A 284,374-nucleotide genomic window follows, 5' to 3' on the forward strand; every position below is an offset into this window, starting at 1 on the left:
AAGCGGATCAAGACGGATCCTCGTGAATTCATATGATTTTTTCATTCAAATTAAATAAAACCACCATGATACTGTAGATTATGTCTTACTCTGTAGACAGCATCAAAAAAATCACGCATCCACTATTTCGTGGGGCCACAGGGGCGCAAAAACATGGTTAAAAAACACGGATCCTCATGGACCCTCATGATTTTTGCACAAGACCAGCCCAAAGTCACCATCAGTTCAAACATCATGGCCAGGGGCACAGCCTACACCAAAAAAACTCGGATCCACGCCTGCCTGGCCATGCCGTGGCCCAAAAACGTGGTTCCGAAGCATGGATCCTCATGATTTTTGCACGAGACCAGCCCAAAGTCACTATCAGATCAAACATCATGGCCAGGGGCACAGCCTGCACCACAAAAATCATGGATCCACGACTTCCTGGCAAATCCATGGCCCAAAAACGTGGTTTTGAATCACGGATCCTCATGGATCCTCATGCTTTTCGCATTGGGCCAACCCAAACTCACCGTCAGATCACACGACATAGCCAGGGGCACAACCTGCACCACAAAAATCACAGATCCACAGCTTCCTGGCCATACCGTGGCCCAAAAACGTGGTTTTGAAACACGGATCCTCATGGATCCTCACGCTTTTTGCACTAGATCAGCCCAAACTCACCGTCAAATCACACATCATGTCCAGCAGTGCAGCCTGCACCACAAAAAATTCAGATCCACCCCTTCCTGGCCACACCATGGCCCAAAAACGTGGTTTTGAAGCACAGATCCTCATGGATCCTTATGCTTTTCGCATTGGGCCAGCCCAAACTCACCGTCAAATCACACATCATGTCCAGGGATACAACTTCCTGGCCACGGTATGGCCAGGAAGCCATGGATCCGTGATTTCTGTGGTGGATGCTTTGCCCCTGGCCATGATGTGTAATTTGACAGTGAGTTTGGGATGATCTAGTGCAAAAAGCGTGAGGATCCATGAGGATCCATGCTTCAAAACCACGTTTTTGGGCCACGGTATGGCCAGGAAGCCGTGGATCCGAGTTTTTTGTGGTGCAGGCTGTGCCCCTGGACATGATGTGTAATTTGACAGTGAGTTGGGGATGATCTAGTGCAAAAATCATTAGGATTCATGAGGATCCGTGTTTTTTAACCATGTTTTTGCACCATTGCGGCACCACGAAACACTGGATGTGTGATTTTTTTGGTTCCTCTTACAGACTAAGATGTGGTCTACAGTAGCATGGTGTTTTTATTTTTTTTCAATATAAAAATCATATGAATTCATGAGGATCCATGCCTCGGATCCATGTTTTTGTGATGCTGCAGCGTGGCAAAATGTTGGATCCACGTTTTTTATAGTCCAGTTTGTAGGCGTGCCTTCTAGGTGTGATTTGACATTGCATTTATTGGAATTATTCTTTAAAAAGTGGAGGATCCATGAGGATCCGTGTAGATCCGCCTTTTACGCAGACCCCTCGCGACTCAACCTGAAGATGCCTGCAGGGACCGAACCTGGGACCAGCTGCATCAGGGGTGGAGTTTGGTAATATGGTTCCCTGAACAAGACCAAGATTGGGCACCCCTTCCCCCTAAATATTTATTATTTTAGTGTATTTTTCATCTTTGTTGGAAGCCGCCCAGAGTGGCTGGGGAAACCCAGCCAGATGGGCGGGGTACAAATAACAAATTATTATTATTATTATTATTATTATTATTATTATTTTCCACAGTATTTCATTTTGGTACAGTTGCTTTTTAAATGGGTTTTCTCAGTATTGTTGTTATGCGGGACGCAGGTGGCGCTGTGGGTTAAACCACAGAGCCTAGGGCTTGCCGATCAGAATGTCGGCAGTTTGAATCCCCGTGACGGGGTGAGCTCCCGTTGCTCAGACCCTGCTCCTGCCAACCTAGCAGTTCAAAAGCACGTCAAAGTGCAAGTAGATAAATAGGTACCGCTCCGGCGGGAAGGTAAACGCCGTTTCCGTGCGCTGCTCTGGTTTGCCAGAAGCAGTTTAGTCATACTGGCCACATGACCCAGAAGCTGTACGCCAGCTCCCTCGGCCAGTAAAGCGAGATGAGCGCTGCAACCCCAGAGTCAGTCACAACTGGACCTAATAGTCAGGGGTCCCTTTACATTTACCTATTGTTGCTATGCTCCCTGTCTGCTCCACACCACCCTAAATTTGGTGTTTTCTGCTTGCAAGGCAGCCACTGAGCTACGGTGGCCCTTCCCTTAAAGAAAGAACAGACCTCCTGGATTTTTTTCCTGAGGCCTCTGACACAGACACCCTGCTTTAGCAACAGAAGGAGTGGTAGAAAGTGTGAAATGACAGTGTTGTTCTCCTCTCCCTGCTCTCACTGCTCAGACCTGGGTTCTCTGGATGAATCCTGATTCAGAACAAGCAATGGTGTTTCTGCTCATGTTGTGAGATCATTTTCGTTGCCACAAGATGGAGACAGATGTCGACTTTTAGCTTTTCCAGAGGAAAAAATGTATGTTAGGGTGGAAGCAGGTAACATGATGCCTTCCAGATGTTGGACTCCATCTCCCATCAGCCTCAGCCGGAATGGCTAATGGTCAGGGATTGTGAGAGTTTGAGTCCAACAACATCTGCAGGGTACCACACATTAGCAGCTCCTGCCATAGAAGGTAGGTTTATTGATGGATGCTGGCCACTGTACATCCAATTACTGAAGCGTACATTGGAATATCAAAAGATGGATCACCACATGTGAATATCAAAAGATGGACCACCACATGCGACTTTCCCCAGAATAATCTGCTAGTTGCCATCAGAAACAAAATCCTGGGCTTCGTGGGTCTTTGATTAATCCAGAAAGGCAAGTCTTGACATTTTTACATCTTCAGGATTGCCAATGTATTAACAGAATCGATAAATATATCAGTTTAAGCAAAGTAAATCTGCAACCCTATACAAGTCTATACATGGAATATACTTCTGAGCAGGCCTACATAGGCTTGTGCTGCTGGTAATAAATTAAATCCAAATTAATTTGCATATTAATAAAAACAATTGGCTTGTATGGAAATGAACATTCTTTTTTTCGTTTCTAGATAATTCATGTACCTGCAACAGCAGGGACTGCCTTAGTAATTAATGTAGAAGCCAGGGCGCTTTTTCAGAGAGGACACCTTCCACCTACAGTTCTTGTAAGTTTAATAAACACTTCCATGAGTTTTGCAAGCACGTTTTTAGGCCATTAAAAGGCTTTTGATCACTGGTTAACTGAGTAAACACCACAGCCCCAAATGACATAGGAGGGTGTTAATAGGCAAGAATTGGTGCAGAGTCCGTGGCACCATTCACATAATAAAAACTACCATAGAGATATCAAGTTTTTCAAAAGTAGCAAGTCCATGGCTTCACTTTTGAAAAACAGGTCTGCAGTCCTTAGCTAATTGGGACCTACTGGTTTAGTCTAACCTGCTTGATGCAAGAAGGCCAGAGGCTTTTCCCCAACAGATGACTTTTCCTGTCCAGACTCTGCTTAAAGACTTCCTGCATGGGTGATTCCACCACCCCTCTAAGTAACAGGTTCTTTTGTTAACCCACTCTTACTGTCAAGTGGTTTCCTCCTAATATTGAAATGACACCTACCTGCCTGTAGCTTAAGTCCATGAGATATAGTAGTGTCTTCTAGGACACCAGAAAACAATTTTTTGCACTCTTCAATGACTGTGTATGCATCACCCTTTACTCTGGCTCCAGTGTACTCCCATCGCTGGTATTTGAAACCATGTACACATGATGTTAGGCACAATCCCAAAATTGTCCTGTAATTCTTGAGAAATCCTGCTGTTCAGTGCATTTCTCCTCAAACCAGCTTCCATCCGATTTGAAAAATGTCAGCCGCATTCAATTTGCAGTTAAGCTGAGGTGTGTGCACTCAAGACAGTTGTTGTATATTCCCAGATGACGGTTTTATGAACAGAAGTTGGAAAGGTTGCAGGTGTGGAAAAAGCAATTGTGCTTTGAGTGATGAAATCTGGGAAGAGGCGGCCTTGCTGTGTTTTAAGGTGCTAGAGCAGAGCTTTCCAAGCTTTTCATGCTGGTGACACACTTTTTAGACATGCATCATTTCGCAACACAGTCATTCAGTTTTACTACCAAACCAGAGGTTAAACTAACCCCTTTCAGCGACACACCTACACACTGCAGCCAACACACTAATGTGTCACGACACACAGTTTGGAAAGCTCTGTCCCAAAGTGTATTTGACCTAAGTGTCAGCCTTTCAGGGATTTGAAGAGTGCTGTCATGTCCCTCCTCTGTCTTCTCCAAGTTAAATACAACCAGTTCCTCCCACCTTTCCAGTTGTGCTTCCTGAACAATTCCCTTTTTGATCTACTTGTGGAGGCTTTCAAGCTACTTTTCGGGCTATCCTTCCACCTTAAATTACCACAGTCAATATGTTCTGTTGGGCTGGACTGCTGTTTCTTAATGCCCTCTGTACATCAGCAAAGGGATGTGCAGCAAGGCATTGTAATCACTCAGAGTGAAGTAATGGTGCTGAAAAGAACTCTTGCCTCTGAAACAAGCAGGCTGACTGATACCAAACCCAAGAGCCGTTCTATGCAAAATAAGTGCAGGTGCCAGTTTCTTCTTAAGAAAACCACAGAGCAGGTGCAGCAGGGCCAGCTAAACTGGAATTAAGAGTTACAGCTCTCTAAAGGAAAGGAAATGCAACTATTAGGGCGCTTAACCAAGTAAAAATGCTTAAATCTTCAGATACCATGTATATAATTCAATAGCTTCATTAAAATATGAATTTGCATATCTTTTTATTTGAAGGAGCTCAAGGTGGCATACGTGGTTCTCCCTCCTCCTTGCTTTATCCCAGGTAACGCTGGGATGTAGTGACTAGCCGAAAGTCACCCAGGGAGCTTCATGGCTGAGCAGAGATTTGAACCCTCGTGTCCCATGCCCTGGTCTGAAACCCTAACCCAGGGGTCAGCAAGGTTTATCTTGCCTGGGCTGGATCAGTCCCATAGAGATCCCTCCGTGGGCTAGATCGCGTGCCTGCATGAGGCGCACCTGCGATTTTTGGCATCTGCGCATGCATACCCGCAGTTTTTGGTGCCTGTGCACGTGCAGACACGATTTACAGTGCCGCGGAAGCGAGTCCACGTGCTGTGCTGCACTGATTTAGTGCAGCATGTGAGAGGGCAGCTCGATTTGGGGGCGGCTCGTGGGCCGGTCAAACAACCTCTGCGGGCTGCTTCTGGCCCATGGTCCTTAGGTTGCTGACCCCTGCTCTAAACATAACACCTGACATAGGACTCCTGCCAACCCCGTAATGCAAGAAGCTTTGGGACAGGCTGTGGTTACTCACTGGTGATCAGCGGGCTCTCTGCACATGCTTCAAGCCCAAGTTATTGTCATCCGCATGAAATAAGTTACAGCTAATCCTATTGACATAGTGGGTGTGAGTCCTGACACACAAAATCGGGGGAACCCTTGGATGAATTAAGTCCAGAGGGTGAATCAACTACCTTTGTAACTTTTTCCTGTTATTGATTTTCCCCTACTGGTTTTGTCAAATGTGTACTTGGTGACTGAAAAAGTAACTGAAACTCTTCCTGTGGTCATAAGGTGTGTATTTTTAATCATGTGCACAGAGACTGATATAAGGAGCTCTGCAGCTGGTCCGTGGAAAGCAAAGAGCCATGTGATCTAGAGGCAAGTGACTTCAGTAAAATAACTTTACTCTTTCAGGCACATGAGTTTGCTGGTTTAAAGGCATGGATCTTGAGTTTGGAGGCAAAATTAAACCAAAGTTAGGAGCCGAATAATGTAAAACATACTGTACAGTGGTGCCTCGCAAGACGAAAAGAATCCTTTCCGCGATTCTCTTCGTCTAGCGGTTTTTTCGTCTTGCGAAGCAAGCCCATTGACGGCTTAGCGGATTAGTGCTATTAGCAGCTTAGCGGCTCTTAGCGGCTTAGTGGATAAGCGGCTTAGTGGCTTAGAAAAAGGGGGGGAGGGGAAAAAAGTCGGAAAAACTCACAAGACATTTTCGTCTTGCGAAGCAAGCCCATAGGAAATTCGTTTTGCAAAGCACCTCCAAAACGGAAAACCCTTTCGTCTAGCGGGTTCTTCGTCTTGCGAGGCATTCGTCTTGCGGGGCACCACTGTATATGGAATCACAGAATCTTAAGAGTTGGAAGGGACCCCGAGGGTCATCTAGTCCAGCCCCCTGCAATGCAGGAATCTCAGCTCAAGCATCCACGACAAATGGCCACCCAACCTCTGTTTAAAAACCTCTAAGGAAGGAGAGTCCACAACCTCTCATGGGAGACTGTTCCACTTCTAAACAGCTCTTACTGTCAGAAAGTTTTTCCAAATGTTTAGTTAGAATCTCCTTTCTTGCAACTTGAAGCCATTGGTTCAACTCCATAGCAGGAGAAAACAAGCATGCTCTCTCCGCCATGTGACAGCTCTTAAGGTATTTGAAGGTGGTTATCATATCTCCTCTCAATCTCCTCTTTTCCAGGCTAAACATACCCAGCTCCTTCAAGTACTCCTCATAAGGCTTAGTTTCCAACCCTTGATCATCTTGGTTGCCCTCTTCTGCATACGTTCCAGCTTCTCAACATCCTTCTTAAATTGCGGTGCCCAGAATAGGGCACAATATTCCAAGTGTAGTCTGACCAAGTCAGAATAGAGTGGTACTATAGCTTTCCTTGGAGGGACGCAGGTGGCGCTGTGGGTAAAAGCCTCAGTGCCTAGGGCTTGCCGATCGAAAGGTTGGCGGTTTGAATCCCTGCGGCGGGGTGCGCTCCCGTCGTTCGGTCCCAGCGCCTGCCAACCTAGCAGTTCGAAAGCACCCCCGGGTGCAAGTAGATAAATAGGGACCGCTTACCAGCGGGAAGGTAAACGGCGTTTCCGTGTGCGGCTCTGGCTCGCCAGAGCAGCGATGTCACGCTGGCCACGTGACCCGGAAGTGTCTCTGGACAGCGCTGGACCCCGGCCTCTTGAGTGAGATGGGCGCACAACCCCAGAGTCTGGCAAGACTGGCCCGTACGGGCAGGGGTACCTTTACCTTTACCTTTATAGCTTTCCTTGATCTGGACACTGTACTTCTGTTGATGCAGCCTAGAATAGCATTAGCTGTTTTGCTGCTGCACCACACTGTTGACTCGTGTTAAGTTTGTGGTCCACCAAGACCCCTAGATCCTTTTCACATGTACTGCTAGTAAGCCAGGGGTCCCGCGTCCTATATTTGTACATCTGGTTCTTCCTGCCTAAATGCAGAATCTTACATTTGTACCTATTGAAATGCATTTTGTTAGCTTTTCCAATCTGTTAAGGTCATTTTGAATTCTGATTCTGTCTGTTCTTAAACCAAGGCATGCTTTCCCATAGCAGCGGGGGACTCGATTTACAAATGGAACACACTCAACAGGAAGTGAAACATGTTCTTATTCCAAGGCAAAGTTCACAAACCAAAACACCTATTTCCTGGTTTGCAGCATTCTTAATCCAAGTTGTTCATAAGCTAAGCTGTTCTTAAACCAAGGTACCACCATATATATATATATATATATATATATATATATATATATGTTATCTTGATTTATTCTTCCGGTAAGTTTCACCATTTCTGCATGTTCCATAAGTTATTGTATCCATTCTTCCTTTGCTGGGACTTCTGCCTTTTTCCACAAAGGTTAGAGTCATGCCTGTTCCTAGTTTTGCCTTTGGCCAAACCAAGGAATGTTTGGTTCTAAAAGAATGTGAACATTGGGGTGTAAAACATCCCCACCTTTTAGGGTCCCTACACATGAGCAGTCCCGCCACCGCACGCATTTCAAGTTGCATTTGCATGTTGCTGTACATACCAGAGAGGGGATGGGGATACCCGATGTTCATTTCCTATTTAGTTTCCCCGTGTCTGCAACACACACACCCTGAACTCCTATCCATGAAGCTGTCGTCTGCTCAAATATGCACGCCTCATCTTAACTGCAAAGTGAATCATAGAATCGTAGAATCATAGAATCATAGAGTTGGAAGAGACCACAAGGGCCATCGAGTCCAACCCCCTGCCAAGCAGGAAACACCATCAGAGCACTCCTGACATATGGTTGTCAAGCCTCTGCTTAAAGACCTCCAAAGAAGGAGACTCCACCACACTCCGTGGCAGCAAATTCCACTGTCGAACAGCTCTTACTGTCAGGAAGTTCTTCCTAATGTTTAGGTGGAATCTTCTTTCTTGTAGTTTGGAACCATTGCTCCATGTCCGCTTCTCTGGAGCAGCAGAAAACAACCTTTCTCCCTCCTCTATGTGACATCCTTTTATATATTTGAACATGGCTATCATATCACCCCTTAACCTCCTCTTCTCCAGGCTAAACATGCCCAGCTCCCTTAGCCGTTCCTCATAAGGCATCGTTTCCAGGCCTTTGACCATTTTGGTTGCCCTCCTCTGGACACGTTCCAGTTTGTCAGTGTCCTTCTTGAACTTTGGTGCCCAGAACTGGACACAGTACTCCAGGTGAGGTCTGACCAGAGCAGAATACAGTGGCACTATTACTTCCCTTGATCTAGATGCAATACTCCTATTGATGCAGCCCAGAATTGCATTGGCTTTTTTAGCTGCTGCGTCACACTGTTGGCTCATGTCAAGTTTGTGGTCAACCAAGACTCCTAGATCCTTTTCACATGTACTGCTCTCAAGCCAGCTGTCACCCATCTTGTATTTGCGCCTCTCATTTTTTTTGCCCAAGTGCAATACTTTACATTTCTCCCTATTAAAATTCATCTTGTTTATTTTGGCCCAGTTCTCTAATCTGTCAAGGTCGTCTAATCTGTCAAGTGAATGTGGCTTATGTTTATAAATCAGACGGGAGCTGGTTTGAGGGGGAAAGCACCAGGCAGGACCCTCGTACCTACGGGACCGCCTCTCCCGGTATGCCCCACGGAGGACCTTAAGGTCCATATATAGCAACACCCTAGAGGTCTCGGGCCCTAAGGAAGTTAGATTAGCCTCAACCAGAGCCAGGGCCTTCTCAACACTGGCTCCGGCCTGGTGGAACGCTCTCTCTCATGAGACCAGGGCCCTGCGGGATCTGATCTCTTTCCGCAGGGCCTGTAAGACAGAGTTGTTCCACCTGGCCTTTGGCTCAGAATCAGTTTGATTCCCTCCCCCTTTTTCTTTTTCCTTTCTCCTCCTATGATGAGATTGCTCCCTAATTGTTTTAATATTGTATCTTAATATTTTAAATTGTATTTTAATCAACTTGTTTTTATTATTGGTTGTTAGCCGCCCTGAGCCCGGTCTTGGTTGTGGAGGGCGGGGTATAAATAAAAATTTATTATTATTATTATTATTATTATTATTATTATTGGTGAATTTCTCAAGAAACTTCAGGATAGATGTGGGTTGTGGCTAAGGTGAGCTGCAGTGGATCCGAAGTTAACAGTAACACAGCCGTAAAAGCCTGTTCCAATGGTTTGCTGCTGGGATAAGATGCCAAACATTGCTGACTCTGCCAGCAGGAGAAGAGTCCCAGTGAGGTGAGGGAATCCTAAATTAGCAGCCTGATTCTGGTTAGAGAACTTAAAATTCCCAGGCGAATAAATAATCCAAAAATGCTCAAGAGAGGCTGGTAAAGGGTGTGGCTGGGGAGAGGGTGTGGCTTGGAGAGACTCTCAGGGGCCGGACAAAGTGTCCCAGGGGCCAGACATTTGGCCCTCAGGCCTGAGATTCCCTAACCCTGATATAAAATAATAAGTTTGTCAGGAGTGGAGTGAAGCCAAATTCATTCTATGCCACACAGCATCACCTTCTCAGAAGCATAAAATCTTTTTTTTAATTAAAGATTTTCTTGTTTTACAGAAGTATGTGTAATGTCTCTCGTATTTTTTCCATGTACCATTTTTACAAATCCGTTTCATTTGTTGAGACATTAGGTGGAGGGAAAAAAGGGGTGGAGGGGGGGAAGATGGGTGGGGGTGGGGTCGGGTGGCGATGTATCTATTATGCTTAATGTATGTAGGGTTTGGTGTCAGCGTTGCTTGTGCTGTTCACTTGTGTTCCTTTCTCAGAAGCATTTGTGACATCAGATCACTGCCAGACAATAATATTTTACTGATAGTTTCTTAAGCCAGAGGCAAACCTAAACATCATACTTCTTAGAATACTCTTGCAGTCTAATCTGTTTTAGTTCTCTAATCTCCCTGCTTATGTGTGTTTTATGTCTATACAGTGGTACCTCAGGTTAAGTACTTAATTCGTTCTGGAGGTCTGTTCTTAACCTGAAACTGTTCTTAACCTGAAGCACCACCTTAGCTAATGGGGCCTCCTGCTGCTGCCACCGCACGATTTATGTTCTCATCCTGAAGTAAAGTTCTTAACCCAAGGTACTATTTCTGGGTTAGCGGAGCCTGTAACCTGAAGCGTATGTAACCTGAAGCGTATGTAACCCAAGGTACCACTGTATATGTTTTATGTGTATTGCAAACCCAAGTTCAAAGAGAGAGAGAGAGATGTTTTAATCCTGCCCACCAGTAGAGTTTTCGAAGAACGGGGTTTTCCTCCCTGATTAGTAAACCACCATTAGTTTGTGGTTTCATTCTGTCCGGATGTGTTTTGCTCCACCATTAGCACAACTTGACTGTAATCTAGGCAGGCGTTTTTAGGAAACTCGGGCTGCCACCGCCACACAGACTGCTTTTTGGCAGAGAGGCACAACTCTGAGAGTGTTTGAAGGCAGGCAGAGAGAATGAAGAATTACTGGATCCTCTGTGGAACCCTGGCTGTCTTTTGGGGAGCTATTCTTGGAACAGGTATGCAACATTTGTCCATTGAAAGCAACTCAGATACAAGGTTTTAAGCAAAGAAAGTGCTTTTGTGCCGGGAAGAATCGTCACTATTTTAATCGGCTCTAAAATTCTTACCTAGAAGGTAAGACTGTATCTAGATTGAAAATTTTTAAAGTCAAAGGGATGCTTATTTTATCCCACTGGGCTGCTCTTAAATCAGGGTTATGGTGTGCATATAATGTGCATTAGATATACTTACAATGTCAGAGCTGTGTTTTGAAATGAGGATCACCAGGTTACAGTAATGCTAAAGTATCCATTTTTTTTCTGTTTTTGGGGTTGGCTTGAGTGATCCCTCCGAACCAGAAGTGCATTGCTTTCTATAATTCTCCTCTGGTCTCCTCACTGGCCCAAATAGGACTAATTTAGCAAGCTAGCCCTGGTGATCATCTAATGTTTATTGGATGGAATTCCCCCCTAAATTGATTTTTGAATTCTGAATTTATTGTTATTCATGTTTTATACTGTATTTTATGCTGTTTTTTGTTGCATCAATTAAGTGTTTTAAATTTTTTTGTTAGCCACCCTGAGCCCGGTTTTCTGAACTGGGAAGGGCGGGGTATAAATAAAAATGTATAATTATTATTATATGAATCCTAATATGTCTTGGAGTTTGCATGCATTCCTGCCAATGTCCCTACTGACTCTGCTCTAATGGTTGTAGTTGTTGTTGTTGATAATAATGATGATGATAATAATAATAATAATAATAATAATAATAATAATAATGGCAGCTTCATGGTAGAAACAACTTATTAAATTCAGAAAGTAAGATGGAATTAAGGGGTTAAGATATGGGAAAGGGAAGGAATACAGACTGACAGATAAAAGAAAAAGAAAATGAGGAAGTGTAGTGGAGAGGATTGTGGCCAGTGCTGGATTGCTGCTTTTTATTATAAAACCACAATTGTATAATTATGCAATAATAAAAGTTGGGGATGCATTGCAACAATTAATGCCCTGAGGCCCAGGGGAGCTGTGTCACCAGCTGGAATGAAAAAAATATTGGACCAGTGTTCTGATCCAGCGTAAATCAGCTTCATAAATTCATATATTATCAGATAGTCCAGGCTTTCCCAACCTGGTGCCCTGCAGAAGCCCTAACCAGCCCAAGCCTATAACCCAGTGATGAACCTGAGATACGTAGACCTCCGAGTCTGAAAATGCCACGTTGAAGCCTTGGGTTTCAACTTCCTCCCTAGCAGCCTAATTTGGCTTCCAGGATCTTTCAGCTGCAAATCTCAGTATGACTCAGTAACCCACCCTTTGCATCTCACTATTACGTTGGCGTCGTTTTTTTCGGGATGTGCATGTGATAAAATAGGTGCGCCCTAAACATCTGGCAGATCGGCACCAGAGAACGTTCTCGTTTTTCTTCCTCGGTCTAAAAAACCTTGTGTTTTATGGGCAGCTTATTATGGCCTGGATGAAGATGAAGAGAAGGTCCTGGTTGATAACAAGTGCCAGTGTGTGAAGGTGACATCGAAATTCGTCCCTTCCAAAGACAACCCACAAGAGGAAGTACTGGAGAGGAACATCCGCATCATGTAAGTGGTACTTCATATAAAGTTTCTCCTTTTCCTGAGGCATATACACAACTGTCAAAGCCATAACCACCGAATGGGACGGAATAAATGCTGCATAGCCTTTCTATAATTTGGGGAGCAGGATTATCTCACTCTTCATGCAGCTTCTGTGGTGAAGACGGAAGAGCAAGCAGGACACCAATACTGTACAGCCCTCTAGTATCTCCCTCTTCCGCCACCTCAATCACTTTGTCAGTTTCACAGGTGTAGCCCAGTTAAGTCTTTTTGCAACGAAAACCATGAAAAGTCTTGTAGCACCAACAGATTTGTGGTGGGTGAACTCCCAAGATGCCACAAGACTCTCTGGTGGTTCCTCACATCCAATCCTCTTTCGACACTGAGAACATCCTGGAAGGCCCTCTCACTACACATTCAATTACAGGCATCTCCCCATTTACATGGGGGTTACATTGCTGGGTACCACACGTATACATGAAATTGTGTATAGTGGGGAACACAGTCTTTAAAGCCTGTGAACACCCTCCTTTCTCAAGCTTCAACTCTCCACAGGCCTCAGAGGTCAGTGCAAAGGCTCCTGGAATTGCTAACCATTTGCCAACTCTTTCTCCACCATTTTTTCAGTTTTCCTTCTTTTTCTGCACCCCTTTTTCCATTTAAACATATTTATTTATTTCCCGGCATCACACTGTAATGCGTAAGTGGAGAAATGGCTGTACTGCACTTGACCTCTGCTATTGGCAGCCATAAAACCCTTCCAATGGCTTGACAACATCATACAGATGACCAAGCTGCTGCAGAGTGAGAGAGCTCAGCCATCTGCATAGGCTCACTGATTGTTGTTGTTCTTGTTTCATTCCTGAAACCCAGGGAGCAGCCGCCTTTGTTGTTGTTTAGTCGTTTAGTCGTGTCCAACTCTTTGTGACCCCACGGACCAGAGCACGCCAGGCACTCCTGTCTTCCACTGCCTCACGCAGTTTGGTCAGACTCATGTTTGTGGCTTTGAGAACACTGTCCAACCATCTCATCCTCTGTCGTCCCCTTCTCCTTGTGCCCTCCATCTTTCCCAACATCAGGGTCTTTTCCAGGGAGTCTTCTCTTCTCATGAGGTGGCTAAAGTATTGGAGCCTCAGCTTCACGATCTGTCCTTCCAGTGAGCACTCAGGGCTGATTTCCTGAAGAATGGAGAGGTTTGATCTTCTTGCAGCCCATGAGACTCTCAAGAGTCTCCTCCAGCACCATAATTCAAAAGCATCAATTCTTCAGCGATCAGCCTTCTTATGGTCCGGCTCTCACTTCCATACATCACTATTGGGAAAACCATAGCTTTAACTATAGGAACCTTTGTTGGCAAGGTGATGTCTCTGCTTTTTAAGATGCTGCCTAGGTTTGTCATTGCTTTTCTCCCAAGAAGCAGACGTCTTTTAATTTCATGACTGCAGTCACCATCTGCAGTATCAGGGCTCACTGAGCGCTCACTGAGCATCAGGGCTCACTGACGCGCCTTGCCAAATCAAAATTGTGATTTCCTCCCTCAACACAGCAGAGCTTACGCTGGTGCAGTGGCAATCCCACAAAGCTGCCACAGCCCACCAGATGTGAGGACTGGCCTAAAGGAAGTGGTTCATCTTGTTTCACACGCGCACACACACACACACACTGCAGGCCACGTTTGACAAATGTGTGGGGTTGCCTACCTGTCAATCACCTGTTGACCCATTTTCAGTAGCACAGTTGTAAAGTAAACTTTATGCAGGCAAGAATCCTGTGTGCGGTGCTTTGCAGTCCCAACGATCAGGTAATTGTCGGGACTTCAAAGCACCACATGCAGCTATGTGCAGAGAGCCATACATGGCGCTGTGCTTTGGGCTTTGCCGGTCCACTGATCAGCTGTGCCTGCTAATCCTTTTTGTCCCAGCTATGCCTGTACCTGCCTCATGGCTGATAATATATATGGTGTCAGGTAGACAGTAGGTGGACATGGCTTTGCCAGAATGAACTCACAGGTCAAACAGGGAGGCCTCGTGGGTCATATTCGGCCCAGAGCCTAGGGGTTCCCCACCACTGATCTACGGAATGGCCCAGCCGAATTGGTTCATCCAGGATTTGGTCCAGAGAAACTGGTTTTGCAGGAAACTCGGGCACTAGCGACTATTAAAGCAGCAAAATTCTACGCATCAGCATGTATTTCTAAGAACCAGGTGGTTAAATCTAACTTACCACGCCAGTAGTCAGGGATCCATTCTAGAGTGAATGTGCCACAATGTGGGTAGACACTTCCTAGCCCTTTGCTGCTCTGTCAATTCCAAAAATCTTTCCACTGGCTTGCAAACTTCAAAAGTGTTTGATTGCAACGTAATGGCAGATCTGCAATAGTAATAATAAAGAATGATTGATATTAACCCTGGTGCTGCTCAGACTCATGTCCACCACTCGGCTTGGATAGGCGTCACTCCTCTGCCAGCCAACTGGTTTTCACAGGAGCTGGCATGCTGGCACTGTGACCCTTGCTTTTTATCTTGCCGCAGCAACAATGGGAGAGAACTTGTCAGCCCAGAGCGTGGGTAGGCAAACTAAGGCCTGGGGGCCAGATCCAGCCCAATCGCCTTCTCAATCCAGCCCGCAGATGGTCTGGGAATCAGTGTGTTTTTACATGAGTAGAATGTGTCCTTTTATTTAAAATGCATCTCTGGGTTATTTGTGGGGCATAGGAATTCATTCATTCCTCCCCCCCTCAAAATACAGTCATACCTCAGGTTGCGATCACTGCAGGTTGTGTGTTTTCGGGTTATGGATGCGCCGAAACCCGGAAGTATCAGAACGGGTTACTTCCGGGTTTCGGTGCTCATGCAGGCAAAGAAGTGCTAAATTGCGCTTTGTGCATGCGCAGGAGCGCCAAATCGCGCCACGCGTGTGCGCAGACGCGGCGCTGTGGGTTGCGAACGTGCCTCCCGCACAGATCACGTTCACAATCCGAGGTTCCACTGTATACTCCGGCCCCCCACAAGGTCTGAGGGACAGTGGACCGGCCCCCTGCTGAAAAAGTTTGCTGACTCCTGGTCCAGAGCAATGACCGTTGTGTTTCCATTCCTGCATTTCATGTGGCTTGTAACTTTCTCTTCCTCTTTGCCTTCTCCAGAGTTCCCCTGATGACCAGAGAGAACATCTCTGACCCCACCTCGCCAGTGAGAACCAGATTTGTCTACAACTTCTCCAAGCTGTAAGGGCTTCCTTTGATTGCACTTATCTCAATAAGCTCAAGTAGCACTAAAAGAGTTGAGGCCACTGAAAAGTGTGTTATAGTTGCAACAAAGCATATACCGTATTTTTTGCACCATAACACTCACTTTTTTCCTCCTAGAAAGTAAGGGGAAATTTCTGTGCGTGTTATGGAGCGAATGCCTACGGATGGTGGGGGGATATGCTGCAGTCGTGAGCAGAGGATCCACGGTTCCCCTTCCTTCCCTCCTCCGTGGCTCACTTTGAAACAGCAAAGCGGGAGAAGAGCCGCTGAGTGGGGAGGAGAGAGGGACAGAGAGCCTGCTTGCTTTAAAGGAGCAAAGCGGGAGAGGAGGAGCCTTCTCCTCTTATACCCCTCTTCTGCATTATTAACAGCATCCTTCTCCACCCACCCCACGCGTGTTCCTTGTCCCTTGAGTGCTTTTCCTTCCCTCCCCACTTAAAACGTGGTTACAAAGCACAGATCCACATGGATCCTCAGGATTTTTGCATTGGGCTACCCCAAACTCACCGTCAGATCACATGTCTGTGGCCACAGCATGAACCACAAAAATCATACATCCGCTGTTTCATTTAGAATATTTTTTTTCTTGTTTTCCTTCTCTAAAAACTATGTGCGTGTTATGGTCGGGTGCGTGTTATAGAGCGAAAAATATGGTAACCGAGATGGCACCAACTGTGCCTTGTGCCAATTCGGCTATATTGGCTTTGGGTCATATCCAGAATGTAGCGCTATCAGCCCTGGACACACCTCCAACACTTGCCTTGGGCAGTAAGGGCAGTATCCTGCAATGCAGGGTTTCCCAAACTTGGATTCCCAGCTGTTTTCAGACTACAATTCCCATCATCCCTGACCACTGATCCTGCTAGCTAGGGATGATGGGAGTTGTAGTCCAAAAACTCCCAGCCGACTGCACTGGTTACCAATTAGTTTCTGGGTCCAATTCAAAGTGCTGGTTTTGACCTATAAAGCCTTAAACGGCCCAGGACTGCAATACCTCAAGGACCGCCTCTTTCCATATGAACCTCACCTTTTGAGGCCCTCCTTCGTGCACCTCCTCGAGAGGTCCGTAGGGTGGCAACACAAGGACAGGGACTTCTCTGCAGTGGCTCCCCATCTGTGGAATGCTCTCCCCAGGGAAGTTCACCTGGTGCCTTCATTATACACCTTTAGGCGCTAAGCGAAAACGTTCCTTTTTAACCAGGCCTTTGGTTGATCTGATTTACATCCTTTGCCCTTTTAAAATGTGTTTTTTGGGGGGCGGGGGGCTATTGGGTTGCTGTTTTTATTTTTATTATGCATTTTGTGGTTCTATATCTTGATTTTATTCTGTAAACCACCCTGAAACCCCCAGGTATAGGGTGGTATATAAATCTAATCCATCAATCAGTCAGTCAGTCCATAAAAAACAGCTGGAGACCCTAGTGTAGGGAACCCCGAACTAATGCATCCCATGGGCACTAGTATTTTTCACCCTATAGGACGCACTTTTTCCCCTCCAAAAATGAAGGGGAAATCTGGGTGCGTCCTATGGGGCGAATGCAGGCTTTCGCTGAAGCTTGGAGAGCGAGAGGGATCGGTGCGCACTGAACCCTCTCACTCTCCAGGCTTCAGGAAGACATCCGCAGCCTAGGCAACCCTGCGGGAGTTCCCCGCAGGGCTCCCCACGCTGCGGATAGCAGCCTGCCACCCGGCGCGAGGAGCGCCCTGAAGAAGAGCGCCCCTTGGGTCGGGCAGACATCCGCAGCGTGGGGAGCCCTGCATGAGTTCCCCGCAGGGCTCCCCACGCTGCAGATAGCAGCCTGCAGGCAGGGCGCACTGAAGCAGAGCGCCCCACGCGCCGGGCAGGCATCGGCCAGCCCCACAAGCTCGGGGGACAGCAGGGAGGCGCAGCGCCGCCATCCCGCTGTTCCTCGACCTGGTTCGGTTTCCCCAACCTGGTTTTGGGGGGGAAATAAAGGAAAAAAATTTTTCCTTTATTTCCCCCCCAAAAAACTTGGTGCGTCCTATGGGACGAAAAATACGGTACTTGCACAACAGAACTTCACCCACCTCCTAAGCATGTTCTAGAGCAGTGGTTCTCAACCTCTGGATCCCCAGATGTTGTTGGACTACAACTCCCATCTCCCCTGAGCTCTGGCCTTGCTAGCTAGGGGTGATGGGAGTTGTAGTCCAACAACTTCTGGGGACCCACTGGTTGAGAAAGGCTGTTCTAGAGGGTCCCCCCCAACCTAACCTCCAAAACAGATCTGGGCAGCATTCATCGGCGTGTCTGCTCTGGCAGGGGTGATGGGAGTTGTAGTCCAACAACAACTGGAAGGCAGAGCATTGGCTATTCCTCCTGTGGAATCTCTTTGTACGGATCTGTTGGCTAACCTTTCTCCTCCTCTGCCACCTCTCTTCTAGCTGTGATAAATGTGCTGGGGCAGACGGCGAAGCCACGAAGGACCACCCTGTGCCTGGGGAGAGCAGCATGTGCAACGACCCCGACCAACCCTGCTACACCTACGACAGAAATAAGTGCTACACGGCCTCCTGCCTGTTCTCGAACGGTGGGAAGACAGAGGTCATCCAGACAGCCTTGACTCCCGAATCCTGCTATGCTGATTAGATCATAGAGCCGAATCTTCGTGCAAGGCATGGTGGGGCAGATCTACGCCACCACAGAGACTTATGTCAGCTTCATAGTGCCAGTTACAGCTTCCCTCAGGAGCTCCTGGGAGCTGTAGTTCGGTGAGGGTTCACCGTTAGGGATCCTTTGGAGAAAATCAATACAGTTCTCACCTAAAGGCAAACTCCCCCAATTCACATTTCCCATAACGTGAACCGAAAAAAAGCTCCCCTTCAAAATTTGCATGTCTCCAAATCTGACGCGTACAGAAATGCGTGGCCTGTGCTAAAATCTAGGTATAAATGTACCTTTTAGTGAAAATAGCATACAAAATTATGCTTGGAAAGTTGCTTTTGAGAAACCGGATCAAAAAGAAACTGGATTAAAAGAAAACATGTATAGTTGGAGCACTTCCCTCAGAAATCCAATTTGCTTTATGAGGATTCTTTTTTAAAATTGCAAACTGGTGTGGAATTGTGCAGAAATGAACTTCAGATTGCAAAAATGAGAATTGGAGAAAACAACAACATTTGTCCATCCCTAGGGATTCCGAACGTCCCTCACAGTAGTACAGGTCTCTTGGTTGAGGGAAATAACCATATGAAGTCTGTGGTGTAGAGACATACCCATATTGCCCTGCATGCTTGAAATAAAAAATATGTCTTTATCTGTATCAGCAGAATGATCTCCTACTGTTTCCTCCCCATAATTTCTTGCAGTTTATAGAATTCCTCCCCCTATCTGCAGCCCCTACATGTTGTCACAATAAATATTGCCTTTCATTATCTCCACAGTCATTTTATTGGGACTAAACACCAGGTTGGTGTAGTGGTTAAGAGCGGCGGACTCATAATCTGGTGAACCGGGTTCGATTCCCCGCTCCTCCACATGCAGCCGCTCGGTGACCTTGGGCTAGTGACCCTTCTCTGAAGTCTCTCAGCCCCACTCACCTCAGAGAGTGTTTGTTGTGGGGGAGGAAGAGAAATGTTAGCCACTTTGAGACTCCTTAGGGTAGTGATAAAGCAGGATATCAAATCCAAACTCTTCTACCGGTTCCACATGGTGTGTTCGACATCTTTGACAGGCATAAAGCTAGCATAATTCCTTGGAAGTACTGGCGCTGCATCAAATTATTTCTGGGGCACAGCCGGGAGGGAGTGTGGTATAGTAGTTAGGGTGCTGGACTAGTGGAATTACCACATTCCCTTTTTGGAGATCAATAATAACAAGGTAATAAACCAATAAACATTTATTTTGCATGTGCAAAGTGGCAATCCCAATGCAGAAGTCACTACAAAGGATTCAAACTGCAATATAAGCATAGCTACAGCAAACCACCCCTTCGTTACAGCCTTAAAGCATTTTGGGGACACTAAGCAACTAGCAGTTTACACTTTTTGACATGCTCAATTAGTCTGCTTTGTTGCAGCTACACTGTTTTGCACCATGTAAAAGGTAAAGGTAAAGGACCCCTGACTGTTAAGTCCAGTCGCAGACGACTCTGCGGTTGCGGCGCTCATCTCGCTTTACAGGCCGAGGGAGCCGGTGTTTGTCCACAGACAGTTTTTCTGGGTCATGTGGCCAGCATGAATAAACCGCTTCTGGTGCAATGGGTCACTGTGACAAAAACAGTGCATGGAAGTGCATGGAAACACCATTTACCGTCCTGCCAGAGCGGTACCTACCGTATTTTTCGCTCTATAAGGTGCACCAGACCACAAGACGCACCTAGTTTTTGGAGGAGGAAAACAAGAAAAAAAATATTCTGAATCTTAGAACCCAGAACAGCAAGAGGGATCGCTGCGCAGTGAAAGCAGCAATCCCTCTTGCTGTTCTAGCTTCTGGGATAGCTGCACAGCCTGCATTCGCTCCATAAGATGCACACACATTTCCCCTTACTTTTTAGGAGGGAAAAAGTGAGTCTTATAGAGCAAAAAATACTGTATTTACTTGCACTTTGATGTGCTTTTAAACTGCTAGGTTGGCAGGAGCTGGGACCAAGCAGTGGGAGCTCACCCCGTCGCAGGGATTCGAACCGCCGACCTTCTGATCGGCAAGCCCTAGGCTCTGTGGTTTAGACCACAGCACCACCTGCGTCCCTTTTGCACCACGAGTTACGCATAAATGCCTAATCTGCCATTCACTTTGAAGCTGGGAGGCCAGGATTAAAATCCCCTCTTGGTCATGAAGCTCACTTGGTGACTTTGGAGCAGTCGTTGCTTAGCCTAACCTACCTCACAGGGTTATTGTGAGGATGAAATGAAGAAAGGGAGTACTGTGTACTCTACCTTGAGCTCCTTGGCAGTAGTAGACCTTAGCAGTAGTTTCCTGTAGTTACCTAATCACTGTCGTTTCTGCTTTAAAATGCAAAACAGAATTGCAACTGGTTTTTTTCAACACTATAGCGGGACTACTGCATTTTGCCTGCATGTACAGCCTGCTGCATTTTCGCCCAAACAAGCAGGCTTGATGCAGCTATGTGGGTTGGGAAGGGTCTGTTCACCTAAAATGCACCATTTCTGGGGTCTTTTACCCAACTTTCAATCCTTTTCATCACTTTTTAAATTTGTGCTGAAGTGCTTTTGTTATTTAAGCACTATTGTGCTATTAGTAATTCTATCTATCTATCTATCTATCTATCTATCTATCTATCTATCTATCATCTATCTATCATCTATCTATCTATCATCTATATATATATATATCTATCTGTCTATTTATCTACGTATCATCTATCTATATCTATCTATCATCTACCTATCTATCAATCATCTATCTATCTATCTATATCTATCCTAAAGTGTTCTGAAAGATTTGGGGGAAGATAATAATTAAAATATTAGTAAAATGGTAGTAACCTGCCCAATAGGAGGATTCCTTTTTTTAAAAAAAGATTAATTAGTACGAAAACACTTTCATTTTAAGTGCTGTTGTGAAAACCCTCCAAACGACACCCCACATCTTCTGCCTGGTTCCTTCTTCCCTCCCCAATTCCACTGCCCCCCCTAGGACCCCTGGCTCCCTGCTATTGAACCTCAATTCCAGTCCCCCCCCCTCAAAACCAGCTTGCTCACCCCCACACCTCCCTCAACCCAGCCAGACAATCGCTCCAACCACTAGGCTGGCCTACAGTAGACCAACGCTCACTTAGGCTTTCTCTTGATAAGTTCTTTTATATTAATTCCCCATTGTTGATGCAAAATCTTCTCCGGGCTCTTCACACCTCTGAAGTTCATTCCTGGAGCGTCTCAGGGCCCCCACTCTTGGTCCAGCTGCTTCTTCTACAGCCAGCATCTGCTGCAAGAACTGGATCAAAACACACAGACTTTGGTTTGTTTTTTTAAAAAGGATCTCTTCACTATTTTCTATAGTGCGTCTTTCACAGCTCTCGACTACAACTCCCATCTGGAAGGGGCTGGTGGGGCTGTAGTCTAAAACCTATGGAGGGCACTAGGTTGCTAAAGGCCACTCCAGTGACTACAATCTAATCCTGTGTTTCTCCTTTGTTTGAGAGCCAGTGTGGTGTAGTGGTTAAGAGCGGTAGATTCGTAATCTGGTGAACCGGGTTCGCGCCTACGCTCCTCCACATGCAGCTGTGGGTGACCTTGGGCCAGTCACACTTCTCTGAAGTCTCTCAGCCCCACTCACCTCACAGAGTGTTGTGGGGGAGGAAGGGAAAGGAAAATGTTAGCCACTTTGAGACTCCTTCGGGTAGTGATAAAGCGGGATAGCAGATCCAAACTCTCTTCTTCTCTAACTTGAGTCTGCAGCTGTTGTTGGACTACAACTCCCATCACCCCTAGCCGACTAGGGGTGATGAGAGCTGTAGTCGAACAACAGCTGGGGACCCATGTTTGAGAAACACCTGCTCCAATATGGTATCTCCTCTGCCCTTTGAAACCCTAAGAGCCATAGGTGCTGACTCCCTGGGGCTCTTGAGAGCCGGGCACCCACAAATTTCAGCGCCAGGGCCATGCATGCTGCATAGCACCCATGGTCATGGGGCCAGGTTGGCACTCCTGCTAAGTATAGACCAGCAAGTGCCAACGTGTTGCACCCCAGAATACAATTCCCAGCAGAGCCAGCCAGCATGGCTAATGGCCAGGGATGGTGGGAACTGGAGTCCATCAACATCTGGAGGCCGCCCTGTTCACTACCCCTGATGTTGACAATACTGCATTAGATGGACCAAAGGTCTGACTCATGAGGAGCCCCTCTTCCTCATAAGGAAGAGCTCTGCTGGACCAAAATCTCATCTGTTCCAACATCCTGTTCTCGCAGTATGGAACCAGAAGCTTATGAGAAGCCCTTAAGCAGGAGATGAGCACAATTTTTAAAATTATTACGTATTTTGTGTTTTTCATATTGTAGTTTAAAATAAATAAATAAATAAATAAATAAATAAATAAATAAATAAATAAATCTTTATATCCTGCCCTCCCTGGCCAAAGTCGGGCTCAGGGCAGCTAACATCAAGTATATACGTAACACTAGTATAAAATCAAACAATAATTAAATTACCTCCTAAAAACAGGTGTTAATCAAATTCTAATTAGAAGGCTTTCCGCAGGGCTAGGGTTGGGAACAGTAAGTGCTCCTCAGCCCAAGTGTTTACACTGAGCTTATATGGGCATGTGAGAATTCTGGGAGGCCTCTTTCATATTAGTTCTTATACAAAAAGAAAAGGGGAGTCAGGCTGAGCAGAACAACTCCGTCTTGCAGGCCCCGCGGAAAGATGTCAAATCCCGCAGGGCCCTGGTCTCTTGTGGCAGAGCGTTCCACCAGGACGGGGCCAAGGCCGAAAAGGCCCTGGCCCTGGTCAAGGTGAGCCTAATCTCTCTGTGGCCCAGGATCTTCAAGGTCTTATTATTTGTAGACTGTAAGGTCCTCCGTGGGGCGTACCAGGAGAGGCGGTCCCGTAGGTACGAGAGGGTCCTAGGCCCTATATGTTGTGATCCGCTCTGAGATCTATGGATGAAGGGCGGTATACGATTTTGATGAACGCAATATAAATACTGCTGTCCTGACTTGGGATTCCCAGTGACTGGTTTTCAGAAGCATTTTCTGGCCCCCAAAACAATGCCTCAGTATATAGAAAACGAGCAACCAAACTTGTTCTTGATCACTGATAACAAATGTGTGAGTTTAAGCCTTACATCTGGGATCCGGTAGCCTTTTCCTTCAAGGAATTCCTTAAAAGCGTACGTTCCATGAAGCTGCATGATCTCCATATCCTGGAAAGTCATTCCAAAACAAAGCATGTTAAGATGCACATTGAGAGAAATTTAAAGAATACCTAGCTAAATATTGTGAGATGAGATAATTAGAAAATTCTTGGAAGTAATAAATAGGACTAGGAGTAGAACAAGAATATGTGGTATTTAATATTAAGGATTTGAATATTAATAAAGGTGAAGAGGTTAGTAAATGAAAGGAGTTAATACTATGAGAAATATGAATTTGGAGAACTGTTATACAGGTGATATAATGAAATTCAGTTAGAGGGGATTCGAGGAAGCCAGTCACCAATATAAAGGGATTTAGGTAGTTAACATTAATTTTCCTTTCGTGTTTAGTTTATTGTAGTGTATTGTGTCTTTCTTGGTTGTGTGATGTGTTATGTTTTATTTGTGATAAATGTGGAAAATCAATAAAAAAAATGGGCAGGGGGGGAGGAATGCACATTGAGGGACTATTTCCCCCCTCCCTTCCCTCACCCCAGCTCTTTTCTTCTTCTTCACCCCCTCTGCGTCTCTCCCTTTCCCTCACCCCTCGACTGAGTGCGAACACACACAAATGTATTATCTGTGTTTCCAGGGCCCCCAAAAGTGGAACACTGGCCTGATGGGGCTAAGCATTCATTATGAGCAGGGCTATGCAGTCAGAGCAGGCATGATTCGCAACAGCCCCCATTAAGTTCAATGGCATTAAGTGCCTCGGATGCCAATATAAGCTAGCAAACCAGGCGCAAGGATTTTATCTTGACCTACAAAGCCCTAGGGACGCGGGTGACGCTGTGGGTTAAACCACAGAGCCTAGGGCTTGCCGATCAGAAGGTCGGCGGTTCAAATCCCCGCAACGGGGTGAGCTCCCGTTGCTCAGTTCCTGCTCCTGCCAACCTAGCAGTTCAAAAGCACGTCAAAGTGCAAGTAGATAAATAGGTACTGCTCCGGCGGGAAGGTAAACAGCATTTCCATGCACTGCTCTGGTTTGCCAGAAGCGGCTTAGTCATGCTGGCCACATGACCCAGAAGCTATACACCGGCTCCCTCGGCCAATAAAGCGAGATGAGCGCCGCAACCCCAGAGTCGCCCGCGACTGGACCTAATGGTCCCTTTACCTTTAAAAGGTAAAGGTAAAGGTACCCCTGCCCGTACGGGCCAGTCTTGACAGACTCTGGGGTTGTGCGCCCATCTCACTTAAGAGGCCAGGGGCCAGCGCTGTCCGGAGACACTTCCGGGTCACGTGGCCAGCGTGACATCGCTGCTCTGGCGAGCCAGAGCCGCACACGGAAACGCCGTTTACCTTCCCGCTGGTAAGCAGTCCCTATTTATCTACTTGCACCCGGAGGTGCTTTCGAACTGCTAGGTTGGCAGGCGCTGGGACCGAGCAGCGGGAGCGCACCCCGCCGCAGGGATTCGAACCGCCGACCTTTCCATCGGCAAGTCCTAGGCGCTGAGGCTTTAACCCACAGCGCCACCTGCGTCCCACCCTTTACCTTTACAAAGCCCTAAACAACTTGGATCTACAGAGATCCAATTAATCTGCCATTAATCTGTTGAGGTCCCCCTGGAGTGGCTTCAGCCAACAGATGTGCAAATTAAGTCCACTAGGGGGAGAGCCTTAACTGCAATTGTTAGGGATTCTGCAGGAGGGGGTAATATGTATCTGAGCACAGATCAGACCAAGATATACTATTGAAGGCAGCTGAGATGCTGCCGCTTCCTTTGCATTCACTTTTCTGGTCCCATTTTGCCATCATCATCATTTTTACCCACCTTTCATCCTAAGGTCCCAGTATTCATACATCTTGTGACAGCTAACTGTAGGTCCCTGGTTTGACCGTGCTTATCTACATACGTGATATATATAACTCAGCCTGGACACAGAAGTCCTCCTCTGAGGGCCTTCTGGTGGTTTCCTCACTGCGAGAAGCCAAGTTACAGGGAACCAGGCATAGGGCCTTCTTGGTAGTGGCACCCTCCCTGGGGAACCCTTCAGATGTCCAGGAAATAAACCACTATCTGACTTTTAGAAGACATCTGGAGGCAGCCCTGTTCAGGGAACTTTTTAATGTTTGATGTTTTATTGTGCTTTTAATTCTGTTGGGAGCCACCCAGAGTGGCTGGGGGAACCCAGCCAGATGGGCAGGGTATAAATAATAAAATTATTATTATTATTATTATTATTATTATTATTATTATTATACATCCCAGTGTCACTTTCTCGTTGACTGCATGACTGATGCGGAGTCTTTCACTCGGAAAAAGACACACACACACACACACACACACACAAATATTTGGCAATACCTTTTCACCCAATGCCCTCTTTGAATTCCTGGAGCTTCTGTCTCTTGCTTTTGGATCTTCTAAATGTTTCTGTTTCTTCCATGTCTTTGGGTCCAGGTACCAGGCACCAAACCTGATCTTCTCAGACTTGGATTGACAAGATTCCTGAACGATAATAATAATATAATAATAATATCATCTCTAATTGCATTTTTTAAAACTGCATCTCAAACACTGGGTGCCTCCAGATCATGGGTAGGCAAACTAAGGCCCAGGGGCCAGATCCAGCCCAATCGCCTTCTAAATCCAGCCCGCGGACGGTCTGGGGATCAGCGTGTTTTCACATGAGTAGAATGTGTCCTTTTATTTAAAATGCATCTCTGGGTTATTTGTGGGGCCTGCCAGGAGTTTTTACATGAGTAGACTGTGTGCTTTTATTTAAAACTCATCTCTGGGTTATTTGTGGGGCATAGGAATTCATTCATTTTTCCCTCAAAAATACAGTGGTGCCTTGCAAGACGAAAAGAATCCGTTCCGCAATTCTCTTCGTCTAGCAGTTTTTTCGTCTTGCGAAGCAAGCCCATTGACGGCTTAGCGGATTAGCGCTATTAGCGGCTTAGCAGCTTTTAGCGGCTTATCAGCTTAGCGGATAAGCAGATAAGCGGCTTAGTGGCTTAGAAAAAAGGGGGGGAAATAGTCGGAAAAACTCGCAAGACATTTCGTCTTGCGAAGCAAGCCCATAGGGAAATTCGTTTTGCAAAGCGCCTCCAAAACGAAAAACCCTTTCGTCTAGCGGGTTTTTCGTCTTGCGAGGCATTCGTCTTGCGGGGCACCACTGTATAGTCTGACTCACCACATGGTCTGAAGGACAGTGGACTGGCCCCCTGCTGGAAAAGTTTATTGACCCCTGCGTCCAGACTGTCACTGTTAAGTTGTGGGTGAACATATCAGACGACACAGCGATTCTTCAAACAGCTCTTGTTTATTCACAGGCCAGAACAGAACTGAACTGCCTGCTTATATAGAGCTCCAGTACAACGTAACTGTAACAACTTTCTGTAACTATCCAATCACTGAATGTCACTTTCGATCCCTTATTTGCATATGTGGACCTGAACTATCTGCCGTATCCCCCTGCTGGCCCAGGGTGAGAACTTCAGTACATAACAGTCACCCTTTTGCAAGAGGGATTAGAGCACTTCAGTTGTATGCAACTGAAGCAGATTAAAGCACTCCTTTGCCCGAGCTCTTTGCTTTATCCCAAAGAACAGCATAGCAAATACAAGACGACTAAACCTGGGGACCCAAGGGTTGCTTACCTTGGAATGGCTATCTTGCTGAGCATCGCTTCTCAGGCTTGTCTGGGGAGATGGCATCCCTACATACTTCCGCAACTCAGCAGGCAAATAGTTCAGCTCCTCAACGTGTATCGGGTCAGACAACGGGGGCTTGGTTTTGTAATTTGTATCAAAGAGGCTTATAATGGTGGCTTCATCAATGTCGTATTTCTCTCCACCCTGGAATGGTAATTCAATTAAAACAGGTTTATGTTGTTGTTGTTGTTGTTGTTTAGTCGTTTAGTCGTGTCCGACTCTTCGTGACCCCATGGACCAGAGAACGCCAGGCACTCCTGTCCTCCACTGCCCCCCGCAGCTTGGTCAGACTCATGCTGGTAACCTCGAAAACACTATCCAACCATCTCGTCCTCTGTCGCCCCCTTCTCCTTGAGCCCTCCATCTTTCCCAACATCAGGGTCTTCTCCAGGGAGTCTTCTCTTCTCATGAGGTGGCCAAAGTACTGGAGCCTCAGCTTCACAATCTGTCCTTCCTATATTATTTATATTATTTATATTATTTATATTATTTATATTATTTATAAATATATTCCTACAAAAGGGATATTTATTAACTCGAGTATATTTTCGCCATTCACAATTGCAGATTAGCCTTGGTAAATATCCCTTGATTAAAAAAATCATTTGATTTTTATCTTTATTTTAGTAAACTTAAGAATCAGTTTTAGGTCTTAACAGCATGAAATCTTGCGAGGAGGGCGACTTACAAAAAGCTCGGGCTTCTAGTGATTCAGAACATAACCAATCAAGGATCAGCTGCACCTAAGGAGTTCCCTATTGATCTGCTGATTGAGACTGATAGCAAGCTCCACACTGGCTGCTTGCAGGTCCAGTTTGGATTCAGATCTATGGGGCTCATCTCACTTTACTGGCCGAAGGAGCCAGCATACAGCTTCCAGGTCATGTGGCCAGCATGACTAAGCCGCTTCTGGCAAACCAGAGCACGGAAACGCCATTTACTTTCCCGCCGGAGTGGTACCTATTTATCTACTTTGATGTGCTTTTGAACTGCTAGGTTGGCAGGAGCAGGGACCGAGCAACCGGAGCTCACCCTGTCATGGGGATTCGAACCGCCAACCTTCTGATCGGCAAGTCCTAGGCTCTGTGGTTTAGACCACAGCGCCACCCGCGTCCCAATACAAAGTTACTGATATATAAAAATCAGTATCGATTCATTTTCCTTCAGACACAGCCTCCCACTCAGCCTCTAGGTTCTTGCCAAGGTCCAAACAAACTCTTAGCTCATCCACAAAAGTCTCACGACAAGAAGAGTTGCTGGAAACGGTGGACATCACACTAATTTGAAACTCTTGACTTGTTTTCTATGGGCAGGCCCAGGGGGGATGCTGCTTCCTCAGCTGCCCACAATTGTGTCCCATTCAGATGCTCTCTCCACACCCAGGTCCAGTTACAGCAGGTTTGTTGAGCTTCCCAGGGGCTCCAAAGGGTGGGAAGTGGGGCCCCTCCACTCACATCTCTTTCCTCACCCCCCATCCTCTCTTCCTCCTCCAACTGATATGACTTGATAAGCGACACCTCTCAGACTGGAGCTTAAACTGTTCTGGATTTTGCTAAAGTTGAAATGCATCAGTTCTGACAGGAAAACATGGCAGGAAGTACAAATACAAACACTGCATATTCTGAGAGAAAATACAAATTTGGGAGTAATTTTAAAACGCACAGATTAATGTGAAAATGGAATGAAAAGGTCTGAAAATAATACAGAACAGAAATGGTCAGATTCACCTATCCCCAGTGCAGAATCACAACAGGAAAGAGAGGAAGTTGCCTTATACTGATTCAGACCATTGGTCCATCTAACTCAATACTGTCTGCACTGACCAGCAGTAGCTCTCCAGGGTTTCAGAGAGGGAGGTATTTCTCAGTGTTACCTGGAGATGTTGGGAATTTACCGTATTTTTCGCTCTATAGGATGCACCCGACCATAGGATGCACCTTGTTTTAGAGGGGGAGAACAAGAAAAAAAATTCTCCCCCTCTCTGTTCAGCGCCCCTTCAGCGAAGCGGCAGGGGAAACTGAGCCCCTTCCATTTCTCCTCCTGCTTGGCTGAAGGGGCGCTGCGCAGCTCTCCCTCTCTGCTGAAGCCAGGAGAGTCTTGCTGTGATGGCCTGGGATTCCGATTCAGAGGCTGAACCAGAGGAATCCCAGCCTGCACAGGAGTCCCCGCCTCCAGGGCCGGGTGAACTGGGGCAGGGCCTTGATTCTGAAGCGCCTGCACCTGTGCCGGATCCTCAGGAGCAGGAACCAGGTGATCCTACTCTGGCTCCAGAGGTGGTTGAGGACTCAGTGCCTGCAGGTGAGTCTCCCCCTGGGCCCAGTAACCCTTTAGCCTCTCCGGAACTGCAGAGGCTCAGGGCAGAGAGGCGAAGGGAACTGGTTTCTCCCAGGAGTGCTTGCCTTAAGGCCAAGAGAGGCAAATCTCCTAGGGGCCAGGACCGCCCCTGGCCTCAGAACAGATAAAGCCCAGTCGGCCTGGTCCCAGGTTGTGGGAGCAACGTCGTTGTTGAGTACCTGTTCCTGCCCGGACCCAGACCTGACTCTCCAGTGCTCCTGTCCCCGCCCAGCTTCAGACCTCGCCCCGCTCCTTGTGGACTGATTCCAGGCTTGTGACCCAGGACCGGACTTCGACTACGCCAACGGTAACCTTCCCCCCGGGATCAGCACACTTGCGCTCCCGGCTTCAGCAAAAGGAACCCGAAGCCTGCGGAGCGCAGGGGGACCTCACGCTGCACACCGGAGGCTTCAGGCAGCTATCCCTGAAGCCTGGAGAGCGAGAGGGGTCAGTGCGCACCATCGCCTCTCGCTCTCCAGGCTTCAGCGAAAGCAATGCGAAGCCTCCGGAGCGCAGAGGAAGCGCTCCCTCTGTGCTTCGGAGGCTTCGCGTTGCTATCACTGAAGCCAAGGAGCCTGCATTCGCTCCATAGGACACACACACATTTCCCCTTAATTTTGGGAGGGGAAAAAGTGCGTCCTATAGAGCGAAAAATACGGTAATTTTGGACCTTCTGCAATGTATGCAATGTTCTGCCACAGAGTTACAGACCTACCGGACAAGTCAGTCCTTGCTTTTGCAGTTCCCCACATGCAACATTGAGACATTAATCTGTAGCATAAAACCTAATTCTGGTCTTTCAGCAAGATTGCATGCAGGGATTATTTTGCTCACCAGAGAATCAAACCACCTGCAGAACTCCTTCGCAGCTTGTTTCACATTCTCACCGACGGGAGGGACATAATTCATCCTGGCCTCTCTTTCTCTTGCTGCTATTTCTGTTTTAGTGAACCACTTGTAAGGGTCCTTGCCTTTGGGGTCCTTGCTGTTGGAAGCAATTGCAGAATGAAACCATTAATGGTGCAACCCGTTCCCCTGTTTGTTTGTTTAATTTTCATTATCCTTTCCTCTCAAGGAGAAAGGGCAAGGCAGCAAATACCAAAGCAGTGAAAGAATACCATTTAAAATAAAATGTAAAACATCTAAAAAATATATTTAAAGGCATAAAACAGTCACATGTCCTCATAGCATTTTAATTTAGAGAAAAGGCAGGTAAGAAGTGAGATGATAGAAATTTATAAAAAAAGAAATATGCATCGCATGGAGAAAACGGATAGAGAGAAGTTTTTCTCCCTCTCTCATAACACTAGAACTTTTTTTAAAAAAGGGGGAGGAGGTAAAAGACCCCTGGAGGGCTAAGTCCAGTCAAAGGTGACTATGGGGTTGTGGCGTTCATCTCGCTTCAGGCTGAGGGAGCCGGCGTTTATCCACCGACAGCTTTCCAGGGAATAGCTCTGTCTTACAGGCCCTGCGGAAGGAGATCAAGTCTATGTTTATGTTCTTCCTCCACAGTCTAAATGACCTCTCCAATACTGAACGCCTGCCTAGAAGCTTCCTCTGCTGGAAAAATGTTTCCTACCAGTTATCACAGCTACCAGTTTTCCCAGTAGTGATGTATGGAAGTGAGAGCTGGACCATAAAGAAGGCTGATCGCCGAAGAATTGATGCTTTTGAATTATGGTGCTGGAGGAGACTCTTGAGAGTCCCATGGATTGCAAGATCAAACCTCTCCATTCTGAAGGAAATCAGCCCTGAGTGCTCACTGGAAGGACAGATCCTGAAGCTGAGGCTCCAGTATTTTGGCCACCTCATGAGAAGAGAAGACTCCCTGGAAAAGACCCTGATGTTGGGAAAGATGGAGGGCAGAAGGAGAAGGGGACGGCGGAGGACGAGATGGTTGGACAGTGTTCTCGAAGCTACCAGCATGAGTCTGACCAAACTGCGGGAGGCAGTGGAAGACAGGACTGCCTGGCATGCTCTGGTCCATGGGGTCACAAAGAGTCGGACATGACTAAACGACTAAACAACAACAACAAAATCACAGCTGGAGGGAGCAATGCTTCTGAAGACCAGTTGCTGGAAAGCAAAGTAGGGGGTAGAGTCCTCAGATCCTTCTTGAGGAGTTCTCACAGGCATCTTGTTGGTCATTGTGAGAAGAGGATGCTGAAGTAGATGGATCATTGGCCTGACCTAGCAGGCTCTTCTTCTCAGAGGCTACCATTTTCTCTTTCTCCAAAGGCTCTGCAAGCACTGGACCCATTGAACCCCACAAGGTGGCATTCAAGAGCCAGGCAGTGCATATGTGGTTACACTGGCCTTCAGACAGCCCGAACCAACCTTAAGCACAGCAAAATTACACGCTACAGCAGATCTATGTGGAAAATGTATGTCCTTGTCCTATAAAGCAGGGTGACCAAGGGCAACTTCAAGGGGGCAGAGGAACCTTCCCTGCACCTCACTGCCCATCGCCCCATAAGTGCTTTACCCCTGGTGTTTTTCTCTTAATATGGTTCTGAGACCAGAAGTAATCCTTGACAGGAGAAAATAGATTTGGGGTGAAACAATTTCAGGGGAAATCAGGCAGAGGAACGTGAACAGAAACATCTGCAGATGCCTTCTACCATGTCGGACCACTGGTCCATATAGCTCCATATTATCTGCCACATTATGGTTGTCCATAAAGTGGAACAAAAATAAGCCAGAACATTTATCGTAGAAAAAGTCGTGGGATTTCAGCAGGAAGTTGTGGGGTGTGCAATTACTGGAAATGGACCACCCCCAAAACTCTGGCACATGCAAACTGCCCCTATGAGGGAAAAAATAGATAAGGCCTGTGCTGGGTCCTGGGGGTAACCCGTGAAACGCTGCCCAGGACCGGACCAGAATCCAAAGGTTCTGCTGGGAGTCAGTCAGGCAGGAAACCAGGCAGGGGCAGGATCTAGCATACAACAATGTTGCTCCCGCAACCTGGGGCAGGGTCCGACAGCCTTTTATCTTTGTCAGGGTAGCGGCTGGTCCTGATCCCCTGCCGACTCACCTCCCTGTTTCGCCCGAAGGCGAGCACTCCTCCTGCGAGTACTCAGGTCTCTCCTTCCCTCAGACCTCAGTCTCTGCAGCTCGGGAGACGTTGGTGGGTTACTAGACCCAGGGGCCACCTCAGCCTCCCCTGACCCAACCGGTAGTGGAACAGCTGTAAGTGATGGCCCAGCTGAAGGCAACGAGGTAATCCCCGCATCTGGAGCCAGGGCAGGCTCAGGCCGCTGACTCGGCCCAGCTGGTGTTTGCTGCAGGGGAACCTGTGCAGACTGGGACTCTTCAGGATCAGGCCCCAGACTTGGTTCAAATGATGCCTGCTGCAAAGGATCCGGTGCAGACTGAGACTCCTCTGGTTCCGAGTCCAAGCCCAAGTCCCAGGCCATCACAAGGCCTAACCCTGTAAGCTGCTTCATAGTTCCCAGCAGTCCCTCAGGGTCTTGTTCCAGGTGTTGGGTGTGCAACAGAGACAGAGTTGACTATCACTTAATATGGCAAGGTTTCAGGTTTTCTTACTTTTATTTGAGCAAGATGGGAAGCAGATGGATCTTGTCAGTGTAAGGAGAGTGCAACTGTTGAATAATAATAGGGTATGTGGGGGGGGGGGGTTGTGTTCAGATTAGTTTTGAGTAGAGTGCATGTGAATGGTTCCGGTGATTGTGTTATTATTATATGTGCGCTTTTGGGTAATATTTGATTTTCCAGATGATACATATATTGTAATTATGTTCCCTTTTCATAACTGTATCTTGATGCTTTGTGTACAATTTGAATTTGTGGCTCTTATTTATGTTACTTGTGTACATTGTTTTCAGATATCTTTGTTGCTTAATCATGTTTCTTATAGCGCAACTGTCAGAGCTGCCTCTAGGTCCCAGCTCACAGAGGACCAACGCTAGGCTGTAGTTATGTACAAAAGTCTTTATTGAGGTTCAGTTTCCATTTCAAAGCCGTAGTGCGCAGCTCTACGTCTTAAAGCCTAGACCGGCGAAGTCCCGTCTGAGTCCCCTCCCCTATGACACCAGTTTAAGATCCTAGCCCTGCTCCACCTTTTACGCTGCTCTCTCCTCCTCTGGGTCCTCCTGCCCGCTGGGGCATTGCCCTTTCTGGACTCTTCCGACACTAAGTCGCTTAGCTCCTCCCCCTCCCTCCGGCGGGCTTTAGGACCCGGTTCCCAATCCTCATTCTCTGCTGTCCTGCGCTCCTGTACATTTGAACTTGCCTCTCGCGCCAGCCCAGTGACCTTTCTCCTAACCGTTACACTACTTCGGTCACTGCTTCCCTCTTCCGGGACACTGGCCTCTCCTCCGTTGTCCGACTTTCTGATGGAGGCGTGGTCAGCCCTGCCTTATCTTCTCTCCCTGGTGGGGAATGCACTGGCCCCAATCCTTGGGACTCTTCCCCCCCACTCTGCTCTGGTGGGGAAGCTGGTCCTGATTTCCAGCTACTGCTCTGGGAGTCCCTGCTGCCCCCTTGCTCCTGGGGCGTTCCCCTTGGGAACCCCCTACCCCTGGCCACTGGCGCCCCCTTCTGTGAATCTTCCGATTCACTGGATAGGCTCATGGAATCCCTCGGTCCACTGTCCTCTTCTCCTACGCTCCCCTCGGATTCTTCCCCTTCGCTCTCCATCTCCTCTCTTCCCTGTGCTTCTGCTCCTGAGCCCCTGACAGCAACTATAGGAGGAGGACAACAAAGAGTATTGTTTTGTATTGTATGTGGAATTTGTACATATTTTTTCATTGGGATGTGTAAACTGCTTAGAGATTTCTCTTGAAATATGAAGTGGTATACAAGATAGATAGATAGATAGATAGATAGATAGATAGATAGATAGGAAGGAAGTGGAATCACATAGCAACTTGAGCACAAATCATCATGATATTTAGAGGAGCCCATAGTCTGTCAAGTATCACAGGACCCTTGTTTTTTGCTGTCCACATTATTAGGTGCTGCAGCTATGGGATAACAAACCTCATTTAACCAACAAGCTTAAGTCTAATTAATGCATGAAGGAGTTAATACCATAGAGCAAGCTGTCCTGCCTTTGCTTCCCTTCAGTCAGCCAGAGGAGCTCAGCATGTGAAGGGGCTAAGCTGGTTCCTTCAGCTTAGCTACATGGCTCTTACAAGCCACTCTTGAGTTCCTATCCAATAATTTAGGAACTTTCACCACTGTAACTAAGCAAAGTTTTACTGCCTATGCAGCTTTTCCTGAATGCTGTAAGGAAAAGCATTTGAAACTAATATTGGAAGAAATTGTAAGTAAACAAATTTTAACCTACCTAACATGTGGTTTTTTCTATGCTAGGGGAAGAGGGAAGTTTTGGAACTCACAAGGACATATTTTAAAGGACTAACAGCCTATATTTCCCCACTTTACTTTGCCACTTATTTCCTGATTTTAATTCTCTACTGGAGTTCTCCTTTGGTGAGAGAACCTGCCCCACACATGGATCTTGGCATTCAGAGAATTCTGGTTTATATATGGTACCTATATTTTCCTTACCACCAGTGCCTTCATCCTTTCAGAAGCAACCCATCATGCTCTTTTGCTGTGTGATCCCTGACACTCACCAGCCAATGAGCATGGCCCCTAATTGCTTCTTTCTTTTGTCCTCCAACCAAGACGGAACTGCAGAGGGAACTGGGTGCTCCTGTGTAATGTCAGCATCAGCAACAACATCTTCATTCATCGGAAGCATCTCTGGGTCCAGGATGCTTAGAACTTCCTTGAAAAGCTAAGAATAAAACAAGCCAGAAATAATTTCTCAGTGTAAATTGAACAAGAGTGTGGCTTCCTTGGACAACATTTGAGCCAGCCCTCGTTGAGGTATCAGTCACTGGCTTTTATTTTGCTTTTATTTATTTAAAAGCATTCATATACCCCTTAAAATTTGGGGAAAAAAATATTTTCGTCTGTGATGCATTACATTCATCTTGGTTTATTTGCACAAAATTTGCACACAGGTTGTAGGACGTTGCTGTTTATTGGGCATTGCCATTCATCATTATGTGCCCAACCCAATATTTTTCCAAGTTGGCACCCCTGGGGGACAACTCTTTTTAAAAATTAAGGATAAATTGATTGCACTATGGCACAATCATAGGAAATGTGGAGATCACCATAGGAAATATTTTCTAGAAGTTCACCACCAATGCAGGGATGGATGATGAAGGCAGTATGAACCTTACCAGAGTAAGTGGTCCAAGCATGACACTATTATGATGAGTCATGAGAATGAGTCACCAATGCTAGATCACCCTCTCCTGGGACAGATGAGAACAACAAGCCTGGAGTGTGACCTCCTACATGCGTTGGACCAAGGACGTGTGGGGACAGTCCCAGGGATGCTGATAGACCTGGGAACCATGATATGGAAATTAAGTGGCACTTCTAATGCATAGCAATGTTTTATGCTTGATGAACGGGATGTTTCAGTTTTGTACCTAGTAAGACAATTTGAATGCATTTATCAGTTATTTGACCTTGAAAGGAGTTCACAGATCAGTTTCATTCAATTTTGGGGAATAGACGTTAGAATATACTTCACCATTAAGAAATTATGAATTATAAACTTGTTTAAAAGAAACCTTCCACTTACCAGCCATAATATGTACATCAACCTCAGCTTTCCATTGCTCAGATTTTTATACTACTAAGGCCCAGAATTTAACCGTATCGCTCCCAACTGCAGCTTGTTCCAGTTCTTGGCAAAGTTGTTTGCAACAAAGCACTTTTTTTACTTTTAGCAATTGTTTGTCTTTCCTTCCTTGTTGCACCATTTCTATTACCCATATTTCATTTCCCAATTGTCTAGTCTGCCTTGCTAAGGCGGAGAAGCTCTTGTTTCTGGTCAAAGGCCTGGAAACGATGCCTTATGAAGAACGGCTAAGGGAGCTGGGCATGTTTAGCCTGGAGAAGAGGAGGTTAAGGGGTGATATGATAGCCATGTTCAAATATATAAAAGGATGTCACATAGAGGAGGGAGAAAGGTTGTTTTCTGCTGCTCCAGAGAAGCGGACACGGAGCAATGGACCCAAACTACAAGAAAGAAGATTCCACCTAAACATTAGGAAGAACTTCCTGACAGTAAGAGCTGTTTGACAGTGGAATTTGCTGCCAAGGAGTGTGGTGGAGTCTCCTTCTTTGGAGGTCTTTAAGCAGAGGCTTGACAACCATATGTCAGGAGTGCTCTGATGGTGTTTCCTGCTTGGCAGGGGGTTGGACTCGATGGCCCTTGTGGTCTCTTCCAACTCTATGATTCTTTTTCCTACATTCCTCATCAGGAATCCCTCAGCTGGGAAGGGAGGCTTCCTGTTGCCTGACTGAGAGATCCCTGCCCTGCTCCTGCTTGCACGCCAGTAGGAGTTGGGAGGCTGCTCCAATAGGCAGCATGAAGCCTCCCGTCACAGCTTAGTTGCTGGGGTCAGGGAAGGTGGAGGCAGCCTGGAAGCTGCATCTGAGAGCCCCTGCACCACCATCTCATGGGGACTTCTGAGCAGCTCCTGGAGCCAGCCAGAGCCAACTGCTCTGGGCTGCTGAGGCTGCCGCTGCTGCGTTTCCCGGGGACATTAGATGAAATCCGGGGATGGAATTTGTCCAGGGACTTATTTGCAAATCCAGGGACTGTCCCTGGGAAACGGGGACATCTGGTAACCCTATCTCAGGAGGAAGGGATTTTTTTTGCCTCTGGTGATATATATACCACCTTAGCTGGCTTGGGGTGACTGAGGGACATATTTTGCTATTCTGTCTCAGGTTGTATATTAGAGGAAACAGCAGAGAACATGTGGATGTCAGGAGACATTTGCACTAAATGCTGTTGAATTTTCATGAGGATTTCTTTTTTTAAATTCATGAAGTGATACGGAAATGTGGAAAAGCGAAGACTGGAAAAATGAGAAACCAAAACTGACAGACTCTCCCATCCCTATCTAATGTAAGATCCAGCCACCAGCATGGTGTATGAATTTCGGTCGGTTGTCTTTTAAGAAATAGAATCAATTTGTAGTATGAAAATTGTACAATCCCCTCTCTTAGTTCTGCTGGGGAATATAGATCAATCAAACCAGCAATTATGCAACAGGGGGTGGCTAATCTTTATTCTAGTCGCTGCGGGCCTAGTAATTGCCAAACGTTGATGTTCTGCCACGGGACTGTCATTAGACTTGATATATGCAAGGGTTGTTCGGATATTGTGAGTATGGTGTTTTTAAAAAAGAAATTTAAGGGATTTTCCAAGGAAATGGTAAACCTTGATTAGATGAGGGTTGGAATACAGGCTGGCATCTTGATGCCAACAACATTCTACAGTTGCTGGGGGGGGGGGAATATTTGCATCTGTGAGCAGGACCACAAGAAAATCCCATTTGGAAGCAGCCAAAATTTCTTTCTACAAACAAGCGCAGATGTAAGGAAACTTATCAGAAATGCATTAGAAATAATGGAGCTCATTGTGAGCTGGGCCTATGATCCTTATAAACAAAATTCAGGAAAATGCATGGGAATAATGATGGCCTTTCAGTTTGGACCACAAACTGCACCAAGGGAGTGATGGCTTCAATTTTGGGTTGGCTTCAGTCTATTATGAGCATGGTTCTTTGATGCCCCTTGCAACATCAGTAAAAGTCCCCTGCAGTAAGAACCCAGTTCCCCCACCGTATTTGTGAGGTGTGAGAGCCCAAAAAGGGAAGTTCCTCTCATTTGTATTTTACAGAGAATCCCCTGTTGGTATCGCATGAGAGATATAGCAAACAATGTCGGTGGTGCACAGCAGATTATTCCTTTCACTAACTCCCCTTCAGTGGTGAAATCTTAATGTTAGAGCATCTGCTTTGCATGCAAATTGTGGTTAGATGTTTTCTCATTCACTGCCCTGTGCCCCTTTGGGTGGGAAGGAGGGAATATAACTTTATAATATCATCATCCAAATCAAATACCAGCAAATTTAAGCTGTGCAATTAAATGTGATCTGTAGCTCTTGCAAACAATTCCACTTCCCCAAAGGACTAGACTGTTTGCAAGAAGGAAAGTGATAGAAAAAAGGCAATGGAAAGTGTGGATAGTGCCTGATTTGACGCAATGTCATTTAAGTTGCCCACAAACTGATCAGGATGCATGCTCAATAAACAAGTGAGCCAGAAACAGCCTGTGTCACAATTAGGGATAGGCAAATCTGTCAAGTTTATTTTCTCTCTGTTTCTTATTTTTCCAATCTTCACATTTCCACATCTGTTTGCAATTTTTTAAAAAGAGTCCTCATTAATATTTATCAGCAGCTTGCTTTAAATTTCTCCTAATGTATACAATTTTCTATGCGATTTTGCCTAATGTAATGCATTTTTGCATGCCGTTTTAATTAATAGACCCACTTTATGCATGCATTTAGTGCAGTGGTACCTCAGGTTAAGAACGTAATTTGTTCTGGAGGTCCGTTCTTAACCTGAAACTGTTCTTAACCTGAGGTACCACTTTAGCTAATAGGGCCTCCCACTGCCGCCGCACAATTTCTGTTCTCCTCATGAAGCAAAGTTCTTAACCCGAGGTACTATTTCTGGGTTAGTGGAGTCTGTAACCTGAAGCGTCTGTAACCCGAGGTACCACTGTACATGCATTTTTTTACACATTGCTTGTTCAGAAAATTGCCTTTAAAAATTAAGAGAATGGTAGTTTTACCATGTGTTGTGTGAATGTCAAAGTGGGTTTCATTTCATGTGTTGCTGCAGGAAATGTGCATTAGGTAGATTTGCCTTTCTATGTGACCTGAAACAAAATCCTCCCCCATTCGTCCTGTTGTTTAGTGGGAATCTCCTTTCTTGTAACTTGAAGCCATTGGTTCGAATCCTAACCAGGAGAAAAGAAGTTTCCTCCATCTTCCATGTGACAGCCCTTAAGATATTTGAAGATGGCTATTATATCTTCATGTAGGGACGCAGGTGGCGCTGTGGGTTAAAGCCTCAGGGCCTAGGGCTTACCGATCGAAAGGTCGGCGGTTCGAATCCCTGCGGCGGGGTGCGCTCCCGCTGCTCGGTCCCAGCGCCTGCCAACCTAGCAGTTCGAAAGCACCTCCGGGTGCAAGTAGATAAATAGGGACCGCTTACCAGCGGGAAGGTAAACGGCGTTTCCGTGTGCGGCTCTGGCTCTGGCTCTGGCCAGAGCAGCGATGTCACGCTGGCCACGTGACCCGGAAGTGTCTCCGGACAGCGCTGGCCCCTGGCCTCTTAAGTGAGATGGGCGCACAACCCCAGAGTCTGTCAAGACTGGCCCGTACGGGCAGGGGTACCTTTACCTTTACCTTTACCTTTATCATATCTTCATATGACAACCCTTTAGATTTGTGTCAGCATTAGCTGAAATAATTTTTGCACAAATGCTGAACCTTACCTCTGGGGGAATGCTTTCTTCCAGATGAGGGTATAGTGCTAAGGGGTGCTGGCTAAGGCAGTACTCAATCTGAGCAATGTGGTCCTTTCTGGCTTGCAGATTTGGGCTGATTTTGGAGGTCTTCGTCTGGGGCTTGGTTAGCATCCTTTTGGCCCTCTGTTGCATTTTGCCCAGGTCCTCAGGTTTACTAGGGAGAATAATAGGGTTGAGCTCCTTTGGGCGTTGGATGACAATGTTGTCACAAGGAGGAGGGAAACCGTCCCTGAAATCGTCCAAGTCATTTTTCAGGAAACGCCAGCGCTGGCCGTTTAAGGAATCCAAAAGCCCGGATTTGTTAAGGGAACGCTTTTGAAAGCATTTAAAGGGCATTTTCTCCTTGCATCTGAAAAACAACAACACTATGTTAATAATAATAATAATAATAATAATTAATAAATACATGGTTCCAACCACCAAACTTGCAGGATCAAACTGAAGTTTGTAGCTTATCTTTACACTGTAAAAGGATGGGATTTACCACACAACCCCAAGCCATATTTCTATGGGGCTTAGACCCGTGTATGTTTTCTTAGAACTACAACTGTTCTTAGCTAAAATTGCAATTGGAAGAATACATACAAGCAGGTGAAAGTAGCAAAATTACACACAAAATCTGGTACCTAAGACGTGTGCAAATATTGCATCAAACGTTGGCTGGCTGGCTTCAGAGTTTTCACAAAGCAGCAAATCTTTGCCTCCCGGTAGAGACGAGACAACTGAGCAGCATTAAGCATGTGCGCTTGGTGTGTTTGGGCTGGTTGTTGTGGCAACCGAACTCTGCTGAGCTGGTTCATTCATGGCAGCAAATTTTCTACAGGCAGGGACGAAGAGGATTTGCCCGCCTTTTATGCTGTAAGGAAGTAACCTGAGAACACCAGTGTTAATGGAGAAATCTGAGGGCTCCCTTGGACAAAAAACAAGGACACCAGCCAGGAATACCAGAGCAAAACAGCAGCCAGTAGGCTTGGTCTTTATTGAAGTTGTGACAGGACTCCCACCTGCCACAAAGTGGAACAAGATGGAAGCCCCGAACAAAAGAGCCCCCAAACTTTTATTAGCTGCTAATCCCCATGTTACACCGCCCCACACACTACATCATTAATACATCACAGTTACATCATGAAAAGGGAGGTCTGGTGGCAGTAATCTGAGCATCCTGGACCCTGCCCCATGGTTCCCCTTGCCCTCCACCAAACACCCATCAAGTGTAAGAAAAAAGATATTTACATTTCCCTGTTTCCCAGCCAAGTTAATCACACCCTTTTGTCTTCATCTGGGTTTGTTATTTCTGGAATGGCTACCTGTCTGGCACTCAGGTATCAGGATGCCAGGAATCATCACTCAGGCAGAGGGGCTGCTGAGTAGCTGAGCTCACATGTCTATATGAATTTCTGAAGTTTTCCCAGTGAGCCAGTGCATAGATACATTTATCAGTGAATTGTTACATTTGGTATCGAGTAGCAAAGGCCCTTGAATAGATAGAAAGAAACAGTGATGAAGTGTTTAGTGTGGTCAAATCACAAAAGTCACGAAAGTGATTGTGCTGGTTTTGGTAGTGGGCTGCATGTGCTTGATATCTGCTGGAGCAGCAACCCCCCACCCCAACCTATACATAAATTCCTGCAACACCAGCAGAGGAAACCTTGAAGGTCTCAATCCAGAGAGCTCCACTCATAGCATGCTAGGTCAGACTGAGGGCCACATTCCCTTGCGGGCAGCACTGCAGGGGCCTCAAACCATTGGGGTGTGTGTGTGTGTGTGTGTGTGTGTGTGGCAAGCATAGATGTGGGCGGCCAGACAGGCACTGCTCTCCATCCTAGCAAGCAAGACATTGTCAGAGCTCAAGACTGCATTTCAGCCATGTAAAATGAGGAGAGGAGGACCCAGAGCAGGGAGAGTCAGAGAGAGAGAGAGAGAGAGAGGCCTCACTTTCTCCATTTCTGCACTAAAGGAACATGCAGCTTGGAGGGTGCGTTACAATAATTCTTAGGTCGCAAATACAGTGGTACCTCTGGTTACAGACGCTTCAGGTTACAGACTCTGCTAACCCAGAAATAGTACCTCGGGTTAAGAACTTTGCTTCAGGATGAGAACAGAAATCGGGCTCTGGTGGCACGGCAGCAGCAGGAGGCCCCATTAGCTAAAGTGGTGCTTCAGGTTAAGTACAGCTTCAGGTTAAGAATGGACCTCCAGAACGAATTAGGTTCTTAACCTGAGGTACCACTGTATAGAATAAACGTCCATAAATGTAGAAGGCAAACACATACACGAGTATATAAACCACATGTCTGAAATAGTACAGGAGAGCAATCCTGAAGTCATTTTGACTCTCCCAAATTGACCTCAAATATTTCTCTGCAAGGAGAAGGAAATGAGAAAAGCTTTTCAGTTGTCTTTGGACTGTAGGGGCCTATATCTCCCTGCAAATACAGTCTGGAAAGTATCTGTTAAGCTGAGCAAACTATCAATAGGTGTAATAGATCCAGGAACTAAGTATTTACCATCTCTTGGCCAGGCTACCCAGAAAATGCAATCAAGGAAGGCATGATCAGGTATCCTGGCAGACAGGAGAGAAGCAACACTCTCAAATTTCTGCTGAAGACTGCCTCCTTCTGTGATGTATGTATGATGTTTCGGGGGGGGGGGGTCTTGGGGTAGAAGGTGGGCAATTTCAAAAGTCTTTATAGGGGCTTACGCACCATCGTTCTGGGTCTCTCCTACCTCCTTACAAGGAGGGGAGGGAACTCTGTTGAAAAATAAAGATCTGCCTTGCTTTCTATGGATCTTGCCTCCATCCATTCATCTCTGACCAGTTCTTATGCTCCCGGTTGCTTCAAACTGCTCATTATTTAATATCTGCAACAGAGGTCGGTTCCACACAATAGCAGAATTGGGCCTTTAGCGTGCTGGTACCTTTCCTGTGGAACTCCATCCCACCATATATCAGAGGGGCACCTTCCCTATTGCCTTTCCAACACTTGCTAAAGATATTACCCTTTCAACAAGCTTTCTGAACAGAGATCTTTATCCCAGCAGCCATCTGTCTTGGTTTTGAATTGCTTTTATGTCTAAGCCATGGTTGGTTTAAACATAGACAAATAGCTACAGGTAATATTTGAGAGTTTTTTAAATTGCTTTCATGCATGCAGCTAACTGTTTTTATACAGTGGTTAAGTACTTAATTCGTTCCGGAGGTCCGTTCTTAACCTGAAACTGTTCTTAACCTGAAGCACCACTTTAGCTAATGGGGCCTCCCGCTGCCGCCGTGCCGCCAGAGCACGATTTGTGTTCTCATCCTGAAGCAAAGTTCTTAACCTGAAGCACTATTTCTGGGTTAGCAGAGTCTGTAACCTGAAGCGTATATAACCTGAAGCGTATGTAACCTGAGGTACCACTGTATACGTAACTGCTTTATACAGTCATACCTTGGGTTACAGACGCTTTCGGGTTGCGCACTGCGCCAAACCCGGACGTACCGGAATGGGTTACTTCCGGGTTTCGGCGCTTGCACATGCACAGAAGCGCCAAATCGTGACCCGCGTGTGCGCAGACGCGCAGGTTGCGGGTTGCGAACGCTGCGGATTGCGAACGTGCCTCCCGCACAGATCACGTTCACAAGCCGACCGTCCACTGTATATGGTTTTTATTCTATTGTAAACCACTTTGGGGGGCCTCGTGGGAAAAGATTCATAAATGAAAATAACCTATAATTTGAGATGGGGACAGCCAACTGCAGAGGCTACTGAAAGTGGTAACGAATTAACGTGATGAAAAATTGGTTTTTGAATAGCATCATCTGGAAAGGCCCCGCAGTCCTGGCTTCTAATAACACCACTGTTTAGCAGAACACACAGGCAGCTGTTTAGCAGAACACACAGGCTGTTGGGAAAGTCCCGTCCCCCACGCCAGCGGTCCTAGACGCCAGCTGATACTGAAATTCACAGCTAACCACAAGGGTCACTGCCTACCACACAAATGTACTTTGGTATGCAACACCAGCTCATGGAAATAGCCAGATAAGGAAGTGGAAGTGTTTGCAAACTCTGGAGGAAAAACAACTGATGATGTATCAGTTGGTCCTGAGAGGGATTTCTGCTGCTCCTTTACATAATGTCTCTCTTTTCCCCATTATATGAGGGTGTCAGTGAGCCGGAAGTGGAATTTTCCCAAAGCAGCTGCAAGAAGTTCTAATCTGGACCTGGATGCTCCACGCACATAACTTTTTCCCCTCAGGAAAATAAAACGTCTTGTGAGAGGGGCTATTTTGGCTATTTTGGCTAAGGAGCTATGTGCACCAAAGAGAGAGAGGAGAATCTCTTCCTGCCCATCCAAACGTCAGCTTGTTTTTCTCTTTGTTTATTCACTTCCCACCCGTCATCAGGTTTCCGGCACAGCTCGCAAAAGGGAACATTTAAAAATTCAATAAAGCAAATTAAAAAAATAGACGTTTTTATTACACGGGCGCAGACCTGACACAAGTAAATAAAACACCGAAACCTTGAATCTCTAACACACACTCAGACCCTCCAAGCGCCCCTATATTCCAGGTACAGTCCAGGATTTACAGAAGCCGTCCCAGTTTCTGAACTGATCCTGGAATGCCCTGCTTTTCCTTAAAGGTAAACGTAAAGGGACCCCTAACCATTAGGTCCAGTCATGGCTGACTCTGGGGTTGTGGCACTGATCTCGCTTAATTGGCCGAGGAAGCCGGCGTAGAGCTTCCGGGTCATGTGGCCAGCATGACTAAGCCACTTCTGGCGAACCAGAGCAGCGCACGGAAACTCCATTTACCTTCCTGCTGCAGTGGTACCTATTTATCTACTTGCACTTTGACATGCTTTCAAACTGCTAGGTTGGCAGGAGCAGGGACCAAGCAACGGGAGCTCACCCTGTCACAGAGATTCGAACTGCCGACCTTCTGATTGGCAAGTCCTAGGCTCTGTGGTTTAACCCACAGTGCCACCCGCATCCCTGCTTTTCCTTAGTACGTTCCTATTTTCATCAGAGAAATGTTGATAGGAATTGGAGTTGTGCGACCCCAGTGCCAAGAAGATAAGTGATTACACAACCTTTAGAAGACATCTGAAGGCAACCCTGTATAGAGAAGCTTTAAAAACATGTTTAATGTTTTTATATGTGTTATATATGCTGTCAAGAGTGGTTGGGGCAAATCAGTCAGATGGACGGGGTATAAATGATAAAATTATTCTAATTATGGAATAGGATGTCCCTATTTTCACCGGAGAAATGTTGGAGGGTATGCACACCTACAGCCTGAGGTGAAACATGGTGCCCACATCTAAAGACAACATGTGCTGCTGACATAAACTAAGGACAGGAACAAGCCAAGATACAATAAAAATTTCCTTAGGATGTCCCTATTTTCATTGGAGGAATGTTGGAGGGTATGGCGTTATCCGACCCCCGAGCCATCTGAAGGCAATCCTGTGTAGGGAAGTTATTTTAAAATGCAGTACATGACATGAAATTTACTTTGCCAGAAATGTGTATATCAGGCAAAAGTACAGTATTTTTCGCCCCGTAAGACGCACCTGACCGTAAGATACACCTAGTTTTTTAAGGAGGAAAACACACAGAGAAATATTCTGAATCAAATGTTGTGCAGTGGTACCTCGGGTTAAGTACTTAATACATTCCAGAGGTGCGTTCTTAACCTGAAACTGTTCTTAACCTGAAGCACCACTTTAGCTAATGGGGCCTCCCGCTGCTGCTGTGCTGCCGCTGCCGCACGATTTCTGTTCTCATCCTGAAGCAAAGTTCTTAACCCGAGGTACTATTTCTGGGTTAGCGGAGTCTGTAACCTGAAGTGTATGTAACCTGAAGCATCTGTAACCCACTGTATAGGGTAGTTGTTTTAATGTTTAATGTTTCATTATGCTTTTATATATGTTGGAAGCTGCCCAGAGTGCCTGGGGAGACCCAGTAAGATGTGTTGGGTATAAATATTAAAATTATCATTATGGAATGGGTCGTCCCCATTTTCATCAGAGAAATGTTGGAAGTTATGCACTTGGGCATTAAAATCCCTACCTTGGGGGGGATTCAAGACTCAGCTCATGTGTAAATTGACTCTAAGGCTGCAATCCTTTCCCAGGATTTGTTTGGGGGGGGTAATTCCTTCCCCGTTCGAAGAGAAAAAGCCCTACATTTAAAAACTGCACCTGTTATGTTTTCCTGGGTGCTGAAACATATATGTAAGTAGTTGCGTAAGACACAGACTGCAAATCTAAGAACAGGAAGATGCAATTCCTGTGGGTGCGTTTTGTTCTTATTAATGCCTTTTCTGGCCAAATTTGAAAATGAGGTCGCTAGAAAGAGGAATCATCCCTTGCGCTTTGTGTGTAGGCAGACCCCGAAATTCCTACGCCTCCTTCCCACCCCCAGCTTTTTAAAATCCAGCTTCTGCCTCTGCTGCAATGACAACCTGCTTTCGCAAGGACTTCGACTTCCTTGTTCCAAAAACAGTTGTTGCATGGAAGCAATCACGTAATCTGGCAAATCTGGATTACTCAGATTGCAAAGAAGAACAGAAGTTACGGGCTGCGTACAACACTAAGCTAATATTAATAACTATCTGATGATAGATAGATGATGATAGATATAGATAGATGATAGATAGATAGATAGATAGATGATAGATAGATAGATAGATAGATGATAGATAGATAGATAGATGATATAGATAGATGATAGATAGATAGATAGATAGATAGATGATAGATAGATAATTTATTACAGTCAGAGACCAGCTTATAAAACACACTTGGGGGTACAATCCCAGAAGGAAAACAAACATTTAAAACCATGTACAACAATAAATTTAAAATTTATAAGTGCGATAAGCATATAGACACTTAAAACTTTAAGATAAGCTACCGCAGAGAGATGACCCAGAGTCAACCATGGAAACAAGTTTGGGGATTTTCTTAACAAACTATTTTGGGTTGGGGGATGGTCTGCACCTACAGATCTGTACACAGAATCTGGCAACCATCCAGGTCATCTTACGATCTTTGACTAACAGGAAAAGGTCAAATTTTTAACTATCTGATAACTAATCTGATTAATATCTAATAACGATTTCTGTATACCCATATAGGGTTGACTTTGCAAATGGGCCGGTGGAATCTGATCTGTCAGGGAAAGTGGGGCATTGCCCCACCACATCTTGATTCCTCCAAGTCCACCTGCCTGCCTTCTGGTCCTGCAATAAGTAACTAAACAAACCCACCAACCAACCCCTGTGTTGCAAAGAGAACGTCAGCAATGTCTAGGCAACACAATGACCATATACATACGTAATAGACAATCTTTATAGAATTCCTTCAAACCATAACAAGTACAAAATGAAATCTTTAGTCTCAAAGTCTCTGAAAACCTTTAAATGAAGCGAGGTACCAAACTTCGTACGATGCAAGACCAGCTGTGAAGCTTTGTGTATTCAGCGAATACGATGTGCAACACTGAACAATGATTCCGGATATTGACTACTTCATAAACCCATCTTATTTCGAATGAATGTTTTACATGAGCACTGTTCCACAGCATTTGATATTTTCATTTACATACATTCATTCGAAATAAGATGGGTTTATGAGGCAATTCTATATCCTCCCATCACGCTGATGAAGAATTCTACGAAACAGTAGTCAATATCCGGAATCACTGTTCAGTGTTGGACATCATATTTGCTGAATACACAAAGCTTTACAGCTTGTCTTTCATCATACAAAGTTTGGTACCTTGCTTCATTTAAAGATTTTCAGAGACTTTGAGACTAAAGCTTTCATTTTGTACTTGTTATGGTTTGAAGGAATTCTATAAAGATTGTCTATGACGTATGTATATGGTCATCGTGTTGCCTAGACATTGCTGATGCCTTCTGGTCCTGGCTGTCTGTTTTGTTCTCCAGGCTCTCAGGGAGATGGATTATTTTTTTTTTTTTTTTTGGGGGGGAGTATAATTCGTTGCTTCCAACTGCCATCAGATCTGGCGCCACTGAAATTGATGAACCCAAGTTCGTCACATTAGTAGGCCTGAGTATTTATTTATGGCATTATATTCAAACTTTTTTATTCAAGGACCTCAAGGTGGCACACATGGTTCTCCCCCTCCTCATTTAATCCCCACAACAACCCTGTGAGGTAGACTAGGCTAAGAGGCAGTGACAGCCCCTAAGTCACCAATACCAAAAGCCACTATTGCCACCATTCATTTCCATCTGGTAAGGGAATCAATGTCAAACCTAGACAGCATCTTAAAAAGCAGAGACATCACCTTGTCAACAAAGGTCCATATACTTAAAGCTATGGTTTTCCCAGTAGTGATGAATGGAAGTGAGAGCTGGACCATGAAGAAGGCTGATCGCCGAAGAATGGATGCTTTTGAATTATGGTGCTGGAGGAGACTCTTGAGAGTCCCATGGATTGCAAGATCAAACCTCTCCATTCTGAAGGAAATCAGCCCTGAGTGCTCACTGGAAGGACAGATCCTGAAGCTGAGGCTCCAGTATTTTGGCCACCTCATGAGAAGAGAAGACTCCCTGGAAAAGACCCTGATGTTGGGAAAGATGGAGGGCAGAAGGAGAAGGGGACGGCGGAGGACGAGATGGTTGGACAGTGTTCTCGAAGCTACCAGCATGAGTTTGATCAAACTGCGGGAGGCAGTGGAAGACAGGAGTGCCTGGCGTGCTCTGGTCCACGGGGTCATGAAGAGTCGGACATGACTAAACGACTAAACAACAACAACAAAGGGCTTATTATTATTATTATTATTATTATTATTATTATTATTTCCAAGGGTTTTCAGAAGTTTAGAGGGTGTCTACAAGCTTCTTAGACAGTGTTCCCCACTATTCACAATTTCATGCATTCGCAGGGTACCTGGGAACATAACCCAGTTGTGTGAGGAGACGCCTGTATTAGGGTAATGCCTGCATTTAAAATGCACATAACTGTGAAAATAACGTAAAATGCAGTACATGACATGAAATTTACTTTGCCAAAAAAAAATGTGTATATCAGGCAAAATTAATTCAAAATGTGCACAGTAAGCAAAATTTGAACCAAAATGCTAACAAATCTTCGCGGGGACTTTTTTTTTTTTTACTGCTCCCTTCACCATAAAAACCCCTTCCAAGATTGCAGACTTGATGTGGAAATGTGTAAAACTGAACTCAAGATTGGAAAAATGGGAAATGGAAACTGAAATTGAAACTGACAGATTTGTCCATCCCTAGCAGGGCAACAGGCAAGACTTGGCAGGGCACCAAAGGGGAAAATCCCCTTTTTTCACACATCCTTCTCTGTCCTCCCTCCAGGCAAGCTAGAGACATTAACCAGAGTTTAAGGACACGTTCAGCCAGGAATTCCCCTATTTAACTGTCCTGTTTCCTTTCAGATTAAGAAGTGCATTTATTGTAAAAGAGGGGGGAAAGCTCTCTTCAGGCAATTGCTTGATAACAATAAATATATTGAGACGGGCTGATAAGGCCTCACATGCTGTTCCCACCTAACCTCTGCACATTCAGAGCTCATGTTTGCATAGAGACACACCTTTGCATCCACACCTAACTTGTGTATAGGCTTCTGTACATGCAAACAGTGGCCCTCTGTTTTCCAGGGCACCAGATTCGATGTGCGTGGGTCGATGTGCTTAGACCATGGGTAGGCAAACTACAGGGGCTGGATCTGGCCCAATCGCCTTCTAAATCCAGCCTGCCGACGGTCTGGGAATCAGCATGTTTTTACATGAGTAGAATGTGTCCTTTTATTTAAAATGCATCTCTGGGTTATTTGTGGGGCCTGCCTGGTGTTTTTAATGTGTGCTTTTATTTAAAATGCATCTCTGGGTTATTTGTGGGGCATAGGAATTTGTTCATTTCCCACCCAAAAAAATATAGTCTGGCCCCCCACAAGGTCTGAGGGACAATGGACCGGCCACCTGCTGAAAAAGTTTGCTGACGCCTGGCTTAGACTGTCTTCATTTAAAGTGCATTTCTATCTCCTGGTTGCAAAGGCAATACAGTGGCGCCCCACAAGACGAATGCCTCGCAAGACGAAGAACCCGCTAGACGAAAGGGTTTTCCGTTTTGGAGGTGCTTCGCAAGACGAATTTCCCTATGGGCTTGCTTCGCAAGACGAAAATGTCTTGCGAGTTTTTCCGACTTTCCCCCCCTTCCCCCCCTTTTTCTAAGCCGCTAAGCCGCTTATCCGCTTATCCGCTAAAAGCGGCTAAGCCGCTAATAGCGCTAATCCGCTAAGCCGCTAATGGGCTTGCTTTGCAAGACGAAAAAAACCCTAGACGAAGAGACTCGCGGAACGGATTCTTTTCGTCTTGCGAGGCACCACTGTACAGTAAACTCCTTTCTTTTTACATGATAAACAGAAAGTAGCTGAAATGTTGAGACACTGTTTATTTATCAGATGGTAAACAGCACTCAAGACCTTTTATTGATGACATGAAGACTAGTTGTAATAATGAGTTTTTATTTGATGTGATTATTCTCCCTCTTTGCAGTTACTTTACTAGGTATTTTGCAGATTCCTGTCTTCATTTATATTTTTTACATACTTGCTATAGAATTTTAATAATGAAAACTTGCTGGGGGGAAACTCTATGAAGTAGCTAAATTAATATTGCTTCTCTGGCCAGAATATTTATAGAACACCCTTCAAAAAAAAATTCTCAGCCCACTTTACAGTTAAAATTCTAACCAAGTATTAGAAAGGCAGTAGTGATACATGCACAAGAAGCAGCAAGAGAAAATGGATGAATGAAAGAGAAGCAACACAAAAAAGGTAAATCAACAAGTACATTAGTATTTAGAGGATAAAAAGCAGGAAAGGTATAGAGCTAAGTGCTTGATTTACTTCAGCAAGTAAATTACTATTAAGAAAATGAAGAGCAAAAAGTAAACGTGGGAAGAAGTACGGAGCTAAGAGAAAAGTGATGGCTTTGAAGGAAATTTGTCTGGAATGGTTAAAAACACACACACACACACACACACCATTCCATTATACTGGCACCTTTCTGGCAGTTAGGAGATGGGAAATGATTTATTTGACATTATAGTGGCGTGGGAAAGGAAAGTGAAAGGAGCAGGAATTTCCCCAGGGGATGTCAGAAGTGGGTGAAGCTAGCCAATAAATACTGGCCCCAAAGCTCTCTGACTCCACCACACAGCACATTTCCTCCTCCCACAGCAGTTGCAGCAAAAGCAAGAGTAGCAAAGATGATCCAGAAATCCTGCCTCGTATTCCTGATGCTTGTCCTTTGCACAGCTCTCATACAAGGTAATATTCTTTCATCTTCTTTTCTTCCGTATGATATTACATTAACTTTGCCTCCTTTTCTTCCATATAACATTGCATTAATTGCATCTTCTCTGCTTCCACATTTTGCAATGCAATCATATTGTGGTAATAACGTTGACTAACGAGGAAAGCTCATAGAACAATAGAGCAACAAAGTAATGATAATGGGTGGTATTCAACTATTTTTTTTTACCATTGCAATTAATGGACCTGACTTAGTCGAGTTTATTGATTACAGTGGGTAGGTAAATATCATACAATGCTGTCAAGCAGGGAAATTGGATAGTACAGTGGTACCTCAGGTTACATATGCTTCAGGTTACATACGCTTCAGGTTACATACTCCGCTAACCCCGAAATAGTGCTTCAGGTTAAGAACTTTTCTTCAGGATAAGAACAGAAATCATGCTCCGGCGGCGCGGCAGCAGCAAGAGGCTCCATTAGCTAAAGTGGTGCTTCAGGTTAAGAACAGTTTCAGGTTAAGAACGGACCTCCGGAACGAATTAAGTACTTAACCTGAGGTACCACTGTACAATGTAATAATGACTATCACCACAATAGTGTTGTCAAACTGGGAAAGGTCCTGCTGCATTGGGGAGCCTTGGGACAGTCTGTCCCTCAACCAAATTAACCTGTGGAATCAAAGAATCGTAGAGATGGAAGGGACCCTGAGGGTCATCTAGTCCAACCCCGTGCAGTGCAGGAATCAATTACAGATGGACACCCAACCTTTGCTTAAAAACCTCCAAGGAAGGAGAGTCCACCACCTTCCGAGGGAGTCCATTCCACTGCAGAACAGCTCTTATCATCAAAAAGATATTCCTCATGTTTAGTCGGAACTCTCTTTCTGGTAATTTGAAGCCATTGGTTCGAGTCCTGCCCTCCAGAGCAGCAGAAAACAGGCTTCCATGTGACAGCCCTTGAGATATCTCCACTTAGTCTCCTTTTTTCCAGGATAAACATACCCAAATCCCTCAATCGTTCCGCGTAAGGTTTGGTTTCCAAACCCTTGATCGTCCTGGTGGCCCTCCTCTGCACACATTCCAGCTTGTCATTATCTTTTAAAAATTGTGCAGCAGGGTTCATGTGGGAGTAAAATCGGGGCAATGAGAACAATATATGCTGCGTTGAGTGCCAAGGAAGAAAGGTGTGATATACAGTGGTACCTCAGGCTTCAGGTTACAGACGCTTCAGGTTACAGACTCCGCTAACCTAGAAATAGTACCTCAGGTTAAGAACTTTGCTTCAGGATGAGAACAGAAATCGTGCTCCGGCGGCAGCAGGAGGCCCCATTAGCTAAAGTGGTGCTTCAGGTCAAGAACAGTTTCAGGTTAAGAACGGACCTCCGGAACGAATTAAGTACTTAACCCGAGGTACCACGGTAAATATAATTAAATCAATAGAAAACAAAGGGTTTTTTTGGGGGGGAGCAATGTCATCTCCCCCCTCCTCCCAAAGAAAATCTCCAAGCGTTAAAAAGATTGTGGCTTACCACTTTCCCATTCGTTGCTCTGTCTGAAACACCCCGCTGAAGAGAAGGTTTCGAAGGAAAGCCTCCCCTCTCACATCACACCCGCAACCCTGTAAAGTTATATTACGACTGAGCGTACCCGAATGTGTAACTCAAGGGTGACATTCTTCTGTTGCAGGAATGCCAACTACCAGCAGAGGGCGTTGCCTCTGTCGAACAAAAGGAATGATGCTGAACTCTGTCCCTATTCAACGCGTTGCTGAAGTTGAATTTCACCGGCCCAGCAGCAGCTGTGATCAGGAGGAACTGGTGTAAGTAGTGGATGCTGGTTCTACTCCAGAAGCCTTAACATTTGTGTTAAGTTTCCTACTCGGGGTCAATGCTATTTTGCTACTCAATGCAATACAAGTAACTATATAAAACCCTAAGGAAGTTGTGTTGATCTAGAAGGGCAGGGCAAATGCCTTTTATTTTGGAGCAGTCCAACTGCCACGGAAGGATAATAATAGTAGTCCTGTTTCTAATTTGCCCTCAATTGCTTCTTTGCAGAGTCACTTTCAAGAGAAACGAGCGCAAGAGGTGCCTGAACATTAATTTGGAGCAAGGCCGTCGTATAAAGGAAGTAAGTGAGACCAGAATAAGTACAGTGGGTTGGGATGAGACAAGATAACGGGGTGGTTGTGTTGGTGGGCTCCCGATACCTCATCCACTCTGGCCACAGATAAGCGTCTTGTACTCACCAGGTATTTTTCTTTGCTTCCCTTACAGGCAATTATGAAGAAGAGGAAATGAAGATTGTTAGAGACTGAGAGAGGAGAAGGCAGAGAAAATATACCGTATTTTTCGCACCATAACACTCACTTTTTTCCTCCTAAAAAGTAAGGGGAAATGTCTGTGCGAATGCCTACGGGTGGCGGGGGGATCTGCTGTAGTCGTGAGCAGAGGATCCATGGTTCCCCTTCCTTCCCTCCTCCGTGGCTCGCTTTGAAACAGCAAAGCGGGAGAAGAGCTGCTGAGTGGGGAGAAGAGAGGAACAGAGAGCCTGCTTGCTTTAAAGGAGCAAAGCGGGAGAGGAGAGGAGCCTTCTCCTCTTATACCCTTCTTCTGCATTATTAACAGCATCCTTCTCCACCCACCCCACGCGTGTCCCTTGTCCCTTGAGTGCTTTTCCTTCCCTCCCCACTTAAAACATGGTTACAAAGCACAGATCTACATGGATCCTCAGGATTTTTGCACTGGGTCACCCCAAATTCACCATCAGATCACATAGCATGTCCATGGCTACAGCTTGCACCCAAAAAATCACACACCCACTGTTGCCTGGGGCCGCAGCATGAACCACAAAAATCATACATCCGCTGTTTCGTTTAGAATATTTTTTTTCTTGTTTTCCTCCTCTAAAAACTCTGTGCTTGTTATGGTCGGGTGTGTGTTATAGAGCGAAAAATACGGTAATTGGGGATCTGGTTACTGAGGTAGAGAAGTCATGAGGTTCAAGCTTCTTTTGGACAAAGACATCAACCATTTCTCCTTCAGGAAGACCTTGTGACAACCTTCTAAAAGACTGACGTTCTGTGGACCACACAGTTTGAAAACTCCCTGACCTAAGTGTTTAATTGGCAGGATTCGGTCTAGTATAAAGCTGCCAGAATTTGAAAAGGAGCTTTTCCAATTTAGTTTCTTTCCCTCAGCTTTCAGGTCAGTAATTATGTGTTACCACGGGAAGAAACAAAAAAAACTGAGAAAGCTAGAGGACAAATAATTTCATATTGTAAAGCCCTCAATAGCTAAAAAAATCTATGTGAGTGGAAGACATTTGGTACTCATTGTTTCGTTGTTAAACTTAAAAGAATAATGTTTTCTTGCTATCTTGTTGTTGTATTCTGCTCCTTGCCGGGTCTTGAATACAGGCTTAGCACCTGTACATTTGTAAATAAAAATATTTTTGTTTTGTAACAAATCAGCCAGTGTGTGTTCGTCCATTCGTTCTCTCTCTCCTCGAAAGTAAACCTACAGGAGCTGCCATTCGGCTCCCAAATCAAACTTTGGCAACACAAGTAACATTCACACTGAAAGAGGTGAGGACAGGTGACCCCACCTAGCCCCGAAGTCACCCCCCCCCCCATTAGGCCTCAAAACTGTCCAAAATTCCTTTTCTCTCTTCTAAAAATCCACAGCTAAAGTTTTCCTCACAAGATGCATAGGCAAAATGTTATTCTTTTATCAGTATGAGAGAGCTTCAAAAAGGCTAATGAATAGGCTCTGTCATTGCCAAGAATACTCAGGCCTAGGAACTGACTCTTATCTCATTCGGTTGTAACACATCTTGAAGATGCTGAACGCAAGGCTCCTCGACCCCCATTGGCTTCTCACCCCCTTTCCTGGAAAGGGCGCCAAGAGTCCAAAAGAGTCCTAAGACAGGAGCTTTCTGTTCATGCTCAGGGGAACTCATGAGGCAGGACTCTTGAGGAGGAGGAGAAAGGGGAGGGAACTGGAGGGAATATATGCTCTGTGCAAATGGCTGTGAACTTGTGCTTGTTTTATGAATCTATCACACTTGCTCCTTCTACCAGCTGGATGGTAGAAAAAGGCTACAACACCATGTACAGTGGTACCTTGGGTTACATACACTTCAGGTTACATACGCTTCAGGTTACAGACTCCGCTAACCCAGAAATAGTACCTCGGGTTAAGAACTTTGCTTCAGGATGAGAACAGAAATCGTGCAGCAGCGGCGCAGCAGCAGGAGGAGGCCCCATTAGCTAAAGTGGTGCTTCAGATTAAGAACAGTTTCAGGTTAAGAACGGACCTCCAGAACAAATTAAGTACAGTGGTGCCTCGCAAGACGAAAAGAATCCGTTCCGCGATTCTCTTCATCTAGCGGTTTTTTCGTCTTGCGAAGCAAGCCCATTGACAGCTTAGCGGATTAGCGCTATTAGCGGCTTAGCGGCTTAGCGGATCAGCTGATAAGCGGCTTAGCTGCTTAGAAAAAGGGGGGGAAGGAAAAAAAAGCAGGAACTCGCAAGACATTTTCATCTTGCGAAGCAAGCCCATAGGGAAATTCGTTTTGCGAAGCACCTCCAAAACGGAAAACCCTTTCGTCTAGCGGGTTTTCCGTCTTGCGAGGCGTTCGTCTTGCGGGGCACCACTGTACTTAACCCGAGGTACCACTGTATTTAAAACACATGGATTCCCCCAAAGAATGCTGGGAGTTGTGGCTTGCTAAAGGTCTTGGGAACCGTAACTTTGTGGAGGTAAACTACAGTTATCAGGATACTTTGTGCTTTAAATGACGTGGATTTGTGACATCAAATTCCCTACAAACACAGGAATGGGGATATTGTGTGGGGGAGAGAGAGGCAAGGGCTCATTTCCTTCGCGTTTCAGACAAAATACAGTTTATGTCCCAGAAACCCACATGCCTCTAATTCCCAGTTCCATGCATACTTGGCTGGAAAGCCCACCTACTAAGATGATATGCTTTGAACTGCAAGGCACGTGTCTTTAATTGCAATTACTAAGCAATAAAGTAGGCCCTGGTACTGTATTCAGGAAGGTTGGCACCATATAACCTGACTGATATATATACATATAGGGCCATCATGGTGTTATGGCTGGGCTTAGGGTAGAGATAAAGGTAAAGGTAAAGGTACCCCTGCCCGTACGGACCAGTCTTGACAGACTCTGGGGTTGTGCGCCCATCTCACTTAAGAGGCCAGGGGCCAGCGCTGTCCGGAGACACTTCCGGGTCACGTGGCCAGCATGACATCGCTGCTCTGGCCAGAGCCAGAGCCGCACACGGAAACGCCGTTTACCTTCCCGCTGGTAAGCGGTCCCTATTTATCTACTTGCACCCGGAGGTGCTTTCGAACTGCTAGGTTGGCAGGCGCTGGGACCGAGCAGCAGGAGCGCACCCCGCCGCAGGGATTCGAACCGCCGACCTTTCGATCGGCAAGCCCTAGGCGCTGAGGCTTTAACCCACAGCGCCACCTGCGTCCCTAGGGTAGAGATACCCAGATGCAAACCTTCAAACCAGGAAGCTCACTTAAGCCTCTTTCTCTCTCTCTCAGCCATGTTTGAGCTTCTTAGAGGAATGTGTTACGCAAATTACGGGGGGGGGGGGGCACATCTTTAAAGTTAAATGTTACACATATTATGCCTGAATGTATCCTTTTAACTTGACAGCTCAGGGAAGTTACCTAGCTTTAAAAAATAATATATAATCATCTCCTTTGCCAGTTTCCTCCATTCCAAAGCTTTTTTCCCCTTGAAAAAGGACTCCAGGAAGTGTCCAGAGGTGACAATTGCTGGGCTCATTGTTAGTCAAATCTCATCACCTGACTTGCCTCAGGCTCCAGACATGCAAAGGAAGTTCTATTGTACTTTTGGGTGGTGGGAACTTAAGACATATTTGTCTATGCTAATCTTATACCTGAGTCTTGCCCTCCCATGTCTGCCTATGCTAATCTTGTACCAAGGACTTGTCTGGACACGTTTGCCAAGGTTAACCCCTCCCCTTTTGTGACATGTCAGTGATGTACCAATGATGTAGCAATGATGTAGTACAAACTGTATTGTAGGATAGGGTTGGTAAGTTTTAAAAGTCTTTGTCACCCCATCCTCAGGGTTCAAATTTGCTCTTTGAACCTATTGCGCAATAAACTTTGGTCTACAGCTCTTTGCTCCGGTTGGTGGCTGGACTCCTTCCTTTATTCCGCAGGGACCCGCGGGCTGTGCCCGACGAGCTGGGTGACTGAGCAGCCTCACACCTAGATTTTTCTGTAACAAATGTGAAAAATAGGCCCTTTGGATCAAAGCATCATCCTGTTTTGCCAGAGAGATGCCCCCAGAAAGCCCACAAGCTATCTCTGTCCCAATATTCAAGGCCATTCTGCCTCTGGAAATGGTGCTTCTGCTTTGCAATTATAGACAATAGCCATTGACAGAACTAGAACCACATTGGGACCTGTGGCCCTTTGGGTGCTGCTGGAGTCTGGACCAGAACTCCCATCATCCCCGACCCTTGTCCATGCGGGTTGTGCCTGGTGGGAGATGCAGTCCCACAATGTCAGGCATGCCATAGATTTCCCCACCTGTGATCGGAATCCCCCATGAATTTGTCAAGGATGTGGGCCTTGGCAGAGGAGCAACATAACTGGACTTCGCATGCCCTGTTGGTGGGCAAAATACACTTAAAGTCTCCCTATCTTAGAGGATGGGCTGTAGCTCAGTTGGAGAACATCTGACTTACATGCAAAAGGTCCCTCTTTCAACCCCCAGAATCTATTATTATTATAATTATTATAATTATTATAATTATAATTATTATTATTATTATTATTATTATTATTATTATTATTATTTATCCCCAGCCACTCTGGGCGGCTCCCAAACGAATATTAAAAACACAATACAGCATTAAACATTAAAAACTTCCCTAAACAGGGCTGCCTTCAGATGTCTTTTAAAAGTAAAATAGTTGCTCCAGGGGTCAGCAAAGTTTTTCAGCAGGGGGCTGGTCCACTGTCCCTCAGACCTTGTGGGGGGCTAGACTATATTTTGAAAAAAAAATATGAACCACTTCCTATGCCCTACAAATAACCCAGAGATGCATTTTAAATAAAAGCACACATTCTACTCATGTAAAAACACCAGGCAGGCCCCACAAATAACCCAGAGATGCATTTTAAATAAAAGGACACATTCTACTCATGTAAAAACACGCTGATTCCCAGACCGTCCATGGGCCAGATTTAGAAGGCGATTGGGCCAGATCCAGCCCCCGGGCCTTAGTGTGCCTACCCATGCTCTACTAGATAGTGCTGGTAATGTCAGTTGCCTGAAACCATGAAGAGCTGCTGCCCACCAGTGTAGACAATACCGAGGTAAATGGACCAATGCTCAGCTCAGTGTAATGCAGCTTTCTGTGTTTCAAAATTCCTACATCTTCCCTCCCTCCCTTCCCCACCCAATTTTATCATCCAGCTCTTTCCCCACCTGGCGAGGTGAGCAAGACTCCAGGTGATTTGTGCAGCAGCTGAGGGAAGGGAGTGGATATCGGAGTGATGTTTGAGCATATCATGGACTGGTTGGGTGCAGAGGAGTGGAGGGAGGAGCAGTGGCGTAGCGTGGGGGGGGCGGGGGGGGCGGCCGCACCGGGCGCAACATCTGGGGGTTAGGGTTAGGGAGTGCAAATCCACGGGTTAGGGGGCGCAAATCCACGGGTTAGGGGGTGCAAATTACTTGCCTTGCCCTGGGTGCTGACAACCCACGCTACGCCACTGGGAAGGAGTCAGCTGGGGAACCCCCAAGGGGAACCACCCCCACCAGAAGATGACTCAGTGAGTGGTCAGAGGGCAAAGGACGACCAGACTGGGAGGTATTGGAAGCTGAAGAGGCAACAGGGTTTAGTGAGGAGGAGGAGTCTGGGACAGGGAGCAGTTGAGACTCTGAGGCTGGAGAGAAGGCTGGAGAGGAATGGGGGCCGGAAGGGCAGGCTGCGGAAGAAGCCAGGGAATCTTCCCCCTCCTGCTACGACCAGCTCCCCTCTCCCCTGGTCTCCCAGAATATGCAGAGAAATGAAGAGGGTGGAGGAAGGAGAGAGAAGGCTCACCAAAACTCAGTGGAAAGTAGTGGGGGAAGCATTGGAGCAGGCTGGGAGCAGGCCTTGTGTGCTTCTGCTGCCAGAGGCAGCTGCTTCACCCAGCCTCAGTTGTGGGCCGGCTCCACAAGGTTGGGAAGGCTTGTTTTCATACGTTGAACCAATCTGGTGAATGAGGGCTGGTCCCCTCGCACAGCAGAGTGAAGCAACCTGCACAGTTTCATCACGGCAGGAGCTGTCCTATTTTCTCGTCGTCATTCTGCTTTACTGCAGATCAGCTGGATTGCATAAGTGCAACGGATGGGTTTGGGGAACTGGGATCCTTTCCCAGTAATTGAGTCACTTCCAGCTGCAGTCCAAAGGTTGGCCTCTTCCACTATGCATCTGCCAGTGTGTTTGTTTCCTTTTCCTCCAAAAACTCTGATTTCTCCTACAAAGCCAAGTTTCACTTTCAGTGTCATGAAAGTGCAAGCGAAGAATCTTTCTTTGGCCGCTTCCTGAGTTTGAAAAGGGGAAGGAGAACAGAAAAGCATGGAATTAGCTCAACTTCTGCCTGGGGCAGAATTGCTTTTACCATGACGTTGACATGCATTGCAGTTTTGGGGTTGATTTCTCTACAACACCCTTCCCCAACGTGGTGCCCTCTAGTTGTTGACTCAGTGTGTGCAGCAGCTGCGGAAAACAACAAATTCCGTGCTAAGGACCATTAGGAAATTGTCAATCTCATAATGCCATTAATAGAAATCTTTGGCATGCCCCTCAACTGTCCCAATTTGAGTGGGATAGACAGGGCCGTCATAAGCATATCCGGCGCTGTGGTGCAAATATCCCTCCCCCCCCTTTTCCCACAGTTGTCTTGTGCCACAACGTCCCACCTCCTATTATATACTGTGTTTTAAAGCCCTTATGTCAGCCCAACACAATCTCAGCAGCCAGCTCCTTCCACACAACTGGTTTCATCTCAACGCTCATAGATATTAAAATACGGAGGAATTATGCATCCCCGGGGAGGTGCTGAATCAATAGAGGCTGGCCGCTCTCACCATGGGCGACTGGGTAGATCAAGGCACTCTGCACATGCTTAAGAGAACAAAATGGTCTGCAGCTCATGAAAGCTTAAAGGTAAAGGTAAAGGTACCCCTGCCCATACGGGCCAGTCTTGACAGACTCTGGGGTTGTGCGCCCATCTCACTTAAGAGGCCAGGGGCCAGCGCTGTCCGGAGACACTTCCGGGTCACGTGGCCAGCGTGACATCGCTGCTCTGGCCAGAGCCAGAGCCAGAGCCGCACACGGAAACGCCGTTTACCTTCCCGCTGGTAAGCGGTCCCTATTTATCTACTTGCACCCGGAGGTGCTTTCGAACTGCTAGGTTGGCAGGCGCTGGGACCGAGCAGCGGGAGCGCACCCCGCCGCAGGGATTCGAACCGCCGACCTTTCGATCGGCAAGCCCTAGGCGCTGAGGCTTTTACCCACAGCGCCACCCGCGTACCTGTCTTTAAAGGACTTTTTGTTGGTGTTTGTTTTTAACCACTAACTGCATGGAGAGCACGCTCTTGAGTCCATCTGAATGAATGCCTCCTCCACCTTTTTCCTCGACGGAAGGGGCGGGGGGCGGATTTCTCGGTGAGAACGTTGCCCCTCCTGTCCGTCCCCTGCGCTGGGCAGCTCGAGACTGGCTTGCCATGTGGGCAAAATGTCTACAGGTGTCAAAACAATATTCTAAGTGGAATGGGCTCTTTTGGGAGGTGGTGGGCTCTCCCCTCGTTGGAAGTTTTTAAGCAGAGGTTGGATGGACACCTGTCATGAGTGCTGAAGTCGAGATTCCTGCACTGCAGGGGGCTGGACTAGATGGTTTCTGGGGTTCCCTCCCAACTCTACGATTCTAGATTCTAGCAATAAGATTGGCAGCCAGCAACGTACGAAAGAAACCAGGAAAGAACCGTAAACTAAACAAAAGGAGGCAATGACTGAAAGCAACCCCCCTCCCCCGCAAAAGCCAATAGACCAAAAGAGTTTTGCAGCACAGAACGTCTGACACCGCCTCCATCCTTGATTCTCCAATAAGCGGTCGAATTCGTAGGTTTTTGAGCCTAAGCAGCGGCCGTAGCCACGTGATCCAAGATGGCGGCGCCCAGTGGCCGTGGCACGCGGCTCTTCCGGTAAGGTCGGCGGCTGCAGCCGGCAGAGTCCGCGTCGCTCCGCAGCCATGGCCGGCCGCAACAACAACAAGCTGCCCGTCAACCTGCCTCAGCTGCAGAACCTGATCAAGCGGGACCCGCCTTCGTATACCGAGGAGGTGAGGCCTAGGGGTCACATAATTCCCATTCCTTCGCCTTTGGAACTCCCTGCCTCTTGAGATCAGGCAGGCGCCTTCGCTGTGCTCTTTGCGGCGCTGGCTAAAAAAAAAAAGCATCATTGTTTAGACGAGCCCACCCAGGTGCTTAGAAAGCTGCGGCGATTTTGATCTATTTTAGAAATTTAACTTTTGCATGTTTTTAAAGTAAGGGTTGAGAGCTTTTCTCGATTTCATTGACATCATCCCCGGAGGCGCACTCCATAGGCTCCCTAGACAGACGGGTGCCAATACCAAATTGTTTTTACCATTTTGGGTACGTGCTTTGAGGTCTTAAAAAAAAATAAATCTCAAATGCAGATGCTTAAAGTATTTACGTGAAATAAGCTGCGAGGGAAGTAATGCTTTTTTGTCTGTGTTTCAGTTTCTTCAGCAGTATCGCCATTACCAGTCCAATGTGGAGATATTCAAACTGCAGCCAGCAAAGCCCAGTAAAGATTTGGCTGAACTAGTGATGTTCTTGGCACAGGTAAAATGGCAGAATCTTTGTGTGGAATGGGAAGCTCTGCTTGGATTAGTGTAGGTCGCTCTCAGTTCCCTTTCAGCCTTAACCACTATTACGGACAGGAGGAAATGGAACTGCTAGCGAGGACCTTGTTTACTGATGTTGTGTTTGCTCTAAAATAAAGAGAGCAATCGCTTTGATGTTCCTCTGTCTGTAATAAGCTTATTGCTTGACCTTGCTCTGATCTATTTGTTTTATATTTATTTATAAAATTTGTATGCCACCCTTCATCAGTAGATCACAGGGCAGTTCGCAGCATAAAAGTACAAGATAAAAAACACAAAATACACCATAAAAAGAAGAACCCGCCCCCCGTGGAACGCCCTCCCACCAAATGTCAAAGAGAACAATAACTACCAGACTTTTAGAAGACATCTGAAGACAGCCCTGTTTAGGGAAGCTTTTAATGTTTGGACTACTGTATTTTAATATTTGGTTGGAAGCCGCTCAGAGTGGCTGGGGAAACCCAGCCAGATGGGTGGGGTATAAATAATATTATTTATTATTATAACAAAAACAAACCAATAACTCCCTTCTCCTACAAACATGTTTAAAAGGGCATAGGATGAAAGTCAGCCTGAGGCCTGGTGGAAAAGGAACATTTTCACCCAGCAGCTAAAGGCACCAGCCCAACTTCCCTGGAAAGAGCATTCCACAAATGGGGAGCCACTGCAGAAAAGGCCCTGTTCTTGTATTGCCACCCTCTGGATGGTTGACCTAATTCACTCAGAAGGTTATCATGAGGGTAAATGAAAGATGCATTGCCACAAACTCCTCGGAGGAAGAGTGCTAACAGATATGATGAATCTAATGCAGGAATAGGAGACCAGATGCTGTGGAATTCTCAGCTCCCATCAGCTCCAGCCAGCATGCCCAGTGGTCAGAGAATATATCCAACATCTTGTGGATCAAAGGCTCTCCATTCTTCCTCTGAGATCTGTTGCGTCATCAGCATTGCTTTTTAAGGGTTGCTTTCTTCCTTTACGTGTACCTTGAGGAGGTCCTGTGGCCCCCCAGTTGTTCAACAATATCTGGCTCCCATCACCTCTGACCATTGGCCGTGCTGACTTGGACTGATGGGAGTTGGAGTCCATAGGAGCCAACTCCAGGGGGCTGGAGTTTATAATACAGTGATATCTTGGTTCTCAAACGCCTTGGTTCTCAAACAACTTGGAACCGAAACACTGAAACCCGGAAATAAGTGTTCCAGTTTGCGAACCTTTTTCGGAAGTCGAACATGCTCCGTTTTGAGTGTTACGCTTCCGATTTGAGAGCCAGACTTCCCTTTGGAGTGTTACACTGAGGACTGTTTTTGCTATTTATTTTGCGTTTCTGTGACTCTTTTGTGTCTGTGTGACTGTGTGGAACCCGGTTCAGCTACTGATTGATTTCGTGACTGCCGTACAATGTTTATTGCTTTCATTTTATGGATCAATGGTCTCGTTAGATAGCAAAATTCATGTTAAATTGCTGTTTGGGGGATTGTTATTAAAAGTCTGGAATGGATTAATCCATTTTGCATTACTTCCTATTGGAAAGTGTGCCTTGGTTTTGGAGAGCTTTGGTTTTGGAGCAGACTTCTGGAACCCAGGTACCACTTTATAATATAATTGTGGGACCAGGCACTCACAAACTCAATGAGAAAAGGTGGCAGCGGTGCTGCGTCCGAGAGAGAATTCAGCTCTGCCAGCGAGGCACCCTTTTCCAGTGGGTCTCTCTGCCTCTGAGTCCTGAGTGCTTCCTCGTGGAAAAGGGTGCCTCACTGACTGCGGAAAGGAGGGGAAAGTGGAGCCGCTGCAATGCGGAAGTGTGATGTCACATGGTCACGCCTGCACATAGTGCACCCACAATCCTGAGGGAAACATGGCACCCCTGTTGGGAGTCAACAGTATCTGGAGGGACACATACAGCCTTTCCACTTTATGTCAAGCTTCTCTTCTTTCTGTACAGGTTGGCCACTGCTATCCTGAGTACCTGGCAGACTTTCCGCAGCAGCTGAAGGAACTGCTCTCCTACAATCACACAGTCTTGGATGCAGATCTTCGAATGGTGACTCTGATGTTAAAATACTAATACTTCCTCATCTGGGGCAGGGAATTTTGTAGGGCATGACACCTGCAATTTGGGAAGAAGTTCTTCTTTTCCAGTACCAAGGGGTTGCAGTGGTACAATGCATTTCAATTCTTTCTCCATGTTTTTTCTCTACATCTGCATCACAAAATTTACATTTTGCTCCAAACTCATAGAATCCATGCCAGTGCACATGGGCGGGGGGGGGGGGGGGGGGCGGTTGTTCAACTGAAGGTCATGTGTATGTGGGTTCAGTTGAAAAGGGAGACTTGATACATTGGGGTTTAGAAGCTGGAAGAAATGGCAATGTCGGTATGTTTTATTATTGCTATTACTATGTTGTAGCTTCCCTTAAGGAAACCTCTGCAAAGAAATCACTGAATCAGAAATCAGCACATTTGTCAATATGGTATTCTTCGTTAAAATCGGCTCAAGGATTGCCAGCTGTCGCTCTCAGCTGTGTGAAAGCTCAGCTCCCAGAAATGGCCAGTTTTGCAAGTTGAACAGAGTATACGAATTTCATTTGCAGTACATGCAGATTTTGCATAATGTCGCAATTCTTAGCGGAGAAGCAAAGACATATGGAGGGTGTTCAAGTTCTGCTCAATGATCACTAGAAGTCCTGTTGAGCAGGCATGTAGGAACTTGTCACACACGCATTTTCAAGCTTTTCACTATGAACATAAGGACTAGAAACTTTCTTTAAAAATAAATTGAAAGATGATAAACTGAGACTGCTGAATTGTTGAGCACCAAACTCCATGTTTGTACGTATATCATAGAAGCAGTTTTTGTGGCGTGTGAAAAAAGATTAAAAATCCTGATCACAGGCTGTGGTAACTTCTTTCCTTATTTGCAGACGTTTTGCAAAGCTCTAATCCTGCTGAGAAACAAGAACCTTATCAACCCCACAAGCTTGCTGGAACTTTTCTTTGAGCTCCTCCGTTGCCACGATAAATTTTTACGAAAAGTGAGTAGCAAAGTTACTGCCCCTGTCAGTCTTTTCTTGTTTGTTCATAATATGCAGTTTTAAAATACAGTGGTACCTCGCAAGACGAATGCCTCGTAAGACGAAAAACGCGCAAGACGAAAGGGTTTTTCGTTTTTTGAGTTGCTTCGCAAGACGATTTTCCCTATGGGAAGACGTCTTGCGAGTTTGTTTCCTTTTTCTTACAACCGTTAATACCCAGGGAATCCGCGCTCCGCAAGACGAAAAAATTGCAAGACGAAACGGCTCGCAGAACGAATTAATTTCGTCTTGCGAGGCACCACTGTAATGGACTGTAGGCGCACTTGTACCATGCCTACATGACTTGGGACCCCTTCTTAAGAGGGTGAATTCCCTGCTGTGAATTGTCATTCCTCCCATTAGCCAGGGGCATGTTTGTTGCATTTACCCTTCTATGTGGGATTTGAGGTGGGGGATAACTGCAGTCTGCAGAACATCCCTGTTTCCCGCCCCCCCCCCCTTATCACTTATCCTCCAGGAGGGTTTGATGGAAGTGTTCCAACATAAACAAATCACAAAGGCTGATGAGGGTGCACTGCCAGTCCTTGCTAAGAGAATTACTCTAGAAGGGGAAGCAGAAACCATAGCTGGAGAGACAGGAAGGATGGACAGAAGAAGAAAAAGAAGAGTTTGGATTTGATATCCCGCTTTATCACTACCCGAAGGAATCTCAAAGCAGCTAACATTCTCCTTTCCCTTCCTCCTCCACAACAAACACTCTGTGAGGTGAGTGGGGCTGAGAGACTTCAAAGAAGTGTGACTAAGCCCAAGGTCACCCAGCAGCTGCATGTGGAGGAGCGGAGACACGAACCCGGTTCCCCAGATTATGAGTCTACTGCTCTTAACCACTACACTACTTTGGACAGAAGAGCTAGAGTAGAGGAGGGGAACCTGGGGGCCAGATGAGAACCTCCAAATCTCTCTACCTGGCCCTCGGGACTCTCCCTAGTCCACATCCCTAACTCACCCTGCTCTGTGTTCTCCTTGAGTACTTTGGCTCGACTGAAATGGGGCCTTGAACAGTGAAGATCCCTCTTCAGTATGCAAACCTCTTCTTTTTGTGTGGCTGGAATGTAGCCTATGCTACGCAGATAAAAGTCTTATCCATTGCTCTTCTCACTTGTGCTCACTCACTGCTGGCATGGAACCCCCAGAAGGTTGCCAACGAAGGAATGTGGCTCTCTGAGTGAAAAGGGTTCCCCATCCTGGGCTAGAGGCTGCTACTGGGCAGGTCTTTGCAAGAGCAACCTGTGTCCAGCAGTGGCCAGAGTACTGGGCAAAGCCCTGAGAGCCCTGGGTTAAAATCACAGCTCTGCCACAAAGTTCAGTGGAGCCTAGTGAACCCACCACACATACTTGCCCATCTCTCTCTCTGCTCTAGATTATTTTCTTTGAAGGAGCTCTGGGTATTTCCAGCACTTTGTTCCCGCTGTTGCTGAACATTCTTGTTTTTGGCAGACGCTGTACACCCACATTGTGACGGATATCAAGAACATCAACGCAAAACACAAAAACAACAAGCTGAACACGGTAGGTTGTGGCTTCTGCTTCGAATTCCAGTTTGTGCGGGACAGAATTCTTTCTTGCGAAACCTTTCCCCCTCTTTTTTTCCCCTCTCTCTCTCCCCAGACCCTTCAGAACTTTATGTACACTATGCTGCAAGACAGCAATCCAACAGCAGCCAAGATCTCGCTGGATGTGATGATAGAGCTATACAGGAGGAACATCTGGTAAGTGGCTGACATGGGAAATAATCCTGTGAGGAACTGCAAGAGAAGATAAAACGTGATGTGTCCAAGTTGCCATTGTTCCTTATTCCAGAGTGTGAACACTTTATTTATTTCTCCAGGAATGATGCCAAGACCGTGAATGTCATCACCACAGCTTGCTTTTCCAAAGTCACAAAGGTAAGAAACTATTTTACCTTTATTTTGTTTTGTACAAATTCTAGCAGGGTAGCCACATTGTGTTTTGATGGGATTGTTTTATCATGCATTTAAATTACAGTGCATTTTAATTTACAGTTTATTCCACAACTGATACAGTGGAACAGGCTTCCTCAACCTTGGCCCTCCAGATGTTTTGAGACTACAATCCCCATCATCCCTGACCATTGGTCCTGCCAGCTAGGGATCATGGGAGTTGTAGGCAAAAAACATCTGGAGGGCCGAGGTTGAGGAAGCCTGCAGTGGAACCTCGGTTTTCTAACATAATCTGTTCCGGAAGTCGGTTCGACTTCCGAAACGTTCGAAAACCAAGGATCAAAGTGTTGGTTATTTTGCAGATTAGTTGCGCTGCAGAAGGTGTGCTGGGGAGACCACGAATTCAAGAAACGCAAAAGTAACTTTTGCTAGGTTTTAGTAACAAAAACAAAAACTCCTTTTACACGAAATTACATTATATCAATAAGTATGACCCATCCACCAGGGTACTGAGAGAGCTACATGCTGCTCTTTATATACTATACCCAACAGCTTAATTAACATAATTTAACAGCATCTGCTATCCTGCTTCACAGTTATAAAACTAGGTCATGTTATTTGCTCTGGCCCTTAAAGACATATACATCTTGTGAAACAATAATTAAACCTAAAATTTAAAGAAACCATTCAACACAAAGGGCTGTCAGCCAGTTCAGTGGAGAAAATTGAGAAATGCAACTTGGAAGCCATTCGACTTCTGAGGCGCGTTCGAAAATGGAAGCATTCACTTCCGGGTTTTCAGCATTCAGCTTCTGAGACTTTCGGCAGTCGAGATGTTAGAAAACCGAGGCTTGAGTGCAACCAATTCCACAACATGGTTAAACCCATTAGGGCTTATTCTGGCTTTAAGTGGCGTATAATAAATAAGTTACAGTAAATAATTATTAGTCTGTTGCAGCAAAACCAGCAGCAGATTTTTGTGGCACCTTTCTAGGCATAGGTAAAGGTAAAGGTACCCCTGCCCGTACGGGCCAGTCTTGACAGACTCTGGGGTTGTGCGCCCATCTCACTTAAGAGGCCGGGGGCCAGCGCTGTCCGGAGACACTTCCGGGTCACGTGGCCAGCGTGACATCGCTGCTCTGGCGAGCCAGAGCCGCACACGGAAACGCCGTTTACCTTCCCGCTGGTAAGCGGTCCCTATTTATCTACTTGCACCCGGAGGTGCTTTCGAACTGCTAGGTTGGCAGGCGCTGGGACTGAGCAGCGGGAGCGCACCCCGCCGCAGGGATTCGAACCGCCGACCTTTCGATCGGCAAGTCCTAGGCGCTGAGGCTTTAACCCACAGTCCCACCTGTGTTTCTAGGCATAGGGTTGTATAAACTGAGGGTAGGGAACCTTCTTCAGCCCACGGACCACTTTTCCTTCTGGGCAGCCACCTTGGACCCAGTTGTGGCCAGGCAAAAGCAGGCAGAGCAATGAATACTAGAAGAAGAAGAGGAGTTTGGATTTGATATCCCGCCTTTCACTCCCTTTACGGAGTCTCAAAGCGGCTAACATTCTCCTTTCCCTTCCTCCCCCACAACAAACACTCTGTGAGGTGAGTGGGGCTGAGAGACTTCAGAGAAGTGTGACTGGCCCAAGGTCACCCAGCAGCTGCATGTGGAGGAGCGGGGAATCAAACCCGGTTCCCCAGATTACGAGACTACCGCTCTTAACCACTACACCACACTGGCTCTCAATTTACCTTTGTACAGTAGGCTGGTTTCTATACACATTTGCACATCCTACTCTTATCTCGGACGAGCAAGAGGCATTATCAGAATTCAAGTACACATCCCATCCAGGCAGCGACATTCAATGATGGTGTGAAGCAGGGAGAGTAAAGGGCATGGCCTGAGTTGTATTCCAAGTTCACTTAGAGAGACTTGGAGAACTGTATTTGGTCCCCAGAACCAAGGCTGGTTTAGCGCTCCAAGAATGAGCCTAGTCTCCACCCAGACTCATGTGCCAGAAACTGGCTGTAAAAATAACCGTTTTCTCCTTCTTGTGCACTTCTCTCCCTAATCTACGCATCTCGTGGCTATTCAGATACTAGTTGCTGGCTTGAAATTTTTCCTTGGAAAGGATGAAGATGAGAAAAGAGGCAGTGATTCAGAATCAGAGGTTAGTGCATCTGGGGCGATGACTTTGTGCTAGTTCCTCATGGAGGAGGTAAAAGCGATGCCAGGAATGTGCCACAGGTATAAATGCCTGGACAGTATTCTTTTAGAACTTATTTTCCGATTGCTTCTCTGTTTAAGAAACAAAAGAACTCTGGGGGCAGGGGACCCAGGAATTAAGGAGAAGATTTTTCTTTCTGACATATGGAGGGGGCTAGGTTTTTTTTTTAATCCAGACTTTTCTTCCTGACTGAAATATATGCTATATTAAATTATTATTATTATTATTGTTATTATTATTTTATTCTTGCAACGATTAAAGGAGTAAAAAAAATTCTGCTGACCTTAACAATAACAATATTCCAGTGATCCTAACTTAAATGCGTAGGGTATGTCTAAAAGATATGGATGCTTATAATCTATATGTTCAAATGTAGAAAGGGCAGTGAACTCTTCAGGGCAATGAATTATGATTGTTTATGAATGATTATGGGTGTTTTGTATAATTTAAATTCCATTGACTTTGATGTTGCACTGCTGTGCAAGTTAAGGACTCCATGATGGAAGAAAGGTGCACAAAATTGTTTCATTTTGTTTGTGCCCTGTGCTGAAAAGCCCCCTAGAGCGGCTTACATTCAATTAAAAGCAAGACAGTCCCTGCTCGCAGGCTTATAATCAAAACAAAAAACCAGAAACACAGCATGCAAGGGCAAAGGGACAGAGCGGGAAGAGGGGCCGGGAGCAAACTCAGGCACCAATTTTTAAGGAGTAGTTCTTAAAATGATGAGCTGGCATATAAACAGCTCTGGGGCAGGAGGTGCCTGATGGAGCTGCTTTTTCAGCTGAGCTTGATGGAGTGAGCCTTGCTCCCCATCTCTTCCACTGAGGCAGCTTGATGGAATGGTTTTAACCTTTAAAGCCCTATACGGCCTAGGACCCTCGTACTTACGGGACCGCCTCTCCTGGTATGTCCCACGGAGGACCTTACAGTTTTCAAACAAAAACATCTTGGAGGTCCCGGGCCACAGGGAGCTTAGGCTGGCCTCACCCAAAGCCAGGGCTTTTTCAGCTGTGGCCCTGATCTGGTGGAACGCTCAGTCACAAGAGACCCTGCAGGACTTGACATCTTTCCACAGGGCCTGCAAGACAGAGCTGTTCCACCAGGCCTTTGGCCAAGGCACAGTCTGACTCCCTCCCCATAGAACTCTAGCCCAATGGTTGCCATTAATTTGATTCTGAATTGATTTGATTCTGAATTGATTTTAGAATGTATTTCAACTAATAGATTGCGATTTTATGTAAACTGTGTTACTTTTACTGTTGTTAGCCGCTCTGAGCCTGGCTTCGGTTGGGGGGGGGGCGGGATACATTTTTTTAAAAAATATTATTATTATTATTATTATTATTATTATTATTATTATTATTATTCCGGGTGACAGACAGAATTACTTTACGGTTCAGCAGGATATGACTACATGCTTTCCCCAACGCAAGGTTTTGTTTTGAGAGTTAAACCACTCTTCTGTCTCTGATATTCCTTCCCAAGGACGATGGCCCCACAGCAAGGGACTTAATGGTGCGATATTCCACGGGAAGGAAGACCACTAAGAACAAGAAGAAGCTGGAGAAAGCGATGCAAGTCTTAAAGGTGAGCAGCGAGAGGCAGAGCGGTCCAGCAGGTCGGTGCTTGGAAGGATGCGAGAGGGACCTGGGCGCAAATCCCCACTCAGCTTTGAAGCTCATTAGATAGATAACGATTAAAATTTTATTATTTGTAACCCGCCCATCTGACTGGGTTGCCCCAGCCACTCTGGGTGGATTCCAACAAATACAAAAGCATAATGAAACATTGAACATTAAAAACATCCCTATACAGGTCTGCCTTCAGGTGTCTTCTAAAAGTCGTATAGTTATTTACGATCGGAAGGTTGCCGGTGAGCTTCCTTTGTTTGGCTCCAGCTCCTGCCAACATAGCAGTTCGAAAGCACGTCAAAGTGCAAGTAGATAAATAGGTACCACTCCGGCGGGAAGGTAAACGGCGTTTCCGTGTGCTGCTCTGGTTTGCCAGAAGTGACTTAGTCATGCTGGCCACATGACCCGGAAGTTGTCTGCGGACAAACACCGGCTCCCTCAGCCTATAGAGCGAGATGAGCGCCACAACCCCATAGTCATCCGCGACTGGACCCAACAGTCAGGGGTACCTTTACCTTTGAGTTCTCATTTCCTGCTGAACGTTGCTCTCTCCTGTTTCCCCCCGTCACACAGAAACACAAGAAAAAGCGGAAGCCGGAGGTGTTCAACTTCTCAGCGATTCACTTAATCCATGACCCACAAGGCAAGTTCTTGACAGATGTGCTCTTTGCGGAGGATGATATTGAAGCAGAATAGGAAAAGTTGAGAACTTAAAGGGTTTTAGGTGCTGGGTGTAGCAGGATACGGCCCTACCGTTGGGTCAGTGGGACACTTGACCTGGAAGACATTGTTATTCCACCTAAAACCAATGGGTACCCTGACTCCTGCACTGTGACAAAACCGCCCCCAAGGGGGAGCAGAATTTCCCTGTAGCTCCTCAGCAAAAATGCACCTATTGGGATGGCCCTTGTGGTCTCTTCCAACTCTATGATTCAGTGGCATAGCGTGGGGGGTGCAGGGGGGCCGGCCGCACCGGGCGCAACATCTGGGGGTTAGGGTTAGGGGGCGCAAATCCATGGGTTAGGGGGCGCAAATTACTTGCCTTGCCCGGGTGCTGACAACCCACGCTACGCCATTGCTATGATTCTATGATTCTAGGTTTTTTTCATTCTCACAGAAGCTGTGTGGGGAGGAGGAGCCCCTGAATGGCAAAAGGCAAAAGGTCCTGTTGATTTTGTGGTTGCTCCTCACAGCCAGCAGCCGTACATTTTTAGATTAGCGGAGGATGGAGATCTGAGACAAACACTCATTTAAAAAGCCCTCAGTGACAACCACAGGATGCTAGTGACTTAAGGATTTCTTTTCTGAGTTTTCTTCTCCTCCTCTAACTCTACCCCCCTCCCTTCTTCCTTGGTTCCTTTTTTACTTTCTTTAGACTTCTCAGAGAAACTTTTGAAGCAGCTGGAAACTTCAAAGGAGAGGTTTGAAGTGAAAATGATGCTTATGGATCTGATTTCTAGGCTTGTTGGAATCCATGAGGTAGGAAGAAATCTGTAGGCTTAATACAGTTTTCATCACATGTAGAAAAGCTGTCAGATATTTGGGACGGGGGTACAAGCTTCTTCAAGATAAGGGAGCTGTTAAGAGTATTGTATTTAAGAGTACAAAAATGATATTAATCTACATACAGTATTTTTAATATCTTTCTAAAAATCTTTTTTACTGATAATTTTCATGTTCTGAACAGCTTTGATATTCTAAAAGCTTTTTGGTAGAGTCAAGTGGTGTGTAAATTTTGTTAGATGAATACATAAAATATCAGGCATTCTCTGTACTGTATATACAACCACATTTCTTAAAAGTGTGTGCATGTTTTCATTTATGAATATTCACATATGAAAACGTTATGGATGCTTTCATGATGTGATTATGAATAGCGCTTTTTGAACATTTATAACCCCATTCTTTATCCAAAAAGAATGACATTGGAGGCATGGCATGTGAGGAAAAAAGGAATGGGAGGGAGGAGGAAAAACAGCATGCTCACGGACAAGTTCTTAAAGTTACAACTGATGTCAGTGGCCCTGCTGGCTGTCTTTCCTTTGATAAAGAGCAGTTCTTAGAAAAACCAGATTCGGTCCCTCTCCCCGCCACCCCCCACCCCTGAGCTGCAGCTGGGAATTGTAACTCTTTGAGGGGGGAATAGGGGATCTCCTAACAACTCTCAGCACCCTTCACAAACTACAACTCCCAGAATTCTTTGGGGGAAGCCATGGCTGCTTAGAGTGGCATCAAAGTGCTTTAACTGTATGGCGTGATTGAGACCTAAGGACACCATTACACTGTGTTGAGCGACCAAAGATTGCTTTTTGCTCTATTTATCTTCCCTTTACTGGGCTGGGCTGGTGCTGTAGCTCCAACATTCTTGAAATCAGGGTTTCCACCTGCTACTGATGCCATTGTAGCTGCTGGCTTTGCCCCAAGTCCCTCTTCCAATGGCACACCCTCCATTCCCCAGAGATCTGGATATTTAGTAGTTCACCCGGGGCGAGAAATGAAGGTGCCCATTTGACATCTTGTGGGTGCTCTTTGTCTCCCCAGCTTTTCCTCTTCAACTACTACCCTTTCCTGCAACGATTCCTGCAGCCACACCAGAGAGGTAAGTGGTCACATGGTCGAAACCACTGAGCCTCTTGGGCTTGCCGATCAGAAGGTCAGCGGTTCGAATCCCCGCAACAGAGTGAGCTCCCGTTGCTCTGTACTACCTCCTGTCAACCTAGCAGTTCAAAAGCACGCCAGCGCAAGTAGATAAATAGGTACTGCTCTGGTGGGAAGGTAAACGGCATTTCCATGTGGTCTGGTTTCTGTCATGGTGTCCTGTTGCGCCAGAAGTGGTTTAGTCCTGCTGGCCACATGACCCAGAAAGCTGTCTGCGGACAAATGCCAGCTCCCTCGGCCTGAAAGCGAGATGAGCGCTGCAACCCCATAGTCACCTTTGACTAAACTGTCCAGGGGTCCTTTACCTTTGCCATCTGTAGCAATGACAAGATTCTGTCTTGCACCATGTCAAACAAATATCGTCTATTGTAGACAGTACTGTGCAGTTCGAAAGCACGTCAGAGCGCAAGTAGATAAATAGGTACCACTCTGGCAGGAAGGTAAATGGCGTTTCCGTGCACTGTTCTGGTTCGCCAGAAGTGGCTTAGTCATGCTGGCCACATGACCTGGAAGCTGTACGCCGGCTTCCTTGGCCAGTAAAGCGAGATGAGCACCACAACCCCAGAGTTGTCCATGACTGGACCTAATGGTCAGGGGTCCCTTTGCCTTTACTGAGATGGTCATAATAACCTTGGTTTTGTGTAGGCAACTTCCTTTGCTCCTAATATCCCCTCCGTTTTGGAGGCTACCCTAATTTGAAAATGTATCTGTATTTCCCCCATCTCTACAACAGCCTTTTTCTCTTTTGCTTTCCCCTTCTAGAAGTTACCAAGATTCTCCTCTTTGCTGCACAGTCCTCCCATCAACTTGTTCCGCCTGAGGTGTGTAATTCATTTATTCACTCATTTTATTTATTACATTTCGCCTTTCCAAGAAGCTCAAGGGAGTGTGTGTGGTTCTCCCCCCTTTCTACTTTCTCCTCACAACAAGCCTGTGAGGCAGGTCATCCTGAGAGAGACAGTAACTAGCTCAAGTCGAGCTTCGTGACTGAGTTAGCATTTGAACTGGGGTCTCCCAGCTCTTCGTCAGACACACTTTCCAAATCACATGGATCTTTCCAAGGGCCGGGAAAGGGCAAAGGGAAGCAACTCCTGAGCCTTTGTGATTTCAGTGGCCATGTTGAGATGGGTATCTCGCCAAGCCACCATTTAGTGTGGCAAGATCCAGCCACAGCGAGCCTTGGGCTCACACGCTTCCCTCTCTGCCACACCTCTTTCCTCCTTCGTCATAGCTGCGGCGTGAAGTTAGCAAGCTTTTGCTTGTACAGCTAGCCATTTTCATCCAGTCTGGCAAACTCTTGTCAATTGTCTTTGTCGTTTTTATATATAATCATTTTTATCAGTTTTCAGTTAAAATAATCCAATTATAACCTCATTATAACAATGCCAGGTTATAAAATAATACCAATCACTGAGATGCCAAATTATACAATTTAGGCGCCCCCCCCCCCCGCCGCATGCTAGAATTGATGGTTTGATGGTTTACTTCATTTCTGCGTTCCAAAATCTTATAAATTCCTATTACGCTCCAGTCAAAATAACATTCCCATTTAACGACTTCCATTCGTATCGACACATTAAATGATGTTAATTGGCTTTGTCTGAAACCTGCCAACTTCAAAGCAGCTCATTCTCGTTACCCTTGCATCCACAACCAGCCCTAACTGGAAGACGCCTTCTACACAGTAAATAACTGGGTACTCCAAGAGCCTTGTGTGACAATTGCCCATGGATGTGCTTACTTTAATATTGTGTAGACATCTGCAGCGCTGCTACTGACCCTAACTTCTCACACAATGTGTACGATAACATCATTCGTTTTTCAAGGTGGTTCTGGTGTGCCAAATGAGTTTCTTGCAAATTTGCAGGAAAGGACGGTGGTTGCCTTTGACCTGTTTGTCTCCTGCGTGGAAGTAACTTTTCTAGTGTGAAGCGGCCCAGAGCTAAAGGGAAGATGCTCTGTTTAAGCTTTTAAAGTGCATTTGTACTCTTGCGTATATGTTCATGGGTGATGATGAATGCAGTTAAAACAGCAGTGTTGGCAAAACTGGATCTGTCTTACCTCTTGGGTTCCTTTATCTATTGCCAGATTGTCCAGTCAGTGCTGATGACAATAGCCAACAACTTTGTCACGGAAAAAAACTCTGCGGAAGTGATGACCGTCGGGTAAGTAAAACTCTAAAGTTCAGGGACGTCTGAGCTTGAATATGCGTGAATATGGGTGGGAAGTGGCTAGACAAGAGTTTCCCAAACTTGGGTCTCCAGCTGTTTTTGGATTACAGCTCCCATCATCTCTTGCTAGCAGGACCAGTGGTCAGGGATGATGGGAATTGTAGTCCCCAAAGAGCCGGAGACCCGAGTTGGGGAAACCCTGGATTAGACTGAGCGGAAGTGCTTCTATTTCCTGTTAGGAATGTGCGTTTTGATTCTTAGTTTTCATCTTGTACTACAACTTCCACTGAATAGCAATTTGCCATTACTCAGCAGATTAAACAATGAAAAACAAGTGGATTTTCCTATGCAAGTTGCAGATTCCAGCTTTTTCTAGAGCAGATTTTTGGTTGCTTCCACACTTTTCAAGCATACCATAATTTTACCATGGTTTGATATTTTTAAATGTCTTTAATTTTTCCAGGATTAATGCTATTAAAGAGATATCTGCTAGATGCCCTCTGGCCATGACGGAAGACTTGCTGCAAGACCTGGCGCAGTACAGATCCCATAAAAACAAGAGTAAGTTTGCTACTTTACATGGGCACGTATTTGATTTAAGGACATATTTGGGTTTCTCTCCCTGTTGGTTCATGAGAACTAGGAGCCTATTAAGTCTACGCTGTGCTCTGTCCCATGTGCCGGCTGCTTATTCAAAGAACTGCTGGGTTTCTTTGATTCCATTGACTCCGTGAATATTTTATTTGCCTATGATATTTTAGTTCATTTTTATTTTATCGAGAGTTTGGGTGCCCTTTTCATTTGTTTCCGTGAAAAATGGAAAGCAACTTCCAGGAGAAAAGCTAGTTTAATTGAGAAATGTGCTTTATAGTCAGTCTGAACCCTGCCCTGAGAACGTCTTCGATTCAGTCCCATTTTTCTCTGCAGATGTAATGATGTCGGCAAGAACGTTGATACATTTGTTCCGGTCGCTCAATCCAAAGATGCTGCAGAAAAAATTCCGGGTAAAGCATGCCTTGAGTTTTCAGTGCTAGTGCGATAACTGGTTTGTTAAACACTTGATAAAGTGCATCTCTGGAATATTAACTTCCTCGTGGCTGAATGAAATAGTAGGATGTGGTTGTATGTTGTTTTGGACATTTTAGGGAAAGGGATTGTTCTGCAACCTGCAAATTCTGTCTGCTTTCATGGAGTGCAAGGCAGAGAGCTTTCCCTGGAAAACAGGAGCTGTTAGAGTCTAAAAATAGATTTGAAATAATCCTTGCATAGTTTTGCCCCTAGCAACACGTTTTCTTCCAGCACCAGGTCTTCCCTAGCAACAGGGTTTCCTTGGTGACCGACTTCTTTATTAGACATGCTCTGAAGGAGAGAAGTGTGGCGGTTACTGTGCCTAGGTGAATGAAGAACAGAGAGGAGGAATGATTCTCCATACTTACTTTTACTTAATTTTTCCTTAGACCAGTACAGTCGTACCTTGGAAGTCAAACGGAATCCGATCCAGAAGTCCGTTCGACTTCCAAAACCAAATTGCGGCTTCTGATTGGCTGCAGGAAGCTCCCGCAGCCAATCGGAAGCCCTGTCGGACGTTCGGGTTCCAAAAGAATGTTCGCAAACTGGAACAATCACTTCTGGGTTTGCAGCGTTCGGGGGCCAAAATGTCCGAGTTCCAGGGCATTCAGGTTCCAAGGTACAACTGTACTTGTTTAAGTTGTAGTGTTAATTCTTCAATAAATACAGTGGTGCCTCGCAAGACGAAATTAATCCGTTCCGCGAGTCTCTTCGTCTAGCGGTTTTTTCGTCTTGCGAAGCAAGCCCATTGACGGCTTAGCGGATTAGCGCTATTAGCGGCTTTTAGCGGTTTAGCGGATAAGCAGATAAGCGGCTTAGCGGCTTAGAAGAGGGGGGGGGAGGGAAAAAAACCCGCAGGAACTCGCAAGACATTTTCTTCTTGTGAAGCAAGCCCATAGGAAATTCGTTTTGCGAAGCACCTCCAAAACGGAAAACCCTTTCGTCTAGCTCCAAAATGGAAAACCCTTTCGTCTAGCGGGTTTTCTGTCTTGCGAGGCATTTGTCTTGCGGGGCACCACTGTACATTAAGCAGAGCTGGAATGGGTGAGGTGTTTATTCCCACATGGGGATTCAATGACAGATAACCTGAGAAAGAAGATTCTAAGAGACATTCTGGGTGACTCTGCTGACTTAAAAAAGGAAACCCCGTACTGACAGGAGCCTCACTCAACGGAACACACAAAGCCGTCCAAGTCTGTGACCGTCACTACACCTTGTGGATTACAATATTTTGTCTCAAATAAATTACTCCTGTGCAGTTTGTAGCCAGAATGTGTTGCTCCTTTTAAAACACTAACGCTTGGATTGCTCTTAGGGTAAACCAACAGAAGCCACGTCGGAGGCCAAAATCCACAAATACGGGGCGTTGGATGCCAAAGACTACATCCCAGGAGCTGAAGTCCTAGAACTTGAGAATAAGGGAGGAGATGGGGATCTGGAAGGAGGTTAGTTTTGCTTTTGCGTTTCTGGAGGTCTCCTACTCTGCGCCTGCGGGCACATTTGCAAACTGGTGCGGGCGTCACAATGCACTGTGCGGCCTATTTTGGCTGGCTTCTTTCATGTCAAACTTTAGCAGGGGGAAGAGAGACCCTGTGGGTGCCAAGAAAGGTCTCTGCAGGTGCCATGTTGCTGTTAGAGGGAGAGCAATCCAGCTTGGTCCATTTCAAGATAGATTTCCTAAACTTCTGCAAGTACGTTCGCAAACAGGAAATGCTTAGTTGTCTATGTCTGATGTTTACATTTGCTGCTAATGCTGATAGGTAACCGAGGCTGTCTTGTTCAAGGCATTATGTGGTTGAGAGTGTCTGGATGGATGGAAGTACAGTGGTACCTCGGGTTAAGTACTTAATTCGTTCCGGAGGTCCGTTCTTAACCTGAAACTATTCTTAACCTGAAGCACCACTTTAGCTAATGGGGCCTCCTGCTGCCGCTGCAACGCCAGAGCCCGATTTCTGTTCTCAACCTGAAGCAAAGTTCTTAACCTGAAGCACTATTTCTGGGTTAGCAGAGTCTGTAACCTGAAGCGTATGTAACCCGAGGTACCACTGTAGTTTTATACCTGTCTTTCCACCCTCCATGAGAGCCTCTCTGGGATATAACTGGGTCCTCGCAGGTGAGAGATGGGAGAGGGGTATTACATAGTTCATGCCTGCAGACTGTCTCGCCAGAGTGGTGCGTGCTCTACTTATCTCCCGCTTGGACTACTTCAACGCGCTATACGTGGGGCTACCTTTGAAGGTGACCCGGAAACTGCAATTAATCCAGAATGCGACAGCTAGACTGGTGACTAGGAGTGGCCGCCGGGACCACATAACACCGGTCCTGAGAGATCTGCATTGGCTCCCAGTACGTTCCCGAGCACAATTCAAAGTGTTGGTGCTGACCTTTAAAGCCCTAAGCGGCCTCGGCCCAGTATACCTGAAGGAGCGTCTCCACCCCCATCGTTCAGCCTGGACACTGAGATGCAGCACCAAGGGCCTTCTGGCGGTTCCCTCATTGTGAGAAGTGAGGTTACAGGGAACCAGACAGAGGGCCTTCTCGGTAGTGGCGCCCGCCCTGTGGAACGCCCTCCCTTCAGATGTGAAGGAAATAAGTAGTTATCTTTAAAAGACATCTGAAGGCAGCCCTGTTTAGGGAAGTTTTTAATATTTAATGCTGTATTGTTTTTAACACTCGATTGGGAGCCGCCCAGAATGGCTGGGGAAACTCAGCCAGATGGGCGGGGGTATAAATAATAAATTATTATTATTATTATTATTATTATTATTATTAGTGGATGATGGGGAGGGTACCTTACATGTGTGTGCTTGGCTGTGATCATCTGTGTGTGACTCTTACAATTAGGGCTGGGTGATATCTAGCTTCCAATATCTTTCCCCCTCCGTTGCAGATGGCTGGGAGACTGCCAGTTCCGCTGAGGAGGAAGATGACGAGGATGGAGAATGGGTTGACGTGCATCATTCCTCCGACGAGGAACAGCAAAAGCTAGTGAGTTGCTGCTGCTGCTTCTGCTGCATTTTAACAAAAACATATTTAAAATTTACCCACAGAGTTGCTAGCTGGGTGCACAACAGCATTTCATCAAGAAGCTGGGAAGTGTTGGCGGTGAAACTGAATTAAATCCATACGCTTGTGTTGCTGAGGGTAGTGTGCTAGTCCAGAACCCTGGAAACACGGACACGGCGGGGCCTCTGCGGTCCAAATTCTGAGTCCTTGCAGAACCTGGTGTACAAATGCATAACTGCCACAGGGTGGAGTCACTTAGCAATAAAACAACATACTCAGATTTCGTGTGCACTTTTGCTTTAAAGGCAGAACAAATCGAAAGCATGCCTGTGGAAGAGCGGAAGGCCAAGGCGACAGCTGTCAGCAGCAGCAGACTCCTCACCCAGGAGGAATTCCAGAAAATCCGCCTGGCCCAGCTTAGCAAGGAACTGAAGTCTGCGCCTGGCAAGGCAGCAAAGAGGAAAAACATTGAAATAGAGAATGAGGAGGAGTCCAGGTAAATTATTTATTATTATTATTGTTAATTGCATTTATATACCGCCCTATACCTGGGGGTCTCAGGGTGGTTCACAGAATAAAATCAAGATAAAGGTAAAGGGACCCCTGACCATTAGGTCCAGTCGTGACTGACTCTGGGGTTGCAGCGCTTATCTCGCTTTATTGGCTGAGGGAGCCGGTGTACAGCTTCTGAGTCATGTGGCCAGCATGACTAAGCCGCTTCTGGCGAACCAGAGCAGTGCACGGAAACGCCATTTACCTTCCCGCCGGAGCGGTACCTATTTATCTACTTGCACTTTTGATGTGCTTTCAAACTGCTAGGTGGGCAGGAGCTGGGACTGAGCAACGGGAGCTCACCCCGTCACGGGGATTCGAACCGCTGACCCTTAGATCGACAAGTCCTAGGCTCTGTGGTTTAACCCACAGTGCTACCCGCATCCAAAATCAAGATATAAAACCACAAAATACATAACAACAACAACAACCCAATAGCCCCTCACTTACAAAAAAGAGCCACATTTTAAAAGGGCATATGAGATCAGTCAGATCAACCAAAGGCCTGGTTAAAAGGGAACGTTTTTGCCTGGCGCCTAAAGGTATGTAATGAAGGTGCCAGGTGAACTTCCCTGGGGGGAGCATTCCACAGACGGGGAGCCACTGCAGAGAAGGCCCTTTCTCTTGTTGCCACCCTCTGGACCTCTTTAGGAGGAGGCGCACGAAGGAGGGCCTCAGAAGATGATTTCAGGTTCTGGGTAGGTTCATTTGGGAAGAGGTGCTCCTTGAGTGAGGTATTGCAGTCCTGAGCCATTTAGCTTTTATAGGTCAAAGCCAGCACTTTGAATTGGGCCCAGGAATTAATTGGTAGCCAGTGAATGCAACTTGTGCACGAAGTTCCTATTATTTGCTCCAACCCCTAAAGTTTGTGCAGTCTCAGTGGGCCAGTCATTGTTCTTCTAAAATGGGGTGGGGGGAATAGTTGACGCATGAGGCCATATTATTGCATTTGCTCTTTTCAGGGGAGAGCTGCTTTCGCTCAGGGACATTGAGCATCTTCACAAGAAACCCAAGTCGGATAAAGAGACGCGGCTGGCCACAGCAATGGTGAGGCGTTCTGTCCAAATGGTTTCGTTTATGCTTGAAATGATGGCCAGCCAACATAGCTCAACGTTGGGAGATTTCAGACACCAGAAAGCACTTCGCACAGCCTATAGTTGAACTCTGGAGCTCACTCCCAATAGATGGGGGGGGGGAATGGCCACCATTTTGGGTGGCTTCAAAAGAGGTTCGTGACAAATTCACAGGCAATAAGTAGCTACTAGAGAAAAATGGCTGTTTGAAAACTCGGTTGCTGGGAATCACAAATGAGGAGATGGTTGTTGCTCTCAGGCAACCCTGCTTAAGGGCTTCACATGTGCTTGGCCACTGTGAGGACAGGATCTCGCAGGATCAACTATGACATCTGGACCAAGTGGGCTTTTGGTCTGATCCACTAAGACTCTTCTAGTGTTCAGGTGTGATGCTGGGAGAGTGAGGCTTCAGGGTCCATGCCAGTCTCATGATGAGCAAGACCAGTATTATGCAAAGCAGCAGAATTGGGGGAAAGAGGAAGTGTTACACAGTGCTAATCAAGTGGCATAACTGTGTGTTGATTGCTAAATTTAACATCTCTTTCTCAGAAGCTCTGAAATGCCTGGCTGCAAAAAAATAAAATTATTCTTAGCCCTAAACACACGGAAGTCCACGGGTGTATTAAATGGTCTATCCTTCCAGGGTTGCTCATGTCTAGCTTCTCAGTCCCATTTCTAACTGATTTCTATTTCCACTTCGCAACTGGAAGAAACTCTCAAGTTCTCCCATTGAAGTCACATAACGGTGGCCTTGCCAGACGTTAACCCCCACCTAAAGCCATGCCTATTCTAGCAACCTTGAATTATTTTTATGACGGTGCATTGGCCACAAAGGGTTATTTTTCATATATTTTAAAACAAGTAAGAGAACAGTTTGTGTGTGTGAGTTTTAGCGGGGTTTTTTCTTTCCTCCCCCTTTTGCTTTTAGGCTGGCAAGACGGGCAGGAAAGAATTTGTGAAGAAGAAATCTAAGCTGAACCCTTTTGCCAGCTCCACCAACAAAGAGAAGAGGAAGCAGAAGAATTTCATGATGATGCGATACAGCAACAATGTCCGGTCCAAAAACAAGCGCTCGTTCAGGGAGAAGCAGGCAAGTTCTTTGCAGCTTTGCTCCCCTTGAAAGCTTCTCACACCTGTGAAAAGATCTGGCCAAAGACACAAAAGGAGGGATTTCCCCAGTTAGGAGTGGCAATTTTACCACACTGGTGAAATTGCTTTCTTTGCTATATAGTTAAGTTACTCAACTTCATATTTCAACAGGGTACAAAAGGCCTCTTTGGGCACTACTTACTTAAAAATCACAGAATTGTAGAGTTGGAAGGGACCCTGAGGGTCATCTAGTCCAAACCCCTGCAATGCAGGAATCCTTTACCCAACGTGGGGCTCGAACCCACAACCCTGAGGTTAAGAGTCTCGTGCTCCACCAACTGAGCTACTGAGTGTGTGGAAGGGAGCAGCAGGGCTACACCACTACTTCCACCCTAACAATATGTGGCTAACCCTGCCCATGTGCAGATGCCTGAAACCAGCATATTCCTCTCTGTCTTAAGCATCCCCAGATCCCGGAGTCATGCACAGTCAGGGCTCCAGAACACAGGGAGAAACCTCCATGTGCAAAGATAGATGCTTAACTACACTTCCCTTCTGTACCTGCTTCGCATAACGTATTCTGTGCAAGGGGCAGAAGTCAGGTTTCCAAATGGCATGTCTGGAAGATGAGGTGGTTCCCCCTCCTTTTTTAATTTTGTGGCACTGCCTCTTGCAAACAAGCTAAGGGGTTTTAAAAGGTAAAGGGACCCCTGACAGTTAAGTCCAGTCGTGAACGACTCTGGGGTTGCGGCGCTCATCTCACTTCAAAGGCCGAGGGAGCCGGCGTTTGTCCACAGACAGTTTTTCCGGGTCATGTGGCCAGCATGACTAAGCTGCTTCTGGCAAAACCAGAGCAGCAGACGGAAATGCCATTTACCTTCCCGCCGGAGCGGTACCTATTAATCTACAGTGGTACCTCAGGTTAAGTACTTAATTCGTTCCGGAGGTCCATTCTTAACCTGAAACTGTACTTAACCTGAAGCACCACTTTAGCTAATGGGGCCTCCTGCTGCCGCCGTGCCGCCGGAGCACGATTTCTGTTCTCATCCTGAAGCAAAGTTCTTAACCCGAGGTACTATTTCTGGGTTAGCGGAGTCTGTAACCTGAAGCGTATGTAACCTGAAGTGTATGTAACCCGAGGTACCACTGTACTTGCACTTTTTGGCGTGCTTTCAAACTGCTAGATTGGCAGGAGCTGGAACCGAGCAACGGGAGTTCACCTCGCCGCAGGGATTCGGACCGCCGACCTTTTGATCGGCAAGCCCGAGGCTCAGTGGTTTAGACCACAGCGCCACCCACAAGGGATTTACTGGAAACCAATAATTGCAGTGGCTATGTAAGAGAAGTACCTTGTCCTGAAGAGAAGGCTGGAAACAGTTTCTAGTTAATTGCAACGGCAGTGATGCTTTCTCGAATCTTCTGCCATGAAAACAGGAGAACTGTGTCTCATCAACAGGCTGCAGGGGCACAGATGCAGCAGGGGTGCCTGTTTTCATGGTGAAGGTGGAGCGATGAATGGGTTAGCCTCCCTAGTTCTCAGCACCCCTGTGCTTACCCCCCAACTTCATTTTCCACCTTTTCCACATTTCTAAATGCGAGCCTCTGTCCCCCGTGTCTGGATAGAGATAGCCGAGAAAAGGAAGTGGCTGGTGAAATGACAGAAGCTGGGATTTCCAGGGCATCGGGCAGAGACTTCCCGTTTGTCGAAGTCACGTTTTGGGGAAGCCCCTTTCAGAAGCAGCTGCTGTTAGGAAATAGTGTCAGGCGTGGGGGAATCCCCTGAAGTCAGCAAGCAGGCAATCTTAAAGGAGAAACACTGTCTGAAGCACGCACCTCCCTTTTCCTTTAAATGAAGAACATCTGATGCTGCAAAGTGTGCTTTTGAGAAGTCCTTTACGGCAGCCCTTGTGCTGCTCCCATTTCAATTATGATTACGATACGATTACGATATCTTTATTGTCATTGTCCCTTGCAGAACAATGAAATTGAAAAACTACATAAAACTACCACAAAACTACATAAAAACTACATTAAAACTACATAAAACCCATAAAAACTCTAAAACCCCATTTTAAAATACACTATACTATAGAGACCCCTTATGCTGCGTTTAGAACCAGAATTGCATTTGCATAGAAACTGTTTCTCAGGCAGCTAGTCCTGGCCTTTTCAGGCTGAAACAGGAGTTTCTGAAGTCTCCCTGCATTCCCCACATAAGCTTTGGAGACTTGCAAAGCCGCACACTTAATAGGTGGGCGGGCCACACCTGTTAATCGTGTGACAATAATGATGTTGTGCAATTGGCAGGGAGGTATCCCTGCCCATCTGCCAAATTTGGCCTGCAGGTCTGATTCCGGAAAAGGTGTGCCGCATGGAAAAAGGTTCCCCATGCCTGGCTTGGGTGATGGAGTTTAAGTATTACCCAAGTATTGCGTGCTGATGTTTATCTTTCTGATTTTGCAGCTGGCGTTACGAGAGGCACTCTTGAAGCAGAGGAAAAGGCTGGTGAAATAACTGGCGTGATGCCAGGACCCGGAAATAAAACTTCCTGATGACCGGAGAGTGTTAACTAATCGTACTAAATGAACCAGCTCCAACAAAGACATCTCGTACCTGCAATTAACTTCATTTTGCCTGAACTGTTAAATTATGTTTACCACCTTTGGAGCAAGCCAGTATATCAAACCAACTTCAAACCGTGCTTTAACATCCTGACTTGTTCAGAACCGCAATTCCCTAGTTTAGACAAAACAGAGGACTGTAGCTAATTATAGTTAATTCCTGGCTTCCTGGCATGGTTGTTCCTTCCACGAAGGATGCAGCGAAGGGGCTGCTCATTTATAGCTTTGTAAGCAAAGAGGTGCTCATCCAAACCTGGCCATTGGTTGTGAGAGCCAGGTATAATACCTGAAAGGTGTTTCGACCTTGGATGCAACAATGAAAACGTACAGTTTTTCCTTAACATAACTTAAAATATATTTCTAACTGGTGGCAGATTAAAGACTAATCATGGCTGCTTCCAGACGACTTGCGTGTTGAGCATTCATTCTCCCTTGTTTGCAGAGAGGTTGCACTAAGTTGAGTCAAGCAATTGTCACTTTTGCTCATCAGACTTTTGCAGTATGGAAAAAGATTGTTTTAGGGGGTGGGCTTGTTGTAGCAAGGGTGCCTAATCCACTTTAACTGCGCAACCTAAAACCGCGAGTATGCTGGTTAATTCCACCTGCAAAATAGTCTAGAAGCACTGCTTATTCACGAAAGAACAATTATTTGGGTCTTAGACCTACATGCTCAGAGGAGCAAACCCTGTGGGCAGCAATGGGACTGATTTGGGAATAAATCTGTGTCTGAGCACAAATCTGTAAATGTTTTACATAGATGGAAGGATGTAACTTCTGTATTCCTGTAAAATATATTTTAGATCCTTCCCATGGGTACTTGTTAAGAATGTTATTCTGAGTACAGAATCCATTCTGGAAGTCCATTCCAAAACCAAAGTGTTCCAAAACCAAGGTGTGCTTTTCCATAGAAAGTAATGCAGAATGGATTGATCTGTTCCAGACTTTTAAAAACAATCCCCAAAACATCAATTTAACATGAACTTTACTATTTAACAAGACCATTGATCTATTAAGTGAAAGCAATAAACAATGTACTGCAGTCACAATATCATTCAGTAGCTGAACTGGGTTGCACACAGTCACAAAAACAAAACAAAAAAGCCACAAAAACACAAAATAATAGCAATAATAGCAAAAACAGACCTCAGCATAACACTCAAAACCAAAGCGTGGCACTCAAAATGGAAGCATAACACTCAAATTGTCAGTGTAACACTCAAAGCGGAAGCATAATACTCAAAGAGGAGCATGTTTGGCTACCAAAAAAAGTTCACAAACCAGAACACTTACTTCCGGGTTTGCAGTGTTTGGGTTGCAAGTTGTTTCAGTACCAAGGCATTTGAGAACCAAGGTACCACTGTATTGTAAAATTAAGGCTGAGTCTCATTGGACAACGTTTGATGTTTTTGTGTGTGTGTTATGACACTACTGCCCTTCCTAGGGTAGTCAGCAGGGATGGATAACCCATTTTCAGGCCGAGGGCCACACTGCCTTATGGAAAACTGCAATCTGGGGACCGCATTATGCTAATGGGTGGGCCCAGGGATAGAGGGAGGTGGAGCAAGAGGTGCCACAATTCTCTTGGTAGGATGACCAACCACACAAAAGTCCAAGGTTTCTACACCCAGCTCTCCCCATCCGTCCTGGCAATGCAATAGACGATATCATAGCTCAAAGACACATTTCGGTTAGGCAAGAGGTCTCGGTGGTAAGCAGTGTTGCCTAGGGGGAGGCTGAGAAGCTGCACTTGATCCCTACAGTATTGTCCCACTAATACACATCACATAAGAATGTTGTGGGCGTCCGTCTGTCTCGAGAGACAACAGACTACACCTTTGGGGGTGAAGCCTCTTTCCACCTGCCTTGCCCCACCCTCCGACCCTAGGAGTCCTCATGAGGGAGCTTTGCCTGGATGAAGAACTGTGAGGGGAGAGACTCCATCAGGCAAGGCCACCTTTCCACCTTTCCACCCATCTTCTTTGGCAATCACTCGTACCCGAGGAAGATTGTCTTTCATAAACACAGTCTTAACAGTGAGTCCGTAAGTGACTGTGGAGGCCAATTCTGGATCCACACATCCTACCACAGTGGGAACATAGGTTTCTGGGCAGGAGTTGAGTTGATCACAGTGAGGGTTTGCCAGACATGCCTTCCTCTTAGCACGTTTCTCCCTTGTGTTCTGAGTTCAAGCAACTTCAAAGCCCATGACACCTTTAGCAAAGGCTGTTCTCCAATGGGAGCACTCCCAATTGTCAGTATTTACACTTCATTTTTAAATATCTGCCTTGAGAGAGCCTTTGAACCTCTTTTGTTGGCCACCAGCATTACGCTTTCCTTTTTTAACTTCGGAATAGAAGAGTTGCTTTGGAAGACGATAATCAGGCATTCAAACAACATGACCAATCGCAGGGGGAGGTGAAAGGAAAGGGGGGGGCGTCAAGGATTAAGACTTTCTGGGAGATGATCTATAATGAAATGAAAAAGGTACTTAAATATACCTTCCAGAAGAAACCAGAGGCCTTTCTCCTGGGCATGGTCGGCCAATTGGTGCCAAAGAAGGACAGAACTTTTTTTATGTATGCTACAGCAGCAGCAAGAATACTCATCGCGAAGTATTGGAAGACACAAGATTTACCCACCCGGGAAGAATGGCAGATGAAAGTGATGGACTATATGGAACTGGCGGAAATCACTGGCAGAATCCAAGACCAAGGTGAAGAGCTGGTGGAAGAAGATTGGGAAAAAAAATAAAGTTTATCTACAGAAACATTGCAAAATTAAGGAATGTTAGAAGGTTGTTGGAATGAAGTAATGTGGTTTTAGCAGAAATTATATAAAGGATTAGGTTAAAACTGGTTACAGGTAGGTAGCCGTGTTGGTCTGCCATAGTCAAAACATGCACACGAAAGCTCATACCTAGAACTAACTTAGTTGGTCTTTAAGGTGCTACTGGAAGGAATTTTTTTTCTTTTGTTTAGGTTAAAACTGATTGTTTAATTGGTGAAAGACGAGAATTACAGTATATTAAGATAAACTATTAGGATAAAAACAAAGCAGGAAAGGATTTGCTGAAACATCTAATTGAACTAGAATACAAAAAAGGGAGGTGTGAGGAGGTCAAGGAAATAAGCAAAGGAAAGAAAGTTATGTAAAGGTTTGATCTGCTCTTTTTTTTTAAATTGCTTGTATTTTTTCTGTCTTTTTTATTTTTCTTCTTTTGTTTTTTACTTTTTCTCTTTGTAATGTTTAAAATTTGAATAAATACTATTTTTTTAAAAAAAAAGAAAAGAAAGGAAGGGGGGCGTTTCTATTTTTGGCCCTGCAATAAGCCCTGATGCGCGCACAGCGGCGCTCCGCCCTTCGTTTGCATTCCCTCCCTCCCTCCGCGCCGCGTTTCCTCTCCATATCCGGGCTCCGAGCTTGAGCTCCTGTTTGCTTTTGGGTCGCAGCCATGGAGCGGCGGCTGCCACTGCCGCCCGGGCTTGCCTGGAGCTCCTTCTGCCTCCTGCTGTTGCTGAGGCTGCTGTGCAGGGGCGCTGCTGACCCCCACATCTCCGGGGCTGCTGCTGCTGCTGCTGCTGTTGCTGCTGCGCCCTTGCTGTGCAATGTCAGCTTGGATAGCGCGCCCGAGGAGCGATGGAAGCCGGTCCTGCGCCACTTCGACCCGGAGTTCCTGCGAGCTGCTTTCTACCAGCTCATCGAGTGAGTCCGCACTGGAGATACCGCTGTGGATTTTTTTTCCCCCTTGGAGTGGGAGAAAAGGGATTGGTGGTGGCCACATCAGCGCTTCGAAATTATAATTCCTGTTATTTTTATTTTATTTTTAAACGGATATGGATACCTTTTTCATCATCTCCTAACAACTTTCTGCAAGTGCTTTCTGCAAGCCTGTTTGAGTAGCTGTTTCCTATTTTGTTTGGCTGCAAATTATTCCTCTTATCATAAACTTATTTCTTCTACTCCTGCTGATAAAAACAAGTCTGTTTGAGTAGCTGTTTCCTTTTTTTGTTTGGCTGTAAATTATTCCTCTTATTATAAACTTATTTCTGCTCCTCCTGCAGATAAAAACAAGCTAAAAGCATGGGAAACGCAGTCATTAAAAAAACAATGAAACATTGATAAAATCTTAATTTGAGGTTCACGCTTTCATTACACAAGAAGAGGCAGCTTTTAACACCTGCCTTTTTTTGCAGGGGTGTGCCTCCTGTTCCCCGCCCTTTTCTCCTTAATTGAGTTAAAGGTGCAGCACATTATATAAAGCCAGAGTTTCTGCCAATAGAATCTGTGTATAAAAGCTCTGTATATGCAACTTGACATTTAATAAATAGTTTGAAAACTAAAAAAGGAGGAGGAAGCAGCCTTCATTTTTCTAACCAGGTGGCAATTTGAACCCTCGTTCCCAGGTCCTAGTGCAGCACTCTGACCTCACTTGCTCTCTCAGAGGCTCCTTGCTTCTCAATCTGAGCTGCTATTTTTTCCTTGGGTTCCCGTGGGTTTGGGTCTTGGTGGTTCCATTCAAAAGCAAAGCAGGTCTTCTTGCTCACAATCGTCTCAAATCCTGACTGCCATCGTTCTGTGTTCAGAGGTGGTTCTCCTGTCGCTCTGCTGCAGCCCCTCCGAAGCCAGTGACCCCGGTTTATTGCTGTGTTTTCTTTGTTTTTCAGCGAAGTGGTTCCCAAGTGGGTTCATGCGATTATCCGGCCTCTGGCGGAAGAATTAGAATCCTTTGCCCCTCAGCCGTTTGCAGGCGAGATCCAGGGACTTTGCCAAGCCCTGGGGCTGAACGTTGGGGATGGCTTGCTCATCAATTTGGCCTACGAATCTACTGCGTAAGTGTCCTTGACGTTGGTAAGGAAGAGCTCATTGCTGCAAGGAATTTTTTGTACAGTATCTTTAAAAACACTGTCTCCACAACGCACATTTAAAGAACACCCCTCTCCAAGAATCCTGGGAACTGTAGTTTGCCCATTACAGGGCTGCTTTTCCCAGCGCCTTTAACAAATTGCAGTTCCTGAGATGCTTTGCTGGAGGCTGTGTGCTTTAAATGCATCATCATCATCATTTTTTTTGTATGCTGCCTCCCCACAGTTAAAAAACAAAGCTCAAGGCGGCTGACAGCATAACAAGATTTACATAATTACAAAAGTCATAAACAATACATAAAGGTAAAGGTAAAGGTACCCCTGCCCATACGGGCCAGTCTTGACAGACTCTGGGGTTGTGCGCCCATCTCACTCAAGAGGCCAGGGGCCAGCGCTGTCCGGAGACACTTCCGGGTCACGTGGCCAGTGTGACATCGCTGCTCTGGCGAGCCAGAGCCGCACACGGAAACGCCGTTTACCTTCCCGCTGGTAAGCGGTCCCTATTTATCTACTTGCACCCGGAGGTGCTTTCAAACTGCTAGGTTGGCAGGCGCTGGGACCGAGCAGAAGAAGAAGAAGAAGAAGAAGAGTTTGGATTTGATATCCCGCCTTTCACTCCCCTTCAGGAGTCTCAAAGCGGCTAACATTCTCCTTTCCCTTCCTCCCCCACAACAAACACTCTGTGAGGTGAGTGGGGCTGAGAGACTTCAAAGAAGTGTGATTGGCCCAAGGTCACCCAGCAGCTGCATGTGGAGGAGCGGAGACGCGAACCCGGTTCCCCAGATTACGAGACTACCGCTCTTAACCACTACACCACACTGGCTCTCCCCGCCGCAGGGATTCGAACCGCCGACCTTTCGATCGGCAAGTCCTAGGCGCTGAGGCTTTAACCCACAGCGCCACCTGCGTCCCCACATCAAAAAAATACACAACCAAATGGGAAACAGTTTCCACATAAATCAAAATCTAAAACTAAGCATACAGCATTAATATCACAGTTTAAAATGACATAGGTAGAAAATAACAGCAATTTAAACCAAAAACAAAACAAAATGGAGCCCTCTCTGCCTAGCGGCGACGGCAGCAATCCTTTATAGAGCCCATCAGGCCCTGGGCCAGGTGGTGAGTGGCAGGACTGGGGCCCTCAGGCGCTGAGCAGGGATGAAAGCATCTCCCTTTGATCTTCAACTTTTGGCAGCCCATGCCCTCAGGCTGCTTGATCTATTCTACCCCAGCTGCTTGTTTTAAGAACTATAACTGGTACCCAGGTTTGCTTTTCCTCCCTCCTCCCGCCCCCCTTTCCCTTGCATTAGAATAAGTAGTACCTTTGGTGGGGGACACATCGTGCTCCAGGGAAGCCAACCTCCTCCCTCCTCAGTCCTTTTTCCTTATGTGTTATGTATTTTATGAAGCAAGTCTGCAGGCAAGGTCTCACTTTTTCTTTTTTACTGTTCTCTGCAAGCTGCTCTGAGAGCTTTTCCGGTTAAAAGAGCAGAGTAAAAATAATAACAATATAAATAATTTATTATTTATACCCCAGCCACTCTGGGCAGCTTCCAACAAAATATTAAAATACCATAATGCATCAAACTTTAAAAGTTTCCCTAAACAGAGCTGCCTTCAGATGTCTTCTAAAAGTCTGGTAGTTGTTTTTCTCCTTGACATCTGGTGGGAGGGCGTTCCACAGGGCGAGCGCCACTACCGAGAAGGCCCTCTGCCTGGTTCCCTGTAACTTGGCCTCTCGCAGTGAGGGAACCGCCAGAAGGCCCTCGGAGCTGGACCTCAGTGTCCGGGCAGAACGATGGAGGAGGAGACGCTCCTTCAGATATACTGGACCGAGGCCATTTAGGGCTTTAAAAATCAGCACCAACACTTTGAATTGTGCTCGGAAACGTACTGGGAGCCAATGTAGGTCTTTCAAGACCAGTGTTATGTGGTCTTGGCAGCCGCAATTTGCCGAGGCAAATTGACCCAGCTATACTAGGGGCGATGTTGGGCTTGGCTACTCAGAAGTAAGCCCCACTGTGTTCAAGGGAGCTTACTTCCAGGTGACTGCACAACATTGCATCTTAAGTAATTAGCATTTTTATATGTTATCATAACAGCTCCGATATAGGTGTACGCAGTTCTTGTGTAAAACAGACTTCGCCATTCATTCCACCGGAGGGGGAGTGTTACACATTTAGGTGTGCCTTAAACTACTCCGCCCATTTAAGTGAATGGGGAAGACCTTGTGAGGGGGGGGGGGTTCAAGCGCTCACAAGAGCTGTTGCTATCACAGCAATCTGTGCCCCCCAAAAGGGAAGGATGTCCATTTGATCAGTGTTGCTTATTTTCTAGATGAAATATCAGGGGATACACATAATTTTTGTGTGGATATAGAACCATAGAATTATAGAATTGTAGGAACTTGGAAGGGACTTCCAGAGTCATCTAGTCTTGCCCCTTGCAATGCAGGAATCTTTTCCCCAACGTGGGGCTCGAACCCACGACCTTAGATTGACGTTCTCATGCTCTACCAACTGAGCTATCCCAGATGTGGAGTGTCCCTTTTCACCCCACGATCTTTTATTGTCCCACAGATTCTGCACCAGTATCATCGCTCAGGATAACAATGGGAACATATACCATGGCCGGAATATGGATTATGCTTTTGGAGATATTTTACGCAAGACAACCATTGATGTCGAGTTCATAAAGAATGGGCAGGTACAAAAAGCTTTTGGTGGTGATTAAGAATGACTGTGTTGGAAATGTAAGAGCAAGGAGGGCGAATTCATTCATATGTGGTGGACGTGCGAGATTCTCAAAAAAATTTGGGAATCCATCTATAATGAATTAAAAAAAATTCTTAAATACACGTTTGTTAAAAAACCCGAAGCCTTCCTGCTGGGGATAATTGGTAAGGATATCAAAGAAGAAGATAGAACCTTTTTTCAATATGCAACGGTGGCCGCCAGAACCCTCATAGCACAGTACTGGAAAACACCAAAAATCCCAACACTAAAGGAGTGGCAACTTAAATTATCCGATTATTTGGAGCTGGCTAAATTGACACAGAAAATAAGAAATCAAAGAAGTGCAAAATTTAACAATGAATGGGATAAATTTAGGATATATATGGAAATAGAGACAAGGGGAAAATTAAAATGTTGATCAGAAACACATATGTACTTATAGAAATCACAGTAGGCATGAGATAACGCTTACTACGTAAAAAGTTTTATTAAGGAATAGACACAGCAGATAGATAAACAAGATAATAATTTCCGAGATAAAGGGAAGTCGATCAATGTCATCAAAGTTGTATGTATTTCATGTTTTTTTTGTTTGTTTTTTCTCTTTTTCTGTTTTTTCTTTTTCATTTTGTCTTTTGTATGTTTGTGAAATATATTTATGTCAAAATTTAATAAAAAATTAAAAAAAAAAACAGACAAGCACAAAAAAAAAAAGAATGACCGAGAGAAGGATAGAAAACGCAGGACGAGTGTGCATTTTGCATTTCAGAGTCTGTCCTATCCAGGATTCTGAAACGGCATCCATCATATTTTACAGGGGCGGGGGCAGGATTTAGGCACCTGACTGCCTGTAACAGAGATGGGGATCCTCTAGTGCTGTGTACACCCAGCCCAATTAAATCACATGACTACTTCCAAAGAATTCTGGGAACTGTAGTTTGTAAAGGGTGCCGAAAACTATAGCTGTGGGGGGGACTACAGTTCCCAGGATTTGTGTGTGTTTGTGCTTTAAACATGTGTTGTGTACACAACTGATTTGTCATTAGTCTGCAATTCACATAAGCCCCAGTTGCTGTGGCCAAAGGCTGGAGTGTTAGCTTGAAGCCTAGAGAGAAAACATTTGTTGAACATTTCCTCATTCTCTTTGTGTTACTAAATCAGAGGCCTTGAATTTTAAGCTTCTCCCTTAATCCTATTCAAGCATTTTATTGTCAGTACGCCTTTCAACCGATGTGCAGCGACTGGGCTCAATAACTGGTTCTGCCCCAACTAGGCTAGGTGACTGGAACACTTTCAGAGACCTTCCAATCCTGGAAAACAGGTCCCGGTGCGCTGGACTCACAGCTGTGCATTGTGGGCACCAGACTCATGCAGAGTATAAATAACGCAAAAGCTAGCTGTGAAGCATAACTCCTTTTATTTCTAACAGCTACTACAAACTAAAGAACTACTGTCTTGCATGAGTGTTACAGCTCCCACTCAGCCATCTAGTCACTGCATAGATAAGACTCTCTCCACACACAGAGTCAGGCAGTCAGGCAGGAGTAGAGTAGAAGAGCAGTTTCCGCCCCCTCCTTTCTCAAAATATCAGATCAGGAGATTCTTGCAATGGGAGGGGTGAAAATATCAACATTTATGAATTAGGCCTTTATTTAAATGTGGGACCCTATGTTTTAAATTGACAACATCTCTGACTTTACCATGTTTTGCAGTATGCTATGTGTTAAAGCACAGAGCCTAGGACTTGCTGATCAGAAGGTTGGCGGTTCAAATCCCCATGACGGAGTGAGCTCCCGTTGCTCAGTCCCTGCTCCTGCCAACCTAGCAGTTCGAAAGCACATCAAAGTGCAAGTAGATAAATAGGTACCGCTCCGGCGGGAAGGTAAACGGCGTTTCTGTGCGCTGCTCTGGTTCGCCAGAAGCGGCTTAGTCATGCTGGCCACATGACCCGGAAGCTGTACGCCGGCTCCCTCGGCCAATAAAGCGAGATGAGCGCCGCAACCCCAGATTCGGTCACGACTGGACCTAATGGTCAGGGGTCCCTTTACCTTTACCTATGCATTAAAAGCAGTTAACTGCAGGCTCTTCTCCGTCTTCGGATTTTCAGGTAAAGTTCAGAGGTACGACGTTTCTCGGTTACGTAGGTTTATGGACAGGACAAAGTCCACACAAGTTTACAGTTTCTGGAGACGAGAGAGGTAAGGAAAGCTCATTCTTTCTCAACAGGGCAGGGTATAATCTACAGTCAGAATGAATGGCAACTGCACATATTTTTGTAAATGTCTTGTTCAGTTCGTATCATGTGTCTTATTGTAATTTTGTTGGCTTTTTGCGTTTCGGATCTATTTTGCTAACCCCTGCTCCGTTCTGGAGCACAGTGGATAAAAAGATACGATCCAGAATGCATTCATTCAAAAGAGAAAAACATAACTGAAATCACAAATCTGCATTTTAAAAATTGCTTTCCTTCACCCTTTTGGGGTGGGAGCAATTAAACACTAAAACAGCAAGAGGAAACCACTCTTGTTTGTGAATGTTGATTCTTATGGAGTGTCCCCCCGCCCCCTTTCCATTTTTATAGATTCTGGCAAGTGGTGGGAAAATGCCATTGCTGCTTTCATAAATCGAAATTCTCCAGTCAGCTGGCTGGTCAGGACTGTAAGTAGCCACAGTTTTGTCCTTTGTAGACTCAGCGCTCACTTTCTGAAAATCAGAAATTTTGAATTAGTCCATGCTTTTCTTACAAAATTGCACTGGTAAATTGTTATGGAAAGCAGTTCTAGAGGTGGTACATGTACAGAAATGTTATGCATTTAGTTTATCACTCTTATTTGTTAAGAAATTTTCTGTCCTTCGTGTGACAAATTGACTTTTCTGTGGCTCAAAATGACAGATATCTGCATTGCCTTGTTGCAGATTCTTTTGTGGAATGATAGCAGCCAAGATGGTGCTCTCTAAATTTATTATTACTGTTCTTTTATTTTGATTCATTACCTACACTTCACTCTAAGATCCCAGGGCACGTCACAGCAATTTGAAATACAACGTTAAAAAGCGTTTAAAACAGATTACCATCACAAGAATAGTGTGGGTCCTTAAAAAACATCTCAAGTGTCAAATACACAGGCATGAGTCTTTAGCGTATAACAAATTATATACTAAGGTGCCAGATTCCCCTTAAGGCAGTGTTGCTTAAATTTTGGTCTCCACCGGCTGTTGGACTACAACTCCCATCATCCCTAGCTAGCAGGACCAGTAGTTAGGGATGATGGGAGTTGTAGTCCTATAACAGCTGGAGACCTGTATTTGAGAAATACTGCCTTAGGGGCTTTTGCAGAGAATGCCCTCTCTCGGTCCACTACCACCCTGAGCTTCTGAAATGCCCGCTTTATAGGGAAGGAGGCAGTCTTTAAGATATTTATTGGACTACAGCTCCCATCATGACTTGCAGCTGATGGGAATTGGAAAGTGACAACACCCGGAGGGCAGCCCCACATTGGCTACCTTGCCCTAGAGCAGTGGTGGCCAAACTTGGCCCTCCAGCTGTTTTGAGACTACAATTCCCATCATCCCTGACCACTGATCCTGTTAGCAAGGGATGATGGGAGTTGTAGTCAAAAAAACAGCTGGAGAGCCAAGTTTGGCCACCGCTGCCCTAGAGCATCATTGCACATTTTGTCAGCCATAGGCTAATCTGGCACATCTCAGCATGTGGATCTTGTGGGCTTGATGTAGGATGAGTTAAAGCAGAGGGTGTAAAAGGGAGAGAATATTCAAACTTTGACAATACTCAGGTTTTTGTGATGATAACTCAAACTAGCAATAATAAAATTGTTTCAGATGTCACGGGGTTCAGAATTCCGTTTTCCCCAGCACAGATGACTACAAACATTGTATGTTCTGTTGAATTAATTTCTTGCAAATTGGTAGGTGTTCCAATTAAAAAACATGGTTTTGAGGCCTGAGGTGAGCAAGGGTTATTTGTCATTTTCGCTTTTGCGTGACAGCTCTGCGCCTGGTGCTTTTCAGGTTAGCTCTGCAAATAGGAGAGCTAGAAACTTGCTTCCTTAAAATGGGAATTCAGGTTTTCAGGACACAGATAAGCGGCAACTCGGTTACTTCTGGAGCCTTGGGGGTAATGCACAGTGTGATAAATGTTTGCAGGTTTGCCAGTTCCAGACCCAAAGAGGGGCTTCTGTGACTTCTCCCAACTCTACAGCCCTGTGATGGGAAAAGTTGTGTCTTCTATGCAACCCTTAAAGGCACAGGAGCCCCCTCATGGTGTGGACCTCTCAGTCAAAATGCCCACTCTGTTTCTGCTTTGCTGTAGGTTTTGAGTGACGCTGAAGACTTTGAAGCTGCTGCTCTCATGCTGTCCAAGACACCAATTATAGCTGACGTCTACTACATCATTGGGGGCACCAGTCCCAGGGAGGGGGCAGTCATTACGAGAAGGAGAAGCGGTCCAGTAGATATTTGGCCCTTGGATCCTCTGACCGGAGGGTAAGCGTGAAATTTTGCAACCCTGGGTTTTGCAGGTGGGGGAGGAAAAAAACAAGCTGTGAATTTGTAGGTGGAAGGAGTATCAGTGTCCATTGGTAGTTTTTGAGCAGGGCAAGAGGACGCAGCTGTTTGGAGTAGCCGGAAGGGATATTTGTGCCTGGGACGGGGGATAGAAACTAGGAAACTAGTGAAAGCGACAGGAATAGTAAGAAGCCAACCAAAACAAAAAGCCTAGAAGGATTGGAGAATCTTTAAAGAATATTTAGAAAACGATGGAATAAAAGGAAACATCTTGGCAGAGTTAGACTTATACCTGTATTGTATAAATATAAGTTTGTAGGGAGGTAAAAAGAAATGATATAAGAAATATGTAACTGTGTGGTATAAAGTAATGGATAGACAAAGTACAGTGAGATTAATTGGAAGTCAGCTTTAAATTTCTTTTCTATAAATTTTATAATTGTGTTCCATGCCAGGAGTATATATTATGATAATTATATTAATCTTCTTATATCTTATAGTGTGGTGGTTTGTTTGATTTTTCTGTTATTTGTTTGACTGTATGTTTGTTTACTTGTATGTCTGTTTTTCATAAATGTATTTATTTTAAATTAATAAAGATATATTAAAAAAAAGAAAATAGGATTCTGCACAGAAGCAAAATGTGCATTCATTGCTCCCCCATATTTGCCCCTAGCCCCACCCAACAGCACCATGCGGCCCTCCAAAGGTTGCCCGGGAGAGACTGTGGCCTTGGGCTGAACAAGGTCTCCCATACCTGGGCTAGCTTGACATGATACGAGCAGCCATTTGTGCATAAAATCAGGGTGGGTCTAGTTTTTCCTATCCAAAGTGATATGTAGGTGAGCAGCAGCCTCTCTGAACTTCTCAGTCTGTGGTCCATTGCAGCCTGGCTATAATTCAAGCTAATGGATTGCTGTCTATAAGTTATAGGGAGGCGAGACTGTTAAGTTGTGGGTGAACATATCAGACGACACAGCGATTCTTCAAACAGCTCTTGTTTATTCAGAGGCCAGAAGAGAACTGAACTGAAGAGCTCAGTCAGCCTACTTATATAGAACTCCAGTACAACGTTACTGTAGCGACTTTCTAAAACTATCCAATCACTGAACGTCACTTTCAATCCTTCATTTGCATACAAACTATCCAATCACTGAACGTCACTTTCGATCCTTCATTTGCATAACTATCTACAGTATCCCCCTGCTGGCCCAGGGTGAGAACTTCAGTACATAACAGAGACAGCACAGCACATCTGTAAACAATTGGGGCAAGTTCCTATTGTGTCCAACTCCTAAAGGGATGAGCAGACCTGATGTGTGTGGAAAGCCAAAAAAAATTTATATGTAATATTTTTATTAAATTTTCAACAACAACCACAAACAAAGAAAAATATACATAAAAGCAGTATAAAATCCATAAATTGGGATTCCTCAAATCCTGTGATTTCCCTCCCCCCCCCCGTTCCTTAAATTTCTTTTTCAGCTGCATATAATTTCTACTTCAAATTATTTTTTCTACCTCAAATTTCCCACACTATTTCTAAAATTACAAGTGTTCTTAAAATCCTGCCAGTGTATTAACCTGTTTACAATACTTTTGTAAGTGGCGATCCAATTTAAGCCAGTCCTTTTCTATAGTTGCCCATTTGTTGAGGGCAATTTTAACACTTAATTATTTAGGTTATATTGGTATTTGTATCCTCCCCTTTCTGTGCCAGGGGCAAATTTTGAGGCGTACAGAATAAAAAGGCTTTAGTAATCAACAGGCCTTGTTCATTAGGATCAATGAGTCCGCCCTGAGGAAAATTTATTTGAGAATTTTTTTATATATATATATAAAATTTTTATTAGGTTTTCACATTTTATACACACACACAAAACAAAAACAAAAACAAAAACAAAACATGTATAATTTCATACTCTTACTTTCTTTACCCCCTTTCCCTGACTTCCCCCCACCCCCTCTTCATACATCCCAATTCCAATAATTAATTCAACAAGTTCTTGTCTCTCATCTTTAACATATTATTATTATTTTTAAACTTAGCTCTTTTTACTTATCCACATTTAACTTATCCAATTCTCTTATAAACATTAAATCCTTTTTCTAAGGTCGACCTAAATTCCCTTCCACGAATTTCTCCCTTTATATATTAATTAATTATATGTCCTAATAGCCAAATACAAAAATCATAAAAATTTTGAGATTCTGTTCTCCCCTCCCTCCCTACCCCGGTTTCCATCCCTTCCCAAGCAAATGTCCACAGTTCCTAGCCCGGATTCCTCACATCCGAGGCCTTCAAATCTCTGTCCGTCTCTCTCTACCGATTTTGTTGGTAATCCTTCTTGTTGGACCTCAGGTCTCGAAGGAGTTCTGTCACAGTCACATCAAATTTTCTTCCATCCAAGATACTTAAAAGCAGTTGCTGCAAAAGGTCAGCTGATCTCCCATACTCAAAGAGGAAATCCCAATCATATTTCTTTATGCTTTTAAATTCCAGCATTCCAGGTATTCCAGGGACTTCCTCCTTCATCTTTCTCATCTTTCGCAGATTTGTAATCCAAAGATCTTCTTCTTTATTTCCTGACAATATAGACTCCTGATTGGTATTTTCCTGTACTTTTTCCACTCCTTCTTTCCTTTCCACCAGTTCCAAAAATGTCTCTTCTGGTTCAGCTGCAGATTTCTTATCAGTCCCTTCCTTTACACATTCAGCAGAGTTGTTTGTTTTAGGATTCAAGGTCATAAGTTCTTTGTTCATAGCCGTACTCTGCTCTTGCAGGATTCCCACAAGAAAAAACATTTTTTCTAACTCTGCCAGTAATTTTCCCTCTGCAGCCATTGTAATGTCACTAGTTCCCCCTAGGGGGATTCCAATTGCTTAATAGTCCTTTTCCAACAGTCCGTTACTTTGTTGTTTATAGCTACGTTGTTTCCAACCACCTCAATTCAAATACAACACTTTTAGTTCAGAGAGTTATTAAGTAACAAAGTTCTTAACTTTCACCGCCCGTTTGACAGCTCCTTTGACAGCTGTCAAACTCCTTATTCTTTTTCCTCCGGCTCACGCACAGGACGCTCCCGGGTTTGGGGGGGGGGGTTACACAAAAACTTCCAAAATTCCTCACTTTCTCTCCAGCACAAAGACTTCTTCTGTCAAATTCATGGAAATATCTTTTATCTGACACCAAAAACAATACTCTCCACCTTAATTCTCCGATCCTTGCTTTAGATCGTTTGTAGGTAGGGGGGGTGCGGACTTCCCTTTAGCACATCCCCCGGTTATACCGAATTCAAAGATATAAATTTTAAAGTCCAGATTCCATTCTACTCACAGGTTGTTTGTTTTCCAGTCCGAATTTTGGGAAAAAAGTCAGCGCTCTCCGGCCATGGCTCGCGGCTTCGCTCCACTGAAGTAGCGGTCTACTCACAGCACCACGCGGCTCCCCGTACCCTCTCCGTAGCCTTTAAAAAGGCTCTTTGTGGGTCGGGGAAGGCGCTTAAAGGTGCCCGCCGAGTCACCAAGTCCGTCTTCAGCAGAGCCGATTCCCTCCGGAGCTCAGAGGGAATCCGCCATGAGCCGATCGCGCTAACCCGGAAGTCGTTCAATTTATTTGAGTATCATCCGAAGTGCAGTAACAAACAGAATTTGAAAAATAGCAACAAAAATAAATACATAAAATAGTCATAATAAAACACAGCAAACTTTGAGGTTAGTGTATAACCTCAAAAGGGTGGTATTCAAGGATGTTTTACTCAGAGAAGACCCGCTGAAATTAATGGGCCTGACTTAATCTTGTCAATTAATTTCAGTAGCTTGAACCAAGGAATGTTACAGATCTGAAAATCTTTCTGAAGAAACTAATTAACCCTGTTTAAAAAATAAGTACTTTATTTGTATATTCTGTGCAAAAATAATGGAATGATAAACGTTTCAACCATGCGTTTTATGTAGGTGGTACCGGGTGGAGACAAACTATGATCACTGGACAACCCCTCCTCCTTTTGATGATCGAAGGTTTGTTTGACTGTGTGAAGATGATGTTCTCCTAAAGAAAAAAGAAAAGCAAAAGTACACACATGCTTTCTTATACCTGCACTGTTGGAGGCAATATGCAATTCCTTTCAGTTGCAGCTCCTCTGTCTCTCTCCTTCACCAATCAGTGCTGAAATCAGGCCTGGAGCCAGGCCAAAATGGGTTGAGATCAGGGATGGAGAACCTCTGTCCCTCCAGATGTTGATAAACTACAACTCCCATCAGCCCCAGCAAGCACAGCTAGGGATTATGGGAGTTGAAGTTCAGCAACATCTGGAGGGCCAAAGTTCCCCATATTCAGTTTTATCCAGGCACAATTGAAGGTGGCTGGCCACCACTATCTCAGCTGCCTTGCCCATGAATGAGACACCTGCCACCAAGAGTTTTGATTCTCCAATACCTCAAGGTTGAGGGTGTATGTCTTGAAATTCGGCGTCAACTCCTTCAGGGCAGTAGGCCCTGCCTTCTCCCTTGGAGGGGGACCCACCTAGTTGGTTCTTCCTGGGTTGTTTTATAATACTACTACTAATAATTTATTATTTGTGCCCCAACCATCTGGCTGGGCTTCCCCAGCCACTCTGGGTGGCTTCCAACAAAGATTAAAAATACATTAAAATGTCACACATTAAAAACTTCCCTGAATAGGGCTGCCTTCAGATGTCTTCTAAATGTCCGGTAGTTGTTTATCTCTTTGACATCTGATGGGAGGGCGTTCCACAGGGTGGGTGCCACTACCGAGAAGGCCCTCTTCCTGGTTCCCTGTAGCTTTGCTTCTCACAGTGACGGAACTGCCAGAAGGCCCTCGGTGCTGGACCTCAGTGTCTGGGCAGAATGATGGGAGTGGAGACGCTCCTTCAGGTATACTGGGCCGAGGCCGTTTAAGGCTTTAAAGGTCAACACCAACACTTTGAATTGTGCTCAGAAACATACTGGGAGCCAATGTAGGTCTTTCAAGACCCGTGTTATGTGGTCTTGGTGGCCTTCACCAGTCTAGCTGCCGCATTCTGGATTAATTGTAGTTTCCGGGTCACCTTCAAAGGTAGCCCCACATAGAGCGCATTGCAGTAGTCCAAGCGGGAGATAACCAGAGCATGCACCACTCTGGCGAGACAGTCCGTAGGCAGGTAGGGTCTCAGCCTGCGTACCAGATTGAGCTGGTAAACAGCTGCCCTGGACACAGATTTGACCTGCGCCTCCGTGGACAGCTGTTAGTCCAAAATGACTCCCAGGCTGTGCACCTGGTTCTTCAGGGGCACAGTTACCCCATTCAGGACCAGGGAGTCCTCCACACCCACCCGCCCCCTGTCCCCTCAAAACAGTACTTCTGTCTTGTCAGGATTCAACCTCAATCCATTAGCCACCATCCATCCTCTTAGCCATGACAAGCAAGAGTCAAGAGCATGTGGTACACAACAACTGCCACTGAGCACAGAAAAAAAAGACTACATGTTGCTCAGCTTTCTGTTCTTTTTGGTAATTTTTACATGCACAAACAGAATCCCATATGGGGCAAAACCCCAACACACCTCCGACCTGCAGTATGAAATAGTCTTCCGCACTGCGATTCTTCCCAGTTTTGATTCATCCACTAACATTTAATTTTTACTCTGCAGAACCTACGCTATGAAGGCAATGAATGCCACCGGACAGAAAAATATTAATCTAGAGTCTCTCTACAAAGTAAGTTTTCCATTTTACTGAGGAGATTTCACCCCTCCCATATCCAAGAATCTCCTGACGAGTCTGCTGATTCTCAGAGAGGAGGAGCAGTGTTCTGCTTTCTACTTATTCAGCTCCAGCACCAAGTCAGTCAGTCAGTCAGTGTGTCAGAGAGAGAGAGAGACTGAGTGTTAGAGATCGTGTGTAGAGATAAGGTTGCTGCTAAGAGCAGCTGCAGACACTCAGTGCAGCATTCATTTATGCTTAGACCTATTTAGCTCTGTATATAGTTTTGTATTATAGTTGTAGTTATAGAATAAAAGAAGATACTCTACAGAGCTGCTCTCCGAGTCGTTTATACACTGCTAGACTCTGCTATACTCTGCTGTGCGACGACTGTATTGTGGAAGTGAATCCGGTGCTCACAACTCCAAGCTGTGAGTCCACAGCACTTTCACCTGTTCCTGTGAAGAAGGTGGTCTCTGGAAGTGCTACCCAGCTCGCCTAGCCCAGTCGGGGTTGAAGTGCATGAGTCCAGTTGGTGACACTGGCTCAAGGGCGATGCTGACATTTACATCATGCCCATTAAAAAAACAACAACAACAATAAAGCCTTTTACTGGTGCATTTATGCTAGAATAGTTTTCTGGTGGGATTTCTCGAGGGTTGCCAAATTTGCAAACAAGCAAACCTGTTGTGGGTAACGCACACGCAACTAAGCACACACTACAACAGATTGTATTGGCTACAATATTGTGCTGCTTTCAAGCCTGATTTCAATGTGGGGGAGAGTCTGAGGGTGCCAGTGATGGCCTCTGTGGGCACCTGTACAAAAAAGCCTCAATTTCTGCACTCCAGAATGGACTTTCCTCTGCCCTGAGTCTTGTCAGGGAGGAAGGCAGGGTGTAAATACATAAATTTAACAATAATAATACATGAAGCATCATCCATCAGTTGCTTCAGACGTCTTATTAAGGCTTTCCCTGACCCAGAAGATTGGACCCTATTACTAGAATTAGGTTTCTGTCTGTTTCTATAGTAGTGTTTTTATCATACTGTGTTGTTGTTTTTCCTTTTTATGCTGTATTTTTGTGTACTGGCGCTTAGACATTTCAGCCATTTAGAACTGCTTTTTAGTAAATGGACCCCTTCCATTTTGTTGTTTTCCAGGTGCTATCCGTACAGCCAGTCTTAAACAAGTAAGTTGGCATTTCATAGAATCATAGAATTTGAAGGGCTCTTGAGAGTCATCTAGTCCAATCTCTATAATGCAGAAATATTCTGCCCAATTTGGGGCTTGAACCCACGAGTCTCATGCTCTACCAGCTGAGCTTTGCAGATTTCCAAGAATTCCATAATTAAATGCCTGGATTTCCTTCTCCCTCTCCTCCAACCCCATCCTTTTTCCTTGTGTGTCGCGTCTTAAGCTGGTCTTAACACTGACATTTTAACGTCTTTTTTTGTGGGGAAAGGAGCCTGTTTTGGACTGAAAAGCGGGATAAAGATGCTTCTAAAAAATCTGGAACCCAGTGCAATGAAACGGCCCCTCTAAATCTGACCTTTGTTTTATTCAAGTTAATGTTTGAGTTAGAATCTTATGTATAACATGACTCGGTTCCTTTCATATCCTTTGCCAGGCTCACAATTTATACCACTGTAATGAGTGCTGCAGCCCCTAGCAAGTATACGACATGCATCAGAAACTTGGAATGAAAACGAGTAAGTTACCATATTTTATGCAAATTGCCATTGGGATAGCTATCCAAATACCCAGTAGCTCTGGCTTGTCATTAGGGATGTAAGGAGGCATCATTCATTGTCCAAACGTATATTCCGAACGTGTATTCCGAACGTGCAGTACTGTTTTCGTTCTGCTGCAAATCGCCTTGTGCCAAAACCTATGATATTTGTCTTGCTGTCCACTTGTGGTGAAATGACATATGTCGTGTAGTTTTACATAGTCTGCGTAATTAATTACATACCTCACATTGGCATTATGTTATAAAGGTAAAGGGACCCCTGACCATTAGGTCTAGTCATGGTCAACTCGGGGTTGCGGCGCTCATCTTGCTTTATTGGCCGATGGAGCCGGCGTACAGCTTCCAGGTCATGTGGCCAGCATGACTAAGCCGCTTCTGGCAAACCAGAGCAGCGCACGGAAACGCCTTTTACCTTCCCGCCAGAGCGGTACCTATTTATCTACTTGCACTTTGATGTGCTTTCGAACTGCTAGGTTGGCAGGAGCAGGGACCGAGCAACGGGAGTCCCCCCCGTCGTGGGGATTCGAACCGCCGACCTTCTGATCGGCAAGTCCTAGGCTCTGTGGTTTAACCCACAGTGCCACCCGCGTCCCTATTATGTTATCCCGCTCCATAAATTTAAATGCAAAGGAAAACCAATGCAAGTTGTCCATGATCAATTGCATATCATTAGTGGTCTGAATGCAACAGGGAACACTAATTTCATTTGCTGGATTGATTTATTTTCTGTGTGTGGGACAAGTAAGTGAACATCAGCAATTTCTGTTCCCGTTTCTGTTTTCCCCGGAATTCTCTGACATCCGTACTTGCAGCCACATCAAGGTGCATCTCATTACAGAATTGCCCTCTATCTTTTTAATATTTATATATAATTTTTATTTACTTTCCATTTAATAATATACATTCACACCATCATTATCCACTTTACCTCCCTGGCTCTTTAGAGCCTATCAACTCCCCCCCCCCCCCCGCCTCAGGGCTTTCAAAATTAAGTATTAAATCATTGCATTTTGTACGTTTTCCAATTCTAATTACACTCATTACAAAATGGGTCAAAATTTAAATAAATATAGAAAGGTAGAAAACTTTTCCTTACAAGTCTTCAGATAACCCTGCTAGTGATGTTAATTGCTTACAATAATCTTTTAGATATCGTATAAATTTACTTCAGTCCTTTTGGAATACTTGATTGTGCTGGTTTTGAGAATTGCCCCCTATCGGGAAGTTTTCACTGTTTGACATTTTGCTGTATTTTTATTACGTTCGAAGCTGCCTACAATGGCTTATGCAACCCAGTCAAGATGGGTAGGGTATAAGTAATAAATTATTATTATTATTATTATTATTATTATTATTATTATTGCAGTTTGTTAAAGGTGCATGTCAACATACACTAATTTTAGTCCCCCCCCCCTTTTTTTTTGTCTCCATGCAGATCCTGGAGGGAGTTGGAAAAATGGGCTTCCCCTAGAACCCACACTGAGATTTCTGCTCCCCTGGACAAGCAGTTCAGTACATTAATGGGGGAAATTACCATTCTGTTCTTTTATAAAGAACAACAGACCACAGTGGAAATTCACTAAATGTGACTGACTGCATAGAACTTGAATTAATCCTTCCCACCAATACAGGAATGCAACTAAGAGTGAAGCATAATCATCTGCTTCATCTATGATTTCCAATAGATGATGCTTTGAAGGCAGATGATGCAGGAACCTTGAGGAAATTAAGCATGTCTGAGTCTGGTCGGTGCCTGGAATGGCAGACCCTACTGATGATGCCTTGATTTCCACAGAAGAACAGCAGGATGGAAGCGCATCAAATTGTGTCAAGAGTATGCGCAGCTGTGGCCAATTCCAGAGAATGATGGGCTTGAGCGGGCACCCCCAACCTGCGGCCCTCCAGATGTTTTGGCCTACAACTCCCATGATCCCTAGCTAACAAGACCAGTGGTCAGGGATGATGGGAACTGTAGTCTCAAAACATCTGGAGGGCTGAAGGTTGGGGGTGCCTGGGCTTGAGCTTTCTCTGGACTCCTTACGTAGCCAAAAGGCCCGCTGCGCCCCCAAAACCCTGCTACTTTGCACACGGCACTTGAGAAAGTTGGAGACTGCACAATATAATTCTCATTTTGCACACACAAAATCTTCGTAGGCTAAGGGCGCCTGTTGAAGATGCTCTGCCTTTTAGGTGCTAGCACTGCATATAATAATGCCCTGGTTCTGGTACTCAGAAGATGAAGTTTAAATATTTTAATGTTTGAAATCTTCAGCCTTCAGACAGGACTGAAAAGTTAATCGGTTTTTTTTTATCATTGCTCTTGAAATAAAACGATTGTTCTTCTGTTGATCTTTGATGATAGGACTGTAAATAAATTGATTTATAAAACAGTGGTGGGTGGTTGATTTCCCCCCTTGCATTATATCTTCTACTTCCCATACTGCAGCAAAAAGATACCTGTGAATTTGAGCCAGAGGTACGTAGTCCAGTGGTACGAAAAGCTAGTACAGCCTCTTCTTCATTTCTGGGAGCAACAATTCAAGGTGGTACTCTGGAGAGCCAGTGTGGTGTAGTGACTAAGAGCGGTAGTCTCGTAATCTAGTGAACCGGGTTCGCGTCTCCGCTCCTCCACATACAGCTGCTGGGTGACCTTGGGCTAGTCACACTTTCTGAAGTCTCTCAGCCCCACTCACCTCACAGAGTGTTTGTGGTGGAGGAGGAAGGGAAAGGAGAATGTTAGCCGCTTTGAGACTCCTTAGGGTAGTGATAAAGCAGGATATCAAATCCAAACTCTTCTTCTTCAAACTTGACATGAGCCAACAGTGTGATGCCGCAGCTAAAAAAGCCAATGCAATTCTGGGCTGCATCAATAGGAGTATAGCATCTAGATCAAGGGAAGTAAAAGTGCCACTGTATTCTGCTCTGGTCAGACCTCACCTGGAGTACTGTGTCCAGTGCTGGGCACCACAGTTCAAGAAGGACACTGACAAACTGGAACGTGTCCAGAGGAGGGCAACCAAAATGGTCAAAGGCCTGGAAACGATGCCTTATGAGGAACGGCTAAGGGAGCTGGGCATCTTTAGCCTGGAGAAGAGGAGGTTAAGGGGTGATATGATAGCCATGTTCAAATATATAAAAGGATGTCACATAGAGGAGGGAGAAAGGTTTTCTGCTGCTCCAGAGAAGCGGACACGGAGCAATGGCTCCAAACTACAAGAAAGAAGATTCCACCTAAACATTAGGAAGAACTTCCTGACAGTAAGAGCTGTTTGACAGTGGAATTTGCTGCCAAGGAGTGTGGTGGAGTCTCCTCCTTTGGAGGTCTTTAAGCAGAGGCTTGACAACCATATGTCAGGAGTGCTCTGATGGTGTTTCCTGCTTGGCAGGGGGTTGGACTCGATGGCCCTTGTGGTCTCTTCCAACTCTATGATTCTATGATTCTTCTTGACAAAAGGCCCCTTTTACACTTGTGTTGCAGCAGCTCTTGAAAAGCAAGTTGGCTTCTGTGGTCAGGGGAGAGTCCCCTTAGTCACCTAAACACTATTGGGTGGTTGGGCTTGATATGGGAACATTAGGTTGCTGGGCGAACTCTTCCAGGTTACTCTGGCTTGCATACAGAATCAGAGAACTGTAAAGTTGGCAGGGACCCAAGGGTCATCTAGTCCAGCCCCCTGCAGTGCAGGAATCTCAGCTAAAGCATCCGTGACAGATGGCCACCCAACCTTCTTAGAAGCCACCAAGGAAGTGGAGTCCACCACCTCCCAAGGAAGACCGTTCCACAATTGGAACAACTCTTGCTGCCAGAAAGTTCCTTCCAGTAGCACCTTAAAGACCAACTAAGTCAGTTCTTGGTATGAGCTTTCGTGTGCATGCACACTTCTTCAGATACCAGATGGGTATATTCTTCAGATACCAGATGGGATACTTCAGATGGGTATCTGAAGAAGTGTGCATGCACACGAAAGCTCATACCAAGAACTGACTTAGTTGGTCTTTAAGGTGCTACTGGAAGGAATTTTTTTGTTTTGACTATGGCAGACCAACACGGCTACCTATCTGCCAGAAAGTTACTCCTGATGTTTCATTGGAATTTCCTTTCTTGTAAATTGAAGCCATTGTATGCACATTTCAGACCTTAGATCTGTTAGAAGGTGCAGAAGGGAACAACTGTGGCCCTGAAGGACCAGGTGCGCAGCCTGGGCGTCATTTTGGACTCACAGCTGTCCATGGAGACACAGGTCAGTTCTGTGTCCAGGGCAGCTGTCTACCAGCTCCATCTGGTACGCAGGCTGAGACCCTACCTGCCCGCGGACTGTCTCACCAGAGTGGTGCATGCGCTGGTTATCTCTCGCTTGGACTACTGCAATGCACTCTATGTGGGGCTACCTTTGAAGGTGACCCAGAAACTACAACTAATCCAGAATGCGGCAGCTAGACTGGTGACTGGGAGCAGCTGTCGAGACCACCGGTCTTGAAAGACCTACATTGGCTCCCGGTACATTTCCGAGCACAATTCAGAGTGTTGGTGTTGACCTTTAAAGCCCTAAACAGCCTCGGTCCAGTAGACCTGAAGGAGCGTCTCCACCTCCATCGTTCTGCCCGGACACTGAGGTCCAGCGCTGAGGGCCTTCTGGCAGTTCCCTCCCTGCGAGAGGCCAAGTTACAGGGAACCAGGCAGAGGGCCTTCTCGGTAGTGGCACCTGCCCTGTGGAATGCCCTCCCACCAGATGTCAAAGAGAAAAACAACTACCTGACTTTTAGAAGTCATTTGAGGGCAGCCCTGTTTAGCAAAGCTTTTAATGTCTGATATATTACGGTATTTTTAATATTTTGTTGGAAGCCGTCCAGAGTGGCTGGGGAAGCCCAGTCAGATGGGTGGGCTACAAATAAATAATAATAATAATAATTATTATTATTATTATTATTATTATTATTATTATTATTATTATAAAACAACGCAGGAAGAATGAACCAGGTGGGTCCCCCTCCAAGAGAGCAGGCAGGGCCTACTACACTGAAGGATTATATTATTATTATTATTATTATTATTATTATTATTATTATTATTATTAATTTCAGTTTTATTTACTGTGTAAGATTTCTTTCCCTTCACCAGAAGGTCAGAGGTTGGTTTGCCGCAACCATAGAATATATGCAATTACAACAACAGATAAAGGTGTTGAAAGGATGGTGAAAGGTAAAATGATTCACAATGAACCAGAACAGCTTGAGTCGGGTCAGCAAACTATGGCTGCTACTCGTCAACAACGCTGGTGAGTGGGTGCCACCAAGACGTGCTCCTGAGCGTGTGCAGAGTGTGTTTCTCCTCCAGGTCCGGAGGCAACTGTGGCTTGCAGGGTATTTATATTTTTCAAAATATAGTCCAGCCCCCCACAAGGTCTGAGGGACAGTGGACCGGCCCCCTGATGGAAAAGTTTGCTGACCCCTGGCTTAAGTTCAGCAGAAGAGCCACACAAAACAAAATGCATTATTTTATTATTATTATTATTTATTTTATTTTATTTTCATTTCACTTTTAATTTGTATTCTGCCTTTCTATATTACTATGCACGAGGCACTTTACAAGCTGTAGAAACAACAAAATAGGCAACAAAGTTCACTCAAATAACAACAATCCGACCCAATACAGAAAAGTCATAATAATTTTAAAATAAACGACTTAAATAAAGCAATATTTAATAATCCATTAAAGGTAAAGGTAAAGGTACCCCTGCCCGTACGGGCCAGTCTTGACAGACTCTGGGGTTGTGCGCCCATCTCTCTCAAGAGGCCAGGGGCCAGCGCTGTCCGGAGACACTTCCGGGTCACGTGGCCAGCGTGACAAAGCTGCATCTGGCGAGCCAGAGCCACACACGGAAACGCCGTTTACCTTCCCGCTGGTAAGCGGTCCCTATTTATCTACTTGCACCCGGGGGTGCTTTCGAACTGCTAGGTTGGCAGGCGCTGGGACCGAGCAGCAGGAGCGCACCCCGCCGCAGGGATTCGAACCGCCGACCTTTCGATCGGCAAGTCCTAGGCGCTGAGGCTTTAACCCACAGCGCCACCTGCGTCCTACAATAATCCATTAGTAAACAGTAAAATTAAATAGCAAATAATAAACAGTTTGCACTTAAAAATTACAATGAAGAATTACTATACTGTAATCAATAAAAATAACAGCAATCACCATGCATAAAATCATAGAAATGCCACAAAAATATCTGCCATTTTCAGATATTGCCCCAGTGTTGGAATTTCCCCCATGTGCCAATATTGCCACTTATACCTTTAACTCCCTGACTGAATAGCAGGGGGGCCAACTTGAAGAAAATATTGGGGAGGTAAGCACCACTCCACATAATCGATCACATGACACGGTGCACACATGCAATTTGAATGGCATTTCCACTGGGGGTGGGGCAGCCCCATCAAATATTTTATGGGGGGGGGGCGAAGAGTTGGGTCCTATGTTGAATGGTAATGGATAAAAGATAAACCATGCCCTCCTCTGCTTTCCTGCTTTTCAGTGCAAGGTCCTCCTGCCTTTGAGCCGCCAACCATGCCGTGGAAAGCTTCACCTGTTGAATTACTGCCTGCTCACTACCAACCATGCCATGGAAAGCTTCACCTGTTGAATTACTGCCTGCCCACTACCAACCATGCCATGGAAAGCTTCACCTGTTGAATTACTGCCTGCCCACTACCAACCATGCCATGGAAAGCTTCACCTGTTGAATTACTGCCTTGTCCACCACCAACCATGCCATGGAACGCTTCACCTGTTGAATTACTGCCTGCCCACTACCAACCATGCCATGGAAAGCTTCACCTGTTGAATTACTGCCTGCCCGCTATCAACCATGCCATGGAAAGCTTCACCTGTTGAATTACTGCCTTGTCCACCACCAACCATGCCGTGGAACGCTTCACCTGTTGAATTACTGCCTGCCCACTACCAACCATGCCATGGAAAGCTTCACCTGTTGAATTACTGCCTGCCCACTACAAACCATGCCATGGAAAGCTTCACCTGTTGAATTACTGCCTGCCCACTACCAACCATGCCATGGAAAGCTTCACCTGTTGAATTACTGCCTGCCCACTACCAACCATGCCATGGAAAGCTTCACCTGTTGAATTACTGCCTGCCCACTACCAACCATGCCATGGAAAGCTTCACCTGTTGAATTACTGCCTGCCCACTATCAACCATGCCATGGAAAGCTTCACCTGTTGAATTACTGCCTTGTCCACCACCAACCATGCCGTGGAACGCTTCACCTGTTGAATTACTGCCTGCCCACTACCAACCATGCCATGGAAAGCTTCACCTGTTGAATTACTGCCTGCCCACTATCAACCATGCCATGGAAAGCTTCACCTGTTGAATTACTGCCTTGTCCACCACCAACCATGCCGTGGAAAGCTTCACCTGTTGAATTACTGCCTGCCCACTACCAACCATGCCATGGAAAGCTTCACCTGTTGAATTACTGCCTGCCCACTACAAACCATGCCATGGAAAGCTTCACCTGTTGAATTACTGCCTGCCCACTACCAACCATGCCATGGAAAGCTTCACCTGTTGAATTACTGCCTGCCCACTACCAACCATGCCATGGAAAGCTTCACCTGTTGAATTACTGCCTGCCCACTACCAACCATGCCATGGAAAGCTTCACCTGTTGAATTACTGCCTGCCCACTATCAACCATGCCATGGAAAGCTTCACCTGTTGAATTACTGCCTTGTCCACCACCAACCATGCCGTGGAACGCTTCACCTGTTGAATTACTGCCTGCCCACTACAAACCATGCCATGGAAAGCTTCACCTGTTGAATTACTGCCTGCCCACTACAAACCATGCCATGGAAAGCTTCACCTGTTGAATTACTGCCTGCCCACTACCAACCATGCCATGGAAAGCTTCACCTGTTGAATTACTGCCTGCCCACTACCAACCATGCCATGGAAAGCTTCACCTGTTGAATTACTGCCTGCCCACTACCAACCATGCCATGGAAAGCTTCACCTGTTGAATTACTGCCTGCCCACTATCAACCATGCCATGGAAAGCTTCACCTGTTGAATTACTGCCTTGTCCACCACCAACCATGCCGTGGAACGCTTCACCTGTTGAATTACTGCCTGCCCGCCCCGCAGCTGTTAAAGCGGCTGGGAGTGCAAAACCCCCAAAGCGCTTTAAAATGTGCCTACTCCAAAGAGGTGCGGGATGTGGCTATTAATGATAAATTAAAACGTGCCATTAAGGAATACGCAGGAGAAATGATTTTGAGGAGATATGGAAGCTGTTTGTAGAATTCGTCCTGTTAAATCGGAAAGGGGCAACAGGTGTTGTAGTTTTGGGAGCTTGGCTAAGTTACAATGGAATGGTCTGGGTGGTGGTGCGCACATTTTTATTCTTATTTATTTCTGATTATTACTTTGTCCAAATAAAAAATAAGCAAAAAATGTGCCGACTATTAGCCAAGCCGCGCTTCCTCGCCCCAGCCCGAGATCCCAAGACGCGTTTATATAGCCCCTTATGCAAGAAGCATTGCAAAGCGGCGTCCCGGGTTGCGGTTAGAGTACTTTCTCTCCTCGGGCTCCGCCCCCGGTCGCCTCCCCTAACCTTAAACTCGCCTCCCACGCGCAGCCCGGGCTTGTTTGAAGAGCCGCTTTTGCTCGCGCGCATCAATGGAGCGAGGGCTGCGCCCGCGGGGCGGCTTTGCGCGGCTCCCCTTCGCCCTCCCGCTCCTGCTGCTGTGCGGTGGGGCTGCTGCCCCCCCGGGGGCGGCGAGGACCGAGGTGCCCGCGCCCTTGCGCTGCAATGTCAGCTTGGACAGCCCGCCCGAGGAGCGCTGGCTGCCGGTCCTGCGGCTCCACTTCGACCCGGCGCTCCTCCGAGAGTCTTTCGTGCAGCTCATCGAGTGAGTGCGAACCGGGAGGGGGATTTTGGTCGGGGGCGTCAGTCTCTCCGCTGCTTTTTCGGGTTAAAGCCTCAGCGCCTAGGGCTTGCCGATCGAAAGGTCGGCGGTTCGAATCCCTGCGGCGGGGTGCGCTCCCGCTGCTCGGTCCCAGCGCCTGCCAACCTAGCAGTTCGAAAGCACCTCCGGGTGCAAGTAGATAAATAGGGACCGCTTACCAGCGGGAAGGTAAACGGCGTTTCCATGTGCGGCTCTGGCTCTGGCTCTGGCCAGAGCAGCGATGTCACGCTGGCCACGTGACCTGGAAGTGTCTCCAGACAGCGCTGGCCCCTGGCCTCTTAAGTGAGATGGGCGCACAACCCCAGAGTCTGTCAAGACTGGCCCGTACGGGCAGGGGTACCTTTACCTTTAATCCTGGTTCACAGTGGCGTAGCGTGGGGGGTGCAGGGGGGGGGGAGGCGGGCCGCACCGGGCGCAACATCTGGGAATTAGGGTTAGGGGGCGCAAATCCACGGGTTAGGGAGCGCAAATTACTTGCCTTGCCCCGGGTGCTGACAACCCACGCTACGCCACTGCTGGTTCATATTAACTTCTGAAAGAGGATGGTCGGATCCAGCTCTGGGCTTGACCACTTGATGCACTATTTAAGGGACCCCGGACCATTAGGTCCAGTCATGGCCGACTCTGGGGTTGCGGCGCTCATCTCGCTTTATTGGCCGAGGGAGCCGGCGTACAGCATGACTAAGCACTGTGGCCAGCATGACTAAGCCGCTTCTGGCAAACCAGAGCAGCGCATGGAAATGCCGTTTACCGTCCTGCCGGAACGGCACCTATTTATCTACTTGCACTTTGACGTGCTTTCGAACTGCTAGGTTGGCAGGAGCAGGGACTGAGCAACGGGAGCTCACCCCGTCGCGGGGATTCGAACCTCCGACCTTCTGATCGGCAAGTCCTAGGCTCTGTGGTTCAACCCACATCGCCACCCGTGACACAGTATTGGTCTCCACTCAATCCTAGAGAATGGGTAGGCAAACTAAGGCCAGGGGTCCGGATCCGGCCCAATCACCTTCTAAATCTAGCCCGCAATCAGTCCAGGAATCAGCATGTTTTTACATGAGTAGAATGTGTGCTTTTATTTAAAAGGCATCTCTGGGTTATTTGTGGGGCATAGGAATTCATTCATTTTTTCCCCTCTTCAAAATATGGTCCAGCCCCCCAAAAGGTTTGTGGGATAGGGGAACAGCCCCCTGCTGAAGAAGTTTGCTGACTCCTGCCCTAGAGCCCCGTGTTCGTTGGATACCCTCACCTGCAGGGCCAGATTTAGGTTTGATGAGTCCCTAAGCCAGTGGTGTCCAAACTTTTTTCAAAGAGGGCCAGATTTGATGAAGTGAAGGGCCGTGAGGGCCGACCAAACTTGTGCTTTTTTAGGATTGAAATTGTAGAGCTATTTTTTAGGGTTGAAGTTGTTGAGGTTTTTTTTAGGAAATAAACTGCCGGATTAGGCCTCCGAAACAGACTTTGGACATCCCTGCCCTAAGCTACTGAAGGTAATGGGACCCTTTCTATGTCCAGCTGTCCTTTGTCAACAACAAATTGTTGATGTTTTTTGTGTTGAATAAATGCTATATGGTAATTTATGGATCTAATAGGTATCTCAAGCCATTTGCACATGCAGAATGTAGGCACCCTATATATAGAAATGAGCAAACCCATGATATTTCAGGGAGCAGGCTAGCAGGCGGAGCCCATGACTTACACCATAGGAGCCTACACAACACAAAACACTGTTGCTGTATGTAGGTTTTATTTTATTTGTTTTTTCTCTTATACAGTGGTACCTCAGGTTAAGTACTTAATTCGTTCCGGAGGTCTGTTCTTAACCTGAAACTGTACTTAACGTGAAGCACCACTTTAGCTAATGGGGCCTCCTGCTGCTGCCACGCCGCCAGAGCACGAATTCTGTTCTCATCCTGAAGCAAAGTTCTTAACCCGAGGTACTATTTCTGGGTTAGGGGAGTCTGTAACCTGACATGTCTGTAACCTGAAGTGTATGTAACCCGAGGTACCACTGTATTTTGGAAATGTACATCCAGTTTTTTTCCCTTTAAATTTTTTTTCTGGGGGGAAAGAGGCTTATGGAAATGAGGTAAAGAAAGTATGACTTTTTATGTTTGTTTTTATGTTGTTTTTGTGTTTGTTAAAAATTTGGAAATTAATAAAAAAATTTATTAAAAAAAAAATAAATAAATTTTTTGGGGGGCCCCAAGAGAGTGGGGCCCAGTGGACGCTCGGGTTGCGAATGTGATCCGCGCAGGAGGCACATTTGCAACCCGCAGTGCCGCGTCTGCGCATGCGCAGGTTGCGATTCGGTGCTTCTGCGAGCGCCGAAACCCAGAAGTAACCCATTCCGGTACTTCCGGGTTTCGGCGCGCATCTGTAACCCAAGGTATGACTGTATTCCGCAGCCAGGTGGCCCCCGTTGGGTTCTACCACCCAGAGTAGGAGAAAACGAGCTCGTTCCATCTCCCATGCGGCAGCCCTTTAGATATTTGATGTACTGCTTTCTTGTCTTGCATTGCAGCAAAGTGGTTCCCAAGTGGGTTCATGCGATTATCCGGCCTCTGGCGGAAGAAATAGAATCCTTTGTCCCTCAGCCGTTTGCAGGCGAGATCCGTGGACTCTGCCAAGCCCTGGGGCTGAATGTGGGGGATGGCTTGCTCCTCAATTTGGCCTACGAAATTACCACGTAAGCGTTCTTGATGTTGGTGAAGAAGATGCAAGGAATCTTTGCTTTTGTTTTATCTATCAATGAAAGATGAATGAAAACATTAGTACAATCATCTGTTGTGTAGGGAGAAGTGGGGTTTTCCCCATCTGTGCAAACTTAAAAACACACTCGCACAGATTTCTTTTTAATTTAAAAACTCTTTACAAGCTCTTTACAAGAAAGAAGATTCCACCTAAACATTAGGAAGAACTTCCTGACAGTAAGAGCTGTTTGACAGTGGAATTTGCTGCCAAGGAGTGTGGTGGAGTCTCCTTCTTTGGAGGTCTTTAAGCAGAGGCTTGACAACCATATGTCAGGAGTGCTCTGATGGTGTTTCCTGCTTGGCAGGGGGTTGGACTCGATGGCCCTTGTGGTCTCTTCCAACTCTATGATTCTATGATTCTATGATTCTATGACTCTGCAGCCACTGGTCTCGGAGCGCCTTTCAAGTGAGGAAATAAGATATATTTTTTTAAAAAAATAATACATAAAAGAATATAATAGCAGAGGAGAATAAAATACCAGCATTTAAATATCAACACCTAAAATCCATGGGAGTGTTCTTTTGCATCAGTGATCGGATGCTGGCCGCCATTTTGAATCAATATGGCAGACAAAAACAGCACATTAGTGTGACTTTCTCTGTTTCTTTAGCATTGCTTCAGCTGATTCTCAAGATATTGGCACCAGTCTCTGCATGAGGGGTCCCAAGGTGGAGGCGGCAGTCTTTGTTGATGTTTGGATGCCGGGGCCATTTTGAATCAAGATGGCGGACCAAAATGTGGCTTTGGCATGACTTCACCTGCTTTTTTTGGCGTGGCGGGTCCAAACTCATAAAATTGCACTGTCCATTTGAAGGTCTCAGTATTTTTTGGTTGCTAAAAATATTTGGGCAGAATTAAACGCTCCCAGCTACTTGTGTGCACATAGGTAGGTAGTTTGGCAAACCTTCAAGTTCTAATGACAATGCTAATACAACCCTTTGGTTTTGGCCCCATTTCTGTTGGCACTGACCATTTGAGTTCTCTGTTAGAGGGAGCGATCTTCCTAGAAGTCCGTAGCCAAAGAATTGGTTGGCTACACCAAATCAGTGTGGGAAATTGAGCTTCCCCCTCTTGGGAACTCCTCCCTGGTTCAGTCTCTCATCATTGTTTGCCCTCCGTCGTTCTTGTTTTCTAGATGAAGCGTCAGGGAAAACATGTTCTTTTTGTTAGTGTTTTTGAGTGTCCTCTTTTTCTACACCACAGTCTTGTTTTTTTCCATATAATTTTTTAATTAGTTTTTTAACATATCATTTTCAACAGTAATTAAACATACTTTTACATCTTATTCAATTTTTTGACTTCCATCAATCCTGTCTGAAAATTTTCCAATCTAATCCCTTCACTCTTGTTCTCTTATCCCACAGATACTGCACCAGTATCATCGCTCAGGACACTAATGGGAGCATTTATCATGGCCGGAATCTGGATGCACCGTTTCTCGACATTTTTCAGAAGACAACCATAAATGTGGACTTTTTAAAGAATGGGCAGGTATAAAAAACTCTTGGCAGTGGTTAAGTATCACTGCGAGAAACACAGGGAGCATGCATTTTTGCCAGGTTTCTTTTTAGATTCTCTATTATCCAGGATTATGCAGTAGTGTCCGCCATGTTTTCCAGGGAGGGAGGTGAGGTGTGAGATTTAGACACCTGACTGCCTAGGGCAGAAATGGGGGCACCTTCCACTTCTGCATATGCTTGGCACATTTAAAGTGCATGACATCCCCAAAAGGATTCTGGGAACTGTAGTTTGCTAAGGGTGCTGGGAATTGTAGCTGTGTGAGGGGGTAAACTGCAGTTCAAAGGGCTCTTGGGGTGTGTTCTAAATGTGCAGCATGTTTGCAGCCCAGGTATAGTTGAGCTGCAATTCCCATAAGCCACAAACACTGTGGCCCAATGAACAAGGTTTTAGCAAAGTCAAATAATGCAGGCGACCTCTAGAGAGATAATAATGTTTTTGGAGCTTTCCCCTCATTGTTTTTTTGCATTAGTAAATGAGAGAGATTGAATTTTAACCTTTTCTTCCTAAACCCTGAGCTAAAGCATTTTAAGTATTAGAGCCTCAGTTTACATTCAAATAAAGGTCTCTGTTTTCTTGAAGTTAAATTACTTACATACCTGATCATGTTTTGGGGTGTGCTTTGCATTAAAAGCAGTTATGGTTAACTACAGTCCATTCTGTGTCCTTTTTATTTTTAGGTAAAATTCAGAGGCACTACATTTTTCGGTTACGTTGGTATATGGACAGGACAAAGTCCATATAAGTTTACATTTTCTGGAGATGCAAGAGGTAAGCAGATTTCATTCTTCCTGAACAGAAGAATCACATTTCTGCCACATCCTACAGAAAAATGTCAGCTCTACTTTGATTCCCTCCCCGCTTCCATTCTGGAGCATAATGTAGATTTAAAAAAAAAAATTAAAAGAATGTTAAAGAGAGAAAACCATAATTAAAACCAGAAAATTACAGTAAAACATAGCGCAACATCCGTGATACATATCGGTACGGCCACATTTGGAAAATAGTACACTTCATACACAGTGCGGGTGGCGCTGTGGGTTAAACCACTGTGCCGCTTGGGCTTGCCGATCGAAAGGTCGGCGGTTCGAATCCCCGCGATGGGGTGAGCTCCCATTGTTCGGTCCCAGCTCCTGCCAACCTAGCAGTTTGAAAGTACACAGTGCAAGTAGATAAATAGGTACCGCTCCAGCGGGAAGGTAAATGGTGTATCCGTGCGCTGCTCTGCTTTTGCCAGAAGCGGCTTAGTCATGCTGGCCACATGACCCGGAAAAACTGTCTGCAGAAGTGGACAAACGCCGGCTCCCTCGGCCTGTAAAGCAAGATGAGCGTCGCAACTCCAGAGTCGTTCGCGACAGGACTTAATTGTCAGGGGCCCCTTTACCTTCACCCTTTTACACTTCATAAGCCAAAACACCTGGACAGATAGGAACCTCTTTAGCTTTCTTTTTTGGAAATAGTAACTGTGGGGAAAGACGAGACTTTGCCTGGGAGTTCCATAAATGGGGAGCCACCGCTAAGGAGGCCCTGATAGATAGCTCCCACCCCCAGGAATGAAGATCAAGGCTTGCAGACAAAAAATGGGCAGTTCTGTTGCATTCTGAACAATATGGGCAATGCATTATACAGTATACAGTCGTTCCTCGGCTCCCGAATGCCTTGGTAGTCAAATGATCTGACTCCTGAACCAGTGAGTGTTCTGGTTTTTTGTTTTATTTTTGGAATCTGAACGTCCGATGGTGCTTCTACAGTTTCTGATTGGAGCTTCCTGCAGCCAATCAGAAGCTGCGCTTTGGAAGTCAAATGTTTCGGAAGTCGAACAGACTTCCGGGACGGATTCCGTTCGACTTCCGAGGTACGACTGTACTTGGGTAATGTATATAGTACATTGCAATAACAAAAATAATGGGCCTGGTCCTCCCACGGCGGGCAGGATAACAGTGCTTACCTGACCTCCTGTCACCATCTTTGCTGTGATGTACCAGGAGGAGGAGGGGCAAGGCCCGCAACTTACGCAGTGCCAGGAGCGCCAGGTGGGCTCTGCTGGCAAGTTTGCACTACGCTGACCTTCCTCCTCCTCCCTATCAATACGCCCCCTTAATGCAGGTGGAGGGAGGCTAGCTAAGCACTGCCACTCTGTCTATGGTCTGTTCTGTGATTTTATTTTGCTTTGAAGAAATACTTTTTATATTCATTCTGGCCATTTGGGATGGGAGCTCTTAAGCACTGAAGCAATAGGAGGAAGCGGCCTATGTTTGTGACGGCTGATTCTCACGAGGCGTTTCTCTTCCCCTTACACGCTCTTATAGATCGTAGCACATGGTGGGAGACTGCAATTGCCACTTTCCTGAATCGAAATTCTCCGGCCAGCTGGCTGGCCAGGACTGTAAGTAGCCAAAGTTTTGCTCTTTTCAGATTTGTTGCTCGCTAACCACCAAGTTGCTGAAAATCCAAGTGTTAATTAATCTTTCCTCTCTCTTTTTACGATTGAACAGATAACGTTGCTTTGTAAAATAGTTCTAGGGGTGGTGAAGGTTCAGAAATGTTATAATTTGTGTAGTGCAGAAAAAGAATGGTCTAAGAATTTGCAAGGGTGGTTTTTTTGGGTGGAGGGGGCTATTACAAATGGGAGAAATGTGCATTTAGTTTATTTCTCTTATTTATTAAGATATTTTCTGTGCTTCCTGTGACAGATGGTTTCGTTTTGGGTTTTTCTGAGAGCAGGAGAAGCCAGCATGGTGCCCTCCAAATCTATTATTATTATTATTATTATTATTATTATTATTATTATTATTTTATGATTTAATCTTAATTTATTTATTTATACCCCACCTTTTTCCTTGACAGGGACTTGACAGGCATCTTTCTTTATTACCTGTCCTTCACTTTGAGGCCCCAGGGGAGGTCCCAACACTTTAAAATGCAACATTTAAAACAGTTTAAAAGAAACCACAATTGCAAGAATAGAGGGTGGGGTCCTTAAAAATATGCGTTTCAAGACCAACAACACTCGGTTTTTTTGATAGAACTCAAACCATTGCAGCAAAAGTAAATTTCTTTCAAATGTCAGGACATTCAGCTTTGAAGTCAGCACAGATCTTAAACAACAATCTTTGCATCCTCTGTTGAAACCTGTTTCAGGTTGCTAAATGTGCCAGTTAAAAACAAACATCATTCTGAGGGTTGTTTTGCTTGCCAGCTGTTTCAGGCGCTCTGCCCTTGGTGCTTTTCAGCTTAGCTCTGCAAACTTTCCTTCCTTGGAGGCTTTTAAGCAGATATCGGATGTCCACCTGTCAAAGGATGCTTTAGTTGAGATCCCTGCATTGCACAGAGGTCTCTTCTATGATTCTATGAAATATGAGGACTAGAAGGTTGCTTCCTTAAAATGGGAATTCGGGTTTTCCGTATTCTGATAAGCAGCAACTCGGTTACTTCTGGAGCCTTGTAGGTAATGCGGTGTGATAAATGTTTGCCAGTTTGCCAGCTCCAGCCCCAAAATGGGGCTTCTGTGACTTCTCCCAACTCTATAGCAACACAATGGGAAAAGCTTTGTCTGGTGAGTAGCTTGCTTCTACGCATCTCTTAAAAGAACAGGAGGCCTCTCAGCATAGCTGTCAACTTTCAGATTTGAAAATAAGGGATCAGCAGCCTCGGAAATAAGGGATCAGCAACCTCACCTGTCCCTGGGACAGTCTATGGGATATCTAACAATCAGGGATAGCAGCGGGAAGCAGTGGAAAACGGTGCTGGAATAAGGGAATTTCCCACAAAAAAAGGGAAGGTTGACAGCTATACCTCTCAGGGTGTGGACCTCCCAGTCCAAAATGCCCACTCTTGTTTCTGCTTTGCTGCAGGTTTTGAGCGAAGCTGAGACCTTTGAGGCCGCTGCTCTCATGCTGTCCAAGACACCGATTATAGCAAACGTCTACTTCATCATTGGGGGCACGAAGCCTGGGGAAGGGGCAGTCATTACGAGAAGGAGAAGCGGTCCAGTAGATATTTGGCCCTTGGATCCTCTGACTGGAGGGTAAGCATGAAATTTTGTAACCCTGGGTTTTGTAGGAAACAAGTTATGAATTTGTAGATGGAGGGGTATAATTGCCCCTTGGTGTCTTATGAGCAGGGCAGAGTGTTGGGAAATAAATAACTGGGGAGCACCAGTAATTGTGAAGTGCTCCCCCCATGTGTGGGGAATCACAGAGAAAAAACGGCTGACTGCCTGAATTCAAAAAGTGTATGGGGCCTGATTCACTCTTTAGCCGAAATAGCCCCCAGCAGAGTTTAAAACACAAATCTATGCAGTATTTGCAAAGCACGGGAAATATAGATTGTTACACCTTTAAATGTCCCAGTATGAATGAACTTTATTACGGTCACAGACCAAGATAAAACAAACAAACAAACAAACAAAAACAAAAACTAAACCATATGATAATGAGAGTGGAGGCTAGCATCTGCCTAACATCAATTTACAAATGGCTGACATTGAATCTGCTCCCCCGCGGGATAGCCCCATTGATCCTCTGCGATCAATTCCAGTCAGGCTGGCAGACTGCAGTCCTGAACACCCTCCGGAAACTGGGCTTTGCCCCTCAAGCCCTTCTAAGTCTGGGATTGGGCCAGGCAAAAGCTACGGTCAGGCAAAGAATATTAGACACCAAGAGACAACAGGACTGCGCAAGGTGCCCCGACTATAAAATTGGAGAAATCGAGAGAGAGATAGCCGCACCGGCAGCATATCTCTTCTTTCTCGTATCTAGAAATGCAAGAAGGGCCTTTACACTCGCCAGAAGCTCGGCTCTTCCCTCGCCGGTCCTGGATGGAGCCTTTAGAAAAGTCCCCTATGCTCAGAGACTTTGCACCTGTCCATTGGGAGAGATAGGAAGCCCAGAACACTTGTTCTTTAGATGTCCCTTTTATGAAGAGGCATGTAGTAAGATCATTGATCCCCTACTAGTGAGGCTCTCCGACCTCCCGCAAAAGCAAAAATTTGACCTTTTGCTGTTAGGCAAAGATCAGAAGATGACCTGGATGGTCGCCAGATTCTGTGTACAATGTCCCAATATTAAGCGCTTACAATTCTTCCCCCTCCTCTATCCCTCTCGGAGTGAATAGACTACAACCTTTAGTAAGTTAAAATGTTTTACTTACAGTAACCACAGCTCTCATCATGAATACAGCAGAAACAACACAGGTATTCTGGGTAACAAAATCAAAAAGCACCTTCAAGTATTGTGGTAATCAACATAAGTTTTGCTCAGAGAACACCCACTGAAATTAATGGACCTCACTTAATCTTGTTCCTTAATTTTAGTGGCTTGAACCAATGAATGTTCTAGACATTACAGACAGTAGGTCTGAAAAGCTTTTTGAGGGAACTAATCCACCCCTTAAAAAAAAATATTAAGTACCTTATACCCATATGGCAAAAGGATACAGTGATAAAGTTTTAATGTTCATTTTATGTAGGTGGTACCGGATAGAGACAAATTACGATCACTGGACAACCCCTCCTCCTCTAGATCATCGAAGGTACCGTATGTTTTGCTGGGAGGTAAATTGTGTCAAGATTATCTTATTTTAAAGAAAGAAGAAAAGGAACTGTATATGCATAGTTTGTTATACTTCCACAGTTGGAATAACTCCCTTTTGCACATAGGTAGGGTTGTCAGAGGGACGCGGGTGGCGCTGTGGGTTAAACCACAGAGCCTAGGACTTGCCGATCAGAAGGTCGGCAGTTCGAATACCCGCGACGGGGTGAGCTCCCATTGCTCGGTCCCTGCTCCTGCCCACCTAGCAGTTCGAAAGCACGTCAAAGTGCAAGTAGATAAATAGGTACCGCTCTGGCGGGAAGGTAAACAGCATTTCCGTGCACTGCTCTGGTTCTTAGTCATGCTGGCCACATGACCCAGAAGCTGTATGCCGGCTCCCTCAGCCAATAAAGCGAGATGAGCGCTGCAACCCCAGAGACGGTCATGACTGGACCTAATGGTCAGGGGTCCCTTTACCTTAGGGTTGTCAGGCTGCGTCAATCGAAACGGATCTCACAGAGCAAGACTGCTGTTCTTTTATTATTTTATTTTTGCATGGACAAGGAGAATCGCAAAACACTCCAACACCTCTTACCTCCGGTATAGAATCATAGATTCTATACCATAGAATCATAGAATCATAGAGTTGGAAGAGACCACAAGGGCCATCGAGTCCAACCCCCTGCCAAGCAGGAAACACCATCAGAGCACTCCTGACATATGGTTGTCAAGCCTCTGCTTAAAGACCTCCAAAGAAGGGGACTCCACCACACTCCTTGGCAGCAAATTCCACTGTCAAACAGCTCTTACTGTCAGGAAGTTCTTCCTAATGTTTAGGTGGAATCTTTTTTCTTGTAGTTTGGAACCATTGCTCCGTGTCCGCTTCTCTGGAGCAGCAGAAAACAACCTTTCTCCCTCCTCTATGTGACATCCTTTTATATATTTGAACATGGCTATCATATCACCCCTTAACCTCCTCTTCTCCAGGCTAAACATGCCCAGCTCCCTTAGCCTTATGAAATTGTTTTATTTTTACTCTGCAGAACCCAAGCCATGAAAGCACTGAATGCCACTGGACAGAAGAATATTAATCTCGAGTCTCTCTACAAAGTAAGTCTTCCGTTTTACATCCTGCTCATTTTATAAACAAAACAAAACAAAACGAGAACCTTTTGGGGGTAACACACACACACACACACACACACACACACACACACACAAACAATCACACACCACAGCACAGCTTCTTTAATGCCTAATTTCAGTTAAGGGGTTGAGCGATTACCTCTTGGGGTGCCTTTGCAAATGTCAGGCTTCAGGGAACCAGCTTTCTCCCCCATGGCAGTAGATAAGCAGAACAAAGGAAAAGGAGTCTTCTTACCAGTTAGAAACTTTAATAATCACAGCAAGAGAACAAAGAACACATCTCCCAGAATGGCGGTGCTCCCAATTAAGGCTAACACCCCCTCCATCCCTATTAGTCTACACCACTCCTACTTCTTGTAATCTGAGCTAGTACCCTCTGTGCTTTCTGTGCTGACACTTTCTGAGCTCTCAATGACTTTGGAGACGTGTGTGTGTGTGTGTGTGTGTGTGTGTGTGTGTGAATGCTGCCCAGAGACGGTGAATCTGTTAACCCTCTCTCTTCCAGTGTTTCTTCTCCTAGCTGTTCCCCTCAGTATTTCCCAGCTTCTGCCTTCTGAACTATGCCCCTCTGCAAACCACTGTTCCAAATCTACACTGTCCTCTGCTCCTAGGAAAATTCAAAATCCAGAGCAGGGGGAGGGGGAGGGGGAGACTCCCACCATTCCTCTTCAGCACACGCCTCCTCAGCACGGTCCCTGACACATACAGGTGCTATTGCCCCTGTACTCAGGAAAGCCCTTCCTTTTGGCATACATAAACTACCATCCATCAGTTGCTTTGTGTGTCTTGTAAAGGCCTTTCTTTTTGCCCAGGCTTTCCATGGCCCACAAGATTACACCCTGTTGTTACAGGGAAACCCTTCATTTATGAGCTACCGTGTATAAGCACAACACACTGAACCCAGAAGTGACTCAAAAGCTTTTAAAAAGAGGCAGGATGGGGCAGGGTGCCTGCAGGCTTTTTCAATAGTCTTTCAAATATACGGGATTTCACTGGTGCATGTGGTGCCTCGGAACGTAACCCCCTTCAGCGTTTTAAAAGCTTCAGCTGTTTAGAAATGCTTTTAAATACATAAATAAATGGACTCCTTTCATTTCATTTTGGTTTTTTTCCAGGTATTGTCAGTCTATCCAGTCTTAAATGAGTAAGTTTTGTTTGCATTTTTTCTATAATAGGTTTGGATTCCACCCTGCCTGCCTTCCTTTAGGCCTCAGATGGGGAACCTCTGTCCCCACCAAATGTTGTTGGACTGCAAATCCCATCAGCCCTTGCAAGCATGGCTAATGGCTAGGCGTTATGGGAGTTGTAGTTCAGCAACACCTGGAGGCTGGCCTATCAATATCTCTATGGCAGGACTAGCTGACATGGTGCCCTCCAGATGTTGCTGGACTACAACTCCCATGAGCCCCCAGCCAGCATGATGACGGGAGCTGCAATCCAGCAGCATTTCAAGGGCACTAAGCCAGATGAGGTTGTATGATGGAGTCCCTTTTAATTCCTGGGATCCAGCAAGGATCCAGCGGCTGAATTAGCCAGGCAAGGGCCATTACGGTCCCTTAAGTATGGGTCGCTAAGGTAACAAAGGAAATGGCTCTGTGTCAGAGGACAAATAGGTGGGGGCCCCTGTCTCGCCTTTCTGGTAGTTCGAAGGACAAAAGCAAGAGTGGAATGTGTGCTCTAGAAGCAGGCTGTAGACTGGGCAGCAGAGAGGCAGAGCCATTCCTGATTTCTGCTGGGTCCAAGACTGTGGCTATGGCAGAAGTAAGACCCTTTGGGGGCATTAATACAGTGGTACCTTGGGTTAAGAACTTAATTTGTTCTGGAGGTCTGTTCTTAACCTGAAACTGTTCTTAACCTGAAGCACCACTTTAGCTAATGGGGCCTCCCGCTGCCGCCATGCGATTTCTGTTCTCATCCTGAAGCAAAGTTCTTAACCCGAGGTACTATTTCTGGATTAGCGGAGTCTGTAACCTGAAGTGTATGTAACCCGAGGTACCACTGTACTGTGAGCCTCTCCATCGTAGGTTGTACAGTCTCTGCTGTCCCTCATTCCAAGGAAACCGAACCCAGGGTAAGCACCTGGAACACCTGGAATCCCACAGTGCTCAGAGATTGGGGTGCTATTCGACAGTATATACCAGGGATGTCCAACAGGTCGATCGTGATCAACTGGTTGATCCCCAGAAGGTTTTGGTCGATTGCAATTGATCGCGGGCTCCCTTTCCTTTCCTTTGGCAAAAGAGCATTTTTGACCTGAACCCCCCAAAATGGGACTTTCCTCCCTAAACAATTTTCCTCCCTAAACAACAAGCTCAACAATTTTGACCTGAAACACCCCCCCCCAAAAAAAATAAAGGGGTAGATCACTGCCAGTTTTTTGTTCTGTGAGTAGATCTCAGTCACTTGGGAGTTGAACGTCCCTGGTATATACCATGACTCAATTCGTTTCCTACTCTTTACCAGGGGAACAGTTTACACCACCGTAATGAGTGCTGCAACCCCTGGCAATTACACGACACGGATCAGGAACTTGGTGTGAAAACGTGTAAGTTCTGATATTTAATGCATTTGGAATAGGAGTTCAGAAACCCGTCCAAATACCCAGCACTTCTGGCTTGCAATTAGGGATGTAAGAAGGTTTTCGTTCCACCTTGCATTCGTCGCATGCAATACTGTTTACATTTTGCAGCAGTTCTTCTGCCAAAGACCACAAGATCTGTCTTGCTGTCCTCTGTGGCAAAACTACATCATTTGCTTAATTACGTTATTGCACCCCATCCATTTCAGTGCCAAGGAAACACAATGCAAATTAAGCGGGTGGGACGTAACTAATTACATATCATTTGCACACTGAAAGCCAACGACACCAGAAAATTCTGATTATATTCGCTGGATTGATTTTAGTTCTAGACATGGAGCAAATAAGCAGCCAGCGGCAATCTCTGCTCCCATTTCTGTTTTTAGAGGAATTCTCCAACATTCCTGCTTGCAATTTCTGGCATTTAACTGCTTTGTGCTGGCTAGAAAGCTTTTGGTATTCAAAGTCTCTCATTTTCTTATTTTCCTGGAAATGCAAGCTTATTTTATGCCCCCAGTAGTAGTGACCTAGGGACGCGGGTGGCGCTGTGGGTAAAACCTCAGTGCCTAGGACTTGCCGATCGCATGGTCGGCGGTTCGAATCCCCGCGGCGGGGTGAGCTCCCGTCTTTTGGTCCCAGCTCCTGCCCACCTAGCAGTTCGAAAGCACCCCTAAGTGCAAGTAGATAAATAGGGACCGCTTTATAGCAGGAAGGTAAACGGCGTTTCCGTGTGCTGCGCTGGTGCTGGCTCGCCAGAGCAGCTTCGTCACACTGGCCACGTGACCCGGAAGTGTCTCCGGACAGCGCTGGCCCCCAGCCTCTTAAGTGAGATGGGCGCACAACCCTAGAGTCAGACACGACTGGCCCGTACAGGCAGGGGTACCTTTACCTTTACCTTAGTAGTGACCTGCCCCAATTGGAAAAGGGCTGCCTGTTTATCCAGCAGGCTCTGCCTGATAAGAGAACTTCGTCATGATACTGTGGGTTGATGAACGCTGAATTAAAAACCTCTGAATGAGCCGCCCTCTTTGAGATCAGACCTTCTTTGATATCCTCTTCAGCAATGCAGAAAGCTATATCTGCAGGGGGAAACCCAGGAATTTTGTGGCTGTCCAGTGTGCCCTGCTAGAGAGAAGTGGCTGCTCAGTTTGATGTTGGGATATCCACCGTGGCAAATGTGATCCTGGAGTTTTAGTTTGCTATAAGACATCTCCTACTGAGCCAGTTTGTGAAGCTGGTGTGGGAATGTTCAGGGTGGCAGGAGAGGATATATTGTTTATTAATATCCTTCTTAACTTGTGCTAGCAAGTTCCTTTGCTTTGCAGAGTTACATTCCCCTTTTTACATGCACAGCAGATAGCTGGTTGCAGGCTTGTGTAAGCCTGTCACTATTATACAATTCAGCCTGTCTCAGATTGAATTGTACGTTCCTGGTAAATTCCCTTGAATCCCTCTTTGAATAAGATTGTGGCATCTTTATTATTTTAAGTCAATAAAAGAAGTTTCTCACATCAGTTCACAGTTGGATTCCTGAAGGCGGACTTAGTTACAAATATGTACATGTGGATCTACCCCATATGGGGGAATAATCCCAGTGCTTCTGCTGGCTGAGAGCTAGCAGAGCAGTCCCAACTAAAAGCTGGTCAAACGAAGAAGGAAGTCAAAAAGAAGGAAAGAGTGCTGTGTGATTTGTCCTTTTGTTACCTGAAGGTTAGGTCACACCCACCTTCTATCACATGCAGAAGGAAGGATGCTCCAGCCCAGTGGCGTAGCGTGGGGGGGTGCAGGGGGGGCCGGACGCACCGGGCGCAACATCTGGGGGTTAGGGTTAGGGGGCGCAAATCCACAGGTTAGGGGGCGCAAATTACTTGCCTTGCCCCGGGTGCTGACAACCCACGCTACGCCACTGCTCCAGCCCAGAGGAACAGGAAGTTTCTACTGGCTGGACCAAACATTCTCTTGCATGTCTTCTCTAGCATTACAAGGAATGTTGTACTTCACTGCCTCTCATGGATCACTTCCCACAGCTGGGAGACAGCCTACCAAAAGTTGCAGCTCATTACAGAATTGCCATGTGTTACAGGTGCATGTCGGCCTAACAGTAGCAGGGCACTGATTTTCGTTTTCTTTCTTTTTTTATTCTGGTCTTTGTGCAGGGGCTTCCCCCACTGCATCGGTGTGGTAGATGGGACCCATATCAAGATCTGTGCTATCCCAGGACAAATCAGATCAACACGCTAATAGGAAAAACTATCGTTCCATTCCCATTACAAGGAACAGACCACAGTGTAAACTTTTTATCAGTCTGGAAGTTAGCAGGAGTGGCGAAAACCGCGATGCCTTCATTTCTGTAAACTGCAGCTTGCCAAGAAATGGATGTTGGGTATTTGTATCTGGAAATCCTGCTGTACCAATTCACGGCAAACACATACCTCGCAGAAGAAGGGGTTGATGGAATCATAGAGTGCCCCCCCCCCCAATGCTCTTCAGCCACGGTTTTAATAGATGCACGATTTGGTTGCTTTAAGGGATGCTGATGTTGTCTCACATGCAAACTCCCAGTTGCTGAAGATAACGTGTCTGCTGTAATAACAGCCTGTGTTGTCCTGTACAATATTTGTGAGTTAAAGGGTCACTCACTGGGTGCCGTTGACTGTATAGAACCTGAAATCATTCCTCCCTCGTATACAGAGGAGCACTGACCAAACCGAAACAGAACTGCGACAGAGTGAAGCATTATTCTGTCTTCGTATGATTTTCAGCAGATGATGCCCTGAAGGAACAAAAATGCAGAGAGCTTGCTGAAACTTCACAGAATGATAGAACTGAGCATTTGCTGGGGCCCCTAAGTAGCCAAACGATTCACTGCCCCCAAAACACTTTTTTTTCTCCACTTTGCATGGGACATTTTAGAAAGATGCTGTGGAAGAAAATTCCCATTTTGCACATCTTCTGTAGGCTAAGGAGACTCACTGCGGATACCCCAGCAGCCCCCACCTGCCAGTGTATAAAGCCATTAACAATGCACCGGACGTACACCCAAAATAAGACCAAAAACATTTCAACTTACTAGTGCCTTTTTTCTGCTCTTGCAAAATGATTGGTAAGCAGAAGCTGAAGTTGATGAATTATTTTTATTGTGTCCCCCCCCCAAATAAAATGTTTTGCTGTTGATCTATGAGGAGAGAACTGAAATAAATGGATTTTTAAAGCAGTGGTGGTTTTCTTCCCCCCCCCAACCCTTCCTCTTATCTCGCCTACTTCTCATTCTACAGCAAAATGGTATCAAAAGACTCGGAGCCAGAGCCAGCCTTGTAATACAGCAGCATAAAAAGCCAAAGTGGTATAATTGCATCTTACACGCATTTAACTTGCTCAGTTTCGACCACATGCGGTTGGAGGCAGGCTGGTTGAAATTGCACAAGTCAAATCCAAGCAAGGTGGAGAGCTTAAAAGCTCTTTTTGTGCCAGGTATGGTTGAGGTTACTCAGCATGGAAAGAGCTTTAAAGCTTTTCCTCTCACATGAAGGTGAGACCCACTCAGTACACCAGCTGTAGAGTACAAGGGATTCCATATCTCCCCTCATCTGCTAGACGTAGAGTGACACCAAGGGCTCAGGTATATGTGATTTTTGTATGTGCGTATAATACAGTGGTACCTCTGGTTAAGAACTTAATTCGTTCTGGAGGTCCGTTCTAAACCTGAAACTGTTCTTAACCTGAGGTACCACTTTAGCTAATGGGGCCTCCCGCTGCCGCCACACAATTTCTGTTCTCATCCTGAAGTAAAGTTCTTAACCTGAGGTACTACTTCCGGGTTAGCAGAGTCTGTAACCTGAAACGTTTGTAACCCGAAGCGTTTGTAACCCGAGGTACCACTGTGCTTGGAATCCCCGGCTTATATATGATCATATTGTATAGTACATTCATTTCTTGGAACTACAATTCAAGGAGGATATTGACAAAATACTCACACAAAGTACAGTGGTACCTCGGGTTAAGTACTTAATTCGTTCCGGAGGTCCGTTCTTAACCTGAAACTGTTCTTAACCTGAAGCACCACTTTAGCTAATGGGGCCTCCTGCTGCCGCCGCACCGCCAGAGCACGATTTCTGTTCTCATCCTGAAACAAAGTTCTTAACCCAAGGTAATATTTCTGGGTTAGCGGAGTCTGTAACCTGAAGCGTATGTAATCTGAAGCGTATGTAACACGAGCTACCACTGTAGTAGCTTTTGAACAAGTTTTTTTTTGTGTGGTTCCCAGTCTCCCTCCCCAATGTGGCAGGTTAAGAATGTTTGTAAGGTAAAGGACCCCTGGACGGTTAAGTCCAGTCAAAGGCGACTACGGCGTTGCGGCGTTCATCTCACTTTCAGGCCAAGGGAGCCGGCGTTTGTCCACAGCTTTCCGGGTCATGTGACCAGCAGGACTAAACCGCTACTGGTGCAACGGAGACCCCATGACAGAAACCAGAGTGCATGGAAACACTGTTTACCTTCCTGCCACAGCAGTACCTATTTATGTACTTGCACTGGTGTGCTTTCGAACTGCTAGGTTAGCAGGAGCTGGGACAGAGCAACAGGAGCTCACCCTGTCGCGGGGATGCGAACTGCTGACCTTCTGATCAGCAAGCCCAAGAGGCTCAGTGGTTTTGACCACAGCGCCACCCTGTGGATATCATAAAATTGTAGAGTTGGAAGAGACCATGAGAGTCATCTAGTCTAGCCCCCTGCAATGCATGAATTTTTCACCCAATATGGGGCTTGAACCCACAACTCACTTGGTGACCTAAGTGCTATTTGGAAGTGTGGGAAGCTGGGTTGAAACAGGAACATGAGGTTGGGGGATACGTCTTGCAAGTTATTCTTGCTTGTATATATGTGCACATTTCAAGAACAGTGGTACCTCGGGTTAAGTACTTAATTCGTAGTTCTTAACCTGAAACTGTTCTTAACCTGAAGCACCACTTTAGCTAATGGGGCCTAACGCTGCCTCTGCGCCACCACTGTGTGATTTCTGTTCTCATCCTGAAGCAAAGTTCTTAACCTGAAGCACTATTTCTGGGTTAGCAGAGTCTGTAACCTGAAGCGTATGTAACCTGAAGCGTATGTAACCTGAGGTATCACTGTATTGGATCTGTCAGAAGGTGGCAGATCATTTTCCATTTTTAGCTGGATGGCAAAAATATCTGCCCCCTTCTGCTTGGGTTTTCTTATTCACTAGAATGCAAAATGTTCGATATTGAGAAGCAATTATCTAACCATTTTGTTCCCATTGCAACACATTTACCTGTAGTTCGCCAAACGAAACAGTGACCCTGCTTGCCGTCTCTCATCCCTTGCTGTCTTAACTGGGCGACTGTTTTTTTAGAACTTCATATCTCATATTTTAAAAATGATGTGAATTCTGTGCTTCGGAGTGCAACAGACTTGGACATACTTTCTCGCCCCCCACAAATACACACACACACACACTCCAAAATCCTTGCCTGTGAAATTGTGTTTTGAAGTCAACAACAAACATGTTGCCATGGGCTTTAATAGGATCAAGATCTCACCCGAAGTGTCGCTACCTGCTTACCAACACGCTCTGCTTTAACCCCCAAGAGGGTTAAGAGAGCTTTGTATTGACCCAGTTTATAGTCACTAGCGTTAAACAAGTGCCTAATGAGGTAAACAGTGCAGAAATTGAAGGCGTCCATGTAAATGGGCTGGAAGCAAATCCTAGACAAGCAAAACAAAGTATTCATCCTAAGTATATTTTTAGTGTGGAATTTTACCACTGCAGTTTGATGCAGCTGTCCATTTTGGTTCTCCAAGTTTATTTTTCCAATCTTAAATCGAGCTTGTCATTTTTCTGCGACGATTTGCAGACCATGAAAATTTGTCAACGTTGTAATGCAAAATTTCTCCCAATAAACAGCTTTTTGTATGCAGTTTTGCCTAACAAAAACTTTTTTGCAAGCGATTTCCCCAAAGATGAATGAATTACTGTGTGTTATTTTCACTGTTACATGCATTTTTGTGCATGCTTTCCCTAGCATGCATTTATTGGCTAGAGAGATGCATTGCAAAACTGTACCAGTTTCGAGGGATAGCTGTGTTTTGATTTGCATATTGTTTTGGAAAGTGAGAATTTAGTAAGTTTGCCTTTAAATGCAAACTGATTGGATTTCTTCTCCCATGTCTTAAGTACCACAAAATGTAGCAATGGATAATGTCTTAGCTAGCTCTTCAAAAAGGACTAGATAAATCCATTGAAAATAAAGGTATTGCAGCCTGCAGCTCATAAACTGAAGTACAGGCAACTTCCTGCTTGCGCAGGGGTTGTGTTTTGGGTAATTGTGCGCGTCGGCAGTCAGGCAAAAAACCCGTGTTGTCCATTGTGCCCTGTTCCGTCCCTGTTCTGCCCTCTTCCGGGGTCAAAAGTGCTGTTAACGTAATAAACAAAAATCTGCCCTTATTCCCTTATGGGGAACACAGGAGCCCTTATAGCGTCCTTTGTAGGTTCTCCATCAGTCAGAGAAAATAACAGGCCAACCAGAGAATATTGAGAAGCAAAGCAGCTTGTAAACCTGATATTTATTGAACTGTTGCAACAGGGTGCTCCCCTCACAGGCAGGAAAGGAAATGAGTTGTAGTTCAGCAACATCTTAAAGGCCAATGACAGAGGGTTTTTCAAAAACAGAAGGAGTGTCCAGAGGTGTGCATGATCAGGTCCTCAAACGAGAAAGGGCAATGGACTATATCCTTTGTTCTTAATCCTGTATGTAATCCTAATCCATTTCAGTTTGCGGTCTTTCCTTGTCACGTGGGAAGGCTTTTAAAACCTCTCAGATAAAAACATCGAGTAAATAAACCAGATGCTTCACATACAGGGGGCAAAAAAAGGGGGAAATTTGCCCTTTCTTCCTATGGCAACTTTCTCTAGAAGAGAATGCTCATCTTGTTAAACCTCCGGAGATCGTTTATTCAGTCTGGAGTGTAGAAAGCTGTCTTGGAAGCACTTGAGAATTAACAGCTGTCTTATAAATGCATAAGGCTAGCAGGAAAAAACAACCTTCAAAGTTCAGTAGACATCCCGTCAAGGCTTCAAAGACAGAAGCACTCCTCTCTATAGCAGGCATCGGGATTAAGGTATGGTTTTCCCCCCTCTTAATTGTCCTGAATTTCTATTTACGTACAGGTATATTGACCAAAACATCTCTTCAGCCTGTATGTAAGAAGATCACTCAGAAGTCAGTCATGAATGGGCCCCATTTATCATGTTGATTTGTTAGATTTCATGCTCTCTGTTCACCATAAGATCCCAGGGCAGGTTATGTAAGAATGCGGTATAAAACTCAGTTAAAACAATTTACAATCAGAAGAATAGGATGGGTCCTAAACGTATATAGCTTAGGTGTCAAATGTCAGGCAAAAAGGTGTATTTCCAGACCTTCCAAGTGTCCTTATTTTCCAGCGACAGTTCCAGATTTACAGAAGCCATCCCAGTTTCTGCTTTGATCCCAAAATGTCCCGTTTCCCCTTAGGATGTCCCTGTTTTCATCAGAGAAATGTTGGAGGGTATGGTAGGATGTCCAATTTTTCGTCGGAGAAATGTTGAAGGGTATGCAATACCTAGACTTCTTTGAGGGAAAGAATGTAATTCAAATGTGCCCTAAAGGAATACTGTGCATGCAGTTTCAAACTGTGGCAGTTTGAAAGCAATGTCACAGCAGTTCAACCAGTGATGGAGGAAGAGAAGACAAATTTGTCAATTTCTCATTTTTCCAATCTTAAATTCAGTTCTCTATATCTCTGCAGCAGCCTGCAATATTTTTTTGAAGTTCTCACAAACATTCCTAAGCATTTTAGTACAAATTTCTCCTGATATGCACATTTTTGTATGCCATTTCTCCGAACACAAATTTTTCAAAACAATTTCCCCTCATGCGATGCATTTTTATGTTGTTGTCATTAATATATTCATTCTGATGCACACACCACCCCAGTGCTGCCATTTTTGTCCACATTACCAGAGTCAACTGCATCTCAAAATCCAGAGGTGTGCAAATTCCAAAGTATGGCTGCGCTCTGGTTTGTGGATTGTTTCAGAATGTGCAAATTAGGTCAATTCATCTTAATGGATCCCTTCCAGTCGGGATTCAGGCCTCATCATGGGACTGAAACTGCCTTGGTCGCACTGGTTGATGATCTCCGGCGGGCTAGGGACAAAGGTGAGAGCTGTTTCCTAGTTCTGCTGGATCTCTCAGCGGCGTTTGATACCATCGACCATAACATCCTTCTGGACCGTCTTGAGGGGCTGGGAGCTGGGGGCACTGCCATACAGTGGTTCCGCTCCTTCCTCCTGGGCCGTGTTCAGAAAGTGGTGGTGGGGGATGAGTGTTCAGACCCCTGGGCTCTCACTTGTGGGGTGCCTCAGGGTTCTGTCCTCTCCCCCATGCTTTTCAACATTTACATGCAGCCGCTGGGAGAGATCATCAGGAGGTTTGGGCTGGGTGTTCATCAGTATGCGGATGATACCCAGCTCTACCTCTCTTTTAAATCAGAACCAGTGAAGGTGGTGAAGGTCCTGTGTGAGTGTCTGGAGGCAGTTGGAGGATGGATGGCGGCTAACAGATTGAGGTTGAATCCTGACAAGACAGAAGTACTGTTTTTGGGGGACAGGAGGCGGGCAGGTGTGGAGGATTCCCTGGTCCTGAATGGGGTAACTGTGCCCCTGAAGGACCAGGTGCGCAGCCTGGGAGTCATTTTGGACTCACAGCTGTCCATGGAGGCGCAGGTCAAATCTGTGTCCAGGGCAGCTGTCTACCAGCTCCATCTGGTACGTAGGCTGAGACCCTATCTGCCTGCGGACTGTCTCGCCAGAGTGGTGCATGCTCTGGTTATCTCCTGCTTGGACTACTGCAATGCACTCTACGTGGGGCTACCTTTGAAGGTGACTCGGAAACTACAACTAATCCAGAATGCGGCAGCTAGACTGGTGACTGGGGGCGGCCGTCGAGACCATATAACACCGGTCTTGAAAGACCTACATTGGCTCCCAGTACGTTTCCGAGCACAATTCAAAGTGTTGGTGCTGACCTTTAAAGCCCTAAACGGCCTCGGTCCAGTATACCTGAAGGAGCGTCTCCACCCCCATCATTCCGCCCGGACGCTGAGGTCCAGCGCCGAGGGCCTTCTGGCGGTTCCCTCATTGCGAGAAGCAAAGCTACAGGGAACCAGGCAGAGGGCCTTCTCGGTAGTGGCGCCCGCCCTGTGGAACACCCTTCCAGCAGATGTCAAAGCAATAAACAACTACCTGACATTCAGAAGACATCTTAAGGTAGCCCTGTTCAGGGAAGTTTTTAACGTGTGATATTTTACTGTATTTTTGCTTTCTATGGAAGCCGCCCAGAGTGGCTGGGGAGGCCCAGCCAGATGGGCGGGGTATAAATAATAAATTATTATTATTATTATTATTATTATTATTATTATTATTATTATTGGAGTGAATCAAATTTCCTCCCCATCCCTAGAGGACAGCAGTCACTCACAGATTGGGGACCACTGGCATGTAGCTTTTGTACATTTAAGATACTGTGTTTAATTGCAATCCGATAGGTGCATTGCTCAAAGACTATGGGATGTGGTAGTTCTGCACACAGCACCTTTGTGTCCAAGACAAACAGAGGTAAGTTATTTATTTCCTTTCTGAAACATTTTCAGTGTTGTTTTCTGATGTCCTTTTTGAGTAAACATCCATATGTTCCTCCTTTTTCACTAGGCCATGAATTGCCAGATGCTTCACATCCTGGTAAGTTAACGTTATATAATCTCTCCAGTAGGAAATTTGGTGGCCCTGTGAAATTTGACAACGCACGGACAAGGCAGGCATTTAGTCATATTCAGGGGACACACAGGCCATGCAGAAATGGATTACTTTGTAGATCTGAGTGGCTCATATGGTGTCCTCCAGATGTTGCTAAACTACAACTCCCTGACTTTGGTTATTGGGAGATGTAGTTCAAAAAGCATCTGCAGAGCTACAGGTTAGCCACCCCTGTTGTTGATGGTCAAGTCCTGCTTCTCTTTTACAACCTATAAATTAAAATTGTCATTGATGCAAAATACATTTTACTGATGGTCAACAATCTAAGCACACACATTATTATACATCATTTCATATCTAATAAGTATGCTGTATAGATGTTGACACAACTTTGTTATTGTATTCAGAAATGTTTGAGCATTCTGCATACTGCTGTTTTATTTTTTTCAATTAGTTTCAACGTTTTTAACATAATGCAGTCAAAACACAATTTCGTCTTTTATTTTTGTCAACGCCCCACCCAGTTTTCCATCTAGTTATTGTTTCTCCCTTTCTGCCACACCCTATGTTTTTTTCATCAAATCATAAACACAGTATTATTTACAATCGTACCTTGGTTTTCGAGCAGCTTAGTTCTCAAATGTTTTGGCTCCCCAGTGCCGCAAACCCAGAAGTGAGAGTTCTGGTTTGTGAACTATTTTTGGAAGCCATACGTCCGACGGGGTTTCTGCAATTTCCAATTGGCTGCAGGAGCTTCCTGCAGCCAATCAGAAGCCACGCTTTGGTTTCCGAACGTTTTGGAAGTCAAACGGACTTCTGGAACAGATTCCGTTCAACCTCCGAGGTACGACTGTACTTTTATTCTCGTTTTATGTAACTGTGCATCTCGTATGTAATAAATAAAAATTATTTTTTTATAAAAAGAAATCTGAACAAGGTCTATGGAAGAACAGCGTGTCAGAAAATTTGAGGGAAGGGAATAACCAATGAAGGAGCATGTGAAGAATGTTCATTCTCCTGTGGCAAGCATGGAGGGAAAGAAGTTTTTTTTTTTTAATGATATTTATTAAAGTTTCGAATAAAAACATATAAACACAGACAACAATAAAAACATACATAAACCAACAAACCAAAAACAAGTATAAATTCAAACCTTATTTTCTAAACCTAATTTCCCCGACCTCCTCACACCTCCCCCTTCTGTATTCTAATCTCATTTATCTTGTCAGCAAATCCATTCCCATATTTCCCATAGTTTTTAATAATTCTATTCTTTTTCCTTAATCAACGCCCCTGCAAACCACTAATTTTTAAACCCATGTCTTTCTAGCCTTCATTAATTTTAAGGGAGGGAAAGAAGTTCTTCCCTGCCCACTATTGTTGATATTAGCTGGGGTTGGTGGAAACTGGAGGCCAGCAATATCAGAAGAACCACTGGCTCCTTGTCTCTTTTGAAAGCACAAACCCTCACTATATGTCAGGCTTCGGGGAAGTGGCTTCCTCCTTCCCATTGGCTGTGGATAAGCAGAACAAAGCAAAAATAGTTTCTTGCCATTTAAAGAGTTTTTAATGATCACAGCGAAAGAACAAAGAGTCCATCTCAAAGTAAATAAAAGTAAAGGGACCCCTGACCATTAGGTCCAGTCGTGACCGACTCTGGGGTTGCGGTGCTCATCTTGCTTTATTGGCTGAGGGAGCCGGCGTACAGCTTCCGGGTCATGTGGCCAGCATGACTAAGCCGCTTCTGGCGAACCAGATCAGCGCACGGAAATGCCGTTTACCTTCCCGCTGGAGCGGTACCTATTTATCTACTTGCACTTGACATGCTTTCGAACTGCTAGGTTGGCAGGAGAAGGAACCAAGCAACAGGAGCTCACCCCGTTGTGGGGATTCGAACCGCCAAGCTTCTGATCGGCAAGTCCTAGGCTCTGTAGTTTATCCCACAGCGCCACCCGCGTCCCATCTCAGAGTAAAGGTGCTCCCAGTTAAGGTTTCCACCCACTTTCCCCCTAGTCACCCCGTCACCTCTGCGCCTTGCAACCTGATCTTGCAACCGCCATGCTTTTTATGTAGCCACCTTATCTGTTCTATGTGAGCTTGGACTGATAGGCTGGACAATCTCCAGTGAGAGAGAGTCTGTTAGCTCTCTATCCCTCCGTTCTTCTTCACCTTGCTGTTTACCCCCCAGTTTTTCCCAACTTCTGTCTTCAGAACTATGCCCCTCTGCAAACCACTGTTCTAAATCTATACTGCTCCCCTGCTCTTGGGCAGCTTCAGGATCCTGGTCAGTAGCAGGGGAAGTGGGAGACTCCCACCATTCCTCATCAGAGCAGTACTCCTCAGCCTGGTCTCTGACATTATATGACAATTTTCTCTGGCAGGAGAGAAGCTTCAGGTTGGAACTTTACTCCTGCTGAAGGTTCTAGCCAATGAGGTCAGGACTTGTTCTTCCTGCTTTGCATCCGATTTTCCCATTGGATGGTTTCAGACAATGAACCCGTCCAGCTCAAAATGGGTTGATTGGCTTGTTTTGGAAGCCAGGAAAAGCCCTAGAACACACTAGCATTCTGGCTGAATCAGTCGTACAGTTGGGAGGGATGAACAGGAAAAAAAGTACCAAGAATTTGGCTGAAGAAAACAAACCATCCTTTAAGCTCTTCCCTTTTTCGGGTGAGTGCCATACCCTCCGAGTGTCCCGATTTTCCAGGGACAGTCCCGGAATTGCAAAAGCCATCCTGGCTTCTGATTTGATCCTGGGATGTCCCTGTTTCCCCTGCAAGTGCTATTGGTGTGTGTTTAAGGGTTTTTTTTTAGTATGGTGGAATGTGTGTGTGCTATGTCCCACACATAGCAGTGTGGAGCCAGCGTGGTGTAGTGGTTAAGAGTGGTAGACTCGTAATCTGGTGAACCGGGTTCGCTTCACCGCTCCTCCACATACAGCTGATTAGGCTAGTCACACTTCTTTGAAGTCTCTCAGCCTTACTCACCTCACAGAGTGTTTGTTGCGGGGGAGGAAGAGAAAGGAGATTGTGAACCGCTTTGAGACTCCTTAAAAGGTAAAGGAACCCCTGACCATTAGGTCCAGTCGTGACCGACTCTGGGGTTGCGGCGCTCATCTCGCTTTATTGGCCGAGGGAGACGGCATACAGCTTCTGGGTCATGTGGCCAGCATGGCTAAGCCGCTTCTGGCGAACCAAAGCAGTGCACAGAAACGCCGTTTATCTTCCCGCCGGAGCGGTACCTATTTATCTACTTACACTTTGACATGCTTTCGAACTGCTAGGTTGGCAGGAGCAGGGACCGAGTAATGGGAGCTCACCCCGTCGTGGGGATTCGAACCGCCAACCTTCTGATCGGCAAGCCCTAGGTTCTGTGCTTTAACCCACAGTGCCACCCGCATCCCTTGAGACTCCTTAGGGTTGTGTTAAAGTGGGATATCAAATCCAAACTCTTCTTCTATCGGTGTGGAGGTGGTGGCAGCACTTGCCCTTCTTCTGATAGGAAATGCTTGGGGGGGGGCGGGGAATGAGGAGGTCAGTTGGTGGGGAGTCAGAAATGTCCCCATTTCCATCTGAGAAATGTGCTCCCCTAGATCTGCCTTTGTTGAGGTGTGTCAGAGATTGCCCTCATTTGGGCAAGAGGAGAGGGGAGGAGACCAATCCAATGGCAGCAGCTGTTCACCAGTTGAACAGATGACTTAAGAAGGAGGTGGGCTCTCCTTTTTTGGGGTTTTATAAACAGAGGTTGGCTAGCCAGAGATTTCTGATTCCTGATTTGTGGTCTCTTGTGGCCCTACAATTCTATGAACAGCAAGAGTATCTCCTACCAGATCTTAATTTCTTCACAGTGCAGCACAGGGTTCCCTCTCCCATTTCTCATACCACACTGGTGGCATAGGGTGGGTTGCCAGTGTCCGGGGCCGTTCTACCCATCTGAGAAGCTCCTAACGTTTCTTCCCTTCTCCAAAGTGCTTCTTGGACAATCAGAGATGACAGGGTTGTGAGCTGCCTGCCATTTTACTTACCCACAATGCCACAGTGGTGCGCTGCTGTGGCACAATGTGGGCTATTTAAAATGGTGGGCTGCTTCCTAGGCCCAATCCATAATACCAGTTAAGTTGATGGCTGAAGAAATGGATGGGTGGCAGGGCCAAACTTCTCTGTCATGTGGACTCTGCCATGATACCTGACCCCAACAGCTGCCCAAGGTTGCTAGCTGCTGATGTCAGCTGTTTGATGGGCTTCTTGTTTCTGTACTCCAAAAAGCAAGAGGCTATATCACACATCTCTCTTTTTGCATCTCAGCCTTCAGAGGAGCTATCCTGATCCAAACGTGGTATCGACGCTATGTGGCCCGGCTTGAAATGCGCCGAAGATGCACATGGCGCATATTTCAGTCCATAGAGTATGCGGGAGAGCTGGATCATCTCAAGGTATGATGGCAAAGGAGGAAGGCAGAGGGGAAAGCCTTCCTTCTGCCTGTTCTACTTTTGCTGTTGGTAGCGGTAAAAGGAATTTAGCGCTCAGAATTATTCTTCTGATTCTCATCTGCCCCCAACACAGCCCAGACTTGGCTAGAAGTACAACAGCAGGGAGCATTCGGTTTGGAACCTAAGGGTTAATTCTGTTAATAATTAGTAGGTGGTGTGGGGTGGAGGTGTTGCCTAGCAACAAGTCAGAATGGCATGATCCATGCTGAGGTAACTCGTGCTGATTGGCTGGTTATTTCTAAGGGAGTTTTCCTCTGTACGCATAGCTGAATATTTTTCTGATATGTACAAGGCCCAAAGTAAGAGAGACAAAATCTTTCCCCCCTCAAATTATACACTGTTTTGGTTCAGTTGTCCACAGTCAAGTGTTATCAGGGTTTATTTCCCCCCTGGTCTCCATCCTGTGTTAAGTGACTTTGCTAACAGAATTCAGTGATCCAAATTCATTCTAAATCCTCTGCCTAAGTACTTTCGTGCAAGCAAAACTCAGTCCAGTCTTTGCTATCCTTGTTTTGAGCTGCGACTCCCATTAGTAATATATGTATATGTATGGATGTATGAGGGACAGAGGAGGCAGAAAACTCCAAACAAACCCAAAACGCCCACTGAGCATCCTCAGTGGCTGCCCAACGATGCAGAGTGTGTGTTGGAAGGAGAAGCACTGCCACACTCCAAAATTACATGGCATGTGCCAGTTTCGCACACCTTCTGAATCACTTGCAGCTCTGTGTGGCACAGTGACCTAGTGTGAGTTGGGGGGCACAGGGTCGGTTGCCCCAGGCACAAAATCGTTAGGGGCACAAAATTTCTTTTCTTTTTTAAAAAAATCAATTTTATTTGATTTTTACAAATGCAAATTAGTTACAATGCCTAATACATATCCATAAATTGAGATTTCTCTGAATCGCACAACTTCCCCCCATCCCCTCCCTGGGTCCTATTGTCAACATTTCCAACCGCATATTATTTCGCAGTCTGTGTTTTGTATCCACCCATTTTGTCTGTAATATTTGTTACATTACAAGTGGGATTAAAATCCTGCTAATGTTTTCATCTGCTTACAGTGGTCTCCTAAATAAGTTATAAACTTTTCCCATTCTTTCTTGAACTTCTTGTTTTCTTGGTCTCTGAGTTTCCCAGTCAGTTTAGCCATTTCTGCATAGTCTAACAGCTTAGTTATCCGTGCTGCTGTTGTCGCATACATAAAAAGTCTTTTCTGTTCCTTTGGGATGTCGGTACCTATAATTCCTGATAGAAAGGCTTCTGGTTTTTTAACAAAAGATTTTTTAAACATCCCCCCCCCAATTCATTATATATCATTTCCCAGAAGGCCTTTATTACCTTACAAGACCACCACATATGATGAAAGATACCTTCTTTTTCTTTACATTTCCAGCAGGTATTTGTACCTGTTCTGTACTTTTTTGCGAATTTACTAGGAGTTAAATACCACTGGTACATCATTTTCATATAGTTTTCTTTCAGCGTACAGTGGTACCTCTGATTGCGAACAGGATCCATTCTGGAGGCCCGTTCGCAACATGAACAGAACGCAACCCGCAGTGGCACATCTGCGCACGCGCGGGTTGCGATTCACCGCTTCTGCGCATGCGTGAGCGACAAAACCTGGAAGTAACCCTTTCCGGTACTTCGGGTCGCTGTGGGACGCAACCTGAAAAAACATATCATGAAGCAAACGTAACATGAGGTATGACTGTACAACATGCCATGAACTTCAATTTCTTATCTCTACAGTTGCGATCTCCTGGGTGATGCGGATGCTGATTGGCAGCCGAGTGCGAATGTGTACTCTGTCCGTTTCTCTCCCTTCCAGCCCAGCCTCTCCACACAGCCCCGGGCTCTGGCAACCCATGCTACATCACTGGTGTGGCAAGAGAAATGGGAGAGGGAACAGAATGGGAGGGAGAGGCTATGGCAGGGGAAGAGAGTACAAAGATGGCTTAATGATGGACGTTGACAGCATTCTTCTTGTCTTCTGCAGCTCAACCATTTCTTTGACTACCTTATGACCTACTTCACGCCAAGCAACAACAAAGACAGTAAGCTCAAAAATGGGGAAATACAGTTTGTATTATATATCACTCTCTCTCTTGTCAGGGCAACTAAATTTTGTGACCTTGTATGCGTTTTGCAAACCGATCAAATGTGGAAATGTTGGTACAGTGTACCTCGGTTCTCAAACATCTCCGTTGATGAACATTTCGGAATATAAATGGCGAAAACCTGGAATGCTTCTGTTTCCAAACGCGCCTCGGAAATCAAACGGCTTTCCGCATGTTTTTCAATTTTCTCAATTGAATTTGCAGACAGCCCTTTGCACCTTCGTTTTCAAACATTTCGGAACTCAAACAGTCTTCCAGAACTGATGACGTTCAAGAACCGAGGTACCACTGTACCTACAAATCCTGGATGAATAGCTCTGTAGCAGGGTCGGCAAACTTTTTCAGCAGGGGGCCGGTTCCCTGTCCCTCAAACCTTGTGGGGGGCCGGACTATATTTTGAAGGGGGGGGGAATGAATGAATTCCTATGCCCCACGAATAACCCAGAGGTGCATTTTAAATAAAAGCACACATTCTACTCATGTAAAAACACCAGGCAGGCCCCACAAATAACCCAGAGGTGCATTTTAAATAAAAGCACACATTCTACTCATGTAAAAATATGCCGATTCCTAGACCATCCGCGGGCTGGATTTAGAAGGTAAGTGGGCCGGATCCGGCCCCTGGGCCTTAGTTTGCCTACCCATGCTCTGGAGTGTACAATCTAGATTTATATTTCAGAAAGCTGCACCTTTAACAACTATTGGCTTTAACCAAATTGGACACAATGTTGAAGAGCAGGCTTTTATGTCTGTGTTTGGATACCATCACATCAAGATGGTTGACTGAACCCTTCAAAATGGCACTGACTTGAACCACAGGCTCTGATTGGTTGGTTTCTTAGGATTCTTGAGACAATACAAGGCCAACTAACTTGTAGCTAACTGAACAGCACTCAGGTGTGTTAAATTTCATGGTGTGCTCACCTCTTTAACTGTCAGCAGGTGGCCTTTAGAATTGTTTCATTGCCTTCAGACTATTCTGATGCTTTCAACTGGCGTTACCGTCTGGTTGGTTTGTTTGTTTCTATTATTATTGTGTCTTTTTGGTCATGGAGTGGTTTTAATTTCTCTGGCTTTTACGTGATACTCGTAAGATGCCTTTGAGGCTGCATGTGAGAAGAGGGTTGGGAAGAAAGGTAATTTAAGAAACCGACGCGCTTATTTTGCATCATAGAACCTTAAGAGTTGGAAGGGACCCACATTTCCACGTGGAAATAGCTAAATTAATGGTTACTATTACCCTGAGTAGTACCGAGTTAAAAACAAAAGAGGAATGCAAATGGGTAAAATTGATGGTAATTACAGCCAGACACATTATAGCGAGTAATTGGAAAAATGCAGAAGAGCTAGGGGTGAACCAATGGAGGAAAAAACTGAATAATATTATAATTTTAGAATACCTAACTGTGAAGATACATAGAATGAAAGGGTTTAAGGTCAGTGAGAAAGAGGAGGATTGGTTTGAGATGATATTGAATTATGTGAGTAGGTTTGAACAATTTGGGGCAATTAAAATGTTGAAAGTTAAATAAACCTTGTGGAGGGAGGAGTGTTAAGGTATATAGAAGTGTACATATGGTTAATTTGAATATGTTATTATTGAATATGTACCGGTATATTATTGAATATGTATATTATTGAATATTGTATACCCAATGTATCAGCCACCTGGGGGGTTTCACTGTTTGTGTTTTGGTGGTTGGTAAAAATAAAATAATTTCTTTAAAAAAGAGTTGGAAGGGACCCAAGGGTCATCTAGTCCAACCCCATGCAGTGCAGGAATCTCAGCTAAAACTTACGCTGCTGCTGCTGCTGGCCATGTAGAGAAGCAAAGAGCCACATTCTAGAAGCCAACCGTGTTGGTTGTCATTCCACCCTAGGAGATTTCCTTAACCGCATATTGTCAGAACCTGAAATCATCTTTGACCCCAAGCTCGAAAAACCCGTTGAAACCTTTGAATCCATTGTGGTGCCGGATACCTATGTGGGGCCTCGCCTTTCCTTCCCACTCGTGCCTGAGGATGCCACTAACTTACTGGAAGCGTACCAACACGAGCAAGTAAGTATCTTCACAGTAGCCGTCTACTTTTACCTCAATTTTCGTTTCCAGAAGCTCCTGCAAGGTAAAGAATGGAACCAAAGGGGAATTTCTGTAGCTCAGTGATAGACAGCATTTGTGAGGTCCAGGCTGGGAAAGACTCATCTCCTTAAATCCCTGGAGAACCACTGTCAATCATTGTAAGCCTGGGATGAGGGATTTGTGGTCTGCCAGATGTTGTTGGACTACAACTTGTTTGTGTTCCTTCTGGGATTGTTTGTCCACCTTTGGTCCTATGCCGAAAACGTACTTCTTTACCTTGGCCTTTGACACCTGAGCAGGTGCCATAACTAACCGTAACTTTGCCTGGTGCAAACCATAGGTTGCTATTTGTAAAAAACGGGTCAGCAAACTTTTTCAGCGGGGGGCCGGTCCCCTGTCCCTCAGACCTTGTCGGGGGCCGGACTATATATTTTTTTGGGGGGGGGGAAATGAACGAATTCCTATTCCCCACAAATAACCCAGAGATGCATTTTAAATAAAAGCACACATTCTACTCATATAAAAACACCAGGCAGGCCCCACAAATAACCCAGAGATGCATTTTAAATAAAAGGACACATTCTACTCATGTAAAAACACACTGATTCCCGGACCGTCTGCGGGCCGGATTTAGAGGGCGATTAGGCTGGATCCGGCCCCCGAGCCTTAGTTTGCCTACCCATGGTATTAACGATAAGCAACCCAACCCCAAAATGCTTTGCTGATTTGGCTTCCCAGTATTTTACACCACAGCCAGTTAGCCGGCAACAGGGCCATGTGGCTGGTGGCTCTTAGCAATAGCTGTGGGAATAGACTGTTCTGGAAAGCATGAGGTGGTTTAGAGAAGGGACATCACTTTCTCTGCCTTTACTGAGGATGTTGTCAACACACTCTGTCTGTGTGACGTCATGGCTATTTGTGTTGCAAGGATTTTTAAGGTACCTGTGACCCACTCAAATTGTGTCCAAGAATTGACAGGCGCAGCAGTGGAGAAAAAGAAAGTGATATTTATTGCTGAGCAATAATTGACCCAGTGGAATGATTTGCAAAGACTGGGCCCCTGGCTCTAGCGCCCTGAGGCTTTATACCTGAGTACATACATGAATATCGCACACGGCAGCAAAAATAAGACCAATGAGCGCATTCAAGCCTTGCCCCCTGATCATGTAAAGAGTTCCCTCCCAACTTCTGCTTTCTTCAGTCTGAACATTCAGTGTAACCTTTCCCCTGATTTATGGCAAGAAGGAGAAAAGGAAACAAGGCGAAAGGAACTTCGACTGTTACGTTCTCCTATGCGGCATCTGCTATACAGGGACATTTGCGGTTAGCATCTTCCTGTTTTTAGCTGCTCAGGACCCTATCTGGGCGGGGGGGGGGGCGGGGGGAAATGCCAGCAGATCAGATTTATTGCTCCCCCCTTATGTTAGCGAGACATTGAAAAGAACAAGGGAAGGGAACTGGGGCAGAGATCATTTAGGATTTTTCAAATCTAAGCAATTTGCTCTAAGCTTTGCAGAAGCCTTCGTGATTCAAACATGGATTATATAAAAATCATCATAGAAATATTTGGTTATATATGGATATATGAATAACTGATTATAAGAAAGCTTAAGGGTAAAATTCCTCCAGGTGGTCCTGCTTCATTTGGAGAAAGACCGACTTTAGCCCTGGGAGCATCTTGGTGACTGTACCCATAGGTGTCCGAAATGGGAGCAGCGGGTTTAGGGGCTTCTGCTGGAGCGTTAAAGCTGCACCTGCTCCTAGGCTAAATTTTGATGTATGCAAATGAATGCAAATGCTGCAAAAAGCCATAGGACACCAAATCTGACTAAAGTCCTCCACCCCAGAAATCTCCCACCACTTGGAAAATTGGGGCATGCATAACGCTGTGTTGTTGTTTTTAAATTGTGAACTGCCTAGTCTCTGTAGAAATGCGGGATATAAATTAGCACAAGTAAACAGTTAATTGTTTCTATGAGGAACGGCTAAGGGAGCTGGGCATGTTTAGCCTGGAGAAGAGGAGGTTACGGGGTGATATGATAGCCATGTTCAAATATATAAAAGGATGTCACATAGAGGAGGGAGAAAGGTTGTTTTCTGCTGCTCCAGAGAAGCGGACACAAAGCAATGGTTCCAAACTACAAGAAAGAAGATTCCACCTAAACATTAGGAAGAACTTCCTGACAGTAAGAGCTGTTCAACAGTGGAATTTGCTGCCAAGGAGTGTGGTGGAGTCTCCTTCTTTGGAGGTCTTTAAGCAGAGGCTTGACAACCATATGTCAGGAGTGCTCTGATGGTCTTTCCTGCTTGGCAGGGGGTTGGACTCGATGGCCCTTGTGGTCTCTTCCAACTCTATGATTCTATGATTCTCCCCGAAGGATCCTGGGAATTGTAGTTTGAGAGGCGAGCCCACACTCTCCTCGATGGCTTTCTGTAATTTCCTCACTTTCTCCCAGTAGCATCTTCACGCTTACTATGTCCTAAGACTCTTGAGTGAGACTGAGAAGCATCTTGCCCAGCTTCCCAACATCACCTGCATCTCCACCTGCTACAGTGAGGAGATCACTGTATGTGGTAAGTGCTGTTGTTTACCAACGCTGCTGAGGTACGTGCCTCAAGCACCGCCTCAGCCCATGTGATCTAATCCAGACCCTGTGCTCATTATTTGAGGAGCTTCTTCATGTGCCAGCTCCATGAGAGGTACGGAGGGTGGCAACGCGAAAACAGGCCTTTTCTGTGGTGGCTCCCCACTTGTAGAATGCTCTCCCCAGGAAGATTCGCCTGGTGCCATAATGATATATTTTTAGGCACTGGGCAAAAAGTTTTCACTCTCTCCAGGCCTTTTGTCTTTAACTACCTGTGGCTTTTTAAAAGTGGCTGGGATGTTTTTAATGTATTGTTATAGGTTTGTAGGTGCTAGAATTTAATTAAGACTTGGGGCATCAGAAGCCAATTAGGATAATCTAGTCTCCTGTGTAAGGTGATGGCTGGACCCGTGGGTGTATTTGACCTGTGAAATTAGCATGTGTGCAAAGCTAATTTTGTTAGGCAAGCTTCCTAAACTGTGTATTAGGCACCTCTAAAGCCTAGGAAATCAGCTTGTATTAAAAGCTAATTAACTTAGACTAATTTCCTTGGAGGTGTTATCCTGTGGGGGTATTGATCCATTAGCACAGCAATGGCTCAAAGGAAACTCTGTGAGATGACAATCTGCCCTAAATCTTCCAACAGACAAACAAATTGGAGATAAGAGGAACTGGTGTGTAACTGAAACAGATCTGGAAAAGGGAGACAGGTGGGGGAGACAGGTTGGGCATCTACAACAGAGTGCCCTTTGCTAGGATACTAGTACCTGCCCTTTCCCCACTCTTAACATGAAAGAGCAGTGTGCCTCTAAGAATGTACAAAGTGCATTTTCTTCCAGATATTAATGACCAACTGTAGTCTGTACCTTTCTTCCACATTTAAACATAAGGAGCAGGGCTAATGAACATCGCTTCCATTCAGATAAGTTCCAACATCTGTCTTTAGAAACCAGGCACTGCCCCCCCCACCTTTCTTAACAAACTGTATAACTTGTTTTTCATGGGAAAGTAATGCGATTAAAGAAACCCTGGTAGAGCAGAAACAACTCTTGCTGGTCCAGAAAGAAACCTATGGTGGTGTCATGGACTGGCTGGACTCAGAGGAATGGTGGGAGGAACCAGCTGGGGAATCCCCAAGGGAAGAAGGCGCAGAACCAGGAGAGGCATGATAAGGGCAGAGGAGAGGTTGACTATGTGAAGGGGAACAGTCCCCGACTGCTTGGGGGGAAACCTGGAGAGGAGGAGGCTTAGGCAGCTGTGGGGAGTCAGGGACCACCTATCTCAGCAACTGCTTCAAGGGGGCAAGACCTGCCAGAGACCAGTCGCTGCACTCATTAGGCCCGACACTCCTGTGCAGATGGTATTTTTGCTAATAAAGAGTTAACTCCAGCTTGCTCAGTGCGATTTACTGCTGGCTCGCTTCTGGCAGATGGTGACAGGCAGATCTTAATGGGGAGAAAAGCCACAGTTCCCTGGGAAATATAACCTTGCTCAGTGCGATTTCAGACCATATTTGGTCTGAAGCTCAACATCAAAAAAACGAAGATCATGGCTACTGGTCCCATCACCTCCTGGCAAATAGAAGGGGAAGAAATGGAGGCAGTGAGAGATTGTACTTTCTTGGGCTCCATGATCACTGCAGATGGTGACAGCAGCCACGAAATTAAAAGACGCCTGCTTCTTGGGAGAAGGGCAATGACAGGCCTAGACAGCATCTTGAGAAGTAGAGACATCACCTTGCCAACAAAGGTCCGTATAGTTAAAGCTATGGTTTTCCCAGTAGTGATGTATGGAAGTGAGAGCTGGACCATAAAGAAGGCTGATCGACGAAGAATTGATGCTTTTGAATTATGGTGCTGGAGGAGACTCTTGAGAGTCCCATGGACTACAAGAAGATCAAACCTCTCCATTCTGAAGGAAATCAGCCCTGAGTGCTCACTGGAAGGACAGATCCTGAAGCTGAGGCTCCAGTACTTTGGCCACCTCATGAGAAGAGAAGACTCCCTGGAGAAGACCCTGATGTTGGGAAAGATGGAGGGCACAAGGAGAAGGGGGCGACAGAGGACGAGATGGTTGGATAGTGTTTTCGAGGTTACCAGCATGAGTCTGACCAAGCTGCGGGGGGCAGTGGAGGACAGGAGTGCCTGGCGTTCTCTGGTCCATGGGGTCACGAAGAGTCGGACACGACTAAACGACTAAACAACAACAACAGTGCGATTTACTGCTGGCTCACTTCTGGCAGATGGTGACAGGCAGACCTTCATGGGGAGAAAAACCACAGTTCCCTGGGAAATATAACTTGCTCAGTGCGATTTACTGCTTGCTGGCTCGCTTCTGGCAGATGGTGGCAGGCAGACCTTAATGGGGAGAAAAGCCACAGTTCCCTGGGAAATATAACCACAGTTCCCAGGTCCAATGGTATGGTCCGAAAGCACATGGCACCACCAGCTTGCCGAAGCTAAGCAGGTTTGGGGCTGGTCAGTGCAGGGAAGGGGGACGACCTGCGAACTACCAAATAACACGTTGGGTTTCACAGCAGAAGGAATGTGGGCTGTAGAACGTGAGAGGGGGGTGGGAATGTGAATAAACCAGCACCATGAAAGGAATACACTGCTTGAAGTGAAATGCTTATAACTTTAAACCACAAAGCTGACTTTTTGCCCCCTTCATTTATTAGGAGATTTGCATGGGCAGCTGAGTGACTTGTTCCTCATTTTCTACAAGGTACGTAAAGAATACGTGTTCGCTTTACATGTATGGCTGCGTGCCAAAATGCAGCATATATATATTTTTTGGAATCATTTTTATTTGATTTTACATATATAAATTTATAACAATCCAAATGCAAATCCATGTATAGAAGTTACTCTGAATCTCGAGACTTACCCCCAAACCCCTCCACAGGTCATATTGTCAACATTTACAACTGCATATTATTCCATAAACTATACTCTGTATCCATCCATATCATCCTTCGTATTTGTTACATTACAAGTGGGATTAAAATCCTGCTAATGTTTTCATCTGCTTACAGTGGTCTCTTAAATAAATTATAAATTTATTTAAGAGATTCCTTTTTTTAAACAAAATTGTTCTCTTGGTTCCTGAGCTCTCTGGTCAGCTTTTCTTTTTAAAAAATATTTTTTATTGAATGATTTTATGTTACAAAAAACATTACAACCATACTACCACTAAATATAATTGAGAAATAAAAATTACAAAAATGAAGGTTTACTTCACCCACCCCAGTACACCTGGCCAGAACCAGTTAGGATGATGCTTCCCTTAGAAAATAATAATAATAATAATAATAAATAGTTTTTATTTATACCCCACCCTCCCCAGCCAGAGCCAGGCTCAGGGCGGCTAACACCAGTAAAATTACAATAAAAACATAATAGGGGAAAAAATAAATTTAAAATACAGGTTAAAATACTGTATTTAAAATGCAGCCTCATTTTAAAAGTAGCCCATAGATAAAAACCGTAAGGGGAGGAAAACTTAAGGGTCAGACTGAGTCCAAAACAAAGGCCAGGCAGAACAGCTCTGTCTTGCTGGCCCTGCAGAAAGATGTCAAGTCCGGCAGGGCCCTGGTCTCTTGTGACAGAGCGTTCCACCATGTTGGGGCCAGTACTGAAAAGGCCCTGGCCCTGGTTGAGACCAATCTAACCACCTTGTGACTTGTGACCTCCAAAATGTTGTCATTTGTGGACCTTAAGGTCCTCCACAGGGCATACCAGGAGAGGTGGTCCTGTAGGTATGTGGGTCCTAGGCCGCAAAAGAGTGTATCTGCCCCCTGACCTATATGCCTGGGTAGGATTGCTCTGCCTGTGTTGCTGGGTAAAGGTGTCAGGTTGTCCCCTTGCCTTTAAATTTACAGTTGAATTGGGAGACGAGGCAGCTGTGGTTTCTCCCATTCTTCCCCTTCTTCTGTGTGCTCCTGTCAAGCCTATTCCTCTCACCTGTGGCTTGTGGAGTTCCTTACTGGAGATCTTCTCAAAGTATTGCAGAGTGGGAGCTGTGGAGGGTGGCTGGTAGAAACTTCCAACCATTTTGTCTCCAAATTTAGCATTTGGTAAGCATTTGGCATGTGGGTGGCGCTGTGGTCTAAACCACAGAGCCTAGGGCTTGCCGATCAGAAGGTTGGTGGTTTGAATCCCCACGACGGGGTGAGCTCCTCTTGTTCAGTCCCAGCTCCTGCCAACCTAGCAGTTCGAAAGCATGTCAAAGTGCAAGTAGAGAAATAGGTACCACTCCGGTGGGAAGGTAAACGGCGTTTCCATGTGCTGCTCTGGTTCGCCAGAAACGGCTCAGTCATGCTGGCCACATGATCCAGAAAAACTGTCTGCGGACAAACATCAGCTCCCTCGGCCAGTAAAGCGAGATGAGCGCTGCAACCCCAGAGTCGTTTGCAAGTGGACTTAATTGTCAGGGGTCCTTTACTTTTACCTTTACCTACGTACTTCCTTTATGACTGTTGTTGTTTTTCCATTGCAGAATGGCATTCCCTCTCCGCAAAAGTTTTATGTCTTTAACGGTGACTTTGTGGACCGAGGCAAGTGTTCCATAGAAGTCCTAATAATCCTCTTCGCCTTCCTTTTGGTTTACCCAAAGGAGGTCCACTTGAACAGAGGGAACCATGAGGACTATATGATCAACTTACGGTATGGCCCCTGAAAACACGTTTCAGGAATTAAGAAATGCATGGGTTACGTTAATGGGTATCTACTTACAAGTCCTCTCTTCTCTTGATCTCTAGCTATGGTTTCACCAAGGAGGTCACGCGCAAATATAAGGTAAGATTGTTTGTGAACCTTAGACTCACAGACGTTCTTTTTTTTTTTTTTATAATAATTTTTATTCGTTTTTCAGACAGATAATAAAAAACAGTATAGAACAATATAACTTCAAAATCATCATTTCATACCCTTCTTTCTTTTGACTTCCCCATACCTCCCCATCCCTGCATCCTTGTTTAATGGTTCTTTAGCAACCCTTAGGTCCATTGTCTTAATTCCCTTTCATAAAGATTCCTTTAGTTTTTTTTGATTACTGCTGCAATTCTTTACCTCTTACCCCCTGACATCTTAACATTCCTCAATTTTACAATTATTTTTAAGATATATTTTAAATTTCTTCCAGTCCTCTTCCACTGTCTCTTTCCCCTGGTCACGGATTCTGCCCGTCATCTCGGCCAGTCCCATAAAGTCAATCACCTTTGTTTGCCATTCTTCCAGAGTAGGTAGTTCTTGCGTCTTCCAATACTTTGCCAGTAGAATTCTTGCTGCTGTAGTGGCATACATAAAGAACATCCTATCCTTCCTTAACACCACTTGGCCAACCATGCCCAAGAGAAAAGCCTCTGGTTTCTTAGGAAAAGTCCACTTAAGGACCTTCTTAATTTCATTATAGATCATAGACGTTCTCAAAAGTCATCGAGTCCAATCTGCACTGTCAACACAAGAAATCCACTTGCTACAATCCTGCCAAGATGTAGCCATAGCTGTCAACGTTTCCCGTTTTTTAAGGGAAATTCCCTTATTCCAAATAGGATTTCTCGCAAGAAAAGTTGACAGCTATGGATGCTGCCATCCAGCCTCTGCTTAAGAACAAGAGGACAGTCCACCACCACCTAAGAGAGGCTTCCCCACCCAATTATGCCGTGTTTTAGTTTTTGCTATTTTGGTTAAAGTATCAATTCCTTCCGGTGATTGCTTAGTTTGCAGATTAAGGTTCCTGAACCTGTGCTGCAAATATTTACGGTGCCGTCATTTGCAATTTGAATACTGCCCTCCACTGATGGGTTAATACTTTCAATGCCGCCAATGAAACATTTATCATAACATATCTGAGAATGAACATTCAGAATCAATTTGTTGGATTTTGTATCACAGCTGTTTACAGTTGGACTCTTCTCTTGCAAAAGAAGATTGTGTTCTTTGTCCCTCTTCCTCTTGTTTGCCTCTTGCCAGCGTGGTGTAGTGGTTAAGAGTGGTGGACTTGTAATCTGGTGAACCGGGTTCGATTCCCCGCTCCTCCACATGCAGCTGCTGGGTGACCTTGGGCTGGTCACACTTCTCTGAAGTCTCTCAGCCCCACTCACCTCAGAGTCTTTGTTGTGGGGGAGGAAGGGAAAGGAGAATGTTAGCCACTTTGAGACTCTTTAAGGGGAGTGAAAGGTGTGATATCAAGTCCAAACTCTTCTTCTTCTCTTCTTGTTTTGATTCCCTTGTCCCTTGGAATTTTGTTGCTTAAATGAAAGGAATTTTGCTGGTTTGTGGGCTTCGCAGAATTTGGATATATGCCCTTCTTTGTTGCATCTGAAACGAGTAACTGTTTTTGGTGGAGCCTTGGCTTTTCTCTTAGAGTCAGACATATAATGGCTCAGACAGGGGTCTGCAACCTTTAAGACAAAAAGAGCCACTTGGACCCATTTCCGAAGAAAAAAAAACTGGGAGCTGCAAAACTCGTCATTATAAAAATAACTTTTTTGTCACTTTTTTATTATTTCTTTGTTTGACCCCTCAGAATTACTCCTCCTCATAGAAATAAACGTTAAATTAACAAGTTATATTTTTTGTGTGTGTGTTCTTCACTCCCCTTCAAAACAGTGACCAGCGTACATGCCCCCTTTCAATGCAGTGACCAGCGTACATGCCCCTTACAATGTAGTGGGCGGGCGGGTGGGCGGGAAGGTGACGTCGGGGTGGTGCGTGACTAACGCACGCACCACCCCCCATGCAACGTCACAGCCAGTACAGCACCCGCCACAGTGGGGAGTGTTGGGGCGCACAATGTGCCTCCTCCCCTTGCTAGTATCCGCCCCGGAGCCACGGCAAAGGTGTAAAAGAGCCACATGCGGCTCCGGAGCCGCGGGTTGCAGACCCCTGGCTCAGAGCCTCAATACTTCAAGGATCACCCCTCTGCATATGAAGTGACCCAGACCCTGAGATGACTTTCTGAGGCCCTTCTTTGTGTGTCTCCTCCACGAGAGGTCAGAGGGTGGCAACACAAGAACGGGGCCTTTTCTGTAGTGGCTCCCCAATTGTGGAGTGCTCTCCTCAGGGAGAAACAAAATAAAAAAATTCCTTCCAGTAGCACCTTAAAGACCAACTAAGTTAGTACTTGGTATGAGCTTGGTATGCATGCACACGAAAGCTCATACCAAGTACTAACTTAGTTGGTCTTTAAGGTGCTACTGGAATGATTTTTTTTTATTTTTTTTTGACTATGGCAGACCAACACGGCTACCTATCTGTAACTCCTCAGGGAGGTTCACTTGACACATTCATTATACACCTTTAGGCGCCAGGCAAAAACGTTCTTCTTTAACCAGGCCCTGGGCTGAATGATATTCTATGGCCTTTAAAATGTGTATTTTAGGGGGGTATTGTTTTGCACTTTTATTTGTATTCTTATGTTGTGAGCCACCCTGAGAGCTTTAGATGAAGTGTGGTATTATTATTATTATTATTATTATTATTATTATTATTAATGCTCTATCTCCCCAATGATGCCCCAGTACAGAAAAACAAGTTCAGTCTGTATTCTCACACTGTTAAATTGTCTGACACCCTGGTGAAGTCTCCCAGCATTTAGTAATTCTGAATATTTTTAGTAATCTCTGGCATTTGTTAACTCTAGGAATTAAGGGTGCTTTTGCACCCACAAACTCTGGGACCTGGATACATATCAATATTTGTGTATGTATGTGTGTGTGTATATAATTTGTTTTTTAATATATCATTTTCAACAGTCATTCAACATAACTTACATCTTATACAATTTTTTTTTAGACTTCCATCAACCACATCTGAAAATTTTCCAATTTTTTCACTTAATTTACAGTTCTTAATTTCACTATTGCTATTAATTATCTTATCTATTGACTCTCTCATCATAAACTCCCTTACAATATTTCACATATTACTCCTTACAAAACTTCTTGCAGTCCTACTAGCGTAACCTGTTGATTACGGTTGCTTTTCAAATAGTCCGCATATTCCGTCCAGCCTTCTGAGAATCTCTGGTCCCGCAGGTTTCGAATCCTGCCGGTCATCTTATCTAATTCTGTGTAGTCCATTAATTTCGTCTGCCATTTTTCTTTCGCCAGTAATTCTTCTTGTTTCCATTTCTGTTCCACATATCAATATTTGTAGTGGACATTTCTCTCATTCTCCTTTACTGTTCCTGCCCTCCGTTCTAGGAACACGGCAGCAAAATCCTGAAAGAACTCAAGACTGTCTTCAGCTGCCTGCCTCTGGCCACCCTGATTGACCAGAAGGTCTTGATTGTACACGGAGGAATCTCGAACATGACTGATTTGGAGCGGCTAGCCATGGTCGACCGGCGTAAGGTACAGAGCCCTCCAGATCTGTACATCTCAGGGCAGGTCCTTGGAAGGTTCCCTATGAGTTTTATTTTTTATTTTATTTTACACCAGTGTGGTGTAGTGGTTAAGAGCGGTAGACTCGTAATCTGGTGAACCGGGTTCGCGTCTCCGCTCCTCCACATGCAGCTGTTGGGTGACCTTGGGCCAGTCACACTTCTCTGAAGTCTCTCAGCCCCACTCACCTCACAGAGTGTTTGTTGTGGGGGAGGAAGGGAAAGGAGAATCTTAGCCGCTTTGAGACTCCTTAGGGTAGCGATAAAGCAGGATATCAAATCCAAACTCTTCTTCAAACTCTTCTAACCCCATCACCTTGTCTTGAAGCCCATTAACTTGATCTGGGTGATCCAAAACCCCGGGGGGGGGGGGGGAACAGGAACGGACGGCACTAGTCTCACAGTCCTGTATTCGGAATATCTGACTCGCTGCCTTGCTTTTCTTAGCTTCTCTCTGTATTGACCCAGAAGAGAAAACAGTCAAAAGTTTGGGGCATCCATGAATCGAAAGCATCCCGATGTGGCAAGAGCAGTTTATCAAGCAGGTCTCAGCTGCCCCACTCGAGTGTCCAGGAAGAGCTCCGGTCCTGCCGCAGGATGGCGGGAATGTCACTTACCTCTGTGGATACCAGATCCAACGACTCGTCCATCCTTGAAGACGAGGACGTTCAGCAGGTGGGTTGATTCGGAGAATGAACGTAGCGCAAAAAAAAAAACAACCCCTGATGAATCTTCATGAGTTTTATTATTTAATTTTTAATGATTAAATAATGATTATTTAATTATTTAATTGCAAAGTGTGAATTCTAGACTGGAAAAATGAGAAACAGGGCAGATCCATCCATCCATCTCTTGTCGTCTAGAGCTACAGGTTCCTCAGCTCTGAATTCAAACTTCTCCAGGATTTCAGCACTCTGGTTTCGTTTTTTCGGGTTACGGACGTGCCGAAACCTGGAAGTATCAGAACGGGTTACTTCCAGGTTTCGGCGGTCACGCATGTGCAGAAGCTCTAAATCACGCTTTGCGTGTACGCAGAAGCACTGAATCGCAACCTGAACGTACGCAGACGCAGCGCTGCGGGTTGCGAAAGCTTTGGGTTGTGAACATGCCTCCCACATGGATCAGGAGGGAGAAAGGTTGTTTTCTGCTGCTCCAGAGAAGCGGACACGGAGCAATGGTTCCAAACTACAAGAAAGAAGATTCCACCTAAACATTAGGAAGAACTTCCTGACAGTAAGAGCTGTTTGACAGTGGAATTTGCTGCCAAGGAGTGTGGTGGAGTCTCCTTCTTTGGAGGTCTTTAAGCAGAGGCTTGACAACCATATGTCAGGTGTGCTCTGATGGTGTTTCCTGCTTGGCAGGGGGTTGGACTTGATGGCCCTTGTGGTCTCTTCCAACTCTATGATTCTATGATTCTATGAACCCGAGCGTCCACTGTAGATATATAATTTTTTTATTTGATTTTCAAAAATGAAGGGAAAAGAAAGAAAAAGGAAAAAGAATAAAGTTACATCAAAATGTCATACACATTCACATATCGAGATTAATCTCAATCTCCTGACTTCCCCCCATCCCATCCATGGGTCCCCTCAATTCTGTTTTCATCTGCATATCAATACTTCTCTAAAATTTTCATCTTCCCAAATTATCTGTCGTTTCTATCACATTCCAAGAGTATTTAAAATCCTGCTAATGCTTTAACCTGTTTGCAATGATTTTATATACATTATAAACATTTCCCATCCTTTTTAAAAAAAATTTGTCATCTTGATTCCTGAGCCTCCCAATGAATTTTGCCATTTCGGCATAGTCCATCAACTTGATCTGCCAATTTTCTTGGTCGGGGTTGTCTCTTCCTTCCATCTCTGGGCTAGTAGCATCTGGATGGCTGTTGTAGTGTACATGGATCTTTTGAAATTTTGGTACCTATAATTCCTACTAAAAGAAAACTTCTGTTGTTGTTTTTTAACAAAAGTTAATTTAAACTTTTTTTTCATTTCTTTCTTTTTTTAATCCTTTATTGAAATTCATAGATATCATACAGTATCTTAAATCCACACATACAAATAAAATAAATAAAATAACCTTACATAAATTTACAGTTAAATATTAAATTACTCTTTCCACATATTTTCTAACTAAACTAAGATAAACTAAGATAAAGTAAAATAAAATAGACTTCCCATCATTTCCCAATGTAATTAACATTTGTAATATTGAATGTACTTATACAGCGGTACCTCAGGTTACAAACGCTTCAGGTTACAGACGCTTCAGGTTACAGACTCCGCTAACCCAAAAATAGTACCTCGGGTTAAGAACTTTGCTTCAGGATGAGAACAGAAATCGCGCCGCCGCCACGGCACAGCGGCAGCAGGAAGCCCCATTAGCTAAAGTGGTACCTCAGGTTAAGAACGGACCTCCAGAACGAATTAAGTTCTTAACCCGAGGTACCACTGTAATTATTACCTTACTCTTAATATATTTTCTAATACTTTCTTACAACATGTTGTACCATATTCCCTTATTTCTTAATATTTACTTTATACAAGGGTCATTCGAACACTGCCATAGATGTTATATCACTGTTATATTTTTGTAAATATCTCTTGAACACACCCCATTTTTGAATAAATGATTGTTTAGTATTACCCCTCAGTTTATTTGTCAATAGAGCAATTTCTGCGTAATCTAATAATTTTTTCATTTCATTTTATATCATTTCCCAGAATTTTTAAACTACATTACAGTTCCGCCACATATGATAAAAGTAACCCTCTTTTTCTTTGCATTTCCAGCATGTATTGGTACTTGTTCTATACATTTTTCCTAGTTCTGCTGGGGTTAAGTACTACCGATACATCATTTTCATACAGTTTTCTTTCCGAAGCGGTGCTTAACAACTCAGCTCCCCCTCTCTCCATTTTTAGGTGACGGATATATTGTGGAGCGACCCCATTCCTCAAAACGGCTGCAGAGTGAATCAGGACCGAGGAGGAGGCTGCTACTTTGGCCCCGATGTGACGAAGGAGATTCTGGAAAAGTACAACCTGCAGTTCATCATCCGTTCCCACGAGTGCAAGCCGGAAGGTTATGAGTTCTGCCACGACCGAAAGGTAGCTCAGCAGAGCATCAATCAAGGCTTTGGGCAGAGCTGGGAGTGGGAGGATATATCTTGATATACACAGTATTTTTTCGCTCCATAAGACGCACCTGACCATAAGACGCACCTAGTTTTTAGAGGGGGAATGCAAGAAAAAAAAATTTTCTTTAAAGGGAGCGCTGAGCAGAGCCTGTATGCATCCCAGGCTCTGCTCAGCACTCCCTTTCACGAGCCGCGTGGAGCGTGTGTGCGCCGCTTGCAGGCTTTTCGGTGACGGGCTGCCCTTCTCCCTCCTCGGGGAAAAGCCCGCACACACGCTCCGCGCAGCTCTTTAAAGGGAGTGCGGCTCTTGGGGGCTATTCTGGGAGGGGCTGCCCTCTATGGGGCTGCCCTCTGTCCCTTCCCCTACCTCCTGGAAAAGCCAGCAAGAGCCACGTCTAGCATGTGTGCGGCTCTTGGGGGCTTTTCCGCGAGGTGGGAGAAGGGACTGACAGTGTGCCCTTCTCCCCCCACCTTGTGGAAAAGCCCCCAAGAGCCATGCTCCCTTTAAAGAGCATGCGGAGCGTGTGTGCAGCTCTTGGGGGCTTTTCCCCAAGGAGGGAGAAGTAGAAGAAGAGTTTGGATTTGATATCCCGCTTTATCAATACCCAAAGGAGTCTCAAAGCGGCTAACATTCTCCTTTCCCTTCCTCCCCCACAACAAACACTCTGTGAGGTGAGTGGGGCAGCCGTCCTCGGGGGAAAAGTCTGCAAGCGCCGCACACACGCTCCACGCGGCTCTTTAAAGGGAGCGCTGAGCAGAGCCTCCCACCTGCATTCACTCCATAAGACGCACACACATTTCCCCTTACTTTTTAGGAGGGAAAAAGTGTGTCTTATGGAGCGAAAAATACAGTATTTCCTGATTGCCCTTCATCATACAGGGTGAAGCAGGGCTGCATGCATGCATCTTGCAGGAGTCCTCAGTCACATATTCACATTACCTCCAGCCAGTTGCATTAGTGGGAGTTACAGGGGGAAATGAGAGGTGGTGTGGAGGATGGAGTAGTGCAAATGAACTGGCAGGCGCACCAGATTGGCTCTGCCAGTGTGTTTGTACTGTGCCAACCTTGTGGGCCCTCCTGCCCTTTCTTTCTGCCTCCACAGTAAGCAGCGGCAATGTGTCTGACCCGAAGAAGCGTTTAATGAATATTTGGCATATGTTCGGGTCTAATTTAATATCTCGCAGAAACTGGAGGTAGAAAAATGAATATGAATGGGAAATCCTGCTGACGGACAAAAGGAGAATGTGGCATTTAATGATAATACAGTGGAACCTCGGTTTTTGAACGTAATCCGTTCCGGAAGTCCCGTTTGACTTCCGAAACGTTCGAAAACCGAGGATCAAGTGGCTGGCTGCAAAGTCAATGGGGGGAAATGAGAAATGGCATCGGAAGCCGTTTGACTTCCAAGGCGCATTTGAAAATGGAAGCAATTACTTCTGGGTTTTTGGCATTCAGGTTCCAAATTGTTCGGCTTCCGAGACGCTCAAAAACCGAGGTTCCGCCGTAGGTTTAAACGGAAGCGTTTCTGGGATCTTAGGCCAGGAAGAACTTCCCAGAAGATTTTATTATCAGTTTTGCAATGTGAGTTTTGTCGCATGGTAAATGTGGTTTTCATGGGGAAGAAAGTCCGTGGAAATGCTTTTGCAAATCTGTAGGGCATATTTATGTATAGCTGGGGGGGAGAAGGAAACTGACCGTAAAGTAATATGTGCTTCTTATTGATTTGAAATTGCTGGTTTGTTTCTGTTTACTTGCTTAGGTAATCACTGTATTTTCCGCTTCAAACTACTATGCAGTTGGCAGCAACAGGGGTGCCTACCTCAAACTGGGGCCTGACCTGATCCCTCACATCATCCAGTATCAAGCGAGCAAGGATGCACATAAACTGACAATGACTCAAAGGCAAGCATCTCCCTCTTTCTCTCCATCTCTTCCCCTCCCCATCAGTTAGGCCATTGGAGAAAGCAGTCCTTTGTATGGCCCTATCTTGCCCCATTAGCTTTCATTTATATGCTTCTTTATATCTGCCCCTTCCTGCAGATACGCCATTAAAAATGAAAGCAAAGTGAAAACATTCTAAAACGGACGAAAATATTCTAAAAACAATTACAGTTAAAAAACATACTTCCATCCAAAGACCTCAAGGTTGCCAGGAACTGTATTCTTCAGCTACTAGGAACACTTTCGGTTTCCTCCTGAAAATTAATACTGATGGAGACAGGAGCCACTCACTGGTAGGGGAGGGCATTCCACAACAGGGGAGCCACCACTGACAAGGCCCTGTCATGGGTCAGTGCTAGCTGGGCAGACCCAACTAGTGGGTGATAGTGATTTATACCAGGTGTGGCAAAGTTGGCCCTCCATGTGTTGCTGAACTACAACTCCCATCAGCCCTAGCAAGCATGGTCAAGGGATAATGGGTGTTGTTCAGCAACAACTGGAGGACCAAAGCTTCCCCATGCCCTGATTTAACAAAACCCTATGCAGGTTTGGGATCCAGTTAAGAATGCACAAATTTCTGTTCCCATCTGTACTTGTTAGTTTCTGTTGTTTCCATTCATCTGCAGTTCATCTTCTGCCACATAACTACACTGCTCATCTCACTGACCACTATTTAACTTAAGTTACATATCTAGTCACGTAACTTAAGGTCGCGCTGTAGTCTAAACCACAGGCTTGCCGATCAGAAGGTCGGCAGTTCAAATCCCTGCGACGGGTGAGCTACCATTGTTTGGTCCCTGCTCCTGCCCACCTAGCAGTTCGAAAGCACATCAAAGTGCAAGTAGATAAATAGGTACCGCTCTGGCGGGAAGGTAAACAGCGTTTCCGTGCGCTGTTCTGGTTCGCCAGAAGTGGCTTAGTCATGCTGGCCACATGACCTGTCTGCGGACAAATGCTGGCTCCCTTGGCCTATAGAGCGAGATGAGAGCGCAACCCTAGAGTAGTGTTTCCCAACCTTGGGTCTCCAGCTGTTTTTGGACTACAACTCCCATCATCCCTTGCTAGCAAGACCAATGGTCAGGGATGATGGGAATTGTAGTCCAACAGCAGCTGGAGACCCAAGGTTGGGAAACACTGCCCTAGAGTCATCCGTGACTGGACCTAACGGTCAGGGGTACCTTTACCTTTACCTTTTTAAGGTCATTTTAGTATAAAGGAAATGTCAAAACAATATTTAAAAGGTCATAAATTAGGTATTATTTCCTTTCTGTGGTCCTTTCACCCAAAGCCCAGAAGGGCTCTCTGTTGCTCAGAAGGGGCAGAGACGTGTGTGTGTGTGTGTGTGTTGTATTTTCATCCCTCATGTATGATGTTACATGGCAGAAATGCTTATCTACTCTCCTCAGGATCAGCCGGGTGGAGGAATCAGCGTACCAGGTTTTAAGGGAGCAATTGTTTGCTCACAGGTCAGAGCTGGCCTCAGCCTTCAGGCAATGTGATCAGGATTCAGGTAAGGTGAAGGGTAAACACCTAAGATATAATGGTATTTAGAAGGAATATAAGGAATTTATAAGGAATGTAAGTACCTGACAAAAAGGAGAGATTTCTGACAGCCAGCCGTGCAAGCTCCCTGCTGGATATAAGAAAACAAGGCTTGCCCTACGGATGCTCTGCAAGAGAAGTGCCCCTCCCAAAACTGAAATTGTCGTCGCAGGCTCTGCGAACCATTGCTGCCTCTGCCTTGGCAATTTTGCATGTGTAGACAATGAATTTTGCTGTGTTTGTGAACCCAGGATACGTCGACCATTGGTAGTGAAACAGTAGCAGGGGCGCCACAGGTAAATCAGGAAAGGGAAGGGAAGACCTCCATGCTTGGCTATGACACAGCCAGGCGTGCACTTCTGTTTGCCATTCCCACACTGACTGCCCTATTTGGGTGCTTCCAGATGAGCATTCAACCACATCTACACCAAATCAGGAAAGGAAAGGGAAGACCTCCATACTGTTATGAGTTTTGGGGTGCCAAACATACACCTCAGCACTAAATTCCTGGGTCCAGTAGGTTGAGAATTTAATCAATGCTTGGAGTCTTAATCTCGGTGCCAGACAGATTTAGTGTGTGTTAAAAGGTAAGACAGAGCAGCTTCTTGTATTCAGGAGATCGCCTGAGAGATGGGCCATTGAAAGAGGGAAAAAGAAAAGGTGATGAGCCATTAAGGGAAATAAAGGAGGGCAGAGAAGTGGAGTTCTAAATGTTTAATGGATTAAACCTTATTCTCTGCACTTTTGGAGTTCGCATTTTTATTTCTGCATGGTTGCTGCCTTCCCCCTTTCTTTCTTTTTTTTAATAATATTTTATTGCATTTTAACAATAAAAAAGTTATAAGACAATATATAAAGGAAAAACACAGAAAGAATACAAAAACACAAAAATACAAAAATACAAAATACAAAAATGCAAACATTTAACATAGAACAAAAAGAAAAAAGAAAAATCCCTTTTTTTAAGTTTCTCGTCTTTGATTAACTTATTTTCCTGACTTCCTCATGCCTCCCTTTTTTGTATTCCATTTAACAATTGGTTCAACAAATTCATATCCTGTTAATTTATCCTTATTTTTCCTCACATATTATAACTTCAAATTTTCATCAAATGTCAATCCATTCTTACATATTCTTATACCTTGTTACTAGAACCCCTTCATTTCATTTCAATGTCATTAACATTCAAAAACTTTACAGTGTTTCTGTAAATAAATTTTAAATTTCTTCCAATCTTCTTCCACCAACTCTTCTCCCTGGTCTCGGATTCTGCCAGTCATTTCCGCCATTTCCATATAATCCAGCTGCCTTCCCCCTTTCTGCTTCTGATCTATGGTCCTAAATAATCCCCACTGGATTTGTGGGTGAGACTCTTTCTCTCGTGTCTCTCTTCTCATCACCCCCAAAGTGATTTGGGAAGAAGGAGGCTGACGAAGTGATCTATGGCTTAGTTTTAGCAGTCATTTCCTAGTGAGCAAACCTTTCCTGGAGGGGTGCATATTGGTGGATAGGGTCAGAGGCAAAACCAGGAATGTAACTCTGCACAGTCAGCTAATTCCAGTTACACAAAAGCAATCTTTCTAGGTTCATGCCTATGGCAATTTTGGCAGCCCATTGTCCTTAAAACACCTTGTGGCTTCCCTTTCTGGACAGGAATGATCACACTAAATGACTGGGCAAAGGTGGTGGAGTCCGTTCTCAATCTAGGGCTGCCCTGGAGGATGCTGAGACCACACCTTGTTTCCAACGCTGTCGACGGGATGCTGGATTACAATTTGTGGCTCAAAGACCTTGTGACAGAGCAGTGGTCAGCCTCTCAAGAGGTAACATGGACTTTGTAGTACATTGGTAAATCCGAAGTTGAATGCTGCCTCCAGTGGTTATGGGCTGGAAATGAGATTTCACCCTTTAGCTTGTTCCGATGTTTCCTGTAGCAGCAAATGAACTACTAAGGGGATGTGATAAATGATAGCGCCAGCTCCTATGGGAATAATATTATTCCCAGGTTCGGTTGGTTGGGGAGCGGCAATTTGACAAGAGGGGGGCAACGGAGCCAGAATGGCCACAAATACTCTTAAATATTCAGGAACTAAGTTGTCAGGCACATCTTTTATTAGGGAGGTTTTATTAGGGATGCGTTTTGAATTACTTATTATTATTATTTATAAAAGAATATTCATGTAGTGGTATGCCTTGGGGGGGGGGAATCAAAGCTGTTTACAGCAATAAAACATTAAAACAGGCTAGCCATTTTTGTGTTTTGTTTATCTGTGAGATTGCTAAGCCGTAGTCTTGTTTTTTTCAGCGCATTCAATCAAGTTTGCTGGAAAACATTTACCGAAACTTATCCAACCTAGAGACTCTCTTCAATATTATAGACAGTGATCATTCAGGTAAGTGCATTAATAATTCCCTATTGTTTTTAGTTCAGAATTTTAGATAGCCCAGTGTTGAAAAAGGAATAAATATCACATAGGAGGGGCAATAGAGGCCCCACTTTTTTATATTAAAAACCCCCTGAAAGGAGTAATCAGAGAGGAGCACTACATAAAAAACGGAGGGGGAATCCCTTAGATGGTTGTATGGGGTCTTGTACACCTCCTTCCAGCACCTCCTGCAGCAAAGCTGATACCAAATGTACAGTGGTACCTCGGGTTAAGTACTTAATTCATTCCGGAGGTCTGTACTTAACCTGAAACTGTTCTTAACCTGAAGCACCACTTTAGCTAATGGGGCCTCCTGCTGCTGCCGCGCCGCTGGAGCACAATTTCTGTTCTCATCCTGAAGCAAAGTTCTTAACCTGAAGCACTATTTCTGGGTTAGCGGAGTCTGTAACCTGAAGCGTATGTAACCTGAAGCATTTGTAACCCGAGGTACCACTGTAAAGGTAAAGGACCCCTGGATGGTTAAGTCCAGTCAAAGGCGACTATGGGGTGCAGTGCTCATCTCGCTTTTAGACTGAGGGAGCTGGCATTTGTCCACTGACATCTTTATAAGTCATGTGGCCAGCATTACTAAACCACCTATGGTGCAACGGAACACCGTGACAGAAACCAGAGCAGCGCACGGAAACGCCGTTTACCTTCCCACCACAGTGGTGCCTATTTATCTACTTGCACTGGCGTGCTTTCGAACTGCTAGGTTGGCAGGAGCTGGGGCAGAGCAACAGGAGCTCACCCCATTGCGGGGATTCAAACTGCCGACCTTCTGATTGGCAAGCCCAAGAGGCTCAGTGGTTTAGACCACAGCGCCACCCATATTGCTCTGCTTTCCTTTGGATCACATCAGCGAGTTGCCTGGGCAACCTGAGGCCTCCATACACACTGCGGTTTGAGGTGCACTCCTTTGCCTCTTGAGACAACAGAGGCTAACAGCAACAACAAAAAGATATCCCGTAAATAATGGGCACACACATAGCTGGTAAATCGTGTTCTGTCCTTTTGCAATTGGTGAATTGGAAGACTGGTGGCAGCAAGTGGAGTTTTCCCTAACATTTTTGAAGTTTGCTGTCATCAAACTGTTACAAGGCCTGGGGTTGAATTGTGAGAGGGTTGAATTGTGAGAGTCAAGGTTCTGTTCTTAGATCTGCCAGAAGATGAAGGCCATGGACTTGAGACAGCTTCAAGAGGACTTTGGATGTTTACCTGTAGTTACTAGCCATGGTTTAGGGGCAAGGAGGGAGGGTCTGTTGTCTTCATGCTTGTTCCCAGAGACATCTGGCGATTGCCAGATGGATGCTTTAGCTGAGACCCCTGCATTGCAGGAGTTGGGTCCCTTCCAACTCTAAGTTTCTATGATTCTATGCTCCGGCAAACAGGATGCTGAAATTCCTGTTCCAGAACAGTAGGAGGGAAATAGAGGGTTCTGCTGTGAATAATGAGAATTTGTGAGTTTGAATTACCGGTATCTGCTATGCGTCTGAGAGATGCAGCAGGCTACAAATCAGAGGTGGGGGGACCAATGGTCTTCTGGATGTTTCTAAACTGTGACTCCAAGCATCCCTTTGCCATTGGCCATGCTGGCTGGGGCTGGGGCAATCCTCACCTGTAGGGTCACAGGTGAGCCACCACTGCTACATTTATTCCCCCGCTATTTGAGCAAATAAAATGTTTTTCCTCCACCACCTTCAGGGTTCATTTCTCACGACGAGTTCCACCAGACCTTCAAGTTGTTCAGTGCCCATATGAATATTGAGATCTCAGACCAGGAAGTGACGAACCTGGTCAACAGCATCGATTTCAACAAAGATGGAAACATAGATTTCAACGAGTTCATCGAGGCCTTCCGCATTGTCCGACAGTCTTCCTCAGATGACATTAGCAGCTGGAATCCCCACGTCATGGACGCCACCAACCCACAGACAGCATCTTTGTAGTGGCTTCTCAACCCAGGCTCATCTTTCAACTTAAGAACTTGCCTCACAACTAAGTGGTAAGACAGTTCCTAGCAACTGCCTCACAACTGATACAGCCATTTTCAGATTTCTTCTGTTGAGCAAGAGGGGAAAACAGGACATCTGCATCCCCGTTCCATCCCAACGACGGCATCTAATATTAGGGAATTGCTGTAGCTTTTTTTTTTTAAGCTTTTTTTAAAGCCATTGGTGAGTCAGTCTTAGCCTGTATTTGTTTTCTCCAGCCCAGCTTTAAAATGGACGGAATAAATGTTTATCACCCTGTGTCTCCCTTGACCCTGACCTCTCTAGACGGCTTCCAATCCCCACTCGGCTATGAACCACGGCCTCTCAGCCTGGCCTACCTCACAGGGTTGTTGTGGGGTTTCTTCAGAACTGTGTTATTCCTATGCAGACTCATTTTTTGACTATTTTGTGGTCCATATAGGCCACCCTGATAGTTCTTCAAGGCAGGCAGCTGTGTTAAAGGACTGGTTTTTGGTTTTTTTTAAGTTCCCTTGTCAAATAGGCTTATGTTAGAAAGGCCTGTTGTGAATACACTGGGAGTTTGCCAGATCTTGCCACTTTGGCCCAAAGCGCCACAATTCTAGCATGGGCAAGAAGCCAGGATAAATTTGGTTCTGTAGCTTCCTCCCTTCTCTGGGCCTGATACCCCTGAGTTGCCTTGCTTGCTCCACTGTCCTGCCCCCGGCCTGCTGTTGCCCTGGTTTGCTCACCTCCTGCATACGCTTCGATTTATCTTTCTTTTTAGAACATTTGCACGGGACAGCCATGCATTCCGCAAAGTACTTGGCATCATGATTCCCCAACAATGCCCCTGGACTCTTGGAAGGGGCAGGGAATCTTGCAGGTGCTGCAGCAGGTCCTTCCTGGTGTTGACACCCACAGCTGCCGCATCTAAAGTGATTTTTTTAAAAGGCATACCTAAATTGTTAATCCTTGTTTACGGAAATGCATTTGCACGGCAGGCGGAGTACTAGCAGCTGGATGGATGTGTTGCTGTTTTTATTAAATCGCAACAGCTTTTCCTGCTGCAATCATTACTTGCAGTTTTTGCCAATTGTTTCTCCCCGCTCCAGCCAGCTCATCCACTGCTATTTTTGAGGAGGGCTTTGTAGCAGCACTACCCCCAGACCAGAGTCATGAAGCAAACTCTTGCCTTCGTTTCAGTATCGGGTCAGTTCAGTTCAGTTCAGTTTTGATCTTCAGCACATAGAAAGTATATAAGCAAAATGAGCGCTATAGCTTAAACACAGAGAACTGTAATGGTGATGTTAATGAAAGAAGAGGGATGCCCTGCTGAGGAATCAACAACAATAGAAAAATCACACTGTTGTGGCTGATAAGAGCATCCTACCAAGTGAGGAACTCTTTAGGGCAATTCCTCAAATGCTGCTTAGGAAGAAATTGCATCCACTGCACAAATTTGCAAAACTGGTGTTCCACTACAAACAGCATACAGCAAGATAACAAGGGTAAATATTTGATTTTATTACCTCTAGAAAGAAGGTTTTGCATATTCTGTTGAATTAAAATGATATAAAAATATAGGCTTTAGATACCAATAGTTTTTTTGTTTTTAAACACCATTATCCAGTGCTTCTTTTCCATCACCTGTCTGAAAGAAGCACATCAGACACCCAGTTTCCCCCCTGTAATGTAGAAGGTTCAAAGCTTTATTTCGAAGTTTGTTTAAACAGATTGGACAATGTCTTATGGGCACATAAACAACCAGCAGTTATTTTGGGGTGTGTTTGCTGTAAGCAATAACACTGTATTTCCTCTCAAGATGTTAACACGGAAGGTGCCTTCATAAACCTAACCCACACAGTTGATAGTGCCAAAATTGCAGGCTTAGATCACAAAGCAGCTTCTGAAATGTCTAAAGTCTGTTCTTGAAACCAGCTGCACCATTAGGAAACCGAACCACTTGATGGCCAAATTGGGGAAAGGACACCAATACTATTGGACTCCTCTCGTCCCATACTAAGATTTATTGATAGACAGATATATTTTAAACCACCTAGTGAGTTTTGGTCATGGAGAGGAAATTACAGGTTCCATAAGCCTCTGGACAATGGAAGGGTGTCCATCAACTGAACACCCCTCCTCTGATAGGTATGCTCTCATTTAATCCATGTTCTATGAGCTTTATATCTTCCAGGTCATCTTTTACGATGCTGATCAGGTGGCTGAGCCCTTCTTGTTGCTGCTTCAGATGCTAAAAGAAAGGGAAGGGGAGACAGAATAGCCACGTAAACACTCCAGTATGACCTTCCCAAGCCTAGCCTGTAAATTTCCTGGCAACGCTCAGCCCTTCTGTTTGTAAAATGCTAGGCATCAGTCCTCAACTGAGAGATCACAACTGCTCCAATCTTTCCTCTATGTGTTTACATGAGAGACATGGGTTACTCAGCAGAAAGTCACATGCTGATACCTCCCCTTTCATACACATGAACACTGGAATCCAGACCCAGGATTAGGTCACAGCTCTTGTTGCCTTATTCAGCTTACTATGTTTCGGTGTGTTGTTTTTTAAATCCAAGTTTCTAGCCCTTATGTTTTGGAAGACCACCTTGGAAACATGTAAGCATTGCCTGGTGGCAAATGGCCAAAAATTAGGGTTGACCAGGGCTTGCAGCGGAGGCTCTGCACCATGGAGTCCGTTCCCCAGGTTTTCTATGCTACCAAAGACAAATTTCACTGGCCATCCCACTCCCTCACCTCATGCAACAGAAACACCCAATTCTTTGGGAATGGAAATAGTGGAAGCACAAAATATGCATCCGGGACTTTCTCATGTTATTGTGACGAAGGAATTTGCATTCCTGCCGATTGTTACCTGTTTAATTTCCCGCAAGAGGTCTGCATCGATGTAGTACCTCTCTTCCGATCTCACGGCTCCAAAATGGTTCTGCATTCTGATCTGGGACATCAACTCATTCAGCCGGCCCTGGAAGAAATAAAGGAAGAAACTCTGAATTCAGGGCAGAAAGCAGTTTCTTTTTCCCTGCCTGTGGGACAAGTGGCAGAGATTTATAAGCAGATCCAGTCCTTAGTACAGGGGTAGGCAACCTAAGGCCCATGGGCTGCTCCCAAGTCACCCGCTCGGCGAGCCCCCGTGTGCTGCACTAAGCCAGCGCGGCACAGGGATTCGCTTCCACAACGCCGGAAATTGTGTCTACGCAGACGCCGGAAATCACGCACGCACACAATCCGGCCCACGGAGGAATCTCCGCTGGAGTGAACTGGCGCAGGCGAGGTAAACCTTGCCGACCCCTGCCTTAGTATCTCCAACAAGCAAGTATCTCAAGGCCTCTCAGACTGATGTGGCACCCTGCTGACTTGACTCAGAAACCTCTCCCTAAGGCTGCTTTCTTGAAAGGAAGTGTCAGTGGTCAGGTTGAGAGGCCTGTGAAAATATACCACTTACAGATTTTACCAGGTTAGTTTGAAGGAGCTGGAGGCATTTCAAAGACACTGTCATTGTACGATTTTTTCAAAGAGGAACTCTAAAATACATCTAAACATGAACAAACAGCATGGCATAGGTCCAAGACAGACACAGCCTTCCACAATAGCATAAAAGAACTTGGGAGATGTAAGACAGGCATGAAATGCAAGTGCACAGAAGGAGCAAGCACAAAGCACCAGGCAGCTTATTGCGCAGTTCTGTGTTTGGTATGCAAGGTTATGCGTCCTGAGTTGCTGACCTTGAACTGCGTGGGAGCATTGAGTTCACACTGGATCGTATCCAACTGTACGCGAAGCTGCTCCTCATCGGCTTGGATGGCATAGCCGCTTTTCCTCTGGATCTCTTGCTTGATTAGCACCTTCGTGAAGAAATTGAGATGCTTTAGAAGGCTACCCCTTACCAAAAAAAGAGATTGTCCTTTTTTGGGCAGCACAGCTGAATGTGGAGCACCTGGTCTGTTTTCCCCCAGGTGCCTTGGGGATGCAAAATATACCTGGAAATGGGAAGGCTATCCTCAGACACACCTGAGGTCAATATGGCCGCTCAAGGGAGTGGACAGATGCAGAGTGTCTTTACACAGAGCCACAAGAGGGCCTTATTGGTAGTGGCGCCCACCCTGTGGAACACCCTCCTATCAGATGTCAAAGAGTTAGACATTTGAAGGCAGCCCTGTACAGGGAAGTTTTTTTAATGTTTGATGTCTTACTGTGTTTTAGTATTTTGTTGGAATAATAATAAAATATAATAATAATAATAATAATAATAATAATAATAATAATATATTTATACCCCGCACATCTGGCTGGGTTTCCCCAGCCATCTGGGTGGCTTCCAACAAAATATTAAAATACAATAGTCTATTAAACATTGAAAGCTTCCCTAAAGAGGGCTGCCTTAAGATGTCTTCTAAAAGTCTGGTAGTTTGTTTTTCTCTTTGACATCTGGTGGGAGGGCGTTCCACAGGGTGGGTGCCACTACTGAGAAGGCCCTTTCTCTGCCTGGTTCCCTGTAACTTGGCTTCTCGCAGCGAGGGAACCGCCAGAAGGCCCTCGGTGCTGGACCTCAGTGTCCGGGCAGAATGAAGGAGACGCTCCTTCAGGTGGGCAGGGTACAAATAAAAAAATTATTATTATTATAAGATACACATGGAGGTTTAGTTGTGTAATAATTTATTTTTTAAGATACAATTGAAAATTAAGAGACCGTAAAATAAACATGACCAATGTACATTATTCCATTGCATAAATCAACCATGTACCATATCAACTGTTGTTTTTCAATTATAAAAGGGGGGAGGGACGGGGGGAAAATAAGAAAGCAGAACCTAGAAAGGGAAGGGGCAGTGTGTGGCTAAACTGGGATCAAGACCCCAAGTTTCTTTGATCTCTTATCCAAACAGCAGTTTAAATGGCTTTAAGAGGAGAATGAAGATCTATCTACTGGTGGCTGATTAGCCATGACAGCAATAGGGAACCTCAGTGTTCTAAGGTACCATAGGGGTGTGGGAGAAAACGCAATGTCAGGGACAGCACTCTTGCCTTTATGGCCTGGGCTTATGGATTTCCCAGAATCATCTGTCTGGCCCCAGATGGAATCAGGATGCAGGTATAGAGGGACCTGGGACCCTCTTTCTATGGTCTTATCCATCTTCCCCCAAACTGCAGATGGGAGGACTGAGGCAGAGAGGAGCTTGCCTAAGGACCACCTTAGACAACCCTAGTTGAATTGAGACTTGACCTGAATATTTCCTGACCTTCATCTCATGTTCTTTGCTACTGCACTTTACCAATGTTCTTAATCACCACCCATTTTTACCACAGGGACAAGCAACAGCCTACCTGCAATGTTCTGTGTGAAAGATCCATTAGCTTCCTCTTGTACTGAGCTATTTTGGCCATCGTTGTAGTCTGGTTTTTCTGAAGCTCACTTATGTCTTCTGATATTATCTACAGACAGGGAGAGATTGGGTCAACTGTTTAGAGAGAATGCACAGGTTGTGAACTATCAGGTTTTACACCTAGGTGTCCCTTCATGTGTCGAAAGCCTTTTAAATCCTTTGCAGCTGCAGCCCACAACCAGCTACAGAATTATGGAGCTGGGTGGATCTACAGTGACTGCTCTAAAAATCCCCTGAAAATCAAAAACACACGCTTCAAAAATCACAACAAGCCAACTGCAGAGAGGGAAAAAATGGATGCAATGTACCATAGCAGAAATGCTTTGAGGCGGGGAACCCTTTTAACTAACCAAGCCAGCTGGTCCCAGTAAGAATAACAGAACTCAAGATTAAAACAGATTTGATACCATTGAAGTTAGTATGCAAGTGAAGAGGCATTACTTGTTTAGCCACTGGACAGATTTAAGACTAAACACAGGAAGCTGCCTTATTGCAACTCAAACAGTTATATTGTCTGCACTTACAAGGAGTGATTCAGACAGTTTTTGCCAACACTACTTTGAGATGTTAATGAGTGAACCTGGGACCTTCTGCACATAACATGTACTATAGTGAGCTATGTCCCACCTCTAAATTAGGGAGGTTAGACTGAAATCCCTTTTTTTTTTAATCTTCATGCATGCAACAACAGTGGCTAGAATTTTAATAGCAAAAAATGGGAAAGGACAAGTGATACCCACCAAATTAGACTGGCAGGTAAAGATGATAGAATATACAGAAGCAGCCAAAATGACGGGAAGTTTAAGAGATGACTCAAAACCGAGATTAAATAAAGAATGGAATGTCTTTAGAGAGTATATAAAACAGTACTGTAAAAATCTAAACGCTTTGACGGGTCTGGACTGAATCTTGCAAGACAACAGAGGACCAAATAACAAAGTAATTTTAAATATTTAGAAAGAGGAAATATAAAAGTGTGAAGTAGAAAATGAAGTTTAGATAACGCAAGGGGATGAATGGAAGTCAAGAGAATGTGATGGTGTTGTTTTTTGCTTTCGTAAAATGTATGTATTGTTCTAATAAAGCTATAAATTAGGGGGGGGAAATAGGGACGTAAGACTTCACTTTGAGCATCTCAAGTGTAGCTCCTAGTGAAAGTGAAGAGACTGGGTTGATTTGTGCCCTGGAACACAGAAGCAGTAGAAGCTCAGTGGAAGTATTGTAGAATGTGCTATGCATTTTGATTCCTCAAGTTTAGCATCTTCCACGCTCTTTACAATTGCTGGGAAATTGCTAACCCCAGCCTAGGTGGAGCAAGCGACCAATCCCTGGCCCCGAGAGTCCGGAGTGTTTTATGGTAATAAGTTTCTGGCACCTGGAACACAGGATTTACAAAGCAAAAGGCAACTAGACTCTTAGCCAGAGCATCCATTGTCAGCCACAAATGATCACAACAGCGGTATTCAGAAGCTGGTGCTCACATCTAATCTGGTTTGATGCTGCTTCGTCATTTGGTCTTGGACTTTCAACCTCCTCAACAGTTCTTTGAAACCAACCATCGGCACTGGAATTAGCCTAGAGAAGTAAGAGCATTGACATGGTAGAAATTAGGCAACACATAGAAATGAATAGGCTATAGGAGCAAACAAGGCACTCCATCTAGGGAGTCAGGAGGCCTCACCATCCCTTTAGGGGAAAAAGACGGTGGTTTTTTCTCTGGTAAATTACCATGAATCTGGTTCAAACACATGCACACACACCCTTGATTGCGCTAACTCTGTTGCCAGCAGCTGGAAGGCTTAACAGATTCCACTGAAGACTGTTGGGTTTGACGTCCCAACAAGCTCTTAATAGTATGCATGAGGGATAGCATGCCTGAATATGCACCAACATCTAAAACCTTCTTCAACCTGCAAATTTAGCGTAGCTACTCCCCAATGTGGTAGTAACAAAGCAAGATTTTAACACAGGGACACACTCAAACATGCATTCTTGTGATGGTTCAGTCTTGCATGCTCTTCCTAACTGAAAGCCATCTAGATTTCGGTGTGGCGTTATGACTATTTTCCAGCTGTTGCTCTTGGGAGCTGTGGTCTCCAGGGTGCTCATTTTGCCCATCCCTTCTCAGAAAGACACATAATTCCCATAACAAATTATCCAAGCAATGCAAAAACCACCTTGAAAACCACCAGACTTACTTTTCAGGATCTGGATTGTCAACTTTGGCCTGTTCCCAAATGATTGGATCAACTCCTGGAAAAGGAAAAACAAGTTAAGCCATTGAGGACAATATCAAGTCACTGAGCCTCAGCCATTGTTTATTAGGATCAGTTGGAGGTAAGATTTATCTTGCTAAAAAACACACACCCAGGTTTAACATACATATAAATCATAGCCCCCCTCCCCTCCAAAGAAACAGGTGAACTACATTTCAGAAGTGAGTTTTAGCACACTTCAGATATTCTCTTCATATCCCATTTCCAATTAATTCAGTGAATTTTTCTCTTGTGAGAACCCACCCCTAAAGAAGCATTAATTGCTGCTGCAAGTACCACTTTCTGCTTCTGTCCTGATGATTTATCTCGTGAGGGAAAAGGAAAAAAAACCAACCAACTGCTGATCTACAGCACAATGAGTGAGTTAGAAGATTATTTACTTGTCCTTTAGGTCTCTTTCCAGATTGTAACTACAAGCCAAGTCCAATTAAAATACATCCCATATCTAAAGCAAACCCCTTAAATGGCTGGCCAAACACTTATTTTTAAAGAACATGACAGTTCTTTCAGCTTGTATTACAGCAGGACATGCTCCTCCATCATCTAACCCAGGCTTCCTCAACCTTGGCCCTCCAGATGTTTTGAGACTACAATTCCCATAATCCCTGACCACTGGTCCTGCTAGCTAGAAATCATGGGAGTTGTAGGCCAAAAACATCTGGAGGGGCAAGGTTGAGGAAGCCTGATCTAACCAAAGGACTTAGCTGCAGTACAGATTACCTGCAGGAGGACTCTGTAGAAGCTGCTTGACCTGTGCTGGAGAAAGCTCTGTCCTGGCCATGATGAGGGTGACTCCAAGCTGCTGCAGCTGGTTTTTGACATTTGCTTGTTCAAAGTGTGCATACAGAGTGGTAGATGGGACTCGCCTGGAAGTCCCATTTGGAGATCGCTCAACAACATAGATGACTACTTCAGTCCTAAAAGATACAAACACATTTTAAAATGATTTACTGTTGTTACGCTCAAGGTTGATCTCAAAAAACCAAATGTATTCATAGCACCATAGAATTGCAAGGGACCCTGAGGATCATCTGGTCCAACCCACTGCAATGCAGGGTCATGTAGCTGTCCCATATGGGGATTGAACCTGCAACCTTGGCATTATCAGCACCATGCTCTAACCAACTGAGATGGTCTGGCCAGCTTCCTCCAATTATTATCTGCCTGGCTGGGCTCTTCATCTGATGTATGTATGGAGCTTGCTATGGCAGCAATTTCCACCCACCAGCGACTTGGATGGGACACTCTGTACATGGACCTCCAAATGACAAGCCTCTGGGGTGCGTGCACCTGCTCCTGAGAGGGATGTCTTGCAGATAAGAGGAAGCACCTCTGCCCAATCTGGCACAGAGAGGAGCAAAGGAGGTGTGATGGCCTGGGATTCGGACTCGGATGCTGAACCCGAGGGATCCCAGCCTGCACAGGATTCCCCGCCTGAGCCGGGGCTGGGGCCTGAGCCTGAACGGTCCTCACCTGTGCTGGATCCTCAGGTGCAGGCACCAGCTGAGTCTGCTCTGGCTCCTGAGGTGATGGAGGACCCATTGCTTGCAGGTGCCCCACTCTCAGCCCCGTCAGGGGAAGCTGAGGTTGCCTCTGGGTCCAGTAACCCTCCAACCTCTCCTGAGCTGCAGAGGCTCAGGGCAGAGAGGCGGAGGGAACTAAGTTCCTGCAGGAGTAGTGCTCGCCTCCAGGCCAGGAGATGCGAGTCACCAGAGGATCAGGGACGCCCTATGCCTCAGGGCAGATAAAAGCCAGCCAGTCCCAGTCCCAAGTTGCAGGAACAAAATTGTTGGTTGCTAGTTCCTGCCTGAACCCTGTCCTGCTTTCCTGCCTGACCTGCCCTGGCTCCCTGCTTGCAAGCCTGTTCCTGACTTTGCCCGACTCCCTGTCCTGCACCCAGCTTCAGCTTCTACGAACTTCCTCCGTGTTGTACCTTTGACCATGGACCGGACTTGGACCTCGCCTCTCGGGTAACCCACGGGACCAGCACAGGAGGCGAGGTGAAATGGGTGTGTCTACACCTGTTAGCCATCCCTGTATCAAGCATGTTACTCTCCTTGGGCATAAAGAGGCCTCTTCTTGCCAGGAAGGGACACACATGCACCATGCAATGTACTTACTGATCATCTGGCATGGTCTTCACACCTTCCACGTTGACTGTGAGAGTCTGGTTTGAGCCTAAGATTTTGTGCAAAGATTCCACAAGCTGCTGCTGCTGGCTTCGGATTTCTGCTTCCTTCTTGTTGAAGACCAGTGCTACCAAGCCATCTTCATCCTTGTTGTTGGACATGCAGCTATAGCCAACAGCCTGTGAATAGACAGCAGCCTTTTCAGCCAACGAAAAGATACCCAAACTTTTTGCTGCAGCACCACAAAGACATGAAAGCTACGATTCCACAACTCCGTGAAATGTAGCGAAGGAAATCAACTCTAAATGTCTAGCAGCAGTTAAGACTAGCTAGCCAACCAACCGTTTCCAAGAAGGTGGTCTTCAGAAAAACCAATCATACCTTAAACCTGCAGAACGGGTTTTCCTGCGAGAACTCCACTGGGGCAATGCTGTTGTTGAAATATCCTTTGCCTGTGCCCCAAAATGCCTGCAGCTGGTTCCACTTGGCCAAAATGGCATCTCGCTCATCTCCCAACAGTGTGGGTGCAGAAAGGGCACTTGCTGTGTTGATCAACTGGTTAGACTGGGCAGGGGCTTGAACAGGCTGGCTGAAGAGGCTTCCTAGTGCTAAAATGAGATGGGAAGATAGATGGCAAATGAAATCCAACCACTCAAGGCTAGCCCACTATCCTCTCCTCAAAGTAGCCCCTTTGTAAAATAAGACGCTGATCAAGAGTTTACATATTTTCTGAGCTTATCGCTATTATATTTTTTGCAATTTAGGCGGATATATCATGATCATCATCAAACCTTTATTGGCATCACATACAAACATTCAGAATAAATAGGCCAGTGCGATCTCATCGCCATTTCAACAGTACAGTCATTTGCCAAAGGGAAGAAGAGACAAGCAATCTATTTCATCTCTGTGGGTCTCCAACAAGGGCAGGATCCTGTAGCATACTTTGGTGACAAAAAATCAAATAGAGGAACTTAGCTACTGTCTTGGTGAGCTTCTGGTCTCTCCCCTGTAATAAGAAGCGTATAACCTCTGTCTCTGGTTTCCATGTTGGAATACATAGGTGCCCTAGAAATTATTGGCAGAGATAATCATGCATTTTACATTTAAGGGCCATGTGAGCAAGATTTTCCACCAGGTGGGCATCGCATGGGCAGATCCTATCTCCTTCAGGCAGATATATGGATGTTTGACAAAAGTAATAGCTACAGCAGGCGCCTGAAACACCCAACCAGAATACAGTTCATAAAGTCCACTTCTTTGCCCAACAGGCTGTCACACAGATGTCTGATGGGAGGGAGAGAGGAAGAGAGGAAAGAAGGAGCTCCAATATGAAATAAAGAGGTTAGATAAAACCCCTGGCACTATTTAGCCTTCGGGTACTTACTTGGTTGCTGCTGCTGCTGCTGCTGGGTGCTGAAGGCTCCAAATCCCAAACCAGTTCCCAAACCTGTCCCAAGTCCGGTCCCTGTCCCGAAGCCAGTACCAAATCCAAAACCCTTGTTCTGGGTAGCACTAAACAACCCTTGAAAGAAGAAAAGCGGGGCAACACAGTGTGAATAAGGTCATGCTAAGCTCCCGCAACGCTTTAACTGGAAAGACGCACATGTGCAGTGCAATTCATGCGCTCTTACCACCAGCCCCGGTGTTGGTAGGTGCCGAGAAGCTGAACGTAGATCCAGCAGTGGTGTTTGCCGTCCCAAATCCTCCAAAGGCCCCTAGGAAACCAAAAGGCCAAAATCAAAAGAAGAAGAAGCCCAGCAGGCTCTTACGAGGCCACAGTTTTGATGATCACATGCTGGTAAGTTTTTTTTAGGAAGGGAGATGGTGACAAATGAATGCTGCTGAGGAAACAACTCGTATGCGTTGCCCTCGTTTAAAGCCGAAGTGATTGCAGAGAAGGGGCTAACACTAAAGTAGCTAACACGCTTTCATCTTTTGGGAAATCATATCAGATGCACATTTTTGTTGTTATTTTTTGGAAAGCCTATCCTGTTACTAGAAGGAAAACACATTTAAATTCTTTAAAAAACAAACAAACAAACTAATCAATGCAGTGCCTCTGCTTTAAGCTACTCTAGAACATCAGTGCTCCTTATGTGGGCATAAATATGTCTTCTGAATTCTCCTTGCATTGTAGAAACCAGCTGCTCCCAGCACTCTTTGCATGCCTTTCTTTGTGTTAAACAGGCACAACAGAGTTGATTAAATGGCTTTGCTGGAGCTCCCAGAATAGGTTTCAATCAGAAGAAGGGTTCCAGCCTGCCATTAACACGTTGGCCCTGCAACTGCTTATATGGACCCTGCTCTTCTCCTTGACCAAGCACCAACCAGCACTGTTCCTGCCTGAACTTTTTGGGTGAAAGATGCACTGGTTAAACCTGTCCTGAAGCACTCAAAACCTATACAGTCATAAAACTGCGGGATGGGCCCAAAGACTAAGTTAGTTGTGCTTTAGTCCCACTGAAATCAGTGCTGCCCTGGGCTCCTTTGGATGAAAGTGCAGGATTGTAAATGTATTAAACAAAAGAATAAATAAACAAATAAATAAATACTAGTTTGAAACCAATTTTTTATAAATGCATTAGAATTTGTGATCCCTGTCTGCACTCAAAAGCTTAAAGTTCAGCTATAGCTGCCATCTTAAAACAATTATTTTAATGTAATACTAGTGACAATCGTAGTCCAATGGTGAGCTCTTTCTCGTGTCCTTCCTTGCACATAAATTTTCCAAGAAGAATTTTAAAACTGATTGGAAGTGTGCATACATTTGTATGCGGTGGGTGGAGGTGCGAGAGAGACTTGCATTGTGAAAGCCATTCAGACCAATCACAAAGCTAACAATGTCACTGGGATGAACAAATGGTTTCTTTAACAGCTGAGATGAGAGTTACACTATACAAATAATTGAAACTGTTGCATATTACAGTACAGAAATGATAGGACTATGGAATGATGTAATTTCCTATACGAACAGCCACAAGAACTGAAGGTTAACACTAAATGAATGCATTAGAAATACTAAATATTAGAATACTGAATATTAATGTCAGGCACATTCAAGAACAAAGATGGATCAATGCCTGGCTGTTCAAAATCAGCTAATTGAATTATCAACTTGTTCTACAGACGGTAAATAGTTGAGAATGTTTAAAAGTCAGAATCTTTTTGTCAAAGCCAGCATATTTCTCAAAGACCAAAAGTGAGGATTGCTGATTTTTTTAGCTGATCGTATAAAATTTGCTTCTCCATTAAGCCTTGATAAAAGTGTGGTGAGTTCGTGATGACTGAAATCCAATGAAGAGACGTAGGAAAGGGGAAAAACATAAATGCAGTAGGGTCCAAGAATTTGAGATACAGAAAAATACCTTTTCAAAGTTATTCAACTTTATTACCAAGGGATCATAATTTTATATCCCTGTTTGCAGAATGCACATGACAAATTTGGCCTGCTAACACACTCTGAGTCATTAAAACGGTTTTCCCCCAAGGAAAATGAGCCAATCTAGATCCACATGGATTCAAGGCTAATTCACACATTACACCGTTTCATAGGCACACAGTAAACGGGAAAATTGTGAAAGGAAAGTGAGAATTCCACACCCTCCCAAGCTGATAGGGCACAAACATGGTGAATGTGTACTATGGCGGAATGATTTGCCATGAATTCATCCCATGTTTGGATAGGTTGTCTTCCCTTCACACTTTATATCACAGCAAGTAGCTAGTAGTCCCACAATGCTGTGTTCAGTATGTATTGCCTCTCACATGGATTTCCTGACTGTGCAGACTTCCTCATTTATTGAATGGTGGAGGGACCTGATCAATCATTTCTTTAACGAACACATAGACTGCATCTTTCTGTGGCTTTATGTTCCCATAAGCAACTGCTGGATCAGAGCAGTCTCTCTTTGCAGTGATAAAACAGCTTTGAAAAATTAAGCATTTCAGCCATACATTTAAGGAGTCCGATGCAAACGTTATTTTAAAAGCTACAAGGATAAAAGCAAAAGAAGTATTCTGCTTCTACTCCAGTCCTTAAACACTGAAAGAGGTCTTTAATGGATTTTAATGGAACAATGCCACATGAATGAGTTTAGACCCCAGGTGCCTGAAGCAAATTCTTGGACCCTTCCCAGCAACAATGCAATTACAAACACCACTTGTGTGCATTCTCTACCTGCACTGGCCAGACTGTTACCAAAATTGAATGGTGGAGCCGAGGTAGTAGACACACCAAAATTCCCAATATTAAAATTCACTGCAGGATTAGCAGTTAATCCAAAACCCCCAAAATTAAACCCGCTGGCAGTAGAGTTTGCTGTTTCAAGCCCACCAAATCCTGATGAGTGGGAAGCAGAAAAGAAAGCAAGGAAGTATTAGTGAGAAACAAAACATGTAAGCAGTAAAACCATTTCTGGTTAGCAAAAATGAGAAATTTCAAAGAACGCAGGAGAAGAAACATCAGTCCATAGCAAGAAAAAGTACAAGAGCGTTTCTCTGCTGTTATAGGACAAATGAAGTTTTCACTGCCAAATATTAGTCCCAAAAACATGCAAATAAAAATTCCTTCTCAGTATGAGAGCAGGGTGTTTTGAATGGTCTACGTTTTGAAGGGTTTAGAAGTAATGAGCTGAGCAGTACACTTAGGCTTAACATTTTGTAGATATGAATGACCAAGTAAAGAACCATTAACAAACTTGACAGTGGTTCCCTTCCCCAAACCTCCTTCTTAGAATTACACTCTCCCCATGCTGATTAATACAAATACTTTGCATTTAAACATGGATTTTTGTTCAAAGTGCTTCACATACATTATCACAACAGTCCATATCAACATGCAATTTGTGAATTCCCAAGTCAAATGCAGCCTGCCAGCCATGTACTAGACAAACACATACTCTTCGCAGTACCAGGCAGACAACAACAGGCTAGCACAGCGGTTCTCAATTTGCTAAGTACTGTGAACCTCCTGTTTTTCAAAAGCCAAGCCACGGGACTCTACAATCCTACCGTATGTATTTCGTAGGAATTAGCACTAATTATGTTTATTTGTGGGGCTCTGCAACATGGGACTGGCAGCAGCCAGAGACCTAGTTTTGCTAATGGATGGAAATAGAAGCGTGGCAGTGGGAGAGCCACACTTTGCAGCCCCTTGGCCTTTCTCTACAACCACCCTGTGATATTAATGAATAATAATAATAAGTGTCTCTTTTGTATGTGTGTGGGGGTGCTCCTTTGGGATATATATAGTTACATTTATACATGGACCCTGTGATATTAATGAATGTGATTATAATGAATAATAAGCGCCTCTTTTCTCTCTCTGTGTGGGGGGTCCTCCTTTGGGATATATATAGCTACATTTTTATACAGACCCTGTGATATTAATGAATAATGATAATAAGTGCCTCTTTTCTCTCTGTGTGGGGGGGTCCTCCTTTGGGATATATATAGCTACATTTTTATACAAACCCTGTGATATTAACGAATAATAATAAGTGCCTCTTTTCTCTCTGTGTGTGGGGGTCGTCCTTTGGGATATATATAGCTACATTTTTATACAAACCCTGTGATATTAACGAATAATAATAAGTGCCTCTTTTCTCTCTGTGTGTGGGGGTCGTCCTTTGGGATATATATAGCTACATTTTTATACAGACCCTGTGATATTAATGAATAATGATAATAAGTGCCTCTTTTCTCTCTGTGTGTGGGGGTCGTCCTTTGGGATATATATAGCTACATTTTTATACAAACCCTGTGATATTAACAAATAATAATAATAAGTTCCTCTTTTCTCTCTGTGTGTGGGGGGGTCCTCCTTTGGGATATATATAGCTACATTTTTATACAAACCCTGTGATATTAATGAATAATAATAATAATAAGCGCCTCTTTTCTCTCTCTGTGTGTGGGGGTCCTCCTTTGGGATATATATAGCTACATTTTTATACAGACCCTGTGATGATATTATTATTATTAAGTGGTGGTTTTCTTTGGGGATATGTGTGTGTGTGTATGTGTGTACACACACACACTTGCATTGCAGGGGTTTGGACTCGAAGACGCTTGAGGGTCCCCCCTTCCTGTTCCCAAACCCGGCGCCAAGCGGACATTCAGACCACCTTAAGGCGCAGCATCATTTTGTGCCCTGCTTCTTCGCGTCTTCCTTGCGCGCGCGTTCATTTGCGCGTGTTGCCGCGCTTGTCCTGGCCTACGGCTGGAACAAATAAAACTTCCTCCCTCCCGCCCCCGCCCCCGCCCTTGATATCGCCCGGCGCCTCCGAAGCTGCTCCTGCTCCGCGAGAGGCAGCCAGGGATTCAACAGGTGCTGCCCTTCCCCGCCCCCCCCGCTACCTTCCCGGTTGCCAGGGCGACCAGGGCCACGCCCTTCGCCCCCCCCCCTTCTCCGCCCCGCACTCACCCGCAGGGTTTGGGGCGGCTGCAGCGCCGGCGGCTGGCCCAAAGTTGAAAGCCATGAGGGAACCCGAGCGGCGGCGGCGGCGGCGGCACCCACTGACCCTGGGAAGGTCCGCTCAGCGCCGTCGTCCGGGTGGAAACTGCAACCCGGACGCGGGGGGCCGCGACCAGGTCATAGAGATAGGAAAAGGGTAGAGTGGAACCCAATATTAGCGCCGGCCGCGGTTTTCTAGGGACCCGCCGCTCTGCCCTTCGGCCTCCCTTAACCTCGAATCCCACTTTATGCATTTCGCGTCGAAAAATTAGAGCGGGAAGCGAGCTGAAACCTGGCACCGGGTTTGGAATCGCCGCGGCGCGTCACTCTACATTTCTGCGTCTGTGGTGAAAAAAGGTTCCGCCTCTGCCCGGAGAGCTGGTTTGTTGCCCCGGCAACGAGGCGCTGTGGTGACGACAAGGACGACGTAAGATGCCGTCGCGGTTTCCTAGACCGGCCCCTGAAGTGCCACCAATTGGGGAGCGGGAAGGTAGAGGCTCCGCCTTGTGGACTGAAGGGGAAGTGCCAATGGGATCCTGATGGGGAAAATCAGGCGTAGGGCAACCCAAGTCGGAAATGTAATTTTTTTTGGGGGGGGGGGGGGGAATTTCCAACAACGTCCCCCCCCCCAAAAGAAAAACCTCAACAAGTTTTCCACTTTTTGAAATATGGCAACCTGCTTTGGTGATCCTCACACCTAATGATGCGGGATGCGGTGTGCAATAGGTTCAAACCCTATTCCGACTCCGACCCTAGGAGTCCTCATAAGGGATCTGTTCCTGAAGGACTCCATCAGGCAAGGCCTTTTCCCACCTGCCTTGCCCCACCCTGTAGTCTCTGCTTCTCAATTTGTATTGTATTATTCTATGTACTGTGGCTTGCCATTGTTTTATTGATTATAGTTTAGAAATTATTTATTGTAACTGTTGAGTGGATTTCTGTTTAACTTTCATATGTTATTATTATTTAATACTATTCTAATGATTGTTGAGTGGGACGCGGGTGGCGCTGTGGGTAAAACCTCAGTGCCTAGGACTTGCCGATCAGAAGGTCAGCGGTTCGAATCCCTGCGGCGGGGTGAGCTCCCGTCTTTCGGTCCCAGCTCCTGCCCACCTAGCAGCTTGAAAGCACCCTTAAGTGCAAGTAGATAAATAGATACCGCTTTATAGCGGGAAGGTAAACGGCGTTTCCGTGTGCTGCTCTGGTGCCGGTTCGCCAGAGAAGCTTCGTCACGCTGGCCACGTGACCCGGAAGTGTCTGCGGACAGTGCTGGCCCCCGGCCTCTTAAGTGAGATGAGCGCACAACCCTAGAGTCTGTCAAGACTGGCCCGTACGGGCAGGGGTACCTTTACCTTTACCTAATGATTGTTGAATGTTACTTTTTGATGTAGGTTGCCTATTTTAAAGTTATGTTTTATTATCCCCTTTTTGTATTGCATTAGGTAAAGGTAAAGGTACCCCTGCCCGTACGGGCCAGTCTTGACAGACTCTGGGGTTGTGCGCCCATCTCACTTAAGAGGCCAGGGGCCAGCGCTGTCCGGAGACACTTCCGGGTCACGTGGCTAGCGTGACAAAGCTGCATCTGGCGAGCCAGAGCCGCACACGGAAACGCCGTTTACCTTCCCGCTGGTAAGCGGTCCCTATTTATCTACTTGCACCCGGAGGTGCTTTCGAACTGCTAGGTTGGCAGGCGCTGGGACCGAGCAGCGGGAGCGCACCCCGCCACAGGGATTCGAACCGCCGACCTTTCAATCGGCAAGTCCTAGGTGCTGAGGCTTTAACCCACAGCGCCACCTGCGTCCCCTTTGTATTGCATTAGATTGTTATAAAATGTACATTCTTTCTTTCTTCAGCTTGTAAACTGCCTTGGGTATTGTAAGATAGATTTTATGCAAATTAAAAATGATGATGATGATGAAAGGAACTGCAACCTATGACTCAGTGAGGGGATTTAGGATGTGTGTTTCAGGCCTTGGCCAGTTTAGTCCTGCGTCATTCGGTCCTGTTTGTCACCTGTTAGTCCCATTTATCACATGTTTAATTACGCAACCATTGTGTTCTCCTGGAATCTGCTGTGGTGCATGCTTAGCAGGAAGGTTTGCAAAGGACACGCTTGAGAATATTGCAAATGAGGTGCAGGGATCACTGGGAGGGCTTTGTCTAGCAGCTGCACACCTCCAACTGACTTCCCCCTCTCAGGTGCATCTAGCCAAAATTCTGTTTTCCTTTCATTGGCAGGTAAACACACATGCCTCTTTGTCCAGGAGGGGTGAGGCACACTAAGTATTGAAAAGGTATTTTCTACTGCTGCTGCATGGCTATACAGTGGTACCTTGGGTTCATTCTTAATTCATCCTGGAAGTCCGTTCTTAATCTGAAGCACAACTTTAGCTACAGTGGTGCCTCGCAAGACGAAATTAATTCGTTCCGCGAGTTGCTTCGTCTTGCGATTTTTTCGTCTTGTGGCGCGCGGATTCCCCGGGTATTAACGGCTTTAAGAAAAAAGAAAGCAAACCCGCAAGACGTTTTCGTCTTGCGAAGCAAGCCCATAGGGAAATTCGTCTTGCGAAGCACCTCAAAAAACGGAAAACCCTTTCGTCTTGTCAGTTTTTCGTCTTGCGAGGTTTTCGTCTTGCGGGGCACCACTGTAATGGGGTCTCCCACTGCCGCCGGAGCATGATTTCTGTTCTCATCCTGAAGCAAAGTTCTTAACCCAAGGTACTATTTCTGGGTTAGCGGAGTCTGTAACCTGAAGCGTCTGTAACCTGAAGCATATGTAACCCAAGGTACCACTGTACCTCATTATGATTTCAGTGATTTTGTGGTCTTTTGCTTTAGCTTTTTTGTGTTTAATCTAGCCGTAATGCGAAGAACCTTTTCAGGGGCAAGGGAAACTGCAGAAAGTATGTTTTAGGCCATACTAATGAGAAATGACTACCCAGAACTCTGGGACAGCTAAAAAGCACATTGCATATCGGGGCAGACTTTGGTATTTCCAATTTCAATGGCCTGTGGCCAAAATTCAGTTCCCCTGCTTTCTGTCCTGCTTAGTAGAGTACATCTTCATTGCGATACCTTACAACACTCCTAGGCTCTGTGCCCAGAGCGATGGAAATGGTCGTTGCTGCCCCAAATTCACCTCTGGTGCATAGTTGTTAAACTATGGTATTTGCTCCTACAAGAGGCAACAATGGCAATCCATTTTGATAATTTTAAGAGAGAATTAGACAAATTCATGGAGGATAAGGCTCTCATCAGTAACTACTAGATGTTCTATCCTCCACTGTCCGAGGCAGCATGTCTCTGAATCCCAGTTGTGGGAATCACCCATGGGCAGAGTGTGGCTGCATTCATTCCTGCTTATGGACTTGCCACAGTCATCTGGTCCAGCAGGGCTTGTCTTAGCATTTGTCACCTGGACAACTGGCAGGTAACAATGTATCTGCTCACCTGGCCCACCCATATAAATGGACAGGATTTCCTACTGTCTTCTCTCAGAAGCAGTAGAACTAGAACAGGCCTAATTGGGATTTTATTTTATTTTTTACATAGAGGGAGATTCACTAACTAAACAGATGTTCCTTAGGAGAAAAATATTCAGAAATGCAAGTTACAAGAATAAGGAGAAAAGGCAATGAAACAAAAAAGCCATTTAATGTGATATTCCACATTAACATGACAACAGTTCATTGACATGACAACAGTCCACTTCGTTCATTACTAACAGGGCTGAGTGTAAAGAGTCAGTGTTAGATACCCCCCACCAAAAAAAAGGGCATTCTTTTTGCTTTGGAGAAACTACCATGATTGACCTACAAAGAATTACCCCAAATAAGAGCTGAATCTTTTCCATAGTTTGTCTCCTGATACTAGATTTCTCTCTTTTTGCATTAAAAAGCTGTCAACTGTGACATGTCCCTATAGATTTTCTGGCTGCACCACTAAACATGTTTTAAATATGGAGAAGTATTATTGGAGATTTGATAGTAGGCTCTTTTACTGCTTCTTACAGTGCCATGGTTAAGATAAACTCGTCATCAACTATTGTTGTGGCCTCGGGAAAACTCTCTCAAGCTTAGGTCCACATCATATATGGGCCTAATACAGGCTTCCTGGTTTATACCAGTCTTATAAATATTCTGTACCTGAAGCTCTCCGAGCAATTTAAATAAGCACTTACAAACCATTAGTTATGTCAGCGCAACCCACAAGAGAATTTATGCTCCAGGAAATCCCAAAGTCCCCTAGGAGCTCCTCTATCGGAAGATGACAAGCTTCCTTGTCCACAGCTTCAGGAGACTGTTGGAAATTTCTTGCAACAGAACTATTTAGCAGGGAAGCAAACGGTCTCCACTACAACTAGAAAAATAAAAGTGCCCAGAAATGTCACCATCGCCACCCCTCAAACCAAAATAGGAAAGGATCCTGGAACTTTCAGTTTTGCTCTTTCTCTAACTTTGCACTCACTCAGTCGTTCACAGCAAGCAGCTGGCTCATCCTGTTGTATACATGGTTCTGTCTAAATTTAGGGACACAGGACAGGCAACCTTTTATGAGGGCTGCTCGGTGTTTTATAAACATTGTGCAGCCCTCGCTTTAGCCACTAATGATAGTACTGCGCACAATCTCCCTGCCTTGAGCAGACACTATAAACAAGGGAGGAGAGACTGTGGCCTTGCAGAAGTTGTTGGACTCCCAACTCCCATCAGCCCCAGCCAGCATGGCTAATAATCTGGGATCACGTTGAGTCGTAGTGAAGCAAAACCTGGAGTGCCATCTTTCCCAACACCCACATAACATAACGTAAGCAGCCTAGAAGGCTTTGAACTGTTAGGAGGCCCTAAACACTACTCAACCCCATAATACTACGACTGAGAGGCAGCATCAAAGGGGCAATTTCAAGAATTTGGAATTCCTTTTAAAGTATAAATGAACACTGAAAGGTGATCTGAGCCAATGACCTAGAGGCGCATCTATCAGAAATAATACTATACTAATACTATTCATGCCTGCCAACCTAGCAGTTCGAAAGCACCTCCGGGTGCAAGTAGATAAATAGGGACCGCTTACCAGCGGGAAGGTAAACGGCGTTTCCGTGTGCGGCTCTGGCTCGCCAGAGCAGCGATGTCACGCTGGCCACGTGACCCGGAAGTGTCTCCGGACAGCGCTGGCCCCTGGCCTCTTAAGTGAGATGGGCGCACAACCCCAGAGTCTGTCAAGACTGGCCCGTACGGGCAGGGGTACCTTTACCTTTACTTTACCTAATACTATTCATGGTTCTAAGTTATCCTTTGCTCCTTTGTACCCTCAGAAATATATACAAGCAGCCTCCCTGCTGCCTTCCAGTTATTTTAAGCAATGCTGTGTGCCAACTGCTTTAAGTGTAAATGTTCATGCTATAATTTTGTAAATGTACCACGGGAAATAATTTGCACAAGCTTCCAAGGAAACAATTAAGGATGCACATAAATCTCCAATGCCTGCAGCCTCCATTGGCCAACCACGGGGCAGCTTCCCTCCATTAGATGACTCTTAGGTTCTAGTAATGGGAGAACCATCTCTTTCTCCTACATAGCCTTGAGGTCTTTAATGAAATCAGGAGTTGGACAACATCTGGAAGGCCACTGGTGAAACCACAGCTGGAAATGGAACAGTGGACCAGATGGGTCTTTCGGCTGCTCCAGAAAAGGAATTCCAGCAACACATCCTGTGGTTCCCGCACCAGCACAACCAAAATAAACAAGTAACTGTTCTTGGTGAACACTATGAATGACAAAAAGTTGTGTGTCTTGACAACCACTCCAAAAATAGATGGGGAAACTGCCTTCTTACTGCAGCTTCAGGTAATAATTGCTTTTCCAATGGGAGGGGGAAATGCAATCAACTCAATAATGGGGCGTTTGGATGTGGGGGAGATAGTTATACCATGTTACTTTGAAGAATCAATAAGGGATCTTTAAATATAATAATAATAATGGGGCATTTGGTCAGCAGGCAGAATGAGATTTCAGGTAATGCCAGAAGCAATGCAGATTACATAAGGAAGGAAAAGTGTACAGAACACTTGTAGGTTATGTTGCTTGCTATACCTATCTAAGTATGAGCTGGGCCTCTAGGAGAGGCTTAGCTGGTCATTAAGTAACGTAGATTGGTTTGACCTAGTGGTTGGAGCTACCTTCTCTCCAGCGAAGGTAGCTTGCGATCCAACTCTTCCCTTCTTCTCCTGTATGCACACCTGTGCAAGACAACATTGCAGCTCTTTTTCCCTAGACTTCTGATTCAGGTGCCATAAACTCCCCATTAGGCGACGCGGCCCTTTCCTCTTCCAGACCTCACAATATGAGCTTGTCCTTTTTACGCTCGGAGAAGCTCAAATAGATAAGCAGACAGGAAGGGAGGGTTGGCACAGCTAGATGCCTCTCACTGAGAGGTCTCTTAAAATGCTGCATGCTACTATATCTGAGAAACTGGCTTATTCGGAGATTATGTCTAAAGAAACTAGGGAAGCAATTGCAACTCCAGGCTGGGAGCAGCGGAGCTGAATCAAGCAGCAAAACCACCATTGCATACAGAGCCCTCCTGCCACCGCAGAACAGGATAGCAATAAAAGCTGCGAGTTGTTGTTACACCAACTCTAGGCTGGCTTGGCAAGAGAGATCAGGTTCATTGCCAATAGCTGATCCAGCTAAGGCAGCTCTCCCTGCCCATCCCAAAATGCCTGGGGGTTTTTTGGGTCGGGGGCAGTGTAAGGTTGGCTGCCGCCAGCAAGGATGCTGTCGATGGTTGCTTCTACCTGCCTGCACTTTCAGCATTTTTGCAGTGATGGGAGGCTCCTGCTGGCAGAGCCAAGGGCAAAAGGCCAGCGTTGGCACTTCCTAGCCCCTTCGAGGTAGCATGTCAAGGGCTTAGTTTGGTCTGTAGGGAGACCTCACAGAGAATGCAAGAGGGGCGCGTCTTTGCCAATTTTAGGCAGCCCATGGAAAAAGAGCAATCAGTGATCTTTACAGGTGTGCTGATTCAAATGCATTCCCTTAGTGTTCCTTATCAAATATTTGAGAGCCGGCTCTCGGGGAACATTTTCTATCCACAGACCAGCTTTTAGAAAACATTTGCATGGCGGGTGGTGGGAGGACACACCAATTCACCTAAAACACAGGTGCTGAACTGGACACATTTTTAAAATAGCCCACTGGACCAGGTATCTGTGACTCCCAAGTGGCGCTGCTAAACCGGCTGCAGGTCACTTTCACAGGTATGCATTCATGGGGAACCATCCCAAAATCGATCCAATGGATGCAGAGCAGTATGGTACAACAGTGGGCTGTTAGTTTTGCAGCCATACCCGTGAAAAATGTGATGGAGGCTGGAGATCTCCCTTTGTATCGTAGGATCAAGATCATGAGCTAGCTAGACCGACAAAACATTCCCAGCTGTGCAATGTGAAAATGGACACAAGGAGGAAACTAAAATGCCTAGTATGTCAGAGAGACTGGCAGTAAGTCAGGTTACTGAAGGACAGGATTGTACCCATTGCAGCTGACATAAACTCCTATGGCTTGCCAAAAAGGCAAACGAAAGGGGCCGATCCACAGACACCTACACTACTACAGTCCCATGGGAGTCAATGGGAGAACACCAGTGCAAGTGTCTATAGCCACAAAGGGATAGTAGAATACTGCTTTTTGCAATCTCGGAAGACAACGGAAGTTGCCTTTGTTCCAGCTTTTTAGAAAAGGCAGCACTGCAACCTCCACTCTTCAAACAGCAGTCCACTTTTCACAAAGCAAACCCTTCCTGAATGCTCGAAAACCCGAAACAGAATGTTAACATATATTAGTGTGCAGGGGAGACGGTCAAGACTGTTGTACAGCGTAGTGGTTGCAGTTAAGAGCAGCTTGCATAGTTCAGTCATCACTAAGCTCGTTTTTGAAAAGTGTTGTTCTTGTTGTTGCTGGGGAAATTGAGTCAAGATGTCCGGATGAGCGGCGCTCTCTCGTCTTCAGAAGCCTGAAATTAAGACAGGTAGGAAAGACAAACACAGAACTGAAAGGTGCTATCCTGACACCTGCAACCCAAGGCGGACAAATACAGCATGCGCTTCCCTTACACTGTAGAAGTGTCTCGGTTTTATACCTGTAAAACTGTCACAGCTTCCCGCAAAGAATTCTGGGACTTGTAGTTCAGGGTGGGTGCTGAGTATTAAGAGATCCCCAGGCTCCACTTGCAGAATTACAATTTGGGGGGGTGGGCAGAGAATTTCATGAAACTAGTTGAAGTCTGTGTTATATATATGCCTTAAGAGATCACACAAGCACATATCTTTGGAAAATTACAGTAGGGATATGATGTATATGGCTTTTAGGGAAATGATCTTAGGTATGTGTCATATCATGGTCAGAGGTTTTCCTTTGAACAGTTGTGCGTCTTAATGGGGCAGATAAATCACATGGTACCATGTTCTAAAGACTGTACCATTTCAGACTGGAGGTGTGGATTTGAATATCCAGTTATAGCAATTATCTCCCTGCTTGTGGAAAATTAGCACACCAGGGACAGGCTTTTAAGTCTAGCCTCCTCCCTCATATGTCAGATTTCTACATGTGGGGAAGTTTTCATCTCCACCATCAAACTGAGAAATCTGAAAGTAAGTCAAGATCACATGACTCTCCATTAGATGAAGTGTACTGCCCTCGAATGTATCTTGGATCCAAATTCTGGTCAAATCTTCCAGCCTCCACGGCCAATCGACAAATTGGGAATTGTACCCTCAACATTCCTATGATGAGAACCAGCTGTTGTTGCTCGCCCGCCCCCCAAAAAACTGGATACATTTTGCATACTGAAAATTCTTACATAAAAGTAAACAACTGACAATACCCACTCCCCGCTCCCCAAAACCCATCACCTTGGCCGCAAGACTTGGCCTCCCCTGGTCCATGCAGTCTCTTAGTTAACCCATAAGCGCAGTAGGTAAAATTGCTTCCAGGGGGAGCAGAGTAAGACGGACAGGGAGAAGCAGGGCAGAAGGGGTTTACCTGGCGAAGCTGAATCACCTCCGCTTTCTGTGAAAGCACTGGTGGAGCCAACCCAGGGGTTCCGCAGGTGCACCTGCACCGTGCTGACCTCCCCACTGTTTTCCGCTCTCGCTTCCGGGAAGCGGAAGAGATTGCAGCTCCATCCCACCGGGCAATGCTGCCTCTAGGTTCAACTGAGAAACCGATGTCCGGCCAGCAACAGAACAACACCCCTTGCTTGTTTCTTCTCTCTCTCATTTTGGACAAAACCCACCACCACCGTGATGGACACCCCAAGCAAAGCCGCATGGCGCACACCAACACAGACGCAGGTTTGCTTTTGCAGTTGCAAGAACCTGCTCAGAAACGAAGCCCACACAACAGGCAGAGTGGGGGAAAGACTCCTGGAACACTCTGGTATCCCTCTGCCAACTTTCAAACTAGGGTGGGCTCCAAAGTACCCAACTTGGAATGGAAAGACCTGGGTTCACGTTCTCACTTAGCCCATGATGATTGCAAGGAGACGTTGGGCCAATCAGCCTTGCATGGTTGTCGTGTAATCTCCCGCTTGGACTACTGCAATGCGCTCTATGTGGGGCTACCTTTGAAGGTGACCCGGAAACTACAACTAATCCAGAATGCGGCAGCTAGACTGGTGACTGGGAGTGGCCGCCAAGACCATATAACACCAGTCCTGAAAGACCTACATTAGCTCCCAGCAAGTTTCCGAGCACAATTCAAAGTGTTGGTGCTGATCTTTAAAGCCCTAAATGACCTCGGCCCAGTATACCTGAAGGAGCATTTCCACCCCCATTGTTCTGCCCAGACACTGAGGTCCAGCTCCAAGGGCCTTCTGGAGGTTCCCTCACTGTGAGAAGCCAAGTTACAGGGAACCAGACAGAGGGCCTTCTTGGTAGTGGTGCCCGCCCTGTGGAACACCCTCCCATCAGATGTCAAGGAAATAAACAACTACCTGACAGTTAGAAGACATCTGAAGGCAGCCCTGTTTAGGGAAGCTTTTAATGTTTAACAGACCACTGTATTTTAATACTTTGTTGGAAGCCGCCCAGAGTGACTGGGGAGACTCAGCCAGATGGGCAGAGTACAAATAAATTATTATTATTATTATTATTATTATTAGGGAAGGAGGAATGGAAGAAAATGTGTATAAAAATAAAAGAAGAAAACAGTAACTAGGACTGTTCCTGACTAAAGAAATCTAGTTAAGGTATTACAGGATTAGGATTATATATTATTTATTTCGGTCAATGGCCAGTAGAACTAGAATAATTTTAGTCAGTGAATTAAATCCACACATGAGGAAGGTTGTATTTCTAGTTTAGGGGAAAAGACCACGCTTGCTTTCTTATTCAGTAGGGGAACACAGCAACACTGGAAGCTGCCTCATGCAGTCAGACCAACAGTTCGTCCAACTCAGGATTGTCTGAACTGACTGGCAGCTTCACCTGCAGATGATGGGGACTGGACCTGGCAAATACTCTACCACTGAACTACGGCCCTGACCCAAAGCACACAAATGTCTGAATGGACATCACCTTAAGAAGGGCATCCCCTTCTCTCACTTTCTCTCGCAAGCACACACATGCTCACACGGCGACTTGACTAATCAACCAAGCAACGGTGCCATTCTGACTACGTCGACTCAGAAGTTAAGCCCCGCTGAATTTAATGGGGCTCACTCCTAGTAAGTGGGGTAAGAACTGCAGCCTAAACGTCCCAACATTGCTTGGGCTGCAGGAGTGAGATTGCCAAGACCTTCAAGCGAGGAGTGTTGACCTTAAGGCTGGTTCACACATGCATGTGTTTGTAGTTCTCGACTCAAAAGATGTGTGCTTTAGGGTAAAATGCCATGCACGCAGAGCGAAAAATACACATTTTGTGATAAAGTAAGTATTCAAATGTGTATACAAAGGTGATTTTTCATACTGATTTTTTTTTTATAGGTCAATGAGGGAACAAGATGGGCACTGCAAACCGCCACAGATGGTGAATATATTGACTGATCCATCCATTCCCAGTTTGAGCTGATATTGGGCTATGTGAAAAAAAAAACTACCTTTGGCAATTAATTAGCCATGCATATGTGCAAGTCATTACCGTCAATGAATGATGGTCATCACACATGTGCGAAACAGACCTTAAGACTTTGGCGTTCACTAGCTAAGCGTTTCTCCTTAGCGAAGAAGGATTGTAGCTAGGAAGGAGGATTAGGAAAGAGGTATGGACTTTGCTGATCTTACCATGTGTCTCAAGACAGCTGCTGAACGTTTGCGGAAAGGTGCTTACTCTGTGTCTACTAAACCTTCGCTGCCCTAGAACCAGCATTTCGGAAGAAACAAATAAAAGGAAGACACAACAGAGAAAGGAATAAAACAAAAACACAAAATCTTTCTGGTGATTGCATGAAGAAAGTAAGACAAAATCAAGAGAAAATTTAAAAAGGGGAAAGGTTTTGATTTTTATGAAAATGAACTAAATAATAGAGGTAGAGAAAGCAGAGGGGAAAGGTCAGATCCAAGCGCTACTTTACCTCCTCCCTCGCCCGTAAGGGCTTGCAGACAAGCGCAACGAACAGAGCACCAAAAAGAATCCCTAGTGCCATGATGATATAGGGGACACTGGTCATCACCGCAGTTTCAAGAAGAACAGTCTTCAGTTTTGCCACGGATGCTTTGTCCAGAACAACACTCTGGAGGATCAAAAGGGGGCAGGGAGGAGAGAGACACAGATTCATTCTGTTATCCACACGACTCTAGTCAAATAAAATTCAGATCTGCCTTTGTCGACACGCTGCCTGCCAGATGTTTTGGACTTGCTATGCTGCCTGAGTGGGGCTGATGGGAGATGTAGTCAAAAAAGTCGGGAGGGCAAGCAGACTGGGGAAGGCTGATTTAGATTGTGTCTCCAACTGGTGCTGTGGAATGAGCTCCCTGCTGAAATACGAAAGGTCTCATCCGCATGGGCATTCCGCCGGCTCTTGAAGGCAAAAGTCGGGAGGGCAAGCAGACTGGGGAAGGCTGATTTAGATTGTGTCTCCAACTGGTGCTGTGGAATGAGCTCCCTGCTGAAATACGAAAGGTCTCATCCGCATGGGCATTCCGCCGGCTCTTGAAGGCAACCTTCTCATACAGGCATTCCCTCGATCCAAGCCTGCTGTTTTAATCACTGCATTAATGTGTTAATGGGATGGGCTGCACTGAAACTCCCAAAGTGCATCACTGCCCCATCCCTCCCAGACAGAAATTCGGCTTGAAAGGCACATTCAATTGTAGCAAGCAAAACACCTTGTAATTTGTGCAGGCTTGCACATTTTTTTTCGTGGACATAAACATTTTATTGAGATTGCTTCATTTTTTTTTATTTTAATTATGGTGCGTTTCTAATCCATCTGTATTTCACCCATGTTGTGCAACTGTGATCCACTTAGAAGCTATCCTGGCATTAAGCGGGATGCTAATTACATAATCATCAAGCTTCTCCTGCTTGTAAATTTGCCCTTGCAGCCTAAGGTAAATCTGTAAGCTAATACCCTGAACCCTTTCAGTGTCTTCTTTTCTCAGGACACCACCCAATACATTTTTGCTGTTGCAGGTGAGTTCAAATTTTGCAGCCGTGTTCTTCCCTGCACTGCACTGCTCTCTAATTGTATGCTGAGTAACATAACAATAACATGAGAGGAAGGTCTTCCTGGAAGTTTGGTAACCCACCACCACCCTCATAGAGCTCCACATGTAGGCAATGCAAATTCCGCACAAAGAGCACTGAATTCTGCAACCTACGCACATCGTGCAAGTAGACTAAGTCATATTTATTCTGTTTTTGGCAATCAAGGCAAGGAAGACTAATGATCTATGCACTAAAGCATGGGTAGGCAAACTAAGGCCCAGGGGCCGGATCCAGCCCAATCGCCTTCTCAATCCGGCCCACGGATGGTCTGGGAATCAGCGTGTTTTTACATGAGTAGAATGTGTCCTTTTATTAAAAATGCATCTCTGGGTTATTTGTGGGGCATAGGAATTCGTTCATTTTAATTTTTTTTTTTTAAAAAAAAATATGGTCCAGCCCCCCCACAAGGTCTGAGGGACAGTGGACCAGCCCCCTGCTGAAAAAGTTTGCTAACCCCTTCACTAAAGCATTCTCTCCCTCTTCAAGTAAACGTTATTCTTTGCAGCTTCTCTAGCTTCTGAGATTTCAGAATCCACATTATTCCCCAACAATTCTCCTTGCAGTATATAGCCCCCCCCCCCCGATAAGTTCCACCTGTCACAACACGGTGGGTTAGCGGTAAAGAAGCAGAAGGTGTTTTGCAAAAATGCCTACCTCGTTTACGTAGAACACAGGGAGGAACATGGTTCTGATGTTGCCTGTTTGGCTAAAAGAAGGTGAAAAAGTAGTTTAAAGAACTGTTGCATACGATATAGAATGCCACTTCACTCTCAGGTACTATGAGATTAGAGACTGGCTCTCTTCACTACCCCCAACCCTAGTGGATAAAAGCTTTTGGAAACTCAGCTCCCACAACGCAGTGTCTGCCCAGTCCATTGTACTGAGTGCAAGAGGTGCGGCTAAAAATTGACAACACAATGGTACAGCACAGGTGCCTAGTCAGAAGCTCGGCTGGCAGGGCAGGTCTCCCTATCCAGATGCCATAATAGGCTGCTCACCTCTCTACACATGCAATTTCTCTCCTACTCATACCACAAGCTGCTTGAAGTGGCTTAGCAAGGTCAGAGGGTGGGAAAGAGAGGAGCACGCAGACAACAGAAAGGCAGATCTCGTCACCCCTCCCCTTGCACTTATCCCTGGCCAAACCAGCACCAGACCTTTGAAGCACTATTATACCACTTTGTAAGAGTCACTTTGTAAGGGACGCGGGTGGCGCTGTGGGTTAAACCACAAAGCCTAGGACTTGCCGATCAGAAGGTTGGCGGTTTGAATCCCCGCGATGGGGTGAGCTCCCGTTGCTCAGTCCTTGCTCCTGCCAACCTAGCAGTTCGAAAGCACGTCAAAGTGCAAGTAGATAAATAGGTACCGCTCTGGCGGGAAGGTAAACAGCGTTTCCATGCGCTGCTCTGGTTCGCCAGAAGCGGCTTAGTCATGCTGGCCACATGCTGGCTGGAAGCTCCCTTGGCCAATAAAGGGAGATGAGCGCCACAACCCCAAAGTCGGCCACGAATGGACCTAATGGTCAGGGGTCCCTTTACCTTTAAGAGTCATTGCTTCCCTCCAACGAATCCTGGGGACTGCAGTTTGTTAAGGATGCTGCCAGCTGTTAGGAGACTCCTCTCCCCTCTCACAGAGCTACAATTCCCAGAGCGGTTTAGTACTCAATCCCTGTTCCCAGGGAACATCAACATGCTAAAGCGATACAGTTTAAATAATTAAATATCCTAAAAATCTCATTCTTCTTTTCAGGTATCTACTGCGCCTTTTAATTTAACGTCCTTTGTTCCCCTTCTCCTATCCTGCTTTATATACGACTCATTTTAATGGTTTTCTTATACTGAATTTTTTAAAAATTTAAAAACCCCAACAGAGTACTTACATAAAATCTGGTAGCTTTTCAACGTAAGTATTGATCTGCAGTCGCCGGGCTGCTCTGACCAGCACTCCTGTCAACTGAGGGATAAAGGAATTGTGACTCACTAAGATTTTAGAAATTAGTTATTGACATGCATTAGTGTGCGCACTTTATTTATTTGCATCTAAGCCTCTGCCATCATCATAAACAGCTAAGATGCTGCCCAAAGGAGACATCCCTACGAAGCAGAGAATAGCGCTCAACCCAAGAGTCCTTGACCTATCTAGCTTAGATTTACCTGCACTGATTGGCAGAGGTTCGCCAGGGTTTTACATCCTCAACTTGGAGATGTTGAGAGGTTAAATCTGGGGCCTTTCGCATTCAAAGCATGAGCTCTGCCACTGAGTTATGCTGCTTCCTCGCCATGCCACATGGGCTGCAGCAGAAGCAATGCTTCCTGCTGCTTATGGAGGCTACCCACATGCATGTTAATTGCTTGCTGAATTTGTTAATCCTGAATACAGGCAACTCTCCATTTGCGTTCAAGGCACACATAACCGCAAACCCGGAAGCGGCGCAAAAAGGAGCAAAAACAGCCCTAAAAGAGCTGCGAAAACGGCACAAAAATGTTGTTGTTTAGTCGTGTCCGACTCTTCGTGACCCCATGGACCAGAGCACGCCAGGCACTCCTGACTTCCACTGCCTCCTGCAGTTTGGTCAAACTCATGCTGGTAGCTTCGAGAACACTGTCCAACCACCTCGTCCTCTGTCGTCCCCTTCTCCTTGTTCCCTCCATCTTTCCCAACATCAGGGTCTTTTCCAGGGAGTCTTGTCTTCTCATGAGGTGGCTAAAGTATTGGAGCCTCAGCTTCAGGATCTGTCTTTCCAGTGAGCACTCAGGGCGGATTTCCTTCAGAATGGAGAGGTTTGATCTTCTTGCAGTCCATGGGACTCTCAAGAGTCTCCTCCAGCACCAGAATTCAAAAGCATCAATTCTTCGGCGATCAGCCTTCTTTATGGTCCAGCTCTCACTTCCATACATCTCTACTGGGAAATCCATGGCTTTAACTATACGGACCTTTGTTGGCAAGGTGATGTCTATGCTTTAGGCACAAAAATAGTGCCTAGCAATCCCATGAGCCCTTTGAGGCCTGTGGAGCATTGGAGTTTGAGGAAGAAGGTTTGGCGGGAATGACTGTGGTATTTGCAGGCTTTTCCAATGGTGTTCCTAATAGACGCGATTTCACTTAAATGTGCGGTGCCTCGGAACATAACCCCCGCGTAAATGGGCAGTTGCCTGTACTACAGGGGAGCAACCTGCTGCTCCTAGCATCAGAAGAAACTGACTTTCAGCAAATAAAGCTTCTGGCCCATCCATCTCAGCATTGTCTACAGTGATTGGCAGAAGCTCTCCAAGCCCTCATAGAGGATTCTCTCCCAGCCTTATTCAGCGGCAACACCCACATTTGGCAAACGGCAGTTTCTCTGAACCATCATTTGTCTCCCCGCAGAGTCAGAAGTTGCGTTTCGAGCTCTGGTTTGGAGCCAAACCATTGGTCACTGGCAAACTATGGTTTGCCCAATTAAGATGCCAACGGCAAACTGTGGCTCTGCGAACCAGGAAGTGGGAAAGGAAACTAGCACCCCTGAAAGGAGAAGGAAAGGGGCCCCCGTGAGCTCACATTCCCAGCACAATTCAAAGTGTCGGTGCTGACCTTTAAAGCCCTAAACGGCCTCGGTCCAGTATATCTGAAGAAGCGTCTCCACCCCCATCGTTCTGCCCGGACACTGAGGTTCAGCGCCGAGGGCCTTCTGGCGGTTCCCTTGCTGTGAGAAGCCAAGTTACAGGGAACCAGGCAGAGGGCCTTCTCGGTGGTGGCACCCGCCCTCTGGAACACCCTCCCACCAGATGTCAAAGAGAACAACAACCACCAGACTTTTAGAAGACATCTGAAGGCAGCCCTGTTTAGGGAAGCTTTTAATGTTTGATGCATTACTGTATTTTAATATTTTGTTGAAAGCCGCCCAGATAATTTATTATTATTATTATTATTATTATCATTATTATTATTACAGATCCTTCCTGAAAGCCAAACTGTAACAACTATAACGCAGAGCGGGGTACCTACAGGGTTTATGTCCACATATGTCTCGTGCTCCTCCTGATTCGGATGCATGCCATCAATGTCCTGGACATACTTATCATCGGATAGGTAAAAATGTGGGGGTGATAAAAATATTGGTGCACCTGTAAGAACAACAGCTGTCAGAAACTGAACGGAAAAGGGCACATGTCCCTTTAAAAATTCCCTCCAGACATACAGCCACAGTTCTGCTCGTGTGGTGTAGTGCCTTCAACCACGAAGCTCACTGTGTGACCTCGGGCCAGCCATTACCTAACCTCCCTCGCAGAGCTGTTGGGAAGATAAAATGGAGAGGGGCAAAGCCATATACGCCACCTTCAGGTAGCTGTAGGAAAGGCAGGATATAAATCGAGTCTTGTAGTGCTAAGTAAGTGTCCTGATTTTGCTCACCCTTTCAATCTCATGGACTTAATACTATTATAATTATAATCAACAGTACCACCATTTTAACACCATGAAGATGAATTAAAAAGCCAGATAACTAATCAACCGAAGCTACTATAATAATACGAGCTAGCATTTATATGGCACATTTTTAGCATTCAAAGGTCTCTACCTTCGCTCGGTGAGCCTTGAGACAGAGCTATAAAACAGGCTAGCATCATTATCCCCATCCTGCAGAAGCTTCCCTGACAGACCACCAAATGAATTCGAGCCAGAGGTGAGAACTGAACCAGGGACATCCCAGTGCACAAAATTCTCACTGGTGCCAAAGCAGTACTTCATAGAATTGCAGAGTTGGAAGGGACCCAAAGGTCCTCTAGTTCACCCCCCTGCAATGCAAGAATCTTTTGCCTACAGGGGGAAAGTGGTGTCAGGCTTCAGGGACTCGGCTTCCTCCTCCCGCTCCGCTTTGGCAGTAGATAAGCAGAACAAAGAGAAAGGAGGCTCTTACCAGTTAGAAATTTTAATGATCACAAAGAATCCATTCCTAGGAATGAAGGTGCTCCCAATTAAGGGTTCCCCCCCACTTCCTCCCTAGACCCCCATGTCACTACCGCATCTTGCAACCTGATCTCGCAACCACTGTGCTTTCTGTTCTTCTTGACCTTGGGCTGAGCGGATGAACGCTTTCCAGAGAAATTGAGTCTGTTAGCCCTCTCTCTTCCCGTATTTCTTCTCCTAGCTGTTCCCCACCCAGTATATCCCAGCTTCTGCCTTCCGAACTATGCCCCTCTGCAAACCACTGTTCCAAATCTATACTGTCCTCCTGCTCCTGGGAAGATTCAAGATCTGGATCCTCAGCGCACCCCTCCTCAGCATGGTCCCTGGCAAAAAAATGCTGCACCTTGGGGGGCTCCTGTTCAGGATTCCTTCCAGCCAGTCATACCCATTCCCAGGATACTCCACTGCATGCCCCCTGATCTCCCAGTTTCCATTTCCTGCTCCCTCCAACTGTCAGTCGGCATTCCTTACCCACCGAGGATGCACAGTCCTTGCCGGGCTATTTTGGGGTTTCCAGGAGTCAGAGATTACATATAAAGGTAAAGGTACCCCTGACCAACAGGTCCAGTCGTGACCGACTCTAGGGTTGCGCGCTCATCTCGCTCAAGAGGCCGGGAGCCGGTGCTTGTCCGCAGACAGCTTCCGGGTCACGTACACATACAAAAAAAACCCCCAACCAAATCTGCAAAATGACACAGGGAGGTGTGCAGGGCTGGCAAAATCTGTCCTGCCCTAGCATCCCTTTTGGCTCACGTACCTTGATTGCAGGCGCTGATGTTCAGGAGCCCTGCCCCTAGGCAGTTCCCTGCCGGTACACAAAACCCGGCATTGTCTGGATTGACAGAGGCGTTTGCAAAGAGCATCTCAGGAGGCGAAAACCGGTAGGCTGAGATCCCTTCAACAGTCACGTACTTCTGAAATGTGAGGTACATGGACCTGGAAAGGACAAGAAGAGCCTGAAGCCTTCCGCTGCGGGCTTTGATCGGAAACAAAAGATGCACTGTGTGCTCTTCAGGACTGCTGTGGTGTGAATGGAGGGCCTGTGTCACTGGAAACTCCTGGGGCAAAAGCCAGGGGCCCATTGAGCTGGAAACTGTTGCCCTACTCAGTGAGCCAACAAGGCTGCAGGTTAGAGCATTCCTTGGCTGGCAATGGATTAATGGGCTCCAGTCAGACTTCACCCACCTAGGCTGGCCAAGAACGATGCAAACTTCCTGTGCAGGGCTGAGTTGTTGCCTGGGCAGCAGCACGCCTTGGCTCTGACTTTGGACTAAAGATCTGACTTCCCAGTTTGTATTCCTGGCTTCCGATTCCTCTGGTTTGTGGCATCTGGTTCCCAGCTCCTGTTTGCTGCTTCCAGCTCAGCTTCTCCACCCCATTTTCTCTCTTCCGTCTTCCAAACACAAGCACACACACGTGGACCAAACACACACACACGTGGTATGTTGGGGGCACAGCAGGGCAAGGAGCTATTTACACGTATTCCAAACAAAGTATAATCCTACGCTAGCAATGTTCACCAGCAAGTTATGGGCTTGGGATGTCCCATATATCCCACTGAAACGCACTAGTTAACTTTCCTTGTGGCCTGCTTGAACCTGCTCTTTCCTAAGTGTTGTTGTGACAGTAGGAAAAGCACTACGATACGAAGACCTTCCACCATTCTTACCTACAGAAGTCTGATGAGAAAACGTAGATGGTTTCACCAGTGTCTATCAATGGGTGAAAAGTATCACCGTCGGTTCCATTTATCATGTTACAAGTTGGCGACGTCCACCAGTCTAGTGAGCTACAGAGGGAAGACATACGGAGGAGGAACAGCTTTTGAGCACATAGAAAAATCAGTGTTTTGCAGCAGCCTCAAATAAAACAGTCTAGGGCTATTATTCCCCATACCCCAGATAGAACCTCATCTCTGTTTCTTCTTATCCCCTTCCATATGCAGAATAATTTCTTTGTCCTCAACTTTAAAGATCTCCACTCCCCCTTCCTTTATTTTTACTTATAGCCCAATATATTTATCTACTGATCCCTGCCTCTCAACTTGGCTCCCTCGATCTTACCGCCTTAATAAGCACAGCTGTCAACTTTTCCCTTTTCTTGTGAGGAATCCTATTCGAAATAAGGGAATTTCCCTTTTTAAAAAAGGAAAACGTTAACAGCTATGTTAATAAGACCTCCTGGTCTTTTCAATGAGATGGCCCATTCTCCCCTGTGTGGAATCATTTCGTAGAGAACCAACAAAAGCCACCCCGTTCCTGGTTTTTTTTAAAAAAAGAAACAAATAAGAACTACCTCTTTTTATTTAAACAACAACAACAACATGACCTCTTCCACCAAGTCTTTGAAAACTCCAGCAATCTCCAACCTGGTGCCCTTGTGTTCTCAAGACTCCAGCTCCCACAATCCCCAGACAGCATGGCCCATGGTGAGGGATGATGGGAGTCGGAGTCCTAGAGCATCTGCAGAGCATTGGGCTTGGGGATCGCTGCTTTTATGTCCAACAAAAAGAAGCTTCAGCACCTGTCACTCCAGGTGTGTAGATTCATCCCATGTTAGCTCCGTTTCCATTTCCCCTGTCTAAATTTAGAGCTGCCAGTTCTTGGGGGGCAAAGGCCAGCCTTTTGTTTAGTGTGGGGATTGCCAAGGCAGAGCACATGGGCGCCACAATGCTCATAAAGGTTTCTTTAGCTGCCCTTGGGCTTTTATTTAAATAAAAAAGTAAGACTCTATCCCTCCTAGAAATAAAGTTATGGACCCAAACATGCAGGTACCCTTCTAAGCGATTTCCATGAACTAAGCCAGTGTTTTAAGCCAATGGGTGAAGTCAGAGCTGTGACTGATTTGTTTGGACACCTGGAAACAGAAAATCTTGGAGTCCTTATTTGCTGGGTTTCCCCTCTCCTTTAATGCACTTTCCCCTGCTTCTGTTTCATTTCTGAGGCAGAAATGCAACAAGCTTAAAAGTCTTCTGTTACGGAATTACAATTCTGGGGAAAGCTTCCCCAAGACTGTGCTCCCTTTAGTGTGTCATGCCATGGCAACCATTTTCTTATGGGCACCCGAAGCACTCTCTCAAAATGTGCTCCCTGGCTTAGCACACTGATGCTACTCAATCAAATCATCACCGTCATCGCCCAAGAGCTCTTGCTCTGCATGTCCTGGCCTTTCAAAATTTGAAACGCGAATTATTAACCACGGAGTCCAGCGCTCAAATTAAAAGGAAAAGAAAGAAACATTACTCTTTCCCTCTCCATTTGACGATCTTCGTGAAGTCAAGGTAGTTCTTCTCCCCGCTTAGGACAACGTACTCGCCATCATCGGACCCGTTCATCTAGAAATAAAACACGAGATAGAGAGAGCTTTCGCTTTCATGACTGCTTTTGTGATTGGTGGGATGAGGGGACAGGAAAGAACCAATAGATCCTTCACCCTCTTGCAGGACTTGGGAACCTTTTCAGCCAAGACTAATATGCAAATCTGAGTATTTATACCTTGCCCATCTGGACGGCTTCCAACAGAACACCAAAATGCCATAACTTATTAAACATTAAAAGCTTCCCTAAACAGGGCTGCCTTCAAATGCAGTGGTACCTCGCAAGACGAATGCCTCGCAAGACGAAAAACGCGCAAGACGAAAGAGTTTTCCGTTTTTTGAGTTGTTCCACGAGACGAATTTCCCTATGGGCTTGCTTCGCAAGATGAAACCTCTTGCAAATTCTTGCGAGTTTGTTTCCTTTTTCTTAAAGCCGCTAATAGCCGCTAATAGCTGTGCTTCGCAAGACGAAAAAACCGCAAGACGAAGAGACTCGCGGAACGGATTAATTTCGTCTTGCAAGGCACCACTGTGTCTTCTAAAAGTCTGGTAGTTGTTTTTCTCTTTGATATCTGGTGGGAGGGTGTTCCACAGGGCGGGTGCCACTACCGAGAAGGCCCTCTGCCTGGTTCCCTGTAACTTGGTTTCTCGCAATGAGGGAACCGCCAGGAGGCCTTCGGAGCTGGACCTCAGCATCCAGGCAGAACGATGGGGGTGGAGATGCTTCTTCAGGTATACTGGGCCGAGGCCATTTGGGGCTTTCAAGGTCAACACCAACACTTTGAACTGTGCTCAGAAACGTATTGGGAGCCAATGTAGGTCTTTCAAGACTGGTGTTATGTGGTCTCGGCCGCCGCTTCCAGTCACCAGTCTAGCTGCCGCATTCTGGATTAGGTTTAGTTTCCGGGTCACCTTCAAAGGGAGCCCCACGTAGAGCGCATTGCAGTAGTCCAAGCGGGAGATAACAAGAGCATGCACCACTCTGGCGATACAGTCTATGAACAGGTAGGATTGTGCGGTCAGAACCTTACCTTTTTGAAAAAGCCGAAGTCTGGGTCAATACTGGGGCGGAATTTGTGTAGGGCGCTGAGCAGCCTGTCTGTGTAGCCCCACAGCAGTTCATGGACAGTGCGTGTCGTGAACAAGTTTTCGTCAAATAATATGAGCAAGATCTCTGCAGGGAAACGCATGGGCGTTGCTGTAGCCATGTTCATTGCAACCTGATGGAGGAGGAGGAGGAGGAGGAGGAAAGCTTGTGAGCATGTGGAGCTCCCAGGGGCCAGCCAGGGGCTTGCAGGAAACCCACAAGGAGGACTCAAGCACAAGAGCACTCTCCGAACTTCTGGCTCCCAGGAACTGGTTGGAAATGGAATCTAGAGGGGGTGTAGGGCCGGTTCACCCATGAGGTGAAGTGAGGCAGCTGCCTCAGGCGGCCCAAGATTGGGTGCCCCCACAAGCTCCCTGCCCACCACCATCCCACCATCTGTGGATAAGCAGTGCTGGCAGAGGCACCATTTTCTGGCAAAATCTTGGATCCTCTGACTTTTGGCACCATTTTACTGGAGTCCATGTACTAACGGTAGCAGACCACCTGAGAGGACGAACAGAGTTAGGCAAACCGAAATAGAAGAAACTGAACTGAAAATTGGGAACTGGTTTTAATACAGTGGTGTCCCGCAAGACGAATGCCTCGCAAGATGAAAAACCCGCTAGACAAAAGGGTTTTCCGTTTTTGAGGCGCTTCGCAAGACGAATTTCCCTATGGGCTTGCTTCGCAAGACGAAAACGTCTTGCGAGTCTTGCGATTTTTTTTTTGCTTCCCCTCCCCTTTTTCTAAGCCGCTAATAGCGCTAATCCGCTAATAGGGTTGCTTCGCAAGACGAAAAAACCACTAGACGAAGGGACTCGCGGAATGGATTCTTTTCGCCTTGCGAGGCACCACTGTAATTGGATTCGCTATTTTTTTTTTTAAAAAAAAGTATTCTGTGTATTTTAAGAACTTCCCTCTGCAAGCTGCTTTGAATGTATTTTATAATGAAAAAAACAGGATGTATGTTTTAAAACGAGTAACATGAGCCCCTGGTTTAAATTTCATGGCGGCCATAAAACTCAAGCAGGCGGCCACAGGCAAGTCATTTTTCTCTCAGGAGCACACAGCGGCACCAACCTAGCTCACGGGGCCGTTGCAAAGACTATTAAGAGAATGCATGTTAAACTTGTGAAATGTGCTACTGAGACATCATCAGGGTAAAACTGCAAATTAAGTGCCTGCATGTTTTCCCCTTTGTAGCTGATGGTAGTCCAAAAGAAAAGGGGAGGCAGAGTTAAGCCATCTTTTGGAAGTGCTGAGTGCAACTCAGCTTGTATTGAAAACTGGAGGATTTGTATGGGGTGAGAGAGTAGATAGAGAGGGGGTCCTCCATACTTCCTAGATTCTATTTCTGATTTAACCTGCACTGACCTTCCTACGATGCCAGACTGACACCCTTAGGGTGACCGACCTCATTTCCTATTTTGTCCTTACCTTGGGAAAGGAGGCCTATTTGCATGTCTCTCCTGCATAGCTATCAACTTACAGATTTGAAAATAAGGGACCAGCAGCCTCAAAATAAAGTATCAGCAGCCAAAATAAGGGATTTTCCAAGCACAGGTATGTTCAACTTCTGAGCCCCTCTGAGCCAAAGGCAGAAAGCCCAGCCAGCAGCCAAACGAAGCCTCAAGCGGTGGTTCCCACAGCGCAGCAACCCGGCAAAGGGGATGCAGCAAGGAAAACCACCATCAGCTCTCCGCTGGGAAGCGCTGAGCAAAGGCGAGTCCCCAGGCAACGCAGCCGATTTGATCGGCACAAAGCATGCAAACTCCACCCCCCAGTCGTTCTTAGACTCCTTATTGGGTGAGCAACGCAGCCAAGCAACACAGTTGGAGCCTCCCTCCTCCCTGGCCGGCAGGGAGGGAGGGAGAGGAGCTGCTTCCTTTAAAGCCCGGGAAATTTAAGGGACATCATCAATAAGGGACAGCAGCGGGACACGGCGCTGGGATAAGGGAGTTTCCCGCCAAATAAGGGACGGTTGACAGCTATGCTCTCCTGAAGGATGAAAGAGCAAGCATGCCTCTTTGTATCTCCACCTTGGCTACACAGAATGAGGATATTTTCTGTCAAGCATGTATTTCCTTTAACCAACTTAGCTTTTTTTATTATCTTACTAAACTCAAGCGTCTCAGTGTGACTACATCCAATGGTTAAATGTGCTCCCTCCAAGCAAGGGTTCTGGTTAAGCTCAACTTCTGCTAATGCATTTGAACCCCAAATGCCATCACCATCAGCCCTGTGCCAGACATGGCTCCACAGCTCTTTTTGGATAAGAAAATTATGTGTGAGATTTCCATCACCTGCCATGTGATGTGCACTTTGGCCTATGGAATGCCTAAATGCCAGCGGTTCTTCAATCCACCACAAGGTGGAGCCCCAGCCTGTAACACCTTGAATTGCCTTCAAGTCTATACAGTGGTGCCTCGCAAGACGAAATTAATCCGTTCCGTGAGGCTCTTCGTATAGCGGTTTTTTCGTCTTGCGAAGCAAGCCCATTGACAGCTTAGCGGATTAGCGCTATTAGTAGTTTAGCTGCTTTTAGCAGATCAGCTGATAAGCGGCTTAGGGCTTAGGAAAAGGGGGGGGAGGGAAAAAAAACCCGCAGGAACTTGCAAGACATTTTCGTCTTGCGAAGCAAGCCCATAGGAAATTCGTTTTGCAAAGCACCTCCAAAACGGAAAACCCTTTCGTTTAGCAGGTTTTCCGTCTTGCGAGGCGTTCGTCTTGCGGGGCACCACTGTAGTTCAGTAAGATCTTATTCTAAATAAGCACTCTGTAAACGGCAAATAGTTGACAACCCCAGAACGATCTGATTTTTGACAAGCAGGCCCAGCCTGTTTCAGGTGAGTCTTCCTCTCTGATAGGAAGCAATTTGCATCAACCAGAGGGCATCCAAATTACAAAAGAAATAAAGGAAGATCAGGTAAGCTTACTTCAATTACATGGGTTACCAAGTGTAGGGCGCCTGCTGCAACGAAGAAAAAAAACTCACAGATGAAGACTGCACAGCTAATCACTCTAGAAAAAGGATTCATTCTTGGAAACTTCTTTTTGAGTTTTACATATAATAGCCATGAGATTTGTGTGAGCTAGGCTGGACAAGTTTAAGCCATTTGTCTGCGTAATTTTGCTGTTAAAGGACACACAGGACTGTGATTTCACACACTTTGGGGTTAGGAAGTATGAACGCCATTTGCTTTTCATTTCATTTGTTCTCTTTTGTGATGCTTCTTGATTTTGGTAATACAGTGGTGCCCCGCAAGACGAATGCCTCGCAAGACGGAAAACTCGCTAGACGAAATAGTTTTCCGTTTTGGAGGTGCTTCGCAAAACGAATTTCCTATGGGTTTGCTTCGCAAGACGAAAATGTCTTGCGAGTTCCTGTGGTTTTTTTTCCCTTTCCCCCCCTTTTTCTAAGCCGCTAAGCCGCTAATCCGCTAAGCCGCTAAACCGCTAATAGCGCTAATCCGCTAAGCCGTCAATGGGCTTGCTTCGCAAGACGAAAAAACCGCTAGACGAAGAGACTCGCGGAACGGATTCTTTTCGTCTTGCGAGGCACCACTGTACACCAGATTGCAATTTTTTAAAGGAAAGAAACTACTCACAGCTCATCATCAAAGTGTAGGGTGCACAGAGGGTTTAAAACTACAGGAACCAACAGCAAGGAGTGACAGGCACCTTCTATGCAGCAGCTGTGGCTAAACTTTGTCAGTTTGCACTGCAACTCCCATTGGCCACCGCAAGCGCAAACAATGGTGAGGGATGATGGGAGATGCAGTTCAGCAACACCTGGCATGACAAGAAGTTCCCCCACCCGTGCTTTACAGGCATAAGGTTCAATCACGGACGTCTCTGATTAAAGCAGCACAAAAGTGACAATAAAATCCTTGCAAGCTGCCCAAAAGAAACCTCACCAGTGCAGGCATGTTTATAGTCCTGATCAGATGAGCTTCTGGGTCCCCCACAGACATCTCCGGCTCGAAGAAGTAAGTCTTTGGATTCAGAGAAGACACTTTTGTGCCGTTGTCTAAAAAGTGAACATTTACGTGGAGGCTGTGTTCCCTGCAGAGAAAGACAGAGGAGAGAGAGAGAGGAAAGTAGCGTTTTAAAATATTTCAGTTCATCCTAGTGAATTACATAGACTCTAGAAAAACAGTGCCAAAGGCCAGAGGGTACAAGATCTCACCAGAAGTTAAATGCCTTCACACCAGAAGTTGGTGTCGCTGCCAGCACTGCTGCTAAACCCTAGTCATAGCAGTACCAGCTCAGAACCCCTAAGCCATGCTGCGCTATGCTACACTCCCATGGCAGCCATTTTCTGACTGGCACCCACAGCTCTTTCTGATTTTTTTTTTAATGTGCCCACTGGTGCAAAAAGGTTGACGACACTGCCTTAAGCTCTCTGAGAATGCACCAGGTGGCACCTTGGTTATCGATTGGCTTGGCTCCTGAACAAATGGGCTCCCTAACACCGCAAACCCAGAAGTGTGTGTTCCGGTTTGCGAAGGTTTTTGGGAAACCGAATGTCCGGTGTGGCTTCCGATTGAGTGCAGGAAGCTCCTGCAGCCAATCAGAAGCCGCGCCTTAGTTTTCAAACAGTTCCGGGAGTTTAACGAATTACCATATTTTTCGCTCTATAACACGCACCCGACCATAACACGCACATAGTTTTTAGAGGAGGAAAACAAGAAAAAAATATTCTAAACGAAACAGTGGATGTATGATTTTTGTGGTTCATGCTGTGGCCATAGACATGTGATCTGACGGTGAGTTTGAGGTAGCCCAATGCAAAAATCCTGAGGATCCATGTGGATCCATGCTTTGTAACCACGTTTTTGCACCACTGTGGCCCCAGGCAACAGTGGGTGCATGATTTTTTTGGTGCAAGCTGTAGCCATGGACATGCTATGTGATCTGATGGTGAATTTGGGGTGACCCAGTGCAAAAATCCTGAGGATCCATGTGGATCCGTGCTTTGTAACCACGTTTTAAGTGGAGGGAAGGAAAAGCACTCAAGGGACAAGAAACACGCGTGGGGTGGGTGGAGAAGGATGCTGTTAATAATGCAGAAGAGGGGTATAAGAAGAGAAGCAAGCAGGCTCTGCTTCTCTCCCTCCTCCCTGGCTTGCTGAAAAACTTTGCTGCTATTTAGCCAGCTGAGTGGGGAGGAGAGAGGGACAGAGGGCCTGCTTGCTTTAAAGGAGCCAACCAGACAGGATCCTCTCCTCTCCCGCTTTGATCCTTTAAAGCAAGCAGGCTCTCTGTCCCTCTCTCCTCCCCACTCAGCGGCTCTTCTCCCGCTTTGCTGTTTCAAAGCGAGCCACGGAGGAGGGAAGGAAGGGGAACCATGGATCCTCTGCTCACGACTGCAGCAGATCCTCCCGCCATCCGTAGGCATTCGCTCCATAACACGCACAGACATTTCCCCTTACTTTTTAGGAGGAAAAAAGTGAGTGTTATGGTGCAAAAAATACGGTAGGTTCAACAACCAAGGTACCACTGTATTTCTTATACAATATTATTTCTATATCCATGAGGGCTAGAAACTTATACAGATCCCAACTCTACAGTTAATCCTTCACCCACCAGCGCCATTCTTACTTCTCTAAGTGGACAAGTTGTCCTGACATTTTGACACCCTTATGATTCCTGCTTTCACCATCATCCCTTGACCCCGGCAAGACTCTTGTTTTGGGACCCAAAGCACAATCTCTTTATAAACTGTCTTGGAGTAATGAATGAAGCAAAAAATACCTGTAAGTGTATGGTCCAACTTGTCTCACAATGGGAGGTTCGCCTTGAACCACTTCCAAAGGATTGGTCAAGTTAAAAAAATAGAACTGCATATAAACTGGCGGCGGAGGCTCCTCCCACATTTCAAAAAATTCTGTACCATTTTTTAACACGGTTTGCTACAAGGAAGAAGAAGAAAGGAAGAACATTATTGATATACTTCCAGGATGTGCACCGAATAAGGGAATTGATCTACATGTGCAGCAGAACCACGTGATATGCTGTAGCTTTCCGTGGATTGTGCCTTGCCTGGTGGTGGTCAGAAAACACTTTAGAAAAATCCAGCAGAAAACTGACATGGAAGTAGAAGACTTAGAATCTTTCCCCCCTGACATGCGGGGATTTTTCCTCCTCTGCTCCCAGGAGCTCTCCAAAATGCAATCTCCAACATGCAGCCAGAATGGTAGAGTCCAAGAACAAACCCTGCACCATTTGATTCAATGTTCTGCGTCGATGAAAGTCAATATTCCAGAAAGGTAGCTGTTTTAATCTGCTGCAATGGAACAAGGAAGAGTCTTGGGGTGCTGTAAAAACTAATCAATTTATTATAGCACAAAGTGGTCAAGTTCACTGCATCAGATGCATGAAATTTTACAGGTACATACACACACACACACACACACACACACACATATATAGAGAAAACCCATCACAAACGGTGGGGTCAAATGACCACGAGGCACATAAACTCCAGTCTGTAAAAATTCAATTAAAGTTTGAAATGTATGAAAAATAACCACAGTGATCACGCACATGAGTAACTGTGATAACAAAAGTCATTGGTTGTGGCATTACAGTGGTACTTCGGGTTAAGTACTTAATTCGTTCCGGAGGTCCGTTCTTAACCTGAAACTGTTCTTAACCTGAAGCACCACTTTAGCTAATGGGGCCTCCCACTGCCGCCGCACCGCCGGAGCACGATTTCTGTTCTCATCCTGAAGCAAAGTTCTTAACCCGAGGTAATATTTCTGGGTTAGCAGAGTCTGTAATCTGAAGCGTATGTAACCTGAAGCATATGTAACCCGAGGTACCACTGTATAGTACATTCCTAAATGCATCAGAATTGTAGGAGTTGGAAGGGACCTCAAGGGTCATCTATCTCAACACATGGTCCCCCTTCCAAGTTGAAACCATACAGGACCCTGCTTAGCTTTGCAAATGTGCTAGACAGTAACTCACAGGTCAACTGAACTAGGGCTGCAGCCTTAACTGTGAAGAGTTGTTGGGTGGGAGTTGAAGCTAAAATCCTTTCAATCCTTTCTATTCCCTTCCCTGCTTTCTATCACGTGTTCTCATGTGTCCATTTGAAGACTATCAACTGCCTCTTTCTGGAAGAAGATCAATATAAATTTAATTCTTAAAGAACTGTGCAAAGAGTTCAGCAGTAATGAAAATATTGATTTTACGCATGGTTGGTGGCTCTCTTCTTGTGTTAAATCCCCAAGTTGTTTCAAGGAACTCTGGGTAGTTTTTTATAAGAGCGGCGGCAGCAACACCAAGCTTTTGAAGCAGACGAGGTGCAGAAATAATGACTATTCCAAGGCCACTTAATCAGCCTTGTGGTGAACAAATATTAGAACTCAGCCACTATCCCTGTAACAACCCTCAAAATGTAACTTATCACATCTGTAAGTTGTTTTTTCCAAAAGGAATTCAGGATAGCAATACAGGACGCTCTCACATTTTTTTCCTGTGAGGTAGATTAGACTGACACAACGACTGGACCAAGATTGAAATAATCACATTGGTAAGATTTAAGATCAACAGTTGAAACCTATGCATGTCCACTGTGAGTTCAGTGGGTTTTACTCCTAGGTAAGGAGGTATAGAATTGAGGGCAAAATTCTTGAATTTAATCTCTTCCCTTTGTCTCTTCCCTACTGCATTTTAGACTGTACCATCCTCGGGGCAAGGACCTGTCTTGTTGTGCACCTTTACACACTTAGCAATTACTCAGAAGTAATTGCTAAGTTTAGTGAGAATAAGTCCCATGTAATTGGGTTTTAGGGACGTGGGTGGTGCTGTGGGTTAAACCACAGAGCCTAGGACTTGCCGATCAGAAGGTCGGCGGTTCAAATCCCCGCGACAGGGTGAGCTCCCATTGCTCGGTCCCTGCTCCTGCCAACCTAGCAGTTCGAAAGCACGTCAAAGTGCAAGTAGATAAATAGGTACCGTTCTGGCAGGAAGATAAACGGCGTTTCCGTGCGCTGCTCTGGTTCGCCAGAAGCAGCATAGTCATGCTGGCCACATGACCCAGAAGCTGTATGCCGGCTCCCTCGGCCAATAAAGCGAGATGAGCGCCGCAACCCCAGAGTCGGTCACGACTGGACCTAATGGTCAGGGGTCCCTTTATCTTTAATTGGGTTTTATTTTACCTCCCAAGCCCCATAATATTGTAAAGTAAATAATTGGGCATGATGTATTTGTAAATTAAGCACTTAAAAAACCCACAGGTTTCAGTGAGAGAGGCTGGTATGCAGATATGTCCACTGAAACCATTTAAACTTGAAAACAGAGGTGACTAACCTATGGTCCTCCAGAGGCTGCTGAACTTGTTGGCATCCATCTGTCTTGAGAGACAATGGAGTGAGCTTCTGGGGGTGAAGTCAAACTGCTGCATTAGCAGCACTAAAGCGACTTCTCCGGGCACAAGCCTGGGCAGTATGTGTGGAAGTCCTGGGCTGCACAGAAGACAAGACCCCACTCTTGGCCTTGCCGATGTCCAGTATACCCGAAGGAGCGTCTCCACCCCCATCGTTCTGCCCGGACACTGAGGTCCAGCACCGAGGCCCTTCTGCCGGTTCCTTCTCTGCGAGAAGCCAAGTTACAGGGAACCAGGCAGAGGGCCTTCTCAGTAGTGGCACCCGCCCTGTGGAATGCCGTCCCACCAGATGTCAAAGAGAAAAACAACTACCAGATTTTTAGAAGATATCTGAAGGCAGCCCTGTTTAGGGAAGCTTTTAATGTTTAATAGGTTATTGTATTTTAATATTCTGTTGGAAGCCACCCAGAGTGGCGGGGGAAACCCAGCCAGATGGGCGGGGTATAAATAATAAATTATCGAAAGGTCGGCGGTTCGAATCCCTGCGGTGGGGTGCGCTCCCGCTGCTCGGTCCCAGCGCTTGCCAACCTAGCAGTTCGAAAGCACCTCCGGGTGCAAGTAGATAAATAGGGACCGCTTACCAGCGGGAAGGTAAACGGCGTTTCCGTGTGCGACTCTGGCTCGCCAGAGCAGCGATGTCACGCTGGCCACGTGACCCGGAAGTGTCTCCGGACAGCGCTGGCCCCTGGCCTCTTAAGTGAGATGGGCGCACAACCCCAGAGTCTGTCAAGACTGGCCCGTACGGGCAGGGGTACCTTTACCTTTACCTTATTATTATTTGGCCCAAAGGAAAGCAGAGCAAGACGTTTGGCACCAGCTTGGCTGCAGGAGTTGCCGGAAGGAGACATAATGGCACCATCCAACTGTCTTAGGGAATCCGCTCCAAATTTGTGTAGGGTTTACTCCTGAGCCTGTTCTTCTCCTGAAGACGTCCCATTTTAGGATCAGAGTTTTTCTTCTCCTAGATGGCCTACCTTCCCAGGCAGACAAGCCCAATCTGCCCTTACTCCAGCACATGCAGAAACCACCTTCTTGACCATTGGATCCACTATTATAGGTCCATATATAGCAACACCCTAGAGGTCCCGGGCCCTAAGGAAGTCAGATTAGCCTCAACCAGGGCCAGGGCCTTTTCAACATTGGCTCCACCCTGGTGGAACGCTCTGCCTCATGAGACCAGGGCCCTGCAGGATCTGATTTCTTTCCGCAGGGCCTGTAAGACAGAGTTGTTCCGCCTGACCTTTGGCTTGGAATCAACTTGATCCCCTTCCCCTCTTTCCTTTCTCCTTCTGTGATGGAACTCCTATTTGGGGACTTCCCTGGCTTTTTTCTGGCCCACGTAGGACCAGTCTGGATAGTTGGCCTTGGTGAAGATTTGACGTTTTCATCCCCCAAAAGTTTTTGATTTGAGTTTCTACTGAAATGAGGCTGCATTTTAATGTTGTATTTAAATCTTGTTTTTAAGTTGTATTTTAATCAATTATTTTTATACCTGGTGTCAGCTGCCCTGAGCCCAGTCTTGGCTGGGGAGGGCAGGGTATAAATAAATAAATAAATAAATAAATAAATTTTATTTGTTTGTTTGTTTGTTTGTTTCATTTGCTCAATTCTACCTTTGCATGCAGGTGAATTCCCTAGCTCGCCAAGGGTTTGAGACCCATCAGCTACCCTCACCTGGTTTAGCTGGTCAGTCAAAACCGTTTCCTGGGGTGTGGCCACTGTCACATGCCGATGGCTTCTAGGAGCCACAGGTGAGAGCCGAGCGCAGGGTGGGACCAAAGGTGGACAAACTACCTCCGAAGGAGCATGATGTGTCTCCATCAGAGGTACTTTCCCCTCCCCTAACACCCAATATACCCTATTGCTGAACTACAGCTCCCATAATTCCCGATCACTGGCTGTATTGTCTGAGGCCCAAGGGATGGCAGAATCAAAGAGAGAAGCGGGTTGGGAAGATGAAAAGGGAGCTTAGCAGTTGCATAAGGTGAAAGGAGGCGTTATTGGGGATGGGTGAGGATCGCAAGTGGAGCAAGCTGTGGGGTGGACCTCCACCAGACTTTCCAAAACATTCCAATGCCATTTACTGAGCTAATTCAAACCAAGTGCAGAAACACCTAGGATCTGCTTATCAGCGCTTCTTCAAAGATATAGCCATAGAATTGTGGTGTTGGAAGGGAACCTGAGGATCGTCTATTCCAGGCATGGCGAAACTTGGCCTCCAGATGTTTTGGGACTACAATTCCCATCATCCCTGACCACTGGTCCTGTTAGCTACGGATGATGGGAGTTGTAGTCCCAAAACATCTGGAGGGCCAAGTTTCGCCATGCCTGGTCTAGTCCAACCCCCTGAAATGGAGGAATATAATATGCTGGAGACCCCCCAGAATGTCAGTCCCTTTGACTACTATCAAATCTGGCCTTTAGCAAAACCTCTTCTTAATCTACACTGTTTGGAAGTGAATTACTCAGAGGTGATTCCATTTGGAAGGATGCCTTTCCCAGTGGAACTTCCTATTGCATGCCAAATCAGTAGTATGGGAAGCAATCAGGTGGGCAGATGGTGCTGGCGACATTCATTTGTGCCTTCTTATTAGTGTCCTATGAACTACTCATAGCCCAGTGATTAGAACATCTGCTCTGCATGCAGAAGGCAAAGGTATAGGTAAAGGGACCCCTGACCATTAGGTCCAGTCGCGGATGACTCTGGGGTTGCGGTGTTCATCTTTATTGGCCGAGGGAGCCAGCGTACAGCTTCCGGGTCATGTGGCCAGTACAACTAAGCCGCTTCTGGCAAACCAGAACAGCACACAGAAATGCCATTTACCTTCCCGCCGGAGTGGTATCTATTTATCTACTTGCACTTTGACGTGCTTTTGAACTGCTAGGTGGGCAGGAGCTGGGACCAAGCAACGGGAGCTCACCCCATCGTGGGGATTCGAACCGCCGTCCTTCTGATTGGCAAGCCCCAGGCTCTGTGGTTTTAACCCACAGCGCCACCCGCGTCCCTTGGTTCAATCCCCAGCATTTCCAAGTAGGACATGGAACATCTCCTGAGAGCACTACCAATCCATATAGATGAGGGCTGGGGACATTTTCCACCTGGCAGACCATATCTTTCTCTCTCTCTTTCTCACCAGCAACCCATTGGCCAACTATGACAGGCGAGAGGGACCACCTCCCTGCTCAAGTTGGCCAGGGTTGGTGGTGGTGGGCTGAGATAGTGACCAAGCAGAACTGAACTCCCTGCTCATCAGGTGATAGGTAGAGAGTTCAATCCTGCTTCCTGCAGGGATCAGAAGTGTGCCCGGCCAATCCAGACACATCTCAACCAGCCCGTGTACCTGACATCGCATATAACGCCAGGGTAGGTGGGTGATGTTTCGGGGAAACGGCCTGGTAGGACAGATTTCATAGAATCAGAGAACTGTAGTGTTGGGAGATAACACAAGGACCTTCTCTAGTTCAACCTGCCGCAATGCAGCAACCATTGGCGCAATGTGAGGCTTGAACCCACAATCCTGAGATTATGAGTCTCATGCTCTATACTGACTGAGCTGTGAAAGGTCCATGGGTGAGAGATTTTCCCATCCCTGGTGTACACAATGCTGAGCAAGATAGACCAATAGTATGACATCATAGAAGGCAGCTTCCATTATTCTCTATGTTGAAGGGTGTGTCTCAATGCCACTGCAACGGAGATGAAACTCTATTGTGCTTAGTAGCTCATCTCAATTTTCAAATTTAGGTTTCAAGCGCACGTCTTGAGATGTGCTGGTTGCCAAAATCTGTGCCACAGAATCTGGGCTCGGCTGCATTTAGTGGCTTTAATGAGTTTCATTGTATAATAAAGTATTCTGCAGTACCTTGTTCTACAAGCACTATTAAGAAACATGACCTACAGTTCGAAACAGCTTTTTAAAAAGCCTCCCACTCCTGGAGAGGGTGGTGGCCCCTGAGTTGTGGAATTGCCTCCTTGCAGAGGTGCATCTGGTATTTGCTGTCTAGCTTTCGTCATATACCGAAGGACCACCTTTTTTTCTTGGCCGTTAACAGCTGAGATAGCCAGGTAGGCAGGCATGAGATGGTCCTCAGCAAACAGCCACATCTAAGCAAACCAGTCAAACTTCCTGCTTGGAATTCTAAGGAATTCCCAAGAAAAATGATAACTTAAACATCAGTCTCTCTCCCTCCCTTCACCTTTCCTGTAACCTCTCCCACATTCAAGAAAGCCGTTTGCCATAAAGCCTGTTGCTCCATCTTCTCAAGAACAACTCCCTTAACAGAAATGGAGCAAGATACTATCTGAAAGCTTTTTACCTAATGCACCAACTACAAGTCATCTCTGGGACGCGGGCGGTGCTGTGGGTTAAACCACAGAGCCTAGGACTTACCGATGAGAAGGTCGGCGGTTCAAATCCCTGCGACGGGGTGAGCTCCCGTCGCTCGGTCCCTGCTCCTGCCAACCTAGCAGTTTCAAAGCACGTCAAAGTGCAAGTAGATAAATAGGTACCGCTCCAGCGGGAAGGTAAACGGCGTTTCCGTGCGCTGCTCTGGTTCGCCAGAAGCTGCTTAGTCATGCTGGCCACATGACCCGGAAGCTGTACGCTGGCTCCCTCGGCCAAAAAAGCGAGATGAGCGCCGCAACCCCAGAGTTGGTCACGACTGGACCTAAGGTAAAGGGTCAGGGGTCCCTTTATCTTTACCATACAAGTCATACAAGTTTATCTTTACCATACAAGTTTTGCAAATATAAAAGACAGCCTCGTTTCTTCTTTATTTCTGTTTTCTGCCTCACAAGGAACCTGTGTATTTTGCTAAGAGATGGGCATGAGTAAAGGCTGGATTTTATATTCTTTTTAAAAAATACTAGAGAGTCTGCCACAATTGTTTCTTTCTCTCAGCGGCCTTGGGACAATCCTGCTATCACCCAATACAGGCTAATCTACTTAAGTCTTCAAACCTCCTTCAGGTCTCCATCATGTGACTTTTCATCAGGCTTAAAAGTTAAGGGAAATCTGCTAAACAATCAGCCTTATGGCAGGTTTTGAAGAACCTGAAAGTCTGCTTGATATTTAGTGAAATGTTAGTTGTTCCTAATAAAGCTACTGTCCTGTTGCGGATTTTGTTTTTCCGATGGACCAAGATGCCTTTTTCTGTTTGCATTCCAGAAGGCTCAGAGAGGCTGCTTCAGAAAAAACAAAGGCCTCTTTTTCTCATCGGACAGAGCAGGAAACGGCAAACAAGTCCGTGCAGATAGCAGCAGAAGTCTGCGAAGGTGGAAGAGGTTACAAATAGGCTCTTCCTCAGCTGACAAATGAACCTGGCACATAAAAGGATGCATTAGTTGCACAGCTTGATTTTGCACAAAGCAGGAACACATGAAACCCAAATAAGGGTAATGGGCAAAAAAGATAAGCAGCAGAGAAGCCAGTCTAGCAGTAAGAGGAACGTGTTTGACCAGGTTGGGTTTTGACATTGCTCGCCCACATAAACCACACCTTCACAACGGAACAGCACTGCTAACTTGGAGGCAGTGCCAAAGTAGGTCTAAACTGCATGTGAGGGCCTCAGAAATCACATGCAGATAAATTAGATGCCCTTCTGAAGACTCCTCCAGTGGCAGAGGACCTCCTTTGCATGCAGAAGGTCCCAAAAGCACTCCCTGGAAGGACTGGGAGAGACATCTGTCTGAAACTCTGGACACAGCAACAGCCAGCCAGCAAGCTGACAGTACTGAGCTAGCTCAGGGGTCGGCAGCCTAAGGCCCATAGGGGTCATTTAACTGGCCCATGGACCCCCGCTCCCCGCTTGGTGGGCAGAGCGGCCACCGCCTTCCATGGTGCTGGCCAGCTTCCCATTGGGAAGCTGTGCACGCCTCCTCCGTGCCAGAAATAGTGTTTGCGCATGAGTGCGCACACACTCCGACCCACCCCGGCGTCTGTGGGACCGTGAACCGGCCCAATCCACAAAAACTTTGCCGGCCCCTGAGCTAGCTGGATCAGGGGTCTGACTCAGTATAAGTGCTTATCTATACAGTTGCGAACAGGAATCATTCCAGAGGCCCGTTCGCAACATGAAATGAGCGCAACCCGCAGTGGCGAGGGTTGCGATTCGCTGCTTCTGCACATGCGCGTGACGTCATTTTGTGCTTCTGCACTTGCGGCGAAACCCGGAAGTAACCCTTTCCGGTACTTCCGGGTCGCCGCAGGACGCAACCTGAAAGAACGTAACATGAAGCGGACGTAACATGAGGTATGACTGTATCTGAGTTTCTATCACTGCTACAAAGATACAGTTTTTGCACATTATCTCTGCAGCATATTTGCCGATTCTCTGGGATCGGATCCTGTGTCATGGTGCTCATGTGACAAAAGGGTCACATGTCTAGGTTACACCCCCCCCCGACATGGCTACTGTTGAGGCAACTACATCAACAGCTGCACTTGAGAATGCAAGAAGAGCTATTCTGAATCAGGCCAAAGGCCTGTGTGGTCAACAGGTCCCAGTTCCTCTTTGTGCATCTGGGAAACCCACAAGCAGTACTTGGGAGTAGTAGCCTTCATCTGCCATTGTTTTCCAGCAGTGTTAGAAGCTCAAGATGCTAAATGGCTCCTAAACCAAGGTGACAGTCACCAAAATGGAATGTCTAGTCTGCCTTTGGGGGCAGGACGGCTCTAGAGTCTTATTTTTCAAATACAGTGGTGCCTCGCAAGATGAAAAGAATCCGTTCCGCGATTCTCTTTGTCTAGCGGTTTTTTTGTCTTGCGAAGCAAGCCCATTGACAGCTTAGCGGATTAGCGCTATTAGCGCCTTAGCGTTTTTAAGCGGCTTTTAGCGGCTTATCAGCTTAGCGGATAAGCAGATAAGCAACTTAGCGGCTTAGAAAAAGGGGGGGGGGAGGAAAAAAAGTCGGAAAAACTCGCAATACATTTCATCTTGCGAGGCAAGCCCATAGGGAAATTCGTTTTGCGAAGCGCCTCCAAAACGGAAAACCCTTTCGTCTAGCGGGTTTTTCGTCTTGCGAGGCATTCGTCTTGCGGGGCACCACTGTAATGGACTGACTGTGATTGACTCTCAGCTGGTTCAGGTGACAACCCTGAGCTAGGTTAAGAGCTTTGAGAACTTCAAGATGAAAAGTAGCTTGATCCAGGGACAGTCCATGTATATATCGACCTGTTCTGACCTCTTTTTCTTAATGGTGACTGCTCCTGCTCAGGCTGCACAGGAAAAGCATTTTGGTTCCAGAAATTCATTCCCATTGTTCAGATAAAATACGTATTACCGATAGAATTCTTCAGGATGTCTTGCTAGTGTGTGAAAGCAGTCCAGATTCAAGAATCTCCAGGCATGCATCTCCAGATGGTGGAGGCATCACGCACCATCCTGGCCCCAAGGCATCTTCACTTGGTCACAAGTGGTTGAAAGCCAGGTGCAAAATATGCTTGGCCCCTGGCTAATTTCAAACACTGCTTTTTTATAACATATAGAGAAGGAAAAGGAGGGGAATGAAATTTTCCTCTGGGGGCTCCCACCATTTTCTGTTCGTCACCTCCATTCTCAAAAGGCAACAACCCCATAGTCACCAAGCACAACCTCTTGCCAAGAGGTGAAATTGTCCACTCACAGACAGGGAGCCCCACACAATCTGGAGATCACAGTGGAGCTGAAGGCTGCCAGGTTATATAACTTATATAACTCAGAATTCCTCCCTATTCCACCTCCTTCATTTATCTCTCTCCTTTATTCCCTCATTTATATCTCTCCTGGTATGCCCCGCAGAGGACCTTAAGGTCCATGGATAATCATAGTTTAGAGGTCCCGGGCCCTAAGTAAGCCAAATTATCTTCCACCAGGGCCAGGGCCTTCTCAGTGATGGCTCCGACCTGGTGGGATGCTCTGTCCCATGAGACCAGGGCCCTGCAGGATTTAACCTCCTTCCACAGGGCCTGTAAGACAGAGCTATTCCACCTGGCTTTCAACTTGAACTTAGCCTGATCTTTTATTCCCCTTCCTTCCATCCCTCCCCCTCCCCTTTTTATAAAGATTACCCGCTCTGGGATCCCACAGCTAATTCTCCCCTGGTCTCCTCACTGGCCCAAATAGGACTAATTTAGCCAGCTAGCCCTGGTGATCATCTAATGTTTATTGGATGGATTTTCCTCCTAAATTGATTTTTGAATTCTGAACTTATTGTTATTCACATTTTAGACTGTATTTTATGCTGTTTTTTGTTGTATCAATTAAATGTTTTAAATTAGCTGCCCTGAGCCTGGTTTTCTGAACTGGGAAGGGCGGGGTATAAATAAATAAAAAAATATTATTATTATTATTTATTATGGAACCTGAGGCGGTGTTTGCTGTTTCAGAAGGTCTCCCATCCAAACACTGACCAGACTCAGACCTGCTTAGCTTCTGTAAGTCAGTGGCCTCATGTTCCTTTGGATCATACCCTGGGACAAAAGATTTGATTTATTACATTTCTACGCTGCTTTCAATTCTAATGAATCCCAAAGTGGCTTGCAAACAATGAACAACGGTAACATGGTAGAACAGAATAGAACATCACAGACACATAGAATAATGCATAGCTCAGTTGGCGGAGCACGGGACTCTTAATTTTTGCTTTCTCATCCAAGGCTCTCAACTCTCACCCACTCATACCACACCCCTTGTTTCAAGTTTAGGTGCTTGCTCATACTGCTGCTTCGTACACTGGGGGTGGGGGAGAGAGAGGCCTTTCCAGCCCATGGCCTGCATTTCCTCACGAGGAACCGTACAGGGCCTGCAAGAAGGGTCACAGGTAAAAGAGGAGGGGGCAAAGGGTTCTGCTCTTCCATTTGCATAGCAGCCCACATTACATCCGTGCAAAAGTCTAGAGCTCTTACATGTACACACAGGAACCTCTTCATCCATCCATCCATCCATTCATTCAGTAAGCAAGCAATAATAATAATAATAATAATAATAATAATAATAATTTATTATTTATACCCCGCCCATCTGGCTGGGCCTCCCCAGCCACTCTGGGCGGCTTCCATAAAAACCAAAAATACAGTAAAATATCACATGTTAAAAACTTCCCTAAACAGGGCTGCCTTAAGATGTCTTCTGAATGTCAGGTAGTTGTTTATCGCTTTGACATCTGCTGGAAGGGCGTTCCACAGGGTGGGCGCCACTACCGAGAAGGCCCTCTGCCTGGTTCCCTGTAGCTTTATCAAGCAAGCAGCATTATCAAAAGTTTAAGTCCCAGGGGCCAGACAGAGGACACCCAGGGGTTCTCAACCCCTGACCTTCACCGACAGATACATATACTGTACACATGTACAGTCATACCTTGGGTTACAGATGCTTCAGGTTGTGTTTTTTCAGGTTACGGACCACCGAAACCTGGAAGTACTGGAACGGGTTACTTCCGGGTTTTGGCAGTCACTCATGCGCAGAAGCGCTAAATTGCGCTTTGCGCATTGTTTGCGCATAAGCGCCGAATTGCAACCCGCATATGCACAGACGCGCTGCTGTGGACACTGCGGGTTGCGAACATGCATCCCGCACGGATCACGTTTGCAACCCGAGAGTCCATGGTATTTTGTATAAGAGCTTAGCAACATACACTGACACAAGTTTAATACCGGTACTTGTCTAGCTCTTGCCCTAAAAGTTCAAAGTATCGCTCAGGTATTAGATTGCAGACTTTTACAACAACTCTGGAGTTGTTCTGATGCTAAATAAAAGAAGGCCGACAGAAAGTACCTGTCATCCAGGAGTATCTCTCAACAGGAGAGAGATGTGCAAGAACATAAGAGACCTGCTGGATCAGGCCAGTGGGCACCTATTCCTCATCCTGTTCTCAGACTGGGAAACCCATAAGTAGGACCAAGTAGAACTTCATATTGTTTTACATGAACTGCTTAGAGGCTATTTTGATTAAGCAGTACAGTGGTGCCTCGCAAGACAAAAAGAATCCGTTCCGCGAGTCTCTTCGTCTTGCTGTTTTTTCGTCTTGCGAAGCAAGCCCATTAGCGGCTTAGCGGATTAGCGCTATTAGCGGCTTAGGGGCTTAGCGGATCAGCTGATAAGCGGCTTAGCGGCTTAGAAAAAGGGTGGGGGAGGAAAAAACCCCGCAGGAACTCGCAAGACATTTTCATCTTGCGAAGCAAGCCCATAGGAAATTCGTTTTGCGAAGCACCTCCAAAACGGAAAACCCTTTCGTCTAGCGGGTTTTCCGTCTTGCGAGGCATTCGTCTTGCGGGGCACCACTGTATATAAATCTTGTTACTTAAACAAACTCTCTCCCTCTAAATATCTGGCTGGGGCCCCTTTTCCGCCTGTGAAATTACTTCATGCGTTTCCTTCTAAGTATTCTATTTGGCATTTACGATTCCCCTCCCTGACTCCTAGATTAATTACTGTATACATTACCTCTCTTCCCAAACCACTGCTGAGCGTTCCCCAGTTCTCTGTTCATCTCATGCTTTTAAGACTGCAAACCTCTATGAGAAACCTCTCTGTTTCTGTATAATAAACTATGAAACCTCAGTTAACAAATCATGTGACTTTTAATCTCAGGATCCTGGGTTCGAGTCTCATGTTGGGCGAATGATTCCTGCACCTCGGGGTCCCTTCCACCTCTACGATTCAGTGATTCTTCTCTCATAATGGCAGTCAGTTGATGGCAGTGAGGAAAGCTGTTCAGGACTCCCCCGCTTCAGAGTTCACACTGGTAACCACCAAACTATGCCAGATCTACAGAATGGAACTATGTTATGTGAACATACTGCCTCCGAGGATGTGCCAACTGCCGTTCGCTCACAGCCAGGTACCCTAACGCTCAGGGGCAATTCACACATGTATGTCAATCAACCACAAGGTCATAAAAAGGAGCTATCACAGCTTAACCACCAGGGCCAAGATCAGACATAGGCAAACTCCGGCCCTCCAGATGTTTAGGACTACAATTCCCATCATCCCCAACTAACAGGACCAGTGGTCAGGGATGATGGGAAATGTAGTCCCGAACATCTGGAGGGCCGGAGTTTGCCTATGCCTGGCCAAGATCCGTCAACAGCGTCTGGCACCGCTTTGAACATAGAACTTTTTCAGCGCCGTGAGTTCACACCATTACCTGCCAGTCATTAAGTGTTGGGCAACAGTGACGAAAAACCAAGGAAGGCACACGTTGTGCAACCCAAGTGGCGTTAGCTTTGAGGAGCAGGGGTTCCATCACAGAAATATTGGCTTCCAAGTGCTGACTGATTTAATTTATGCCATGCATAAGGGGAAGGAGTTGCTGTCGCAACAAAGGGAGACACAGTGCTTGTGATGCAAATGCAAAGATCCATTCCCAAGTTGTGTTGCTTTCCTAGTGCCATCGTTTTATACATGAGAGGGCAGTTAAAGAAGCTTGGGGGGGAAATGTTTAAAAGTATTTTTCAAAAAAACACACCAGGGTCCTTTTTGTTGGGAATAACTCAGACAGAAATTCCCAGGTGTTGGAAAAGGTTATTTATGTATGCCACTACCACGGCTCATATTTTGTTAGCCCCAAAACGGAAAACAAGCAAAGTCCCAACTAAAGAAGATTGGCAACTTAAACTGATGGAATGTGTGCAGTTTGCGGACCTAACATATCAAATAAGAGAACAGGAAGAACACATGTTTAAAGAAGAATGGAAAATGTTTATTGAATATATGGAGGAAAATTGTGTTTATTTGAAAGCACGGGCAGCATTACGATAAATTCAACAGTGTAAATAGGTTCTGATGGATGTAATAATGGAATACTGAATGGTTTAGTTTATATAAAATATGCAGGGATTTATGTTGTGCAAAACGAAGGGAAGTCATTGATATTTTAAGTTTGTTTAAATATATGTTTGACAATTTAGAATATTCACTTAATTTAAAAATTAAACTAAAAAAAAAAGAAAGCAAAGCAACTGCACAACTTGGGTAGGTGTTGATTCCCTGCCCTTCTATTTTACAGTGACTTTTCACTAGCCCTCCATGAACACCTTAATTTCTGCAAGTGATAAATACAAACAGCATCCACGTTTAACGGGAAGTCATGTGTTCCCGCATGTATTGTCTTCTCCCATAATTATTGCCTGCAAATAATTTTATTTTTTTTTAAATCCCCTGGAGACGGTGCCGTATGTTTGATGGGAAGGGATGGTGAGAAAAAGTTCTGTCCCGAGAGTGACGAAGTGCAAAGAGAGACAAACACGGGAGGGAGTTTTAAAGGGCGCGTTTTGTTTTTGTTTTTAAAAATGCAACAGGTCAAAGCTTACACAGAACCATCCCCAGATAAGCCTTCAGACGATCTCTCCCCCACCCCCACCCCCCCCACCTGAGCGCAACCCTGAGGCCCCAACCCTCCTTTAAGCGTAACGTGTGAATGCGAGCAGTTGCGCGCCGAGGCCATGCCCGCTCCTCACCTGTCGGACTTGCAGCTCCACGGCTTTCTGCAAGACGCGGGCCACCAGCAGGGCGACGCTGGCGATGAGCAGGGTCATGGACAGCACGCCCACCGTGCCCAGGCAGAGCTTCCTCATGGCGGCGAGAGGGGCGAGCGGGCGAAGGAGCGAGCGGCTAGGCCGGGCCGAGGGCGCTGCGTAAATGCGCCGGGCGGAGAAGGCGAGCGAGCGAGCTCCGCGCCCTTCCCACTGGGCGCTCCCAGCCCAGGGCCGACCCGGCCAAGCGCCTCCCTCGGCCCGAGAAGGCGGAGGGAAAGAAGCCGGGTCCTGAGGGGCGGCGGAGGCGGCGGCTGTTTGGGGGCGGAGCGAGGCGCTGCGGTTTCGGTTTCCCCGAAAAGGCGCACGACCCAGCGAGGCCACCCGGCTCCCCAAGGCGCGCCTGCCCGGGATGAGCTCAGCTGGTAGGGAAGCCCCGAAGCGGCCTGGCTGTTGGTGCTGCTGGGCTATTCGCCGCCGGCCAGGCCTCGCGGCTTGCTTTCCCCGTCCAAGGAAAACACTAGCCGGATTAGTCACGCAATGTTTTCCGCTATCTGCGCTGCCGGCCATGGCCTGCACTTTCCCCTCCACACAATCGGCTCGTCTTTTGTTTCTTTGCAGAGCCCTGATTTGCAATTTTTGCAGATTCTTCTCGCTTGCTGGCAATCTCCCAAGTGGGGAGTGACGCTGGTTGCGCTTAATAATAATAATAATAATAATGGTTGTTGTGGGGGACTCTCAAGAATCTCCTCCAACACCATAACTCAAAAGCATCAATTCTTTGGCAATCAGCCTTCTTTATGGTCCAGCTCTTCTTTGTTGTTGTTGTTTAGTCGTTTAGTCGTGTCCGACTCTTCGTGACCCCATGGACCAGAGCACGCCAGGCACTCCTGTCTTCCACTGCCTCCTGCAGTTTGGTCAAACTCATGCTGGTAACCTCGAAAACACTATCCAACCATCTCGTCCTCTGTCGCCCCCTTCTCCTTGTGCCCTCCATCTTTCCCAACATCAGGGTCTTCTCCAGGGATTCTTCTCTTCTCATGAGGTGGCCAAAGTCTTGGAGCCTCAGCTTCAGGATCTGTCCTTCCAGTGAGCACTCAGGGCTGATTTCCTTCAGAATGGATAGGTTTGATCTTCTTGCAGTCCATGGGACTCTCAAGAGTCTCCTCCAGCACCATAATTCAAAAGCATCAATTCTTCGGCGATCAGCCTTCTTTATGGTCCAGCTCTCACTTCCATACATCACTACTGGGAAAACCATAGCTTTAACTATACGGTCCTTTGTTGGCAAGGTGATGTCTCTACTTCTCAAGATGCTGTCTAGGCCTGTCATTGCCCTTCTCCCAAGAAGCAGGCGTCTTTTAATTTTGTGGCTGCTGTCACCATCTGCAGTGATCATGGAGCCCAAGAAAGTAAAATCTCTCACTGCCTCCATTTCTTCCCCTTCTATTTGCCAGGAGGTGATGGGACCAGTAGCCATGATCTTCGTTTTTTTTTGAAACAAAGCTCTTCTTTATGGTCCATAATAATAATAATAATAATAATAGATTATTTATACTCTCTTCTTGAGAGTCCCATGGACTGCAAGAAGATGAAACCTATCCATTCTGAAGGAAATCAGCCCTGAGTGCTCACTGGAAGGACAGATCCTGAAGCTGAGGCTCCAAGACTTTGGCCACCTCATGAGAAGAGAAGACTCCCTGGAAAAGACCCTGATGTTGGGAAAGATGGAGGGAACAAGGAGAAGGGGATGACAGAGGACGAGATGGTTGGACAGTGTTCTCGAAGCTACCAGCATGAGTTTGACCAAACTGCGGGGGGCAGTGGAAGACAGGAGTGCCTGGCGTGCTCTGGTCCATGGGGTCACGAAGAGACACGACTAAACAACAACAACAACATTTATACCCCACCCATCTGGCTGGGCTTCCCCAGCCACTCTGGGCGGCTTCCAACAAAATATTAAAATACAGTACTCAAGTCCTGCATGCAGGCTTCCCGCAGAAACACCTGGTTGGCCACTGAGAGAACAGGGTACTGGCTGGTGCCGGATTTACATATAAGTTAAACAAGCTATAGCTTAGGGCCCCACTCTTTTGGGCCCCCCAAAAAAATTTAAAGGGAAAAAACAACGATGTACATTTCCAAAATATGAGATAAAAAACAAATAAAATAAAACCTACATACAGCAACTGTGTTTTGTGTTGTGTTGGCTCCTATTTGTTATGTGCAAATGGCTTTAGATACCTATTAAAGGTAAAGGGACCCCTGACCATTAGGTCCAGTACTGGCCGACTCTGGGGTTGCGGCGCTCATCTCGCTTTATTGGCCGAGGGAGCTGGCGTACAGCTTCCGGGTCATGTGGCCAGCATGACTAAGCCACTTCTGGCGAACCAGAGCAGCGCACAGAAACGCCATTTACTTTCCCGCTGGAGCGGTACCTATTTATCTACTTGCACTTTGACATGCTTTCGAACTGCTAGGTTGGCAGGAGCAGGGACCGAGCAACGGGAGCTCACCCCGTCGCGGGGATTCGAACTGCCGACCTTCTGATTGGCAAGTCCTAGGCTCTGTGGTTTAACCCACAGCACCACCCGCGTCCCATTTTAGATACCTATTATTTAGATAAATTACCATATGGCATATATTCAACACAAAAAAACAGTGACAATTTGTTGTTGACAAAGGACAGCTGGACATATAAAGGGCCCCATTATCTTCAGTAGCTTAGAGTCTCAGCAAACCTAAATCCAGCCCTGGTACTGGACTGTTGTTATGTCATAGAATCACTACATGGTAGAGTTGGAAGGGACCCCGAGGGTCATCTAGTCCTACCCCCTGAAATGCAGGAATCTCAGCTAATGGCCATCCAACCTCTGCTTAAAAACCTCCAAGGATGGAAAGTCCACAAGGGACACCTTTCTAACAGCTCTTACTGTCAGAAAGCTCTTCCTGATGCCAAGTCCGAATCTCCTTTCTAGTAACTTGAAGCCATTGGTTCGGGTCTGACCCCCCCAGAGCAGGAGAAAACAAGCTTATTCCATCTTCCATGTGACAGACCTTAAGATATTAGAAAATGCAATATTTGAATATTATAAATGGTGACCCTGCACCACAGGGTCCCAGGGTTGGTTGAAACTATTACAATACAATGGTAATATTCAAAATATTCAAAAACCCTGTTACACAATGTTAAAAGCAGCTTATTCAACACAAAATTAAAAATAAGGTGGGCCTCTGGCCTGATTCAACAGGCTTTTCTTGTGTTGTTTATAGAACAGGTATTTGCAGATCTGTCAACACAAGTGGGGCACCACCAAAAAGATCTCACCAGCCGATTGTAGGGTCCAGGATGGTTTGCTGTTGAGGAAGGAACCCTATTAGGCAGTCCTGTGATTATTCCTCTGGTTCTTGAAACAAACCAAAAGGCAGACTTTTGGGAGATGAGAATGTTGGAGGAAGCAGAGGCAAGGGCTTTTTGCTTTCTGACATTTTCCCACTCAGACCCCACCCGAAATTCGATGCTTTCCCACTCGTGAAGGAAGTGATACAAGAACAGAGCAATATAAGCTTGTAGGAAAGCATTGTCAAGACCTGGGAGAAACATTCCACCGCCTCTTTGCGTATCAAAGCCATTCTTCCCCGTTGTGAAGGAAAAAAGAAACTGAGCAAGCTCTTTTCTGGAAACTGTTGTGACGTGGGGTTTGTGATTTCAGCTCTCTTGACATAATATGCTGGAGACAGTTCTCTAGTAACACTTCTTTATTAAAGCAACAAGACTGGGGCCTGATGGAGGGAAGAGCTACATTTATAGGGACAGGGAACTAGCTAGAAAGGATACAATTTTGGAGGGAACAATATCAGGCAATCACAGTCCTGCCTTTTGGAGGAAACCAATAAGACAGAGGATCCAAATACAGCAGCTTAAATGAACCAATAGTAGCTGTACCCTCTGGAACCAAAAGGCAGTTACTTTACCCTGATGCAAATACAGACAATAATAATACAGATATAAAATCCTTTGACTCAATACACAACAGAAACCATACAAAATTTCCCCAAATTGCTGTGGCCTTGTCATATCTCCTGTTCAAAGGGTGTCTGTGTTGCCTCACCCCGTCTCTTGAACTTATGTATCAGTATCTGTTATTGTTGCAGATCGTAAACTTTCAGGCAAGGAAGTTGAAATATACAGTGCTGCCTCGCAAGATGAAATTAATCCGTTCCGCGATTCTCTTCGTCTAGCGGTTTTCTCGTCTTGCGAAGCAAGCCCATTGACGGATTAGCGGATTAGCGCTATTAGCGGCTTAGCGGCTTTTAGCGGCTTATCAGCTTAGCTGATAAGCGGCTTAGCGACTTAGAAAAAGGGGGGGAAAGGGGGGGAAAGTCGGAAAAACTCGCAAGACATTTTGTCTTGCGAAGCAAGCCCATAGGGAAATTTGTTTTGCAAAGTGCCTCCAAAATGGAAAACCCTTTCGTCTAGCGGGTTTTTCGTCTTGCGAGGCATTTGTCTTGCGGGGCACAACTGTACTCAGAGTCGAGTGTGGATTTCATGCTCTTTATTCAGCTCATAGTGGTGAGGAATGCCAGTTCCCCCGAAATGTCTGCTTTATATACATTATTTACCCAATGGGCCCCACGTGATTGGCTAATTCCGGGATTCTCCTGTAGGCCAATCAGGTTGCGGATTCACTTCCACCTGGAGTTGGATTGGGTGACTCCTGTGGACCAATCAGACTGCTGCATTCTGAATCCTATTGTTCTAGGACCAATCAGACTGCTGCATTCTGGATCCTACTAAACTCAGTACATAACAGAAGTGGAAGGCTGCTGTGTCCTCTACAACCATTAAAATACCCCCAAACAGATGTAAATTGTCTTTCTAGTAGCAGAAATGGAGCCAAATGGCTGAATGCAATGGTAGTCCTAGGCAGGGCTAAGAGATAACAGCGAGAAAATATATGGCCTGTCTTTTTAGGGTATATGAGCTGATATACAAAAATAGGACAGCCACGATCAATAAATTACCTGTCTGTTGTTTATTGATGAAGCATTAATTGTTACAGAGTAGATTTAAAGATCATTACACGGGACAGAGATGGGGGAGGTAGGAGGAGGAAATAAGCCAAACCATCTTCCTGCTGATTTGTTTTCCATCCTGAAAAATACGCATCTTTTAAATGTTTAAATGATTTGTTGTCAGAATGCACTGCAGGCCTGGAATCAGAAAGAGGCAGGAAACCATTAGACTTGCATGTTATGTTTTAATACTATTTTCTTATAGCCTACGCGGCAGTGAAATGTCTCTTTTTTCCCCCCGAAAATCTCCTGTTATGTATTTCCCTAAGACTGCCACCATGCAGGAGGCTGCTGGGCTGCTAAGAAGTGTCGCAGAGAACTACAAGCTTAAGGCAGGGATCAGCAAACATTTTCAGCAGGGGGCCGGTTCACTGTCCCTCAGACCTTGTGGGAGGCCGGACTATATTTTTTTGGGGGGGAATGAACAAATTCCTATGCCCCACAAATAACCCAGAGATGCATTTTAAATAAAAGCACACATTCTACTCATGTAAAAACACACTGGTTCCCAGACCGTCCGTGGGCCGGATTTAGAAGGTGATTGGGCCAGATCGGGCCCCCGGGCTTTAGTTTGCTTAAGGGATAGCCTTCTGAGAGCTGCCAGGCTATCACAGCAGCACTAGAAGGTGGTGATACTTCTTAAATTCTCTATTACTCTTAATTATCATTAACTAATAATCCTCCTCATAGTCTTTCTTGCAATATTTCAAATAATCATCCTTACAAAACTTCTTGCAGCCCTACTAGCATAATCTGTTCATTACAATTACTTTTCAAATAGTTCGTAAATTTACTCCAGTCTTCTAAGAATCTCTGGTCCAGCAGGTTTCGCATCCTTCCTGTTAATTTATCCAGTTCTGCATAGTCCATCAATTTCATCCGCCATTCCTCTTTCGTCGGTAATTGTTCTTGCTTCCATTTTTTTTGTGCCAATAATATTCTTGCTGCCGTCATTGCGTATAAAAACAACTTACCATCCTGTAAGTTGGACAAGTTGGCAGAGGACAAGTGGTGGGTTGTGGGAGAGCAGGACAGAGCAGCCACAACCTGTCGCGACTGTTCTTGTGTGGTGTGCCTGGACACACCTGTTCGTGCCTTCATCCTCCTCCTCCTCCTCAAAAGAATATAAGAAGAAGAGCTTGTTGGATCAGGCCAGTGGCTCATCTAGTCCAGCATCGTGTTCTCACCGTGGCCTCCCAGATGCCATAGTAGAAAAAAGACAGTCACGGAACCGAGAAATGGCACAAAACAAATGAAATACTGTGAAAATCCCTGAAACGATAAGTAATCGACTAGAAATATTATCTTATGGAAATAAACTAAATAATAAGAATCAAAAAGTTTAAGGAAAAAATTAGAAAAACCTAAAATTTAACTAAGCCTTAACGGGTTGCTGGCTGCAAACCTCGTTTCACTGAACTATTCAGTTTCCTCAGAAGGAAATAGAAAAATCATAAACCTTAAATGACCAAAATTCAAAAAAGGGGGTAGAACTCCAAAAAAATCTGAAGTATTATAATCCTAGCTCAGCCTAGGTGAAGCAAAGCACAGTAATAAAGGATTGAGTACTCAAAGATACAGTTTCTAATCCTGAATTTACAAAAAACGTTTTGAAAAACTAAATGGCAAGTTTTAGACACAGCCCGACTTAAAGTAAGCAAAGCACAGTAATAAAGAGTTGAGGACTCAGCTGTAAAAATTCTAGTGTTGCCTTTACCAAAAGGTTTAAAAAACCTAAATGGCACAAATTCAAAGAAAGGAATACACAATAAACTGTTTTAGATTTTAAACAAACTGAAGAACAGGGCTGAGACGCTCCCTTGGTCTAGATGTTACTGCTAGTGTTAAAAAAACCCACAAGCAAGATTCAAGAACAAGAGCGATCTCCCCTAGTATGGCTTATAGCAACTAGCTTTCAGAAGCATTGCTGCCTTCGACTGTAGAGGCAGAGCATGGCCATCATAGCTGCTAGCCATCAATAGTCCTCTCCTCTGTGACCCTCGTGGTCATAGTCCGGTGCTGCCAACCACGGCTGAGCTCAGTGGAGGGAGAAGCCAGCCAACCAGCCAAGTCTCAGGGGAGGTACTTGCCTGGAATGTCCAGTCCAGTCCTAAGGTCAGGAGTTTCTCAGTTCATGTATAAAGTAAAGGTAAAGGTACCCCTGCCCGTACGGGCCAGTCTTGACAGACTCTGGGGTTGTGCGCCCATCTCACTTAAGAGGCCAGGGGCCAGCGCTGTCCGGAGACACTTCCGGGTCACGTGGCCAGCGTGACATCGCTGCTCTGGCCAGAGCCAGAGCCAGAGCCAGAGCCGCACACAGAAACGCCGTTTACCTTCCCGCTGGTAAGCGGTCCCTATTTATCTACTTGCACCCGGAGGTGCTTTCGAACTGCTAGGTTGGCAGGCGCTGGGACCGAGCAGCGGGAGCGCACCCCGCCGCAGGGATTCGAACCGCCGACCTTTCGATCGGCAAGCCCTAGGCACTGAGGCTTTAACCCACAGCGCCACCTGCGTCCCTCATGTATAAAACCGTCTATCAAAAACTTCACTCTCGTGGCCTATCCCCACAACACCTACTCACTATGGGCCCTACTAAAGCAAACAGTCTAATTGGTCAACGTCTAAAAGATATTGAGGGACGCGGGTGGTGCTGTGGGTTAAACCACAGAGCCTAGGACTTGCCGATGAGAAGGTCGGCGGTTCGAATCCCCGCGATGGCGTGAGCTCCTGTTGCTCGGTTCCTGCTCCTGCCAAGCTAGCAGTTCTAAAGCACGTCAAAGTGCAAGTAGATAAATAGGTACCACTCTGGCGGGAAGGTAAACGGCGTTTTCGTGCGCTGCTCTGGTTTGCCAGAAGCGGCTTAGTCATGCTGGCCACATGACCCAGAAGCTTTACGCCGGCTTCCTCGGCCAATAAAGCGAGATGAGTGCCCCAATCCCAGAGTCGGCCACGACTGGACGTAATGGTCAGGGGTCCCTTTACATTTACCTTTTAAAAGATATCGAGCGTCAGAACAACCTGGCCACTATAAGGAAATCCTGCCCTTGGTATGTTCATTTTCCACCTCTCCATTTTGATTCTCTGGCCCCATATCTGCACAAACTTATTATCCCAAAATACAGACGTGCTTTTCCACTTGCAAGACTGGATGTTTTCTCATTTGTGGTACTTGAGGGTTGATTCCAAAAGATCCCGCCTGAGAAACGTCTTTGCCCCTGTGGAGATGGTAGCACCGAAACAGCGGCACACGTCCTTGTGTCTTGCACTCTCTACAAAGACCTGAGGAACGAGATCATCACTCCACTCATACTAACCATCCCAGGGCGCTCAACCACTGCCACAATGTCCTTTCTTTTATCAGATCAAAATGAGCAGATAACAGCAAAGATTGCTAGGTTCATGGCAGGGGCAATCAGAATAAGGGCCACTAACTGACTGCTGATTCAGGACTTTAAATTGTGCTCTTATATCAAATTTCCTTTTCTGTGTATACTGTAATGTTTTACTGTTGCTATGGGCACTGGATAATGTGAATAAAGGTTTTTTAAAAAATATTTTTTATTAATAATATAACAAATTATCATAACATATCATCTTCATCATTTTCCCCCCAATTCCCCCCCAAATAACCCTCCCCCCCAAGACTTCCTCTCTCTGATTTTTTAACATATGTTGTTCTCTGCTTATTGTAAAATTATGAAAATCCTTAAATTGTTTATCTATTATATTAACAGTCAATAAATTTGTGTATGTTTATTCAAAACCTGCCAAGGAGTCCAATTCATTTTGTGTGTTTTTTTTAAGTAGTTTGTAAAAAGTTCGCATTCTTCTTTAAAGTCACAGTTGTCCTTGTCTCGCAGTTTATATGTCAATTTCGCCAGTTCTGCTTAATCCATCAATTTCTCTTGCCACTGTTCTTTTGTCGGGGTTTCCTCATTCTTCCATCCTTGTGCTATTATGACTCTTGCCGCCGTTGCCGAATACATAAATAAATGCTTTATTTTCCTTGGCAGGTCTTACCCTACAATCCCTAACAAAAATGCCAAACGCGAATAAAGTTTTATCAGCTATCTCAGTTCACGTAGTCAGACGATCCGGGGGTCAAGAAAGCTGAGGGTCCAAGGTCACGAGAACCAAGAAGCAACAAGGAACCACAGACGTTGTTTCCAGCAACTGACTGAGGCTGGAAACCTGCTTAAGAAAGCTGGAGCTAGCCAGTTCTCCTCAGGAGCAAGAAGGCTGATCAGCAGGGGGTAGAATCACATCACCTTCTGCTCCTTCAGGCTGCTGCTCAACAGGTGAAGCTGACTCCTGGCCCATGACACTCATGGGAGAAGCTCTATGGGGAGGGGGCGAGAGGCTTGGTGACTTCCAATGGGCACTGGGAGATTTGGTGGGGGAGTTGGGGTTGGCACTCCTTTGCACCTCTGCCATGTATGGGGGGCAAAGCAAAAGATGGAGGAGGATGGCAAAAGGTCAACCGGATCAGGGCAGGGTTTGCAACCCTCCCCGTGCTTTCAAAGCAATGTTGGGATTTGGGCAACTCACCTGCCAATCAAGCGACATTGAAGTTATGTCAGTTGGTAGACCTGTGGGTTGCCCCGCCCGGCTGTCAAGCTTGGCCTATGGGGTGGGAGACAAAACGTGTTCCCCACCCCTGGTCTAATGGGCCAGTAGTGCGTGGGGTTTGGCAGGGTGTGACAAGGGATGGGGGGTTGCTTTGGGGTTGGGAGTGGCGAGTGATTTGTGCAGGGGTGGCACCCCTGAGTTTAAGAATAAAATTCAATATGGCGTATTCTTATTTGAAGTCTTAAGTACTGTCTCTGTTGTTGCTGCCTCAGGGGATCCCGAATATTCAGGCAGGGCTGGAAACTCATCGGTGCAAGCATGCCGAATCATAGAAACATTTAGTTTGGAGGGATCCTGAGGGTCATCTAGTCCGACCCCAGGAATCTCAACTAAATCACCCATGACAGATGACTAAAAAGGTAAAGGACCCCCGACAGTTAAGTCCAGTCACGAATGACTCTGAGGTTACAGCGCTCATCTCGCTTTCCTGGCCGAGAGAGCTGACATTTGTCCGCAGACAGTTTTTCCGGGTCATGTGGCCAGCATGACTAAGCCACTTCTGGTGAACCAGAGCAGCACACGGAAACACCGTTTACCTTCCCGCTGGAGCAGTACCTATTTATCTACTTGCACTTTGACGTGCTTTCAAACTGCTAGGTTGGCAGGAGCAGGGACCGAGCAACAGGAGCTCCCCCCGTCGTGGGGATTCGAACCGCCAACCTTCCAATCGGTAAGCCCAAGAGGCTCAGTGGTTTAGACCACAGCATCACCCGCGTCTCAACAGATGACTATCCAACGTCAAAAAACTCCAGGGAAGGAGAGTCCTGAGGGAGTCCAGATGTCCCAATGCTAGGAAAAGCCCACCTCACCAATGGAGCTGACATTCCCTTTCAATAGGGCACTCAAGAAGGATGAAGGCAGCATGGGATAATTTTATATGTGCATGCTGCACCTGTTCTCAGTCGTCGCCATAAATCCTGTCTGGGTAGTAATTTTGCTCAACATAATTGTTCAGCACTAGGATTTTTTGTTTAGTCGTTTAGTCGTGTCCGACTCTTCATGACCCCATGGACCAGAGAACGCCAGGCACTCCTGTCCTCCACTGCCCCCCGCAGCTTGGTCAGACTCATGCTGGTAACCTCGAAAACACTATCCAACCATCTCGTCCTCTGTCGCCCCCTTCTCCTTGTGCCCTCCATCTTTCCCAACATCAGGGTCTTCTCCAGGGAGTCTTCTCTTCTCATGAGGTAAGCTCCCCTAATAAATATTCTCAGATTAGCAGAACCAAAACGACTTATGTCTTGATTTTTTTCTTTTGAAATAAAAGGCCTTTACATTGCCATTTTTTAGCGTGTTGCTTCCCACGCCTAACTCACCCTTGCAACCGCTGCATGAAATAAGTAGACCCAGACACTAGTGTGCATTTTTCATTGGATGTATGTTCCACTAAGTTTGATGCACCTTGCTGGCAAGTGAACCGTTCCAGGCTTGCTGACTTATTTCGTGTTGCAGCCTGGGAGAGTCGCTCTTTAATATGTGGGTGAGATTGCTGGCAGCCACAAACCTACATCTGAAGGCGCCACGTAAGAGGTTTTATTCACAAACATGTATCCACATGCCATACCCATGCTCTAACTGCAGTGTGGAAAGGGTGTGTGCAAGTCTCTTCATTGTTAAAATTGCTGTTTTGATGAGGCACAGATAGAATAGATAATGAGTTCAGCATATTTGTGAAGAGACACAAATATCACAGGAGTGCCTCAGCCTCTAAACAAGAAAAGCAAACACTGATGTAAAGCTTGTAGGTTTCCCATAGGCATCTCGTCGGTCACTATGAGAACAGAATGCTGAACTAGGTAGGCCTTTGGTAGGATCCAGCATAGCTCTTATACAGGCAACACTTACGTGCACAACCACATATTTGCACAGCACCGGGAAATAATAAAATAATTTGATTCAAAGCTGGAAATGGTGAGAGAGCAAGAGAGAGCTGGAGAGTCCTCGTTGTTTGCAAGGAGATCTGCCCTGGAGCTCGAATAGGATTTGCAAGGAAGCCCCAAAGAGACCAGAGGCACAGCGGGACTTTGTTTACGCTGCTCAGCCTCCCCGCTTAACAGCTGGTGTGTGGGTAGCTCAGCAGCTGCTTCCCTGTACATCCTCCAGCCTCCTCCTGGCCCCACAGCTTCAATTCTAGTAGTGGATATTTTTGGAGACAGCATTTGTGGTATGAATTGGAGAGTGGCACAGAGGGCCTTTAAAGGGTGTTTAGAGAGTGCTCCCCACTTTATGCAATTTCACCTACGCGTGCGGGCCTGGAATACAGGGGATGCCTATATTCTTAATTTATAATATCATGCTTAAGACTAGGAGCTATGAAGTACCTAATCCAAATAATATCTCAGCCACTTTTATTAGGTAGTTTTAGACAAGCCTCTCTCTTTGTTGCCTCAGCCTCACCATCTGCCACGTGTGTCCTGTCCTTTTTAATATTATTGCTGCCAACTACTTATTTGTCTACTTACAGCATTTATACCCCATGGTTTGGACAAAAAGTGGCATACAGAAATCGGTATTTAGACAGCCCCTGCACTCAGTCTTACAGTCTAAAAAGACATGACACATGGAAAAAGGAACGGGAGGGAGGAGGAAAAAGCAAACTCAAGCATACATGCTTAAAGTTGCAGTTCTTATAACACAGTTGAGAGCAGCAATTATTTGTGGCTGGTAGTGGAACCATTTTCACAAAGGGGAACATTATTGAGAAGACAAAGGCCTGGCTCAGAGGCTGTTTTCATAGCCACTAACTGGCCTCGCTGTCTTAAGGGTAAATGAAATATACTTGGAGTCAAGAGTGGATTTCATCTCATAGTGGTGAGGAGAAATGGAAGTTCCCCCAGGTGTCTGCTTTATATAGATTATTTACACAATGGGCCCCACATGATTAGCTAATTCCAGGATTCTCTTGTAGGCCAATCAGGTTGCGGATTCACTTCCACCTGGAGCTGGATTGGGTGGCTCCTGTGGACCAATCAGACTGCTGCATTCTGGGTCCTATTGTTCTAGGACCAATCAGACTGCTGCATGCTGAATCCTATTCAACTCAGTACGTAGCAATAAAGGTAAAGGTACCCCTGACCATAAGGTCCAGTTGTGGTCGACTCTGGGGTTGCGGCACTCATCTCGCTCTACAGGTCGAGTGAGCTGGTGTTTGTCCGCAGACAGCTTCCGGGTCATGTGGCCAGCATGACCAAGCCACAGCAGCACACAGAAACACCATTTACCTTCCCACCTCACGGTACCTATTATCTACTTGCACTTTGAGGTGCTTTCAAACTGCTAGGTTGGCAGGAGCAGGGACCGAGCAACGGGAGCTCACCCCGTCACGGGGATTCGAACCGCCAACCTTCTGATCGGCAAGTCCTAGGCTCTGCGGTTTAACCCACAGCGCCACCCGTGTCCCCGTCTTATGCTAGTCCAAAGGGGGCAAATAAGACCACAGAGAAATCTTAGTCATCTTTATTCAGACGTTCCAGCTGAGTTTTGTGTGACTTAATTCTGTATGTAATAATGTATGCAATAACGCAGTCTTAATGCGTTAGATTCAAGGGTCAGCAAACCAGATGTGCAGGGGAAACTCCTTAATGATACTTTCTATAAAAACCCCTCCCTTTTCACCTGTCATTTGCATTATTTCACTGTTAACACCTACAAGCAACTTCTAGTTGCGAAACTGGCAGCTCAAGTATATCAGCCTGAGCAGCGTACAATAATACAGAGTAGAAGAACCTGTTAGCAGATGAGATATGGAATTATTTCAGCATCAGTTGAAGAGCATACATGCATAATCAGGCCTCTGTGTAGGTTACCATTCTATAGCAACACAAGAAAACTACAATCCAGAATGTGGTATTGGGTATAGTATCCATCTTTCTAAGAATATACATCAAGGTGCAAAATATGCTTGATAATATGTGGGTAATGCCTGCTAAACTCTCAGACACCACAGGGATAGTGGAACAAGATTTCCAGTTTTGTCCTGCACAACTCCTTGTCCTGTATAACACATTACAAATTGCAGACCGCATTATGCAAAGTAAGTGAAATGTCAAAAATGTGCATAACTGACAGGAGCAAGCCAGCAGTAAATCACACCAAGGAAGCTGGAGTTAACCCTTTATGAGCAAAACGGGATCTGCACAGGAGATGAGCACAGCGGCTCAGGTCTTGCCTCAGCAAAGCTCCTCCCCAGCTGCCTGAGGCTCCTTTGTCTTGTCTCTCTTTGCTCAGCCCTCTTCATTTCTCTGTGTTTTCGAGAGATGAGTAGGGAGGGGAGGAGCTGGTCACAGCAGGAGAGGCAGACTCCCTGATTTCTTCAGAAGCCTGCCTCATCTCTGTCTCCTGGTCCCCCTCCACTTCTGCCTCTGATTCTGGACTGCTCTCTGCACAGACTCTTCCTGCTCACTAAACCCTGTTGTCTCTTCAGCTTCCGACACCTCCTCCTCCCTGTCTTCCCTTTCTTTTCCCTCTGACACTCATCATCATCCCACCACCAGTCCCCTGGCTCAGAGCCTTCTTCCCCTGGGGGTTCCCTAGCTGGTGTCTCCCACCCTTCCTCAACATCCAGCCAGTCCATAGCTTAGCTGTGTGCTGTGCGAATAAGTGCTTTCTTTTGCCTGGCGTGAACCGTTCAACATTCAGCTTAGCGGAACATCTCTAAGTTCTAGTACTTTGAGGGGGGAATACCTTCTCTCTATCTCCTTCCTTCATACCGTACTTAATTTTACACATCTCTACTATGTACCCCACTTACTTGCCACAATATCTAGGGAACGTTTAGCACCAATTTTTTCAGGAGCGAATATGGGGAAGAGGGGAATTAGCTTCAACACTAGTTCAGAGAATGTAAGCCAGAGCCTTTGTGGCAGTTAGTCCGCCAACTGTTGCCACAGCTTGGCCACCACTGTCTCCCGGCAACCAGAGTCTTTCTAGCGTGAGAACGAATGAATGGTTGGCTTTGAACTGGTTGCTGGAAGTTAGAGGCTCACAGCGCTGCTTTGTTCTGCCTCGCCTGGCCGAAGGAGAAGCAGAGGCTCACAGCTGAGCCCTCATCTCATTCACAGTTGCAAGTGCCCTTGCATCCATCACCATGAACTACCCCCCAGGGTGAGCCAAGGAGCGAGTACTCCGTGGAACTGAACAAGATGTGTATCTGCAGGGATCCAAATGCTTATATTGTGATGATGAGCAGCTGGCGTGACAGTTATTTCAGAACAATTTAAGACAGCGGTTCTCAACCTGTAGGTCCCCAGATGTTGTTGGACTACAACTCCCATCATCCCTGAGCTCTGGTCTTGCTAGCTAGGGATGATGGGAGTTGTAGACCAACATCTGGGGACCTACAGGTTGAGAACCGCTGATTTAAGAGATGCTTACTTCCCGATGGTGGTCAGACATCCGTTCCACTAGTTGGGAAGTCTCTTTTCTATTTATTAATTTTATTTGTATACTGCTATATCGTAAGAACAAATCAAGGTGGTTTACAGCAAGAAAAACATAAAAGCATACAGTAAAAGCATTTCCAGACAGCAAATCTACAGCCGCCGTGCCTGTGCATCTCTTTCACCGGCTCGGGTTGGCAGCAGCCTCAGCAGCCCCCGCCTGAGCCCAAGCCCTGAAAAACCAGACATTTCCTTCAAAATGTAAAAATCTGCCCAGATGGGCATGTTGCCAGCAAACCCCCCCCAAAAAAAGAGGACATGTCCGGGTTTTCCCAGACGTATGGCAACCCTACCTTGCACACATGCACACACCCTCTAGCTATAGATAAATGTTGGGCTTAAGCCAAATGGACATGAGTAGAGGGTTACATCTTGTTATTTTGTACTGTGCAATATTCCGGAAGAGTTACGTGGTGCTAGGAACAGTGTATCATCTTTAAGCTGTTGGTTGGTCTGGTGCAAAATGTTATGACTGCAGGCCTAGCTATACCTCTCTCTCTCTCTCTCTCTCTCTCTCTCTCTCTCTCTCTGTGTGTGTGTGTGTGTGTTTGTGTAATACACAGAGAGACTCAACATTTGATTGCGTTTGATTATGCATAATATTTGATTGTGACTGGTTTGTGATTTAACATTTCTATAATGGAAGTTGCCTTACAGAGGTTCGTCACTAAAAGGCCTAAAATACTGTATTTTAAATGCTGTTGTATACCATTCCACTGTCCAAGCGTTGTGAGATCCCAGGGGTCCCAGATGCTTACCAAGGGTCTGTGTTTCCTTTTGGGAATGAGGCACAGCGGAGACTGTGGTGTCTTTATGATAAATGGTTTATTCACACATATATACAACCTGAGCCCCCGAGGGAGGGGTTCACATCATCAACACCCCAAAAAGGCCTTGTTTCTCCCAAAGCCACAGCCTTGGATTCAAACAGGAATCAAGCATTGCTCTCAAAGTTACTCTGACTCTCTTTCCAGTTTGCTGCTTTACTTCTAGGTCACACTACAGCCTCTTTCGACTCAGACACTATCCCTCTCTCTCTGAGTTGGAAGGGCGCCCCATACATTTGCCATCTCACACAGAGCCCCCTTTCCTTTCTCTTAATTGCCCATCACTCAGACGGTCATCTCAACACAGGAAGCTAGCCTGCTTTATATCTGCTGGATCGAGGGGTTAGAATAATAATAATAATAATAATAATAATAATAATAATAATAATAATTTTATTTATATCCCACCCTCCCCAGCCGAAGCCAGGCTCAGGGCGGCTAACAACAATAAAATAATACAACATCAATAGAATCAATAGAATAAAATAAAACAGAAGGATTTGGCATACAGCCAGTGCTTTTTCTGGGGGGACACAGAGGACACGTACCCCTAAAGATTTTGTGTTGCCCTGACTGATGGACAGACATGCCAGCTGTCTCCGCAGTAGCAGCGCAGACTGGAGCTCTGTCATTCTCCCTGCTGGTGCCCGGGGAGGGGAGTCTGGGGCGGCTGCGATGGAGGCGACGGCACTCCTCCTCTTGCCAGGCTAGAGCCAGCTGATGAACACTTGTCTCTCCTCACTCAAGCCAACTCTGCCATTGCCATCGCCAGGGGCCTTCCCGGCCTCTCAGCGCCACTGCCGCCGCCTTGAGTCCCTTGTCCGGGGGTTGGGGGAAGGAAGGGGGCAAGGTGGAGGGGGAGCAGCCAAAATGAGAGTACCCCTAAACATTTTTTTAAAAAGAAAACACTGCATAAAGCCTATTTCCTCCCTGACTATTTACTCACCAGAAATGTGACTTCACAAAGGAGTGTAACTGACAGCGATTATTTTGTGAGTGTTTTAGGACAGCAAGAAACATGTTTTTGAATACTTCCTGTCCCGAAGGAGTGAAAACAATTGAGCTATCTTATGTAAATACCTCTTTCCACAATGCAGCTCTGATGTCACAAAGTGGGACTCTCATATCCTTGGTTTAACCATGTCAATGAAACTCATAATCTTATGGGTACTAGAGGAACCATGTAAGTTCTGAGATTTTTATGCTTCGTCAGCAGCAAACGAGGTTCGGAGCCTGAAGAATTGTGATGCTCCTGAATCTTGTATTTCTGTATTGTTAGCATTGGTGGTCTGAACAGAAATTGCAAAAGGGGTTAACTTTTAACTGTTTCTCTTTAACGGGATTGAATTCAGTAAAGGGAAAACAACTTGTACTTCGACTTAACCAACCATGTATTTGTTAACCTGTTTCTTTTTCTTTTTTTTAGCAGGAAATGTTTAGCCTTAAAAAAAAAAAAGACCAGGATAGGTAGACCTAATATTTGTTCAGAAAAGGGTTGATGCCTTTTGTTACAAGATTACTGGCTTATCCAGTAATAAGGAAGATACTTCCTTAATGGCAGCTAATGACTAGGTAAAAACTGGATATTTCTCTGAAATGTTCTGAGTGGGGTGATTCATTAGTTTGCCAGTATATGACTGAATTCCCCCCAGAAATAAGCAACCATCTGGATGCACTCCTGTCTTCGCAGTCATCTAGTCCAATTAAATGCTATTTCTGAGCAGAACACAAAATAACTGTGGTGGAATGGCTCAGGTGAATACTGTGGAGACACCCATAGAATCAAAGAATCCTAGAATTGTACAGTTGGAACCCAATGCAATGCAATGCTGTCCACAGCCATCCCTGGATGGGCTCGAACCACCAACCTTCTGGTTATCAGCCAGACCCAATGACCCACTACGCCACTTGAGAGTCTCCAGTTGATTTCTAGCACAGTCTGGGGTATCCAGGCTGGGACTGATTTGCTTCAGGTGTTGACCATAATGCTTTGCTTTCAGGTATAAGGAGAGATTGGCTACCAAGTGCTTTCAAGAGCGCGTTGCTAACAAAGAGAAGTTTTCTGATGCCCTCAACGGCCAGCGATGGAGATTTTTGAAAAGTGGCCTGGATGACTTCAGAAATGGCTACCCTCCCCCTTCTGATAACATCATCATCCGAGGCAAAAAGGGGCCTGTACCAGTAATTCTAGAGTACAAAAAACCAGGCCCTTCACAGCTTGTGCCATATACAGACACGGGACTGAAGACCAGAAGCGACATTGTGTTCTCCAAGCTCAGTGCTTCTCAGAGGGCCAAAAAGGAGTACATTGCACAGACTGAGCAATGCCTGACCCAACATCCACTTGCCCTTTATCCTCATCTGGAAGACAGTTTGCCCCCAGAGGTAAATAATAAAAATCATCATCATCGACAAGTTTCCACCAATGTACATTCAATCACAAGGGGGAGTTTCAGGTTCCTTCACCCTTAATTCCACATTTCACATTCTCACTTTTTGACCAAAGAATAGCCAAGGAAATAGTAAAGGTAAAGGTAAAGGTACCCCTGCCCGTACGGGCCAGTCTTGACAGACTCTGGGGTTGTGCGCCCATCTCACTTAAGAGGCCAGGGGCCAGCGCTGTCCGGAGACACTTCCGGGTCACGTGGCCAGCGTGACATCGCTGCTCTGGCGAGCCAGAGCCGCACACGGAAACGCCGTTTACCTTCCCGCTGGTAAGCGGTCCCTATTTATCTACTTGCACCCGGAGGTGCTTTCGAACTGCTAGGTTGGCAGGCGCTGGGACCGAGCAGCGGGAGCGCACCCCGCCGCAGGGATTCGAACCGCCGACCTTTCGATCGGCAAGCCCTAGGCGCTGAGGCTTTACCCTACAGCGCCACCTGCGTCCTAGAGGGAGGGGCAAATACTTTAACTCTTCGCATTAAACCGCACCAAACATTTGCTTCAATCACTTACAGTGGTACCTCGGGTTACAGACGCTTCAGGTTACAGACTCTGCTAACCCAGAAATAGTGCTTCAGGTTAAGAACTTTGCTTCAGGATGAGAACAGAAATCATGCTCCGGCAGCGCTGTGGCAGCAGGAGGCCCCATTAGCTAAAGTGGTGCTTCAGGTTAAGAACAGTTTCAGGTTAAGAACGGACCTCTGGAACAAATTAAGTACTTAACCTGAGGTACCACTGTACTGGTATCAAAAAGACTGTGTGGCCTACATGGAAAAGCTTACACAGAAACTCATGGTATTTTTAAAATGGGTAGATATATTAAAAGTTGGTTTGCCTTTACAGTATATGTATCTACTGAAGGAAATAATGTACTCAGGTACTTGAAGGAATGTCTGTTTCTATACCAATGTACCCATATATTCAGGTAATTTCAGAGGCTTTCCTCCAGTTAATCCTGCCATCAGAGTAGTGGCAATCAGAGACAGAGTATTCTTGGCCGTTGCACCCTTTTTGTGGAATTCCTTCCTCCAAGAGGCCTGCCGGGCACCAACACTGTTACCTATCGAGGGCCAGGCTAATATATTTTTATTCTCCAAAGTTCTTTAGTGTATTTTAATTTACTTTTTAAACGTATCTTCTTTTTGTATTTATTTTTGTATTTTGTATTTTACCTTAGAAACACCACTGAAGAGCAAGTTAGAAATCTTTTAAGCAAACAAATTAATGGTTGGGAGAGGGCTGTAATACAAGGCTTTAGGGATGGCAGAGGCAGGGTGGGAACTGATTTAGTTTGCGTTTAAAAATGAGCCTATCTAATTGGCACATTCTGAAACAATTTGCTAAATGAAACACAGCCTTCTTCAGAAAACTGTTCAGATTTTGCAGTGCAGTTCTCCAGCTGAGTAACATGTATATAGCAGTATATTGTGTGCATAAGAAGGCATATGAACATACAAATATTTTTATTAGGGAACATTACATCCTAGTATGTGGCTAAGTGAACTCAAGCTCTGAAAAATGAGAAACTGAGAGAAATCAAAACTGACAGATTTGTGCATCCCTAGCAAGGACCAAGACTCAGCCCCAAATGATAGAATTAGATACAAATAGATGGAGAATACAATTTGGACATGCCTGAACTAATAACGAAATAATGGAACCATGGAGAGGGTGGAGGGAAATCAAGGGATTTGAGAAATCCCACATTTGGATATTACATTAATTGTATAAACAGTATGAAAAAAGTTACAGTTTTATTATTTTAAATTTTTATTTTCAATGTATATTTTTATATGATGTTTGTTTTAATTAAAACTAATAAAAATATTATAAAACAACAACAGTGCAGGAGAAACCGTGCACTTGAATGAGAATGGAGAATTGAAAAGAAAAAAAAAGACTCAACCCCAACTGTTCAAAATCATATCCCTGAAGCTGTGAGATTAAATATATACATGACATGTATACAGTGGTACCTCGCAAGACGAATGCCTCGAAAGACGAAAAACTCGCAAAACGAAAGAGTTTTTCGTTTTTTGAGCTGCTTCGCAAGACGGATTTCCCTATGGGCTTGCTTCGCAAGACGAAAACGTCTTGCAAGTTTGTTTCCTTTGTCTTGCAAGTTTGTTTCCTTTTTCTTAAAACCGTGCATTCACTTCGAGGAGCAACTCATAGCACGCGGTGTGGTAGCCTTTTTTGAGGTTTTTGAAGACTTTGGTGATTTTTGAAGCTTTTCCAAAGTCCGTGCTTCGCAAGACGAAAAAATCGCAAGACGAAAAAACTCGCGGAACAAATTAATTTCGTCTTGCGAGGCACCACTGTACGTAATTGCAAGGCCAAGTCTGGGTTTCTGCAGCCACTTTTCCGAGGCCTCACCTTCCCTTTGCTTTACCTACAGATGTTTCAGGACGTGGTGAAGCTCCTAGACCCTGAAATGCATCTGGCCAGAGGCTCACCTGACTATAGCAAAACAGAAGTGGTTCCCCCTACAGTTCAGTATCGGCTGCAGCAGTACGACAAAAAGTCAGAGTCAGGCTTCAGTCAAGTAACCCCGTGAGTACAGTGTTGCAGGAGGTGAAATGTTTAATGCGAAAGAATACCCCCCTAAGCTGATCTCCTGTAAACTCTGGGGTGACTTTGGAGCTTCTGCTCCTTTGAAATGGACTGTGGTGTGACCAGGGCCATACCTAGGGGTTGGCTAGGGTGGCCCTCATCAAGGGCACAGCCATGGGCATAGCCAGGATTTATTTTAGGAGGGGGAAGGCTTTATTTTTTATGATTTAATTGATGGGGAGGAAGCTGCCCCCCTGGCTACGCCCAGTGGGCATGGAAATCACAGCTTTCCACTCTGGTTCAAAGTGGCCAAGAGCCTGTCTGCCTGTCTGCACACTCAGACAGATGGACTAATAAAGGAGGAGGAGGAGGAGGAGGAGGAGAGGCTGAACAGAGCAGAGCGGACCCAACCCTGATGGCCATGGTTGAAATCACTGGCAGAGTCTGAAAGGTGGCAAAAAACAAACTTTGTGTTTCTGGTCCATGGTCTTTGGATGCCCTGTGTGGCGATCACACAGGGTCCCCAGATGTTTGACGGTCTATTGACTCTGTGCCACTACTGTATTTGCTTTCTTCGCTGCCACCAACCCGTTTCTCACAGGTACACACGGAGCCCAGTCAGTTGTTAACATTAACAAATAAGTTTATTTTATAGGCATGAACAAGCTTATGGTTTCAGTTAATTTTCTTGTCAGTTTCTTAATCTTAGTTCCTTAACTGTCCTATTCGTTCCTAACAACTTCAAACTGATTAACCCAGCTAACTATCTGACTCCACCTAACAATTCCTCTCTCTCTCTCACAACACAACATGACCGACTCACAGACTATTCCTCCCTCTTCCTTCTTCAACTCCCAACTCTCAACTGAACTCCACACCACACCACTCCAACTCCCACTCTAACTACTATCAGTTTCCACTGGCCAATCACGTCACACTCATTTAACCCTTTCCTTATGACCCACCTAGGAGGAAAACACCACACACTGCCAAGCACACAAGTGAGCCTAGGTACGCCTCTGGGTGTGATGAAATACAGAAGTGCATTCGCTTAGAGGTTAACCATTAGAAACAGCTTGATGTCTGTTGGGTTTTCTGCAAGTGTGCCTCAAAACATTCGATTTTGTATGATGCTTCTATGTCTCACTTTAAATAATGACGACGATGATGCAATCTCTCTTTCTTCTCATAAGGAGCGGAGGAAGGAGATATGGCTTAACGGGGCAGTCTTGTAGCTGAGGGATATGGCAGCAGTACTATCGCTTGCTCCAACCCACCCTACTTAGCCCAGGCTGCAAAACAAACTGCCGAATTCCTGGAAGCTACATATCAAGAATAGGGACAAGGGTGGCGCTGTGGGTTAAACCACAGAGCCTAGGACTTGCTGATCAGAAGGTCGGCGGTTCGAATCCCCGCGATGGGCTGAGCTCCCGTTGCTCGGTCCCAGCTCCTGCCAACCTAGCAGTTTGAAAGCACGTCAGGAGGGGCCACTAGGGGTACATCGGAAGATGGCTGACAATAACATCTCTCCGACCCACACGAGGTAATTAGGAGGCTGTGATGGGAGTAAAATAGCCTCCCTCCCCCCCCCAGGATTGTAGGGGAGGACTGCCCTTGCCTGCTGTGCCCTATACCACCTCCGAATTTGTGGGGATGGGGGCACTAGGCACAATGCCCTCCTGTGGGGTTTCGGCACTCCTGGACTCCGTCTCTGATTCGCGCCGCTAGCTGCAAGAACTTCAAAAGAAACAATTAGGATGAAGCGAATGCACATATTTCAAGGAAGGAGGGGGAGTAAAGACTGCTAACAGAAGAGATCTCTGATAAAACAAGACGAGTCGGAGGAACAAGAATAAATCATGAGAAGATACGCCAAGACTCGGTATGGCAAAGGGACTGATGGGGGAGGGGAAAAAAACTTTCCTTTCTTTCCTCTATGTGATTAAACAAGAATCCCCCCCTCACAAGTCAGAAATGTCATTTTAATGACTTAAGCTGTGGATTTAAGACTGTGTGGAGATAATTCACTAACCAAAGCATGTTTCAAGAAGACCGTGAAAATTATAAGAGCTTTGGAATGACGCAGTAAAAAATACCGTCGCCATGTTGGCAAGTTCTGTCGGAGGACTTAAGTCTGGGAGGAGGAACAGAACTGTTTTTATATTGTGGGTGATACTCCTCAGAGGGACTTAAGAGTGACAGATCTACGAGTTAATGATGGAAAGAGTGATGTTATTTATGAAAGCGATGATATATGGAAACCATCTGATATGAGGACTCGTCAAACGGAAAATTCACACAGGATTATAATTGGTGTTTGTCAGCTTAAGAGGATTATCAGAAGAGATCGTAAAGAAAAGAAGAAAAAATATACGAATAAGATGAGATGTGGAAACAGCAAGATAAGACTGGATAGAATTATGAACATTATTTGGATTGATTTGTGGATATTAACGCAGCAGCGAGAAGATCAGAATCCCCCTTCGGAACTTGAAATATGGGTCCCCTCAACAAAAATTTAAAATTTGGCTTTGTAATTCGGAATTTACATGATGTGATTTGATTTGATTTGATTGGTCGGTTAATAAAAATTACGTCGGTTAATAAAAAGCACGTCAAATTGCAAGTAGATAAATAGGTACCACTCTGGCGGGAAGGTAAATGGCGTTTCTGTGCGCTGCTCTGTTTCGCCAGAAGCGGCTCAGTCATGCTGGCCACATGACCCAGAAGCTGTACGCTGGCTCCCTCGGCCAATAAAGCAAGATGAGCGCCGCAACCCAAGAGTCGGTCACGACTGGACCTAATGGTCCCTTTACCTTTACATATCAAGAATGCTTGTGGTGTAGTTAGCAAAAATGTTATTCTCCTAGACACCAACTACCTTCAACCATTCTGGGATCTGGCAGTGGTAGCTGGGATTGTCAAGCTGGAGAATTCCATGCTAAGTGCCTGTCCCAGTTTTTGAATCTGCCTTGCAAACCCATATAGCCACATGGAAAGCACACAGCATGGTTATTTTCCTGTAATCAGAGAGAGATGCAACAGAGAGATAAACAGAGCAGAGCTTATTTTGAGGCCCGTATTTATTTACTTATTTTGACCTTTATTGACCACTCATTAAGAGCATCCTCTGGGAACTTGACACAACCCATAGAAACTGATCCTATCTATAAGCAGGCAATGTTGCAAGAGTTTCCCTTCTCTAAAGCTACTGCAAAGGCACAATAAATCTCTAAAAAATCTGCCACTTCTCATTTCGCTCTCCTTGCCTTTCCCCTCAATCTATGATTGTGGTGACTTCTCGCCAACATCTTTCTTTACCATACAGCATTTCCACATAAGGAAATAAGATAAGCTGGATGACTCTGATGACTAATGTGGGAACAAGGTAACTGGCATCCCATGGTCAGGGCTGGATTTAGGTGTGATGAGGCCCTAAGTTACTGAAGGTAATGGGGCCCTTTATATGTCCAGCTGTTCTTTGTCAACAACAAATTGTTGTTGCTGCTGTTTTTGTGTTGAATATATGCTTTATGGTAATTTATGGACCTAATAAGTATCTAATAAGCAGAGAGAATTATTGGGTGCACTCTTCCCACCTTAGATCAAATCTATGCTGCCAGGTGCCATAAGAAAGCGGCAGAGATAGCACATGATATTACGCACCCTGGAAATGATCTCTTTCAGCTTCTGCCTTCTGGAAGAAGGTATAGGGTTATAAAGGCCAGGACTAGCCGCCTGAAAAACAGTTTCTACGCCAATGCAATTCTGGTTCTAAACGCAGCATAAGGGGTCTCTGTAGTATAGTGTATTTTAAAATGGGGTTTTAGAGTTTTTAGGGGGTTTTGAATGTTTTATATAGTTGTTATGTAGTTTTTAGTAGTTTTGTGGTAGTTTTATGTAGTTTTTATGTAGTTTTATGTAGGTTTGTGGTAGTTTTATGTAGTTTTTATGTAGTTTTATGTAGTTTTTATGTAGTTTTATGTAGTTTTTATGTAGTTTTATGTAGTTTTGTGGTAGTTTTATGTAGTTTTTATGTAGTTTTATGTAGTTTTAAATTTCATTGTTCTGCAAGGGACAAGGACAATAAAGATATTGTATCGTATCGTAAAGCCATTTGCAAATAACAAAATATGTATTTTATCAAAGTAACACAACACAAAACACTGTTGCTGTATTTTTATTTTATTTGTTTTTTACCTTATATTTTGGAAATGTACATCCAGGTTTTTTTCCTTTAATTTGTTTTGGGGGCCCTAAGCTATAGCTTGTTTAGCTTATACGTAAATCTGGCACAGCCCATGGTAGCAGCAGAACTCAAGCCAGATCATTTACAGCACCAGATCCTGCACATGAAACTCTGGGAATGTTTTGCAGGGATTTGTTCTGTGATATAAGAAGGCATAATTGTCCATTTTGCTCAATATTCAACACATGCAGCACTGTTTCTATTCCACTGCGGTTGTTCTCCCACCAAAAAGTTACATTATTCCCCTCACTATCCACTGTGGTGAAATCATGTAACATATGGAAATAAAATTGTCATTATGTTATTCCTCCTCATTCAATTAAATGCAGGGGTGGGGAGGGAAATGTAATCGATTCCGTGTGACAGAAACTTAATGATCATGATGTCTTTTTCATTCCTCTTTAGGCCCTGGGCGCCTAAAAGCAAGAACCCTTATACGTGGTTTAGTAAAAAAGAAGTGAGTGAAAGAGAAAAGGCAGCCCAAATAGCCTATATTCCTCCCTTGGATGAGAATGTAAAGCGTGCGACGAAGGAGTTTGTTGAGTGGGTCAGCTCAATGGTAAGCTAAGAGAGGTGCAATGGAAGACTTCAGGGCAAAACCGTCAGGGGTTCAGCTGATCCAGAATGGGGGACTTCATAAAAGTCATAGAATCACAAGAGTCCGAAAGGACCCTGAGGGTCATCTAGTCATCTAGATTGAGGTTGAATCCTGACAAGACAGAAGTACTGTTTTTGGGGGACGGGGCGGGCGGGTGTGGGGGACTCCCTGGTCCTGAATGGGGTAACTGTGCCCCTGAAGGGCCCTGAAGTGTGCAGCCTGGGAGACATTTTGGACTTACAGCTGTCCATGGAGGCGCAGGTTAATTCTGTGTCCAGGGCGGCTGCCTACCAGTTCCATCTGGTATGCAGGCTGAAACCTTACCTGCCCACGGACTGTCTTGCCAGAGTGGTGAATGCTCTAGTTATCTCCTCCTTGGACTACTGCAATGCGCTCTACGTGGGGTTACCTTTGAAGGTGACCCAGAAACTGCAATTAATCCAGAATGCAGCAGCTAGACTGGTGACTGGACAACATAACACCGGTCCTGAGAGATCTGCATTGGCTCCCAGTACGTTTCTGAGCACAATTCAAAGTGTTGGTGCTGACCTTTAAAGCCCTGAACGGTCTTGGTCCTGTATACCTGAAGGAGCATCTCCACCCCCATCGTTCAGCCTGGACACTGAGGTCCAGAGCCGAGGGCCTTCTGGCGGTTCCCTCACTGCGAGAAGCAAAGCTACAGGGAACCAGGCAGAGGGCCTTCTCGGTAGTGGCGCCCGCCCTGTGGAACACCTTCCCATCAGATGTCAAGGAAATAAGCAGCTGTCCTATTTTTAAAAGACATCTGAAGGCAGCCCTGTTTAGGGAAGTTTTTAATATTTAATGCTGTATTGTTTTTAACACTCGATTGGGAGCTGCCCAGAGTGGCTGGGGAAACTCAGCCAGATGGGCGGGGTATAAATAATATTATACTACTACTACTACTACTATTATTATTATTATTATTATTATTATTATTATTATCATCATCCCTGACCACTGGTCCTGTTAGCTAGGGATGATGGGAGCTGCAGTCCCCAAACATCTGGAGGGCCGAGTTTGCCTATGCCTGAGATAGAGCAACATTCTGAAGTGTGGTGGATGTGGTCTGATTTATATTTGCATTTGTTTTCAGGCTGAAAATGTGTATTCAGACTACTTTCACGAAACACAGAATTTTTTCAGCATCCCACCTGATAGCTGTTTCTGTGTTCATCTTCCATAAATGCAAAGTCCTTTGACCAGTCTCTGTGCAGTATTTAAAACTTAGCACAAAATAGGGCACCACCACATCACTAAGCATAATGGATATTGTAATGGTATTGTGTGGTTACTCGTGCGTAAACTGCCTCCACTTCGATTAGGTGGTTTGCTCAAACATGTTCAGGGTTAGAGCTCGCCCTCCGTGACCTGTTAGTCACTTGCAGAATCTGCCAGTGGGCGTTTCTTGAATCTCTTCCAGCATAAAAGCTGCTTGACCCCAAGTCTCCGCCTATGTTCCCTGCGCAGAACGCGTCTGCGCAAGTAAGGGGATGGCAAGGGCGTGCCAGCGCTCTCTCCGCTGGTTTCGGTTGAAGGGTCTTGGAGCCCTGACACCGATTCCTCCATCTCCTCTCTATTGGTGTCACACTGAATTCCTTCCCCCCAACTGGTTCCCTCTCCGGCATCGCTCTGGAGCCCTGCCTCCGCTTTTCGCTCTGATGTCAGTTCCCTGACATCCACCTCCCCCCCCAGGACCCCCTCCACCCCCGGCCTGACCCGGTGACGTGACCTTGTCCCCACCTTCAGCCGACGATGCAGGGAACCCTCGAAAGGAGCTGTCGTCATCGTCCGAGGACTCAAACCCCGCTTCCCACCCGCCCCGGTTTCTGACGGGAGGGGCTTCCCAATCTGATTCCTCCTCTCCTGACGACTCCCCTCCTTCCTCTGGCGACTCTGGAAAACCCACAAAATCCTCCTCCTCATCATCGGTGGTGGCAAATTGCTCCTCCCAGAATCTCTCCAGAGGTTTGGGCTTCCTCGGATACCTGTTGTGGAACTCTTCCACTAGATACCCACCATCTATTTCCCCTTCTGGAACCCACGTGTTTTCTGACTCGGGCTCCCCCTCCCACGCTACTAGATATTCCACCTGCCGCCCCCGCCCCCGCGAATCCAGGATCTCCATTATCTGCTGGTGGTGTTCCTTCTCTTCCAGTGGTGGGTGTCTGAGCCCTTCTCCTCCTACCTCCCGGACTCTCCGCTCCCCTCGGTATGGCGAGAGCAGTGACCTATGAAATACCGGGTGGATTTTCATGTTGTCTGGCAACTTGAGCCTGAATGCCACCGGGTTGACTTGGTGTATCACCTCGAAAGGCCCCAGCCGCTTCGGCCGGAGTTTCTTACACCCACCCTTGAAGGGCAATCCTTGAGTGGATAACCACACCCGGTCCCCCACCCTAATGGTCTCCCCTTCCCGGCGACGTTTATCCGCTTGCCTCTTGTACTCTTCCTTGGCCCTTTCCAGATTCATCTTAAGCTGCTGGTGCAGTGCTTCCATTTCTTCCACGAACTGCTCTGCGGCGGGCACGCTCCACTCTTCCTCCCCCCTCCCGGGAAAGGCCCTGGGGTGACACCCATAATTAGCCAAGAATGGGCTCATCCCCGTGGACACATGCTCCGCATTGTTATACGCAAACTCGGCCAGTGCTAGCTTATCTACCCAGTCGTTCTGCCTCTCGTTGACGTAACAGCGGAGATATTGCTGCAATATGCTGTTCGCCCTCTCTGCCTGCCCGTTAGTTTCCGGGTGCCTCGCCGTAGAGAATCCCACCTCCACCTGCAATAAGCTCATAAGCTTCCTCCAAAACCTCGAGGTAAATTGTTTCCCTCGATCAGAGATAACCCTTGAAGGAGCTCCATGCAACCTGAAGATGTGAGTAACAAACAGTTGTGCGGTTTCCTCGGCTGTCACCGCATGAGAGCATGATATAAAATGGCACATCTTGGTTAGCAGATCTACTACTACCATGACTGCTGTCTTACCTCTGGATTTGGGCAAATCTGTCATGAAATCTATTGATACCACCTCCCAGGGTCTCCCCGGCGTGGGCAAGGGTTCTAGTAACCCTGCCGGGGCTGCCCGCTCCCCCTTGGCTCTTTGGCAGCGGTCACACCCTCGTACATACTCTCGTACATCTTCCCTCACCTTCGGCCACCAAAACTCCCTAGTGACCAGTAACATGGTCTTGTGTTGCCCAAAGTGTCCCGCTGTAGGGTTGTCGTGAAGTTGTCGGAGCACCCTTTCCCGTAAGGCCCCCCCGGGCACATACATTGCTCCCTTGTAATACAGTAACCCTTCCCTTACCTCGAAGTCCCCCCGGTCTCTCCCATTTTCCCTTAGTTCCCTGATTCTGGTTTGGGCAAATTCATCCTGGCGAATCAACTCGGTTAGTTCTCGTTTCCCAACCAACGCCCCCCCCACAAACCCATCGTTCCTCAGGGAACACATGTCGAGCGTCCGGTGGTCTTCCTCCTTCCGTGTACTCCGGTTTCCGTGAAAGCGCGTCTGCTCTCACGTTCTCTTGCCCTGGCACGTACTTGATCTCAAAGAAGAACTTGGAGAACTCCTGTGCCCACCGAATCTGTCGCTGGTTGAGCACTCGCGCTGTCCTCCAGTATTCCAAGTTCTTGTGGTCAGTGCAAACCTGGATCTTGTGCTGAGCCCCTATCAGGAGATGTCTCCACTGGCGAAACGCGGCATAAATAGCTAACAGTTCACGATCATACACCGTGTAGTTCTGTTCCGATTCGTTCAGCTTCCTTGAGTAGAAGGCGCACGGCCTCCTTGTGTCTTGGGCCGGTCCCGGCTGGAGCAACACCGCTCCTATCGCTCTGTCCGACGCGTCGGTCTCTAGCCTCATCGGTTTCTGCAGATCCACGTGCAGGAGCTGTTCCTCCGAGGCGAACGCCTGCTTTAGCCTCTCGAAGGCACGTTGGGCCCCTTCCGTCCAGACGAACTTCTTTTTGCTACTGAGACAATCCGTGATGGGTGCGGTTAAGTGGGCGAAGTTCTTGATGAACTTCCGGTAGAAGTTGCTGAACCTCTGCACATCCTTCCGGGTTTTGGGAGCCTTCCATTCCAGCACTGCCTGCACCTTGCCGGGGTCCATGGCTAGACCTCTGTCTGACAACCTGTATCCCAGAAATTCCACTTCCTTGGCGTGAAACTGGCACTTTTCCAGCTTGACCCACAGTTGGTGCTCTCGTAGCCTTTTCAGCACTTCCCTGACGTCCTGGACATGCTGTTCTTCATTGTCCGAATAGATCAGGACGTCGTCCAGAAATGCTACGCAGTTCTTGTACAGCAGGGGACCCAGCACATGGTGCATGAAGCTTTGAAAACAGGCAGAGCCTGACTGTAATCCAAATGGCATAACTAAATATTCAAAGGCCCCCAGGGGGGTGAACAAGGTGGTTTTCCATTCGTCCCCCTCTCTCATTCGAATCAGATTGTAGGCCCCCCTAAGGTCCAGCTTGGTAAAAATCTTACCCTTCCTTACCCTGGTCAGAATATCATCAATTCTGGGCATTGGGAAGGTCACGGGTTCTGATACCAGGTTTAATTTTCGAAAGTCCACGATGAGCCTCAGCTGATCCGTGTTTTTCTTATCCACAAAAAACACAGGGCTGCCCCCCACTGCTTTAGATTCTCTTATAAACCCCCTTTTCAAGTTCTTGTCTATAAAGTCTCGCAACTCCTGCATCTCTCTGTCGGACATGGCATACAGCTTACCCACCGGCAGCTGTGCCCCAGGGAGAAGGTTGATTTGGCAGTCGAAGGGCCTATGTGGCGGCAGCCTGTCCGCTTCCCTCTCGCTGAAGACCTCTTGTAAGTCTGCGTACTGTGGCGGCACCTTCCCTTTCTGCTCCAGCGTGGTTGCTGCTGCTCTGGCCAACCTCACCCTGGGCTTCTCCCCTCCTAGACAGTGTTCCAAACAGTGGGCTGACCCGAAGGTGACCGTGCGTTGGTGCCACGCCACCACTGGATCATGTAGCACTAGCCAGCTCATCCCCAGTATTATTGGGGGTCCCGCCAGTGTGGCCACATGAAAGGCTATGGTTTCTGTGTGCCTGGACACACTCATTCTCATTGGCGGGGTTTGATGTGTCACCTCTCCCCCTAGCAACTCTCTGCCATCTATCGTGGTGACTTGGAGTGGGAAATCCAGTGGCAGCAAGTGGATCTGGTGCTCCAGCGCAAACTCCTTACTAAAAAAATTACAGGAGCTCCCTGAGTCCAACATTGCCTTCACCTTGACTGGGTGTCCATTTGGGAGTTCTAGCGTCACTTCTATCGCTATAGAAACCTTGGGTGGGTCCGGTTGGGGCACTTCAATTAGTTGCTCGCTTGGCTGCTGCGCCCCCCTGTGGGCAGTCAAGCGCTGGCGTTTTCCTGCACCTTGTCTTCTGCCCCCTCCCCCTCATTTCCAGCGGCCCCCACCATCCCTTGCCAAGCCTTTCTTTGTGGGCAGACCCTGGCAAAGTGTCCTGGCCGTTGGCAGAGGAAACATTTCTTGGAGTTTCTCCCAGCCTTTACCTCCCTTCTGACTATTTGTTGGGCGCTCGGCACCTCGCGTGCACGCGCCCCATCAATTTCCATTGGCACCACGTCATTGGAAGGCTGCCTTGGCATCTCAGGAATGCGGTAGTCAGGGCAACGCTCCCCTCTCCCTTCCCGCCTTTCCAAAGCGCGCGCTTCCTGGCGAGAGCCTATCGACAGCGCAGATTTTGTCAGCTGATCCATAGTCTCCGGGCGGGGCGCGCGGGAGAGCTCATCTTTAACGGCTGGGGACAACCCCTCCTCAAACAGCATTCGTATGGGCGGGCTGTCCATATCCCATTCGAGCCTGTGTATTAGCATCGCAAAGCGGGACCAATAGTCTCTAACGGAAAGGTCCCCCTGCTTACATCTCATCAGCTCCCGTTGGGTCACACTCTCCCCCAATTGGCTGGAATACATAGCGTCCATCGCCTGAAAAAACTTCCGGACGTCCTTCATGGCGGGGTTATGCGCGGCCATTAGGGGTCTAACCCATTCCCTCGCGCTGCCCTCAAGATGCCCCACGATATAAGCCACTTGCGCCGCCTCGTCAGCAAAATCATCATGCTGCAGCTGCAGTGCGTACTCTATTTCTGTCCGGAATCCATTATATTCTTGGGGTTTTCCCCCAAACTTGTGTACCAGTCCGGGCACCTTCTTTGCCACTGGGGTGGGTCTCACCTGCGCGTCCTGGGTGCGCCTCTCGTCCAGCCGCGCCATCAGCAGTGCTACATGCCGTTCCAGCTCCTGGTTCCTCTTCACCAGGTCCTGCGCCCCCGCGGCTGCCTCCGCTGCCCCGGCGCCTCCTGTCTGGCTCATGTTTCCACTGCTTACTCACGAGTAACAGCAAGGGACTGGCAGATTGCTGTAATGGTATTGTGTGGTTACTTGTGCGTAAACTGCCTCCACTTCGATTAGGTGGTTTGCTCAAACATGTTCAGGGTTAGAGCTCGCCCTCCGTGACCTGTTAGTCACTTGCAGAATCTGCCAGTGGGCGTTTCTTGAATCTCTTCCAGCATAAAAGCTGCTTGACCCCAAGTCTCCGCCTATGTTCCCTGCGCAGAACGCGTCTGCGCAAGTAAGGGGATGGCAAGGGCGTGCCAGCGCTCTCTCCGCTGGTTTCGGTTGAAGGGTCTTGGAGCCCTGACACCGATTCCTCCATCTCCTCTCTATTGGTGTCACACTGAATTCCTTCCCCCCGACTGGTTCCCTCTCCGGCATCGCTCTGGAGCCCTGCCTCCGCTTTTCGCTCTGATGTCAGTTCCCTGACAGATATATTTGTAATATCCTTATTTATTTTAGTGTGCTTGTTGTTATTGTTGACATCCATCTGTCTTGAGAGACAATGGAGTTCACCTCTGGGGATGCAGTCATACCGCTGTGTTTCCAGAAGAGTGTTAATGTGTGATGGGTGCTTCTTATACAGGCAATTTTTTGCATGTCTACACAACATTGTTGGCATCAAAATGTCAGTCCATATTTTTCCTTGTTTAATTCAGATTTACTTTTTTGGCATAAAATCCAGTAACCTTAATATTGGGTGTTGGAACCATTTGTTTGCAATATTAAGCCCCCATTTGGATTCTGAAAGCCCCCTTAGCTATTAATAATACAGCAGGCAAAATAGAAGAATTGTTCACTCAGAAATCAGAATACAATAATACATAGTCAGGGGAACTTTGACACGTTTCTTAATCTCTGTTCTGCTGTTGAGTAAAAAGCAAAAGGAAAGAGGAACTGAGAAACTTGTTAATTCAACATCAGTGAAAGTCTCCAGTGTGATTCATGTGCAGCATGACTTGGTCAATCTTGTGAGGTCCTAAAAAATAGCAGCAGGGTGTAGAGCTAGTGGTTTAAAGTCTGCACTTTAGCATTAGCGGGAAAAACTTACTGCATACAGTATAATAGAGAATTTTGTGGAGCCCCAAAAAAATGATGTGGTTTTGAAACATTGGTTATCTTATAATTTGCATATTTTAAGGCAATGCAGTCTCACAGTTCCTGCTACTCAGATACATGTGGGCCTTTGCGCCAGTATAAAATAAAGGGACCCCTGACCATTAGGTCCAGTTGTGACCGACTCTGGGGTTGCGGCGCTCATCTCGCTTTATTGGCCGAGGGAGCTGGCGTACATGGCCAGCATGACTAAGCCGCTTCTGGTGAACCAGAGCAGCGCACGGAAACGTCGTTTACCTTCCTGCTGGAGCAGTACCTATTTATCTACTTGCACTTTGACGTGCTTTTGAACTGCTAGGTTGGCAGGAGCTGGGACAGAGCAATGGGAGCTCACCCCGTTGTGGGGATTTGAACCGCCGACCTTCTGATCGGCAAGTCCTAGGCTCTGTGGTTTAACCCACAGCGCCACCCACGTCCCTTTGCACCAGTATAATTTAGCTATTTTCCCACTTGTTTTTTTATTACAGCCAAGCACTTAGATGCATAAACAATAGCTTACATAATGTGAGCCATATAGTTCTGTTGTGCAGTTGTCTGTTTATTTGTTTATTGCACACATGTTCAAAAACTTTTATAAACACTTTTAAAAACAATAGTAACAGGGGAAAGAATAGAACAAACGTTTTGCTTTCAACCAGTTCTGGTATATAAATTAACAGGAACTGATGTTTCCTCCTCCAAATTAAGAGAGATAACATTCTGGAACAGTCCCACAAGAAGAGCTGAGCTTTGTGAAGAGTTATATTCTTATTTCTCTTCTGATGACTTGTTTGTGGTCTCTCCCTCCCCCCCTTTGCATGTGATTTTGGGTGCTCTCTGGAGCAACGTGGTTTGGAGGCAGGAAGGTGGGTCATCTGTAGTGCCTTCTGCCTTAGGGCCCTCGTATTTATGGGACCGCCTCTCCTGGTATGCCCCGCAGAGGACCTTAAGGTCCATGAATAATCATACCTTAGAGGTCCCGGGCCCTAAGGAAGTCAGACTATCCTCTACCAGGGCCAGGGCCTTTTCAGTTATGGCTCCGACCTGGTGGAATGCTCTGTCCCATGAGACTAGGGCCCTAAAGGATTTAACCTCCTTCCGTCAGACCTGTAAGACAGAGCTATTCCGCCTGGCCTTTAATTTTAATTTAGCCTGATCTTTTATTTCCCTTGTCTTCCCTTCCCCTCTCCTTTTTATGAAGATCACCTGCTCTGAGACCCCACAGCTAATTCTCCCCTGGCCTCCTCACTGGCCCAAGTAGGACCAATTCAGCCAGCTAGCCCTGGGGATTATCTGATTGATTTTTGATTTTTATTGTTATTGATGTTTTTATACCATATTTTTGCTGCTTTTATAATTAAGTGTTTTAAAGTGTTTTAAATTTATTGTTAGCCGCCCTGAGCCCAGTTTTTGAACCGGGAAGGGCGGGATATAAACACATTTTTATTATCTTTTATTTTTATTATTATAGCATGGGGAGGTTGCCCTAGCACAAAATTGTTAAGGGCGCAAAATTTCAACACTTGTTGCTGCCTCAATACAGCTGTCCACACTTCCATCACTGGGCACATGGCTTCTCCATGTGAACCAGTAAGTGACTCCTCCATACAACGAAACAACTCTTTGCTGCTGAAGTAACCTGCTGTCTTCTGAGTGCATGTGTGAATGCAGAGCACCCTAAAAGACTGCAGTCATATGCCCACAATTAATCAGCGTGACCTAACCGTGGCGAAACAAGAGGCCAAGGTTTCTGCTCTAAAAGCTGTGACAATTAGAGCTGATGACACAACTAGTCTTCTTCCAGGCCCTTGCCCATCTGCTGAAATGTGCAGCTCACCACTATTATCTTCCTTAGAGAGTGTTTGCATGAATGAAAAGGCTGCCTTCTGAAAGTGTTCTTGGACTTCTAATCCCAGGGAGTCGAAAAGTATAACATTGACGAAGCCACCATCATGAAATTGTTTGACACAAGCTACGAATCAGAATCCAAGACGTCATCGCCCATGAAAATTGTGCAGCTTTACAATGTGCCAGGAGAGCTGAAGGAGTGCCTGGGGCGCCGTCCAGACTGGCAAACCATCAAGAACTCTATGAAGGTAAATTCCAAGAAAATCTCAGTTTCAGTGGGCTGTGAGTTTGAGAAAAGGAATGGTGGTGGGATGGGTGGGGAAAGGAGTGGTTGCTTAACTCTTGTGGATTTATACTGGAGCTTCCACACATCATTCTGCAGTGTTTCCTCCGTGTTGCCATATTATTGCCATCTGGAGGGGCACTCTTGCACTACAGCACAACAAAAGTGGCACAAAAAATAAACCAGAACATTTGTGTTACAAAAATAATTTCGACAGGAGCTTACAGGACAGGCAGTGTTTGGAAACGCAGCAGTACGACTGCCCAGAAACCTCTGCAGGTGCAAAACAGTATTGAAAGCCAGATTGCATATAACTGGCCTGATACCGTCATGATCACAAGCCATCATGAATGCACAAGCCAAAGGATGTATGGAGGGTTATGAATTGTTTGGCATTTCTGCTACTCAGAACAGTGTTCTTAGATTGCCACTTGCTGGGAACTCTGTAGTACTGCAGTCGCAGAGATCTGCAGGCTGGTGGCTTCTCTCTTCATTCGATACCAGGAAAATGTCCACCAACTGGTGGGAATATGTGGCCCTTAAGATGGTCTGCAGCTGAATGGGACTCACAGTTGTTCCCTGCATCCGTTCTTGATCCTTAACCTCCAAGCCTGATGGGCACAAATACGTTTGTTCCTTGCTTGCTTTTCTAGGCACACAAATAGCTCTAAGGTGAGGGCAAGGATTGATGCAATCGAGGTTGCGGATATTACAGAAGGGCAGGTGGCTCCCTAATGTTGCGATATTTCCCCCCTGTAAAGGAACATTTGGGGACTGTTCTTTCCTTGGTGAAAAGGGACATATTTCCCCAAAACATTGTGTTCCCCTCCCTGTTAGCTTTGCGCCAGTATTTTCCCCATCCTTACCAGCAAAGGTGGGTAGTGCTCATTGGGGCTGGTAGAGTGGAAGGCAAGGAGGCCAACAGTAGGCGGAGCCAAGGTCAAGGATAGGCAGAGCCAGAGTCAACTAAATCTAGTTTTGTCGCTTCTTCCTCTGAAATATACTCGGAGCCGAGAGTGGATTTCATGCTCTTTATTCAGCTCATAGTGATGAGGAGGAATACAAGTTCCCCCAGAATGTCTGCTTTATATACATTATTTACACAATGGGCCCCACGTGATTGGCTAATTCCGGGATTCACCTGTAGGCCAATCAGGCTGTGGATTCACTTCTACCTGGAGCTGGATTGGGTTGTTCCTGTGGACCAATCAGACTGCTGCATTCTGAATCCTATTGTTCTAGGACCAATCAGACTGCTGCCTTTTGGATCCTTTTCAACTCAGTATATTAAATCCTCTCTGCTGAGCTTTGCAAGGGCAGCACTGAGGCTACAGAGGAGGAAGCCAACAGGCAATGCCATCCCACGGGCTGGTTACAAGTTGGAAGGCAAGGAGGGGGGTTGCCTGGGGGCAGAGTGACATTGGTGGGGCAACCCCTGCATTTGCCCTAATGGACCAGCCTCTGTTGCATGCCAAACCAACAAGACTACATGGATGGTGAGTAATTTTTATGCCATCATGGTGAGACGTAAGCACAAAATGAATACAGTGGTACCTCCATGACATATGCTTCAGGTTACATATGCTTCAGGTTACAGACTCCACTAACCTAGAAATAGTACCTCAGGTTGAGAACTTTGCTTCAGCATGAGAACAGAAATCGGGCTCCAGCGGCGCAGCAGCAGGAGGCCCCATTAGCTAAAGTGCTGCTTCAGGTTAAGAACAGTTTCAGGTTAAGAATGGACCTCCGGAATGAATTAAGTACTTAACCCGAGGTACCACTGTAGTTATAAAATGACAGACATGGCAAAAAACAACAACCCACCTAATACCGTGCTCTTGTTCTTTTGCCTATCAGACACCTCCTCCGCCAAAATGGGACAAGATTAAATATGGAGCCTGGTATCTTCCCCCCAAGAAATGGAAAAAGAAAAAAGTCAGAGATGAGGAAGAAATCCCTGTATGTCTGCAATCCTTTATGGATTTAAGGAAGAAGAAGAAGGCCCCAAAGGTAATGAAAATGCCCATAGTGTTCTATGCTGGGCAAGTCTTGTTATAGGGCATTCATGAGGTAAATAAATGTCGGTAATTTTTAGCCATCTTCCAGCAATGTTTTTGTGCTTGATAGGTACCAGTGGGACACGGGTGGCACTGTGGTCTTAACCACAGAGCCTAGGACTTGCCGATCAGAAGGTCAGCGGTTCAAATCCCCGTGACGGGGTGAGCTCCTGTTGCTCGGTCCCTGCTCCTGCCAACCTAGCAGTTTGAAAGCACGTCAAAGTACAAGTAGATAAATAGGTACCGCTCCAGCGGGAAGGTAAACAGAGTTTCCGTGTGTTGCTCTGGTTCACCACATGACCTGGAAGCTGTCTGCGGACAAACACCGGCTCCGTCAGCCAGTAAAGCGAGATGAGCGCCACAACCCCAGAGTCGTCCGCAACTGGACTTAACTGTGAAGGGGTCCCTTTACCTTTACATAGGTACCAAATGCACTCAGTTTGCCTCAGTTTCGAATAGACACATGCACTCAAGGAACTCCTTTTGTGTGTGACAAAAAGCAGGCACTGGTGGCCTTTGGGAAGCGTGAAAAGTAGTAATTTGAATGCCATTCACAACTGACATGAGGTGTCATGGATTTTGTCCTTGGGTATCTGTCAGGATTTCCCTATTTATAGAGGGGGGGCAGTGTGGGTTGGAATTTCGCCACTCAACACAGCTGCAGGGCTCTAGCTGATGTGTTGTCAAGTGATATGAAAGTTCAGTAAGTGGAATTTGATGCATGGTGGCTAAGATTTTCACTCATAGAAACAGTACTTTTTGATGTCGCCGTGAACAAGTATAAGCAAACAGTTCCAAAGTTTCTGAATGAGCAGCAATTCAGAAACTGACACACAAAATAATAAATGTGAATGGAAAATGCACTGCAAAATTTGTTTACCTTATTTGTAAGAAAATTACCCAGGTGCGCTGGTGCACCTCTGGTCCCTAGGAGCAATGATATAGGTAAACCTGAATAGGTGGAAAATAGTGTCTGAACATTCCTTTCATGTGTGAAATTAGTAAAATCTATTGTTGCAGGTGGAGGAGGCAAGTGGGTTCCATGCAATCTACGCCTTTGAGCAATTTCTTGACAGGAAAGGCTACAGGAAGCCTCAGGTGAGCAAATCCTACTGTCCGTGATACAACTAGAGATCAGAATTGAAGCAGCTGCAGCTGTGTAAAGGCAGTGTTTTTATGTGGCTACATCAAACCTTCCCAACCATGTGTGACCTGCCAAGCCTAACTTAACTTACGAGTGCTTGACAACTTACTAGTGCTTGTTTTTGCAGTCAAGGCAGCAAAATCAGGCATCATGCATGGCTGATGGGTTGTATAGGTCTGGTTTAGAGCAGGTGTGGGGAACCTCAAGCCAAGGGGCAGATGTGGCCCTCCAGCCCTCTCTGTCTGGCCTTTGAGATTCTACCTAGGCCACACCCCTATCTAACCACACCTTCCTGAGGCCACACCCCTCACCTGCTATGCTTCACACATTTGAGTTTTTTTGCCTGGCTAGAACATGCCCTTGTGACTGCTGCTTGTCTGGATGGAGGAGAGAGGGGTGTGTGAGTGTGTGTAGAGAGTAGCCTACTGTATAAAGGTAAAATTTACATTAATTGCTCTGCCCCCCCCTTTTGCCTCTGGCCCTGGCCACCACTGGCCCCCAGAAGATTGCCCAGAAGGGAATTAGATGAATTGGTGGCTTTCACTATATTATGTGGGAGTCCCATAGTTTAACTATCCTCTGTGTGAAGAAATAAGATAATGATTTGAGATGGTATGGGAACTTGCAGCATTTACATAGCACAAGAGTGTTCAAAGTGCCCAGTGACCTTGTAAGGGCAAGGCAGTTTTATTTATTAATATCCCCTTAATGCTGACGGAGGTATGCTAATGGCCATCAGATCAATTAATTAATGGTAGAGAATTGAACCAGGGACTCATTGGTTCATAGCTTAGGCTCTTCCTATGCATTTCCTTTTGTTTCCCTGCTGACCAAACACACTGCAGGTTTCCTGAAACAATATACAGTACAAACTATCGCCTAACATAACCCTTTCCCTATTTAAGAACTGTCATTTATAAGACTATAACAATGTAAGAAAACCCCTACTGGATCAAGTCAAAGGCCCATCTACTCCAACATGCTTTTTCTCATGGAGGCCAGTCAGATATCTAGAGGAAGTTTGCAAGCAGAACCTGAGCGCAACAGTTCCAGTGTGTTTTAGGTGCTTTTGTGTTGTGTTGGTTCATTCTTCTCCTAATGGATGGTAGTCAACTAAGTTTTACTCAGAGTACACCCACTGAAATTAGAGGGCCTAACTTAGCTATCTTGATTAACTTATACTATTACTATAGTTACTATCACCCACGCTTCCCTCTAAGTTCTCAGGGTGGGTGACAGTCATTTAATATGCAATATTAAAAACAATATTTAAAAACCTGCAACTACAAACAAAAACACCATCTAAATAATACAAGTTCACACGGCTGTATACAATTTAGATTTCTGGTGTTTATTCAATGTGTGTACTCTGCATAAAGCTCAGTTAAAAATAACCCTTTGTGTTTGTTTGGGTGATAAAAAGAGAACCATGCATTTCTCAAAAGGATATTAACTGGACAGCTGCTGGTATCTGGAGGCATGCAGAATTTGGCAGGGAATAAACTGGAGGGCTGTAATATGGATTCATTTCCATAGTAGCCCCCTCTACTTGTTACAATGCAGCCACATGTCCCATTAGACAGACAGCTGCTTCTTTCTTGCAAAACACCCTCACAAAGATGTGATTTGCAGAAAAGGGGCAGGAGGGGAGGAGTACGAAACCAGGCCATTTCTCCTAGATGGTGCGCGCGCGCGCACACACACACACACACACATACACCTGTGCCACTTCACCTTGCACTCTAGGCTACAGTTCGCTTCATACGTTGCATTTTGTGTTATGCGCACCTAAGACCCCCCCCCCAAGTGAGGCCATCCGGTTAGCTCACATGGCTAGAGCCTGGTACTGCTGATAATGCCAAGATCGCGAGTTCGATCACCGTACGTGCCAGCTGCGTATTCCTGCAGTGCAGAGGGTTGGACGAGAATCAGCGGTTCTCAACCTGTGGGTCCCCAGATGTTGTTGGACTACAATAATAATAATAATTTATTATTTATACCCCGCTCATCTGGCTGGGCTTCCCCAGCCACTCTGGACGGCTTCCAACCAAATATTAAAATACAGTAATGCATCAAACATTAAAAGCTTCCCTAAACAGGGCTGCCTTCAGATGTCTTCTAAAAGTCAGATAGTTGTTTATTTCCTTGACATCTGGTGGGAGGGTGTTCCACAGGGCGGGCGCCACCACCGAGAAGGCCCTCTGCCTGGTTCCCTGTAACCTCACTTCTCGCAGTGAGGGAACTGCCAGAAGGCCCTCGGTGCTGGACCTCAGTGTCCGGGCAGAACGATGGGGGTGAGCTCATCCCTGAGCTCTGGCCTTGCTAGCTAGGGGTGATGGGAGCTGTAGTTCAACAACATCTGGGGACCCACAGGTTGAGAAAGGGTGGAGTAGATGAACCCTTGGGGTCCCTTCCATCTCTGATTCTAAGTGTGTACCTAATGATGGTACAACGGCCACAAGCATATGGGTATATGCATAAGGATCAATGAACAGCAACAGTATTCTGCTAAATGTATGTGTGGTGACAAATGTGGGTGTGTTGCAACCTAATGTGTGAAATGGCCTTGATGTATACAGTAGTGGAGGGTGGAAACAATTTTGCAAGGCTGATCCAAAGAACAGGAACTTATCACAGTCCGATTTGGGGACAGCTACTACCTCGGTCAAGCTGATGGATGACCTCTGCCGGGAGACAGATAGAGAAAGCAACATCCCTCCTGGTTTTCCTAGCTCTCTCAGCAGCCTTTGATAACACTGATCACACACACAGTGGGCTGGCATAAGACTGAATCTTCTTGGTAGTGGCACCCGTATTTGGGTAATTCCTTGATGAAGACCTGGATAGCTCAGCTGGTTAGACCATGGTGCTGATTGTTACCAAAAAGGAGCAATGCAGCATCGAGCAGCAGCTTCGTCAGCTGCAGGTGGCTGGAAAGCCATACAGGATGTTGATGTTTGTGACTGTTGCCATGGGAACAAAGGGGCAGTCCATTCACCGTACTGAGCACCGGATGTTAGCTCAGTGTGTGTCATCTGACCTGTACTGGAAGTACAAGGGAGGAGCTATATGCTCTCTGCAGTTGTTGTTTGAAGAGTACGGACATGTTTCTCTGTACTGCTGCAAAGGACAGAAATAAAAGCATGTAGATACATTCTGTCTGTCTCTTTCTCCTCCCTGGGGATAGCAGGGAGGAGAGTAAAGGAGTGGTGTGTTCTTCTCACGTCTGGGAAGGATCGCCGATTACAGACCTCGCCAGTTTTCCTGCCGGGAGTCGCAGGGGGAGGTCAAGAAGGAATTCAGCCGGTGCCTGGAGAGTGGCACATTCCTCTGACCGAGGCAGGATTCCAACACTGATAACACCAAGGTTGCAGGTTCGATCCCTGTATGGACCAGCTGCATATTCCTGCATTGCAGGGGGTTGACTAGATGATCCTCAGGGTCCCTTCCAACTCTACAGTTCTATGATTCTATGTTTCTATAAGACAGTTCAGCTGTCATGCTTTGTTGGCTTTTAGAAGCAAGGTGGTCCAAGACTGTTTCTCTGAATCAGGATTTTTAAGACGGAGAATGCCTGTATATATTTTATGACGCTCTTGTAGAGTAATTTTATTTTATTTACTGTACCGTATTGCATTGTAAACCGCCCATATCACTCACTATTAAGCAATAAAACAATAAAACAATAAAGTTAAGAATTCATGGTGAGGATAAGAAATATTGCAACAATTAAAAATCATGAACACAGTGAAAACAATAACTATCAGTTGCAAATTGAGTTCAGACTGGGAGTATTCAAGAGATATCAACCCTGGGTTAAATTTTTGGTTAGAGCTGGGTTTAGCCAACATTTCAGTAGATTGGGTATCATTTTCTTTGCACTGAAGCAGTTGTGCATGTGGGGATGGGGGCAAGTGGACTGTGGTTGCAGCAGCGAGGGCAGAGGAACATCAACCTTGCTATTTTATGATGACCTGATCTTTTCATTACCTGCCATGCTATTTCTGGTTTTAATTATTTTAATTAATTACTTATGGATTATTGTCTTTTAAATGTTGCTTACACCTAACACTACTATGTTAAGAGGAAAGGTGGAATATAAATTAGCCATTAAGGGGGGGGGAACCTTCCCCTATCCCCCTGCAATACCATTTTTCTAATGGGAATTGCACCCATTAAGCTGCTTTTAGATGGGGTGTTTGTGGAGAGTTTCCTCTACTCAACCTATCTTTTTTCACCTAATTTGGGAAAATCCATGGGGTGTCAGGTTAACTTCCATCCCTACAGGGTTGTAGCGTAAACCACTTTGCCAGCCTTCCCCAGCTTTGTGCCTGAAATATACTTGGAGTCGAGAGTGGATTTCATGCTCTTTATTCAGTTCATAGTGGTGAGGAGGAATGGAAGTTCCCCCACAATATCTGCTTTATATACATTATTTACACAATGGGCTGCACGTGATTGGCTAATTCCGGGATTCTCCTGTAGGCCAATCAGGCTGTGGATTCACTTCCACCTGGAGCTGGATTGGGTGGCTCCTGCGGACCAATCATACTGCTGCATTGTTCTAGGACCAATCAGACTGCTGCATTTTGGATCCTATTGTTTCAGAACCAATCAGACTGCTGCATTTTGGATCCTATTCAACTCAGTACATAACAGTGCCCTCCAGATGTTTCGGACGCATGCTGACTGGGGCTGATGGGAGTTGGGGAAGGCTACACTATGCTATGCCAGCAGTCATTCTGCTTGTTATGCAGTTCCCAAAGTCACAAAGTGCCTGTTTATAAAAGAGTGGCAGCCCTAAGCAGAATAAATTACATTCTCAAGCAATTTTGCAAAGCGGACAAAAGACCGACACAAAGTAGAACAAGAAGTCCCTGTGGGCCCTGAAGGCACAAGGGGCTGATTTGACACACACTCTGCCCTGCCCCTGGCTGTTCCTGAAGGAAACATCCCACACCATCTGTATCTGCTGCAACAATTGTGCTGCTCCCATAAAGTTAAGGACCCGCCAACTGGAATAATTACTCACAATGTTCTGGTGTGGTAGTGCTTCGTGGTGGGTGGGGAGAAGGCAGGCGAGCAACCTTCCTCTTGGAGGTGACACCTGCACAACACAACAAAGCCCCTTAATTATTTATCCTTGGAAGACTGTGCCCAGGGCCAACCTGAGGACAAAGAGTGGGCAAGGAGGACTGCGGCCCCTCCTCTGTGGTCAGTTCTGCAGGGTTGCCAAATTGAGTGGCTTGCAAAACTGGGCTGCAAAATCTCACAGTGTAAGAGGGCTTCCTGCTCTCGGGCCTCACAGTAATGTCCTGTTTTGCTGCCAGCTGCCCCCCTGTTCAAAGTGAGCTGAGGCACTTTCCTCGGTAGCAGATCTAGCCTCTGGAGGTCAGCACCACCTCTGGAGCTGGCTACCACTCCCACTTTCTCTGCACCCACCTCCTCCTCTTCCTCCACACCGGGGGGCGGGTGGGCACGACAGAAACAGCAAAACATCCTGGGCCAGCTCTGAGAAGAGGGGCAATCTTGGTTGTTCCTCTGCCCCCAGAGGGAAAACATGGCTCAGGAGAGGGCATTCTCTGTGGCAGCCCCTAAGCTGTGGGACTCCGTCTTTCCCTCTGCCTGGCACTTTGATTATACAGCTTCCAGAGAATGCCAAAGTCTCACCTCTTTACCCTGGCTGTTGACACTTGAAGTGTATATTTTTAGCACCTGCCTTATTTTGTGATTTTAACATGTAATATTGTGCTTTAATGTTGTAAGTAGCGATGGGACCTTAGGGTGGAGGACAGGCAATCAATCAATCAATCAATCAATCAATCAATCAATAACAAAGAGTCAGCTCAACTTAGTACCCACTTCAGCTAAGCATCAAGGCAAGCACCAAACCTGTCCACCCCACAATATTCTGGTTGTGCCAGAATGTGGACAGTGATGTGCATTTGAACATGTGTCTCCCTGATAGAAATTGATGGCTGCTGCATTTAGATGCTTGTGCAGGTCTTCGTTTCTGCCTAACACTTCCTAATCCTGCAAGTGATTCCCTACAGCAGCTTTCTTATGCAGGTAAGGTTTCAGATCTGCTTTCTACATTTTTGGTGTGGATGCTCCACTTCACTTCAGTATGGTAGATATGCTATATGGGTATCTTGCCATTAGAAACTAAGGGGGTATGTGATACCAAAAACTTCCCCGTTCCTTTCCAAACCTCTTCCCTGTGACCATATTAATGCACATTTATACGTGATAGGGCAAAGCTGTTTGCAAAGCCAAAACGTTTGGCGATCTAACAGGGAAAACTAAGACAAAGAAGACTGGAGCAAAGGACTTGAACAGATCTTCATCCGAGAACCTGAAGGAGCTGCATGAAGCTAAACTAGAGGAGTTCAAGAAAAGTGTTTGCTTTCCTCCCATTTATTTGAAAAGGAAACCTCTCCTCCGTTCCCCCCGACCCGGTCTCTACTTGTAATATGAATAAATAATGTTTTAGATCATTCTTGGAAATGTGTGGTATATCCACATACATTTTCTTTCCTATTAATCCTGTCTCTTTGCACTACTTTCGTTTTTGAGCCTGTTTTTATACATTCAGCAAAATCAAGTCATAAAGCACATGAGGCTGTCACAGCTTTTGAATACTCCGTGTGAAGGGAGAGACAGAATCTCTTTGCACAGGAAAAATAAAATCTGTTGGCAAAGTGGCACGGAAGGGGAAAGGTTTATACCTAACTTGGAACGTAGAGGGGGCTGCTCGCATACAGCCCAGTTAGAAAAATCAGAAATAAGTAGTTGTTTGAGAGATGCATGCTGTGCCCTAATTAAGTCTCCTCATTCCTGACTTTCCACTCAGGTTTATTGTTGCCTCTCAGGTTCTCTAACTGGGCTCCACATGCACAGTGCAGTGGCTTCAAGCTGATCTGTAGCATAAGAGTTGCAACTACTCTGACTAGCACAAGATGTTAAAGAAAACTTCCTAAATTCCCAAACCAAGCTTGGTGCCGTCCAGATGTTTTGGATTAGCACTCCCATCAGCTTCAGCTGCAGATGATAAGAGTTGTAATCCAAAACCTGTTGAAGGCATGGAGTTGGCCTAGGCGGCCTTAGACCAACAGAATACTAACGACCACACTGGCTTACCCATCCGACCACACACACCGTCAAAGCTGTCTCAGTTGGTTACCAATTTTACTTTAACATGGCAAGTTTGTTTCTTACATTGATGCAACAACAGATGTCGTCATCAGACAATGGCTAATATGCCACAGAAAATACAATTAAGTTGTGATTCACCATGAAAAAGTTGCAGCCCCCTATGTTATTGCCATGGCCCCCTATGTTATTGCCATGGCAACATGATAATTATTGTGTTTGTCTGCTTCAGTTCCTTCTGCAGATGTTGGCTGCAAATAATTCTGCCAAGCTATTAGAGGAGGATGACCCTTCCTCAAGGAGATTATCTATGAAGACCCTTGAAGAAATGAGATTGAATTCCTCCTCAGTCCTCTAAGAATCAATCCTGGTCAGCGAGTGCCTGTTTTTCCTTACGAAAAACCAAGGCAAAAAGTTACTTGTAAAGAGATCGCCAAAGTTATTCCAGATTTCACACTTCCCTTCATCAGAAACTGCAGAGACAAGCCTAATTTGTTACACACATAGATAAATTAACTAAGGAAATGGGTGAGGCCATAAAATTCAAATAAAAAATGGCCACTAAAATGTCTACTATTACAGGGGTAGCAGAGAGAATTATTCAGACATTATATATTAGGAGAAACTTAGTACATGTATTATGAGTGTAACTGTTGTTTAACACGATAATTTACATACAGTATTTTAAATACTGGCTGTATCTAATAAAAGAAGCTTTGTCTCTGAGCTTGACCAACATTACTACCTGATTTTGTTCTTCAAAGTAGTGTGAATATTTATTATTATTATTATTATGGGGACAGAAAACATATGTTCTTTCCCAGTTTCAACCCATGAAGTTGCAGGGTGAGCCAATTAGATGCAGCACCCTAAAGAACTCTGAATAAGCAGCTTGCTCCCCAAAAGGATGGCTTTATTCCTCTAATTCTGGGGCCAGATCATTCCTAGTAGGTGCCATCCCTTCCCTGAGAAGTAAGGTAAAGGTAAAGGGACCCCTGACCATTAGGTCCAGTCGTTGCCGACTCTGGGGTTGCGGTGCTCATCTCGCTTTATTGGCCAAGGGAGCCGGCGTACAGCTTTCGGGTCATGTGGCCAGCATGACTAAGCCGCTTCTGGCGAACCAGAGCAGCGCACGGAAACACTGCTTACCTTCCTGCCAGAGCGGTACCTATTTATCTACTTGCACTATGATGTGCTTTCGAACTGCTAGGTTGGCAGGAGCAGGGACCGAGCAATGGGAGCTCATCCCGTCGCGGCGATTCGAACTGCCAACCTTCTGATCAGCAAGTCCTAGGCTCTGTGGTTTAACCCACAGCGCCACCTGCGTCCCTGAGAAGTAGAGGACCTTAAAGGGACTGTCCTCTGGCTTGGAAACCCAGCCAGATGGGCGGGGTATAAATAATAAATTATTCTTATTCTTATTATTGTTGGATCCTAGCAGCAGTGGCTGGTTCCTATTGAGACTGATAGGATGGGAGGCAGGGAGACGAAGGCTGTGTTCACACCCTTGTTTACTGCACACTCACTGTGTTTCCAGTTCTGTGTTTCTAATCTATGCTCACATGACATTATCCAAAATGCATATCTATCCTGTTCTTCATTATGAGATACTACTGTTTTATGTGTTGTTTGCCCAACAAGTTTCACATCAACTGGAGTCCTTTAAATGTTCCTAAGTTGTCCTGACCCCACCATCACTGTCTCCTGGTATGTACATGAACAGAACCGAATTGAAGCAATGCTGATGTGAATAAACACTTAGAGGGGGAAAGAGCTGTGAAATGCACAGGGTGGGGTGAGGACTTCACCACTCTCTAATGTGAACACACCCCAACAGTAGGTGGAGCCACAGATAGTGACAGCAATGAGCCAAATAATTCTTCTATTGTCCTTATCCTCCTTCCTGAGTTCTGCAACGGCAACATTAACACTAAGGGGAGGAGGACGACAGCCAGTGCCACCCCCAGGGCAGGCAGCTGGGGGATGGCTGAGAGCAGATCAAGATTGGTGAGACAGTGCCCCATTTGCCATAACGAAGCAGCTTCCACTGGATCTTGGCATTCGTCCTCCTCCTCTGGGTTAATTCTATAATAGTCCAGCTGGTTGGTTATATGTTCTGAACCAGTTACTGGCTCTTTGCTGGCCTGAACTGATGTTGGGAAAGATGGAGGGCACAAGGCAGTGGCGTAGCGTGGGGGGTGCAGGGGGGGCTGGCCGCACCGGGTGCAACATCTGAGGGGGCGCGCTCGCACTCGCAGCTCTCTGCCCCTACTAAAATCTACGGGTTAGGGGGCGCAAATTACTTGCCTTGCCCCGGGTGCTGACAACCCACTCTATGCCACTGGCACAAGGAGAAGGGGACAATAGAGGACGAGATGGTTGGATAGTGTTCTCGAAGCTACCAGCATGAGTTTGACCAAACTGCGGGAGGCAGTGGAAGACAGGAGTGCCTGGCGTGCTCTGGTCCATGGGGTCACGAAGAGTCGGACACGACTAAAATGACTGAACAACAACAACAACAACATATTATGCATTTAAAAGTGCATTATGTCCCCCACAAATAAATCATGGGAATTCTAGTTTTTTAAAGGGTGATGGGAATTGTAGCCCTGTAAGGTGTGAACTAAAGTTCTTAGGATTCTTTGGAGAAAGCAGCAGGGAGCATGCTTAGTCTTCGCTGAGTTCATTTTGCCCTCCCTCCGTAGGTTTGCACTTCTGCAAACCTCTACCAACTTCCCTCTTGTATGTAGGGAGTGCTGTTTTTGGCTGCGCAAAACAATGCATTAACAACCTGAAGTCTAATTTGGAGGGAAGGTTGCTGTGTTTAGTCTATCAGTGGCGTAGCGTGGGGGGTGCAGGGGGGGCCGGCCGCACCGGGCGCAACATCTGGGGGTTAGGGGGCGCAAATCCACGGGTTAGGGGGTGCAAATCCACGGGTTAGGGGGCGCAAATTACTTGCCTTGCCCCGGGTGCTGACAACCCACGCTACGCCACTGTAGTCTATCATAGCAAAATGAAGTAAGGAAGGAAGGAAAGGAAAGGAAGAAAACCATAAGCCCTAACAGCACAATCCTACACGTTTACTTTGAACTGAGCCACATGGAGATGAAGACATGCCTGTTTCATTTCTGACTATGAGCTGTGGAGAGGCAGGCATTCAAATAAGAGAAGTCTGATGTTGCCATTGTGAAGACTGGAAACTTGTGTGTCTATACATTAAAATGACATTTAATATCCCATCAAGTTAAAAGCTCTGAATGACATGGGAAGATTAAGAACTCTAACTACTGGAAATAGATTCACAGAGACATCCAATTAGCCATTCCCTTTTTTAATGAGATAGCTGGGAATGAGATCTCATTAGTGCGTCTTAGAATTCAAATTATGACCATGATTAAAGAAAGATAAAAATAATGGATTGAAAATAAATATTCTATTCAGAAGGGATGTGGGGATATTTTCCAGCATTTGAAGCAACAACTTAATGAGTTTCTTGATGTAGAGTCTCTCTACTGACATCTGATTTATCATTTTTTGTAGCTCTGCAAAGTCTGTATTGCAAAGCTTCTTGCAGTCAACTTCCTTGGCTGTTGGTTTAATCTTTCACCAGAATAATCTTTTAATCCTGTCCTAAAATCTGACATCACTGCTTCAAGAGTAGCATCAAAATGGGTAATAAAATTGAATTAGCATAATTAGTAAATCTAATTTGTTTTAATAGGATCTGATAGCCCTGACAAGACTTACCCGCCCACTCTTTGCAAAATCCTTCATTTCTTTGAACTTCATCACAAATAAGGAAGGGCAATGTGGTATTATGAAATCTAATCTAGTTTGTGGAAGCTATTTTTTAAAATAGAAAAAAAGCAATTCCAGAAGAGAAAAGGGGTGGTGGTGGTTTGAATCCAGCATTTAATTATAGCACTTAGAAAGCTCTACAATCCTCATAAATATCCTAATTCTGCTTGCAATTGTTGGAATTCATCATCACAGCACCTGATGATGATAATAATAATAATAATAATAATAATAATAATAATAATAATAATTTATTATTTATACCCCGCCCATCTGGCTGAGTTTCCCCAGCCACTCTTGTTGTGAGAGGGTGATAGAAGCAATAACCCTTCTATTACATGGGAATAGATTAAAATTTGTCACTGTTGCTTACAGGAAGGAGCCATGGAGGGTTTTTGTGTGTGTGTGTGTGGGGGGGGGGTTATATTGGGCAACCACCACCCAGGGCCTCCACACTTTAGGCTCCCAACCTCTTGTGCAAAACTCTGCCTGCCTTGTCTTTAAACCAACTGTGTTGCAAGCAAGCAGGTCAATTCCTACAATAACACAGGCTGAGGACCTTTCTCCCACTTAACCCATTGTCATCAGTATGCTAGTTCATTGAACGATGGCTGTCTGTATGTCTCCTCCTTGTGCATACATGCCCATTTCCCCAGTTTACTCAGGACATCACAAGAAGCAAATAGGCATTTTGTTCTAGTAAGAGGGGAAAGAGGACTCTCAGCAAAGTAGAGAAGATAATGTCTTTCAGTCTTTCACTAGAAGAAGGGGGGGGGGGAGGTGGCACTAGAAGGCGACTCAGTTATTGGCCAGAATATCATGAACATGAAATTTATTATGGTCATAGACCAGCTTGAGAAACACAAATGGAACTACAATCCCAATAGCAAAACAAACATTTAAAACAATATACAGCAATAGATTTTAAGTTTAAAAGTGTGATAGGCATATCAACACATAAAAACTTAAAAATAGACTACCTTAGAGAAATGACCCAAAGTCGCCTGTGGATCTGGGTTTGGGAATTTTCTTAACAAAGGCCAGAATATCTCTAGGTATCTCCCTCCCCACCAAATGGCAAATAAAAAATGTGTTCCAATCAAGGGAAGTCATGGTACCGCTCTATTCCGCCATGGTCAGAACAACCACACCTGGAATACTGTGTCCAGTTGTGAGCACTCCACTTTCAGAAGGATATTGACAAGCTGGAATGTGTGCAGACAGAGCGGCCAAGATGATCAAAGGTCTGGAAACCAAGCCTTATGAGGAATGGTTGATAATAATAATAATAATAATAATGATAATAATAAATTATTATTTATACCCCGCCCATCTGGCTGTGCCTCCCCAGCCACTCTGGGCGGCTTCCATAGAAACCAATAATACAGTAAAATCACACATTAAAAACTTCCCTGAACAGGGCTGCCTTAAGATGTCTTCTGAATGTCAGGTAGTTGTTTATCGCTTTGACATCTGCTGGAAGGGCGTTCCACAGGGCGGGCGCCACTACCGAGAAGGCCCTCTGCCTGGTTCCCTGTAGCTTTGCTTCTCACAATGAGGGAACCGCCAGAAGGCCCTCGGCGCTGGACCTCAGCGTCCGGGCAGAATGATGGGGGTGGAGACGCTCCTTCAGGTATACTGGACCGAGGCCGTTTAGGGCTTTAAAGGTCAGCACCAACACTTTGAACTGTGCTCGGAAACGTACTGGGAGCCAATGTAGGTCTTTCAAGACCGGTGTTATGTGGTCTTGGCAGCCGCCCCCAGTCACCAGTCTAGCTGCCGCATTCTGGATTAGTTATAGTTTCCGAGTCACCTTCAAAGGTAGCCCCACGTAGAGTGCATTGCAGTAGTCCAAGCAGGAGATAACCAGAGCATGCACCACTCTGGCGAGACAGTCCGCAGGCAGATAGGGTCTCAGCCTACGTACCAGATGGAGCTGGTAAACAGCTGCCCTGGACACAGATTTGACCTGTGCCTCCATGGACAGCTGTGAGTCCAGAATGACTCCCAGGCTGCGCACCTGGTCCTTCAGGGGCACAGTTACCCCATTCAGGACCAGGGAATCCTCCACACCTGCCCGCCTCCTGTCCCCCAAAAACAGTACTTCTGTCTTGTCAGGATTCAACCTCAATCTGTTAGCCGCCATCCATCCTCCAACCGCCTCCAGACACTCACACAGGACCTTCACCTGTGTGAGGGAGTTGGATATGTTTAGCCTGGAAAAGAGGAGACTGAGAGGAGATATGAGAACACCTTAAGGGCTGTCACATGGAGGAAAGAGCCATACTTGTTTTCTCCTCTTCTGGAGGATAGGACCAGAACCAGTGGCTTCAAGTTAGAAGATAGAAGACTCCAACTCTATATCAGGAATAACTTTCTGATAGTAAGAGCTGTTTGACATGGAATGGACTCCATCAGAAGATGGCAGACCCTCCTTCCTCGGAGGTTTTTAAGCAAAAGTTGAATGGCCATTCATCTTTTATGATTTAGGCGAGATTCTCGCCTTGTAGGGGGTTGGACTAGACGACCCTCGGGATCCCTTCCAAGTCTACAATTCTACGAAAAATATTCAATAACATTTAAAAAGCGCTGTTACATTATCTCAGTGATTTTAGAAAACAGGAGCCGGTTTTCCCGCTCGGTGCTTCCCCTTTCTCCGATCAAGAGGTGTATAAATTTTGTGAAATCGACTAAATGAATAAACAGCAGCATAGAGATGGGGGCAAAACATTCAAATCAAAATAGATTAAGGCCTTCTGGGAAATGATTTATAATGAGATTAAGAAAGTACTTAAATGCACCTTTCATAAAAAAACAGAGGCATTTCTCTTGGGTATGGTCGGCCAATTGGTGCCGAGGAAGGATAAAAACTTTTTTTTGTACGCTACTACGGCAGCAAGGATTCTTCTAGCAAAATATTGGAAGACACAAGAGCGAAAGTGATTGACTTTATGGGATTGGCAGAAATGACCGGCAGAATCCGCGACCAAGAGAAAGAGACAGTGGAAGAAGACTGGAAGAAGTTTAAAATATATCTTAAGAGCTACTATAAAATTGAGGAGTGCTAAAATGCTAAGGGAGAGGAAGACGTAGAATTACAGCGGTAAATTTTGTTTGATTTAGGGTGAAATTGAAAAGGAGAATGAATTTAAATTTAATTGGTTAAAAGGGTTGTTGAATAATTGTTAAAAACAAAAAGGATGCAAAAAGGGGAAGGTATGGGGAAGTCCGAGAAAAGAGGCTTATGGAAATAAGGTTAAGAAATTATGAATTTATGTGTTTGTTTGTATGTTGTTCTTGTTCTGTTTTTTAAAAATTGGAAAACTAATAAAAAATTATTAAAAAAAAACATTCAAATCAAAATAAATCAAGTTATTATACTTTTTACGGTGTTAGCCGTAAAACCCCGCTGCGTTTCTCCCAGGAGGAGGGAGAGTCAGCGAGTGCAGGCGCGGAATGAACGGCTACCTCGGAGCTGGAGCCGAAGCTAATCCGGAGTGACTCCGCTTCGCCGCTGCTCCACTTGACACGAGGAGGAGGAGGAGGAGGAGGAGGAGAATGAGGGGAACGAGCAGGTGCGGCGGCGGCGGGCGGCGGCTCCACCCCGAAGGCCCGTCCTGGGCCTCGGCAGGCTCCTCCCTGGGCCGGGCTCCGGGCCCATATAAGGCTCCCGCCTCGGGAGGGAGACCCCTCCAGGCCTCGCCTCACGTCTCCCCGGCCACTCTCTCCCCGCTCTCCGGCCATGGCTGCGGCGGGCGAGGAGGGCGGCGGCGACGCCCCGGCGACGCCTCTGCGCCCGGCGCCTCACCCGCTCGGCGACGGCGGCGGAGGAGAGCCCGTGGCGGGTCTGTGGCCGGCCTTGCTGGTGGCGCTGGTGGCGGCGCTGCTCGCCTGGCTGTGGTACGGCCGCGGAGACGGCAAGGGGAAGGAGGAGGAGGAAGCGGCCCGGGGGTCCCCTCAGCGCGGAAACCGAGGTACGGCGCCTGGTTCCCTCCTTCCCTGAGGGGAAACTCCATAATAATAATAATAATAATACTGACAATCATAACTTTTATTCTTTCTACCCCGCCCCTCGGACTGCGTTGCTATAAGTTGGTTCCCCAACTTTTCCTGGCTCCCCTCCTCTCCTAACTTCTTCCTTTCCTGCCTCGTTTCGTCCCTGAGGGGGTTTTTGTGGGGTTCTCCTCACTGAACCCCATGTCTTGGAGGGGGTGTGACACCCCCCCCAAAAAAGACCCTGGGGTTTTCTCTCTTCTCCCCGCAAGGGATTGCGTGCATCGTGCGTTTTCCACGCCGCCGCCCCCCCCCCACTTTCCCTTCTTCACGTGTCTCCGGTGGTCTTGAGAAGGGCGCGCTAGTTGGGTTAGAAAAAACACACCACCAAATTAAATCTGCCCTTCGTGCATTGGAGAGCTTCTAGGTCAACCTACTCCTTTTTCTCCATCCACTCCCGCAAAGTATGTGTTGTGGGGTGGGTGAGTTGAAGGGGGTTCAACCCCTCTGCTTTATTTTATTATTTTATTTTTTCATTAAATTGGTATATTGCAAATTTATACCCGCACCCCGGTGTGCTAGATTGCTTAAAAATAAAATAACACATGCAACTATGTAAGGGATGTTCGGCAGCGGAACAGAAAGGCTGTGGACTCTTTTTCCTCCAAGGTTTCAAAGCAGAGGTTGGATGGTCCTCTGTCATGTATGATCTGGTTGAGATTCCTGCAGGGGGTTGGACTAGATGATCCTTAGGGTCTCTTCCAGCTCTTCAATTCTGTGATTCTACACCTTGGAGAAGCCTCCCCCCCCTCCACAAACCATCCTGCGGTCCTCCAGATGTTTTAGGCTACAGCACCCATTATCCTGGTGCAAATCTCGCGCCTCCTTAGGGAAGCCTGCGTTGCAGGGCTGTTGTGCCCTGCATGCAAATTCAGGAGATGCCACTTCTACCCAGGATGGAGTGGTGCGCAGTAATTATTCCTGATTTTCCTCCCATAACATGCCTTATGGTTCCTGATCTGAAGTAATGAGGGAATAGGGAGCGCCTGCTTCCTTTAATTGCTTGAGGCGCCTATCTGAAAAGCCTGTTCCATGTTTTGCCTTTCCTTGCCTCCTCCTGCTGCTATATGTGCAGGAAGTAGAGAGTCTTATAGCTGGTGCTTGGTCCTGATTGAGTCTGACCCACTGTCTCAGACTTGGTGACCTGTGTGCAGTGTTCCCCTCTTCTCCTCCTCCTGGAGGAAATGGACCCTTCAGTCTTTTCAGCTCTCCTGAGCTCAGAGAAACACAGGAAGGTGCCTTATACTGAGCCTAAACCATTAACCCATCCAACTTGGCACTGTCAACACCGATTGCCTAGGATTTCAGACGGGGGACATGTTCAGCCCCACCTTGAGGTGGCAAGGGTTGAACCACGGACAACCTTAGGGCAAAGCAGGTGCTGTACCACTGAGCTACAGCCTTTCGTATGTGAGCTACTGCAAAAACCAACTCTGATCTCCTGCTGTTGCTTATGCATTTTGCTTGCTTGCTAATTTTAATGTATTTTTAATCTTTTGTTGGAAGCCGCCCAGAGTGGCTGGGGAAACCCAGCCAGATGGGCAGGGTACAAATAATAAATTATTATTATTATTGTTGTTGTTGTACCAAAGATTTACACGTGTGGAAGTTACAGATAGGTAGCCGTGTTGGTCTGCCATAGTCAAAACAAAATAAAAAAGTTCCTTAGTTGGTCTTTAAGGTCTACTGGAAGGAATTTTTTTATTTTGTTTTGACGTGTGGAAGTGTTGTGGTTGCAAACAGGTTTCATTTGACCACGTTAAATGAAAACGGAAGTGAAAGTAATCATCTAATGGGAATAGAAGTGATTCACGTTCATGTATGAATCAGCTTTTAAAGCTGTTAATCTCCCTGCAACCTGCTCTCTATGCTTCTGTTTCTGCTTGTTCTCAGTAATAGAAAAGGAGGAGATACGATCAGAGCACATAGCCTGAAGGAGTGAGCTGGAAACTCTTGGCTTCTTGCTAGCCTACTAAGCAACTTTTCAGCATGGCTTCAGCTGCTATGGAAAGGCAGGCAGGAGAAGTATATTGGCAGTTGTGACCTTTTGCATTGCTGCACTTCCATCAGACAGAGCTCTTGCCTCTTAGTTCTGGCTGTCCCATGGGAATCTTCTCCTAAGAACCTAGGCTGCGCACTAGCCTGATGGACACTTATGGGCAACGCTAATGTAAATCAAGCCATCGGCTATTTTTAGTTCCCGTGTGGGAATAGCATGTTTGTCATTAAGCATATTCACGTCAGAGCAGAACAAGAATCTTGTAAAACCTAGCAGAGTCCGAAGCAATAAAATGCAACGTTATGGCTGGGGAAACATTTGCTGACCATTAGTTTAAAAATAAACTTCTGTGAGAAAAGAAAGGCAAATGAGTGTCAGTATATTACTGTTTAGGAAAAATAATGATGGCTTCATGCCATTTTCATTTGAGTTGATACTGCTGTGTCCAGCTTCTGTCCAACCAGGACAGAAAAAAGAAGGGGTGGGATTTAGTGATACATTTGTGGGGAGCCAAATCTGGGCAAAATTCTGCCATTGCGTGGCCAAGTCATTTTCTGCCATGACTATAGTTGCTTATCTGCCAACTGGCTTCAAGTACAATCTGGCATCTAGCAGCAGATAGTTGGATGCGGTCCAGTATGTGGTGCATTAGAGCCCTTCCCCAGGGTTGGTTGTCTCTGCCAGTTTTCTTGCTTATATATTTTTAGTTTTGTATAGTGTTTCACTTGTAAAGCTTCAGCCAGATCAGGGTAATGGTTGTGGCTTGCTCACTCATGTGCAGTTAAATTTGCTTTATCCTTGTAGTTTGGAAAAAAAAAACCTTTCAGCACTCCTGTAAGTGCAATGAAAGCATTTTTTTTTAAAAAAACGCACACTTACAAGGATTCCACAGACAGGTGTGGCTGAAGGTGCTGCAGTTGGGAAAGGCAGGAGGAACTTGATGAGGATGATCTCACATAGTGGTGGAAGGTGGGAATTAGTAGAAATCTGATGTTCACCAGTTGCTGTTGGGGACAAAAATAATGTTGGTGTGCTAGTGTTAGATTGCAGGGGAGAGCACAATTTGTGAGGGGTTAAATTCCTTTGAGTGGCATTCAGCAAAATTCTACTCCGAGTAAACCTACTGAAATGAATGAACTTGGGACTGGTGTTGGTAGAAATAGCAAATACCATCCCATGTAAAAGAAGCCCAACTTGCTACAGTACATGAACTGAGACACAGATAGGGACCTAGAAATTGTGTTCTTCCTAGCTAATTAACATTTTTTTCTGTTTAGAATCCCTTCAGAGAAGCTATGAGCCTGCCATACCTGAAACAAAGCCAATCAATGTGTCCAGCCCCCGGGAGCCAGTGGGGAACCAGCTGGGTCCTCCAAGAGAACATAGTTCCCCTGATGTTCCTGGAGAGTTTCCTGAAAGAGAGCACCCGGCCGAGGAGCCTACAACCCCCTTAATGAACTACAAGGAATATCTCAGGAACGAAGCATTCGGTTACCCCACGACAGCTGCTCAACAGAGCCCAGAAGCTGAAGTTCATGAGGCGAGTACTTCAGCAGAAGCAGGTGCCCCTAGTGACAAGCATGAGGAGAGATTCACGGAACAGAGGTGCCATCACTCTGTGGACCATGAGGAATGGGAAATCGTCCCTGAGCATTCTGCGTGGGGAGAGGCTACGAGGAAGAGCAGCGTGGACGATGCAAGCAACAAGGACCC

The 284,374-nt window shown here is 45.8% G+C and overlaps 11 protein-coding genes and 1 long non-coding RNA gene across 19 annotated transcripts in view; 8 read left to right on the forward strand and 4 right to left on the reverse strand.

Moving 5' to 3' along the window:
• The first annotated feature begins 10,549 nt into the window (after positions 1–10,549).
• On the forward strand, positions 10,550–19,039 carry JCHAIN (joining chain of multimeric IgA and IgM). Its single transcript, XM_079990585.1, has 4 exons — positions 10,550–10,822; positions 12,270–12,405; positions 15,542–15,622; positions 18,050–19,039. The coding sequence occupies exons 1-4, from the start codon at positions 10,759–10,761 to the stop codon at positions 18,252–18,254; spliced, it is 486 nt and encodes a 161-aa protein (XP_079846711.1). The 5' UTR covers positions 10,550–10,758; the 3' UTR covers positions 18,255–19,039.
• A 2,026-nt stretch (positions 19,040–21,065) lies between these two features.
• Positions 21,066–40,687, reverse strand: LOC307224279 (protein FAM47E-like). Of its 2 annotated transcripts, XM_079991012.1 has the most exons (8): positions 40,506–40,687; positions 39,888–40,269; positions 35,078–35,241; positions 30,306–30,456; positions 27,084–27,281; positions 25,786–25,929; positions 23,411–23,488; positions 21,066–21,560 (listed from the first exon to the last, which is right to left on the reverse strand). In XM_079991012.1, exons 2-8 carry the CDS (start codon positions 40,254–40,256, stop codon positions 21,432–21,434), a joined length of 1,233 nt encoding a protein of 410 aa, XP_079847138.1. In that variant the 5' UTR covers positions 40,257–40,269; positions 40,506–40,687; the 3' UTR covers positions 21,066–21,431. The 2 variants fall into 2 exon arrangements, with proteins under 2 accessions (XP_079847138.1, XP_079847139.1); XM_079991013.1 differs by lacking the exon at positions 25,786–25,929.
• Positions 40,688–51,086: 10,399 nt separating this feature from the next.
• CXCL11 (C-X-C motif chemokine ligand 11) lies at positions 51,087–54,696 on the forward strand. The gene is made up of 4 exons (XM_079990137.1): positions 51,087–51,241; positions 52,912–53,044; positions 53,283–53,355; positions 53,502–54,696. The coding sequence occupies exons 1-4, from the start codon at positions 51,181–51,183 to the stop codon at positions 53,523–53,525; spliced, it is 291 nt and encodes a 96-aa protein (XP_079846263.1). The 5' UTR covers positions 51,087–51,180; the 3' UTR covers positions 53,526–54,696.
• A 6,755-nt stretch (positions 54,697–61,451) lies between these two features.
• Positions 61,452–86,098, forward strand: SDAD1 (SDA1 domain containing 1). Its single transcript, XM_079991283.1, has 22 exons — positions 61,452–61,630; positions 62,052–62,156; positions 64,143–64,241; positions 65,122–65,232; positions 66,730–66,801; positions 66,901–67,001; positions 67,121–67,178; positions 69,282–69,356; positions 70,899–71,000; positions 71,618–71,687; positions 72,420–72,523; positions 73,586–73,643; positions 74,465–74,523; positions 75,791–75,867; positions 76,337–76,434; positions 76,801–76,877; positions 78,257–78,386; positions 79,832–79,929; positions 80,253–80,443; positions 81,462–81,546; positions 82,501–82,662; positions 85,125–86,098. Exons 1-22 carry the CDS (start codon positions 61,541–61,543, stop codon positions 85,173–85,175), a joined length of 2,073 nt encoding a protein of 690 aa, XP_079847409.1. The 5' UTR covers positions 61,452–61,540; the 3' UTR covers positions 85,176–86,098.
• Positions 86,099–88,697: 2,599 nt separating this feature from the next.
• NAAA (N-acylethanolamine acid amidase) lies at positions 88,698–107,253 on the forward strand. The gene is made up of 11 exons (XM_079991046.1): positions 88,698–88,984; positions 89,947–90,111; positions 92,727–92,853; positions 94,990–95,080; positions 95,464–95,540; positions 97,213–97,385; positions 101,365–101,427; positions 103,059–103,125; positions 104,274–104,302; positions 104,741–104,822; positions 106,299–107,253. The coding sequence occupies exons 1-10, from the start codon at positions 88,734–88,736 to the stop codon at positions 104,814–104,816; spliced, it is 1,119 nt and encodes a 372-aa protein (XP_079847172.1). The 5' UTR covers positions 88,698–88,733; the 3' UTR covers positions 104,817–104,822; positions 106,299–107,253.
• A 6,308-nt stretch (positions 107,254–113,561) lies between these two features.
• LOC307224298 (N-acylethanolamine-hydrolyzing acid amidase-like) lies at positions 113,562–129,563 on the forward strand (the record flags this gene model as incomplete). The annotated part of the gene is made up of 11 exons (XM_079991047.1): positions 113,562–113,794; positions 116,373–116,537; positions 117,967–118,093; positions 118,801–118,891; positions 120,430–120,506; positions 121,975–122,147; positions 123,590–123,652; positions 124,695–124,761; positions 125,913–125,941; positions 127,261–127,342; positions 129,532–129,563. 10 exons carry the CDS (start codon positions 113,562–113,564, stop codon positions 127,334–127,336), a joined length of 1,101 nt encoding a protein of 366 aa, XP_079847173.1. The 3' UTR covers positions 127,337–127,342; positions 129,532–129,563.
• A 10,136-nt stretch (positions 129,564–139,699) lies between these two features.
• On the forward strand, positions 139,700–168,157 carry PPEF2 (protein phosphatase with EF-hand domain 2). The gene is made up of 16 exons (XM_079990843.1): positions 139,700–139,856; positions 141,491–141,618; positions 143,678–143,735; positions 145,679–145,857; positions 148,338–148,452; positions 151,141–151,187; positions 152,961–153,127; positions 153,223–153,259; positions 156,670–156,819; positions 157,296–157,523; positions 159,779–159,964; positions 161,754–161,896; positions 163,342–163,445; positions 165,131–165,300; positions 165,783–165,870; positions 167,608–168,157. Exons 1-16 carry the CDS (start codon positions 139,784–139,786, stop codon positions 167,850–167,852), a joined length of 2,118 nt encoding a protein of 705 aa, XP_079846969.1. The 5' UTR covers positions 139,700–139,783; the 3' UTR covers positions 167,853–168,157.
• Positions 168,158–169,358: 1,201 nt separating this feature from the next.
• On the reverse strand, positions 169,359–184,411 carry NUP54 (nucleoporin 54). 2 transcript variants are annotated; one of them, XM_079990924.1, is made up of 13 exons: positions 184,096–184,411; positions 181,849–182,010; positions 179,303–179,386; positions 179,056–179,193; positions 178,050–178,276; positions 177,660–177,847; positions 176,260–176,456; positions 175,462–175,516; positions 174,745–174,838; positions 173,205–173,312; positions 171,605–171,724; positions 170,734–170,844; positions 169,359–170,112 (listed from the first exon to the last, which is right to left on the reverse strand). In XM_079990924.1, the coding sequence occupies exons 1-13, from the start codon at positions 184,148–184,150 to the stop codon at positions 169,984–169,986; spliced, it is 1,668 nt and encodes a 555-aa protein (XP_079847050.1). In that variant the 5' UTR covers positions 184,151–184,411; the 3' UTR covers positions 169,359–169,983. The 2 variants fall into 2 exon arrangements, with proteins under 2 accessions (XP_079847050.1, XP_079847051.1); XM_079990925.1 differs by lacking the exon at positions 181,849–182,010 and having other exon boundaries at positions 184,096–184,402.
• Positions 184,412–187,760: 3,349 nt separating this feature from the next.
• SCARB2 (scavenger receptor class B member 2) lies at positions 187,761–227,257 on the reverse strand. 2 transcript variants are annotated; one of them, XM_079990965.1, is made up of 14 exons: positions 227,006–227,255; positions 211,931–212,088; positions 210,091–210,238; positions 206,118–206,306; positions 205,013–205,104; positions 203,440–203,559; positions 202,528–202,706; positions 200,811–200,929; positions 198,706–198,779; positions 197,481–197,532; positions 195,691–195,849; positions 195,401–195,472; positions 189,387–192,132; positions 187,761–189,118 (listed from the first exon to the last, which is right to left on the reverse strand). In XM_079990965.1, exons 1-12 carry the CDS (start codon positions 227,120–227,122, stop codon positions 195,443–195,445), a joined length of 1,437 nt encoding a protein of 478 aa, XP_079847091.1. In that variant the 5' UTR covers positions 227,123–227,255; the 3' UTR covers positions 187,761–189,118; positions 189,387–192,132; positions 195,401–195,442. The 2 variants fall into 2 exon arrangements, with proteins under 2 accessions (XP_079847091.1, XP_079847090.1); XM_079990964.1 differs by lacking the exon at positions 195,401–195,472 and having other exon boundaries at positions 227,006–227,257.
• Positions 227,258–232,037: 4,780 nt separating this feature from the next.
• LOC307224451 lies at positions 232,038–280,306 on the reverse strand. The gene is made up of 3 exons (XR_013842535.1): positions 280,078–280,306; positions 270,692–270,766; positions 232,038–232,234 (listed from the first exon to the last, which is right to left on the reverse strand). It is a non-coding gene; the product is annotated as an uncharacterized lncRNA (long non-coding RNA).
• LOC307224265 (protein FAM47E-like) lies at positions 241,534–273,543 on the forward strand. Of its 5 annotated transcripts, none has more exons than XM_079990985.1 (8): positions 241,534–241,828; positions 244,991–245,375; positions 247,831–247,985; positions 252,640–252,793; positions 262,244–262,423; positions 264,316–264,468; positions 265,536–265,613; positions 271,913–272,972. In XM_079990985.1, exons 1-8 carry the CDS (start codon positions 241,812–241,814, stop codon positions 272,129–272,131), a joined length of 1,341 nt encoding a protein of 446 aa, XP_079847111.1. In that variant the 5' UTR covers positions 241,534–241,811; the 3' UTR covers positions 272,132–272,972. The 5 variants fall into 5 exon arrangements, with proteins under 5 accessions (XP_079847111.1, XP_079847112.1, XP_079847114.1 ...); XM_079990986.1 differs by lacking the exon at positions 241,534–241,828 and adding an exon at positions 243,974–244,062; XM_079990988.1 differs by lacking the exons at positions 241,534–241,828; positions 271,913–272,972 and adding exons at positions 244,036–244,173; positions 273,044–273,543.
• A 30-nt stretch (positions 280,307–280,336) lies between the features above and the next one.
• The window catches only part of STBD1 (starch binding domain 1), a 4,803-nt gene continuing 765 nt past the window's right edge, over positions 280,337–284,374 (forward strand). Inside the window, exons 1-2 of the mRNA XM_079991079.1 lie at positions 280,337–280,583; positions 283,939–284,374. The exon at positions 283,939–284,374 is cut by the window's right edge and continues 765 nt beyond it. Coding sequence (XP_079847205.1) covers positions 280,352–280,583; positions 283,939–284,374 — 668 coding nt within the window. The 5' untranslated portion in view covers positions 280,337–280,351. The remainder of the gene's footprint in view (positions 280,584–283,938) is intronic.

The sequence above is a fragment of the Podarcis cretensis genome (genome assembly GCF_951804945.1).
Source record: "Podarcis cretensis genome assembly, chromosome: 9".
NCBI classification, from domain to species: Eukaryota; Metazoa; Chordata; class Lepidosauria; order Squamata; family Lacertidae; genus Podarcis; species Podarcis cretensis.

Coding starts and splice junctions, on each gene's coding strand:
- JCHAIN (XM_079990585.1), top strand. CDS start 10,759: ATGAAGAATTACTGGATCCTCTGTGGAACCCTGGCTGTCTTTTGGGGA. Junction 12,406..15,541: donor GAGAGGAACATCCGCATCAT/GTAAGTGGTACT, acceptor TGCCTTCTCCAG/AGTTCCCCTGATGACCAGAG. Junction 15,623..18,049: donor GTCTACAACTTCTCCAAGCT/GTAAGGGCTTCC, acceptor CCTCTCTTCTAG/CTGTGATAAATGTGCTGGGG.
- LOC307224279 (XM_079991012.1), bottom strand. CDS start 40,256: ATGCCCTTTAAATGCTTTCAAAAGCGTTCCCTTAACAAATCCGGGCTT. Junction 35,242..39,887: donor AAGAAAGCATTCCCCCAGAG/GTAAGGTTCAGC, acceptor TTTTATTCTTAG/CTTTTCAAGGAAGTTCTAAG. Junction 21,561..23,410: donor AAGGCTACCGGATCCCAGAT/GTAAGGCTTAAA, acceptor GTTTTGATCCAG/TTCTTGCAGCAGATGCTGGC.
- CXCL11 (XM_079990137.1), top strand. CDS start 51,181: ATGATCCAGAAATCCTGCCTCGTATTCCTGATGCTTGTCCTTTGCACA. Junction 51,242..52,911: donor TTGCACAGCTCTCATACAAG/GTAATATTCTTT, acceptor CTTCTGTTGCAG/GAATGCCAACTACCAGCAGA. Junction 53,045..53,282: donor TGTGATCAGGAGGAACTGGT/GTAAGTAGTGGA, acceptor GCTTCTTTGCAG/AGTCACTTTCAAGAGAAACG.
- SDAD1 (XM_079991283.1), top strand. CDS start 61,541: ATGGCCGGCCGCAACAACAACAAGCTGCCCGTCAACCTGCCTCAGCTG. Junction 67,179..69,281: donor GCTTTTCCAAAGTCACAAAG/GTAAGAAACTAT, acceptor GTGGCTATTCAG/ATACTAGTTGCTGGCTTGAA. Junction 72,524..73,585: donor GGCTTGTTGGAATCCATGAG/GTAGGAAGAAAT, acceptor TTGTCTCCCCAG/CTTTTCCTCTTCAACTACTA.
- NAAA (XM_079991046.1), top strand. CDS start 88,734: ATGGAGCGGCGGCTGCCACTGCCGCCCGGGCTTGCCTGGAGCTCCTTC. Junction 92,854..94,989: donor AGTTCATAAAGAATGGGCAG/GTACAAAAAGCT, acceptor TCGGATTTTCAG/GTAAAGTTCAGAGGTACGAC. Junction 104,303..104,740: donor GTACAGCCAGTCTTAAACAA/GTAAGTTGGCAT, acceptor ATCCTTTGCCAG/GCTCACAATTTATACCACTG.
- PPEF2 (XM_079990843.1), top strand. CDS start 139,784: ATGAACAGGAAAAAAAGTACCAAGAATTTGGCTGAAGAAAACAAACCA. Junction 157,524..159,778: donor AAGACGAGGACGTTCAGCAG/GTGGGTTGATTC, acceptor CTCCATTTTTAG/GTGACGGATATATTGTGGAG. Junction 159,965..161,753: donor AGTTCTGCCACGACCGAAAG/GTAGCTCAGCAG, acceptor TTACTTGCTTAG/GTAATCACTGTATTTTCCGC.
- NUP54 (XM_079990924.1), bottom strand. CDS start 184,150: ATGGCTTTCAACTTTGGGCCAGCCGCCGGCGCTGCAGCCGCCCCAAAC. Junction 171,725..173,204: donor TTTCACACAGAACATTGCAG/GTAGGCTGTTGC, acceptor TTCTTCACGAAG/GTGCTAATCAAGCAAGAGAT. Junction 170,113..170,733: donor TCTTGCGGGAAATTAAACAG/GTAACAATCGGC, acceptor CCTTTCTTTTAG/CATCTGAAGCAGCAACAAGA.
- SCARB2 (XM_079990964.1), bottom strand. CDS start 227,122: ATGAGGAAGCTCTGCCTGGGCACGGTGGGCGTGCTGTCCATGACCCTG. Junction 205,105..206,117: donor ACTTCGGCTTTTTCAAAAAG/GTAAGGTTCTGA, acceptor TTTTATTTCTAG/ATGAACGGGTCCGATGATGG. Junction 195,850..197,480: donor CTGTGTTCTACGTAAACGAG/GTAGGCATTTTT, acceptor TTGATCCTCCAG/AGTGTTGTTCTGGACAAAGC.
- LOC307224265 (XM_079990984.1), top strand. CDS start 244,154: ATGGGTACTAGAGGAACCAT. Junction 244,174..244,990: donor ATGGGTACTAGAGGAACCAT/GTAAGTTCTGAG, acceptor CTTTGCTTTCAG/GTATAAGGAGAGATTGGCTA. Junction 262,424..264,315: donor CCATCAAGAACTCTATGAAG/GTAAATTCCAAG, acceptor TTTGCCTATCAG/ACACCTCCTCCGCCAAAATG.